At 36.0% G+C, this 246,286-nt stretch overlaps 2 protein-coding genes across 8 annotated transcripts; one reads left to right on the top strand and one right to left on the bottom strand.

Annotated features, from left to right (window-relative positions):
• Window positions 1-21,559: 21,559 nt before the first annotated feature.
• RALGAPA1 (Ral GTPase activating protein catalytic subunit alpha 1) lies at window positions 21,560-221,687 on the top strand. Of its 7 annotated transcripts, XM_069558709.1 has the most exons (42): window positions 21,560-22,159; window positions 57,755-57,865; window positions 58,412-58,461; window positions 61,306-61,363; window positions 64,981-65,024; window positions 69,380-69,557; window positions 71,710-71,825; window positions 76,408-76,546; window positions 77,573-77,781; window positions 79,586-79,825; window positions 90,115-90,312; window positions 92,641-92,778; window positions 96,665-96,813; window positions 100,275-100,404; window positions 102,056-102,293; window positions 103,475-103,636; window positions 109,703-109,843; window positions 117,133-118,668; window positions 120,395-120,519; window positions 121,437-121,653; window positions 122,927-123,103; window positions 124,829-124,981; window positions 127,754-127,947; window positions 128,185-128,283; window positions 129,008-129,163; window positions 132,079-132,207; window positions 133,555-133,680; window positions 136,935-136,993; window positions 137,744-137,852; window positions 139,088-139,198; window positions 145,428-145,496; window positions 149,153-149,287; window positions 149,677-149,860; window positions 156,018-156,882; window positions 158,767-158,838; window positions 170,800-170,923; window positions 176,426-176,581; window positions 192,469-192,627; window positions 193,935-194,062; window positions 211,533-211,657; window positions 212,260-212,290; window positions 220,344-221,687. In XM_069558709.1, the coding sequence occupies exons 1-41, from the start codon at window positions 22,054-22,056 to the stop codon at window positions 212,265-212,267; spliced, it is 7,623 nt and encodes a 2,540-aa protein (XP_069414810.1). In that variant the 5' UTR covers window positions 21,560-22,053; the 3' UTR covers window positions 212,268-212,290; window positions 220,344-221,687. The 7 variants fall into 7 exon arrangements, with proteins under 7 accessions (XP_069414810.1, XP_069414813.1, XP_069414808.1 ...); XM_069558712.1 differs by lacking the exon at window positions 212,260-212,290 and having other exon boundaries at window positions 117,133-117,300; XM_069558707.1 differs by lacking the exon at window positions 212,260-212,290.
• Window positions 221,688-222,671: 984 nt separating this feature from the next.
• Window positions 222,672-225,420, bottom strand: INSM2 (INSM transcriptional repressor 2). The gene has a single exon (XM_069558725.1). The coding sequence runs from the start codon at window positions 225,418-225,420 to the stop codon at window positions 223,762-223,764; it is 1,659 nt and encodes a 552-aa protein (XP_069414826.1). The 3' UTR covers window positions 222,672-223,761.
• Window positions 225,421-246,286: the final 20,866 nt, after the last annotated feature.

Here is a 246,286-nt window from a genome sequence, read left to right as displayed (position 1 = left end):
AAGGAAAACTCATTATATATCCTAATCATAACAACATACTAATTGACCACTTTTACTCTGTATCAGATACCCTAGTAAGTTCTTTACATTACTTACATTGAGTTGAATTCCCAATTTATTAGCCCTGAGTTAGGTGCTATTATACCCGTTTTACAGATAAGGAAACTACTTGCAGACAAACCTAAAAACTGTATTTTATCAATTATAAAAACAAGGCTTCTTCCTGAAGTGGCAATTTACTATTGAAAGAGATTTCATACATTATCGTGGGTTTTAAATTATTTCTTTCTCAAATACAAGGTCCAAAGACATTTGACAGAGAATGTAAGAGTATCCAAGCATACATGCATTAAAGTTAGATTTAGAATTCAATGACAGAAAACATCTCAAGGGCCATCCATCTCTTGGCTGAAATCCAAGTTAAGGGGCTTTTATTATCTAGTGTCAGCCTACTTGTCCTTTTCTTATTGTAGTCTCCAAAACTGGACTCATCAGTTGAGAAACAGACGAACTGTTGGCCATTTCAATGTTCTTTGTGTATCCTATTTCTCTGCAACCCTCTTGCACTCCTGTTTTTCAAAGCCACTTTCTTGACAACATTCATCACCAGCAACTCCTCCACCATTCAGTACATGCCCCTGTTCCTTCAGATTAGTGCTTGGCAACGTTGTACTTGTTTGTTGTGGGTTGTTTAGCAGATGCATCTTGCCTATTGGATTGTGAATTCCTTGAGAACAGGGATTGTCTTAGCCTGGGATGCAGTTTCAGAGGCAAGCATGTGAATACATCATGTGAGTGGTGTGGACTAAAGCTGGGTAGCTGCTTTTAGCTCCAGCCAGTTGTTGCTACATCTGAATTTGGGACTAGATGTCAGACCTTCTGATTTTCAAGAGAAACTGGAAATTTAGAACTTTACGTGAAATAACCAGATTTGTAAACATTATTTCAAGTGCCTTTTTTGCTGTTACTTTGGTTTGGTTTGGTTTATTAAACTCCAGACCAAACAAAAACAGCTGTGAGTAATATCTGTGGCTTCTGTTAATCTCTGTTATATCAGCAGCTAGCAGAGTATGTGCTAAATAGTAACACTAACTTGAATTTCTGGTCACTCTTCATGTTCCAAGCACAGTATGTGCTTTAAGGACATTAATTCATTTAATCATTATAACAACTCTATGAAGTAGATATAATTATGCCTTCCATTTTGTAGATGGAGAAACTGAAGCACAAAGCAGTTAGGATGCTTGGCCAAGGTCACACAGCTAATAAGTAGCAGATTTAAGATCTGAACTTCAGTAGTCTGACCTCAGAGCCTGCAGTCAACTGTCAGTACACAATGTCCCTCTAGCAGATGATTTCTGTGTTTCTGCTGTTTAGAGAAAAACAGAAGGAAATTGGAGAGGAGGCATGGATTCTAGCCCTGGTTCTGCTAGTAACCAGGCAAGACAATTTGGCAAATCATAGTGTCAGACTTTATTTTGGGGGGCTCCAAAATCACTGAAGATGGTGACTGCAGCCATGAAATTAAAAGACACTTACTCCTTGGAAGAAAAGTTATGACCAACCTAAATAGCATATTCAAAAGCAGAGACATTACTTTGCTGACTAAGGTCCAAGTTAAGGCTATGGTTTTTCCTGTGGTCATGTATGGATGTGAGAGTTGGACTGTGAAGAAGGCTGAGCGCCGAAGAATTGATGCTTTTGAACTGTGGTGTTGGAGAAGACTCTTGAGAGTCCCTTGGACTGCAGGGAGATCCAACCAATCCATTCTTAATGATGCTAAAGCTGAAACTCCAGTACTTTGGCCACGTCATGCAAAGAGTTGACTCATTGGAAAAGACTCTGATGCTGGGAGGGATTGGGGGCAGGAGGAGAAGGGGACGACAGAGGATGAGATGGCTGGATGGACTGACTCACTCGATGGACATGAGTCTGAGTGAACTCCGGGAGTTGGTGATGGACAGGGAGGCCTGGTGTGCTGCAATTCATGGGGTCGCAGAGTCGGACACGACTGAGTGACTGAACTGAACTGAACTTACACTCTCTGGTCAGTTGTAAAGTGAGAAGGTTGCATTATGTTATCTTTATGTTCTTGTCAAGCTCTAAAATTCCTGTCATTGATGTATTTATGTTTAAGGCAGACAAAATAATGGGAGATTAAGCAATTAGAGTTGCACGAAGATGTATTGCTTAAAAGGAGTTTCTTTCTCCTCTCCCCAAACAGATTTTAGAAAAGATACATAGGAAATGTAAGAGGAGCCATAAGAGGAAAAATGAATAAGGCTGGAAAAGAATATTGTCATTTTTAGATAATACAAATTAACGTTAAAAAAAAACATGAAAGCAGAATGAAGTTTTTTCAGTTGAGGCATTTTAAAAGGTAGGCATGATGCAATCATTAGATACATTTTAAGTCTCATTTTTCATTAATCCTTAATAAGCACTCATTTATTGAGAGCCTTCTAAAACACATGGTCAGTCATCAGCAAAATCTGCTATATTGTTACCCTCTTCTCTGGAAAGGTCCCTTAACTTTCCTGTTCTAATGGGAACATGGCGCTCCCCTAGGAGCCTTGTCATGGTGTAAGTATGCTTGGTGTCCTCGTTCCTTCTAGATGATCATTTCCACCTCCCTTCCCTAAAAGCCCCCAGCTTGTCATCAGGATATACTACACAGTCTCTTTACTCGTGGCTGTTCTGTACATACCTCCCAGGCTCACCCCTCCCCCCATCATTTTTTGGAGATTCTAGCTCTTGGCTCATTCTCTCCCATGGTATGCCCACCATAATCCGTAGTCATTTTAGTATTCAGTAAATAGGGAATACCACTCCATTTCCTACTGGGTTTGCTCTGGCTTGTGAAAGTTGCTCAGTCATATCTGACTCTTTGTGACTCCATGGACTATATAAGTCCGTGGAATTTTCTAGGCCAGAATACTGGAGTGGGTAGCCTTTCCCTATTCCAGGGGATCTTCCCAACCTAGGGATCAAACCCAGGTCTCCCACATTGCAGGCGAATTCTTTACCAGCTGAGCCACAAGGGAAGCCCACTTTGGCATAGAGTAGACATAAAATAATTCTGGCTTTTTCTTTCTAGTTTTTCTCCTATACTTTCTTTGGTATAACTTTTCAATCTGCCTTATTAAAATTTTATTATTGACATGATAATTTAAACATATAGAAAGGTAATTCAGAATATTATATATATAACAACAGAATACCCTCTAAGCTTTGTCAGATCTTATCATTTTATTGCATTTGTTCCACATCCCTCTTCATTCCCAATTTTCTCCTTCCCTCTCCAGAATAACCATTATTCTGACTTCAGTGTTTTGATTAACATGCATGTGTACATTTCATTTTTTCTATATTTAGAAATGATTCTGTGTACATTTCACTTTTTATATATTATAGAAATGATTATTTAACATGTTTTAAACAGTCATGTAGTAGTGTAGTGTTAGTCACTCAGTCATGTCTGATGTTTTGTGACCCCATGAACCATAACCTCCAGGCTCCTTGGTCCATGGAATTCTCCAGGCAAGAATATTGCAGTGGGTTGCCATTTCCTTCTCCAAGGGATATTCCCGACCCAGGGTTCAAACCTGGGTCTCCTGCATTGCTAGCAGATTCTTCATCATCTGAGGCACAGGGAAGACCTAAACAATCATATCATGCTACATGTGATACTACAACTTCCTTTATCCTCAACAATGTTTTTGAGACATATCTATTATGACACAGGTAGCTCTAGTCCAGGTAACTTTGATCTGCTCTAAGGTAGTCCCTTGAGTACACATATTCCATTGAATAAATATTAAGTTTCACTCACACACAAAAAATTTCACTCACTTACCTGTTAATGGACAGGTAGGTTGCTTTCAATTTTTTCACTACTAAAAATAGTTGCCTCTATGAATATCTTTGTATTTATCTTTTGGGGCCTATGTGTGAGGATTTCTCTAGGTCAGTAGTCTCCAAAGTACGGTGTGTGTATTCAGGGAGTATAGCCTAGGGGATAGGAAGAAAAGATGAAAACTTCTGTGTATAAAATTTTCAATTTCATTTTTATTTGGAATAAAGTAGATATAGGGAGGAAGCTATAAGCCCATTTTTTTTTAATCTAATGTATCCTCATTATGATTTCCCTGGTGGGTTAGGGGTGAAGAATCCACCTGCCCATGCAAGAGATGCAGGTTTGATCCCTGTGTCAGGAAGATCTGCTTAAGAAGGAAATGGCAACCTGCTCCAGTATTCTTGCCTGAAAAATTCCATGGACAGAGGAGCCTGATGGGCTAAAGTACACAGGGTCGCAGAGTCAGACGCGACTGAGCAGCACACACAAACTTGATTCCAAACACTACCACATGGTGGAGCTGAGACATTAACTGTACATCCACAAACCTTGTCACAACTGACGGACCCAGGCCAGATGCCAGTAAAAATCCCATGGACGGAGGAGCCTGGTAGGCTGCAGTCCGTGGGTCGCTGAGGGTCAGACACGACTGAGCGACTTTCCTTTCACTTTTCACTTTTATGCATTGGAGAAGGAAATGGCAACCCACTCCAGTGTTCTTGCCTGGAGAATCCCAGGGACGGAGGAGCCTGGTGGGCTGCTGTCTATGGGGTCGCACAGAGTCGGACACAACTGAAGCGACTTAGTAGTAGTAGTAGTAGTAGAAAAACAAAGGCAGGAGGCAGTAACTAATGGCTAATACTCAAATCAGGGTAAACATTTTAATCATTCAAACCAAATCTAGGTCTTCAGAGATCTACATTGACAACTAAATAAGACCAATTTATTATCAGTTATATGAGACTGTGATAAAGAACTCGCCTGCCAATGCAGGAGACACAAGAGATGCGGGTTCAATCCCTGGGTCAGGAAGATCCTGGAGGAGGGTATGGCAACCCATTCTAGTATTCTTACCTGGAGAATCCCACAGACAGAGGAGCTTGGCGAGCTACAGTGTATAGGGTTGCAAAGATCAGACACAAGTAAAGCGCATTAGCATGCACTATGATTTCAGTTGCTTAAGAAAGAAACTTTTTTTTAATGTTAAACATTTTATTGTTATAATAATACAGATGACAGTTTTTCATATCACTATTGCACTCATGCTAGGGATAACAATGCTTCCTCTACTAATAATGCTACTTGATCTTTCTAAGACATGTTATTTACTAAGCTTGGACTATCTGGGCATGCTTAATGAAATAAAAAATTATAAAACATTCCAAATTGTTCTTTTACGTGAGCAAAATACCTAATTTTATTCAATTTACACACAACTTTTCACTTAGAAAGAATGAAACTATTTCACTTCTGACATTTAACAATTATTAGTATAAGATGACTAACAATTATTTTTAATAAAAAGCCATTCCCTTCTCCAGGGGATCTTCCCAACCCAGGGACTGAGCCCAGGTCTCCAGCATTGCAGGCAGATTGTTTACCATCTGAGCCACCAGGGAAGTCCAAGAATCCCTTCTCCAGGGGATCTTCCCAACCCAGGAATCAAACCAGGGTCTCCTGCAATGCAGGCAGCTTCTCTACCAGTTGAGAAACCAGGGAAGCCTAATATAAAATTATTATAATTATTATTAATATAAGAATAGATTCTGGGAAAAAAAAGAATAGATTCTGTCATCAATATGATGGCCTTGGCATCTTACATATTATGTTTGCCCTTAAATCCTATTTACCAAGCCAAGATAATGAATATGCGTGCATGCTAAGTCGCTTCAGTTGTGTCCAACTCTTTGTGAACCAATGGTCTTATAGCCAGAGGACTCCTCTATCCATAGGATTCTCCAGGCAAGAATACAGGAGTTGCATGTAAGAATTAAAGATTTTAAAATTTAAAAAATAAAAAACTAAAATTAAAAAAAAAAATAAAGCAAAATGAAGAGAAAACAGCAAAAAAAAAAAAAAGAATACAGGAGTGGGTTGCCATGCCCTTCTCCTGGGAAGAATGAAACTATTTAAAGGTGCTTGAAATAGCCTGTTGACAGTACAGGGCCCATCCCTGTATTAACTATCTATTTGCAGAAATTAGTTCTTGGATTAGTTCAACTATAAACCTGATAATATTCTATTAGCATATTTATGTTATTATTATTCCACTATCTCATAGCTCACATTATGTTCTTCTCTGTTGTCAATAACTGATTTTTTTTAAGTAGAGATATTTTTCTTCTCTCTTTTAAGATTTTTCTCAATGACAAATATTTTACATACAGTTTTATTTTTAATCTGTATTTTTCCTCTTCAGATAATTTTTCTGTGTAGTTACAGTGGGAATCTTTTAGCCTCCTCAATATCTATCCCCTTTTTGAAGCAATAGCTCCTTGATTTTCCCTTTAATAACTCCCTCTGCTTCATTCTTCCCATGTGGTTCAAGTGGCCAATCAGAATATTATATTCTCTTGGTCCAGGGATGGACACGTGGACCTACCTAGGCCATGATGGACATTGACAGAATTTTTATTGGAGCTATTGAGAAGGAGTTTTTGTCTTTAGAAGTTAAAAGGTCCCTGAAGCCTATGAACTTAGTTTTGCTAGGGCCATTTCTCCTCTACATGCAACTTGGGGAAGCAGGGAGGCAGGCATGGGAAGCAACAGAAGAGCAGAGAGAAAAAGCAAAGATTCCTGATGACTTTAATTTAAGCACCTGGATCCACATGGGCTCAGTGTTAAGCCTTAGACTTTCAGTTACATGAACTAATGAGCTACTCTTCTTATTGAAGTGGTTTTTCTGCTTATTCTTCCGTTCAGCTGAAAGAGTTCTGAGTAACAGACAGCTAATAATTTTTTCTTTAAAATGTGTTATGAAAAGCAAGTAAAATATTTTAAAATCTCCTATCATATTTTCTTCTCTGTTCTTATCAAAAGTTCCCTCTCATTTTCACTTATATATTAGCTATTGATTGTGTATTGTGTGTCAGCTAGTGCAGTGGTTTCAGGAGATTCACTGATGAACAGAACAGACACAGCGTCTGCTTGCACAGAGCTCAGAGAAAAGTAAAGCGGTAAATATTAAACAGTTGACTGCAAATTAAGGGATGTTCTCTACTGGTGTTACAAGAGTATAACACAGAGACCTGTGTAAGTGGCCATCAGGTAAGACCTCTCTAAAGTAGTAATATTTCAGCTAATATCTGACAGTTTGGCATTAGGCCAGCTTGGATGAAAAGTAGGAATATCGTAAACGGAAAGAACAGGATATGTAAGGGTCCTGATGTAGAAAAGAGCTTTCTCACATTCATGTTTGAGGAATTAAGAGATCACTTTGGACAGTCAGTGTTTAAGGGTAAAAGGGACACAACGTAAGGTAAATTAGAGAAAGGCCACATCTCTCAGGGCCTGGTAGATTATTATAAGGATATTTGATTTTTTTCTAAATCCTAAATGCAGTGGGTTGCCATTAGGAAGTTTGTATGCAGGGATGCCGTTAGATTAGTGGTAAGATTATACTAACTTAAGATCAGATCTTTCTTTTAAAAAAAAAGATCACTTGTTGCTTAGTGGAAAATAAATTGAGTAATAAAGGAAGAAATCAATCAGATATTGAGGTAAGATAATGGTGACCTGGACAGGAGTAGAGGCTGTATGGCAAAAAGAAATGGATAAATTTGAGATAATGGGAGATAAAAATCAACAAAACTTACTAATGGATTAAATATGGGGCATGAGAGAAAGGATATACAATATAGTTTACTTATCTATCCTCTCTTTGAATTAATTTCCTGACGCTATTAAATAATGTTAGCAGCCTTTGCATCAACGCATCTCATTAAAAATATATTTCGCTTAAGAACTTCTATATTCATTGTAATACTATTTTCAGCACTTTCTGACCTTAACCAATCATAAAGTTTCTTCCAATGCTTCTTTTTTTTTTCCCTTCCAGTTTTACTGAGATATCTTTGTTCAGTTCAGTTCAGTTGCTCAGTCGTGTCCGACTTTTTGCAACCCCATGGACTGCAGCACACCAGGCTTCCTTGTCCATCACCAACTCCCAGAGCTTGCCCAAACTCATGTCCATTGAGTTAGTGATGCCATCCAACCATCTCATCCTCTGTTGTCTGCTTCTCCTCCTGCCTTCAATCTTTCCCAGCATCAGGGTCTTTTCCAAGGAGTCAGTTCTTCGCATCAGGTAGCTAAAGTATTGGAGTTTCAGCTTCAGCACCAGTCCGAATGAATATTCAGGACTGATTTCCTTTAGGATTGACTGGTTTGATCTCCTTGCAGTCCAAGGGATATCCTTGACAGCACTGCAAAAGTTTAAGGTATGCAACATAAAGATTTGATTTACATACATTAAGAAGTGATTATCACAAGTTTAGGGTAAACCCATCATCTCATATAGTTACAAAAATTAAAAAGATAGAGAAATTTCTTGTAACGAGAACTCAGGATTTACACTTATTAACTTTCAAACATAACATACATCAGTTAATTATATTTATCATGTTGTGTATTACATTCCTAATTCTACTCCTTCTTGACTTGTATGTAAATGCTACCTGTTTTCCCAAAAAATTAAATCAAGTCCAACAGAAAGAAATTACAAAATTTATTGACATTGGAAGTGAAGGTACAAAAGCAATGATAAGTAAAATGGTTGGCACGTTAGCATGAAGGCAGTGGTACCAAATGATACCAACATTCATTGTATTCTTCATCACCAATTCTACTTATGAATATCCTAAATGAATCAGGAGAGATTATTCTTTATGCAATCCCAAGAACTGAGTGGGCTTCCCTGGTGGCTCAGTAATATAGAATCCTCCTGTCAATGTAGGAGGCATGGGTCAAGATCTGAGTCAGGAAGATCTCCTGGAGAAGGAAGTGGCAACTCACTCCAGTATTCTTCCCTGGGAAATATGGACCCGGGAGCCTGGTGGGCTACAGTCCATAAGGATGCAAAAGAGTTGGACACAACTTAGCACCTAATCAACCAAAGCACTGAGTACATAATTTTTAATATTTTCTGTGGCAAATCCTACATACTAAAGTACAATGGTGGTCTTCAGGAAAAATATTTGCACAGTTGAGTTGTAAGCTAACCTAGCAACTTGATTCAAGGAATGAATTTTTATTTGAAAGAACTGACAAACTATAGTTTTTCAGGCTTGGATATTTGGCAAATATTTTCACAAAATATCAAATAAACAAAGTGAGCCTGTCACTTTTAGTAAAACAACTGACAATATTTGTTACTAAAGGTTAAATTCAAGCTTCCAAATGATAATTAGGAATTCAGAAAAATTTTATTCACCATGGTGAGCATGACAACTTTCTAATACTTAAAGGATTTTCTGATGTATTTGATTTTTTTTAATATTTATATTGTTTAATGAAATGTATTAACATTTGGAATATCTGTATATCTCAGTGAACAATTATTTTCCAAATGGCAAGTGTATAATGCTACAAAATTATGCATGAGCAAAAGTTCCATTTAAAGTGCAAGATTTTAATGTAAAGAATACAAAAAGTTTATTGATATGCTTTCATAATCCATGTTACAACTAATATTTAAGAAACTACCCCTCATTGAGTTTAGTTTTAGAGTGGCCACAATTATCTGAAAAAAATTATTAAAATATTCCCCCTTCCCAATTATATATTTATTCTCACAAAACATTTGTTGTCTTTTAAAAAAAGATATTTTATTTTTTCATAAATATGTCAGTTCAAAATTCATTTTTCAAAAAATTATGAATGTTATCTTGCAATGGCATATCATTGTTATTTTATGCATATTAAAATAGCTTAATGATTTCTCAGGTTTAATGATTTAAGAGACATTATTTTTGAACAATTTCAAATTTATACAAAAAATTGAATACAGGGAGAGTTCCCATTTGCCCTGCATCCAGTTTTCTTTTCTTACAAATGATTTGGTACATTTGTTACAATTAATGAATCAACAATGATACATCATTAACTAAACTACATAGTTTATCAGGTTTCCTTGGTTTTTACCTAATGTCCTTTTTGTATCCCCGAATCTTTTCAGAATTCCTTATTACCTTTAGTTTTCATTTCTCCTTGGGCTCCTCTTGACTATGATAGTTTCTGACTTTCCTTGGTTTTGACCTTAACAGTTTTGAGGAGCACTGTTCAACTGGGATTTGTCTAAAGTTTTTCTCATGATTAGACTGAAGTTATAGGTTTTAAATAGGAACCACAGAAGTGCCATTTTCATTATATTATACCAAGGGTACATACAGTCAATGTGATACCTCACTGCTTATTTTAACCTTGATCACCTGGCTGAGTCTGTGTCATTTCTCCACTATAAGGTTACTCCCTCCACCCCTTCTGTACTGTACTCTTTGGAAGAAACTCTGAATGTGCAGACCACACTTAAGAACTAGGGAGTTACTCTCCATCTCCTTGAGTATCTATATAAATTCTTTGAAAATCTTCTTGAATGGGAGATTTATCTCTTCTCCCCCATTTACCTTTTATTCAATTATTATTTATATCAATATGGACTCATAGATGTTTATATTTTGTGGTTATAATTTAAGATTACCTTATTTATTTTGTTGTTCACATTATCTTAACTTTTGCTATTGAGTGCTCTTTCAGTTGATATATTTCTGTCATTTTTGTGTGTGTCTGTGTGATGGATTTCCTTATTTCTGGCACTACAAAATGCTCCAGGCTCATCTTGTATATGAAACCTAGAATCAGCTTCAATCCTAGAACCAGACATTATTCCAAAGAGCTTTGTTGTGTTGTTTTTTAATTGTAAAATGGTATTAAAGCCAACTCTGGCTATAGGTGTGCTTGCTGCTACTAGGGTGTCATTGCTTCTAAGTCCTCTCAGCTGACAGAGCAAGGAAATACACATGTGTTTACTAATCCATCCACATATACCTATCTGTAAATATTTCTACATGTAACTGCCTGTATCTATATTAAGATAAATAAGTCCCTGGTGATCTCTTCAACTCAAATCCACTACCAAATGGATTATTCTACCCACCTCCCTGTGCTTATCTGAAAATCTCCCACTCCAACAGGAAGAAACTTGGGTCCTGCCATCTGCTATCTACTTATGTAGTTATTTAATTTCAGTATACAAGTATACCAGTATCAGAATTAAGCCATACCCTCATGGGAAAAAGACTTAATCAACTAGAGTACAGTGTTTACATACATTTTCTTTAGTCTTTAGTCTTACGGATTTCTTTCATTTTCAAATGAGTATGTTTTCCCTACCTTCTTCAGTGAAGCTGGCTCATACATGTAATAGTGATAAATTATTTTGTCACATTCTGTGTTCCAACTTGGGATCCTATAGTCTTCTAAATGATTTCTTTTAATTTGTATGTATTAAGGTTCATTAGATGGTCTATAAGTTTCTGTGAATATTGTTAAATGCATAGAGTCAAGTATCCACAATTAAAATGAATAATTTTACCCCCTAAAAAACTGCCTGTCCTTTACCTGTTCAATCCTCTCTCCCTCCTCTCCAAGCTCCTAACAACCATTAATTTTTACTGTTGCTATCATATTGTCTTTTCCAGAATGTTATATAATTAAAATCATAAAGTATGTGGCCTTTTCAGACTTATTTCTGTTACTTAGTAATACGCATTTAAGATTCACCCCTGTGTTTTCTTGGCTTGTTTTCTTTATCACTGATGAATAGTATCCCATTTTATGGATGTAACATAGTTTTTTATTCACTCACCTATCTTCCAAATTTTGGAGTTATGAATATTTGTGTGCAGATTTTGGTGAAGCCATACTTTCAAATCAGTCATATTTTCAATTTCAAATACCTTGGAGTGTAACTGCTGGATCATATTGTAAGAATATGCTTAACTTTGTAAGAAACCACCTTCCAAAGCAGGCTGTACCATTTTACAGTCCCACTGCAGATGGTGACTGCAGCCATGAAATTAAAAGACGCTTACTCCTTGGAAGAAAAGTTATGACCAACCTAGATAGCATATTCAAAAGCAGAGACATTACTTTGCTGACTAAGGTCCGTCTAGTCAAGGCTATGGTTTTTCCTGTGGTCATGTATGGATGTGAGAGTTGGACTGTGAAGAAGGCTGAGTGCCGAAGAATTGATGCTTTTGAACTGTGGTGTTGGAGAAGACTCTTGAGAGTCCCTTGGACTGCAAGGAGATTCAACCAGTCCATTCTGAAGGACATCAGCCCTGGGATTTCTTTGGAGGGAATGATGCTAAAGCTGAAACTCCAGTACTTTGGCCACCTCATGTGAAGAGTTGACTCCTTGGAAAAGACTTTGATGCTGGGAGGGGTTGGGGGCAGGAGGAGAAGGGGACGACAGAGGATGAGATGGCTGGATGGCATCACGGACTCGATGGACGTGAGTCTGAGTGAACTCTGGGAGTTGGTGATGGACAGGGAGGCCTGGCGTGCTGCGATTCATGGGGTCGCAGAGTCAGACACGACTGAGCAACTGAACTGAACTGAACTGAGCAGTGAATACTTTCCCACCAGCATTTAGTGCATCATTGTTTTGAATTTTAGTCATTCTAATATATGAGCGACTGAACTGAACTGAATATATGAGCAGTAGTATCTTACTGTAATGGTCAACAATATTGAGCATCTTTTCATTTGCTTATTTGCCATTTGTATATCTTCTTTGGCAAGGTGTCTATTCAGTCTTTTCACCATTTTTTTAAATTGGGTCACTTGTTTTCTTGAGAGTTCTTTTTATATTTTAAACAAGTCCTTTATCACATATGTATTTTGCAAAGATTTTCTGCCAGTTGCTGAGTAATCCTGTGATTCTTTTAACCATATCTTTCCTACAGCAGAAACTTGAATAAAATCTGACATCATTTTTTTTTTCTGTCATGGATTATGCTGTTGGTGCTATATCTAAAAACTCACTGCCAAATGAAAGCTCACCTAGGTGTTCTCCCATTTTCTTTTAGTAGTTTTATAGTTTTGTACATTACCTTCAGGAATGCTCCATTTTGAGTTAACTTTTGTGAAAATTGAAAGGTCTATATCTAGGCCTTTTTGCGTGTGTGCATGCGGATGTCACATGTTTCAGCACATTTATTGAAAAGACGATCTTTTCTCCATTGAATTGCCTTTGCTCCTTTGTCAAGTATCAGCTGACTATATTTGCGTGACTCTATTTCTGTTTGTGTCTACTCTTTCATCAATACCACACTTGTCTTAATTATTACAGTTAAGTGAGTTTTCAAATAAGGACGTAGCGACTTTGTTCGTCTTCAGTGTTGTTTGGCTGATTCTGGATCTTCTGCCTTTCCACATAAACTTTAGAATCAGTGTGTTGTTATCCACAAAATAGCTTCCTGAGGTTTTGATTGGTATCGTGTTCAGACAAAGTTGGGAAGAACTGACATCTTTAAAAAACTGAATGCTCCGTTCCACGAACATGAAATATTTCTCCAGTTATTTTTGGTTGCACTGGGTCTTCATTGCAGCACGGGGGCTTTTCTCTAGTTGCAGTGAGCGGTCACAACTCTTCATTATGGTGTTCAGGCTTCTCACTGTGGTGTGTGTGTGTGTGCTGTGTGCTAAGTCGCTTCAGTTGTGTCTGACTCTTTGCGATCCTTTGGACTGTACCCTACCAGGCTCCTCTGTCCGTGGGATTTTCCAGGCAAGAATACTGGGGTAGGTTGCCATGTCTCCTCCAAAGGATCTTCCCTGCCTAGGAACAAACCTACGTCTCCTGTGACTCCTGCATTGCAGGCAGATTCTTTACCCTAGAAGCACCAGGGAAGCTCGCTCATTGTGGTAGCTTCTCCTATTGCAGAGTCCAGGCTCTAGGGCATGTAGGCTACCATAGTTGTGGTTCTAGAGTTATAGCGGGCTTAGTAGTTGTGGCATATGGGCTTAGTTGCTCTGCAGCTTGTGGGACCTTTCTGAACCAGAGATCAAACCTGTGTCCCCTGCATTGGCAGGTGCATTCCTATCCACTGCACCACCAGGGAAGTCCATTTCTCCACTTATACACACATACACACGCATATGTGTATATATACATATACATATGTGTAAATACACATACATATATACACATATGTGTGTATACATATACATACACACACTATATATGTGTTTGTATATACATATACAAACACATATATAGGGCTTCCCTGGTGGCTCAGAGGTTAAAGCGTCTGCCTCCAATGCGGGAGACCCGGGTTCAATCCCTGGGTCGGGAAGATCCCCTGGAGAAGGAAATGGCAATCCACTCCAGTATTCTTGCCTGGTGAATCCCATGGACAGAGAAGCCTAGTAGGTTACAGTCCACGGGGTCGCAAAGAGTCGGACACGACTGAGCGACTTCACCTCACCTCACCTCAAACACATATATATACACACATATATACATATGTATATAATTTCTATATATATAATTTCTTTTATCTGAATTTTGTAGTTTCCTCAGCTTTAATTTTAATAATGTTATAGATTAGCAAAAGCTCTTTGTGTGTGTGTGTTAGTTGCTCAGTCATGTCTGACTCTTTATGACCCCATGGACCATAGCCCACCAGGCTACTCTGTCCATGGAATTCTCCAGGCAAGAATACTGGAGTGGGTTGCCATTCCCTTCTCCAGGGGATCGTCATGACCCAGGGATCGAATCCAGGCCTTCCACGTTGCAGGCAGATTCTTTACCACCTGAGCCACCTGAGAAGCCCTTTGGAGGCCCTCAATAATTTTGATCCTGAGACACAGAGCTTTGAAAACTATTAGTCTCCCTGCTGATTACTTCTTTGGTCTTAAATTTTCTGTTAACTTCAGTTCCTTGCCATTCATGTCTCATTAGGACTCAGCTGGTAAGCATTCTGTTCCTCCTTTTATTAATGCGACACAGTTGCAACCCTCTCATTCACAAGTAATGAAACTAAAAGAGACACCATGTCTAAAGTAACAGAAGAAAATGTACAGCTTTTATAATAAAATGCAATCAGCTAATAATGACTCACGTAATGATTTTCCTCCGAAGAGGATGGTAGGGAAAAGCCAAGAACAAATCAAAACAAAACAAAAATTTACATTAGAGAAACCTGCCAGTACTTCAGTCAGGTGATCTAGGTCCAACTTCAACAGTGGAGGTCAGGTTGATAGTATTTACCATTGATATGATGTGATGAAAATGGTTTACCTCTGTGATCTTCCTCCCTCAAACCCACAACTTTAGTCTAATCATGAGAGAACCAACTGACAAATTTCAGTAGGGGGGCACCCTTCAATAAATCTGACCAGTATGCCTCAAAACCCTTAACGTCATCAAAACCAAGGAAAATATGAGAGACTATCACAGCCAAGGGGCGCCTAAGGAGAAATAATAACTAAATGTAATAAGGTATCCTGGATAAGATCATAGAATGGAAAAAAGACATCAGATAAAAAATAAAACTGTGGAATGTCGTTAATAACGATAACATATCATTTTTCTTTTTTGGCTGCACTGGGTCTTCATTGCAGCCCAAGGGTTTAGTTGCCACCAGGCATGTGGAATCTTAGTTCCCTGATCAGAGATTGAACCATCCCCTGCACTAGAAAGTGCATTCTTAACCACTGGACCCCAGGGAAATCTCTTATTGGTTTAGTAATTGTAATAAATATACCATACTAGCAGTTGAGCACATGAGAAGTCTTTATACTATTGGCCCAATTTTCCTGTACATTTTAAAATTGTTTTAAAAAATGAGTCTGTTCAATAAAAAGATCACTGGTCGCCAGGGGTTAGAGGGAGGGATGAATAGAAGCACAAAGGATTTTTATGGCAGTGAAAATACTCCATTTGATATTATAATAGTAGAAAAATGTCATTATACATTTGTCCAAGTCCATAAAATGTGTATCACGAAAAGTGAACCCTAATGTAAGCTATGGTCTTTAGGTGACAAGGATATGTCAGTGTAGGCTCACTAGTTGTAACACGTGAACCATTTTCATGGGGGATATTGCTAAATGGGGGAGGCTGTGCACATGTGGGGGCAAGGAGCACTGTGAACCTAAAACTGATTTACAGAAATAAGGCCCATTAAAAACAGTTTTAAAAGGTCTCTTCAATTTGAATAAACCTGACTTTATAAAAATAGTAACGTAATGTTCACATGTGGGAGTTCAATGATGACATATTTTTCTTGGGATGCTCATGATTTTAAACTTAAGTTTCAAGTCTAGTTTTCACAAGCAGTATTATAAAGATAATTTTCTAGGTTTGTCTTTTCAAAATAAATGTGTCTCCAGTGGGGAGAGCCTTTAAAGAGAAAATCAGGCAGTGGACTGGGCATGCTCTCTAAATTACATTTGTGCCAGCTTGTTTTGCTACGGTGTTAAAGGTGTGTCCTTTTTCCTCAGGTGTGCCAGCCATATAATTATTATTGTTACATTTTTTGTTTTCTAAAATTATTTCATTCATTCATAAATCATTTACTGAGTGTCCTGCAAGAGAAAGGGAAGGGGACTGACACCCATTCTTCCATTCAACAGATATTTATTGAGAGCATTTTGTACCGGGCATTTTACAAGAAGATGGGATATAGGATATCGAGGGAGCAAAATTTTAAACAGTTATACAAGTTGCTCCACTAAAAGTCTATCAAGGAAAGGAAAGGGAAGTAACATTATATGTCAGCTATTATAGAAGTAACTTTCAATACCACTTCTTACCTAATTATCACAATTACTGATATGGTTTACGTATGAAGAAAATGAGGCTCAGAGAGATTAAACTATATGCCAGAGATCCCTGATAAAGTAAATCCTGAAAGGAAAGGTCCAGCTCAGATCTACCTAACTCTAAAGATTGTGACTGAAAACACTATTATTTCCTGAATTTCACAAATCACTGAGAGCACACCTTATCTTGACTTTCCTAATGAGAAGACTGATGCTGAGATGAACTAGAACCCAAATCCCTTGAATAATTCATATATCTTTCCACTGAATCATAATGTTTCCTCAAAACAAGCTTTGTAACTTTCATGATACAAGCTATGCATGTGGGAAATGAATAATTTTTGTAAACTTAAAAAAAAGGATATATTGTCATTGAAATAAACTACTATTAAGCAACACATGGGGTGGGTTTGTTTGTTTTTTTTTAACATGTTGAGGTGGGTCTTACAGCTCTCTTAGCTGAATTTAACAGAGAGATGTTATGGGGAGGGAGGTGGGAGGGGGGTTCATGTTTGGGAATGCATGTAAGAATTAAAGATTTTAAAATTATTAAAAAAAAAGTAACCAAAAAATAAAAAATAAAATATTTCATTGTATTTTAGACAGGGCTATTTATATGGGTCAAGAAAACTGTTTTGCAAACAAGCAGACTCTTATTTTATAGAAGAAATTTTCCAAGCACAATTTCAATTTATACCGTTCAGAATTTTACGGATTTTTTTCAGCTATTGCAGATTCTTTTGGTGACTCCATCAATGTAATAGGACATCCTGAATTTTTCTTTGCAGAGGAAAATGTTTTTCTTTGCATAGCCATGTTTATATGAGGTACAAATAGGGAAAGAGGATTTTAAAAACCACAATAATAGGAAAGGAAATCACAATTAATTTCACAGAAAGCACATAGCTCTGCTTAGAAGCCTTTCTGTTTGCAGCAAGACAAAAAAAAAACTGGGATATGATATAGCAAATAGAAAAAATATATATGAAACAAACACAGAAATAGTATGTGAAATATTCTTAGTAATACATTTGGGACAGAATGAATTGCCCAAAATGTAGCCTCCAAGTTTATCTTTCTGCTTGAGTCTCTGGGGACCACAACTTACGTTCATTTTCATGGATAAATCATGGAATCATTTAATAAAGACTACTTTTCTTTTCCCCTATTCCTTGCATCTTTATTCTTGTCTCAACCACGTACAACTTTCTCATCTTTTAAAGCTTTAATAGCTATTTAACCTTCATAGTTGAAATAGATCAACATAAAAGATGGAGGAAAAAATTCCACCTCAAACCCTAAGGAAAGCATAGAACACATTTCCCTGTGAATCGAAACCTGAAAAATAATAAAAGATTGACTTGTCTGCCCCTACTGAGCATTGTTTCTCCTTTCTTAGTCCTCTTTCCACCATCCTCAGCAGAAACTGCAACTATTATCTTTGCATAATAAGTAAGCATTTACTGAATGCCTAGTGTTTACTTATTCTTTCCATGAATATGTATTGGGTGCCTACCTCATGCCTGGTAGAGCTGAAGAGAGCAGAGAGAGAGACAGAGAAGACAGAGTAAAAGAGGGAGAGAAAGCAGCTCTTGGAGCCTGGAATTATGCAACATAGGGAAAATTTTAAAAACCTGCCCTAAAGACAGATTACAGCTTAATATAATGGAGATGAAGCATAGAAGACTACAACATAGAGTAAGGTGAGTGTCATGGTAAAGAAAAAGCTGCTGGAGGACTTCAGAGGAGGGTTGTAGTCTTGTTTTCAAACATTTTTTTTTCTTTTAAAATTTCTACTCCCTATTCAGCCTAGCAGAGTATCTTTAAAATGTCTAAGTCAGGAACTTTTCCTATCAAGTGATTGAAACCCAAGTGAAATTGGCTAAAGCGAAATAAGGACTTTGTTGACCTGGGAAATAGAAAAGACCATGGTACTTCAGGCAAGTTGGATCCAAATGCTCAAGCAATTCAAGACTTACTCTCTACTTAACTATCCCCTCTGTGCTCAAGAGTATTGGCCTTATCCTCAGCAGATTCTTTTCACCTATTGATTCCTAGCAGTTCCAGGCCTTCATCTTGGAAAAAAGAACTTCTCTTTTGCAGTAGTTGTAGGAGAGAGTTTTATTAGACTGAATTGGTCACGTGCCCATCCCTAACACTCTTTCTTTGCTGAGTGCTAGAATACCAAAGTTTAAACGGGGCAGTGTAGAAGCATATCAAATGAGACCAAGAGAGGGGGGGCTTTTCAGAGAAAAATCTGGGTATGATTACCAGACGGTAGGCAAGCCAGCATATATCCACCACAATCAATGTGGCTAATTACTTTTTTTTTTTAATTCCACTTCAAGTTTAGAAAGAGCAAGAGTCTAGGTCAGCTTTTCCTGCATCATCTTAACAAACTTAGAGATTGGTTATAATCACTATGAAGTGGGAGCAACGTATAAAATCTGGACATGTTATAGCCTTTCCTCAATACGGGTTTTATTCTTTGATCCAAAGTGCTGTGCATTTCCTAACTATAAAATATATCCTTAAGCAAATATGTATACCAAAAAAAGAAAAAGAAATGATGTCTTGAATTTATTAATGCCACATTTTTTCCTCATTAACACAGATATTCAAGTACTGACTGCAAGACCATTGGGCATCTCTTTTTAACTCTTAAAATTTACTTAAAAAGGAATGGATACTCAAATTTTACTAAGATGTGGGGACAGGGAGGAAACTACTGCCATTTCTAGCAAACATGGCTAGAAATGGTGAAGCCCTGAGCCTGAACAAAGGTGGTGATAATGGAGAGAAGAGGACTAAATCAAGAAATACTTAAGAAGTAGAATCATCAGGTGTTGGTAACTGACTGGATGACAGAGAAGAAGCCTTAAGATGAAAAACTGGATTGAAAATCTGAGCTAATAGTGGTAGTACCAGTGGAGATATTTAACGAAGGAGGAAGATCAGGTTTGGGAGTGGAGAGGACAAAGATGAAGTGTGTTGTTTTGTATATACTGAATCTGAGTAGCTTGTGGAAGCTCAGAAAAGACACTTGGGTTACTAATAGGGACACAGGTGTCCAAAATCACCAAATAAATGTTAGCCAGAATCATGGGGTTGGGTGACTCTTGTACTAGCAAAAGAAACCATTTTAATGTAAACATAATTTAAATATCAACAAATATTTGTTCTGTACCACAGGACATATCATAAATTTTTCAAAAAAGGCTTTATTTTCAAGGGGTTTCTATTCCTATACATACATCTTAATTTGTTTTGTGAGTTTAAAATTGGTACATTAGATTTTCTTAATTTTCTTTAAATAGACTTGTTTTTTAAGTTGTGAAAGCAATATATGACTTTTAGTTAAAAAAAAAAGCTAAGCAAAAACGTAAAGAAAATAATTAAATTCACCTGTGATTTTACTTTGCAGCTATAATCACAATTGTGGAGGTTTTTTGAATTTTTTTCTAACTACATTTTACATGCATAGTTTCTTTCATAGTTTTGATAATATTTTCAGCACTGTGTTGCTTTTTCGTTTAACAGTATCTTGAGTATTTTCTATGTCATTAAAAAGTCTTCATATTAATAATTTTCATGGTTCCGTGACATTCTACCTACTGGATGTTTTATCTCCTGATGGACATCAATCATTTCCAATCTTTCAGTGTTATAAATCATGCTTTAATATTTTTATATAAATATTTTCCCATTTCTGATAGTTTAGAATAGGGTCCTAAAAGTGAAACTAATGAATCAGTATATATAAACATTTTTAAATGTCTTACTTTTGTAGTCATTACTGCTTCTTTCTAGTAAGCAATAGGATTGTCTGCTGCTGCCCTCACCTGCTGTAAGATGACTAACTTAAAACAAACTCCTAAAAACATTTGACCGGTAAAATGTTACATTACTTAAAAATAAGCTATATTGACTGTAAGAAATCAGATGAGAGTATACTATAAGCATACACTTTCATGAAACTCTAGAAAATGCAAATTCCAGGTGACAGAAAGCAAATCAGTGTTTGCCCAAAGACCAGGCTGGGGGCAGTGGGAGGGGGGGATTAGAAAAGGGTAAGGGAACCATCTGGGGGCTGATGAGTATGTTCACTATTTTGACTGCTTAAGTTTTCATGGTCATGTGCAAATATCCAACTTACCAAATTGCACATTTTGAAAATGTGCAGTTTACTGTGTATCAAGTACACTCCAATAAAAGCTGTTTAAATTGTTGAAATGTTATTTTAATCTGAGTTTTAAAAATTACCCACGAGTTGTGAACATTTTTCACATGTTTTAGTTGAGTACACACTTCCGTAATACTTGTTTCATGTTTTCTACTAACTTTTCTACTTGTGCTTTAGCAATTTTCTCCTGGATTTGTGAACTCTTTACAGATGAAGAAAATTAACCTTTACAGCTCTCCAGATTTCTTTTCCCTGTAATTTTTCTTTCTACTACAACAAGCTTTTGGCAGAACTCATTTGTGTAAGACAATTTTAACCAAGAGGATGTACTATAATACCACAAATCTCAAAACTACAGTAAATTATTAACCATCAGTTTGCAATATAAACAAAAATTCTTTATACAGAATTCAAATTAAGGAAATGAAGGGGTGTTAAAAACAAAGCCTTCAGAAATGGCGTCTAAAATGCACTGCACATCTACTCTGATGTTCTGGAGCTATGTTCTTAAGTTACATAGTAAATAGAAGGGACAGGCGGAGGACCTTTAAAAACAGACTACTCTGGGAGCTTCCAAAGGCGCACACAAGATTTTCCTTTCCTGACTTTCCCAGGCTACTCTTCTGGCTACTTACACAGGAAACTAAAGGTAATGCCACGGGTGATCTCACGCTGGCGTGACGTCAAGACTTGACGTCAGAAGGCGGTTGCCACGGGGACCATTCGCCACCGACGGCAAAGTCGTGAAACCCCATCACCACACTCCGTCTCCTTGGCGGCTGCTAAAGAAGACTTAACCTTAAGGGGGCCTCAGGGAGAGAGGAGTGTTGCCGCTGCCGCCGACAGCCGCACCTCCGCGGCTACGGGTCCTGGGTGCCCGGCCCTGGCCTGTGGCGGCGAGCGGCGGCGGCGGCGGGCGACGCGCCTGGGTCTCCGTCCCTCCGTGCAGTACTGGAAGAGGGGAGCCGCCATATTGGAGCTAAAGGCGAAGGTGCCTTGCAGACGCCGCGCGAGTCGGGTGGAGGTGGCGGCCCTGGCCTTGGTCTGGGAGGAGTCGACTGCGCCGGGGCCCGCAAGGCTGGGGAGTGAATGAGCCGCTCGCACTAGTCTCCTCCCCGCCCACTCCCTCCACTTTCCGCCGCTTTGACCTGGCCGGGAGGGGGCCGGAGTCGGCCGTGGCGGCGGCAGGATGTTCTCCAAGAAGCCGCACGGGGACGTGAAGAAGTCTACCCAGAAGGTGCTGGACACCAAGAAGGACGCGCTGACCCGCCTCAAGCACCTGCGCATCGTCATTGGTGAGGGGCGAGGGGTGACGGCGTCTGGAGGCCTGGGTTGCTCGGCCTTCCCTCTCCTGGGAGCCCCTGGGGACTCTCCCTCCGGCCCTGGCGCGATGCGCTAGTGGAGGGCGAGGCATCGCCTCTACAGAGACGCGGGAGGGCGGATAATTTGGGGAAGGGAACACTTGGTAGTTGGCAAACGCTAATCACACAGAGGGTTACCTCGTTTTGAGTTAATAGCCCGAACTGATTTAAAAACACTTACTACTCAACAACTTAGAGTATTTTTAGACTTTCTGGAGACTTGTTGTTGCAGATAATGGTGTTTATAGGATATGTTTGTCAGATGACTACCGCCATCCCCACCCAAGTGAAAAGAAAAAAAAAGACAATATAAACCCTAATCTTTCAAGTTTCTTGGCTAAGGAGGGCAAGGAGGAAGCAGTTACACCTCTTTGGGAAGTGGGTGGTTCCCTAAAAGCTTGTGGGAAAGAGCCCCGCCCTTGTTAATGCACCTTGCTCATAATTACTATCATTTAGAGGGAGAGCTATGATTAATTGTAGAAAACAAGGTAGTTTATCGCTTCTTTTTCTTTTGGAGAATCATACAACATTCTATTTTTAAATAAAATTTTCTTACCGTCTGTTACCTTCTCTTTTGCGTCCAACCGAACTACTCTTGAATTGTGGATAAAGGGTTAAATGAGTTTAACCCACTCATTTTGGCCCACTTGGTAATTTCGTGGGCCAATGGGCTGTAACAATACTTATGGAACAACTGGTCCAGAACTTGAATCTTTTTATACGAAATTTGAGGTGAAAAGGAAAGTTTGCCTTTGTTGATACAGAGAGTAAATGGCAGAACTGAGTTTAGCACTCAGATGCCTGAATCCTAGTCCGAGGTTTATCATCTCAGGCTCTCTTCGTAAAGAATGTTCCTTTTGGAAAATGACGTTTATTCAGTGAATTAAGTCTCTCTTATTTGAGGTGCATGTTTCTCTACTATGTGGTGTACTCACACCAACAGGATACTACCAGTACTCAACCTTTGTATGACTCTTTACTGTGTACGGTTATTTCACGTAAGTGGTAACTGATCCACACAATAACTTTAGAGTTAGTAAAGTTATTCTCCATTTTTTACAACTAAGAGAGCTGAAGTTTGGAACTGTTACCTGGTCATCCAAGTACTAGGAGGCAGAGCCAGAACCCAGATTTCATGTCTCCAATTTGTTTTTAACTCTTTCTGCATATATGGCAGCAAATCTGTATCCCAAGTAAATTATATTTATTGTGTAATAGAAAGCGATTAAGTCCAGTTTAGCAATGTAAAGAGAGATTTTTTTCAAGAAAATACAAATTTTCTAGACACAGTTGACATTGTGATCTTTTTATTTTCATTTCACTTGAGAGTTAAGCCATTGAAAAAATTTGGTTAGGAGACTGTGACAGGGAAAGTTAATGTGTAGGAGATTTACCACAGATAATGGCAGTTTGAAATTGAGGACAGTGATATTTGATAACCTACTTAGGACAAAATGTAGGTTGGGTAATGGCAGAGCTCTAAAATTGAACTCCAATAGAGTATTGACATGTTCTAAATTAATTGCCACAGTTCGTTAGTTAAGGAATGGTTTGTTTATACTTCTTTGGCCTTAGAAGTTTTTTTTTTTCCACCCTGGAGACATGGTCTGAATGAAGAGGTCATAGGTATCAGGTATTTTGTAGGGCCTAGCTTTCTCAGTTTGAAAACAAAACAGTGTGTGTTTGTTTAAAAAAAAAAAAAAACTTTGCTTTTTAGTAATTTTATTTTTTTTTTAAAGGAGCATATACTATCTATAATCATTTAAAATATTCTTAAGAACTTTCAAATGGAGGACTCTGTTTTCAGACTCCCTGCCCTGTGAGTGAAGGAGGTCCATACAGAGAGATTACTGCACTCATTTTAGGACAGTAACTCTCAACAGGGACTGTTTTGCTCCCTTGAGGACAATGAGAATGTCTGGAGACCCTGTTGATTGTCACAACTATGGAGATGTGCTTCTGGCATCTAGTGGGCAGCAAGTCAGCTGAACATCTTGAAATGCTCAGGATAATCCCTCACAACAGTATTCCAGCTCCAAATGGGAATAGTGCTGAAAACCTTGTCAAATGTAGAACAAAAAACATGGACCTCTAAGTACTATACTTGGTTCTAACATTAGTTAATTGAATTAAATATTCTGTATTTCTGAGTGGTCACAGTGACTTTGAAATATAATTAGTGTAATTCCTAAGCAAATGAGTAGGGGAGAGTAGGACTGCAAAGACTGGAAGATGTCTTAGGGCTCTCCCAGATGGGAGAGCCACTTCAAATCCTTTTTGCAAGTTAACTACAGGTTTTTATTAATCCATAACCACTATAAGGAAACTAGTTTGCAGAAGAGGGTATTCCCAGTTACACAGGATTTTGATTTTTTTTGGTCCCATCTAAACTGTATTTTTAACCTTTAAATTAAACTGCCGTTCAAAGGGTATTTTTAGAATTCAGTGCTTACCAGTATACTGCTGCTGCTGCTGCTAAGTCGCTTCAGTTGTGTCTCACTCTGTGTGACCCCATAGACGGCAGCCCACCAGTCTCCCCCGTCCCTGGCATTCTCCAGGCAAGAACACTGGAGTGGGTTGCCATTTCCTTCTCCAATGCATGAAAGTGAAAAGTGAAAGTGAAGTCCTCAGTCGTGTCCGACTCCTAGCGACCCCATGAACTGCAGCCCACCAGGCTCCTCTGTCCATGGGATTTTCCAGGCAAGAGTACTAGAGTAGGGTGCCATTGCCTTCTCAGGCTTACCAGTATATGAGAACATAATTTAAGCATCTAATGTAAACCTTTGTCCTGGCATGTATTCCCGCTGAAGGACAATTCCAGCTGAATTTATAGAACTTGGAGGATTTAGATTTAAATCTACTGTGTTTATTGATAATGTTGTATATTTGATTTTTAGGAACTGGAAGTTAGAATTATTACAGACTAGAAATAAAACCTTGTCTAGTTGCTAAAGTTTCATTGCTCTGCCCTATCCCCTCCCTTTTTTTCCCCCCCAAGGAATGGCCTTATGATACTAAGCACAGAACTTAGCATTATGCTAGCCACTTGTTAGATACTTAGCATATAATGGATATTGACTAAATGTTAATTTTCTTGTATGGTATGGTAACAGTTCAGTCTTCTTGGCTTAAAGAAAGGTAAGTGCTCACCTAGCTAATCAATTTTGGCTCATTCTTTCTAGTAACTTTATTGAGGTGTGATTGATAAATGATATGTCACACAAATTTAAAGCATATAATTGAATACTTTTTAAAAAGTTGAAGTATGGCGATACACAATATTGTATAAGTTACAGGTGTACAATAGTGATTCACAGTTTTTAAAGGTTATATTCCATTTGTAGTGATAAAATTGGCCATATTCCCCATGCTATGCAATACGTCCTTTTAGCTTATTTTATGCACAGTAGTTTGTACCTCTCAATCTTCTACCCCTGTCTTGCCCCTCTCCCCTTCCCTCTGCCCACTGGTAGCTGCTACTTTGTTCTCTGTGAGTCTGCTGCTTTTTTTGTTACATTTGCTGGTCTGTTTTATTTTTTCGATTCCACATACAAGTGATGTCGCATAATATTTGTCCTTCTCTGACTTATTTCACTTAGTGTAATACCCTCCAAGTATGTCCCTGTTGCTTCAAATGGCAAAATTTCATTCTTTTTTATGGCTAAGTAGTATTCTGTTATATATACACCACATCTTCTTTATTCCTTCATCCATTGATGGACACTTAGATTGCTTCCATATCGTGGCAATTGTAAATAATGCTGCTGTGAACACTGGGCATAGTTGAATACTTCTTGACATACATACACTTTGTGAAGCCATCATGACATCATGATTAGGAATATAGTCAGATAATCAAGAAAACAAATGACATCTGTAATCTCCCAGAGTTTCCTTTTGCCACACACTCAGTTCTTTCTGACTCTTTGTGACCCCTTGGACCGTAGCCTGCCAGGCTTCTGTGTCCATGGGACTTCCCAGGCAAGAATACGGAGTGGGTTGCCATTTCCTACTCTAGGGGATCGTCCCAACCCAGGGATCAAATCCATGTCTCTGACGTGTCCTGCGTTGGCACTGTGCCACCTGGGAGACCCATGCATAACATATACATGGAATTAACAGTGCTTACTCTTTTGGATTGGTTTCTTTTACTCAGCACACTTTGAAATTCCTCTATATTTGTTGTGTGATGATGTGTCTATAATACATTGCTCTTACCGCTTTTATTATATGGATATGCTATCATTTGATTGTCCCGGTCACATGTTGATGAACATGTGGGTTTTCACTTTTCGACTATTACATGTAAAATTGCTGTGAGGTACACCTATTGTGTAGACATAATGCTTTCTTTTCTCTTGGAGTCAGTACTTAGGAATGGAATGGATGAATCCTGTGGCAGTTGTATTCTTTTTAAAAACAAATGTACTGCTTCTTGGTTTTTTTTTGTTTTGTTTTGTTTTAAACCAATTTACAGTCTCACAAGCAGTATATGAGAGTTATAGGTCCTGTAGAAATGCACCAACACCACCTGATATGGTATTTCTTTCCCTTGTCAGTTCAGTTCAGTCGCTCAGTTGTGTCCGACTCTTTGCGACCCCATGAACCGCAGCGTGCCAGGCCTCCCTGTCCATCACCAACTCCCTGAGTTTACCCAAACTCATTGTGTTGGTGATTCCATCCAACCATCTCATCCTCTGTCGTCCCCTTCTCCTCCTGCCCTCAATCTTTCCCAGCATCAGGGTCTTTTTCAAATGGGTCAACTCTTTGCATCAGGTGGCCAAAGTATTGGAGTTTTGGCTTCAACATCAGTCCTTCCAGTGAACACCCAGGACTGATCTCCTTTAGGATGGACTGGTTGGATCTCCTTGCAGTCCAAGGGACTCTCAAGAGTCTTCTCCAGCACCACAGTTCAAAAGCATCAATTCTTCAGCACTCAGCTTTCCAACTCTCACATCCATACATGACTATTGGAAAAACCATAGCCTTGACTAGACGGACCTTTGTTGGCAAAGTAATGTCTCTGCTTTTGAATATGCTGTCTAGGTTGGTCATAACTTCCTTCCAAAGAGTAAGCGTCTTTTAATTTCATGGCTGCAGTCACCATCTGCAGTGATTTTGGAGCCCCCCAAAATAAAGTCTGACACTGTTTCCACTGTTTTCCCATCTATTTCCCATGAAGTGATGGGACAGGATGCCATGATCTTAGTTTTCTGAATTGTTGAGCTTTAAGCCAACTTTTTCACTCTCCTCTTTCACTTTCATCAAGAGGCTTTTTAGTTCCTCTTCACTTTCTGCCATAAGGGTGGTGTCGTCTGCATATCTGAGGTTATTGATATTTCTCCCAGCAATCTTGATTCCAGCTTGTGCTTCCTCCAGCCCAGCGTTTCTCATGATGTACTCTACGTATAAGTTAAATAAGCAGGGTGACAGTATACAGCTTTGGCGTACTCCTTTTCCTATTTGGAACCAGACTGTTGTTCCATGTCCAGTTCTGACTGTTGCTTCCTGACTTGCATCCAGGTTTCTCAAGAGGCAGGTCAGGTGGTCTGGTATTACCATCTCTTTCAGAATTTTCCACAGTTTATTGTGAACCACACAGTCACAGGCTTTGTCAAGTTACTGTTTCCCTGATATCTGATAACACTGAACTTCTTTTCACGTGCTTATTTGCCATTGTATATGACTTCTTTGATGAAATCAAGTTCAAATATTTCACCTGTTTTTAAATTGAACTGTTTGCATTCTTACTCAGTTTTGAAGATTCTGAATATATTCTCTATGTGTGCTAAGTCACTTCAGTCACATCTGACTCTCTGCAATCCTATGGACTGTAGCCCGCCAGGCTCCTTTGTCCATGGGATTCTCCGGGCAAGAATACTGGAATGGGTTCCTGTGCCCTCCTCCAGGAGACCTTCCCCACTCAGGAGTTGAACCTGCGTTTTTTATGTTTCCTGAATTGGCAGGCGGGTTCTTTACCACCACTAACACCACCTAGGAAACCGTGTATTCTGTATATAAGTACTTTATCAAATACATGATTTGCAGAGTGTTTTTTTTAAATATTATCTTTTAATTCGCTTAACATTTTATTTGAAGGAATAGGAATTCTTAATTTTGATTAAGTTCATGTATCAACTTTTTCTTATATGGTTTGTATCTGAAACCTTTGCCTAAGTCCAAGATCATAAAAATTTTCTCCTATGCTTTCTTCTAGAGTTTTATCATTTTAGGATCTATGTCTGTGATCCATCTTGAGTTAGCTGTGAATATAGTTTGCGATATGGAAGGATTTTTTTTTTTTTTTGCATATGAATCTCCAATTGTTCTAGCACCATTTGTTGAAAAAGACTTTCCTTTCTCTGCTGAATTGCCTTTGTACTTTTTCCAAAATTCGGTTGTCTCTATATGTATAGAACTATTTTGGGACTGTTTTGTTCTGGTGATCTGTTTATCTGTGTTGCTGCCTATACCACAGTGCTTTTTATTGTTGTTGTTATTATAACTTGATAGTAAATCTTGAAATTAGATGGTTTTCTTCCTTTTCAAAGGTGTTTTTTGTATTTTTTTGCTCTGGGAGAAGGGAGCTATGCCTTGTCTTTTAATTTTCCATAAGATTAGCTTGTCAATTCCTAAAATAAATAATGAATAAATAAAAATTTTGCTGGGAATGAGATTGTGATGAATCTGTAGGTCAGTTTGGGAAAAATTGACAGTAATAATTTCTCTGACTCATGAAGAAGGTATGTTTCTTCATTTTATATAGACCTCCTTTAATATCCCTAGCAGTGTTTTGTATTTTTTAATCTACAGGTCTTAAATGCATCTTTTGTCAGTTATCCCTAAATATTTTGTACTTTTTATATCCTTGTAAATTGTATCTTCATGACTACTTCTGATTGTTAGTAAAATACCGTTGATGTTTATATATTGAGCTTATATGCTGAAACTGCTAAATTCACTTGTTCTGTTAGTATTTTATAGATTTCATTGAATCTTTTACATACATGAACTCATTAATAGAGTCTTTAAGTCTTCTTTTTATGCCTTTGTATCTTTTTCTTATTTTATTGCACTTGCTGGAATTTCTAGTACAGTGTAGAGTAGAAGTGGTGAGAGTGGATATCCTTGTCTTTTTATTGATCTGAAGGGTAAGGTGATCTGTTTTTAAACCAACCATATAATATCATGTTCATTGTAGGCTTTTGAATAAATGTTCTTTGTCATGTTGAGAAAGTCTTAATCTTTCAGTTTGCTGAGCGTTTTCATCAAGAATGGATACTAGATATGTCAAATGCTTTTTTCTGTTTCTGTTGAGGTTAACAGGTTTTTAAATTTTTTTTCATTTTGTTTTTTAAATACTTTGTTGTTGTTAACTTTTTTAAAAGTCTCTTGAATTTGTTACAGTATTGCTTCTGTTGTTTATGTTCTATTTTTTTTGGCCTTGAGGCATGTGGGGTCTTAACTCCTGGACTAGGGATTGAGCCCACACCCTCCGAACTGGGGGGCAAAGTCTTAAGTAACCCATGAACCACCAAGGAAGTCCCTCATTCTGTTAATATGATAAATTCCAGTATGGATTTTCAAATGTTGGGTCAACTCTGCAGTCCTCTGTAAGCCTAAGTTAATTGTGACATCTTGTCATTTTCATATAACGTTGGATTTTATATGCTAGAATGTTTGTAATTTTGTAGTTATGTTTATGGGGGATATTACTTTTCTTATGTTTTTGCTTTTTTTTTTTTAAACATAATGTTAGCCGTATAGTATTAATTGAGAAACATTCCTTTCTCTTTAGTTTTCTGAAAATTGTTCATAGAAAATTTGTATCTTTTTTTTTTTTCGTGAACATTTGGTAGACTTCACCAATGAAGCCCTCTAGATACACAGTTTTCTTGGAGGGAAGGTTTTTAACTACTTTAGTAGGTAGAGGGCTGTTTGGGTTATGTTTCTTCTTAAAACAAGTTTGTGTCTTTCAGTTAATTTTCTTATTTTATATTAAGTTGTCAGATTTATAGGTATAAAGTTGTTCATAATGCTTCCTATTGTTCTTTGATACCTATAGAATCTGTGATGTCATACCTCATTCCTAATATTGATAATTTATCTTTTTTTCCTAATCAGTCTGGCTGGATGCTTATCACTTTTACTGATCTTCTAAAAGAACCAGTTTGTTACTTCATTGATTTTTCTCTATTTAATAGATTTCTGCGTTGGTCTTTATTATTTCTTTTTCCTGCTTAGTTTTAATTTGCTCTTTTTTCTAGTTTCTTTAAGTGTAAACAGGTTATTAATCTGAGACCTTTTTTCTTTATAATGTATGCATATGTTGTTAGAAATTTTCTCTAAACAGTGTCCTACAAATTATGGGTACTTTATATTTTCATTTTCATCTAGGTCCAAAATGCATTCTGATTTCTCTTTTGGTTTCTTCTTTGATCTATGGGTTATTAACCTGTGTGTTCTTTAGCTTCAAATATTGACAGAGTATCCTGATACCTTTCTGTTATTGATTTCTGCTATAATTTCATTATTGTCAGAAACTATGTTTTGTGACTTGAATTCCTCAAAATTTATTGAAATTTGATAGCCCGGAATATGTTTTAACTTGATGAATGTTTCATATTTACTTGAAAACAGTATATATTCTCCTGTTGTTGGTTGAGTATTTGAAAAGTGTCAAGACAAGTTGTTTGATAGTATTGTTCAAGTCTCCTATATCCTGGCTGAATTTCTTTCTCCTTGTTTATGAATTATTGAACATGGGGATATGAAATTTCTGACTATAATTGGGGGTTTGTCTATTTCTTTTTGAGTTCTATCAGATTTTGCTTAATGTATTTTGAAGCTCTGTTACTAGGTTTCTAAACATTTGGGATTATTATCTCCTCTTTATAAACTGACTTCTTTTGCCTTATGAAATGATCTTTATCTGTGGTAATAACCTTTGCTCTGGAATCTACTTTAATAGTGATATAGACTTCTGCTTTCATTGACTAGCATTACTAGGATATATATTTTTCTGGTTTTAATCTATTTGTTTTGTTACATTTATATAAAGAAGATTTTTTTGGAGCCAGCGTATATGTTTGAATCTTAATTTTTAATATAATGTAATACTGGCCTTTTAGTTAAGATATTTGGAGAACTTTTTTCTTTTTTTCTTTGTCGCTGTGCTGTACCTTACATTCCCAGAACTTATTCATAACTAAAAATTTATACCTTCTCACCCTCTTCACCCATTTTCCCCTCATACTCACTGCCTCAACCAGCATTCTGATCTGCTTGTTTGAGTTTGGCTTCATAGATTTCACGTGTAGGTGAGATCACACAGTATTTGTTTCCCTGCCATTTCACTTAGCATAATGCCCTCAAAGTCTGCCTGTGCTGTAGCGAATGGCAGTGTTCGGTAGAATTCACCGTTGAAGACATCTGGTTCTGGATATTTCTTTGTTGGGATACTTTTGATTAGTGATTTAGTCTTCTTACTCTTAATTGTTCTGTTCAGATTCAGACCAATAACTTATCATTTAGAACTGGATGATGTACAGTTAAAGTCATTATTGATTTGAGTTTGGTTTAAATTTTGTGTCTGTTATCTTGCATTTTTCTATTTGGCTTTTCATGAAAAGTGAAAGTGAAGTCACTCGGTCGTGCCCGACACTTTGTGACCCCATGGACAGTAGCCTGCACCAAGCTCCTCTGTTCATGGGATTTTCTAGACAAAAGTACTGGAGTGGATTGCCGTTTTCTTCTCCAGGGAATCTTCCCAACCCAGGGATCGAACCCAGGTCTCCCACATTGTAGACAGACGCTTTACCGTCTGAGCCACCAGGAAGCCATTGCCCTTTTTTTGTATTAGTTGAATAAATGGATGGTTTTTTTACATTTTTCTTTTTTTGTCTTAATTAGCTGTAATCTTTTAATATTTTACTGGTTGATTTAAGATTTATAGTAAATATTTTCAACTTGCCAGAGGCTATTTACTATTTAAGTAATATACTGTACCACTTCTTGTATAAGAACTTAACTAGAGTTTACTTTCGTCTTCCCAGACTTTATACTTTTTTGATCATACATTTACTTACACATTTTGTCTAAACAAGCAGTTATCTTTTAAGGACTTCTAAATAATGAAGAAAAAGGTATATATTTACCCATGTAGTGCCATTTTCAGTGCTCTTCATTCCTTTGCAGAGATATTTCTATCCATCCAGCATCATTTTGTTCTTGTTGGATTTCCTTTAAGATTTCTTGCGTAATGATGCTCTGCTGGTGATGGATTATTTACTTTTTTAATGTCAAAATCGATATTTCGCTTTATTTGAAAGATGTTTTGCTGCAGTTATAATTCTAGATTGATGGCTTTTCTCCTTAGACCTTTAAATAAAGATTTTGCTCTACTGTCTTTTTGCTTGCATTGTTTCTGATAAGAAGTCTGCTTTCCCCTTATCTTACTCTGTATGTATCTTCTTTTTTCTCTTTTTTTCTGGCTACTTTTAACACATTATTGAGCATGGAATTTTTGCTGAAACTAACGCCTGTGGCGTTAATACCTCTCTGACCAGTGCTCAATAATGTGTTAAGATTTTCTCTTCATCACTTGTTTTGAACAATTTGATTATGATGTGCAGTGGTGTAGTTTTCTCAGTATTTCTTGCCATAGAATCATTGAGATGCTTAGATTTGTAGATTTAGCATTTTCATAAAGTTGGTAAACTTTTGGGCCATTTTTTCCCGGTTATTTCTTCCCTCACTTCTTTTATTTTTTTGTTTTACTTATTGGCATATTAAAAGGTATTAATATCAGGCTCATCTATTAGGAAGTATTATATTGAAAGATCTTATAGCGTTGGAAAAAGAACTGATATTCTTTCCATTTTTTTTTAGATTCTTTTTTCTGTGTTTTATCTTGGGTAGTTCCTATAGCTACTCTTCAAATTCACGAGTCTTTTCTTTTGCTATATTAGTCTGCCATCCCTCTGGTTTATTTTTCATCTCAGATATTGTAGTTTTTATCTAGTTCTTTGTGTATGTGTGTCTGTATGTACATATAAAATTATATCATCTGTATATTTTCTTAGCTTCTTGAACATATAAAATACAAGTAAAATACCCTCTGTAATATTTTCTGCTCATTCTAACATCTCTATCTATTCTGGGTCAGTTTCTGTCAGTTGGTTATTCTTCTCATCCTGGGTTGTTTTTCCTGCTTCTTTAAATGCTGAGTTATTTTTGGATGTCTCATTGTGAATTTTACCTTCTTAGCCTCAGGGTATTTTTATATTTCTGTAAATTCTTGAGCTTTTTACTGAGATGCTGCTAAATTACTTGAAAACAGTTTGATTATTTCAAGTCTTGCCTTTAGAGTTTGTTGAGTGGATCCATTTAAGGGTAATTATGTATTATGAGACAATACCTTCCTGAATATTCCATTCGGTACCCCACAGGTATGAAGGATTTTTTCATAGCCCAGCTCTTGGGAACAGGCACTGTTCCCCAGCTTATGTGAGCCTCTGGCACTGTTCTCTCATATTCCCTCACATAGTTCTTTTTCCTGTCTTGGCAAGTTTCCTTGCACATGTTTATGCTCAGACTGAAAGGAGACCTTCTCCAATCTCCTAGGGCCTTCCTAGGTATGGTTCTTTCATCTTTGGTACTTTGTCATGTGGACTCTGATTACCTTGGTTTCCTTGGACTGTCAGCTCATTTTCTCAACTCAGTTTCCACTGGCTCTCCTAGATTCCCTTTCCTCTCACCATGGCCTGTAAACTCTTGAGTCAGTAAACTGGAGCTGTCAAAGGTATACGTCATTTGTTTGCCATCTGTCAGGAATGACTTTCCCTATCTGATGTCCATACCTGCTTGAAACATACAAACCAAAGAACAGAAAAACCCCTGAAACATAAACAGTTTTCAAAGCATTGGACATCAGATGCCGATAGTAAGTTCTAAATGAATGAGACTGAAAATTGGATTCCTAGCCATGCAACTTGGCCCCTACTTTTTACCATTTTTATATTTAGAGAAGAAATTTATGATCAGTTGACTATTGATTATATCTGTGAAAAATATTTAATTGTTCACTAATCTGAATATATCAATGTTTTCAAAAAGAAAGTTGGATTAAAATATCTTAAATCAGGAAAATGAGAAACTAGTGTTCATTAGATATAAAAAATAATATATAAAGACAGAAACAAGTATTGCTTATGTTCATTAAGTAAATAACTTGAAAGTGGTATAGATTAACTTGGAACAGATATGCCTGGAAATCTGAAATGTATAGGAGTCACTGTGAACTGTAAACTGCCTATAAAAATAAACTAAGTTGATATTTGAATATGTTTTTAGGATTTGATATGCAAAGTTAGTAAGTAATCCTATATACATGTCATTAGACTTTTTATTATTCTTTAATTTGTATAAACTCTTTATATTCTTTAGTATGACTCTTGAAATGTTTTATCTTTGTGTATTTATGAAGAAGTGATATACTGAGCAGATTATTTACATAAACAATGTTACTGGTTAATTTGCTTAGTAAACCAAACTGTTGCATAATATACCAATTTTTTTTTTTTGTATTTTTGCATTAACACTTCTCTTATTAAGGATTTTATTCCATCCAAAGAATTTTGCATGGCTTATAGGACTGGATAAAATGTAGATTAGAACAATTAGTGATGAACAGCTGAATAGCCATTACTTAAAGGTAACACTGTAAGGTTCCAGAGATGAGCTGGTTATAACTATAAGGCATTGAACTTGATTCTTAGATTTCTTGGCAGCCAAAGTGAAAAGAGAAACATGTTGAGTTACAAGTTTACAGTGTCTTAGAAAAGAAAGCATACTTTTTTTTTTTAGTTAAAACTTTTTATTCTGAGTTCAATCACAATTTGTGTATATGTGTACATTCATATATTATCTAATGTCTCTTTTAGAAAGGTCATGTAGTAGAAATAGGTTTTGGAGAAAATAGAAAAATAGCCAATTAGTATGTTTGTTAGATCTATTCTAACAGACAAGATCAAATGTCTACAAATACATGTCTATAATTTTTTTTTCTATTCGTATAAGTGACAGCACCATCTTTCACTAAGATTGACAATGTGATAGAAAAAGAAAATTTTATCTTAGTCTCAGTTTCTTCTTCAACTTCTTGTTACCCTCTGGTATTCTACATTTCATTTATATTGAATGAGAAATCACTTTCTGTGATGCCTATGCTTTTGGTAATGGTATTTACTGTACCATAATCAATAGCCCATTTCTTTTAACCTTCTTACTAAGAAAGAATAAGAGGGAGGAAGGAAGGAGAAAGGAAGAAAGAAAGAAGCATCAGCACTAAAATAATAATCCCACCTATTGGATTTCAAAACTACAGTCTGGAGGGACAGTTACTATAGAAAGGAAGTAGACTTTGTATGAACTCTTAAGTTGGAAACCTAATATGGTTTGCATACGTGCTTTAATCCATTTTTAGGATATATCACTATTACTTACAAACCAGTTTTGAATCGGGTATGCTGTATATGAAAGTAGTACTCCGTGAATATGAGTGGTAATAAGACTTCTGGGCTGCTCACTGGTGCAGTGAAAAAGTAGACCAGACGCTATCAAGAAGGCACCTAAACAGTGTAAGATGGCAACTGTATTCAAAGAAAAGCAAGGGGTAAGAATTATGCTTACACCTGAAAGCCTCAAGCCTTAAAACCTCTTCCTTAAGAATAGCGGGAAACCTGTAGAGCTTTGCTGAAGCCTTCTCTGTCATCCGGTAGGTATAGGGACTTTTCCTATTTACTTCTAATAATTTCGTTATTTTACTACAATGTAATTACTAATTTGCATGCCTATATCTTACAACCTTCCTGAGAGTAGAAGTGTGTCTCTTAAGCTTTGTATCCCTAACCTCAGCATAGTGCCCAGCATGAATTAGGTGCTCAGTAAATATTACATAATTCATGAATGAATATATTAGGTACGAGGAGAGCAAAGCTGCTCTTCTTTGAACAACTTCCTTTCGATGAAGAATAGAAAAAACCATTAAAGTCAGTATCAAAAGAACCCCCCTTGGTTTATATCTTAATTACCTGTGCAAAAAATTGGCTCAAAATCTAAAATTTGTCCCGTGTGAAACAGAAAAATAAAAGCAAAAAAATAGGATGTTAAATGAAGAATGCTTATGGCATTATGGCAGAGGTTATCGTATAATCTTCACCATTATTGAAAGAGCTAATGACTCATATAACATCTGATTTTCAAAAAACTTATGAATCAGTGAGCACAACAACATGTCATGTTTGAAGTATATACCACCACCCCCCAACATACCTAACAGAATAAACTGACTTGAAGATAGACACGGAGGAGAGGATGAAACAGAATACTGAGTTTATGGCTCTTAATTTGTCACAGCAGCCACAATATACTGATATAAATCTTTTAGTGTTTTGTTGTTTTGCTTCTCCATATGAATTTGAAAATCAATTAAATTTTATAAATATTGTTGGGATTTTAAAAATTGGATGGCCTTGAGTCCATACATTTAATTTAAAGGAGATTGACATCTGTGGTATATCTGCAGTTGACCCTAAGACAGCATAGAGTTAAGGGCACCAACCCTCTGCACAATTGAAGATCAACATGTGGCTTATAGTTGGCCTTCCACATTCCTGGTTCTACGTCTGCAGATTCAACTATGGATTGTGTAGTGCTGTAGTATTTACTTTTGAAAAAAATTCATGTGTAAATGGACTTGCACTGTTCAAACCTGTCTTTTTCAAGGGTCAGCTATATTCTTCCTATCTCAAGAAGTCTCCATTTATCTAATTAGGCTTTGCTTAAAGTTCATAAAAGAAAATTTTATATTTTTCTCTGAGAAAGATTAGCACATCTTTTATGGTCAGGAATAGGTGTATTTAAAAAGAATGTTAAAAGAGATGGCTTCTCTTTGCTGCAGAAGGAACTCATGTGACCACTTCATTAAACGGTGGTTTAGATAAAGATTAGGAAGAAAGAATGTTCATTTGGATAAAAAGCATATATAGATCACTACTTTATATCTTTATGTTCTACATTACTTAGATTCTTCAGTATAAAAAGGAAGACAAATTAAATACATACATTTGCAATATTGAGAGAAGACAGCTCTTAAAACTTAAAGTTAGAAATTGCCACAGAAATGTTGGATAAATTTGCCTTTATAAAACACTTAAAATTTTTAATGGTAAAATCTGTCATTAACAGAATTAAAAGACAAACAGCCAAGAAACTTTTGCAACATGTTTAAAGGCATTAATTTGCTTAATTTATGAACTGTTAAAAATGTATGAAATTGGGAGAAAATTGTAAAGGGCATTGTCAAGACATAATGGAAGGAGATTTTCTCTTACATTGCTGGCCAAGTGTAAATTAGAGGGCTTCATTAAATGTGAGAATTTTAGATGTACACCTGTATATGCTTTGAAACCAATACTTCCGTTTCTTAGTATTTTTTCGCCTGAGGAGCTAAGTGGATGAGTGTGTCTAAACACTGCAGTGTTGTTTAGAATAATGAAAAAATTGAACTAAATATTATTTGGGGGTTGATTTTAGAATTTAGGTATGGTTCCTTTAGATGAACATTAGCATTCTCAGAAATTGTTAGCTTTCTAAAATTACTTAACAAATAGTTTGACCTTTGAACACAGTACATTTTAGATGTGGGTCTATCTCTTCTCTATCTTTTGGAAATTTTTCAAGAATGGAATTGTTTATAGGAGCATCTATCATGTATAGAAATAAGAGTTAATATTTTTGAACACTTACCTGTGACAGGTGCTGGACCAAACATTTCACGTGTGTTACCTGACTTAATTCCTTCAACAGACCAGTGTGGCAGATAGTAATTGATCTCCAAGGAAATTTGAGTATTAAATAACTAGTAACAGGTATATAGTGTGTACAGTCAGAATATCTGGGTTCTGATCTCAGCTATATTATTTGCTTAACAATTTATAGACGCTTTGGCTGTCTATAAAATTAACAATTTCAGGTATTATATGAAAATGCATTTGAAGCACAGAGTTTATGGAAAAATTTAAAACATTTGAATTTTAATTGGAACCTTAAAGGTGCTAAAGTTGAATCAGATATTAATGATCTAAAGTCAGCAGAACCTCTGAATATACTTGATGATGGTCTTGATTTTGTATTTTCAGTTTCTAACTTATTAAAAATGGGTAAATTAGGAACTTATTTAAAAATTATATTTTGGTAAAACAAAGAATTGAATAAATGAAAGGAAGTGAAATTCATTGTTCATGTTTTATTTTGAATAACACAAATCTTTGAGTTGCATCACTTAGCAACATTATTCTGTGCTTCACTACCCCAAATTGAAGTGCCATAGCTAGTAAAAGGTGTGTTTGTGTTACCAAAAATTTGTCAGTGTTTGAATTTTTTAAAATCAATAGCTTCAGAGTACCCAGTCATCTTTTCTTTTCCGTCAGTTGTCCTTAGGACTTTTTGAAGGCAAGTTGGTTGTTACCATAAGCTGCTGCTTATAATCATGCCATTTCTTGCAAACTGTCTTTAAGAAAAATAATTATTAATTTCTGCCTCCATTTCTTTCAAAATCTGAAAATAATAGTCCTGAGCAACCATTAAATAGCTGATATATAGTGCTTTGCTAGTTTCGGGGCAACTGCAAAAGAATAAGGGACTTGATGGTATAATAAGAGAATCATGTCAAATATGAAACATAAGTATAAAAGGCAAAAGGGTTATATATATTATATAATATTTATTTGGCTGCATTGGGTCTTATGTAGTTGCCTGACCAGGGATTGAACCTCGGCCCCCTGCATTGGGAGGATGGATTTTGTAGTCTCAGAGGGATCATATATAAACAAGATGCCTTGAAGAAAGCTTCATGAAGCTGGGTCATTTGAAGTGTACCTTGAAAGAGGATTGAAATTTTAGTAGATGTAAAAGAAGAGCACAGCTATAAATGCAGGAATGTTGAGGGCAGTGGTCTTTCAAGCTTTTAAAAAATAAGGATATCAGGCCTCACCCTAGAAATGAAAATTTAATGGCAAGGTTCCCGAATTCATTGCAGGAATAGATGGCTCATTTCAAGTACCAGTAATAAGGATACTCACCCTGTATACCAAAACCTCTGCATCATTCTTCCCAGTCAATACTACTGCTACTCAAAATGTAGCCTACAGACTGGGGCTAGTTTTTCAGCTATTTATTTACAAGTCTGTAACATGTTAAGTGCAGAAGTTGAGGTGTTGAGAAGCTCATCTCAGTGTGATAATGCTGTGACATCCAATTGTGTGATTGAGGACTTGCCTTGTTGAATATAGCGTATAGACCATTAAATAGAGTATAGGTGCTTTTCACTGTATTTTCTAGCAATTTATTGTAAAGCATTAGTCTGTTTTGAATTAGAATTTAAAAACAAACAAAATCCCCCCCAAACAAAAAGCAACTGTCCCTGTATATAATTTGAGAAGCATGGTCTACACAGTGTTTAAAATTAACTTTTCACATTCTGACTCATTCTGTTTTTATCCTGTTTTATTTTGTTATTGTTTTCACCCTCTGTTTTAAAGTATGCCTTCTTCTCCTAGTGTAATAGTATTTACTTTCCCTTCCTAGTACTTTAAAATATGTGTATGTTTAATTATTTTCAGTATTCAAAAGAAAGCCTTTGTTTTAGGGATATGAATTGAAGAAACTTTTCTATTTTGGAAGTGCAGAACTAGATCGAGAACAGGTTTCAAGATTGAGCGAAAATAGTTTTTCAGTCTGATTTTTTTAATATGTATTTATGTCTTTTGTGAATAGAGATGTAATGCTTCTCACTTTACGGTATATATGTGATTTTTATTTAATGTCTAATTTCTGTGGCAAAAACTTGCAGTACAGTGTTAAATAAAAGTGGTAAAAGCAGACATCCTTGTCTTATGTTTTTAGGGGTAAAACTTTAGGTCTTTTACCAGTCATTATGAAGTTAGATATGGGATTTTCATAGATACCCTTTATCAGATTGAGGATGTTACTTTTATTATATATAATTCAGTTTTTTTAATCTTTGCCTGTGTTGGGTCTTCGTTGTGGTGCAGGCTTTTCTCTCGTGGCAGTGAGCCCAGGGGCTCCTCGTCATTGCAGTGCATGAGCTGCTCGTTGCAGTGGCTTTTCACTGCCCAGCATGGACTGTAGGACTCGCAGGCTTTGGTAGTTGCCGTGTGTGGTCTCAGTCGTTGCGGTGCCCAGGCTCAATAATTGTGGCACACGGGCTCAGTTGCTCCATGGTGTGTGGGATCCAGACCAAGGATTGAACCCGTGTCACCTGCATCGGCAGGCAGATTATTTACCACTGAAACACCAGGGAAGCCCCGAGGATATATATATACTTTTTATTCCTAACTTTCTGGGTGTCTTTATCATTAAAGAATGTTGGCTATTGTTAAGTGCTTTTTCCATGTCTGTTGAGACTGTCATGTGGGTTTTGATCCTTTTACTAATATGGTATATTGCATTGATTGATTTTTGTTTGTTGAACTGACCTTGCATTCTGAGATAAATCCCACTAGGTCATGATTTGTAATTCTTTTTATATGTTATCTTATTCAGTTTTCTAGTAGTCTGTTGAGGATTTTTGTATCTTTATTCATAAGGATTATCAATCTGCAGGTTTTTTGTAATGTCTTTGATTTTGGAGTGAAGATAATACTGGCCTCATTGGTTTAGTTTGAAAGTGTTCTTTCTATTCTTAGAATTCACCTATGAAGCCATTTGGGCCTGGTCTTTTCTTTGAGGTCAGTTTTCTTTTTTATTAAGTCTGTCTTTTTATGGATCTGTTCAGATCTTCTGTTTCTTCTTGAGGCAGTTTTGGTAGTTTCTTTTATGTCTTTTTTTTGAATTTGTCCATTATATGTCAGTTCAGTCACCGAGTCGTGTCTGTCTCTGCAACCCCATGGACTGAAGCACACCAGGCTTCCCTGTCCATTGCCAACTCCTGGAGCTTGCTCAAACTCATGTCCATCGAGTCGGTGATGCCATCCAACTAGCTCATCTTCTGTCATCCCCTTCTCTGCCTGTCTTCAGTCTTTCCTAGCATCAGGGTCTTTTCCAATGAGTCAGTTCTTCACATCAGGTGGCCAAAGTATTGGAGTTTCAGCTTTAGCATCAGTCCTTCCAATGAGTATTCAGGACTGATTTCCTTTAGGTTGGTCTGGTTTGGATCTCCTTGCAGTCCAAAAGACTCTCAAGAGTCTTCTTCAACACCACAGTTCAAAAGCATCATTTCTTTAGCACTTAGCTTTCTTTACACGTAGATCACCTAATTTGCTAACATACAGTTGCTCCTCGTATTTCTTAATATGTTTTCTGTTACTTTAAGATTGGCAGTAATGTTTTTTTTTCCAGTCCAGATTGGTAATTTGAATCATATCTCTTTTTATCTTGGATAGCCTAGCCAAAGATTTGTCAATTTTGTTATCTTTTCAAAGAACTAATTTTGGTTCCTTGATTTCTTAGTATTGTTTTTCTTATCTCTGATTTACTTATCTCCATTCTAATATTTATTATTTCCTTTCTTCCCCATGCTTTTGCTCTTTGTTTTCTAGTTTTGTAGAATAGAACATTAGGTTATTGATGTTCAGATCTGTATTGAGGTGTTGATTAAAGCTCTGAATTTAACTCTACACATTGTTTTAGCTGGATGCCATGTGTTTGGTTTATTATTTTTTCACTTACAAGTCAAAGTCTTTTTTCCAGCAGATTCAATTTACTGTCTAGAATCTTCTCATTTCATCTTGATGGGTTCACTTGCTAACAACAAATTCAGTTTTGGTGTACTTGAGGATGCCTTAATTTTGCCTTAATTTTTGAAGGGCAGTTTTGCTGAATATAGAATTCTTGGTTGCCAGGTGTATTCTTTACGCTTTTCGATTGTGTCATCTCAGTGACTTCTGGCCTCCCTGTTTTCTGATGACAAATTATATTTTTCTTTTTGAGGCTTTCTTGTTAACTGATGTGTTTCTCTCTTTGTATTCTCAAGATTCTTTTTGTTGTTGACTTTTGACAGTTTTGTTATGAGGTGCTTTGATATGGGCTCTGAGTGGGTTGCTATTTCCTTCTCTAGGGGATCCTCCCAAGCCAGGGCTTGAGCCCACATCTCCTGCACTGGCAGGTGGATTCTTTACCACTGAGCTACCAGGGAAGCCCCGATGAGTTTCTTAAAAATATGGAGAAGTGTGTTTCATCAAATTTGGGAAGTTTTCAGCCATTATTTGTTGAAATTCTTGTGTTTCTTTTCTCTCCTTTCAATTCTCCTGCTAAATATGTATTACTGCATCTGATGGTGACCCAGAAATGTTTGAGGTTCTGTTCATTTTTATTCATTATTTTTAAGTTCTGTTTGTCAGACTGGATAATTTCAACTAACCTATCTTTTGAGTTTACTTGTTTGTATTTTATTTTATTGAAAACTTATATTTTTGGCTGTGCTGGTTCTTCATTGCTGCATGGGCTTTTCTCTAGTTGCAGCGAGTGGGAGCTACTCTAGTTGTGGTGCGTGGGCTTCGTGTTGTGGTGGCGTCTCTCATTGTGGAGCACAGACTCTGGGGTGCACAGGCTTCAGTAGTTGTGGGATGTGGGCTCTAGAGCACAGGCTCAATAGTTATGGGATGCAGGCTTAGTTGCTCAACAGCATGTGGGATCTTCCCAGATCAGGGATTGAACCCGAGTCATTGGCAGGCAGACTCTTTATCACTGAGCCCAGAGAAGCCCTGCTTATTTTTAATTTTGCCATTTCAAATGTGCTGTTAAGCTTTTAGTAAGCTTTTCATTTTGTTCATTGTATTTTTAAACTTTTTTTTAAACATAAAGAAGTGAAAGTTGCTCGGTCGTGTCTGACTTTTTGGGACCTCATGGACTGTAGCCTGCTAGGCTTCTCTGTCCGTGTAATTCTCCAGGCCAGAATACTGGAGTGGGTTGCTGTTCCCTTCTCCAAGGCATCTTCCCACCCCAGGGATCTAACCCAGGTCTCCTGCATTGCAGGCAGGTTCTTTACCGACTGAGTCATTAGGGAAGCCACCTTACTATTAACATTCTCTCACTTGGTGAGATACCATTCTCACACTTGCTTTTAGTTCTTTAGACATGGTTTTCTTTATCTTTTGGAACATATTTAAAACTTGTGCTAGTGTTTGATACTGTCACACTTGTCTGGTGTATCTAATGTTTGTGCTTTTTCAGGGACAGTTTCTATTGACTTCTCTTCTACATGGAGTGCACTTTCTTATATCTTTGTGTCCTGTAATTTTTGTTGATAAGTTAACATTTTAAATAGCACAGCAACCCTGGAAACCAGTTTCTCCCTCTCTCCCATGATTTGTTGTTTCTTCTGTTTGTTATTGTTGCTGTGTGATTCTTCAATGACTTTCCTGAACTACGTGCAGTCGGTTTTCTTCTATTTATGACCACTGGATTCTTCACTCATTCAGCCTAGTGGTCAGCTAATGATTGGATGGATACTTATTTACAAGCTTGGAGTCTGTAAGTCCACTAGTCTTCACCACCGGGCTCTGTGTATGTGTTTGGGACATACTATCAGTATTCAGGAAACAGTTTACAGTACTTTTTTAGCCTTCACATCCTTCTTGTGCAGTCTCCAGATCAGCCAGAGGTGAAAGTTTAAATATTTTTCCAGTCTTTCCTTAATACGCTTGTAGCTCATGCACGCGGTCATCTATACTCCCTTTAATGTGTTGGTGTTCTTTAAAGTTCCCTATGGATAACTCATCCCCTGGCTTTTCCTTTATTATTATTATTATTATTATTTGATTAGTTGTTTGCCTCATTAGTGATTGCTGCCTCAGGCAGCTGTGGTGTTAAAAAATAATTGCCAGTGATCGTTTTTCACAAATGACTCCAAGAGAAAAACTGTTACACTGGGTGAGTTCTAAATTAAGTTAAATAAAGACAAGCTTTGTGAGCTCAGTTTTCGAAGGAGCAGGTAGGTGAGGCAAAAAATGATGTTTCTCAGAGTAAAGCGTTGAAAGAACCCTGATTCTGTTCTGACTCTCCAGTGACTGATCGGCTGCTGCTTGTCACTGTGTTCGTGGGCTGTTGGTTTTAAGGCTGCCATGGAGATGAGGATGGAGGATGGGAACACGATAAGTTTAAAATGCCACAAAGCTTACTGTTTTTATTGAGATTCATCTGTTTTTCATGAATAAATGTCTTTGTTGCAAACCTTTGATTAATTTCTAGGTTTCCAAAAAAGTTAGGTTTTAGTGTTTACTTTTGCTTAATTGTTTTTAATGGAGATTTTCAGAGTTCTTTATTCAGCTAACTTGCTGATATTATCTTATAACCTGCTTTTTTTTAAGTTATAAGTACTTAGTGTTTCATAGTTTTATTAAAATATTCTATGAATATTTTTAGTGACTGCCTATTCACTTGCATGTATGTACCATGATTCATTTAGTGTCTTACTGTGTAGTGGATAGTGGACAAGATAGTAAAAGTTAGGGAAGAAAAATAGGACTTGTATATCATGTGAGGGAACCTGGGCATTATTCTGTTTACAGTGGGAAGCCCTGTAAGTATTTAAGTAGATGAGTGATACAGGTAGTTGGACTTAGGTTTGGGTAAATTATTCTGGTAGCAGTGTATGGAGGATGGATAAAAAGTGGGCTTAGAATATTGTGAGAATAGGTAAGGAGGCTACTAATAAAATTCAGACAAGAGATCATGAAGTATCAAATGACAGCAGGCATCGAGAGAAAGAAACGCATTGCAGAACTGTTTAGGGTGAAAAATGAGTGCTTCGTTGAGTGGTGGGGGTGGGGTGGGGTGGTGTGGAGTAAAGGGAGCTGAAGAGAGGGGGGTGAATCTGAATTGAATGTCAGGTTTAAGATTTAGATAATATTACCAATGTAGTCAGGGAATGTTAATAATAAAGAACTTGAAGAAGATGAGAGGAAAGATGGTGGATTCATATTGGGCCAAGTTGAGTTTGAAACACCTGTGGAAGATGTAAGTGGATAGGTAATGTAAGCCTGAATCTCAGAAAAGAGCATGAAATAAATAGTAGCTGTGGGTTGGTGGTGGTCGGTTGCTTCAGGCCATTCTGTGACCCAATGGCTGTAACCCACCAGACTCCTCTGTCAATGGGATTTTCCCAGCAAGAACACTGGAGTGGGTTGGCATGCCCTCCTCCAGGGGATCCTCCCAACCCAGGGATCGAACCCACATCTCCTGCATTGCAGGCTGATTTCTTTACCACCACCAAAGCCCAGGGATTGGGGAAGTATTTTTATATAGATAGAGTTCAAGTTGTATCAGATGGAGGAGGAGGACATGTTCCTGGAAGACACCACAATTTAAAGAGAGAGTATACGGAAAGAAAAGTTCATAGTGAACATGGAAAAAGACAGTTCATTGCTAACATTATCGTAATAGGTTTTCTGTATCCTCTTCCTTCAGCATTGACTTGTGTCAGCCCTAAACTTTAATGTCACAGCTGTTTATGTGTCTTGGGAGGTAGCATAGAATAAGGCATACTTTATTCTTAGTTCAGTTTGGTTCTGTTAATTGCTGTTTGATCTAGTGTCTTAGTCTCTTTGAAGCTTGGTTTTGAGTTTAACTTTTTAATAAAGTGAAGAGGTAAAATAAAATTGATAGGTCCCTATCTCCATGAGGATTAATGAAACTAAAGTATCTAGCTCAGTCTTTAGAGAATGGTGGGTGTCAGTAAATGATATTACCTTCTTTCTTCCCCGTCTTCATACTGTATGAGAATTCTTTTGCTCCTTTGCTGTGTTATGAGGAAAGCAGTTGGTACCAGTTTATACTAATGTTTGAATGGTACTTAATTCTTTACACTGTGTGTTAGAGTGGTTTGGTATCACAAATGAATTTAATTAGTTAAAATTTAGGTATTCTGATGAACTGAATAGGCTATAATCAGCCAGTGTCAGGAGATACTTTAAGGTAGTATGTATGCAACTGCACTAAATCCTCTGAATTCTTGGTAATTTGCAGTGCCTGCCTGTCCTAAACTTCAGAGTTCCCGTCTCATCCCTTGCTGGACTGTGTAGCTTTCAAATAATTCTTTAAAGATACTGTTCTTTCAGAATGAATTTAGTTAAAGTTGGCCACAAGTTTATGTTTTGGCTTACCACCTCAAGTGTGGCTAATGTGGTGGTGTTGATTGAGGGCTCAGAAGAGCTGGTTTGGAATTGTTTAATAGCTTTGTGTGGAGAATTTCAAAAATATATTTGTGGAGAATGAGTAAGATCATGTTTGTGTAACTGTAAAAGTGCTGTCTATGCAGATATAAACTATTAAGTAAGCATAAGTGATTACAACTTGTTTGCTTTTCCTTATCTTTATGTTGCCATACTTAGCTTGTATGTTTGATAAAACAGAATTGACTTGTTCTTATATAGGACACTGTATCTTTGTTTATTAGATTCTCTTTTTCACTGTATCTCCTCATTTCCTCTGTGCCTGTGTGGAATCATTGAAGGCAAGAGAAAAAATTTTATTTTACTTTATAGATTTTAATCTTAAAATTAAAGGGCTTATAAATATTTTCAGATCATCAGTTCAGTCACTCAGTTGTGTCCGACTCTTTGCAACCCCTTGGACTGCAGCACGCCAGGCTTCCCTGTCCATTACCAACTTCTGGAGCTTACTCAAACTCATGTCCATTGAGTCGGTGATGCCATCCAACCATCTCATCTTCTGTCATCCCCTTCTCCCACCTTCAGTCTTTCCTAACATCAGGGTCTTTTCCAGTTCTTCACATCAGATGGTCAAAGTATTGGAGTTTCAGCTTTAGCATCAGTCCTTCCAGTGAATATTCAGGACCAACTTCGTTTAGAATGGACTGGTTGGATCCCCTTGCAGTCCAAGGAATTCTGAAGAGTCTTCTCCAACACCACAGTACAAAAGCATCAATTCTTCGGCACTCAGCTTTCTTTATAGTCCCAACTCTCACATCCATACATGACTACTGGAAAAACCATAGCTTTGACTAGATGAACCTTTGTTGGCAAGTACATGTCTCTGCTTTTTAATATGTTTTCAGATCATGATCACATATTAATACTTCCTTCAGTGCTTTTTGTTCTTTCAGTTCTATACATTTTTATCTTCCTATCATATCAGGAGCTTTTCTGCAGTTATTTTGAAGCATCAGTATGGTAAACAGATGAGCTACATATCTTAAGCAATTTTGCTTGCTTTGAAATTCTAGCATGTTTTTAGTATGATTTGTATCTGCTTGCTTTTCATGGTAAAGGACTAACGAATAATAAGTATTTGAAAGATTAAAAAAACAAACATCTTAAGTATTTATACAGGAGATAGGTTCCTAGCTTTTGTTTTGATGAATTAAAACATTCAGGACAGTTATCAAGAGAGAGATTGACTTGCCTCCTTGCTACATTGTTAAATACAAGAGTGAGTTTGCCATTTTCATTTCTGTTAATATTAATTTATTATATAAAAATAAAAATAGGTTTTAGTAATTATTTTCTGAGTCTTTTTTTTTCTAGTTAAAATGATTTTCTAGTTAAAATGTTGGGACAGTAGACTATTTTTGAAAGCATTAAGAAAAAAGTCGTTTTTTTGGTTTTGTTTATATTGCTTTAAATTCCTTTGTAAATTTGTAAATTCCTGTGTTATGAGTGTTTTCCGAGTTTTGGGGTTTTTTTCTTAAGAATGCATTCATAGGGAGCTTCCAGGTGCCGGTAGTAAAGAATCTGCTTGCCAGTGCAAGAATGTATTCACATGTGCAAAAACTTCTGTGGACACAGAGGAGCATAGGTTTAAGTGTTGAGGAAATACTCTGTAGATCAATGCATTTCCTAGAGTGATTCCAGAAACTTTATTTTTGAAGTTCCATTTCACCCACTCTCACTTCAAAAAGCATACTGGAATGAAACTAATGAACATAGTGTTGAATATATATTAAATTAGATTTTTTAAAACCGCTTTATTGAGCTGTTTAAAATGTATGTTAGTTATAACAACATATAGTAAACTGCATATATTTTAAGTGTACACTTTATATTTCTTTTGAGCAGTGTAGATGAGTTTTGCTTTTTTATCCATCTGATAGTCTTTAACATTTTGAGAGTATCATTTTTATTTAATGTGATTATGTAGAGTCTGTCATCTACTCTTTATCTTCTACTTACCCCCTTTGATTATTGTTCCTCTTTTTCTGCCTTTGTTTGGATTAATCAAGTATTTTTGTGATTTTTGTTTTCTTTTTTTTGGCTTATTACCTGTATGTTTTTATTTTTGTAGTTGCTTTAATGTTTATAGTACTTGTTTAGTCACTAAGTCATGTCTGACTCTTACGACCCCATGGTCTGTAGCCCACCAGACTTATCAATCCATGGGATTTCTTAAGTAAGAATACTGGAGTGAGTTGCTATTTCCTTCTCCAGGGAATCTTCCCAACCCAGAGATGGAACCCGCATCTGCTGCATTGGCAGGTGACAGTTCTTTACCACTGAGCTACCTGGGGCAGCCCAGTGTTTATAGTACCTTTATATACACATCTCTTAACATTTCACCTTAGACATTGTAATTTTGGTTGATACCTAGAAGCTCGATTCGAAGAGTTCTTTTTATACAGCTTCCATCCTCAACTTTTTGGATATGTGGAATATAGTTATAATAACTGTCTTCATGTCCTTTTCTGCCTGCCGAACATCTGGGTTAAAATCTGGCTTAAATCTGATTTGATGATTATTTTCTTCATTATGATTTAGGTTTTCCTGCTTCTCTGCATGCCTGGTAGTCTTCAATTAAATACCAGACAAGATAAATTTATTTCGTCCTGGATAGTCGTATATCTATAAAATTCAGCTCTGTTCAGATGATCTTAAACAGTTTGACCTGTTTGCATCTTGCTTTTATGATATGTTAGGTGGCTCTGGAGTAGTGTTCATTCTAGGGCTAATTGCTGCATCAATTGTGAGTTTTCCTAGTCTGGCTTATGGGAATTAGGTACTCTCCAGAACTTTCCTCCTTTTATAAGGGGGCTTAACTGTAGTTATTAATTCTAAATTTTATTTAATTTTCGTCAGAGAGCACGTGTTAATCACTCAGTCGTGTCTGACTCTCTGCAACCCCCTGAACGGTACCCCACCAGGCCCCTCTGTCCATGGTATTCTCCAGGCAAGAAGACGAGTGGGTTGCCATTCCCTTCTCCAGGGCATCTTCCTGACCTAGGGATTGAATCCGGGTTTCCTACATTGCAGGCAGAATCTTTACCGCTGAGCCACCAGAAAAGCCCAGAGAGCATGGTATGTGCTGTTTTTCTTGGTTCTTTTTCTCCTTAGTTTGTGTCCTTACTAGTTCACTTTTACATGAAAAGATTTATACTGTATTGAATTCAGAGTTTTAAGGGTAAAGTGCTAATTGTGTTGTTCAAATCTTATGCATAGTGACTAGCCTTACCTTTGCTAAATGAGACAGATGTGTTAAAATCTACCATACTTTTAAAAAATTTATCTATTTTTAATCAAAGGATAATTGCTCTATAGTATTCTGTTGTTTTCTACCAAACATCAACATGAATCAGCCATTGGTATACATATGTCCTCTCCCTCCTGAACCTCCTTCTAAGTCCCACCCCTCTAGGTTGTTACAGAGTCCAGGTTTGAGTTCCCTGAGTCATTCAGCAAATTCCCACTGGCTCTCTGTTTTAGGTATGGTAATGTGTGTTACCATGTCACTTTCTCCTATACATCCCACCCTCTCCAAAATCTACCACACTTCAAGTGACTTTGCTTTTCCTTAAATAGCTGTTGGTTTTTGCTCTTTATATTTTATAACTCTTAATGCAGAATTGAAATTAAGACTTCCTGGTAAATAGAGCTTTTTGTCAAAATACATTCAGTTTAGTCGCTCAATCATGTCTGACTCTTTGCAACCCCATGGACTGCAGCACACGAGGCCTCCCTCTCCATCGCCAACTCCTGGAGTTTACTCAAACTCCTGTCCATTCAGTCAGTGATGCCATCCAACCATCTCATCCTCTGTCGTCCCCTTCTCCTCCTGCCTTCTACCTTTCCCAGTATCAGGGTCTTTTCAAATCACTCAGTTCTTTGCATCAGGTGGCCAAAGTATTGGAGTTTCAGCTTCAGCATCAGTCCTTCCAATGAATATTCAGGACTGACTTCCTTTAGGATGGTCTGGTTGGATCTCCTTGCTGTCCAAGGGACTCTCAAGAGTATTCTCCAACACCACAGTTCAAAAGCATCAATTCTTCAGCACTCAGCTTTCTTTATAGTCCAACTCTCACATGCATACATGACTACTGGAAAAATCATACCCTTGACTAGATGGACCTTTGTTGGTAAAGTAATGTCTCAGCTTTTTAATATGCTGTCTAGGTTGGTCATAACTTTCCTTCCAAGGAGTAAGCGTCTTTTAGTTTCATGTCTGCAGTCACCATCTGCAGTAATTTTGGAGCCCAGAGAATAGTCTGTCACTGTTTCTGGTGTTTCCTCATCTATTTGCTCTGAAGTGATGGGACCAGATGCTATGATCTTAGTTTTCTGAGTGTTGAATTTTAAGCCAGATTTTTCACTCTCCTCTTTTCACATTTATCAAGAGGCTTTTTGGTTCCTCTTCACATTCTGCCATAAGGTTGGTAGCATCTGCATATCTGAGGTTATTGATATTTCTCCCAGAAATCTTGATTCCAGCTTGTACTTCATCCAATCCAGCATTTCTCATGATGTACTCTGCATATAAGTTAAATCAGCAGGGGGACAATACACAGCCCTGATGTACTCCTTTCCCAATTTGGAACCAGTCTCTTGTCCCATGTCCAGTTCTAACTTGCTGATATTCTAACTGGTGATCTGATATTACTATCTCTTTATGAATTTTCCACAGTTTGTTGTCATCCGCACTGTCAAAGGCTTTGGCATAGTCAATAAAGCAGAAGTAGATGTTTTTCTGGAACTCTCTTGCTTTTTCCACGATCCAGTGGATGTTGGCAATTTGATCTCTGGTTCCTCTGCCTTTTCTAAAACCAGCTTGAACATCTGGAAGTTCACGGTTCACATATTGCTGAAGCCTGGCGTGGAGAATTTTGAGCATTACTTTACTGGCATGTGAGATGAGTGCAATTGTGCAGTAGTTTGAGCATTCTTTGGCATTGCCTTTCTTTGGGATTGGAATGAAAACTGACCTTTTCCAGTCCTATGGCCACTGCTGAGTTTTCCCAATTTGCTGGCATATTGAGTGCAGCACTTTCACAGCATCATCTTTCAGGATTTGAAACAGCTCAACTGGAATTCCATCACCTCCACTAGCTTTGTTCATAGTGATGTTTCTGAAGGCCCACTTGACTTCACATTCCAAAATGTCTGGCTCTAGGTGAGTGATCTCACCATCATGGTTATCTGGGTCATGAAGATCTTTTTTGTATAGTTTTTCTGTGTATTCTTGCTATCTCTTCTTAATATCTTCTGCTTCTGTTAGCTCCATACCATTTCTGTCCTTTACTGAGCCCATCTTTGCATGAAATGTTCCCTTGGTATCTCTAATTTTCTTGATGAGATCTCTAGTTTTTTCCATTCTGTTGTTTTCCTCTGTTTTTTTGCATTGATCATTGAGGAAGCCTTTCTTATCTCTCCTTGCTGTTCTTTGGAATTCTGCCTTCAAATGGGTATATCTTTCCTTTTCTCCTTTGCATTTAGCGTCTCTTTTCTCAGCTATTTGTAAGACCTCCTCAGACAACCATTTTGCCTTTTTGCATTTCTTTTTTTTGAGGATGGTCTTGATCAGTGCCTCCTGTATAAAGTCATGAACCTCTGTCCATAGTTCTTCAGGCACTCTGCTGCAGTCCATGGGGTGGCAAAGAGTTGGACATGACTGAGCAACTGAACTGACCCAGACTTAGGGTCTGTGTGCTCTATGGTAGGGTTAATGGTGAACTCCAAGAGCATTTACACTAAGGGAGCCCTTACTGGCCTGATCGTGCCAGTGCCTCTGTCCCCATGCCATCCCATGCCTCCACAGGCAGCCCTCCAACACTAGCAGGTAATTTTGGTTCAGTGTCCTGTGGAGTCACTGCTCCTTTCCCCTCGGTCTTGGTATGTGCAAAATTTTGTTTGTGCTCTCCAAGACTGAAGTCTCCCTCTTCCCCAGGCCCCTGAAAGTCCTGTAATCAAATCCCGCTGGCCCGCAAGGTCCGATTGCATGGGAATTCCCAGTCCCTTTATCAGATCCCCAGGCTGGGAAACCTGGGGTGAGGTCCAGAACCTTTGCAACAGTGGGAGAACTTCTTTGGTATTATTGTTCTCCAGTTTATGGGTCACCCACCCTGCGGTTATTGGATTTCATTTTATCGTGATTGTGCTGCTCTGCCATCTCACTACAGGTCTCTTTGTCTTTGGACGTGGAGTATCTTTTTTTTGGTGGGTTCTGGCGTCCTCCTTTCCGTGGTGGTTCAACAGCTAGTTGCAATTTTGGTGCTCTTGCAGGAGGAAATGAATACACATTCTCCTACTCTACCATCTTCTCTCATCATCTTTATATAATATTTCCATCTTGTTATTCTTCTGTGTTAGAACATTCTGAATAAGAGCACCAGGCTCTCTTCCAAGTATTTGTTTCTTTCTTTTGTCCTTTCTTTTCTTCCTCCATTTTCTCAGTTTCTTCTCACTTCTCCTATATCTGCCTCTTTTTAGAACTTGACAATGTATTATTTATAATTTTCCAGCCTGTTTGTGTAGTTTTACCCCCCTCCTCCGCTTTTCCTCCTACTTTTCTCTTCTGCTTTCCTCCTTATTTGTGCTTAATTCCATATTGTTTGTATCTTAATACTGTATTTTTGTGTTTCTTTCCTCTTACCTTTCTCCCTTCTCTTCATCCTTCCTTCCAGTCTCCTTCCCTCCATACTTTCCCTTCAACCCCTTCCTGCCTTTCACCATTCCACATTGTTAGCATCTTCCTCTCCCCTCTTAGCCCTTTTCCAACATCCCACTTCCTCCTTTCCTACTTCCTCTCTTTTCTTCATTTCCATTCCTTCTCCCCTCTCTTGTTTTGAGCTTGTATTTATTTTTATCCAGCATTTCTGTGTCTCTGCAATTGGTGAGGTTTTTGGTGTGTTATTCACCATATTGTTGCATCAGTCCTCTTTATTATTGGTTATTTTAAGGAAATAATTTGCATTGTTTGTTACTTTATTATTAGAAGCAGATTCCTTGTAGTACCCTTCGTAGTTTAGTGTATTATAATGCCATCATTTGAGAAAAAGTTCTAAATGGTAATTTTTTTTTTAAACAGGTGAGAAGGAAGAATGATATTGCAAAATTTGTTGAATTTTTGGTCTTCCAACTTGGGTTATGTGATAACTTTTATAATGGAGGTATTAGTACAGGTGCTTGAAATTTAAGCTCAGGAACACTGGCTTCTAAACTGTGTAATTTTTAATTATGTATGTTACAGAGCTTAAATGTCTTCAAAGTATGTAGTAGGAAATATGTTAACCTTATTCATAAAAAGATGTTAAAGAGACATCTGAAATTTTATTTGTGAAAACTCAGTGAGGTCTGAACTGTTTTGCCACTTGAAGTTAGTATTCCCGAAGGTCTTCAAAGCGTTCCTAAGCCTGAGTCAGTTTTTCACAGTCTCAGAAACTTCAATCTTAATTTGCAGTAGAACTGTTTCTTTGATTCCTTTAAGGAACCTCTAGTTCACAAACAAATCAAACAAAAATATTTCTAAAATTGGGGAAATTTTTGAATGTTTAAGCTTTTAAGTTCCAGCCATCAGTTTAGCACTATGTGGAGCACTCCCTCAGATTAAAATTTTGAAAAAAAATATCGAAGGTTTAAGAAGCTAAGGCATGCTTCCTGTCCCCCAAAGCATCCAGTATCTGTAAGAGAATAATATAATTGGCACTCCATCTTGGAGTGGTGGGTCTGCATCCTCAGATTCAACCTACCATGGATCCAAAATATTTAGGGAAAAAAAAAAATTCTAGAAAGTTCCAGAAATCAAAACTTGAATTCACTGCACCCAGTCAGCTATTTATATAGTATTTATATCGTGTTAGGTTTTATAAGTAATCTACAGATGACGTAAAGTGTGTGTGGGAGGATGTGCATAAGTTAATATGCAGATATTATGTCATTTTATGTAAGGGACTTACTTGAGTATGTTTGGATTTTGGCATCTGATGGGTTCCTGGAACCATCACCTGCTTATATAGAGGGACAGTTGTACCAGCTAATGTGACATAATTAGGAGCCATATTGACTGAAATTAATGGAGACATTCACAGAAAGAGAAAAAACAATACCCATAATGGGTTATGGTCATTTGAGGGGGAGGGGGGGAAAGGTATTGGGTAGAAGTTTTTTCCATAATCTTTCTTCCTGCTTTTCTTTTTATATTTTCCTTTCTCTTGTGTTATTATTTTAGAGAGTTGTTTTTAAATTAGTGAAGCCTTCTTTTATATTATTCTATCTACCTATCCTTTTATATCCACTTTGTGTGTTTCTTCTCCTATTTTCCCCTGACCATGTAAGTTTTGTGAATTGATGAGCAAAAGTATTTTATGAGTTTTTATTTGCTAACTAGATCATTATAAATAGATACAGATTTAAAAAACAAACTTCTTAATTTCGATCCAGTACTTTTTATTAGTAAGTATGTAATTTCCAGGCTTTGTTTAACCTAGTATATGGGAAGGAAATAGAGAGAGGCTGTCTTGGCTCCTAAATTATGTTGCAAAATCTTGAGCTGATTCACGGTTGCTTCTGTTATGTTTTGAATTTTTTTTGGTTTTTTTTTCTCATTTTCTTTTTTCCCTGGGGACATTAGTTTTGTTAGAAACATTAGTTTCAGGAAATTTAGTGATAATTATAGCAGTTTATTTCATTCTGATTTCATAGTTCTTTGTTATTTCAAACTACTCTATGGGGAAAGTAGAATACTTTTCCTGTTTATTTTAGTGTATGTGTTTTATTTTGGTATTCTTTAAAATGTTTAACTAGTATTCAGTGACTATTATTCTTATCTTTGTTCTTTTCTTATTTTTCGTATAAATGTGTTAACACTGGAGGCTGAATAACGTAGAGGTTAAGAGCATAAGCACGAAGCCCAGGCTGTGTGTTGCTGTGCTTAGTCACTCAGTCATGTCTCACTCTTTAAAACCCCATGGACTGTAGCCTGCCAGGCTCCTCTGCCCATGGGGATTCTCCAGGCAAGAATACTAGAGTGGGTTGCCATGCCCTCCTCCAGGGGATCTTCCCAAACCAGGGATCGAACCCAGGTTGCCCACATCACAGGTGAATTCTTTAGTCTGAGCCACTGGGGAAGCCCAGTCCAGGCTGTGTTGAGTTTAAATCCATGACCCTGTTTCTCACTAACTGAATTACTTAAACTCTGTGTGCCTGTTTCCTCATCTTTAGAGTCAGGATAATAATAGTACTTATTTCATAGTGCTGTTTTGAGGAATATAGGAATTAATTTCTATATAGAACTTAGAAGAATGTCTGGCATATGGGAAATATTGTTTATGGTAGCTGTTAACCACCCCCCCCCCGCCCCCCCCGCCCCCGGCCCAGTTCTCTGAAGAGTCACACAGATACTGATACAGGTAGGAACAGAACCTGGGTGTTCTTACTCCAGTCAAGATGAAGCAGTGCTCTTTTGCTTGTCCGTAGATTATGCAGTGTTTTCCAAGATATAAATTTCCGAGCTACAAAGTGAATACAATAAAATTAAAATAATTTGTTTATAATAAAACACATTTGCATGTTCAGCACTGTGCTTAGGTTTTATAAATGCTAAAGTAGACACACTTTCTGTCCTAAAGAAGCTATAGACTAGTCCTGGAAAAGAGATAAGAAAATACTTGAGACATAATTACTTTCATGAAAGAGAGTTGTACAGAACAGAAGGAAATAGAGAGGAGAGGGCATCCTTCCCTTCCTTTGGGAGGGTGAAGGAAAAGGGAAACGGTCTTGGAAAACTCCATAGATGAGCTAATCAATTCAGGAGTTATTATGAATATTCATAGGATAAGGTAATATACCACAGTGAGTTTAAAGTGCTATGTATATGTTGTTAATATTTAACTTTATACTGAAATCTTCTATTCAGCCTTTAAGCATTCCAAGAAATTAATTGATTCTTACCTTTAATTTGAGTTTACCAACAAGCAGTAGTTTATCCTATATATTTTTTTCCAGTTGCTTTTTTTCAAATTTGTTTATTATAGAAGAGACACATGCTTTTTGTAAATGAATTTGAGTAGTTGGAAGTATATAAAAGTTGTTAATTCCTCCCCCTTTCCCCAACTTTCTCATTCCCTCTGAAAACAAACAATAAAATGCAGGAGAGCCCGGTTTGAATCCTGGGTTGGAAATATCACCTGGAGAAGAGAGGCTACCCACTCCATTACTCATGGGCTTCTCTGGTGGCTCAGACTGTAAAGAATTCACTTGCAATGTGGGAGACCTGGGTTTGATCCCTCGGTTGGGAAGATCCCCTGGAGAAGGGCATGGCAACCCACTCCAGTATTCTTGCCTGGAGAATCCGCATGTACAGAGGAGCCTGGCAAGCTGCAGTCCATGAGGTTGCAAAGCATTGGACGAGGCAGAGTGACTAAGCACAGGCACCTATATACCTGTGTAGGTATCTTGCTTTAAATGATAAACGCCATTTCCTTAGTTTGTACTTAAGACATTTCATGACATATCAAGGCTACTTTTTCCATTTTCTTTTCATCAAAATGCTCAAAGCTAGCCAAAATGAATGAATTTTCTGCATTCTGTCTGTTTTCTTCACTTCATGTTTTTGTTAATGCCAAGAATGTCTTTCTTATTCAAAACCACCACATCATATCCAAATACCTTCCTGTCCGTAAAGATCTTTTCAGATAATACATTCTCTGTCAAAGCTTTTCTTTCCCCACCTTCACTCCTTCCTGTATTTTGAACGTAATTTTGTGTTAGTACCTAACACTTGCTGCTATGGATACAGTTAAATGTTTACTTTTCTGTGCTTTGGACTACACTGACAGTTCTTATAACAGTATTTTATGAGTTTTGTAATACTTAAATGCCTATTTGGAAAGCCTGCTGTTAGATATTTAAAATAAATGTATTTTAGTCATGTTTTATTACTCTTAGAAATACTGATTTTTAACTGTCTTGGGGAGAAGTTACAAAATGTGAGCTGTGAATTGAAAATAAAACTTGGTTTGGTTAATGATTTTGGATGAATCTTTCTGAGACATTGTTTTCTTCAAAGATTATGATAACCTGATTTGGCAAGTTTTAAAAATTAAAACTAAATAAAATCTTTAAAAACTAAAGTTGTGAGAATAAGGTATAAATAAATCTCTCAAATATTTTGATAGAAGTTTAAGAGCAGTTCTTTGACATTCTTGAAGGAAACTTGCCACAGTAAATACTTGCTGAATGTGATATAAATAGTAATCACTAAAAACTGTTTTCATTTATTTTTCAGAGAATGCAGAATCCATTGATCTTAAACAGTTTTTTGACCAACATTTTTCACATATATATTATGTGTTTTTTGAGAATTTTGTTACTATTGAAGCTAGTCTTAAACAGAAAGGTAAGATGTTAAAATCAATCCTGGCTTATGCTGATGTTTCAAATAATTGTCGTAAACGTTCACTTAAAACAGACTTTTGCACACTGGAATGTTAGTATCATTTCAGTTCTCCTCTCAGATGGCTTGCAGACACCCTGCTCACACTGTGGGTTAGTAGTGTTAATTATACCCTTATTATTTTGAGAAGGCTTAGAAGATTTGGCTTTTCCCTGGTCAGATTTGTTTTCTCACCTTTTCTCTGCCCTAGGGCCATGTGTCAGGTTTGAGCAGTCATTTTCATAATTTCATTTTTAAGAGCTCACTTAAGAGTTTGCCACAATATATTATTATTTGTTTTTTAGACATAAATATGTAGAACCTAAATGTAATTGTCTAAAGAGTAGAGATGCTATATTGTCTACACATTGAACAGAATACAGTTTAAATATTTTATTAAAGAATCACTGAGAAAAAACTATGCCTGAAATATTTTAAGCTTTTTAAGTGGTTGTTGACATTGAGGACAAAATGATAACGTTTAAATATTTTTCTGTAAAAATGTTTTAGGTCACAAGTCCCAAAGGGAGGAATTGGATGCTATACTTTTTATTTTTGAGGTATGTACCTACCCATGTTACTTTTTTCCCAAAATTAATTTTTGGAACATACAAAGGAAAATGTTGAATATTAACAAGCACTGTGAATCTGCCATGCTTTTTAAAAACTAAATTCTGTTGTTTAACCTAAAAAAATACCTGTCTTAATTATTTTCTGAGGTATATTTTAGGTACAGATAGAATTAATGGTTTTGTGCATTTGAAGCCACAATTGGTACAATATTTATGGTGTTTAAAAGCAATAAAAATTTTAATTTGTGGGATGTTTACACAAATGGAGAATTTTCTTTAAGAAATTCTAAAACATACTTACTTGAGAGGATAAATTCATGGAACTGTTATATACCTAAGGAGTTCATAGTTTGTGGTTTAACTACTTTTCATTGGAAACTTGTATAGAATAGTTTTAAGCATTTTATACATTGTTGTTCTACCACGTTACTTTTTATTGGGGTGGGACAAGTTTGTATTGCTAAAAAAGCAGAAGGAAATAACATATGATACTCTGTTAAAACTTCTGTTTTATTTTTGGCACAGTGATAAAAATGAGGGACACACATGCTTTTCAAATAACTCCTTGCTCTTCATTCTGGCTTTCAAATCAAATAGTGGTAGGAGTATTCCAATCTTTTTTGAGAATTTTAGCGATCAGGAAACAGCCAGGATTAATTAGACCTTGTGTTTTAAAAGGCATAAAGGATTTAGAAATCAGTTTCTAAAGACTGGACTGTTCTATTTACTGCTAAATGTTTTGTATATTGACTATTTTGGTATGGTTTAGAAGAATTCAAAGAACTTGATCTTTCTCAGTTGCTGAGTTAGTCACAGCTTAAAAAAGGAAAGTTTAAAAAAAAAAATTTTTTTTTAAGCATTCCAAAAGAAGTAACTGGTTTGGTACCTAGTTCTGCAGTTAATTTTCGTTTGTCATTAACCCTGAGGAATTTGCTCATATTTACCTCCCAAAGTGTTTGCATGAATTGTTTACAAGGGGAATATTAAAGCATGGAGATTTTGAGAATAAAAAAGTATGTGCAGAGAAAAGATAATAATTCCTGGAAAGTATTCCTTCAGACATTTGTGAAACTATATTTAGGAAATTGAGATCATTGACTAGTTAAACAGAAGCTCTTTCAGGGTATTCCTTAAAACATAATTTCAGGGTATTATTAAAACATAATCCTTATTTTTCTGTATGTAATCTATACTGGTCATTTGTTACTCTGAACTGAAATGTTTGTCTGTAATCCATCACTAAATTTCATTAGGAAAATAAGTGTTAAATATGGGGTTTTTATCTTTCAGAAAAAATACTTAACCTGTGTGCTGTTTTTGTACTTATGATGGTAACAATATCTGACTTCCACCTTTAGAGACTAATGATTTAAAAGATCAGGAAATTACCTAAATACACTGATTGCCTTTTTCTGGAATAAAGTTCATCATTGTGGAATGTCATTATGACATAGGATTGATATTCTGTTTTCTTCTGTGTAGCTAAGAGTGTACAAGATTTCTTTCATCTTTATATTACTGAATAAAAATGATAAAGTGTAATTTAATAGTGACAATGTAGAAGTACTTTAAGTAGTTCACAAAGTTGTCTTTTTAGTTTTCTATAATTTTATCTCTTTCCATACTGCAATAAATATAATTATACAGTTGCTGGCTCAGTATGGGAGAAAGGTAGGAGAGCAAGGCTGAAGAATTTTCTGTATCTTATGTGGGAATAACACCTGTCTGTGAAGAACTTTATAATTTCTTCATCATCCTCTTACATGAGAAGGACTAGAGACAATTATCAAAAGGAAGATAGAGAAGTGTAAAAACAGGCATACCATTCTTTGAACAGAATAGTATGAAAGCACTGATTCTGGAGATAGGAATCTGGAAGCTGGAATCTGTTTTTCCACTTTCTAACCTAAACACATTTCTTAACCTGTTATGGCAAATGAGATCTCTCCTTTTAGGATGGTTTTGAGGATTAATGAAATATCCTTTATATAAAGTGTCTGTTATTTGGCCCTTATGAACATTCAATTAATGATGACTCTAAATAGTAATAAAATAGAGCAGCAATAATAACAAATACCATTCAGCAAGCAGATGAGTACTGAGAACATAGTTCAGCAGCATAATAAGGCAGCTATTGAAGTAGAATAATTCATATAGGTACAATATGTAAAGGAAAATAAAGACAAAATTTTGAAGATGTTATATGTAAGAAATATTCCAAACTTGTAGAAGTATGTATGGGTTAGCTTAACCATAGGGCTCCTGAATTTAAATTTTTTTTTCTCATACCTATAACCATTATAATATATAAGTATCTTCAGGTTCATGTGATTAGTACAAATATTTGATAGGATTTTTGTGAAAGCAAAATATTTCCCCTCTTAGGTTTATCAAAATAGGAGAAAGAAAGAACTACTTGAAGAGAAAATATAACAGGTATTAGTATCTAAAAGAATTTAGAACAGATCAGTAGTTTCCACAGAAAGTCTAAGAATAGAAAACAAGCCTTAAAAAATATAGTATTTATTCACTAAAGAGAAATATAACTTTTACATCCTTGTAAAAGATAAATTTCATCCAGTTTCCTGTTCCAAGAGTTAGTATAGCTCGTTGTTTTCTGGAGTTTTCAGATACTGATCAGTATGCCAGTGCTGAAGTAGTGCCACTACCATCAGACTAGCTCAAAGATGATTTTGTGTTTGTAATACTGTCTTCTGCATAAGAAACTCTTAAAGGCTTTGTGTAAGTTCTTTAATTTTTCACATTGTTCAAGATGTGGACTTGTTACTTGCTTTTCATACTTTTCTTTGTTTTATTCGTATTGATTTTTAGAAAATTTTACAACTTCTTCCAGAAAGAATTCATCAGCGATGGCAGTTTCATAGTATTGGTAAGTAATATAAATACTACTACACATTTGAAATAAGTGATAATATTTGAACATATTCTGTAATGAGTTGGCTATTACTTGAAATGAGTTCATAGTTTGTACTTTAGTAAAAATAAAGAATACAGAATTAAACTTACTGGGAATATGAGATTAAAACATACATGAAGGGATATTAAGTTTCATAGTGGCATGTTAAATTTCTTGGATCCACCTGTTATTACTCTGAATATGTTAGCAATGATGATAAACTATAAAGCCTAAAAATAAAAGTAGACTCTACATCAAAGTAAATATTCTGTAATCAGAAATGGAAGGCAAATGCAAAGTGTCAAGTATAAGAGCCGTGGGTTCCAGGTTTGAAAGCAAGCAGTGTAGGTTGGCAGTTTGCTCCATTTAAAAAAATTAAAAAGGGGTGGGGGGGACCTGGGGTTTAGCTTACTGCTTAAAAAGCCAAAGTAGAACTTCCCAGATCAAGAAATGAAGCTGGAAAGGAAAAACATACAACCCTGCTGTATTGATTACTGTGAAAGACCAAATAGGCAGGAGGTCACAGGCTTCTCTTACAATGAGTTAAGCCAAGATGCTGGCTGGCTTGGAGTCTGGTTCTTTAATAATCATAGGATTGCCACAGGACTCTCTGACTCTCATTGTAAGCCTTTTTTCCCTCTTGGATGAAAAAGGAATCTGAAGGTAGGCAATTTCTGGCTTTGGTTCAGTGTCTCAGTTAGAACAAAGGTGATTGCTAGTGATTCTCATGACCTTTCTCTTGTGGTGAATACACAGATAGCCACCATATCTACATTGTTGAAGTAGAATGTTACAGGCCTCATATTCATTTGTAAAAATTGTATTTTCCTCTTAAAAAAGTCATAGGTTTATTTAGGCCCTACAATTCTTAATCAGTTGTAGCAAATAAAATCTCTAAGGCTTTGAAACTATAAGTCATCCCAGTTAGCAGTTCTGGAAGCAAAAGAAACTGCATATAGGATGGATATTGATGCGGGGGCTAAAAAAAGACAAAATTTTAAATAATAAAGCCTGTTGAGAATAACTTTTTTGATAAAGCTCAAGACTAAAAATGATGTGTCCTTAATATATAGAGAACTCTGGCAACTCAGTAAGACAGACAAGTTTTTTAAATATGCAAAATACTTGCATATATATCACCAAAGAAGACATATAAATTGCTAATAAGCATGATAAGGTGCTCAATAGAATAGTGAAATCCTATTTTTTATTTCATAATCATTAAAATATTGTTGGTTATCTGTGAAGAAACTTCTCTAGACATCTGAACTTGTAAAGTTTTTCTACTGAGGACTGTAGTTTTCAATCTGTAAAAGAGCTTTGGGCTATCTAGTTGTCATGTTTAGTAGTATTCCAATAAATGTCTAATTTTCCTTTGTCACTAAGAATCCTTAAAAAAAAGTAACTTGAACAACTTTACACTAACAGGTTAGGCAGTTTTTTCTTTAACATATTTATTTACTTGACTCTGCGAGTCTTTGTTGCAGCATGTGAGATCTAGTTCTCTGACCAGGGCTGGAACCACTGGATCACCAGGAAGACCCAAGGCAGTTTTAATAAAATCAACAAATTCATAGAAAGATACAAATTATTCAGACTGACTCAAAAAAGAATGTGCTCAGTCCCTCAGCTGTGTCCACCTCTTTGTGACCCCATGGACAGTAGCCTGCCAGGCTTCTCTGTCCATGGGGTTTTCCAGGCAGAAATAGTGGAAATAGCAGAAATAGCAAACCTTTCCTTCTCCAGTGGATCTTCCCAGCCTAGGGACTGAACCCGCATTTCCTACACTGGTGGCAGATTCTTTACCACTGAGCCACCTGGGAGCCCTCATTAAGATTACTCACTCTCAGTGCTGCTGCCAGAAAAGCTGTATTCCATTTTGCATCTCCTGTGTCTGCCATTGTTCCCTGTTGCAGATTACTTTAAAAACATCTGCTAATTGAGAAGGATTCATTTCAAATTTACTGTCTAATTTCTATAATTTTTTAATCTCTGGGGCACTTAAAGTAACAATTATAAATCTTCTCACAAAGGAAAGCTTAATTCCAAATATCTTTAAAAGATGTAATATCAATTGGTTACAAACTCTTTCAGAAAATGAACTCTTCCCAGTCTATGTACATGTCTGTTATTATCTTGATAATAAAGCCAGATTAAAGACCTCACAAAAGAACACAGTAGTGTTCAATATCCATCATAAACACAGAGGCAAAAATCTTTAATAATTTACTAACTAAATTTAGTAGTATGACAAAAAGACTGTATGTAAATGGTAACCAATTGGGATTTATCTCAGGGATGCAAGATTGGTTTAATATTTGAAAAGCATTTTGTGAAAAATTATTAATAGAATAAATGACAAAACCACCTGTAATGCTGACTGTGATGTTTATTTGACTGTAATGCCAGTAGAAGAAAAAGCATCCGACAGAATTTACTGCCCATGCATGATTAAAAACACTCATCAGATTTGATTAGTTTTCCACTTAACTTCTTTTTCTGTTCCAGGGTTCAATCGGTGATACTACAATGCATTTAGCATGTATAGATTTTTTTAGGAGAGCTGATTAAGACCTTTATATAGGCTTTATATAGAATTGTTTAAAGTAACTGAATTTGCTCAGACACGAGGAAGGGAATTGCAGATAAATGAACACAATTTGTTGAAATATTAAAGCTTATTTTAATACGATAAATAAAACTTAAGCAATAGAGTCACAGTCTTAATCATTTTATATATATATTTCATATAAAAATATGTAATCTTGGTGTTCCTAGAAAGAATAAAGATGCAAGATTAGAACAAATAGCTGAGAGGAAATTTTGTTACTGGTATAAATTTTAAACATAGAAACTATTTCTAAATATTTTATGGATTTATAAATAAGTAGTAATAAAATATTTTTGGAGATAATAACAAAATCTGGATAAGATTTCTTTTGGGAAGGGAAGGAGGAAAATAATACAGGATGAGTTCACAGGAGGCTTAAGTGATACATAAATAACATAAATAAATGAAATTTTGAAATTATAGGAAACATGAGACTGTTTAGATTTGTTCAAACTGAATGGTGGACTTCTGGTTGTTTGTGAATATTATTTCATTATTTTATTATAGGCTTGAAATATTGTATAATTACAAGAAAAATTATTTTGAATACTTCGAGTATTTTGAAAAGAAAAAGTAGTACAGGGGAAACGTTTGTTAAGAAATACTACAGTTTTAGGTGTTTATTTGATTAACTATATAATTTTCTACATTGGTTTTTATTTGTATTAGTGATGGTGAAAGTATTTATATTCTTCAGTTCAGTCAGTAAAATACATATTGTTGCCTTAAATGCAATTTTGGTTTTATTGTTTATTTTAATAGGATAAATCATATTTAATTCCAGTAAACCATGTGTTAAAATGGTGACTTTTTATATGCCCTCTTCCCAAGACTATGGCCAGAGGGATGTTAAGGTCACCAAGAACAATTTGGAGGTGACCAAGGACTTGTTTTTAAAGTGTTTTCAAGTCTTACTGATAACTCTTAACATTTAGAAATGAATAAGATATGAATGTTTAAAATCATGTTTTCTTTTCAGGATTGATTTTAAAGAAACTACTACACACAGGAAACTCCTTGAAGGTATAATGCAATTATATTTCTTTTTTATATTTAAAAATATTATTTGAATTAATTATTTTCAGCTGTGCTGGGTCTTTGTCGCTGCACGGGCTTTTCTCTAGTTGTGGCAAGCAAGGGCTGCTCTCCAGTTGTGTCCTGGCTTCTCATTGTGGTGGCTTTTCTTGTGGCTCCCAGGCTGTCGGGTACAGGCTCGGCAGTTGTGGCACACAGGCCTAGTTGCTCTGTGGCATGTGGGATCTTTCTGGACAGGAATTGAACCCAGGTATCCTGGATTGGCAGGTGGTTTCTTTACCACTGAGCCACCAGGAAAGCCCCATTATTGTGTTGTTTTTTTTTTAATTGAGTAAAGCATATAGTCAACTGCTCCACTTGCCTGCATCATTGTTTTCCTAAATAAATATGAATTATCTTCAGTTCCCTTGATTGAAGTGAAATCACTTAAAAAATAGCAGTATGGTCAGTATGCATGAGGTTGACCATGCTGTTGAAAACTTTTTGTAGTTTTACCACTGCATTTGACTCATTTGGCAGAAACACAGTCAGCTCTACATCCATATCATTTTATATATCGGACTTGAGCATATGCTGATTTTGGTATCCATGGTAGGGGAGGTCCTGGAAGCAGTACCTCATAGATACTGGGGAACAACTGTGCTTTTCCCTGTGGTCCCCAGAAGATACAAATTATTAAGCTATTCAATAAATAATTCTTCATTTTACCATAGCTATCGTGAGATGTAGAGGGGAAGTAGTACATCTGTTAAAAATGGTTTGTTTATTATTATTACTTTTTCCTTTTTATTATCCCATTGTGCTGTGGTTAGAAAAGCTTCTCAGTCCAAAAGCATCTTGCTGTAAGTTGGGTAAAAGTCTCATTGTAGGTACTTTTGGTGTCAACGCTTGGGTTTGTAGTACAACGGGATAAGCCTTCCTACAGCTTTGTCCTGTTTCTAACTGAACTGAGAGGGTGGCAACAGATGCCTAGCTTTGGCAGTGGCTGTTTACAAACCATCCATGTGTGCTAAGTTGCTTCAGTCTTGTCCAACTCTGTGCTACCCTGTGGACGGTAGCCTGCCAGGCTCCTCTGTCCAGGATTCTCCAGGCAAGAATACAAGAGTGGGTTGCCATACCTTTCTCAAGGGGATTTTTCCAACCCAGGGATTGAACCTTGATTCTGTTACATCTCCTGCATTGGCAGCTGGGTTCTTTACCACTAGCACCACCTGGGAAGCTCAGTTGTGTACAAAGCTGTGATAGAGGAATATCTGAAGCTATCAGTGAGGTTAGGTTAGTGAAGAACTTTGTGTTTTGCTTGGAGATATGGAGTTTGCTTTGTTTTCTCCTTTTGTCGTCCTGAAAGAGCATTCTTCAGTTTAAATATTTATTTTCTGTGTATTGGGCATTGTTCTAGTTGCTTAAAAATACAGTAATAGGCCAAGTTTGCCCTTTAGAAGTAAATAAAATGAGATAATTTCAGGCTGATAAGCCTTTAAAGGACAAGAGCAAAGAGTTAGCAGTGAATCCGGATCCCCATGACCATTCCCCTGTTTAGCAGTTAATAGTTATACCAAGGAGTGGTCATTGCCCTCTCCTTTCTTCTTGGATTAGAGTGGCAATGTTGGGAAGAATGGAAGTAAACAAGAAGGAAATGATTTTGATTTTTTATAAGTGAAAGTTATAGTGTAAAAATTACCTGATAGCTTTAAGTAGTTCAGTTCAGTCATTCAGTCATGTCCAACTCTTTGTGACCCCATAAATTGCAGCACACCAGGCCTCCTGTCCATCGCCAACTCCCAGAGTCTACCCAAACCCATGTCCATCAAGTCAGTGATGCCATCCAACCATCTTATCCTCTGTCGTCCCCTTCTCCTCCAGCCCTCAATCTTTGCCAGCATCAGGGTCTTTTCCAGTGAGTCAGCTCTTCACATCAGGTGGCCAAAGTATTGGAGTTTCAGCTTCAACGTCAGTCCTTCCAGTGAACACCCAGGACTGATCTCCTTCAGGATGGACTGGTTGGATCTCCTTGCAGTCCAAGGGACTCTCAAGAGTCTTCTCCAACACCACAGTTCAAAAGCAACAATTCTTCAGCATTCTTTGTAGTCCAACTCTCACATCCATACATGACCCCTGGAAAAACCATAGCCTTGACTAGATGGACCTTTGTTGGCAAAGTAATGTCTCTGCTTTTGAATATACTATCTAGGTTGGTCATAACTTTCCTTCCAAGGAGTAAGCGTCTTTTGATTTCATGGCTGCAGTCACCTTCTGCAGTGCTTTTGGAGCCCAGAAAAGTCAAGTCTGCCACTGTTTCCACTATTTCCCCATTTATTTCCCATGAAGTGATGGGATCGGATGCCATGATCTTCGTTTTCTGAATGTTGAGCTTGAAGCCAACTTTTTCACTCTCCTCTTTCACTTTCAAGAGGCTCTTTAGTTCTTCTTCATTTTCTGCTGTAAGGGTGGTGTCAATTGCATATCTGAGGTTATTGATATTTCTCCTGGAAATCTTGATTCCAGCTTGTGCTTCCTCCAGCCCAGCGTTTCTCATGATGTACTCTGCATATAAGTTAAATAAGCAGGATGACAATATACAGCCTTGACGTACTTCTTTTCCTATTTGGAACCAGTGTGTTGTTCCATGTCCAGTTCTAACTGTTGCTTTCTGACCTGCATATAGGTTTCTCAAGAGGCAGGTCAGGTGGTCTGGTATTCCCATCTCTTTCAGAATTCTCCACAGTTGATTGTGATCCACACAGTCAAAGGCTTTGGCATAGTAAATAAAGCAGAAAGAGATGTTTTTCTGGAACTCTGTTGCTTTTTCCATGATCCAGCGGATGTTGGCAATTTGATCTCTGGTTCCTCTGCCTTTTCTAAAACCATTTTGAACATCTGGAAGTTAACAGTTCACATATTGCTGAAGCCTGGGTTGGAGAATTTTAAGCATTACTTAACTAGCGTGTGAGGTGAGTGCAATTGTGCAGTAGTTTGAGCATTCTTTGGCATTACCTTTCTTTGGGATTGGATGAAAACTGACCTTTTCCAGTCCTATGGCCACTGCTGAGTTTTCCAAGTTTGCTGGCATCTTGAGAGCAGCACTCTCACAGCATCATCTTTCAGGATTTGAAATAGCTCAACTGGAATTCCGTCACCTCCACTAGCTTTGTTTGTCGTGATGCTTCCGAAGGCCCACTTAACTTCACATTCCAGGATGTCTGACTTTAGGTCAGTGATCACACCATTGTGATTATCTGGGTCATGAAGATCTTTTTTGTAAAGTTCTTCTGTGTATTCTTGCCACCTCTTCTTAATAGACTCTGCTTCTGTTAGGTCCATACCATTTCTGTCCTTTATCGAGCCCATCTTTGCATGAAATGTTCCCTTGGTATCTCTAATTTTCTTGAAGAGCTCTCTAGTCTTTCCCATTCTGTTGTTTTCCTTTATTTCTTTGCATTGATCGCTGTGGAAGGCTTTCTTCTCTCTCCTTGCTATTCTTTAGAACTCTGCATTCAAATGGGTATGCCTTTCCTTTTCTCCTTTACTTTTTACTCCCTTCTTTTCACAGCTATTTGTAAAGCCTCCTCAGACAGCCATTTTGCTTTTTTGTGTTTCTTTTTCTTGGGGATGGTCTTGTTTCCTGTCTCCTGTACAGTGTCACGCACCTCCATCCATAGTTCATCAGGCACTCTGTGTATCAGATCTAGTCCCTTAAATCTTAAATCTCTTAAAGCCCCGATCAGTAACGCTGAAGAAGGTGAAGTTGAACAGTTCTATGAAGACCTACAAGACCTTCTAGAACTAACACCCAAGAAAAATGTCCTTTTCATCATAGGGGACTGGAATGCAAAAGTAGGAGTAACTGGAGTAACAGGCAAATTTGGCCTTGGAATACAGAATGAAGCAGGGCAAAGGTAATAGAGTTCTGCCAAGAGAACACATTGGTTATAGCAAACACCCTCTTCCAACAACACAAGAGAAGACTCTACACATGGACATCACCAGATGGTCGACACTGAAATCAGATTGATTATATTCTTCGCAGCCAAAGATGGAGAAGCTCTATAACAGTCTGCAAAAACAAGACCAGGAGCTGACTGTGGCTCGGATCATGAACTCCTTAAGTAGTTAGAGACCAAGTTTATTTGTTCAGAATCCATAAATTTAGATTTATAAGTGCTAAGGGGGTCAGTAAATTGTCATGGCTATCATTCTGACTCCCTCTCCTGCCTGCCTTCCTTTTCTTCCTCTCCTTTGGAGAGTATCAGTCTATAACCATCTTCCAGAGAATTTGTGCATGGAAGGAAGAAAATATTTCCATTTTAAATAAAACTACTGTTTTTCATTTCATTTCATTTTAGATTAGGCGGGAAGGTGTTCGGCTTTTCTTATTATGGTTGCAAGCTCTTCAGAATAACTGTAGCAAAGAACAGCTTTGGATGTTTTCATGCTTAATCCCTGGATTTTCAGCACCACAGTCTGAATATGGACCTCGAACTTTAGATAACCTCATTAATCCTCCACTCAACCTACAAGAAAGTAAGATTCATCTTTTCCATCATTATTTTAAAAATTTTGTATAGTTTGTTAATATATATTTTTTAATGTCTGTACATTTTTAACTGGTTAATCCAAGGCCGTGTTTTTAAATGTGGGATTTATAAAAGAAAACTCAGAGAAAAAGGATTTGCGGTTGCGGGTCAGGGAGTAGGGGGTTTGAGCAGGGTAGGGGCAGGGGTTTGAGGGTGGGCAAAATTGGTGAAGGGGATCTAGAGTTACAAACTTCTAGTCAGAAAGTAAATAACATAAGTCATCAGGATGTAGTTGATGACAATTGTTGTGAATTTGAAAGTTGCTTAGAAGGTAAATATTAGAAGTTTTTAATCACAAGAAAAAAATTTTTTTTGTAATTTTGGTGACAGATAATAAATACTTATTGGCATGATTTTTTTATAGTGCATACAAATGTTGAATCATGTACACCTGAAACTAGTATAATGTTGTATGTCAGTTATACTTCAGTAGAAAAATGTTAATAAATAAAAATTTTAACATCCAGGTATAATGAGGCCAACAGATCAGGAGATGATTGCTGTTAAAAAATAGCTTGTTACTCATAGTTCCCAGGAGAAATGGTTGTGCCACACCAAGGAGGGTGATCACACAGGGAAACACCAGGGTCAGTCGGGGATGGGGCTTAAAGGGTAGGGGTGGATATCATGGGCAAGAGCTCAGTCAGAAATGTGTGAAGTAGGGTGAGCATGTCTAAGACTGGCTAGTTAGGATAATTTTATTAATAGCAGGCTCTGGGGCATAGAGGTTGTATCTGGTTATTTGGTACCTAGGCCTAGGGGTCATTAGGTTAGGAGATTAGTAGCCTTGAATGTATGGAGAAGGAAATGGCAGCCCACTCCAGTACTCTTGCCTGGAAAATCCCATGGATGGAGGAGCCTGGTAGGCTGCAGTCCATGGGGTCGCGAAGAAGAATCGGACAGGTTGGACAGGACTGAGCAACTTCACTTTCACTTTTCACTTTCACCCATTGGAGAAGGAAATGGCAACCCAGTTCAGTGTTCTTGCCTGGAGAATCCCAGGGACGGGGGAGCCTGGTGGGCTGCCGTCTATGGGGTCTCACAGAGTCGGACACGACTGAAGTGATTTAGCAACAGCAGCCCTGAGTGTAAGAGCCCAACAGAGGAAGTGTAGAGATATGGGCTCTGGATATTTAGTTTATATTTGAAAGACAAACTTTCAGGCCTGTAGTTTTCTCTCTAGGAATTAGCTAGCTGTGCAAGAGGCTTTCTCACTAGGGCCTGTAAGACCCCTGTTATTGTTTAATATAGGCCATTTTTACATTTAATTTTGAATTGTCATGTATCAGCTTGTTCCCTTAGGTAATTTTGATGTACACTGAAGTCCAAGTATGTTTTACTTTGTGCAAAGAGAACTGTTTAAAAAAAATCATCTTTGGGCTTAATTTCTTGCCTTCTGTTTACTTAGAAATAGGTTTGGGAACCTGCTTATGCTAAACCAGGTACTGATTGTGTTGCCTGGGAAATATTTAAGAGAATTTAGCTAGTTGTGGGTTGATTTTCTTGAATTGCTTTTGTTATAATCAATGTTTTTGAATATCTAAAAAGTTAAAAAATGTGCAAGTTTCTTCTTTTTTTACAAGTGGACTTTTATAAACAGGGAACTAAAATGCTAACTTCTCTTTCTTTCGGGAAGGGAAATATTAATAGTATTTCATCCTTTGAATAAAATGCTACCTTAAACAAGCATGGACATTACCTAGGGTAATCAGATTGTCCTTTAATTGATGAATATGCATAGTATTATATGTTTTTATAATATTTATGGAATTTTGTCATGTACACTCTTAATCTGAATTTGAAAATATCATGAGCAGTTCTTTTTCAGGCTGACGTTATTCACTCTTACTCCCTGAATATCTGTCCATCCCTGTATCACATTTCCTTGATCAGGGGTTCATGAAACAGTTGATTATTAAAGTTGATGGTTGTTGTGATGGGCTGTCAGTATGACCTTAGGTTTATTTCAAGTTTCAGTCGTTAGAATATTCTCAAGCTTTGCTTATTCTTTGCTTATCCGTTTTGTAGTTAAATTTTATTTGGGTCATATTATCATCTTCTTAAATTTGTGGTTATACCAAACTTTTGTCTTTGGATAGCTCAAGTCACTATAGAGGAAATCACTCCACTTGTCCCCCCACAATCAGGAGATAAAGGACAAGAAGATCTTACAAGCTATTTTCTTGAAGCACTTTTAAAATATATAGTAATTCAGGTATGTGTAATCTTCTTCTGTATCACCCTTCTTACTGTCCTGTGGGTAGTTCATTTTCAACTCCTTCCAGTTATGCTGTAATAGTACATACTTGCTTATTTTCCTAAAGGAGGAGTAACAGATTTTTACTTCTGAAAATATGTTAATATGCTCTTCCTGAAATAAAATCATTAGAGGGATTATGAACCTCTTAGAAAGGGAGCTAGAGAGAGAAATTTTTATAGTAGACTCTTTATGTCTATAGTGTCAGTGAAAACAAGACCTGGAGCTGACTGTGACTCAGATCATGAACTCCTTATTGCCAAATTCAGACTTGAATTGAAGAAAGTAGGGAAAACCACTAGACCATTCAGGAATGACCTGAATCTAATCCTTTACGACTATACAGTGGAAATGACAAATAGATTCAAGGGATTAGATCTGATAGAGTGCCCAAAGAACTATGAATAGAGGTTTGTGACATTGTACAGGAGGCAGGGATCAAGACCATCCCCAAGAAAAAGAAATGCAAAAAGGGAAAATAGTTGTCTGAGGAGACCTTACAAACAGCTATGAAAAGAAGAGAAATGAAGGCAAAGGAGAAAAGCAAGGATACACCCGTTTAAATGCAGGGTTCCAAAGAATAGCAAGGACAGATACAAAAGCCTTCTTTGGTGATCAATGCAAAGAAATGGAGGAAAGCAGTAGAATGGGAAAGACTAGAGATCTCTTCTAGAAAATTAGAGATACGAAGGGAACATTTCATGCAAAGATGGGCTCAATAAAAGACAGAAATGGTATGGACCTAACAGAAGCAGAAAATATTGAGGTAGCAAGAATACACAGAAGAACTGTACAAAAAAGATCTTTATAACCCAAATAATCACAATGGTAAGGTCACTCATCTAGAGCCAGACATCCTGGAACATGAAGTTAAGTGGGCCTTAGGAAGCATCACTATGAACAAAGCTAATGAGGTGATGGAATTCCAGTTGAGCTATTTCAAATCCTGAAAGATGATGCTCTAAAAGTGCTACACTCAATATGCCAGCAAATTTGGAAGACTTAGTAGTGGCCACAGGACTGGAATAGGTTGGTTTTCATTCCAGTCCCAAAGAAAGGCAATGCCAGAATGTTCAAACTACCACACAATTGCACTCACCTCACACACTAGCAAAGTAATGCTCAAAATCCTCCAAGCCAGGCTTCAACAATATGTGAGCTGTTAACTTCCAGATGTTCAAGCTGGATTTAGAAAAGGCAGAGGAACCAGAGATCAAATTGCCAACATCGGCTAGATCATTGAAAAAACAAGAGAGTTCCAGAAAAACATCTGTTTCTGCTTTATTGACTATGCCAAAGCCTTTGACTGTGTGGATCACAACAAACTGGAAAATTCAAAAGATGGGAATACCAGACCACCTCACCTGCCTCCTGACAAATCTGCATGCAGCTCAAGAAGCAACAGATAGAATTGGACATGGAACAACAGACTGTTTCCAAATCGGGAAAGGAATATATCAGGGCTGTGTATTGTCACCCTGCTCATTTAACTTATATGCAGAGTAAGTACATCATGCAAAATGCTGGGCTGGATGAAGCACAAGCTGGAATCAAGATTGCCGGGAGAAATATCCATAACCTCAGATATGCAGATGACCACCCTTATGGCAGAAAATGAAGAAGAACTAAAGAGCCTCTTCTTTTTTTTTTTAAATTTTTTAAAGAGCCTCTTGATGAAAGTGAAAGAGGAGAGTGAAAAAGCTGGCTTAAAACTCAGCATTCAGAAAACTAAGAGATCATGGCATCCAGTCCCATCAGTTCATGGCAAGTAAGTGGGGAAACAGTGAGAGACTATTTTTGGGGGCTCCGAAATCACTGCAGATGGTGACTGCAGCCATGAAATTAAAAGACACTCCTTGGAAGGAAAGTTATGACCAAACTAGACAGCTTATTAAAAAGCAGAGACGTTACTTTGTCAACAAAAGTCCGTCTAGTCAAAGCTATAGTTTTTCCAGTTGTCATGTATGGATGTGAGAGTTGCACTATAAAGAAAGCTGAGCACCAAGGAATTGATGCTTTTGAACTGTGGTGTTGGAGAAGTCATGAGAGTGCCTTGGACAGCAAGGAGATCCAGCCAGCACATCTGAAGGAAATCAGTCTTGAATGTTCATTGGAAGGACTGATGCTGAAGCTGAAACTCCAATAGTTTGGCCACCTGATGCAAAACACTGACTCATTTGAAAAGACCCTGATACTGGGAAAGATTGAAGGCAGGAGGAGAAGGGGACGACAGGATGAGATGGTTGGATGGCATCACCAACGCACTGGACATGAGTTTGAGTACCGGGAGTTGGTAATGGAGAGGGAGGCCTGGCATGCTGCAGTCCATGAGCTCGCAAAGAATCAGACATGACTGAGGGACTGAACTGAGCAGAATCTGAACTTTATGTGTATATACCTTATGTGAGCCAGTTGTGTTTACTTTCTAGTCTTTCGTTTATAGTTAGCAGCTGTGGCATTTTAAATGAAAGATGGTTTGATTTAGGGATCAATCTGACTAGAAGCAGCAATTGAGGAGGTGGAGTAAGGATGCCCTTAGAGGGTGGAGGGATGTTAGTTAACTTAAACCTACTTGTACTTTTAAAAATTTTAGGTACCTATATTATGTAAGTTAACCTGTTTGTCTTCATATATGAAATGTGCATATCCTGATTGATGAAAACACTTTTAGCATATACATATTTCTTTTAATTGTTTTGAACACAAAAATTCCCTGTGTCTTTCAAACAAACGTTATGAAGTTAATTTGCACCCTGAACGAGATGGCCAGGGTTTGAATCCTGACTCTGCATCTTACTGATAGTATGATTTTTGGTAAATTACTTAACCTCTATGTGCCTAGAGACAAAAAAATAATACATATCTCATTTTGGTGTTTGGGGCTTAAGTAATTAGTGTATAGTATTTAGAATAACCAACTATGATATATAGTTGTGTTTTGTAGTGAGTAGTTACCGTTACTGTATTACCAGTTTTTATTTTTAAAATGTCTTTTGTTTTTCATGTAAATTTTTAAAATTGTTTTACTGGTTTATTGAGATACATTTGACACACAGTAAACTGTAATGTTTGAAAAGTACATTTTGATGAATTTTATTACATGTAAACCCCCCTGAGACCATCACAACAATCAAGATAATGAATGTATCTATCACCCCTACAAATTCTCAGATGCCATAATAATCCTCCCTTCTGTACCTGCCTGCCACCCTTCGTCATCTTGTTCCCCAGGCTCCTGTCGATCTGATTTACTTTCACTGTAGTTTGCATCTTCTGTATTTTCATATAAGTAGGATCATATTTACCTCTTTTTTTCTTCTATTTTTGGTCTGGCCTTTTTTTTTTCCCAGCATAATTTAAAAATCTTTATTATTGTATGTATCTATAGTTTGGTTCTTTTTATTGCTGAGTAACTTTTCAGTGTATGGATATGCTGTGATTTGTTATCCAGTCATCTACGGATGGTACAGTGAATTGTTTCTAGTTTTGGGCTATTATAGATAAAACTACTATGATTATTGGTAAATAAGTCTTTGTGTGAATACAGACTTTCTTTTCCCTTGGGTAAATATCTAGTAGTGGAATAGCTAGATTGTATGGTAGGTATATTTTTTCCAAGTGGTTATACCTTTTTATATTCCACTAGCTATGTTTGTGACTATATAAGGTTGCTTCATATACTCACCATCAGTTGATATGGTCAGTCTGTAGTTCTGGTCATTCTAAAGTTAATGTACAGTAGTATCTCGCTGTGGTCCACTCAGGTCCACTTTATTATCCCCCTAGTTAGATATCTTCCTCAGCCTACTGGAGTTTTCACACCCTCTATTTCACAGCTCTGCTCCTTCTGGCTTACTCTGCTCTACACTTGATGGATCCTTTCCTCACCCCTGTAAGACTCTGAGTCCCCACTGAACTGCCTCTGTTACACTCCCTTCCTGGACGCCTCCTGTAGTCAGGCTCTGATTGCCTGCGCTTGACTGACGCTCTTTCATGCTTTCCACTCTACCCTCTCACATATGCCTGTTTTGTTTGACTTTTAGGCTGAATTATTCAGGAAGGGAGAAAGAGGAAAGAACACTATCATCTTTGTCAGTAGTAGAGCCGAGTTTTAAGTCAACTTTGACAGTTTTTCAGAGCACATTATAAGGTTTTTGAAAGATAACATATATCATTGACCTTTGAACAATATAGGTCCCCTTATATACACAGATATTTTTCAATAAATATGATCTACACTACTACACAAGCCACTGTTGCTTGAATCTATGAATTTGAAGGGCTGACTGCAACGTTACGAATGAATTTTTAAGTGCACAGAGGATCGGCACTTCAACCCCCAGGTTGTTCAGGGGTAAACTGTATATTGTATTTGCATGGCACAAGTTTTTCTATTTACATAAACATATGTACATACACAGATTTAGCTTTTTATCTTTGTAGTCTAGTTTATTGCTTAGGTAGCCTCTTATAAGCTTGTTTTTAACAACTAGTATTTTTTTTCCTCCTGGAATGATTCTAATTTTTTGTTTATTTTTAGGTAAAAAGTTTAGAGTGGAAGAACAAAGAAAACCAAGAAAAAGGATTTTCATTTCTGTTTTCACATTTTAAGAAATATTATTTGCCTTATATTTTCCCAAACATCTGTAAGGAGAATAGTTTATATCATCCTGTACTTGGTAAGTAATCTTTGTAATTTTCTAAAATATTATATGTAATAGTAAAACATTCATGAGTAGAAATTTAGCATTTATTACCTGCAGAAAACTTGTAACATTTAATTTGTATTGATTAATTGGAGATAGTGTACCATGATTCATATTGAATGTCATACTGAAGGTGCAATTTTATCAGTGGAGAATTTTCACTCCAAATGAAGAGATTTATCAAAAACTTATTTCTGGGTATCACCTCTTGGAGAAGTTAGCCTACCAGGAATATTTGTGATCACAAATTAAACTTAATTCTAATGTTTGGTATCATCTTTAAAGTATTTTGTAAAACTTTTTAAAGGTCCCTCAAAGGTTTGGTTTTGTATCTCTCTTTCAAATTCTGTATGAATAATTATATTATCATATATTTTGATCATATCTTGTTCCATTATTCAGTGTCCGTGCCAAAATGTTTTTCGGAACCTTGAAGCTATAGCCTCAAGGACAAAGCCTGGGTTAGAAGTAGACCACTGCCATGTATAGAAGCCATTGACAGCCTGTATGTGGAGATGTCTTTTTTGCCCAAAGATGTTTCTGTTCTAAGCTCTGCCAAGTTTAGACAGCTCACAAGCTTAGGCATAGTCATTAAGGCTGGTAGAAATGACTTAAGTTAGAGTAGCAGACCTTTACCATTGAAAATAATATTTGCTTTAAAAATAATTTTTCTATGACAATTCTCATACTTTGTATGATATCAAAATATGTGTCTCAGACCTAGTTAATTGAAGTGAGCTCTCATTAATTTTAAATGGCTCTGGAAGTTTCTTAATATTTTTAATGATTTTTTTAGTGATATTTTTGCACATTTCCATATATCAGCTGTATATGTGTCAGTCTTCTAGATTCCATGCTAATATCTAGCAAATTATTTTAAAAGGTATTAATTCTATTTCTTAAATCAGGATATTATCACGTTTTCTGAAATATTTAAAAACACAGATTTATCTAAGCATAATTCTTTTCTTATTTTGGTTTTTGTTTCATTCTGTGTAGATATCCCACAGATGAGACCAAAGCCGCATTATGTCATGATAAAGAAGGATGCTGAAACCAATGAGGCAATCTATTGTACAAAGGAGCCTTTCATTAAGGCTCGTGTTATTGTCATTCGTTGGCTGGTTTCATTCTGGCTGGAGCCAAAGCCGCATACAGGACCTCATATTCCTGGGATGGAAGGTGAAGTCTTGCCAAAAAATATTCAGGTAATACACACACAGAGCAAACTTGTTAAAGTTAAAAATGGGTTTAGAGATTTGTCCACTGATTTCAGTTCCTTAGATGTAGAACACATTTTAAACAAATAATAATGCTACATTCTTTTTATAAATGTGTTTTGTAAATCCAGATTTTAATAAGCATTATAGAAACAATAGTTTTCTTAATGAAAAATGCAGTTTGTAATGTTGTAAGGTATAGAAGATAATTTCAGTCATATACAAGTCTCAGCTTATTTCTTTATTTCATGTTAATTGTACAGTATTAAAAATATTCTAAATTGTACAAATAAAAATATTCTGAATTGTGCAAATTCTTGCAATTGGAAACAACTTGCAATTAAATGACCTTCATAGTTCTATTTATTTTTTATTTACTTTTTAAATATTTAGTTACTTATTTTCATTGCCTTAAGTCTTAGTTGTAGCACATGGGCTCAGTAGTTGCTCTGTAGCATATGGGATCTTAGTTACCCAACCAAGGATCAAACTCACATTCCCTGTGTTCGGAGACAGATTCTTAACCACTGAACCACCAGGGAAATCCCATTCATAGAGTACTGTTTTAAAGTCCTGTCGCCATGTCATGTCCTCTTTTTCAGGAACACTGACTCTAGAAATGTGGTGTAAAGTTACACAGCTATGCAGTGGAAGAACTAATATTTAAAATTCTGTATTTTTAATTAAACCATTACCCTCTTTTTTGCCCCTCCTCTCAGTGTGCATTTTTTTCCTGAAATTGTCTTTATTGCAGTGTTTTTATTTTTATTTTCCTTTTCTCATATTTCCTCATTTTAAAGATATTTAATATGTGTGTGCTTTTTTATACAACCTCTTTAAGTACTTTAAAAGTTAAGTGGGGGTATAAAGTATGTTCATTAACATTCGGAAAATTTTACTTATATTCCCTCTAGCCTTTTATTTGTCTATAGCAGATTATGTGATGTGTTTTCCCTGAAACATTGTTCTAGGTTCTCTACAAAGAGTTTTGAATGTAGACACTCTGAAGCTGAACTATTCTTTCTGATCCCAGAATTCAATAAACTAAAAATAAGATTTTTTTTTTTAGTTGGGAAGGCATATTTGAGATCATTTACATACTTAAAACCCTTTTATTTTATAGATGCTAGAACTGAGACCAAAAATTGAATAATGTACCAGAAGTATATTATCATGCAATTGTATAGTGCTACCTATCATACCATGGTAGTAATTTCTTTAATACTGCCTGAAGACTTTTGCTTTTTCCCTAAGTTCAGCCATCATCTTCAGTCATGGTGAAAATTGTTAAGGTTATTAGAATGTAGAGTTTTCTAATTTATATTTTATGTTAGTTTCATTTCTACTTTTTCTGTCATTTTTTCTCTGTTCCTTTGGTTTTTTAAAGAAGTTTTTGCTTGCATAATCTTTGTTTATGGTAAAATAGAGATGACTTCACACATTTAAGACAATAAATAGTCCAGTTTTAAGGTATTTGTTATTGAAGATCAAGCTGACTCCATTGGCATTATTCTTTTACCCAGTCTAATTCGTAACTTGTTTGTGCTACAAACACACTGAAAAACTTAATTGAGTAGATGTTTATTGTGTATCACTATGTCACTTAGATATTGAATTATTTCATTGCCATTTAATTATTTAGCATGTATTCTAAATGAAACTCTATTCCTAGATTTTAAACAATGCTATAAGTTACTTATGGAATGCTTTGAATTTTGTCAGTATTTGCTATTGGAAGACAAAATATTGAGTTAAAGGATCGTGACATTCTCCCACTTTGTTTTTCTTTTAGAGAGCAGCTGCTAGTTTGGTATCCAGAGAAGAAAACAAAAATGATAATGCTGATAAAACAGATAGAAGTACAGAACCTGAACAGTCTCATTCCAACACAAGCACTCTCACGGAGCGAGAACCTAGCTCTTCTAGTCTCTGTAGTATTGATGAAGAGCATCTCACAGACATTGAAATAGTTCGCCGAGTTTTTTCTTCTAAAAGAAGTAACGTAAACTTTGTCACAGAGATATTTCGTCAGGTAAAATATCTCTCAATATTTTTAATTTGTAATACAAACTTTTGCCTTTAATATTAAATATACTGACTTTTAGCTATTTAGAATTTATTTTTCATGAAAAAGTTTTTTAAAGTTCATATTTAGTTTTTAAAACTTACTATATCTAATCTTTGAATGTTTTCAGTTATTTTTTTAGTGTATGATAACTTTGGTTTAATAATTATCCCCCCAATATTTCTTCTGTTACCAGAATAATTTTCTTAGTGACTCACTTTATGGTTTGAAAGTTTTCTTCCTATAATTTGTTAATAAGTTATATTAAAAGTATTTATCTTTCACTCTAAAATTAATAAAAAATGATTTATGAATAGAGTGTCTTTATCCTCCGCACGGAGGCTCGGTTTTTGTCTTCTAAGGCATTCTGAAATTAAATTTGCCTAATGCATATATTGTTTGGGGAATAAAATAAAGAAGAGGGAAGGGAGAAGAATAAAACCTATTTCACATAAAGATAGTTAAAAATTCCTGAGTGCACATTTTCAGTTACATAGAAATTTTCAGTTACATGGAAATTTTATGGGAAAATAAACCTTTTGAAAACTAATCATTTGCTCTTAATAGCAAAGGTACTTAACTTTTACAGGTAAACATCATTGAGTTTTGTAGCTGAAGGGGATCATTCAAGTCTCACAGCAAGTAAGTGGTAGATCCTGGACTAAAATTCTGTTAGTACTCTTTATTCTATGCCACACTGTCTTCACATGCCAGGGAGCTCTCAGGCAAAACAGATTTTCATCTCCTACATGTTTGTTGATATGTGAAAGAAAGCATGAGGCAGCATTAGCTTTGTCAGTCTAAGGTAAACAAACAAGTTGTAACATTTTGTCCAGCTTTGGCAGTGAGTTGCCAGCTCTAAGGTTTGGGTTGACAGAATATGAGACAAGTGCGAAAGGAAAGATATTTGACAAGTATGAGTGGACTCTACTTTGCTTATGGGAAAATTTAAAGCTTATAGAACTATAAAGGTTTTCTAGTTCTTGAGTCAGTTTGAGTATGTTTGTTTTTGTAGGGACTTGTTCATTACATTTGTTTTTAAATGCATTCTCTTATAATCTTTTTAAATCTCTGGAGCATTTATATTCATGTTTTTCCTTGTCATTTCTGTTAGTATTTGTTCCCTGTTTGTTTTTTCTTGATGATTCTTACGAGATTTGTCAGTTTTATTAGTCTTTGCAAAGAGTGAACTTTTGGCCTTGTTGATCCTCTGTGTTTTATGTTCATTTTCTCATTTATTAATTTTGCTGCTTGTTATTTCTTTCTACTTTTCTTGATTTTATTTGATGGTTCTTTTCGTAGCTAATTAGGCTCAACATTTTTTTCATATAAGCATTTTTGAGACTGTTAATTTACCTCTGAATGCTGTTTTAGCTACAGTCTACATACTTTCTATGTGTATTATTCACTTCTAAATGTTTTCTAATTTTCATGTTAATACCTTCTTTGACCTGTGAGTTACTTAGGTGTCCATCTTCCAAACAAGATTTTTCTAGTTTTCTTTTTTCTTACAGATTTCTAATGTGATTCTTTTTGGCAGAGGATATAATTTGTGTAATTAGTATGTAGTCAATCCTCATAAATGTCCTGTATGTTCAAAGAGAATGTATTCTTTTCTATGAAGTTCATGATTTTTAAAGTTTATTAAATCAAACTTATTATTGTGTTGGTGAACTTTTCTGTATTCCTACCTAAAATATTTGGTCAGCTTGACCTCACAGTTATGGAGAAGTGTGTATTAAAATCTTTTGTTCTGATGGTGATTTGCTTATTTTTTCTTTGTAGTTCCATAAATTTTCCTTTGTATATTTTGAAGCTTTGTAATGAAGTACATACATATTTATAATTTTATATCTTCTTGGTGAGTTAAACTTTTTGTTTGTGGACCTCTTAATCTGTAGAAATTATCTGTAGTAAGAAAGAAAACTTAATTTGCTTAAAGTCTACCTATAGTAATCTGTCTACTTTTAGTACTTTAATACCACTTTTTATTATAATTATCCTCATGTATATATTTTTAATTCTTTAATTTTAAGTCCTCTTTATTATATTTTATATGTCTTTTGTAAATATGGTTGGATTTTAAAAAATCTTTGTCTTTTAACTGGAATATTTATTATAATTACTGATATGTTTGGATTTATTGATATGATCTTATTTTGTTGTTTTCATTTTTCTTATGTCTGTATTTTTTATATTCCTCTTATTTTTTGCTTTCTTTTTAATTGATGATTTTTCATTCTGTATCCTCCTTCCTATCACTTGGTTTGAAAGTTTTTTCTTTTCCTTTAGTGATAACTATCTAAATTTTAACATACATACTTCACTTTCCAAATATAAAATTATTGTTTTTTTACCCTCTTCCTAAATAATACAAGGTTAATAGAACCCTATTATTCTAATTTCTCCCCAAATAATATATTGTTATTAACAAATAATTCAGTTCTATTTTGCATGTTTATATATTTAACTCCAGTATCATTATTACCTGTGTATTCAGTTGATTTGCAGTTAGTTTTATTCATCACTCCTTTTGATTATTTCTTCCTTTTCAGATCTTTCATTTAGAATTACTTTCCTCTGCTTGAAATTCATCATTGAGAATTTACTTGCAGTTCAGTTCATTCGCTCAGTCATGTCCGACTCTTTGCAACCCCATGAATTGCAGCATGCCAGGCCTCCCTGTCTATCACCAGCTCCTGGAGTTTACCCAAACTCATGTCCATCGAGTCAGTGATGCCATCCAGCCATTTCATCCTGTCGTCCCCTTCTCCTCCTGCCCCCAATCCCCCCCAGCATCAGGGTCTTTTCCAATGAGTCAACTCTTCGGATGCAGTGGCCAAAGTATTGGAGTTTCAGCTTTAGCATCAGTCCTTCGAAAGAACACCCAGGACTGATCTCCTTCAGAATGGACTGGTTGGATCTCCTTGCAATCCAAGGGACTCTCAAGAGTCTTCTCCAACACCACAATTCAAAAGCATCGGCGCTCAGCTTTCTTCATAGTCCAACTGTCACATCCATACATGACCACAGGAAAAACCATAGCCTTGACTAGACGGACCTTTGTTGGCAAAGTAATATCTCTGCTTTTTAATATGCTATCTAGGTTGATCATAACTTTCCTTCCAAGGAGTAAACTTAGTGGATGTCAAACACTTACAAATTTTTGTTCTGAGAATGCCTTTTATTTTGCCCACATATTTTTTCCACTGCATATAAAATTCTAGATTGACAGTTATTTTCACCCAGTACATATCAGATACTTTCCCACTCTTCTGGTTTACCGTGTTACTGTTGACATGTCAATCAGTAGTTGAGCTCTTGATGTCTTATAGGTCAGTTGTTTTTCTCTGGCTTTTAATACCTTTTTAAAAAAAATTATTTGGCATTTTGTATTTACTGTGGCATATTTGGGACTTCCCTGATAGCTCAGTTGGTAAAGAATCACCTGCAATGTAGGAGACTCCAGTTCGATTCCTGAATCAGGAAGATCCACTGGAGAATGGATAGGCCACCCACTCCAGTATTCTTGGGCTTCCTATGTGGCTCAGTTGGTAAAGAATCCACCTGCAATGTGGGAGACCTGGGTTTGATCCCACGGATCAAAGAGAAGAGCCCCTGGAGAAGGGAAAGGCTATCCGCTCCAGTATTCTGGCCTGGAGAATTCCATGGACTGTATAGTACACGGGGTTGCAAAGTGTTGGACACCACTGAGTGACTTCCACTTTCACTTTTCACTGTTCAGGTCTAGATTTCCTTTTATTCTTCAGGGGATAGTTTGGGCATACTGTATTTATGGATTAGTATAATTGGACAGTTATGGAAAATTTCCAGCCATCATTCTCTCTTTAAATATTGCCTCTGTCCTTTTTTTTTTGCATTTCAAGATATGTGTTAAACCTTCCTGCTTTATACATCTACTAATCTCACATATATATTTTCAATCTCTTTGTCTCTCCTTGCTATATTCTGGATACTTTCTAATTACAGCTGTTTCTGGAAGTTGGCCAGTCTGTTTGGTCAATTTTAGGTCTCTAGTTCATACCTTACTTTTTATGTATTGATACAAAATTTTTTATTATATTTATATTTTATTTTCTATTGAGTGATCCTCCTGATATTCCTGAAGTCTTTATAGGTCTGAGTCTGCCATATTTTGTTTCTGAATGCTCCTCTTCATGGTGCTATATATTCTCTTGAAATATTTTGTGATCAGAATTTTGATTCTGAACTTTTGCTACTTATGACTGTTTCTTGATTTGGTTTGTTAAAGATTGATTGTTCCAGAGAGGAGATGCATTTACTTCATATAGAGGCAAGGAAACTCTTCCAATCTCACATTAAACTGAACTCCTGAAGTTTAAGCCAGCCAGATAATATGAACGTACAAGTGTAAACCTGTATTAAGGCTAGCTTTTGGTGACAGTGTCTCTGAGAAGATCTCTGTTATCTACTTTGCCTCTATGTATGGGCAGTTTTCCTTGCAGACTTTTAATGGGGTAGTTTTAAGTGATGGGACTGGATGCCGTCATCTTTATTTTTTGAATGTTGAGTTTTAAGTCAGCTTTTTCACTCTTCTCTTTCACCCTCATCAAGAGACTCTTATAGGTCCCCTTGACTTTCTACCATAAGGGTGGTGCCATCTGCATATATGAGGTTATTGATGTTTCTCCCAGCAATCTTGATTCCAGCTTATGCTTCATACAGCCGGGCATTTCACTGATGACATATATTCATTTGGAACTCCAATTTTGGAGGTTTCCTATCATTCTTTCTTCCTTGCCCCTATAGATCCATAAAATCCAGAGTAATTGGTTCCACTCAAAATGAAACCATTTCATTGCTACACCTAAAACCTCTCTTGAATTTGGACCTCATGTAAGTTTTTATTTTCAAATATTTCTCCCTACGTTTTGGCTCATCAGTGCATTTAAGAAGATACAAGTTTGTTTTTTTTTTTTAATGTATTAAATTTTTTTTTCAGTTATACGATTGGTTACCTAGTATCACACTCTTGGAAATAGAATTCCCCTTCTTGGGTTTTTAATAATATTATTTATATTTTAATTTCTAGAAGTTAATATTTGGTTGTTTTTAAATATCTGATTTTTTACAGTGATTTTTTTTTTACAGTGGCTTATTTGTTCATATTTTCACTTTCTTAATATTAAAATATATTGAAATATTCATATTCCTTATTCCAGTAATTCTAGTAACTTAAGTTTTTGCTGTTCTGGCCTTGTTTGTTTGTTTATTCACCCTCATTTGTTTGTTTGGATTTTTATGTTAAGAGCTTACATTTCTTTGGAATCTTATGAGAATTTCTTTGAAACCTGGGTTGAAGCATGTGTTCCTCCAGAAAAGATTTGCACTTGCTTCTCTCAGGTATTCAGGAGTCCTGTCAACCTTGGTTTACTTTACATTACAATTCTTTGCTGATGATACTTCTCACTTTGCAGCACTCAAAGTTAGGTGATAGCCAGCCTGCAAATATGAGTTTCCAGGGAAGACTGGTATTCCTTACTCAAAGTCAGCAGACAAGTTTCCTCACTGACTCTTCTCTGGAGTCAAGTTTTTTCTTCCTCTCCTAGCTCACCATTAGTTTGAGGATGTACCCTTGATTGGTTTCTCGTTTATATGGTCTCTCCGGTCCACACAGAGGGCATTAAAGCAAAGCTCTGAAGGCTGTCCAAGACAGCACCCACCTGTTGCATTGCATACTCACCCCTCTAGATCAATACTTTGATTTTGTTCTAGACTCAGAATATCCTTACAAGCTGAGCCATTCATTTAAAAGATATATTATACTTTTTATGCGACAACTTAGGTGTTCTGTGCAAGTGGATTCTAGGGTATCTTTCTTACAATACTGCTGGGAACTGAAGTTCCCTGAGATGTTTTTATTGTAACAGCTGATTTTTAAAAGTGGTTTTTAAGGTACAACTTAAATAGATTTTAGGGTGGTGACTCCAATGAATCATTAATGTTTTGAAAGGAATCAATTTCTAAGATTAGATTGTAGTAGAAAAGCTATTTTTACTTGGTTAATACTGATGATAAGTTTGCACAATGGAGAATCTGTGTAATAATTTCTTAATTTGAAGGCTCATATGTTTCATATTGTGGTATAGACAGAAATATTTCATTAATTATTAGGTATATGGGCATCTGATGATTTTGCCCTTAGCAATCCCAGCTAGAGCACAAGTCCCTCTGTAGGTAAGTTTAGTAGAAATGTCTTATCTTTTTGTCTCTCAAATAATTTCATCCTCATAGCCATTACACTTAACTGTTTCCCTGTCTTCAGCCTTCCTGTCTTTCCTTCTCACCTCCTCTTCTTGCCTGGCTACTCAGCCTTTAAAATCGTAGCTTAAATGTGAGTACACCAGAAAAGTCTTCCATGACTACCCTCACCCCTTCACCTGCCCACCCATGAAGCAGGTGTATGCACACGTGCACACACACATGTGCTCAGTAAGGACCTCTTTTTAATGACGTTTCTGAAAACTAGATTCTCCTTCATAGTATCTCTCCTGAGTAGTTTCAGAAATTTTTTAATGTTTGTTTAATTTTGATCTTTCTTATTACCCTCCATAAATACTTGTCTTACTCATTCATCATTGTAGCCATAGTGCCTAGCAGTGAATTAGGCACCAAATAAATTATGGTGAATTTGTTGAGTGAATTTTGGTGAATTGTCAAATTTGGTAAGTTAATCAAGAAACTCAGTAACTGTCAAGTGCTGGGCACTTTGTTAGTGCCAGCTGTGGGCTAACGTGTATTTCTGGAAGCCAAGTCTTGAGACAGTTTGTTACATAGATGATGATTTTTTTTAGGGCCAGTTTAATGATTGTGAGTTCTAGCTCAGTCTTTAAAAGAAAGGTACAGCTGTAAAGCATAAATGCCCACATTGTTTGAAATGATAAAATTATTCTCCATATCCCTTCAGTTCAGTATAGAATAGGCATAATAACACTCTAGACATCAACACTCTATTTTATAAATAAACCCATTCTTTGTGCTGTATGTTGTTAGTACTTGGAGGCTACAGTGAGGAGCCACAGGTACTTTGATGTGAGGTAAATAAAGCACATAAAGAGTTTAGCCTTTAAAAGCACCACAGATTTATTTATATGTAATTTATTTTTATTTTTATTTTTACTTTATTTTACTTTACAATACTGTATTGGTTTTGCCATACATTGACATGAATCCACCACGGGTGTACACGCGTTCCCAAACATGAACCCCCCTCCCACCTCCCTCCCCACAACATCCCTCTGGGTCATCCCCATGCACCAGCCCCAAGCATGCTATATCCTGCATCAGACATAGACTGGCGATTTGATTCTTACATGATAGTATAAAATATATAAATGGGTGGCAGTGGGTTGCAAAGTATAACCTGAGGCTCCTGAGAAATCCCCAGAACCTTTGAGGTTCATAAGGTCAAAACCTTTTTCACTCTTGCTCTCTCACAAATGTACAACGAAATTGTCCCCAGGATACCTGACATATGATATTGTATCAGATTTAATATGGAAGCAAGCAGATAAGAGAATCCAGCTGTCTTCTATTAAGCTAAACATTAAACAAAAAAGTTAATAATTCTCTTCTTTTAATTTGGAAAATGAATTATTCATGTTAACATACGTTAGATTAAGTATTCTGAGACAAAATGTGAACCTCTTTGTCTCTAAGGAGGTTTGTCTCTAACCTCTTTGGCTCTAAGGAGACAAAAAATTGCCAGGTCTGCTAAATGCTCACTGTATTTAATTAAATTTTAAAGAATGTGTTTGTCACAATCTGGGTTGGTTAATAATGGAAGCCCATTTAAAAACTAATCAGAGACTAACATGTTTTATTAGTGTTTTTTCACCAAAGAAGAGAGCCTTAGCTACCAGTAAATCAGATCCCATTGGTGAAGCCAGTTATTAGAAAACTATGTACCAGGTTGCCTTAAGCTGATACCATTAAATATTTTACTTATTTTTTATTTCTTCTTGTTTTGACTTTTTCTCCCTGTAGTTTTCTGGTTTTGATGTAGTTTTATGGTCATAGAATCATAAAAGTGGAGATGACCTTGTAGGTCTACCTGTAGAGAGAAAATTCGCTGAGTATTGATTCACATATTCTTGCCTATAATGACAGATTGCCTTATTATCAATTAATACTTGTATCTGATTGTGAGTGGTACTTTGTAGAAAGATTAAGGTGCCAATATATGGATTTGACTTCCCTGGTGGCTCAGATGGTACAGCGTCTGCCTACAGTGTGGGAGACCCGGGTTCAATCCCTGGGTCAGGAAGATCTCCTGGAGAAGGAAATGGCAATCCACTCCAGTGTGCTTACCTGGAAAACCCCATGGATGGAGGAGCCTGGTAGTCTACATATAGTCCATGGGGTTGCAGAGTTGGATACGACTGAGCAACTTCACTCACTCATATGGATTTGAACGTTCTGGTCTGAGACTGCTATTTTTCACTGTAAATGTATAAAATGACCCTCTAGTTTTTATGCATCAGATTTTTATCCATGACTAAGATCAGTCTTTCCTCAAGATCCTTTAGTGTGTAGGCAAAATCAGTATGGTGGCATGTAAGGACAAATGTGGTATATATTCACTCTTGTCTTTAATAGATACGTCCAGCCACTTGGAATATAGTGTGATAATTTGTGCAATAATGAAAATTGTAGCTCTGGGTCTAATATTTTTAAAATTAATAAGCTTTATTTTTATAGAGCAGTTTTAGGTTCAAGGGCTTCCTTGGTGGCTCAGATGGTAAAGAGTCTGCCTGCAATGCAGGAGACCCGGGCTTGATCCCTGGATCAGGAAGATCCCCTGGAGAAAGAAATGGCAACCCACTCCAGGATTTTTGTCTGGAAAATCCCATGGACCGAGGAGCCTGGTCAGCTGCAGTCCATGGGGTCACAAAGAGTCGGACACGACTGAGTGACTTCTCTCTTTAGGTTCAAAACAAAAATGAGCAGAAAATACAGAGACTTCTCATGCTGATTTTTAAGTAAATTTTTCAGTATTTGAGAATAGAACTTTTAGAGATTGAGCTTTTTTTTTTTCTTTTAATATTTTTAAGGAAATCTGAACTGTTGCTTCAGTTGGAAAATAGTCTTAGAGCAGGCAGTGATGATCAAAATTATGTCATTGACCATTAAACTGTCAGAACATGAGAATGAGAATTTGAGAATGGGTTTGTTAGGTGGAAGAAAGTAACAAGTAATGCAGTTTTCTAGGGAATCAATAATAGCAATAAATAAAAGGATTACCAAACAACATGAAATACCCTATTGATATTACACATGAACTTTTCATCATTATTTTATTGGCTAGTTTCAGTCAGATAAAGTAGTCTTTTGACCCCATGATTGTTGTTATATATTCATAGATAATTCTAGAGTAGAAAGTAGCAGGTTTTAGGTAAAGGTTTTGTGATTTTTACAGCTGAAATTCATAGATAATCATTATGAAACAAATACAAAAGAAAATCAAGTTGAATACCAATTTTATTTGTTAAAAAAATACAATGAAAATGTTAACACATAAGCACAAATATTATAAGGGAAGGACTTTGAGTAGTGAGACTGTTTTTCTTGCTTTATAAGTATGAATTGTTTAAAAGGGTTGTTTTTTTTTTTCTGTGATGATGTTTTTGTGTTAAGGAAAATGTTATTTTTAAACTTAAGATAACACTGAAAGGAAAGGATAACTGTAAAGTATTCCTTTAAACTTCCTAAATATTTTTGCCATATTGTTTAGCTTGTAAAATTTTAAGTGTGTAAAATGACAGAAGAAAACTCTTACCTTTTTAAACAATATGTTGTGAAAAGCTAAGTTGCCTTGTTACGTAGTGTTTTTATTGCTTTTTAGAGTCATTTTTTTAATTAAAATCTTTTTATCAAAATTTATTTTAATCTACAAAAATGTGATTTATTATGATGTTATATTTACATTAAACTTATAGGAGCACAGTTACAGGGAATATTTTCATTCTGTAATAGTACTATTGAAACAAATCTTTGCTCCTAGGGCTGGAAATCCATATCTATCTGCCAAAAGTATTTGTCTTAATGTACTTACAGATTATTTGGAAACAAAAGGTTTTTTCTGACAGTGAGTTGTTTGACTTTAGCTCTTTAAGAATCATTTATATCTCACATTTTATTAAGATAGAAATGTATATTTTAGTAGTTTGCAGTAAAGTAAAAGGTGTCATTATATTCTCTCTTTTTTTCACTAGGCATTTTTATTACCAATTTGCGAAGCAGCAGCTATGAGAAAAGTGGTAAAAGTATATCAAGAATGGATCCAGCAAGAGGAAAAACCTTTGTTCATGCAAGAGCCTGAAGAAATTGTGATCTCTTCTTCAGACCTTCCGTGCATTGACAATGTCACAGACCATGATATTTCAATGGAAGAAGGAGAAAAAAGAGAAGAGGTAAAATAAGACATGTATTTTAGTATAAGTGTAATAGATAAGATTTTCACAGAAGTGTGGTGATATGGGATAGATGGGAAGGTAAAGATACTTTTCAGTATACAGTTGATCCTTGAACAATGTGAGTTTAAACTGTGTGGGTCCATTTATATGAGGATCTATTTCAATAGTAAATATTACAGTACCACATAATCCATAGTTGGTTAAATCTGTCGATAATGGAGAAACTGTGGATATTGAGAGCCAACTGTAAGTTATATGCAGATGTTTGACTGCTTGAAGGGTTGGTGCCCTACACCCAATGTTGTTCAACGGTCAGTTATATTTCACAGTTTAGATAATATGTTATCTCAGTATTCTGTCCCAAAGCTCTTTGATGTCACAACTTTAAAAGAGCTTGTATTCTGATTCTTTTAGTCATTGTCTAGATCAAAATTGGATGGTATTACAAAAGGGATAATATTTTAAAGTGGGGTGGGAGTTCCCTGGTGGTCTAGTGGTTAGGATGTGGTGCTTTCACTGCTGGGGCCCAGATTCATCTTTGGTTGGGTAAGTAAGGTCCTGCAAGCTGCACATCCCAGTCAAAACAAAACTGTGAAACTAAATCAAAATGGATGCTGTAGTACATACACTGAAAATACTTTTATTTGGCTGTAGCTAAGAGTGATAAGAAATGTGAGATAGACAAGAACTAGACCCTGTTTAGTAACATGTATGCTGTCATGATGGACTTTGATTACATTCTGGACACTGGAAAGATTATGAATAGAAAATGGCATGGATAGTTACAAATCTCAGAAGGCTCATACCAGGCTTAGAATGGAAGATAGATTGGAGGCCAGTCTGGAGGCAAGGACACTAGCTAGGAAGTACCAGAAGGAGATAATAGGCACCTGATAGAGGACAGTGGCAGTTGCAATGGAAATATAAGGGAGAAGACAGATATATGAGCTCCTTTGATGGTGAAATCAAGTTTTGATGATTAATTATATATGAGGAATGAGAAGGTGTCCCAAGCTTTTTCTTTTTGCAACCAAGTTAGTTGCCGTTCACACATGAACAGGAGTGAAAATAAGTGCAAGTGTGGTGATTATGTCCAAGGAGGCTATATTCAGATTGGTAGAAATGAGGAAAGCATGCTTGTATAAATTTACTTTTTAGTGTCTTGAATTTGAGGTGCTTGTGGGTCATTCAGGAAGAACTGTTCAGAAGATACCTGATGGAGAAGTATGGAGCTTAAGAGAACAGTGTAGACTAGACCATGATATATTGTATTGGCTACTCAGACAAAGCTGAGTTCCAATTCTACTTCTGGTAATGAAATAATACTTTGATTAGACTAAATCTCCCATATCTTAAAATTGTAAGTTCTAGGCAGAATACTAAAAAAAAAAAATATGAAGATACTATTGAGTGACCAAAAGCAGAAAGAAATTAGAAACTTAAAAAAAAAAAAAGAGAGAGAACAACATTGAGTGAAATTTCTGTTTAACTGAGGGAACTCCTTAATCAGCAGGACTTTTGACAGCTAACACTCTGGCAGAAATATGCAGTATTAATGGTTTGAAGTGTCAGTATTCATCTATCTTTGGATAATAGGAATTTTATTTTTCTTAAGTAGGATAAATAGAAGCTATTTTATTTATGTCATTTGGATTCTGGCATTTCCTTTAGAAGAGGATTTATCTTTTACAAAGCTATAAATAATACGATCCCATTCTTTTTAAGATTTATTTATTTACTTATTTGGCTGCGTTGGGACTTTCTCTAGTGGCAAGTCAGGGCAGGGGCTGCTCTTTGTTGTGGTACGCAGGCTTCTCATTTCAGCAGCTTCTTGATGCAGAACACAGACTCTAGGCATACTGGCTCAGCAGTTATGGCTTGTGGGCTCAGAAATTGTGGTGCACAGGCTTAGTTGCTCTGCGTCATGTGGGATCATCCCAGACCAGGGATGGAACCTGTGTCCCCTGCACTGGCAGGTGGATTCTTAACCACTGTCCCACCAGGGAAGCCCAGTACAGTCCCATTTGGAGTGTGTAAGTGTAAGAGGGGAGGTTTATACATTAGATAGGTAGAAAAATGTCTCTATATCTGAAATAGTACAATTTCTGGCTCGTCCTGATGGTTGATTTTTTTTTTCTTATATTTTTGTCAATGAGAACTTTTTTTTACAGTGTACATATATGTTACTTTTGTAGTCAAATAGGATATCTTCTATTTTGAGATGTTTAACAGAGGGACCTACTACTTTCCAGTTTACTTCTTGAACTTACTGACTTGTCACAGCATTCTTAATTGATAAAGTATTAACTTGATATTTTGCTTCAGGAAAATGGGACCAATGTTGCTGATCATGTTCGAAATTCCACTTGGCCTAAAAATGGAACCTACCAAGATATTCTTCATAATGCTTCTGAAGAAGCCATAGAACAAAACATACGAGCTGGTACCCAGGCAGTTTTGCAGGTAGATCACTTTTTGTTTATTTTTATAAAAAAAAATCATTAACATTTCAAATACATATTTCAATATTTCAGTGTAATTTTTTAAATACAGTGAACTCACCACACACTGTTATCAATTAGTTATGCCGTATTAATGTTTTTTCCTTAACCTTCATATCATAATGTGTATTGATAAACATTGCATTTTTTTTCCATACAGTTTTAAAATTTATATAAATTGTGTCATAGTATACTGTCATCAGCAACTTTTTACATTATCCAGTATGTTTTTGAGATTTCTTGTTGATACATAGCCATAGTTAATCCATTTAAAACTACTTGGTGGTATTATAATTAGTTTATGATTATTTTGCACTTTTCTTAATCATTTTTCTATTGATGTTTTTTGTGTGTATGTGTTGATGGTTTTTTAAGTTGGTATTTTAAGGTGGTTTCCAGTTTCTCAGTATTCCAGATAATGCTGCATTGAACATTATTATACATGTATTTTTGGGTACGTGTTGGACAATTTCCCTAGAATACATAAGTAGAAGTGGAATTGGTGGGTTGGAGCATTTGTACGTTATCAGTTTTACTTAACTATTAATTGCCAAATTGTTCTTCAGCATGATTATATTTTACATTCCCTTAGTAGTGCGTATAAGTTCTTATTTCCTTGTCTCTTCCTCATAGCTTATATTGTCAGATTTTAATTTTTGCAGCTCCTGTGTATATGAAATGTTATTCTTTTTAGTTTGTGTTTCCCTGTTTTAATTTGCTTTTCTTTAATCACTACTGAAATAAAGTGTCTTTTCTTATGTATGGCCTATTAATATGTTCTTCCATATTCTTTTGGATTTTTTTTGTTACTGATTTTTAGTTCATTGTATTTATTCATTTTTTAATCTTACTGTTCTTGTCAAGGCCACATGTGACTTCTCCATTGTTAAATCACATGGAATTTTTCAGTCCTAATTTTACCAGATTTGTCAGCATTTTATAGAGTAGGTCATTCCTCTCTGTTAAAACCATTCTTCAGATGGCCTTCAGAATATCATACCCTCCTGTTTTTCTATTTCCTCTTAACTTGCTGGCTACTTCTTAGGTTTTTGGTTTCTTTTCTTTTTTTTCCTGATTTTTCAAAATATTTCTAAACTTTTATGTTGAAGTACCCAGGAACCAGTGCTTGGCTCTCTTTTCTATGTAAACTTACTGATATCTTATTGATCGTATCCATTCTTAGGGCTTTAAGTGTCATCTCTACACTGCAACTTATACTTTTTATTTCTAGTCTGAGACTTATTATCTGAACTCTTAAGAGTCCTGAACTCAAATATTCAAATGCCAAGTTAGCATCTTCACTTGACTATTTAATAGACATCTTAAATTTGACGTATCTAAAACTTGATTTATCTTGTTCAACAAACATGGTCTTCCTGCAGTTTTTCTCATTTCATTTGATGGCAGCTCTTGTTTTCCAGTTGCTCAGGCCATCTTATTTCCTGTGTTTCTTTTATATCTAATTTGACAACAAATCCTGTCAACTTTCAGAATGTATATAGAATCTGACTACTGTTCAGCACTCATATTACCTCTTTTGTTCAAGCCTCAATAATCTTCCATCTGGAATATTGCAGTAAATTTCTAATTACTATTCTTGCTTCTGGTCTTGCACCTGCCATCACCCTGGTATATTCTCAACCCAATAGCCAGAGGGATCCCATAAATCAGATCATGTCATTTTTCTGTTCCAAAGCCTCTGGTGACTTATTATCACTGAGTTCTTCCCAGTGATCTGTCAAGCCTTTTACATCATTGCTCCTCAAAGTATGTGGTCCACAGACTAGTCCCAGCCCACAGGTAGTTACAAAATTGAGAGTAAAAGTTTAGAAACTTAAGTCATTTAATATCCCTTCATTCTGATGAGAAGTTTGGGTTTGTACTTTGCATGTCTTTTTCTCATTTCCTTTATCCTATTCATTTTTTAAAATTGTATTTTACAATAGGATTGGTCTGCAAAAGACTAGGGGGGAAACCTGTACCTCACCACTGGCAGTATAAGAAACTGCTTTAGGTGCTCTGGCTGTTTCTCAACGTACCTCCCACTGCTTTTCCCCTTCCTCACTTCACTCTATACTTGGTATTCCTCGCTTATGCTAGGCCGGCTCTCACCTCAGGTCATTTAAACCTGCTTTTCTTCTTCTTAGGAATATTTTTCTTCCAGGTTGCTACATAGTTGATCTTTGTCTTTTCTAAGTCATCTTTATTTATATTCATTTTCTGCTCCCTGTCACTTCCTTTGCTTACTGGGTTCCACGGGACAATGAGATGATAGTGAGGAATCCTTGTCTTGTTCTTGACTTTTGGCACTACTTCCATATATCCAGGTTCAGGCAGAACTTTTCAAGTTCAATTGCTGTTAAAACATTTGCTGCAGTTCCTGATAAATAGTCTTTTTCAGATTAAGAAATTTTACCTTTTTTCTTAGTGTGCTAAATTGTAAAAAAATGAATAAGTGCTAAGTGCTTTTCTTTATGCAGTGTGATGATTCTACCTTTTCACATTTTAATCTGTTGATAGGGTACATTATATTATTAAACTTTGCTGATGTCAAGGCATTCTTAGATTTCTGAAGTAAATATTACTTGGTCATAAAGTATTATATTTTGCTTGAGTTGAATTGCTACTTTTTTGAAGATTCTCATCTGTATGTTCTGAAGTATCTCTTAATTTTCTTATATAGTCCTTTTCTATTTTTGATAACTGGTTTATAGTTTTATAAAAATAAATTTGGTAGTTTTTTTTTTTCTTTTTTGTTTCTGAAACACTTTATGTACAATAGGGATCATTTTCTGGGAAAATTGGATAAAACTCTGCCTGTAAGGCAGCATAGGCCTGGTGTTTAGTGATGGGATCAGGGATACCTTGATTAGCAGTTCACTGTCTTTGTATTGTACCTCTTTTCTACTTTTTCTTGAGTCAGTTTTGGCAGTTTATGTTTTATCTACAAAATATAATCCATTTTATTAAATTTTCAGTTTTACTGGCATAAAGTTATTCACTAAACCATCATTTTAAAATTCTCCACTGGGTATGTAGGTACATCCTTATTTTATTTCTAATGTTATTTGTGCCTCTTTTGCTTTTCTTAGTGTTGATAGACCTACAGAGTCAGCTCTTTTCACGATTTTAAAGTTAGCTTAAGTGTTCTTTGCTCATATGATTTTACAGCTATATTTTCAGAGTTCATCCAGGGAATTTAAATCAGAATTGTGGGTATGGAAGTTGCAAATGTCCTTGGTTCACAATAGAAGTAATGTTCTGTTCCTCCAAAGTGTTTTGAGAACCTTTGCACATACTTGTCACTAATATAACAACTTTGTCCTCTATAACAAAGTATAGTTAATGATATTATAATCAATTTAAGATACATATTGATAGATCCTGATTAGTAGTACTGTAATATGCAGTCTGTTATTAACAAAACAGATGCGCACACATAATCAATAAACATGAAAAAAGAAAATAGATGATTTTGAACACCTCATTCAGAAAGTTCACCTTGATTGAGGTATCTATCCTCTTTTATCCTAAACTGTTTTTATTTTTTTATTCTTTCCATTTTATGACAGTAATAAGGTTATTATGTTAAAGCCTCACTTTTAAAAATTGCTGTTTTTCACTTGGTTTATTTTCTTTCAGTGCCTGCTAGTAATTGTATATTTGTCTAGATAAACATAAAAATAGATTTAATGAACTTTAATTTCCCATATCAAGCTGGTGGTAGAAGCAGGATTAGAACTAACCTACAGTCTAATGCTTTTAAGTTTGTTGTAGATCACCTAACATCTTGAATTTTTTTCCCTATAAATTTTGTAACAAACAGCTTATGATTTCTTTTACCTTAGGTGTTTATTATAAATTCTTCAAACATATTTCTTCTTGAACCTGCAAATGAGATAAAAAGTCTTCTGGATGAGCACACAGATATGTGTAAACGAATTCTTAACATTTATCGGTTCATGGTTGTGCAAGTATCAATGGACAAAAAGACTTGGTAAAAAAATGCTTTTTTTTTTTTTAAGTGTATATGCACATAGTAAATTCTAGAGGAATAGTGTCTGAATAGGGCTGGTAACAATATTATACAGGCTTCCATTATTGAATGAATGAATAACTATAATATTTTAGGTAATAATCATGACGGCAACAATGTTCTCCTTCACTTTATCTCAAACATCTTTGATCAAACTTCATAAGATCCCTTTGCTTATCTTTCTAAAGTGGGCATTGATGGCCTTCCCCAGGAATGAATACTGGCATGCATGTATGAATAAATGAATTTATATATGTTTAAATGAATGATTAAATAAATGTTTGAATGTATGACTGCCTGATTCCTGAACCTGATATTCAAGGCCTTGTACAGTCAGGCTCCTGACTACTTTTCTAGCCCTATCTCAAGCCTTAATTCTGTCCTGCAGGATGTGATCCTACCTGCCAGCTTTATCAGATTGCTCTCTTAAGCAGTCTGAACTTTTCTTTAGAGAATCTAATTCCTGTCCTCTCTTCCTGTTGTTACCATAACTATCCTTAGATTCTACCTTCCTTTCCTCACATATTCTTCCTCTTTCAGTTCTCTTCCTTTCATTCTGTGTTTTTACCTCTGTCATTTTGTGGTTTTGCCGTCACTAAATCGTGTCTGACTCTTAGCAAACCCCTGGATTGCAGCAGGCTTCCCTGTCCTTCACCATCTCCTGGAGTTAGCTCAAATTATGTCTGTTCAGTTGGTGATGGACATTTATACAATTTAGACAATTTTGTCTTACATTTACTAAGACAATTTTGACAAGATCTACAACAGAGATAAGGATGAGATGGTTAAATAGTATCACCTGTGTTGTAGATCTTTTCAAAATTCTTAGTTCCTAAATTACTTTATACATATCTGTTTACCTCACTGAATTAAGATGCTCTACAAGGTATATACTAACTGTCTTGTTTTCATATTTCCTACATTTCTTAGCCTAGTATCATATATTATGGATACTCTATAAAAATTTAATTGAAATTAAAAAAGGACTTTTAGAGAGATGAGAAGAGCAGTTCTTCAATTTTTGTAAAGATACTTGTTCATTGTAAAATTAAAACAAAGAAAAGTTTTAGAAAGAAAATAAAAGTTTCCCAGCAGCTCATTCTCTATAGGTAATCATTGTTTGTCCTTTGGTGAATGTTTGGTTGACCAAACCACATAAAGTCACATAGTGTTATACCATATGTATGTACCAGACCTTAACTAACCACCTTTTGGTGGACATGTAGTTAACTTTTGTTGTTGGAGGAGAGAAGGACAGTAAACATCCTTATTATGTATATGATTTTCCTCTTTTGACTCATTCTTTAAAAGTAGGAGTACTTAGTAAAAGAATATGCCTAGTTTGTTTTGTTACATATAGGAAAAAAGTTTCATTAAAAAAAGCTTTTTATTATCCATATTGATATAGTTAGAAGTAATTACTGTTATTAGCTTATTTGGAGCACTTTTCTGTGTCACATCTTTTTAATCTTTTTACATCTAATTTTTTCTTAATCCTTGTAGCACTCCATAAGGTAGATAATTTTACATGGTGATTCTTAGGCACAAATAAATTAAGTAATTTATCATTGTTTACACACCTTTGTTTTGAACTGTGGTCCTTCTGACTTCAGAGCCCAAGTTATTGTCAGCCAATAACTTTTACTTTGAACCATTCTTTGTTAGTCCTTCCCCTTTTTTTCTTGTCATATGCTTTGAATCAATGGTCTTAAGCCAGGTTAAAGTGAGAGACTTCTGTGTGGAACACAATTTTAGAATTTTTGTAAGTTCCCTTGAAGTCATAGCATTGTGAAAGATTACTCACATATTTACATTGAATTTACAGGACTTTATAATTAAAATCATTATTGTATTATAAAGTGAAAAGTTAGATATATGAGTGAATTGGAGTTTGACCACAAATCAGAAAGTTTTACTTGGAAAATCCATTACTTATTGAATGTGTAGTTGACTTTAAATGGCTTTTTGTTTCATATAATGAAACTGGAAGCCTAAAGGTTACAAATACATTACCTCTGATTTTTACTTTATGAGCTGAATACATATATATTTGTTTAGTACATATATTTGTTTAGTTAATAAGTTCAGATACTGTTCATTGAGTATACTTTTATATTTAATTCTGCCCTCACTTCCCAGAAAACCATGATACCTACATCTGGGATCTCTTGCTGCCTCTGGCACATTTCTCACATGGTCTGTCCCACCTATTGATGTGCCTGGAATGGGCCTGGAGACAAGCCAAAGAAGAGGAAGCTGTGATAGAGACTTGGGCTATTAGTCTGTCTATATACCCGCCGAAATCCCCTTGTCAGACTTTTTTTTGGCATGTGGTTGAGTCAGTTTTTGAATTATCAGGTGCAAATAAGGTAGTTTTATGGTCTTAATATTAAACATTAAGGAAAGAGAGGCATAGTAAGGATTAGGTGACTTGCAGTACACATCGAGAATAAAGAGTTGAAAGATGACCAAACTAGAAAGGACAGAAAGAAGCAATGGAGTAATGATCCTTGCTTTCTCATCAGGCTCATTGTGATTTTTTTTTTTTAATTTTTACTTTATTTTACTTTACAATACTATATTGGTTTTGCCATACATTGACATGAATCTACCACGGGTGTACATGCGTTCCCAAACATGAACCCCCCTCCCACCTCCCTCCCCATAACATCTCTCTGGGTCATCACCGTGCACCAGCCCCAAACATGCTGTATCCTGCGTCAGATGTAGACTGGCGATTCGATTCTTACATGATAGTATACATGTTACAATGCCATTCTCCTAAATCATCCCACCCTCTCCCTCTCCCTCTGAGTCCAAAAGTCCATTATACACATCTGTGTCTTTTTCGCTGTCTTGCATACAGGGTTGTCATTGCCATCTTTCTAAATTCCATATATATGTGTTAGTATACTGCATTGGTGTTTTTCTTTCTGGCTTACTTCACTCTGTATAATCGGCTCTCATTGTGATCTTTTAAAGTATCATGCAGTTTTTGGAATTGAACCTGGTACAATTCAAGATACGTAGTTTCTCCATGTTGTAAAGATGAATGAGGTAGACAGGCATCAGGTAGAACTGTATTGTAAAGACAAATAAATGTTCTTCAGACAGCTCCGTAAGGTCACTGCTTGATTTGTGGGGCAAGGGGATGGGAGCATTCTCCATATTCTCACCCCTAATTCATCAGCTTTGTACAAATTTTTATTTGATGGAGAGGTATTATGACTGAAAAATGGCTGGTGTAGATTTGTAAAATGAAAATTTATATTTTAATATATAAAGAATTCTGAAATTTGAAAGATATTTGAATTATTGAAAGATAATACCATTTTTATAGCAAATATTAATTTCAAAGTTATTCATTAACCAAAAGCAAACATATGCAAGAAGGAAACATTAACTAATTTTTTTACTTTAAGGGAACAGATGCTGCTTGTGTTGCTCAGAGTCACGGAGTCTGTACTGAAGATGCCATCACAAGCTTTTCTACAGTTCCAGGGGAAAAAAAACATGACTTTGGCAGGTCGACTTGCAGGACCACTTTTCCAGGCAATAAAAATAAATAAATAGATAGATAAATAGGTGGATAGATACGTAGTTTTTCTTAAGATTCATTGAGCCCTGAACTTGTTTCCTGGGGAAAAAAGCTTTAAATCAGAAATCATATTAAAGGAGCTTTTGTAGAGCCAAATAAAGTTGTATATCTAGTAGTATGTTTGCCATACATACAAACTAACAGCCTAGCAGAATAGATGAAATACCAATCAGGCCTATGAAAAAAGTGTTAAACTGATGACATTTACTCTATCTCTTGTGGGGTACACTTTGCTATGATTGCAAAAAGCTGCCAGAAGGCTTTGTGGTAATGATTTAATTGTTTGCGTTATGAGTTGCCAAGTCTCTGGCATTGTTAGAAAAACAAAACTTCCTTTTAAGTTGTTCTGTAGTTTTAAAAAAAAGTAAATCAAGATTCTTTCCCACCACGGTATACTGTAAGACTTTATTCTCTTCACGTCTTCATTTGAAGTATTAGTAGTAGTTGATGATATAGGAATTATATGTTGTGTTTTCCAGCCCAAGGATAGAGTACTGACGTTACATGTGTAATAGATTATTTGGAGAATAGAAAGCAAAATAATGTTTTTTTAAAGACAAGACATTAAATATAAACACATGGATAAAATGGCTCCTAATGTCAAGGATAAAAACTATCTCAGATCTCATTCTTGGCCATTTAGTGTAGGTTTTCAGTTTAATATTTTTTTTCCCAGATGGTGCTAGTTTACCTAAAATTCTGTGCTGATAGTGAATAAGTCTTTCAAATCAGCTACATTTATTATTTAAATTCCTCTTGACTTCATTAGTCTTTTATTCCCCCCATCATTAGAACTAACCCAATGGTGAATGCTATTGGATGATACAATTTTAGCTTGCTATATGGAGTAATATTTTTGTTCTCTGAATGAAATGGAAAGCACTAGTTATTACTGTTTTATGTCATAAACTCTGCTTATTTTTATCTTTATGTTTAATGTTAAACTTATATAAAATTTGAGTTATGCTTTTAAAACACTTATTTTGTGACTATTTCTTAAGTAGGATTTTATCTTCAATAGAATTCTATTAAGTCTCAAGGGTATAGTCTGATCAGTAATTTCTGCCCTTTTATAAATACGTTTTTTATCCTGTGATTGAATTTGTACAGAACACCTTTAATTCCACTGGTGTCTTTAAAATCAAATTTAATTTTATCCTTCAAGTTTACATACAAATTTTTAGAAACATGTATCAATATGTTAAATACATCTCTAATAACTTTTCCTTTTAGAATATTCAAACTGTGTAGTTAGTGATTCCATTCTTTTTTTTGAGAATGTTAGTAGTTAGTTCAGTAACTACTGATTACTCAGTTATTTCAACCTGTAGTAATGTGGAGACTTACCTCTTTTTGAACAACATGTACTTAACATATTTCTTTTCAGTTTTGGAAACTTGTCCTAATGTTAGAATGTTGGAAATTGGCAGCTTTTTGAAATTTGGAGTAGATGCTAATGAGTGCATGTGTTACTTTTATAAGTATTATGTACCAAGAAAGGATATCATGGATATTATGTGATTTAAAGTTCTAGTTTGGGGATAATTTTTTAATAATTGATTTTGAACATATTTCATTATTATTTCTGATTATTTGTCTTTACAGACTCTTATAGTTGCCTGGATTAAAGCAAATCTAAATGTGTACATCTCTCGAGAACTTTGGGATGACTTACTCTCAGTATTGTCATCGTTGACCTATTGGGAAGAGTTAGCCACTGAATGGTCGCTGACTATGGAGACACTAACTAAAGTTTTAGCTAGAAATTTGTATAGTTTGGATCTCAGTGATTTACCATTGGATAAGCTGAGTGAACAGAAACAAAAAAAGCACAAAGGGAAAGGTAAGAGTTGTTCACAGAGATGCTTCATATAAATTTGTTTAAATAATTTGCTCTGGGAGTATCAAGCCAGGGAGAGGAGTAAAGGTGAAAGTCATAATTTCTCTTAATTATTCCCTCCTTAATTTACCCTAAAGTTTATAAATTTTCAACAGTGAAACATGTACTTACCTTATAACTGTTCTTGAAGAGCCTTAAATTCAGTGGTTCTGTGCATATCTAATAAAGTAGCTCAGAATCTTAAATATTTTATTTTTAACAATCAACCAAACTGAAAATTATAAAACACTCTTCCTTTTTATCATACACATATTTTTATTAAAACTTAGAAGGTGATTTCATGTTACTGTATTCAAAAAGAAGTACTTGAGAAATTCTTTTGAAAGCATTTCCTTAGTTTTAACTAAAAGCAAACATTCCCTGACTATGGATTATATATCTGTCTAATGTTAAAAAGCTGGAGAGGGACAGTAACATAGTGATTATATCAAAGAAACATGTCTTTATAATACTGGTAATAGTGCTTTATCACTAAAGTCATGTCTGACTCTTGTGACCCCATGAATGTAGTCTGCCAGGCTCCCCCTGTCCGTGGGATTTTTTAGGCAAGAATACTGGAGCAGGTTGCCATTTCCTTTTCCAGGGTATCTTCCTGACCCAGGGATTGAGCCTGGGTCTCCTGCATTGCAGGCAGATTCCCTACCTACTCAGCCACCAGGGAAGACTTGTATTATACTGAGTTTGCTAGGACTTTTTGTTATCAATAATTAGTTGCTATCTAGAGATTACACGAGTCACATTTCATACTTAACAGTCCAGAGTGGTAAGTATGTGACCAAACTACTTTTTCCTGGACTGTTTATTTCCCAAGTGGCTATTATTGGCAGGTAAAGATAAAGTAACTTCCTTCCTACAATGAATTTTGGTTAGTTCATTTTCTATCATTTTTTGCTTGTCCAAATGTTTCACTTCTATATGAAATAAGTGGGTGGCAGAGGATTTATTATCACTCAGTTTTGGAATGTGATTTTTACACAAATTTCAAAAAACCCTTTCAGTACACAAGCATGTTATCTAGTTACTTTATTAGTAAACCTAAGAATCTGAGGCAGAATGGCATACATAATTTGATGCAGTTATTGATGAGGTGACAGTGCACTGAGATTGAACATCTGCATTTCTAGGAGTGGGACATGAATTTCAGAAAGTTTCAGTTGACAAGTCATTTTCTAGAGGATGGAGTCGCGATCAGCCTGGCCAAGCCCCAATGAGGCAGAGAAGTGCAACAACCACTGGTTCCCCAGGCACAGAAAAGGCAAGGAGTATAGTACGGCAAAAAACTGTTGGTATGTACTTTTTAAAATCATGAGAATTGTATGCAGTGATATGTTTATAGTTCTTAGTAACAATATATGCAAACACAGTTTTCATATCAGTTGTTTTTCTGTTGTTAAATGAAAAACTTCTATAGCAAAACTTATTTCAGGAATAACTTGGAGTCTGATGACATACTGTGTTATTCCTTTATGCTAGGAAGATATATCTTACATTACTGTTTTTATGTAGTTTATTTTATCACTGATGTCAATAATTTTAAATTGTTATTTTACAGAATTGAGAAGTAGAACTCTTGACTCACTCTACAGAACTCATGCGTTAACTGATGTAGTTTCTAATAAACATGAAAAAATAGGGTAGCTTATTTTCAGTGCTACAATTATGTAATTATATTGGCTTCACAGACTTCCAATGAGGAATTTACGTTTTCTGTTTATAGACAGCTGAGGCCAAGGTAGAGTATATTCCTAGGTTCCTTGCTGCCTTTAACAGGTAGGGAAGACATTTCTAGTCTTGGAAATATCCGCAGAGGGCAATGATGGAAAGAATTTCTGGATGTGGGATCACTTGGCATACTGTGGACCTAGTTACCGTCTCACTCCTTTCCTCTCAGATTTAAAACCTGGTCTTCATCATAGTAGAAAAAGCGCTGCAATGAAAAGCAAGAGGACTTTGTCCTGATCTCTTTTCACTCTCATCACTAAATAGCTCAATAACCTTGAATAATTTACTGAACTTTCTAGACTTTATTTATTTCATCTGTGTAGTTGGAATGATAGTATCTCATATGCCTGAAACAAAAATTGCTTGAAGTTACTTTAGGCTTTGCAATCTGATTCTGTGAAAGTGGAATTTTCTGTGGGAATGTGTCTATATTTTATAGAGTCAATGAAAAACAGTTATTTTAAATAAATTTAAAATTCTTGTAGGATATGTCTTCTGTAAAATGAGGTGTTCTAAAGTGTTAAGAATTAGAGTTCTAAAGGAAGAAACAAGTAGCGAATAGGGAAATTAAGGGTTTTATAAGAATTTAAAGTGTTTAGTTTAAAATTGTTCAAAAGAATATTTTCCCTGTTGTCTCCTGCCTGTAAAATAACCATAGAATTATATTGATTGTATGTCAAGCAAGAAGAGTAAGAAATTATACAAGGAAAAAGGATATTGGATAAAAATTAATATAATACTTAGACATTTTGGTATAGAATTATATTTTGAAATTCTTAAGGAATATGTTGATTACATCTGAAATGCCTTTCTTTATTTTATGTTAAGGTCACATGTATAGGAAATATTTCTGTATTGGTGAAGAAGGAATTCTTCTGAGTTTAAAATTTTACTTTATTTTCTTTAAAAATAGAATATTTTTTAAAGGTTATATTTTTTCTGATTATAGAGGTAATTTATGCTTAATGTGAAAGATAAAAGTTTAAGGAAGCACAAAAACATCTTAGGTGTCTAATGAGAAGAAATCATAGCTAACATGATGGCATATTTCTAATCTTTATAAAAGCATATAATGATTAAAATATTCATCTTAAGTGCATGCCTGACTAATTACTTTTTGTACCTCTATCAGAATCTTTTCTGGCTTGTTCATTGGACTGACCAATCAGAAGTTTAATGCATAATAAATTTTGTTCAGAAAGGTGCCTGCATAAAGTTAGAAAATACTAAAAGGCGAACACATTTAATTAGGATATCCTTTAGACATATATTTTCTTAAGTTTTTAATTTTTTATGTTTTTAGGGAATGTACATAGTTAAAATTCAAACTGTGATAAAGCATATATGTATTCTAATAAGTCATTCCTGCATCACTGCTCCTCACCCACCCAGGTCACCCCACTAGAGATAACTGCTATTACTAGTTTTTGAGGATTTTTCTAAAACTGTGCATATACGATAATGTATGCATGGCCTTTAGTCATTCAAATGAAAAATACTTGTATTCACAGTGGAAGCTTTGTTGTAAGCATTGAGGATACATGTGAGAACAAACGTAATAAAGTCCATTGAAGCTGACAGTTCTTCTGTCGGGGAGACCCATAATAAGCAGGCAAACCAAACATCAGGCAGTATTACGTGCTATGGAGAAAAGTAAAATAGGGTAAGGGGCAAGAGTATAAGGATAGAGAAATGGGACTGTTAGATAGGGAGGTCAGTGAAGACCTGTCTAATCATATAAGAACAGAGACCTGAATAAACTGAGAGGAAGCATCTAGGGAAAAGTGTTCCAGGCAGAAGGAAAAGAATAAAAGCCCTAGTCTAAGAGTGTGCTTTGTTATTTAAGGAAGAGTAAAGAGGCCAGAGTGAGTGAAGTGTAGAGTAAGAAAGACAGGAGTGCAGGATATGGAGCAATAGTAATTCTCATTGGTTGTGAGACTGCAAGATGGTACTGCCACTTTGGAAGATGGTTTTGTAGTTTAGAAAAGTAAACATATTCTTACTGTAGAATCAAACTTTCCTTGGCATTTATCCAGGTAAGTTGGGAACATATGTCCACACAAACATTGGCATGCAAATATATGTAGCAGCTTTATTCATAAACTTGAAGTTTATGCCAAAACTCGGAATCAACCAAGATATTCATAAATAAGTGAATGATTTAACAAACTGTGGTACATCTATACAGTGGAATATTATTCTTTGAAAAGGTACAGTGAGCTATCAGGACATGGAAAAAAATAGGCAAGAGTTCCGAATGCTATTGCTAAATGAAAGAAACCAATCTGAAAATGTTATATACATGGTGATTACAACTATATGATATTCTGAAGAAGGAAAAACTGAAGAGACAATATGCTGATTGCCAAGGAATGGAAAGCAGGGCAATGAGGAGGGAGAAATAAGTGGAGCACAGAGGGTTTAAATAGAGCAGTGAAACTATTCTGTATGATACAATAATTGTATATACATGTTATACATTTGTTAGAAACCTGTAGAATGTATAACACTAAGAGTGATCCCTAATGTAAACTATAGACTTTTGTTAATAACACTATGCTTTGAAGCTTAGAAGCCAGGCAGTAACTTCTCTAGCTATGAAAGTCCTTGATGGCTTCTTCCGTAGAAGCTGTTGTGTCCACATTGAAAATCTGTTGTATAATGTAGCTGCCTTCATTAATGATCTTAGTTAGATCTTCTAGATAGCTCACTGCAACTTCTACTTCACCACTTGCTGCTTCCTGTGTACTTTTATGTTATGAAGGTGGCTTCTTCCCGTAAATCTCATGAACCAAGTAGCTTCAAACTTTCTGCAGCTTCTTCACCTCTCTCCGCCTTCTTAGAATTGAAGTGAGTTAGGGCCTTACTCTGGATTAGGATTTCGCTTAAAGGAATGTTGTGGCTGGTTTGATATTTCCAGATAACTTTCTCCTTCCCAGCAATTAGACTTTGTTGCTTTCTTATTTGTCTCTTCAGTCTTAATTTTCTTCAATAATTTTTCCTTCGCATTTACAATTTGACTGTTGGGAGCAAGCAGTCTAGCTCTTGGTCTATACTGACTGTTTACATGTCCTCCTCACTAAACTTAATCATTTCTATTTATAGCATTTGATTTACAGTGAGAGATGTGCGACACTTCCTTTCACTTGAACACTTAAGAGACCATTGTAGGGTAATTCACTGAAGTTGGGCCAGTTTCAGTGGCTTTACAGAGATTCTGTGATATAAGCTTTAAATGAGTAAATCCACCAAAATCTCTGTAGCTAATTCATTGTTACTTATTTTCTATAGTGTAGATTGCACAGTTGTGAGGCACTTAACAGATTTCCAGGTAAACATAAAGATAGTAGCAGATGGAGGCATGTCTTTTTGAAGAATTCATTCAGGATCATAGCACGCAAACTTATATCATAGTGATTATGGGGAAAGTTCCAAGAGAAATGCCCAAGCTCTTGCTTCAAGTTGGTGGTAGAAAAGAAAGAAGGAATTGTTATTTCCAAGAAATTACCTAACCCAAGGGAAAACATCAAGAAAGCTTATAATTCATCTGTGGAATTGAGAATTTGATTCAGTTTGGCTCTAAAAGAAATATCTCTTTTTAATCACATCTGATTATCACTGTAGATGGTATTTACCTTTTGTGTTGATAAGCAGCACTTTAGGTTTTACCTTTGTGTTTATGTCTTTGTTCTAACAAGTTCTAAGGAATGATTATCTTGAAGTCAACATAACTTTTATTTCAAATTGGATCATAAAATTGACCACTTTCACAAGAGGGAGAGGAAGCCAGCAGAAAAACATGAGTAGGTTCAGACTCTGACATTTTGTATATAGTTTCCATTTTAAAATACGCTTAACCTTTAATATAATACACGGGAAGTCATACACTGAAGGCACGTTGTTGCCTTTTCTTAATATATTCCAGCTTTCCACATTTTGCTACACATAAACTTATAAAAAAGCTACTCTTAAAGAATCTGTTATTTTGCCAGCATTAATAAATTTGGGGAATAGGGACTTAGATTATTCTTTTCCAGTGGTAAACTCTATGACATACAATCTAGTTTTCAGTTAGTAATTTTTTTTTTTGGTTTTCTCTTCTATATGTTCACAATGAAAACTTTAGTTTTTTTCAAATAATTTTGCTGTGCTATCCAAATATAGGTACTCAGTAAAGATTTGTTGAGCTCATATGTGCCAGGCACTGGAGATAAGAAGATACAGGTTTTGCCTTTTAAAAACTGGGAGGCATATAAAACATACAGTCCACTAAAAATAGATCGTAAGCTTTGTAAAAAAGAGGAATTCTTGTTTGTTTTGGTAACTGCTGTATTGCTAGTAAATTAACTATGTAGGAAAGTCTTAAAGCTTCACAGATGAGATGACATTTTATATATGAAGGAGTGTCAAGAAGAAAAGAAGACCAAATATATTATGAACTCATAAGGCCATGTTGTGAAAGAGCATGGAATTTTCAAGAAATGGTATAAAATTCTGTGTGGCAGTAGCATGGAATAACAGTAGGAGGAGATGAAGTTTCAGTGGATATTGCGGTTGGATTGCAAAGGCCCTGATACACTTAAGGGGTTTAGGCATTGGGGAACCAGGAAAACCTAAGATTTTTGAAATGATGGTAACATTCAAATATATATGTATATGTGTATTATGTCACCATTACACTGGATTTTATGCAATCTTGTTTCTTTTAAAATATTTATACCTTCATTTATTCAAGAATCTCTAAGTGTTAAAAAGTACTTGAGAGATAAACTTGACTATTTATTTCTGAGGGTGTCAAAATTTGTCTTTAATTTTGCAAACTGGTTACTTTTCTTTTAAGAAATTGCCAAATACAACTAAATAGAAATGAAGACAATTTTTAATCTTTTAAGTTTTTATGTAATATAGTTAAGATTTGAATAAACACAAACTTATTTTTCTCAATAACTTGATTCTTCATGCTGTTTCCAAATGCTATTTTCTATAAATATTTTTACTTAAAATTTTAAAATTTAGATACTGTTATCTTTAAATAAGAGATAATGATTTAATTAAGCATTCTTCTTCTGTCAAGAACAGATAGTAACCATGAGATTCAATCCTTTAGATTATGAATTACATACAATTCTCTAAAAAAGACCTGTGAGTAACTTTGAAACTTTATTAGGGAAAAGTATGAAAGTAGGAATTTGCTCTTGGAATTCAGCTTCATTAAGAGGAGTGGCTCAGAAAAATGCCCAAATATGGTACCCAAAATCTCTTGAAACTATTGATATGGGTTCTTTTCAGTGTTTCTGTTCAATGAACTTTTCAGTCTTTAGTTTTGAGAACATAGTGCCGATTAAAGTGTATGCTGTTTTTAATGCTGTACCATTGTAATTGCTAATAATGAAAAACAAATCATTTTCCTGCTTTACACCAAAAAATTTACATTTGAAATGTCATGTGTGTTCTCTGATTTCTTTTCTTACAGCTTGCCAGTATTTGCCGTGCTGAAATGTTTTAATTTAAGATTTCCTTCCTTTGTATCTTTTAGTTTTCTCTGTTGCTGCTTTTTCTATGACACAAGCCTTTCATTATAGTCACTCTTCTTTTTTCCTTCCCCACTTCTTTCTTTTCCTTTTTTAAAGCCATGAGAAGCCGATCCATTGGTGAATGTGCTCTGCCATCGGCCTATATACGCAGTGCTAAAAGTGCTCCTGTTCTGATCCATACTTCCAAACCCTTCTTGCCTGATATTGTTCTCACTCCCCTTTCTGATGAGCTTTCAGGTAGTGCCACCTCTGCTAATTTCTGCACCACCTTTTTCACTTTTTAATTCTTCTGCTTTCAAATTTTGCTTAATCAAATAAACTCTTCAAAGTTAATTTCTTTGGGGGAGGTGTGGGAAATTTGGAAAGTGGTTGAGAAATCAACATTTTGAGTTATTTGAACTCTAATGCTATCCTTGCAGTTCATTCTGGAAGTGCTAAGTTTAGTGCTGTGCCAATGACCAATATTTGGGGTTGTAAATGGCCGGGGTTTTTTTTCTGTTCATGTCTGATTTTTTTCCTTCTCAGGTGGTCAGGTGGAGTAGTAATGTGTATTTATAATTTCATCTATAATGTCATCATTTGACTGAATATATGGTAAATATTAAATAGTGCATTCTCCATCATCTATAGTAATGAAATTTAAGCTAGGGGAATCAAGTATGTAATCGAAAAGTTGCTTTGGAATAAATCTTTGTATTCGATTATAATAGTGTATAGAATTCTAATAACTAGTTTTTAAACCAAATAACAAAACCATTCTGTGAAGCCCCAATTTCTAAGGAGCCTCAGAACCTTTCCTCAGAAAGTGATCGACTTTCCACTTCTGCCTCAGGTCCTGTATCTACAGTACTGGGATGATCTCCTTTTTAATAAGGCATAATTAACATAATAAAATGCATAGTTCCTAGGTTCATTTCAATTAGATTTGAGAATTGTACATCCCTCATCATCTTTCACCCCAAACAAAAAATAGAATATTTCCATTACTGCCAAAATTCCCTAGTGACACTTTCAAGTCAGTCTCTCTCTCTCGCACGCGCACACATACACTGTCATTTCTACCACCTTAGCTTAGTTTTTTCTTAAAAAATTTTTTTTCTGTATGACTAGAATCATATAGTGCCTTGTCTTTTAGACAGAAGCAAGTTTGTTTTTAATAAACACTTGGTACTTGAACAATCCAAGGGTGAAGATTGCTGTCCTTCCACATTATCCAAAATCCATGTATATATAACTTTACAATGAGCCCTCCACTTCTGTTATTTCACATGGGCAGATTTGATCAACCACACATAGTGTAGTCCTGTAGTACAAATTTATTTGTAAAAACCCACAAATAAGTGGACCCACACAGCTTAAGGGCTTCCCTGGTGGCTTAGCGGTAAAGAATCCACCTGCCAATGCAGGAGAGGCAGGTTCAATCTCTGGGTTGGGAAGATCCCCTGGAGAAGGAAATGGCAACCCACTCCAGTAATCTTGCCTGGGAAATCCCATGGACAGAGGAGCCTGATGGACTATATTCCATGGGGTCGCAAAAGAGTCGGATACAGCTTAGCAACTGAACAGCAGCACAGTTCAGAGCCCTGTTCAAGAGTCAGCTGTACTTATTATGCAAAACGTGCTGGCTTAAAGAAAGTTATTTGTGCCTTCTTGGGTGCTTTCCTATTGTTTTCTTAGGAGTGTTCCCTTCATATTGTGACTTTTGGTGAGGTTACTGATTTTTATTTTTTAACAACCTGTCTTTGTACCCTTTTAGTTCCTAATGAACTGTAGGCTTATGCGAGAGAAGGTGCATTTTTATTAATAATGTTATTTCAGGTCCATGAAGGTCCCTTCCACCATCCCTAATCCTGGTAAGATTAGAGATTTTTCCCAAACCAAGAGGAGGTACATAAGTAAAAGCTGAAAAGGAAAGTGAAGTATGTTTTTCATAGTTTAATCTGTCCCACTGATATAAGTGGGCTTAGTTGAACTCATAATAAATATTTCCTGGGTGCATCATCTTAAGAACAAGAGTTGAAGTTTCTATAACTGCTTCACCAGTAAGACAGTGAAACTACCCATAGACAATCACTCTAGCTTTTGGTTAGAAGTATAATTTTCCAGAAAAATATTTACCTGATACTCTTGAATACTTACATGGCAAAAAGACAACTCCTTTTAGTTCTTTGATATTTGTTTAACATGCTATGATTTCTTTCTAAGAATGAACTGTCAGTTCTCAGTGTACCCTATTGTCATCTAGCCCTTTTTTCTCCTCCAGTATTCTGGGTTAGATGACTATTCAGTCTACATTGCTATAAATGTGATTCTATATGGTATAACTTTATATAGACAGACTAAACTAATTGAGTCGCTGAATATCCTTGGAGAGTTTTTCTTAAGCGCCAGGAACTATTTCAACAGCATTGACACAGTCAGTGACATGAGTTCTTAACATCGAACTCATCTGAGGTTGAACAAATGTTTCTTCCCAGACTTGTGTCTGTCTCTGGTTTTGATATAATATCCTGGGGGTTTCAGGAGATCTTACTTTATTTTTTTAAAGCTCTGCAGGTAGTGCTGGTGTCTGGGCAGGCACATTTTCCCTGTCGTGTCTCCTGTACCACCCGACTGTACTTTTACATATATGGTAGCCCAGTCTAGCAGTCTTTATTTTCCTAAAAAAAGAGAAATCAGAAATCTCAATAATTTTTCTTATGTAAATTAGCTTTCACTGCCAAAAATACTACTTTCATGATAGAAGGCACGTAAAAGAACAGCATGGTAGGCAATTGACTTTTGCAGCTGTTCTTGCTATTTTCTAGTCAAGTACTGTCTTGGTCTGAAATTGTTTACAGGCCCACTTTCTTCCCAGTTAGTTCTCAAAACTGCTAATTTGTTTGCCACATTTGATGCTGTTAAATTCTAGGCTAAGCCATGTTACATAGACTGCTAAGGTTATTAGCAGTACTTCATTATTGGAATTGAGGACTGCAGAGCAAAATGTTTTTGATCTTTCAACTTTTACTTTCTGAGTATCAGGAGAAAGAAGATGGTATGTCTGATGCCCCATCTTGTTCCTAAGATCTGCCTCATCAGGAGAAGAATTTCCTATCTAATCAAGTAGGCCCTTCTTTGCACAATCAAGGAATTTATTCCTTCTCACCAATATGTGATAGTAATTTTCTAACAATTTTTGTGCCTAGAACCAGCAGATTCTAATGTAATGCTAAGTGACACTAGAATTTTTTTCACTGAAATAATTTGTGTTAATTCTTTTAAAAATACATCTCAAGAAAAATTTGAAGCTAACTTAAACACAGTATTATTTAATATGTTTGCAAACAAATACTAAATCTGTATAATTTTCTTACAAAAATATATTGGTCATTTATCTATTTCCAGAATTTGAGTCAAGGAAATAATAAAAGGGTAAGAGTAGATGATAGTTCAGTATTTTAAATTTTAGTAGTCTCAAATTAATTATTTTGGCTTGGCTAGTTGCTTTTCAGTCTTTTCATACGATTTTAATGATGTGGATACTGCTTTGAATTACCTACAAAATGAACATCTACTCTTAAAAAGATGTTGAGTTTTTGCTAGCCTCTACTAATAATAAGGTACATTTTCACTATAGCCCAAATAGGGGAAAAAAATTTTTTTTTTAATTATATGAAGAACATTGTCTATTCCTTCAGTAATTCCAAAAAAGCCTTGAGCCTCTAAATAACATCAGTTTCTACGTATATTAATATAAATGATTTTATGAATTCAAGAGCTGTAAAAATATTGCCACTCATAGCTACTGTTTGTGATTAACTAGGAATAGAATTTAGCTTTGGTAAAAGGGATTTGGGTACTTTTTTCTGTACCTCATTTTAGAAATTATTAAAATTTTCCAGTAGTATCTTAGTATTATAAATTAAGTTTTTCCCCTTGAGAAACTACCTTGATATTTTACTAGTTAGCAGCTTCTAGTTTTTAATATAAAAGATGCTTCCCTTCTACCAGTATTTATTGAGCCCCTACTGTGTGACAAGAGCTATTTCAGACAGTGGGGATGTGGTCATGTTAATATAAAAAAAGAAAATCCTGAAAAATGGTACATTTCAGTGAAAAGTGGTTTTTTTTTTTTTTTTTTTTTTTACATGTTACAAGCTAATATTGCACTTTCATTTACAGCTTATCTTTTCAAAATATCAAAGAAAACTTTTTTTTGAAACACAACATTCAGAAAAAAACTATGATTTAATCCAGAGATGATCTCCAATGCTTTAATGGTAAAACATCATTAAGTAAATCCAGAGATGAAACTTGACATTTCAAATACTTTATAGGCTCTATAGGAAGCATTTTTTCAATGTTCACTTATTTTTTTAAGTTCATTAAAAAAATTTTTTCCTGTTTTGTTCAGTCATTGGTTAGTGATTCTTTACATTGAACTAATTTAATTAGACACTTGTTCAAGGTAAAATGTAAGCAGAGTAATTAAATAGTTTTAAAGGCCGTGTCTGTTTTAACCTGTTATTACCATTATTTTCAGCAGTCCAATACAAAGTTTATCCGTTGTGTTTTTCTATATAGTTTACTAATATTTGTAGTTGACCTAAGTTTTGATTCCTAAGATTCTTAGCTTTATAAACATAAATTACTATGCTGATTTATAATATTACTAGTAATTTTTAATTATTTCATGAATACATATTATTCAGGAGGTAAGAACCTGGACTAATTTTTGCCTTCCTTCAAATCCCAGCTCTCCACCTTCTAGCTGTGTATCCTTAGGCAAGTCTTAGAGTTTCTTCATGTGTAAAATGGGGATAATACACCTAATTCATGAGGCTTTTGTGAAGATTAAATGAGTTAATATACGTAAGATGCTTAGAACAGTGCATGTAGGAAGGACTATACAGTTGGTCCTTCATATCCAAGGTTGGTTGAATACAAGTAAACCTGTTGGTTTGGAGAGCCAGCTGTATTTATTGTACTTGGCCATTTTATATAAGAAACTTGAGTGTCTGTGGTTTTTAGTTTCCATGGGGGCTCCTGGACACCAGTCCCCAGTGAATACAGGACAGCTGTGTATGATTGAGCTGTCATTTAGACATTATCTTCAATAAGGTTCAGGTTTATTTCTTTAAACTTTAAGCCTTGTTAGAGTCAGTTTTGCCTAATTTCAAGTGCTGATTTTGATTTCCTTTCGGCAGTTACTTTCTTCTTTGATTTTATGCGATTAGTATTAGTGTTATATGCCTGGGTAAGAACTATTTTAAAACTTAAAACTTTCAGAAAGCTTTTTTGTTGAAACTTAGATTTACTAACAGTACATTATTGTTATAAAAATATTTTCATTTTCTTCAAAGCCCTTGCCCTCTTAGACATGAACATTTTTTATATATTAATATGTACTATCAAAAGTTTAGGGAAAAAACAAGCTGAAATAATGGCTAAATTTCCTAACATGCAACATGAAGACTGGATTTGGGAGGAAATGCCTAAAAACAGAACTTCACAATAATCTTTATTGGTTTCTTTAGAATGGAAAAAGTATGAGATTATCAATAAAGGAAACTAAACATTAACACTAATATTCAACTTTTTCCCTGAAGTTCATATATTTTCTAGTCTCATAGCATTAGATTTTAATAAGGTTTTAATATCTTGATGTTAAATTTGCAGCTAAAAAAATTCCAACTATAAAATTCTTAATAATTTTTATAGAAAAGTTATATAATCTATATTCTTTGCTGAGTCCTTTTAGAATATTTTGTGGAAAGAAACTGGAGTGCATGGTGAATATAATCTCTTGGCAGAGGTTCTTCTGACCTGTTATGGGAGACAAACCAAAACTACTTCACATTTGTCAAGATGCACAAATATGCATTACTGATCTGCTACAGTATTACAATATATGCATAAAGTTTCTGCAGAAATGCTTTGTTTTTCATTTAGAATTTGTAAGAAAAGTGAAGAAGAAAGCTAACATTTTTTTAAGTATTCTCAACGATAAAGAGTTGTTTCAACTTTAGGAGATAGTTTATATTTGACATGTATTGGGAGTCTCAGTGTATATCTTCAGGAATACAGTGCAATTTTAGTATATCACAAACTGCTCTTGATTTGAATTTAGTATAAGGTGGCTCCTTTTGGATCTCATACAAAGAAAGTGATATCAGTGAAATAGCAGAGGTACCAGCCTCTCTTCATCCCTCACATAGATCCTGAGAATATTTTGAATTACTGTCCCCATTTTATAAATGAGAAAACTTACTTCTCAGAGTGGAGTAAGAAAACCTAAGTTTTAGATCTTGCACCACCTCAATAAATATATCTCTGATCTTGGACAAGTAACTGTTTTCTCTGGATCTAAATCTTTTCGTTTTCATCAGTTATAGTTCTGTTACTTTTAATCTATGCATTACAAGCCTAATGAGTACCAATATCAGACTTTTTGACTCTTTGTCCCTTTTTCATGGTATTTTTCTTACTGTGTCTTAGTAAAATGCCAAGATGTTTTTGTAAACATGACGTTTTATCAGTAGTAAACGTTTTAATTTGTATATATCTCTGCAATTAAATAGTATTTCATATTGTGATTTTCAATTTTATACATATTTTTGAAAATTTATCACATAATTAGCACTTCAGGCACTAAAAACAATACAATGACATGGAACACTAAGCCTGCTTCTCAGACTTGAGAAGTGGTTTCCTCTCTTTAGGACTCTGTTCAGTCAAAATGTCCATTTTGACTCTCAAATCTGTAATTTTAAAAAGAAATATAAGAAGCTGTAGGTGCAGTTTTTAGGGTTCAGTGGTTACCTAATGGAGCGGGCCAGTGTTTGGCATTGCTTCCTAGTAGATTAATGCTGTTGTGTCAGAAATGAAAAAGTATAATTTTTTTAGCAGTGTATTGATTTTATTTGATAGGGTAAATAGATTTTAATAGTGTAATAAAGTAAAATACCTCAGTAGAACAGATAACTAGTTTCCTGACAAAGAGAACTTTAGGAAGAGGATGGAGATTTCCAAGTGTAATAAGTGGTCAGATAAACAGAATTTGAAGAAAAGGTGATGTTTCTTGCTTGGTAGGGAAGGAAACAGGAATTTATGAGACCCTGTGAGTTTCTGTAGTGGGATACTAAGATGAGCTTTTTTGTGTTAAGATCTACTTTTTTCTGCCTGAAACTTTATTAGGAAAAATTGAATAACAAGTTTGAATTGCTTAAATTATTGGCACAGCTCTATCTTTAACTGCACTTCCAAATGTTTCATCACCTCACTGTTTGTTCTATGCATGTTAACATTTTAAAATGTATTCTGGTAGTTTTCTAATTCATTTATACTACATGCTCTATTGGCTTGTGCCCATCATTATTTACAAACAAATGTGTAGATTTTCTTTCATTGAGCTTATAAAAAAACTCAAATTTTTTTATTTTTAAGCATATGCTTAGAAAATGGTTGAAATTAATACTTTTTTTGTATTTGTATAGTTTCTACTCTATAATTTTTCTTTCTTTCTTTCTCTTTTTTTGTAACAGATATTGATGATGCTCAAATACTTCCTCGTCCAACTAGAGTCAGACATTTTTCGCAAAGTGAAGACACTGGAAATGAAGTTTTTGGTGCTTTGAGTGAGGAGCAGCCATTGCCTCGAAGTAGCAGCACTTCTGACATCTTGGAACCATTCACTGTTGAACGAGCCAAAGGTGCAGTTCCTGTCATTGACAGTTCATCCCGTCATGCACCAAGCTTGCAGAGTTCCACAGAGGCTTCTTCAATAACTAGATCCACTGAGAGCCACATCACTGATACTCATAGTAGAGAGTCTTCTCTGGAAGTTGGTGATAGCATATATGACCATCTCTGTCACTTAATAGATCCAGTAGAACTTGCAGATTCAGCTTTTGAACAAATCCAGTACATTGACCTTGAAGGAGATGATGATCTTCTTTCCTCCCTGAAAGAATATTTTAAGGAAACCCAAGAAAGTCACAGTAAAAATGAGTTAGATAAAGATGCAGCTTCGCAGGAAGTGATCTCTGTTGCAGTAAATAAGGATGAAAGATCATCCTCAGATAAATTAGAGTACATAGACCAGGAAAATAAATCAGAAAATACCACCTCTTTTGTTGGAACTCCTGAAAACATACAATTTCAAAAAGAACCAAACTCTACTGTCTTCACAAATATTAGTGCACCCAACCAGTTAGACAGCTTTACGAAAACAAAAACTTCTGAAAAATGTAAACAACTAAACAATGATAAACAGTCATCGGAACCTAGTTCAGGTAGCCCTTGTGATAAAGAAAAGAGAAAACATCTGTATAGACAAACAGCCACAGAATTAGATGCCTGTATAGATACCACACTAGCTGAAAAGGTGAAGGGTGTGCAAATTAATGAAAAAATCACTGTCCCACATGTTTTGCATGCCAAGAAAACTACACTAAAAGCACCTGTTAACCGTAGAATGCCTCATGTTACAAGCACTAGCAAGCTTTCTCCAACTAAAAGGAGCTTGTCTGAAACAGTAACTCACAGAGCCAAAATCATGAAAATTGCTACTAAAAAGCGAAATAGTGTTCATGTTACTTTTAGACCTTCTACTGAGTCAGTTCAGTTTTATAATCCTCTGGAAAACAAAGAGGCTCCATGGAAGATGAGACTGCGGAAGCTCAGTGGCTTTAGTGGTAGTAATAGCAACATCAGCAACCCCCACACCAGCTCCAACAGTGCTGCAGAGCTAGTAAAACCTGGTGTGTACAGGCCTCTAGATACAATTAGTGCAGTATCAGCAAGCAGTGAAACAATTAAGGAAACGACAGAGATTCCCACCGCCATATTACAGAAAGAAGGAATTGCAACTAATCAGTTAGGTAGTCGTATTAAGTCATCAAGTCATGAGGCAGGACTACCGCAGGGCTCCCTGGGTGGCGTTTATAAAACTGTTGTCCATGCTCTTTCGAAGCCGAAGGCAAATGTTTCCCCACAGAGGCAGAACAGAATGCCACCAGAGGCTCCACTGAGGGATCTGTACAGTCATGTAATGGGCTATTTTGGAAGGAAAGCTGCAGGTGAGCACTAACTGTGCAGAGCGCAAAAGGAGAAGACAGCACCAGTTTGGCTTAATGCAACTGAAGCAAGCTATAAGCAATCAAAAAGCTTTGGGATGGTCACTGCTTTCTCTCTGTTTGGTTATGCATGCGCCTTTCCCCAGCTGTATTTTTCCCAGCATAAAATGTTTATTTAAATTACTAATTTCCCTTATAAAGCATTTAGTTAAACCTCTTTGCTGCTGAACAGATAGAGAAGAGGGGATACAGGAAAATTTAATGACCTTCCAAAGACTATCTAAATCAAATGTTTTTAGTGTTTACTACATGAACTTGAAATTAAGTTTGCTGAGGAGTTGGAATACTTTCTCCCTTGCTCCCCCAATAGTTTACATTTAAAAGGATCCCAGCTCTTAATAATTGGTTTCATTTATTTTTACTGCTGATTTATTTAGTTTTATTTTTTCTTGTAGAAAATTATTTTGACATTATTTAACATAATGGAAATCAGGGTCCTACAATGAACACCAACATTTTTAGTTAATTGTTATTGAAGAGGAAATTATGTCTTAAACCTCAAGGTGTGCTTAGTTACTTTCATGTACTCCATTTCCAAATAAGCTGTAGGCTTTTTAGTTTTGCATTCATTTGTATAGAATGCAAGTCATATCCTTAAAACACTTATCATTTTTTCTGAGATTTTAGATGTACATAAAGGTTTCATGATAGCCAATCATGATTTAGATATGGAACCTCTATGGACAGATTACAGAAAGCAAGATTATGTTAACTGTTTTCTCTTATCTTGATTCAAATTTAAAATAACTGTACAGTTATAGAAAATTAACTTTCAGCAGTAAGGTAGGTTTTGATTTCGTTTGTTTAACATGGTTTTGTTAGCATGATTAACAGAACGCTGCATCTTGCACTGAGCCATTAATGCCACTTGAGGGCAGTATTTGACAGCTTAGCAAAGCCTGGCCAAGTAGTATAAAGATAATGGTATTTCACAGTGAGTTCCTGACCAGTATATTTTCTTAACCTGAAATGCTTAGAAGTTCATTAGGAATATTAACAGTGTTGATTTCCTTTGGTTGTGGAGAAATCTCCTTTTCAATAGCATAATAGTGAAATAAGTAAATATCTTACTTTCTGTCAGTTTCCCAAGTTTTTAAACGTCTGTGTTAATGTAAATCATAGTATAGTCTTAAAAAATTCATAATAACTATTTTTTTTAAAAGAACCTTTGTGAAAATATTTTTTCTTCAAACAATAAAATTAGATTTTGTAGTGAACAGAAACAATATTATGTCAAGATCATAGAATTTTAACTTATTAATAACTTAAAATTCAGGGGATATATTCCTTGTAAATATTCTTTGGGGAAGATGGATTTCTAAATTATTAAAGCTCCAAGTAGAAGCGTAGAGACAGGAAGAAAGAAAAATATACCAGTTTCTTTATAGACAATATTAACCTAACTCCCAACTAGTGCTTATCTATAAGCTTTCTTGCTGTTTAAGGTTGTACTGAAGATTGACTAACATCTGCTTAGTTAAATAAAGTAAATATCAATTTACTAATTCTTAAAATTAAATCTAAAAGGAGAAAAATTACTCTTAGATGCATGTCTGGCAAATAATTGATATGGCATAGGTAATTTGTTGTGGCTGTTGTTGTTTGTTTTAAATTTAGGAAATGTAGTTAAGTCTTTACTCACTATATATAGTTGTTTATTTGCTTTTAGTCAATAAAGAGGACATGAGCACAAAACTGCCTCCTCTTAATAGTGATATTGGCAGCAGCAATGCTAATGTTCCTGATCTGATGGATGAGTTTATAGCAGAACGACTTCGAAGTGGTAATGCCTCAGTAAGTGTTATTTTATTTATTTGTTTCTAGAGAGGAGGGTAGAAATACTAAAAGATACGTACCTTTTACATATATACGTGTGCGATACATATGTGAATAATTTTATTCCAATCAGCCTTCACCCCAAATTTAGGCCTTTTTTTTAAATTAAGATTTTTAAATTATATTTTTATAATATTCTTTATCCAAAGACATAAAACAAGCAGGCTTTTAGTTTTGACCAGAGCGAAAGACTGGTGTACCTGTTTGCTAGCTCTTTGTTTTTCATCTTTGCTCTTAGGGTGCTCTATGCCTGCTGCCAGCCCTCAGTAGGAAAGGTAACAGTAGAGGTCTTCTGGCCCAATTCCCCCAATTTTAAATATAAATATATGTGAAATTATATAGATAAACATATGTGGAGTTGCTTTTTCACTTGGATTCCGCTGCCTTCAAAGTCTGCAGCTCCATTTCATTTTCCTTTCTTCTTAAATTTGTCCTTATTTTGGCTGCACTGCACAGTTTGCAGGATCTTAGTTCGTCAACCAGGGATGGAATCTGGGCCCCCTGGGGTGGAAACCTGAAGTCCTAACCACTGGACCACTAGGGAATTTCCTCTTCCATTGGCCTCTGTTTTTCCGTTCGAATTTCTTAACTTAATATTCACTCCATGGATCCTTTTAGGTCTTCAGAGTCTCAGGCCCAGCACTGTTTATGATATTTGACTCTTTGATTTAGGCAGACCAACAGTGCTTCAGGCTCTGGCTCCATACAGTTAACATAGACTCTTCAGTTAGTGTCCCCCTGCCCACCCCCACCCCCCGCCACTTCATGCCCTAAATTTCAGTATTTATTGTGATGATTATCTTGGAAATTAAAGATTTCAGATGCTTAGTGAGAATTAAAAACAATTTTTTTTAATGGTAAAATTTTTCTTTTAGACTATGACACGAAGAGGAAGTAGTCCAGGTAGCCTCGAAATTCCCAAAGACCTCCCTGATATTCTAAATAAGCAAAACCAAATGCGTCCTATTGATGACCCAGGTGTACCCTCAGAATGGACTTCTCCTGCCAGTGCAGGGAGCAGTGATCTTATCAGCTCAGATAGTCATTCGGATTCTTTCAGCGCTTTCCAGTATGATGGCCGAAAATTTGACAGCAAGTATCTTTTTACTGCTTGAGCAATATGGTTTTTTGTTAACTTGTTTTCTGTTCGAGACTGACTTAAGGATTATATAACCATCACCTTCCTCCCTAATGTTGCTTCCTATATATGTATTTTGATTTCATTTTCAGTGAAACTGTAAGGATTTTGGGGGGAGTCACTTCAAGTTGAGACTACTTTATTTTGCCAACTAAAGGCATTAAAAAAAAAACAACTTTTATTTCATAAAACAAATGGTATCTTAAGACCAGAAACATAGAAGAGGGAAAAATTAGGATGGAGTTGGTGTTAGAATAAGGGACAATCATGCTTAGGAGAGGGACTATTTCGTGCAGTCATTTTGGGGGAGCACTGTCTAGTCATGGGGGCTTCCCTGGTGTCTCAGACAGGACAAAAATCCTTCTGCAATGCAGGAGACCTGGGTTCGATCCCTGGGTCGAGAAGATCTGGAGAAAAGAATGGCCACCCACTCTAGTATTTTTGCCTGGAGAATCCCCTGGACAGAAGAGCCAGGTGGGCTCTAGTCCCTGGGGTCGCCAAAAGTCAGACACGACTGAGTGACTAACACTTAGCATCTAGTTACGGGCAAGGCTTCAGTATGTTCAGTACAGTCACATTCAATGTTACATTACCCACAACCTTACTTGAATAATCATTTCATGTTAAAGTGACATCAGTGATGTTACTTGGTGCTGTATTACTACCACATAGCTTTTCTGCTACAATCTGTATTATACTTGGTAGTCAGTGAAGGATACCAACATTTAAAAGGAGAGTCAAAATCTTGGGAACTGAGTTTATGAAGAGCTGGGAGATTCATTGGAGAATTATATTTCTTGCCCTCGTGGATTATATACTACTGTAATCTTGGACTGGAAGTGAGTTTTAAGAGAAAAATTACTTTTACCACATATGTGCCATTTTTATGATACATATCTCTGTTCTGGAGATTCTAAAACTTGAAAAGCAGTTAACCAAATTTCCATCTACCAGAAAACATGGATAAGAATAGTGATGATTGTGTTTCTGCCTTTTTATCATTATTTTTGTTAATAATCGGCTCTGAAGATCTTTAAAAATTTGTTTCTAATTATAAACTTCAAAGTGTTAATATTGTTTACACTTGCCTGAATGGTATGTAAATATGAAGTAGATTTAGGGGGGATGTTCATATTTAATTATTTTGATAAAGTAGCTCGTCTCTTTTGTAAATATTTTTGTTTTGTAATCAGAACATCTGTTCACTAGCATGTCTTCTTCCTGTAGATTTTGGTTTTGGAGCTGATACTGGGAATGCATCCTCTGCTGACATGGATTCAGGTTCTGGCCATTATCAGAGTGCTGAAGAGCAAGAGGTGGCTAGTCTAACCACACTACACATTGACTCAGAAACAAGCAGTCTTAATCAACAAGCTTTCTGTACTGAAGTTGCAACGGTTACTGGTAAAGTTACTCAAGGGAATGTATTCCTTAAATGCATTTTTTAAGCCACCAAAGAACTTTTGCAGGCTTTTATTTGATAGATTTTATTTATTACTTACTACTATTTAAGTGTTATTTTTTTTCCCCACTCATTTTTATGTAACAATGGAGAGAGAAGAAAAAACATTATTATAAGAGTCCCTTGACCTGGAGTCCACATGGATAAGCTTTGGGGAATTCTAGGAACTCCTAATATCATATGCAAAATTTTATAGATGTTTGCACCAGAGCATTTCCTGCAGCAATTTTGAAATAAATAACCGAAAAATGTTAAGGGGCACTGCACTTTATCTTTTTCATTGATTTTCAGAATTTGCCTAGATTTTTGTAGATTTCTTTGGTAAAATATTATTGAAAAGATAAACCACACTGCCAAAAAGAAACTGTTTGTATTAGTACTCTGTATTTATACAGTCAATTATGAATTTCAGCAACTTTTTATTTGTGGTTAAACCTGACAATCATATGACACATGGGGTCCAAGAAATTGAGTCATGAAAGGTGTCACTTTATTCCAAGAGCAGTACAGTGACCAGAGGAAGCCTGAGCAGTCTGTGACCCATATTCAGGAGTTCCACTGTCTTATCCAAATTCAGTCTGGTTCCCACTGTAGTTTGATGCCTTTTTGATGGATGATAGGTGAAATATTTGCCCATTGCAGAATGAGGGCTGAGTGGAAGACAGGAGCCAGTTAGGTTGGCTCCACAGTTTGATTGTTGGAGAATTTAAGTTACTACTGAAAGAGAAATACTAGAAAAAGTTCTTACTTTTCAATAATACCTTTTACTTTAGTTGCCCTGAAACATAAATTTAGATGAGAAGATACTCAACATTACTAGTAATCAGGGAATATAAATAAAATCCATGAGATACTGCTATACATATAATAAATCAGCTAAAGTTAAAAAAAAAAAAAAAAACCCAACAGTACCAGTGTTGAAAAGAGTGTGAGGCAACTGCAAATACATTACTAATTGCAGCACAAAGTGATATGGCCACTGCAAAAGCATTGTAGTATCTTTTAAAATTAAACAATACGTTTACTATATGACCATCCCTAGGTATTCATTTCAGTTGTTTATATGTGAACATTTATAACAGCATTATTCATAGTAGCTAAATTGAAAATAGTCCAGATATCCATTAACCAGTGAATAAATTATCAAATTGTAACGTATTCATTCATTCAGTATTCATTGAAATTGTACTCAGCAATTTAAAAAAAATTAAATGCTTATATTTGCAAAACCATAGCTGGCTCTCAAAAATATGTTTTTAAATGAAAAATGTTGAAGCTAGCAGTGGTAGTGGCATATAGCAATAAGGAAGTTTCTCTTCTCCTGAATCACGTCAAGCCTGAAGTAAATGAAGAAGTAGTGGTGGGTACCAGAGTTTCTGTAGCTGGACCAGGAATGGCAGTGGACATTCTTGCTTTCACTGACGGTCCCTGTTAACTGCTAAGTCCAGTTCTCATTCCACACTAGTCCCAAGGTAGACATGGAATGAGACTGCTAGATATGAATCTTGTACAGTATCATGATTTTATTGAATTCTTCACCCAGTTTATAATCTATTTTATCTTTTGATATTTTCAGTTTGTGTTTTATTGCGCTTTTAAGCATTACATCTTAGGTTGAGGGTATTAAATATACTCTTTATGGTAATTTTATGAAATTATATTTACAGGTTCAGAAAGTGCCTCTCCAGTCCATTCAGCTCTGGGATCCAGGTCACAGACACCTTCTCCTTCCACACTGAATATAGATCACATGGAACAGAAGGATCTACAGCTCGATGAGAAGCTCCACCACTCTGTTCTTCAGACACCAGATGACCTAGGCAATATTTAAAAATTAGATCTTTGCCATTTTTTCTTTTGGGAGCATTAGTGTCAGGAGATCTTGAATAATGCATCTTAAATTTGATTATGTATTTTATATATGTTACATAAGTAGTATTATAAGTCTTTTGAACTGTTCTGTCTTTGGGAAATTTATTGCTGTAACATTTTTTCCCTGCCCTTAAAGATATTTACATGCTAATTTTTGTTATTTGATATTTTATTATAAAGTACAGTCCAAATGAAGTATTTTTATGCTTAAGCAAATGTTTAAAAGTGACTGGGAAGCCTTAGAAACTGGAAGTTAATAAAAAGTTATTTTTGCTGTGCCCTACATGATGTAACAAGCATCAGGATAAAAAAATCATTTTGGAAATATGCTAAAAAAATTTTCCAAGGACACAGTTAATAAAATATTTATAATGAATAATATAAAATACTATATTATTAATTGGTGATGCAACAAATTTACTCTTTGGCCAAAGGAAGAAATTTAAAACCACATGACTTCCTCTCCCCAGTCCCCCGCTCCCTGCTTCCTCCTCTCCCCATCCTCACCTCCCTGCTTCCTCCTCTCCCCATCCCCTCCTCCCTGCTTCCTCCTCTCCCCATGCCCTCCTCCCTGCTTCCTCCTCTCCCCATCCCCACCTCCCTGCTTCCTCCTCTCCCCATCCCCTCCTCTCTGCTTCCTCCTCTCCCCAGCCCCTCCTCTCTGCTTCCTCCTCTCCCCATCCCCTCCTCCCTGCTTCCTCCTCTCCCCATCCCCTCCTCCCTGCTTCCTCCTCTCCCCATCTCCACCTCCCTGCTTCCTCCTCTCCCTACTCCCCCACCCCCCTGCCTTTTTTAAGGTACTCATACTCTTAATTCCCAATTACCTTGTAATTACATAGCCCTCATTTTCTGGTTTGTATCAACAGATTATTTCTGACCTTTTCTTTCCTCCTCTTGGCCTGCAGTTTTTTGGCTTTTTGGTTTTTATTTTCAATTTTTCCTACAAACTGACAGAAAAGTTGCAAGAGTAATAAAATGAATGCCCATAAATCTTTCAGATAAATTCACCAGTTGTTAATATTTTACCACTGTATCTTTTTCTGTACACACACATACACACACACACACTCCCCACCGTAACACACCCACCCACCCACCACCACCACCGTACCTGCCCTTCTTTTCTGAGCCATGTAAGAGCAAGTATTAGACTCTTTACATCTAAACACTTCAGCAACTATGTCCTAAGAATAAGTATACACACTTCCTGAAAAATCATAATATAAGGGCCACATTCAGAATATTTAACATTGATGTATTACTGCAATTTTAGTCTATAGTCAGTTATCCTCAGTTGTTCCAATTATATCCTTCATAGCTACAAATCTGTTGATTTACCACTGTATTATGAAGGTTCTGTAGAACAGAGAAGATGTTAACAGTGATGATTAACTCTAGTGTTTTTTAAAAATTTCATTTTAGTGAATTTACACTAGAAGCCTGTTTTTATTATTATGGAAGATTGTTTAGTAACTTTTTAATAATATATTCAGTTACTGCACACTACATGCAAAGAAGAAAAAGGTAAACATTAAGCATAAAGGATATATGTCTACTACATATGACTTTGTAAATTATCAGTACATTGAGATATTATCAAGCAGGAAAAACCTTCACCGACTTTCCAATGGTTTTACATTTTCCATTATATACGTTGCATAGGATAATGACTTTTTTTAAGCTGGAGGAGATCTATAATGATACCTACCTACACCATCTATTTTTATAGATGAGCTGTAGTCTTAGAGAGATTATTGAATAACTTATACAGTGTCACATAATTAGTGACAGAAATGAGACTAGGACCCTAGGTTACCTGTAGGTCTTATATATAATCATGCCAATATTAATAAACAAAAGAAATTTAATTATGGAAATTTTAGATTATGGTTTTTTTTTCATGCCATTGTGATAATCCCTTTTGATGCTAGACCTGACTTAATTGTGAAATACAGAAATATTATTATTCAAAAGTTTTAATTACAAAGAAACAAGCTTAAGGAAGACTTGTTTCCTACAGGATTTGCCTTCATCCTGAGATTTTGTGTTAAATTTGATGAGGTGACTTGAAATAGCTATTGGATGAAAGAGAGAGTACATACTTATAAATAAGATCCGTATTTCAAAACATAAATTTCTCCATCTTGTATCTGTGTCATTTTCTCCTTAGATAAATCTAGATAGAAGCACTATTGAAGAAGTAATTATTGTCATAATAAGTGAAAGTCACTCAGTCGTGTCCAGCTCTTTGCGATTCCATGGACTATACAGTCCATGGAGTTCTCCAGGCTAGAATACTGGAGTGGGTATCCTTTCCCTTCTCCAGGGGATCTTGCCAACCCAGGGATCAAACCCAGGTCTCCCACATTGCAGGGGGGACTCTTTACCAGCTGAGCCACAAGAGAAGCCCAAGAATACTGGTGTGGGTAGCCTATCCCTTCTCCAGGAAATCTTCCCAACCCAGGAATCGAACTGGGGTCTCCTGCATTGCAGCTGGATTCTTTACCAACTGAGCTATGAGGGAAGCCCATATTGTCATAATAAGGAATTACAAACTAGTGAGGTTTTGACCTTAGCAGGAAAAAATAACACTTAGACATATTGACATTTCTCCTACTCACTTTTGTAGATATTTAAGATTATTAATTTGACTCCTATGTATTTTTTTGATCAATTCTCTGGAAAAATTACTGATACTTGTGTATTATTTTTTTCTTTAGAAATCAGTGAATTTCCATCTGAATGCTGTAGTGTGATGGCAGGGGGCACTCTTACAGGATGGCATGCTGATGTTGCTACTGTAATGTGGCGAAGGATGCTGGGTATTTTGGGAGATGTCAACGCTATTATGGATCCTGAAATACATGCTCAAGTTTTTGATTACCTCTGTGAACTTTGGCAGAATCTAGCTAAGGTAAAAAATAAGCAAAAGCTAAAAAGGGAGAAGGAAAGAAATATAAGGTATTAAGAAGTATAGAAAAAGCCTAAAATAATATTCCCTCCCCAGTCCCCTACTACAGACTGATGCCTTAACCATGATTGAATATATAGTTGGTGGTAGGAACTAGATCTCAGGTTTAAGGTAAGGTAAACCAGAAAAGAGAACACTTTTCATATCATAGATTTGTTGCATTTTATTTGAAAATTACAGATTAGAGATAATCTTGGCATTTCAACTGATAACCTGACCTCCCCTTCTCCACCGGTTTTAATTCCTCCACTGAGAATTCTTACACCTTGGCTTTTTAAGGTAAGTTTAATATATAAAATATTAACTTAAAAATTGCATTTAGTAAATAAGTATGTAGTCTCAAACATTTGAGAAAGAAAAGACTGTGTGTGGTCTTCTAGAGCACTTAATTTTGTTTTGTGTTTTGCATTTTAATTTGTTCCATTGAAGTATAGTTGATTTACAATGTTGTGTTAATTTCTACTGTATAGGAAAGTGACTCAGTTATGTGTGTGACACATTCTTTTTCATGTAGTTTTCCATTACAGTTTATCATAGGATATTGAATATAGTTCCCTATAAAGCACTTAGTTTTTAACTAGCCATTAGGGGTTATATAGAGAGGAGTGGGCCTAGCAAAATTATTATTTAGGATGCATCAATTTTATTACTGAAATAAAAATGAATATAGAAAATTATGTTATTATATTTAAATGAAATGTAAACCTCAATTTTCTGTTACAGAGTGTACTGTGTACTTTTAAGGTACTGATCCTTTTAGGTATTATTTGATATGTTTGGTGCATTTCCCTAAGTGAAACAGTGTGTAGTTATTCACGCCTACATTGTATAATTTTAGTAATAAAGATAATTCTAGTAATTCTGATATTTGTTTCAATGAAGAAAATGGGCCAACATAGGAATAAATAAAAACGAATATATTGCTTGTTGTATTCAGTTGCTTCAGTTACTTAACAAATAGTATTTGGTTTTGAGTATTGAAAACAACATCTTTTAATTGTAGGCAACCATGTTAACTGATAAATATAAACAAGGTAAATTACATGCCTATAAACTTATTTGTAATACAATGAAAAGAAGACAAGATGTTTCTCCAAATAGAGATTTTCTAACACATTTCTACAACATAATGCATTGTGGATTGCTTCACATTGATCAGGTAAATATATGTACTTTCTAAGAAATTACTTTATGACTTTATCTTTGATTCTTGAATGTATTTACTCTTGACTTTCACGGTGTAGAATTAAAAAGCATTCCTTTATATGAGTAATTTATTTACAGATTTCTCCTATTTATAACATCATTTATCCTGAAAAATGGTTTCAAAACAAGCTATTGTAATTGAGAGATTAACTTGATTATTCAGTTCAGTCACTCAGTCGTGTCTGACTCTTTGAGACCCCATGAATTGCAGCATGCCAGGCCTCCCTGTTCATCACCATCTCCCGGAGTTCACTCAGACTCCCGTCCATCGAGTCCGTGATGCCATCCAGCCATCTCATCCTTAGTCGTCCCCTTCTCCTCCTGCCCACAATCTCTCCCAGCATCAGAGTCTTTTCCAATGAGTCAACTCTTCACATGAGGTGGCCAAAGTATCGGAGTTTCAGCTTTAGCATCAGTCCTTCCAAAGAAATCCCAGGGCTGATCTTCAGAATGGACTGGTTGGATCTCCTTGCAGTCCAAGGGACTCTCAAGAGTCTTCTCCAACACCACAGTTCAAAAGCATCAATTCTTCGGCGCTCAGCCTTCTTCACAGTCCAACTCTCACATCCATACATGACTACTGGAAAAACCATAGCCTTGACTAGCCAGACCTTAGTCGGCAAAGTAACGTCTCTGCTTTTGAATACTATCTAGGTTGGTCATAACTTTTCTTCCAAGGAGTAAGCGTCTTTTAATTTCATGGCTGCAATCACCATCTGCAGTGATTTTGGAGCCCAGAAAAATAAACTCTGACACTGTTTCCACTGTTTCCCCATCTATTTGCCATGAAGTGATGGGACCAGATGCCATGATCTTCATTTTCTGAATGTTGAGCTTTAAGCCAACTTTTTCGCTCTCCTCTTTCACTTTCATCCAGAGGCTTTTTAGCTCCTCTTCACTTTCTGCCATAAGGGTGGTGTCATCTGCATATCTGAGGTTATTGAGATTTCTCAATCTTGATTCCAGCTTGTGTTTCTTCCAGTCCAGCGTTTCTCATGATGTACTCTGCATATAAGTTAAATAGGCAGGGTGACAATATACAGCCTTGACGTACTCCTTTTCCTATTTGGAACCAGTCTGTTGTTCCATGTCCAGTTCTAACTGTTGCTTCCTGACCTGCATACAGATTTCTCAAGAGGTAGGTTAGGTGGTCTGGTATTCCCATCTCTTTCAGAATTTTCCACAGTTGATTGTGATCCACACAGTCAAAGGCTTTGGCATAGTCAATCAAGCAGAAATAGATGTTTTTCTGGAACTCTCTTGCTTTTTCCATGATCCAGCAGATGTTGGCAATTTGATCTCTGGTTCTTCTGCCTTTTCTAAAACCAGCTTGAACATCAGGGAGTTCATGGTTCACGTACTGCTGAAGCCTGGCTTAGAGAATTTTGAGCATTACTTTAGTAGCATGTGAGATGAGTGCACTTGTGCGGTAGTTTGAGCATTCTTTGGCATTGCCTTTCTTTGGGACTGGAATGAAAACTGACCTTTTCCAGTCCTGTGGCCACTGCTGAGTTTTCCCAATTTGCTGGCATATTGAATGCAGCACTTTCACAGCATCATCTTTCAGGATTTGAAACAGCTCCACTGGAATTCCATCACCTCCACTAGCTTTGTTCATAGTGATGCTTTCTAAGGCCCAGTTGACTTCACTTTCCAAGATGTCTGGCTCTAGATGAGTGATCACATCATCATGATTATCTGGGTCGTGAAGATCTTTTTTGATTATTAAGTGCATGTTTCTTCTAGTGTTACACCAACTAGTTCGTTTTTGAAGAACCATCCTTTGCTTACATTGAGAGCATTTTCCTTTAATGTCCTAATATACGACTAAGCGCACACACACGCATGCTTAGGGCTTCCCCGATAGCTCAACGGATAAGGAATCCACCTGCAATGCAGGAGACACAGGAGATGGCGAATTTGACCCCTGGGTCAGAAGATCCCCTAGAAAAGGAAGTGGCAACCCACTCCATCATTGTTGCCTGAGGAATGTCATGGACAGAGGAGCCTGGCGGGCTGCAGTCCATGGGATCACAAAGAGTCGGACGTGATTGAGTGATGAAGCAGGCCCATAGCTGGCACTTAAGACTTAGGATTTGCTCAGCTAGTGAAAACCATGCAGTGGTCAGAAGTTTTTTTTTCCTATTCTAAGACTCAGTACATCACTTGCAGTTCATTTAAGGAGCATTAAATTAATATGAAAGATGATATATCTTTCTGAAAAGTGAAAAAACTTCTTGTGTTACTTTGAAATAATTACGGTGTTTTATCTTGCACTCTTAATTGTGGATAAAGAGCTTCATTTAAGGTAAATTGGATTGAGTAATACAACCTGGTGCACTTCATGGTAAATTCCAAAGGCAAAATGAATGAATAACCAAGTTAAGAATATTCCCTTAAGAATGCCTAAGTCTAGATTTTTGAGGCTAGATGTCTATCATCAAAGGGCTTCAGTTTTTCTAAAAAAGAATTTTCCAAGTTGCCACATAGCAAGCCATGCAGCTTCAGACATCAAAGTGATCTCATGGGAGCAGGTAGGAGGCAGGAGGAACTACTCTGCAGTTAAGTTTTACAACACATGGGCCTTAGATTTTTAACCCTGTGAAGTGAAGAGCCTTCTGACTGACTCTCCAGGGTTGATGTCAGTTAAAAAAAAAAAGTGTTTTAAGTTTACTTTCCTTTAACAAAATATAGTACTAAGCATGGATTATTTGGAAAAATTAAAATTATTCTTTCCTATTATGCAAGCACTTACAGTTATTACTTGTTTTATTATTTCATATCTAATCTATATTTAAGGATATTGATTAGCTGATACCCAGAATTACATTTGTGGGGTTTTTTTCTCCTCCTTTCTTTATTCCTAAGGATATTGTCAATACAATCATCAAGCACTGCTCACCTCAATTTTTCTCACTTGGTTTGCCTGGTGCAACAATGCTTATTATGGATTTTATTGTAGCAGCTGGTAGAGTGGCTTCTTCAGCTTTTCTCAATGTAAGTTTTTATTTCCTATCCTTCATAATATAACAAACAGCAGTTAACCAAAATGCAGCTAACAAAGCAACAAAGGAAGAGTCATTGTTGATAAAATAGGACAAGTTAATGTTCAGGAAAATATATAATTTAATTAGAATTGAGCCTCATTTTAGATCCCATACATATCATCTTCCTTTTGTTAATTCCCCCATCCCTAGATAGATTACGGAGTAATTTGATTAGGTGTTGCCTTTCTTAATTACAGTTGCATTCTAGTTATGCCTTCCCTTATGCCCCACATACCTGAACAAGTATTCCCAATTTCATTGTCCAGCTATAAAGAAAACCCGTAACTAATCTAGTTTTTTTTTTTTTCACTTTTGTAGTATAATTGATTTTTAATTGAGATACTGGTTGTGAGCCTACCATGTTCCATTATGTCTCTGGCCTTGTATCTGTAAATCTAGATTATGTTTTAAATAAGAAATGAGTTATTTTGTTGAAAATTAGAATACTCCATCATTTCTGTTACAGCGCTTATTAACATAAGGAAACCCTTTTGGGGATAGATTCTTGTTTTGTGTATATAGAAGATGTTTTATATTTCTAATTGATTTGTTTTAGCATTTTTGTTAGGTGTGCTTAAACATACATCAATGTGTAGGTATTTTAGTAAGTTAAGTAATGTATTGTATCAGTAGGTGGATGTTGATGGTTCGTGGGCATGCAAGAAGGCAGAAGAAGAAAAATAAACATTCAGTGCTGATACTTAAGAAATGGCTTAATATAGCTAAAGAGAAAGGATGAAAAGTTACCTTCATCTTCAGTCCAAGCATAATTTTTAATTTTGTTTTTATTAAGTAGTATAGGTAGTGTTTTTATCATGTACATAATACCATAAAACTCATCTAGACTAGTGCCTGTTTCTTGAAGATACAGTGAACATTTTCATTCCTAGTTACTTTATTCATCCTTAGGTTATTACAGATGTAATATAGAGACATTGAGTCTTCTCATTAGAACAATCTATTACAATGCGTAAGTTGCCTTTAAAATGAAAGGATATTTTTCCTCGAAATTAGGATCATTTTATGCCGTTAACTAAAACTGTATTCCTGTCTACATACACATTAGCTGCAGCCACATTTCTGCTTTTTAGCTGCTCTTAAGGAAAGCTCTGTTTGTTCATTGAGTTTATTGAGAACAACAGTAGTTTATGTGGAAAGTACAAGTGAAAACCTACTCTTTTTGTGTTCCCCTTTCCTTTTTGAATTTTGTCTTGTACTCTGACTTCGCTGTATAATCTGATTAGGTAATAAAGTAATTTTTCTGATAAGTTAAAGATTTTTAAAATGTGATACATAGGCACCAAGAGTGGAAGCACAAGTTCTTCTGGGATCTTTGGTTTGCTTTCCCAACTTGTATTGTGAACTGCCTGCTCTCCATCCCAACATCCCTGATATTGCTGTGTCTCAATTTACAGATGTTAAGGTAAGAAGTCAGAGACTAATTTATAATCATAGCAGTATATTTGGGAAAATTTGTATTCTTTATTTTCCTCTAGAAAGCCACACAGTTGTTAAAGAACATTAGCCAGCTGTACCCCTCAGACACAAAAGCTGGAATGTTCATTAGGAGCATAGCCTTTTTTATTTGTAACTACTCTGGAAACATTTTCTCACTATTGAACCCACTTATATGCCATTATCTTAGGATTCATTCACTCACTCACTGAACATTTATTGAAATCCTGAGTCAGATTTGATGCTGCTAATATAAGGCTTCTAAGATAGATAGTACTCGGCCTGCACATTTGACTCCTTCTAGTTTGCCAAGGTGATGAATCAAACAATGTAAAGGAACATTCTTTCCTGTTCTAGGAAAGTGTGGAATTGGGGTGGGGATCCCATGTACCTGAAGTATTAACAGGCTTAAACAAGAGATGGTACAAAATTGAAGTGACCATGCAATTGCTTACCCAGATAATAAACCTCTCTTACCTACTATAAATTCCTGTGGGTTTAAGAGTCCTAAGAAGTTGCGCTTGTTATAGTAATTGCCGAATGGTCTCTGTGAGCTGAGTTGGCCCTAGAATTAAAAGGAAAAAGAGAATAAAGAAGGGACAAGACAGTCGCATTCTGTCTCCTTGAGAGTCATGCTGATGACTTTTTTAAAACACATGTGCTTTCTCTGAAAAAATTTTTAAAGACAGATTTTTGTCTGAAGTATTGCATATACTTTCTGTACCACCTTTATTTTTCTTCATCACACTTGTTATTTTTCAGTGTCTGATTTATACTTTAGACAAATAAACACCAAGGTCTTAATTACTGCTACATCCTTAGGCTTACCATGATGCTTGGCATGGAGAATATACTCTGACATTTTTTAGACAAGTGAACTTCACTGAAACATAAAATCATAGGGGCTGATGTGAATTTGCAATGATACTTGATTGAAATTATACAAATTGACCTTTACTCTTTAGGGATGTAATGGCTTTGGTTTCTTCTACTTTCAGAGGATTCTGAAAATCAAAAATAAGTTAAGAGCTTCAGTGTTCTTAGGCAGTTTTGAGTTTGTTTGAGCTTAGCTTAGCCTACTATATGTGATTTGCATGAACTGAGTGGCCGCCTACTTTGTTGGCCATTGTATAGGAAGTAATGGCTGAAGTGATTTTAAAAATAATAATAATAACACTATTGCATAGAGGGGCTTCCATGGTGGCTCAGATGGTAAAGAATCCACCTGCAATGCAGGTTTGATTCCTGGGTCAGGAAGATCCCCTGGAGAAGGGAATGGCTATTCACTCCAGTATTCTTGCCTGGAAAATTCCATGGACAGAGAGGAAAGAGCTTACATAGAAAGCTCTAGGGTTTAAACAAATAGGTAGGTAACTTCCACCTACCTATTAATTCCTAGCCATTGGGCTAGATGCTAAATTCACAAAGGTAAGTAGAAGTTCACTCCTCTTAAGGACCTTACAATCTGTATATCCGATAAATCTTTAGTGAATGAAATACAAATTCTATTCCAGTTTCTATAGACTACAAGCCAGGAGACACTGGCACATAACCAGGGACATAAAACAATATAAAAAAATTTCATGGCCTAATGGTATTGAAATCATATAGAATCTGTCCTCTTATCACTGTAGAATTATGTTAGAAATCAATATCAAAAGATAATTGAAAATACTTTGAAGTGCAGTGTGACATTTACCAAGAAAGATATTTGACTTAGCCATTGAAAACCTCTAATTGAATGATATTTAAAAAACACATTAACTGGCCCTTCTCCCCAAATTCACACATTGTCATGGTTTATAATTTTTAAAGAAGCTTACTTTTAAATGATAATTCTCAGAGTTTTGAAAAGTTTAAAAAGATGTTCATACCTTTTAGCTATTAAATCTGCTTGAACTATCTTTATAGTGAACATATTATTGCTTTCCTAATCAGGAAAAAAAGCTGGCTTAAAACACAACATTCAAAAAACCAAGGTCATGTCATCCGGTCCCATCACTTTATAGCGAATAGAAGGGGAAAAGTGGAAGCAGTAACAGATTTTATTTTCCTAGGCTCCAGAATCACTTTGGATGGTGATGGCAGCCATAAAATTAAAAAACGCTCCTTGGAAGGAAAGCTGTGACAAACCTAGACAGTGTATTAAAAAGCAAAGACATCACTTTGCCAACAAAGGCCATATAGTCAGAGTTATGGTTTTTCCAGTAGTTGTGTACAGTTGTGAGAGTTGAACCATAAAGAAAGCTGAGCGCTGAAGCATTGATGCTTTGGAGTTGTGGTGCTATTAAGACTCTTGAGAGTCCTTTGGACTGCAAAGAAATTAAACTAGTCAATCCTAAAGGAAATCAACCCTGAATATTCATTGGAAGGACTAATGCTGAAGTTGAAGCTCTAGTACTTGTCCCTGTGATGCAAAGAAGTTGACTCTTTGGAAAAGACCCTGAGGCTGGGAAAGATTGAAGGCAAAAGGAGATGATGAGATGATTGAGGGTGAGATGATTAGATAGCATCACTTAATGGACATGAATTTGAGCAAACTCTGGCAGATAGTGAAGGACAGGGAAGCCTGGCGTGCTGCAGCTTATAAAAGGGGTCACAAAAAGTTGGACACGACTTAGTGACTGAACAACAACAAAATCAGGAAAAAGTTTTTGAACATACACATTTGGTGATAAATTTCCAAAAATATTTGTCTGCTATAACAAAATACTACAGAATGGGTAGCTTATAAGTGACCGAAATTTATCTCTCACAGTTCTGAAGGCTGAGCCCCAAATCAAGGCTCTAGCATAGTCACATTGTGGTGAAGGCCCTCTTCCTGGTTCTTAGCTTGTACCTTCTTGCTATTTCCTCACAGAGTAAGAAGTATTCAGGGAACTCTGTGGGAGTCTCTCTTAGAAGAGTATTAATCCCATCTATAAAGGTTCCACCCTGGTGGTCTAAGTGCCTCCTAATACCATCATCTTCAGGGGTTGGGATTTCAATGTATGAATTCACAAGGAGAGCACAAACATTCAGACCGTACTGTTGTTTTATTTATGTAGCTAATTTTATGAATAACATTGGAATATATTAAAATTATGTACATGAGAACAAAAATGTCTCTTTTATTTCTCTGTTGTATCCCTAGTGCCTAGGCCCATAGTGGCTGTTTAATAAATATTTGCTGAATAAATGAATGAAATCTTAGTTATTGCTACTGTTTCTCCTTCATTTTAGGAACTTATAATCAAAACTGTGTTAAGCTCTGCAAGAGATGAGCCCTCTGGTCCTGCACGGTAAGTCAGACTTTCTTAAGACTTGACATAACTCTTCACATTAGAAAACAAAAGGAAAATTCTCCAAGTTCTGTTTCTGTTGGAATTCCTTTATAAAGTGTATAAGTTTTGTGTTCTCAGTTTGTTTTAAAGAGAATTCATAGCTAGTTATGTTAAATTTAAAAGATATGAAAGAAAAAATATCTTATTACTGCTACCAGTCAATAAAATTACAGTTTCCTTTTTGAAAGCAGGTTCCATATTTGTTTGGGAAATTGATGATATCAGTTTGTCAGTATGGTTTTGACAGAAAGATCCTGTGTCTTTATCCCCACCTATGATCTTGGTAGTAAATTGTAGTTGAAAATAAGGCTTAGAACAGGAAACTCTACTCAGTAGTCTGTAATAGTCTGTAATAATCTATATGGGAAAAGAGCCTGAAAAAGGATGGAAATATGTATATCTGAATCACTTGGCTGTACACCTGAAGCTAACACAGCATGTAAATCAACTATCCAATATAAAATAAACTTAAAAAATAAGGCTTAGAGTTTGGGGAATATGCTTTTCTCCCACTTTATTTTCCTAGGTAACAAATTGATTAATGAACAGTAATGAATTGATTAACATAACATATTGATTAATTCACCTAAATTGTGCATTTTCACTCTAGGTTGGTTGGTTGGGAATATTTTGGTTGTGGTTGTGGTTTCATTTCATTTACAGGCACATCCGCTTTTATTTGTGTCATTACTGGTTGCCTTTTTGCAGATGTGTAGCACTTTGCAGTTTAGGTATTTGGATTTGTGAAGAACTAGTCCATGAGTCTCATCATCCTCAAATTAAGGAAGCTCTGAATGTAATTTGTGTTTCCTTAAAGGTAAGTAAGTAAATATTTAGAATATTAAGATAGTATAGAATGCATTATTATTTTTCCCCAAATGTTAATTTTATCTTGTGCATTACATTATTTCCTTGATTCTGATGTTTTCCTTAGTAGTTCTACTCTTGAATTTAGGGTATCTTAGTGATGGCCTATGTTATCTCAGCTTTTTATATATTTGGCTTTGTCCCTAAGATACATATGGATGACTGCTATAAAGGAAACCAGTCATTTAACAATATATGTAGGGCTGTTTACCGTTTCATAATCAATATTTTTGTAACCTACTCTTTGATCTTTATTACCTCCTGAATTCTTAAGCTGTTCCACTTTTTGGCTTTATCATTCAAGTTAAATGCCCTGTTTATGACCAGAATCAGATTTGTTCAGAATTAATAACCTGATTATTTGGAGTCTGAATGAACAATGTATATTTTTATTAGTAAAGAGATTAGTGATTTTTTTTTGTTGTGTGATTTGTAATACGATATCTATATAGAACTCTAAACACACAAAATACGAAAATACTTGACAGGTATTTCTGAGTATATACTATGTTTGAGGTGCTTTGCTAGGCAGAGGAGAAATACAGAATAAAAAAGAAATGTAAATACTAGATTGAAGAGATTAATAATATGATGGCTGAAAAATATCAAAATAAGAGTAATAAAACCTGAAAAGCTGAGAGAACCAAATGAATGGTGTGTGTAAGCTGCTGATTCAATTCAGAGAAAGCAGAGGTTACTTTGATGTAGGTATCAGAGAAGACTTTAGAAAGAGGACACATCTAGTCACGGCTTAAAGAGCGGGTGAGATTTGGTCATAGAGAGATAAGCATAGAAGTTTGGCTTTATACCAGTGGGGAGTAATCTAAGATTGTTAAGCACAGTTCAGAAGACAATTTGCAAGTATCTTATACAGTAGATTGAAGTGGGGAAAAATGGGATAACAAGATGAGCAGTTTAGAGGCCATTCTAGAAATGAAATAAACACTTTAATGAGGATAAACATTACAAAGAAAAAATAAAGTTAATTATATATTTGGAATGTGTTATGATTTTTTTAATTTTGCAGGTTTTATTTATCTTTCTAATATTAATATAAATATAGAATGACAAAAATAAACATGTATATACAATTAAAATTTTTTCAACAACTAGTGCATAGATAAATAATACCAGGAAGAAATTTTTTTCATATTTCTTTTTTGTTTTTTTTTCTTATTACTACAGTTTACTAATAAAACAGTAGCCCATGTAGCTTGTAACATGCTTCACATGCTGGTTCATTATGTACCTAGACTTCAGATTTACCAGCCTGATTCTCCCTTGAAAATTATTCAAGTAAGTAATTTCTCATTTGTTTATTATGACTTGTTAAGTATTCTTACATTTGGATACCTTGAAATATAAAATTATTTAATAGTTTTCTTTAAATTTTACATAGCTAAATAGTGGCCACTCAGGGTACATATTTGAAATACCATGATTCATGGTAGTCCTTTTCTATATAATGTTATCTTAATATATTAAGAGATTATGTAGTTGGTTTAAAATGCTATGTGCAAATTTATTATTGCTGTTGTCTTTATAATGTATATTCAGTATCATTCCCTGTTTTAGGTTAGAAAACATACCATCCCTTCAGTTACCAAAATCAGAACATTATTTTGGTTCATTCCTTCCCTTTCCTCTTCTGCCAGTCATTTATAAAGTCTTTTATTTCTTTCTTTTTTTTTAATTCTGTGTGTTCTGTGCTTTCTGTAACACAAGATACTATAATAGCCTTTTAAACTGGTCTCCTGGCTTCTGAGGTCATCCCTCCAAGTCGTCATTCATATTGACATGACTTATGTCACTATCCTGAAGGAGAAAAAAAAACAATGAAACTAAAGTCTCCAAGTGACTTTCTTTTACCTGTAAGACCCAAACTCTATTTGTGATTTACTTGGAAGCCTCCAGATGAGAACCCATACCATCTTTTCAGAATCATGTACAGATTCCTTTGATGAAATACCTTGTAGTCTAGGCACCTGAGTCAGCTGTTATCCCCTAAACATACCCTTTACTCATCTTCTTACCTAAAATGCTCTTCTTTCTCTGCCCACCTCATCTTTCAGTGATTGGTTTAAACACCATCTCCTCAAAAAACAAGAATCCTTACTTATTCTTTCCAACCAGAATTTATCTTTCTTATCTTCATGTTCTTATAACATTTTTAGGAAAGACAGTATTATTTATTAAGCACTTACTATGTATCAGTCATTATGCTAGTCACCTTTTCATATGTTAACCTCATTTAATTCATAAAAGGTCATTTGAAGCAGACTGTTATCTCTTCCTCCTCTTCTCCCTTTATATAAGATGAGAGAACTGAGGATATAGTAACTATATAAAGTCATAAGCTAAACCAGGGTAGAAACAGAGTTCAAACCCAAGTCTGTTAAATTTCAAGTCCAAGCTTTCGCCAGTCAACCATGTCACCAAGGCCCTATTGTAGCACTAAATATATTTGTGTAAAAACATCTAAGCTTCTTTAAGACAGCGACAGTTTTTCTTTATTATTTTTATGCAGAGGATGACTTCCATATAAAATCTCTTAAATAAATATCTGTTGAGTTTAATACAGTATTATGGTTCAGAGATTGGGTTTGAAGGTTAGACCTGGATTAATTAACCCACAACTCTGCCATTTACTATGTTTGTAACTATGAACTCAGTCTTCTAAACTCTGACTTTCTTTATGTTTGCATTTGGGATAAAAATAACTACCTCACAGAGTTGCTCTGAAAACTAAATGAGAAAATATATATAAAACACTGATACATTTTGCCATAAAAGTGATTGGACATAAATTTTAAAAAGTGTGTTGGCTGCAGCTACTGTCGTAATCATGTATGACTTGATAACGGGGTGTAAATGTGAATGTTCATATATATATATATATATATGTATTAAAGCATTTGAAATTTTAAAACTTGAAAATTTTACTCTTTAAGATTGGTTATTCTGTTGAAAGTTAAGGTATTCTTTAAGCAGATAATTTTTTCTCATTTGAAAGCCTCCAAATGCTTTCTTATATTTTCTTTCTCAGTTTATTTATTTTAATACTTATCTAATTCTTAGCTGTGTAGAGTTTTTGCAGATTGCCTCACTATAAATTATGGTGGCCAATGGCTACAGAAAAATAGTTATACTTCATCTCTAATTGAATGAAGAAATGAAATACTGAAATGGTAGAGGAGTTCCCTAATGGCTACCTACTTGCATGGTTAGGAATAGAATCCCAGTTCTGTTACCAGTATTAAGTATTAATCTGATATACTAGATTCATTCTATTAGTGAGTAAAACCTTTTACAGTGTAAATTACCTTTAGAGGAATTTTTTTACTTGAAGTACTCATTTATAAAAATAGCATGCAATAAAAATACAATAAGTTCACCTCAATACATTTTTAACATACACATTAAAAAATTGAATAAGATCAAGAAATTTTCAGGGTAAATGATAAAACTATATTAATATTTTGCTTTAATAAGGTCTTCTATTTCATACTTCATCAATTTTGTTCATACTATGTTCAGTGTACAATATATGTTAATTTTAAAAGCCACATTATAAAATTTCTTTTAAAAGTCATATATTTGCGAGTATATATACCACAATATCCAGGAAGACAAGTAAATTATTTTTCCTTCACTTCATTGGGGAATAATTAATAAATATATTTTAAATGTAGAAAGCAGTGATATTGTAGAAGGGTTACCAAGATCAAGGTAATTAACATATTGATTATTACACATTGTTAATTTTATGGTGAGAATGCTTCAGGTCTACTCTTAGCAACTTTAAGATAGTATTCTATGATTAACTGTATTTATTGTACTATATGATAAATCCTTAGAATTTATTATTCTTTTAACTGGAAATTTGTACCCTTTGACCTCCATCTCCCCAGTTCACTAGACCTCAGCCCCTGGCAACCACTATACTATTCTGTTTCTACAAAATTAGCTTTTTTTAGATTCCACATGTAAGTGATACCATACAATATTATCTTTCTCTGACTTATTTCATTTAGCATAATACCCTCCAAGTTTTTTCATGTTCTCACAAATGGCAGGATTTTCTTTCCTATGATTTAATAATATTCAATAGTGTATGTATGTACACCACAATTTCTATATCCATTTTTCTGTCAAAAGACATGTGGGCTGTTCCATATCTTGGCTATTTTGAATAATACTGCAGTGAACATGAGTGTGCATATATTCCTTTGAGTTACTGATTTTATTTCCTTCATATGTATACCCAGAAGTAGTATATATGGTAGTTACATTTGTAATTTTATGAGGAACCTCCATACTATTTTTCATAATGACTGTACCAGTTTCCATTCCCACTAAGAGTGCATAAGGGTTCCCTTTTCTCCACATTCTCACCAACATTATCTCTTGTCTTTTTAAAAATAGCCATCCTAACAAATATGAGGTGATACTTCATTGTGATTTCGATTTGCATTTTCCTGATGATTACTGATGTTGAGTACTTTACCATGTTCTTGTTGGCCAATTGTGTGTCATTGGCAGAACGTCTACTCAGAATCTTTGCCCTTTTATAGATTCAGATAATTTGTTTGGCTGTTGGGTGTAGAAATTCCTTGTATATTTTAGGTATTAACCCCTTACAGATAAATGGTTTGCAAATATTTTTTTCCATTCTGTAAGTTGTCTTTTCACTTTATTGATGGTTTCTTTCTCTGTGCAGAAGCTTTTAGTTTATATAGTCCCACTTGTCTTTTTTTGTTGTTGTTGCTTGTACTTTAGGTATGATTTCCAAAAAATTATTACCAAGACCCATGTCATGGAGCGTTTTTCCTATGTTTTCTTCTAGGAGTTTTAAGGTTTCAAGCCTTTGTATTGAGACTTTGATCCATTTCAAGTTAATTTTTGTGAGTGGTATAAAGTAGGGGTCCAGTTTCATGCTTTTGCACACGGATACCCAGTTTTTTTCAACACTACATGTGTGTGTGTTCTCGGCACCCTTGTCTAAAATAGACTGTATGTGTGGGTTTATGTCTAGACTTCATTCTAATGCACTGGTCTGGGTGCCTGTTTTTATGTCAGTCCCTTACTGTCAGCGCCATATTTTGATCGTTGTTGTTAAGTCATGTCTGACTCTTTGCGATCCCATGGACTGCAGCATGCCAGGCTTCCCTGTCCTTCACTATCTCCCAGAGTTTACTCAGACTCATGTCCTTTGAATCAGGTGATACCATCCAACCATCTCATCTTTTGTTGCCCCTTTTCCTCCTGCCTCCAGTCTTCCCCAGCATCAGGGTCTTTTCCAGTGAGTCGGCTCTTCCCATCAGGTGGCCAAAGTATTGGAGCTTCAGCTTCAGCATCAGTCCTTCCAATGAGTTTTCAGAGTTGATTTCCTTTGGGATTGACTGGTTTTATCTCCTTGCAGTCCAAGGGACTCAAGAATCTTTGCCAGCACCACAATTCAAAAGCATCAGTTCTTCGGGGCTCAGTCTTCTTCATGGTCCAACTCTTCCATCCGTACAGGACTACTGGGAAAACCATAACTTTGATTGTATGGACTTTTGTCAACAAAGTGATGTCTGTGCTTTATAATATGCTGCCTGGGTTTGTCATAACTTTCCTTCCAAGGAACAAGCATCTTTTAATTCCATGGCTGCGGTCACTGTCCACAGTGATTTTGGAGCCCAAGAAAATAAAGTCTTTCACTGATTCTACTTTTTTCCCCTTCTGTTTGCTATGAAGTGATGGGACCAGATGCCATGATCTTAGGTTTTGGAATGTTGAGCTTCAAGCAAGCTTTTTCACTCTCCTCTTTCACCTTCATCAAGACACTCGTTAGTTCCTCTTCACTTCTGGCCATTATAGTATCATATGCATATCTGAGGTTGTTGATATTTCTCCTGTCAATCTTGATTCCAGCTTGTGACTCATCAGCCCAAAATCTCACATGATGTACTCTGCATATAATTTAAATAAGCAGGATGACAGTATACAGCCTTGCTGTACTCCTTTCCCAATTTTGAACCCGTCAGTTGTTCCATGCCCGTGTTCCATATTTTGATTGCTCTGCTGCTGCTGCTGCTAAGTCGCTTCAGTCGTGTCCGACTCTGTGCGACCCCATAGACAGCAGCCCACTAGGCTCCTCTGTCCCTGGGATTCTCCAGGCAAGAATACTGGAGTGGGTTGCCATTTCCTTCTCCAATGCATGAAAGTAAAAAGTGAAAGTGAAGTCCTCAGTCGTGCCCGACTCTTAGCGACCCCATGGACTGCAGCCTACCAGGCTCCTCCATCCATGGGATTTTCCAGGCAAGAGTACTGGAGTGGAGTGCCATTGCTCCTTCTCTGTTGATTGCTCTAGCTTTATAATAAAACTTGAAATCAGGAAGTGTGAAGCTTTGATCTTTTTTCTCAGGATTGCTTTGGCTCTTTGGTTTTATGTGTGGTGGTAGGGTGGGGGGGAGGAAGTCTATTCAAATTTTATGATATTTTAGGATAGTTCTCTCTAATTCTGAGAAAAATGCCACTGGAATTTTGATAGGTATTACACTGAATCTGTAGATCACTATGGGTAGTGTGAGCAATTAAACTGTTAATTCTTCCAGTCTATAGCATGGAATATCTTTCCATTTATTTGTCTTCTTCAGTTTCATTCACTAGTGTTTTCTAATTTTCAGTATATAGGTCTTTCACCTCCTTGGTTAAATTTATTCCTAAGCATTTTATTGACTTTGATGCTATTATAAATTAAGTTCTCTTTGTGATAGTTTATTGTTGGTGTATAGAAATGCAACTGGATTTTATGTGTTGAATTTTGCATCCTGCAACTTTACCGAATTCACTTGTGAGTTCTAATCTAATAGGTTGTTTCTGTGAAATGTTTAGGATTTCCTGGGTATAGGATCATGTCATCTACAAATAGAAATAATTTTATTTCTTCCTTTCAGATTCGGATGCTTTTTATTTCTTTCTCTTGCCTAATTGGTGTGGTAGGATTTCCCGTACTGTGTGGAATAGAAATGACAGTTAAGAGCATCCTTGTCTTATTCCCAACTTTAGAGAAAAGGACATTGACTTTCTACCTTCAAATATGTTGCTAGCTTTGGGCTTGTCCTATATGGAGTTTATTATGTTAAGATACATTCCTCCTTAACTTGTTGATTAAAGCAGATGTCTTCAGTAGTAAATTACCAATGGTTTTTATATGTCATTTTGTTTATCTGTATCTTCTGATTTTTCTGTCAGAACATATATTACTTGTATATTTATACATATTGATTCAAGAATTGAATCTATAAGAAAACCATTTATAGTTAAGAGAGTGTATATAACTTTGGTTCTGTACATTAAGATTGTAAATGTTTGATAGTATACTTGAAAAACTGACCTATTAAAAATTACTTTGAAATAACAGTATATTTTGGCTTAAACTTTCAACAGTATATTTTCTATCACTTTATTAGCATTAGTGTTTGTTTTAAGATATAGCATTAGTTTGACATATTTTGAGCTTTTTTTAAATTTCTTACAGATTCTAATAGCCACTATTACCCATCTTTTGCCAAGTACGGAAGCGTCATCTTATGAAATGGACAAGAGGGTAATTTAAATTTGTTTTTATATTTAACAATATGATTATCTAGTAAAATATTTTTATTTTTAAACCGTGAAAGTATATATATTTATATGGGACACAATTAATCTTACATTAATTATGAGATACAGCTTTCCATTATTTAAGTATAACTAAATTATATTTTTAGTTCATATTTCAAATTAATCATGGTCATTGGATAAAGTCTTTTTGTAAGGAACTTAGGAGGGTTCTGTCCATTTTATTTTTTTTTTAGTTGTTATGATCTTATTTATGCTTGAAAGTTATTAATTGTGAGGAATTCATTCTTAAGGAAGCCATGCATTTTAATATAACTGTTACTGATAGGAAGTAAAGAAATTTCCAATAAGGAGAGTTCATATAATGTATAAAGGTATGACACTTTGGAGAAGACATACCCTTTGGCCATCAAAATGTTCTACAAGATTGTATTTACCTCAGTAAATTTATTATGAGATTCCTTTAATTATTTCAGATATTGTACTTATCAGTCTAAAGTTTCTATTTGATATCTCTTTATAGTTTTCATGTCTTTCCTGAAATTCTGCATTATTTCATCAGTTATCTCTGTTTCTTTCATAGATTTTTAACATATGTATGTAATTAAAGTTCTAGCTGTTAAATTCAATATCTGGATTATTGATGAGTCACTTTCCATTGAACTTTTTTCCTAAAGGCTATAGGTTCCACTTTGCTGTTGGTTCATATGTCTGTTAATTTTTTGCACATAGCTTGTTATAGGGACTCTAGATATGGGCTGCCCAAATGGTAGCTGCTTACCATGTGTGACTTTAAATAAAATTAAATTGAACATTTACATGAAAATTTTAATTCCTTGTTTGTACCAGCCACATTTCAAGTGCTCAGTAGACACATGGGCAAATATATACTATTTCCATCACTGCACAAAGTTCTATCAGACAGTGTTGCTCTAGATCCTGTTGATTTTCTCTGAAAATTATTCCTTCTCATTTTTGCATCCCAATCTTGAATTCTCTTCTCCAAATCTCAGTGTTAGGATTTCTTAATCATATTGTATTGAAATCTCATGTATTCTGCCCATTGTTTACAGAACTCTGCAGTTATAATTATGTTTCTGGACCTCTTCTCAGTTATTTTCTTGTGTGGGCTTGTTGTTTAGTTGCTAAATCATGTCAGATTCTTTTCGACCACATACTCAGCATGCCAGGCTACTCTGTCTTTCACTATCTCCCAGAGTTTGCTCAAATTCATGTCCATTTGAGCAAAGTGATTGAGTCAGTGATGCTTTTTAACATTTTTTGGTCTTTCCTGTTGTCTTCCATATCACTAACTTCATGAGTTTACCTAAGAATTTTTTATTCTTTCTCTTTGTACTTAGTTTAAAACTTATTTGATTGTATTATCTAATGATTGATAAATACATTCTCCCTCATCTTTAAAAGACCCTGTTACTCCATTTTTAGACAGGAGTCCTTCATTTTAGTGTCTTAACCTATGGTCAAGAATTCCAGATCGAATTTGTGAACTATATCTGGGTCACTAGTTAGCCACCTCCTTCTTTATCATTTTGTCTTCCAAAGGCCTAGCTATTCATAAAAAAAAAGCTCCACTATCAGGTTTTTGTTCCCCGCCTACTTTATTCACTAAACATTTATTAATCACAAAATATGTCTGTGGTATTCTGCTTGGAGCTAGTTAAACAGACATAAATAAGATGGTCCCTGCTCTCCTGGATTTTGAAGATTAGAGAGACAAGTGAAGCAATCCAGTATAGTAAGTGCTTACTGTAAAAAGTACAAAAATGTGTATGATACAAGGTAGAGGAGGGAGTAATTAACTATCAAGGCAGGAGGACTTGTTTTAAGGGAATAGTTGCTTAAAGATGAATGGGGTCTTCTACATAAATGGAAACAAGTAGAGTCAGAGAGTTATTCCAAGTGGAGGGAATAACATGAGTAAAATCATGTGTACAGTGTCATGGTGTGTTATGGGAAGACAGTTGTTGTTAGTCAGTTATGTCCAACTCTTTGTGACCCCATGGACTGCAGCACGCCAGGCTTCCCTGTCCTTTACTATCTCCCAGAGTTCACTCAACCCATGTTCATTGATTCGGTGATGCCATCCAACCATCTCATCCTCTGTTATCCCCTTCTCCTCCTGCCTTCAGTCTTCCCCAGCATCAGGCTCTTTTCTAATGAGTCAGCTCTTTGCATCAGGTGGCCAAGGTATTGGAGCTTCAACTTCCGCATCAGTCCTTCCAATGAATATTCAGGGTCAGTTTCCTTTAGGATTGACTGATTTGATCTCCTTGCAGTCCAAGGGACTCTCAGAAGTCTTCTCCAACACCATAGTTCAAAAGCATCAATTCTTCGATGTTCAGCCTTCTTCATGATCCAACTCTCACATCCATATGTGACTACTGGAAAAACCATAGCTTTAACTGTATGGACCTTTGTTGGCAAAGTAATGTCTCTGCTTTTTAATACACTGTCTAGGTTTGTGATAACTTTTCTTCCAAGGAACAAGCATCTTTTAATGTTATGGGAAGACATAATGTTATGGGAAGGCAGTAGGCAATTATTTCCATATTATAGGACATGAAATGCATGATTCAAGGTTGGGGAATTAGGCATTAGACATAGAAAGGGGTCAGAATTCTACATTAAGAAACTTGGGCTTTTGAGAAAATTGTTTTTTTGAAAGTGACTTTTTGGAAAGGTTTTAATATGCAACAAAATGCCAGATTTGTGAGAGATCACTTAAGAATGTGCAAAAGGAATAATATAGTAATTGTTAATTATAGTAATCTCTATGAGAATTTATAATGTTCTGAAATAAAGCTAAAGGAATAAAGGTAAATATTGACAAAGTGGCATCCATCACTAGCATCAGGAATAAAGAAAAAGGCAGGATATTTGAAGAAAGATGAATTTCAGTTTTTAGTGTGTTGCACGTAAGCAGTGATGCCCAGGTAGAGACCACCATCTATATAACTAAAGTAGTAAATTTGAGGCTGGAAACAAAATTATTGGCATTGTCAATACATGAGTTGTATTAAACTGGGAATATATGTGATCACTTAAGGAGAAGCTCAAGAGTAAGATAGGTTAGCAAAGTATAACACCTTGAAGAGTGACGGGTAAAGAATAGGCAGAGAGGGAGTCCCAAGATAGTGACCTAGAGCTCCTGAGTTTTTCTCCTCTCTTGGACCTGTGGAAAATATAGCTACACGTGGAACAGTTCTCTCTGAGAGAAATCCAGAAACTAATCAAGTGACCTCTATACATCAAGTGACTGAGAAAATATCTACATCAAAAATAGGTAGGAAAGGCTGTAGCACTTGTCATAAACCCCACTCCTAGCGTAACTCCATACAATCAGGAGGAAATGCCCAACTCACACCCTGTCAGAGGAGAGAAGGGTTTAGACCTTACGTCGAGCACTCCGCTATTTAAGCCTGCCACCCAAGGGACAGGTGCCAAATCACCTGGCTTGTACCTAGTTCCTCATTCTCATTTACGCTTGCGCTTCACAAAAGCTTACAGTGGGAGAATGGGTGAAAGCTCATTTGCTGTGTATCTTTTATACTTACAGATAGTTTGAAGTTTGAATGTTCTGTTTTCTGGTTATACTGAGGATGTGGGGTTTTGTTGTTTCAGTTGGTGGTATCCTTACTTCTGTGTCTTCTGGACTGGATCATGGCCTTACCTCTTAAGACACTGCTCCAACCAGTCCATGCTACAGGAGCAGAAAATGATAAAATAGAAAAATCTGTTCTTAACTGCATTTATAAGGTAAACTTTGCTTTATCATTTATTTGGTAACCAAGGATTTTTGAAACCTAAAGAATTAACATTTCTTAGTATTGCATTTTCATTGTTTTAGAGCTAGCAATTTTCTAAGAACATAGATTTATCTTACAGTACCTGTGGATAATTTAAAAGTACTTCTTACAAGACTTTGTTTCATTGCAAAATGTTGAAAAGTGAAATCTTTGTTGAATGTGAGAATCATTAGTTAAATATTGCTCATTCTTTTTAAGAAAAATTTTACCTTGATTGAAGAGGTGTGTTTAAATATTTAAAAATTTTGTCAAGTTCTTGTATTAGCAGTTGTTTTCTCCTTTTACCTTTATTTTCACTGAAAAGGAAAATGTGGTATGTTTTTTCCCCTGTATTTGCAGGTATTACATGGGTGTGTTTATGGAGCTCAGTGTTTTAGCAATCCGAGGTATTTTCCAATAAGCCTTTCTGATTTGGCATCTGTAGATTATGATCCTTTTATGCATTTGGAAAGCCTAAAAGAGCCTGAACCTTTGCACTCTCCTGATTCGGAACGATCTTCTAAACTCCAGCCAGTAACAGAAGGTAAAATGAATTCTCTTCAGGACAGTACTGTTGCTTGGGTTCTGCCAGAGTATGCTTTGAGGCCTACGTAGAAATACTGGAAGGAAGTATGCCTTACTTTATAATTGTTTACCTTGCCATGTATATTATAACTAAAGTTCATTTTTAGTTTAAGAAATAACTTCAGATACACAAGTACTAAGATCATACGTGATGACATTCCTTTTATACTTATAGGTATTCTGATACTGATTAAGTTCTTTAACCATATTGTGATTAAGTTCTGATTAAGTTCTTTATTCTGATTAAGTTCTTTAACCATATAGTTTTTATTTCTGATTAAGTTCTTTAACCATACAGTTTTTATATTCAGTGAGTTTACTATCTGAGATAAGGAAATATGTAGGCAAGTAACCTTATGATATGACTACATATAAAAATAAAAGTACATCCAAGATGCAGGGGTATAGTATGATGCAGGGGACTCAAACCCAGTGTTCTTCGACAACCTAGAGGGGTGGGAGGTGGGAGGGACGTTCATCAGGGAGGGGACATATGTATACCTATGCTGATTCATGTCGATGTATGGCAGAAACCAACACGATATTGTAAAGCAATTATCCTTCAATTAAAAATTAAAAAAAGATGCAGGGGTAGCCCAGAGGAATCCCGCAATTATTGAAGGGTTTTAAGGAGGTGATATACATGGTAAAACTATTATTAAGAGCTCTTTGAGAGTAGTATTTTAGGAATCAGCAGACTGTGGCCCACACCTGCCACCTAAATACAGTTTTATTGAGACACATCCATGCTGTTCATTTAAATATCATAATGGCTGCTTTTGTGTAGTAATAGCAGTGTTGAGTAGTTTGGACAGAGAGAGCATGGCCCATAAAACCAAAGATAATTTACTGTCCTTTGCAGAGAAAGGGATTTGCTTGATCTCTAATATGTTAGATTGATTTTTAGGGAGCTTGCAGTAGGAGAGACAAGAGTTGCTAAAGGGTTAAATTGGTTATATCTTCCCCAAACTAGACCAAGAATATGAGAAAGTTTAAAGAATTAGGGAGGGAAATGAGAGCAGTATTAGAAATGGTTTAACTAGGAGCGCCTATTGGATATTCATGTGACTTAGTGGGACAGTTCATTGTACATGCAGATCTCCACCTTAGCTGAGAGGTCTTTGTTAGGAATATGTATTTACACAGATGTGTGTGTTCTGAGAAGAAAAGGTTAGACAGGAAGGAAAACCAGGAAAGAGTAGTTTCTCAGAAACAGAAGAAAAAGATTTTTGAAAGACTGGCCAAAGGTATTAAATGATAGAGATATTAAGTACAAAAAGACTGACAAATACATCTACTTTGGTTTCAGCAGAGTAGAAGACAGACGTGGATGGCTGTGGGTTAAAGAGCAAGCAGGACTTAAGGAAGTAGAGCCATTTGTCAAAAGTGCTCTTTAAAAAAGTCAAGAAAAATGATAAAACAGATAAGATTATTCAGCATTAAAGGAGTTTTAAAAAGAGCTAAACTCAATTATAAGCTGAGAAAGAAAGTTGTAACGGGTTCATTAACAGTGAAGTTCCTGAGAGCTAGAAAGTTTAGGTATTAATATTAGCTCTTCTTCTGAAATCAGAAAGATGAAGAAAATTGAAATAAGTTAAGAGGACTGACAGAAGTATTGAGGACCCAATAGAAAGGTGAAACCACAATGTTTTGTTTACATCTCTCAACATTCCGTAAATTGGATCTGGCAGATAGACAAGGGAACGATGGCTCTCAGAATATTGGTATGTGGTTTAATTATAGAGTCTAGGGTTGGTGAGGATTGAACTGATGTTAGGAAATAGCTAATAAGCTGGAAGAAAGTAGAAGTGATCCTATGAATCAGAAAGTAGATGTGGTTGGTGATAAGAAGTTTGAGCAATGATCCTCAGCCTTGGCTGCATATTACAATACTGATATTCTGGTCCCATCCATAGAGGTTTTGATATATTGATCTGGGATTCCTCAGGCTTTTAAAACGTTGCAGGTGATTAATATCCAGCCAAGGTTGAGAACTGCTGAGCTTATCAGTATGTTAGGACAGTGGTTTATTAAATGAGTTTTTAAGCAGCAGACACTCTTCAGATAAATTTCACAAGGAAGTCTACTTTGTAAAACTTCTTAAAGTAGAGCTACAATGAAGATTCAGCAGACTTCTTTCCCATTCATGTCTAAGAGCCCTCTCCAAGGGCTCTACAGAACAGAAATGGAAAGTCAATAGATTAGGAGGTTTTGGTTAGAGTATAAACTATTAAGGGAAAGTTTGATTTTTAAAGGTAGAATAGTTATAAATAATTAAAACATTCAGAATGTGGCCATGGTAATGGATTGATGACATAAAATGCAAGTGAAGGTATAAAGTTATGTATCAAGGAAATACAGGGCTTGGGTTTTGAGTCAACCACAAATACCTAATAGTTTGTCTAGAACACATATGTACAAGTGAACTAGGAATGTAATAAAAATAATTCAGACAATAATTGATATACATGACTTATTTCTAGATTTGGCATAATGTAATACAGTGTTTATTTTACTTAAAAACAAAGTTAAATGAAAATATTCTTTCCTTTTTGCATTTTTAAAGGTGTGAAACAATAAAACTTGGTTCAGGGCAATATAGTATATTTCTTAAACAGTGAAATAAATAGTTTACTTAATATTTACTTACTAAAAGGGAAGTTTTAATGTATTTCATGTAAAATTTACTGTGCCGTTAACAGTCACTGTAAAAGAAAGGTGTAAAGATTTTAAACAGATGAGCTTTATATTGATACCAAATACTCCATGGGGTACTATTCTCTAAATGTATTAAAGTTGTTCCCTTTGGACTTTCTTAAAGATATTAAGGACCAGATAAATGCAGAACCTTTTAGGAACAGCTGTGAGCTAACAGCAGGTGATTCTGTGGTCTGTAGTGACTACATGCTGAGGGTTTTTTGTTTTTTTTTAATGTGGCAAAAATGGCTAATTGTTGATGCATGCCTTGTCTAAGGCATGCATCATCATCTTCAAGTACTTTTTTGGCCAAAGGTTTCTAAACACATAGTGTCCCTAATAAGCTCAGTATTGGACTGAACAAATCTGATTTGAAAACTATTGGCAGGAGTAGCTGTAATTATTAAATTTACTAAAGAAGCAAGATAGTGAAGTTGGCTTTTTGTCAAACGGCAGTAGTCTTGTTAGCAGAAAGTCATCATTTGCAGGGTCAGAGTGAAAGAAGGCTCCAAAGGATTCATTCTGTCTTAATTATAGTTTCACCTGTACATATTATGCAAAGCTAATATTTAAAGCATTTGCCAAAATTAACTTCCTCTGCATGTTCTGTTATAGTGCAGTGAATTGCAGCAGCTTTTTATGTCTTGCTGCTTTTGTGTGCCATAATAATCTGTAATTATGGGTTTGCTGCAAATGCTTGTAGGGTTTGTTTAATCTGACGATCTGAAAAGACAACCTTGAATAGACTTACTTAAATGAATGTTAGTTACCCAAAGCATTAGAAGCACTGATATCTTCATTTTGCATTTTCTCACAAGGCTAGTTATTTTAGAATTTCATTTTTAATTTCTAAATTAGAGAATTTCATGTTTTTTATATCTAGGTAGATATGTAGAAGATATGTATGTTCAATAGCTAATGATTCAAAATAAATCTAAGTAATCCTAACTGCCAAATTAATAAGTTGAGAGGTTTTTTTTGTTTTAATCCTCGTATATTTTTAAATATCCTAGAATTAGAGAAGCAGTTTAGGAAAGAAAATGCTTTTACCAACTTGTGAAATCTAAGTTCATTTGTCAAATGTTCTCAGTGTTAGTAATTATGACATGTGTGAAGAAGCTCACTAAACTGCATTCTCACTGTCTCTTTCCTTGAGGGGAGCATGTATAGAATGGACAGGACCTAGACTTAGGTTATTTCAGTTTTAGGGAAGGAACTGGCTCATTCTTACAGTTTAGTTATAGGCAAGTTTGCAAAAGGAATTCATAAAACCTTTGTGACTTACAGTGCTCTCAAAATTGATTTGTATTGTTTCAGTTATATCAGGCTTTGTATATGAGTTTTCAGTTCATCTTTACCAAAAACTCCATGGTATCCTTAGAGAAAAATGGAGTTTAAGAAGGTTTATGTGACTTGTCCATGATCACAGAAGAAGCCAAAGTCAGAAATTCTTCTCTTTTCTGTAGTCCATTTTTATTAAATTACACTCTTTTGCTTCTTTAGAAATGTCTGCAAAGATTCACTGCCTAAATGAGTCACCTGTTTGTCACTCAAAAGGAAGAAAGGGGAAAAAAATTTTCTTGCATAAACTTAATTTAATCATAATTATCTGTTCAAATAAACTAAGCCATGTTTTAAATAGTAATAGATAATTATGATTAAATTAAGTTTATGCAAGAAAATTTTTTTCCCCTTTCTTCCTTTTGAGTGACAAACAGGTGACTCATTTAGGCAGTGAATCTTTGAAGTTTTTCCAGTTGATCTTGGCCATTTATTAATTTATGTTAAGTACCCTTTTTTGACTCTGTACGCAGAAAAAACTTATTTGAATGCGTTGTTTACGTATGTCAAAGTAATTTGCCAGAAGAAAAGGACAGTTTAACAAAAGAGAAAAATACGGAGATTGAGTTGTGATAAAGATGAAAATAATACTGCCCCAATGTGATACCTTCTGTGGCAAATCCCTGAACTTGTGAACCCATTTGTCTTCTTATTCAAAATGAGAAGTATTGGCTAGTTTATCTGCGAGGCCCCTTACAGTGTGAACACTCGTTATATTCTGAGTTATAATTAGAGAAGCAAAAGCAGGCACTAGATTCAGATTACCCGTTCCTCATCATTTCGTGGCCTATCTTTTTGCTTTACCATAGTAAGTCTTGAAAATGTAGGACTGAATTAAGATCAGTCATTTAGTTTCTTACGTAGTGTTAAAATAGCTCATTTTCAGAGCTAGCCGTAACTATAATCAAAGAACAGCTTGATGAAATTGGAACTTTTTAAGTAAATTGAAGAATGTTTATATATTCATATATGTAATAAAACTTGATTGATTATGGAAGAAGATTAAAATTTTGACAGTAACATTTCCAAATCAACAAAGTCCAAAGAAAATTGTTCTTTTTTATATTTGGAATAATGAAGAAGATGTTATTGGTATTAATAGCATAGCTGCTGACTTGTTACTTATGCTTTGCCTGTACCGAGGGGTGTCAGTTCTGAATCTTCCAGGCTGTTGCCTGGACTATATGACACTATTTGTCTCTCTTGCCTCTTTTTAAGTAATCATGCCAACAGTGTACAACTTAGTTCCCTTGTGAACTTTTAAAAGTTGAGTTTCCTCTCTTTCTTTCTGCCTTTACTCTCTTTCTGTGTTCTTTGTCTTCCTTCCACCCTCCCCTCCTTTTTCCTCTTCCTTCAGGTCCTGACATTAGGCACCTTGCCTCTTCAGGCCTCTTATTGCTATATTCTTTGAGTTTTCTGTTTTTACCATTTCCTATGTTTTTGTTTTTGTTTTAAAGTTACTCATATAGATGTACTTCTTACCAGTTTACTGCCTTAGAAAAATAGGCAAGCCATAAATATTTTTCCTTTAAAGTTTCCTTGGCATGTACAGGCTACACTGACTCACTGTTTAAATTGACCCTGACTCCTGAAGTTTAGTTGAAAGATCACTTTTCTGTGACACTTTTACATCATCCATCTAAGCCATAGTTAAATGCTATTCAAGGCATGTTACAAACTATGTCTCTGTATCTCCTGATAAGATAAACTTATCAGTTGGATTTTGTTGACTTTTTAATCTGGGAGCAAAGCTATTTCACATGATTTAAAACAATTTTGAACCTTCTTTGAAGGTATGATGTACATTTAAGGGCCTCAATTTAAATTATTAATAAGAATCCATAAGCAAAAATTTCAAAAAGGGCTTTCTTATAAAAATTAACAAAACTTTATCTGAGTAGTTTTCTTCTTTGCTATCATTCTTGTAGTTCATATGTTATATTGAAAATATTTGCTCTAATATTTGAATGTGATTTTGATAATGTGATGGAATCCCTATTTGCTGTCTGTTTCACTGTTACATGACTCTCTAGGAAGCAGCAGTATTCTCACTCACTTATATTTTTCTTTATTCCTAGTGAAAACTCAGATGCAGCAAGGATTAATCTCCATAGCTGCCCGCACTGTTATTACACATCTGGTGAATCACTTGGGCCATTATCCAATGAGCGGTGGTCCTGCTATGTTAACAAGTCAGGTGTGTGAGAATCACGACAATCATTACAGTGAAAGCACTGAACTTTCCCCTGAACTCTTCGAGAGTCCAAATATTCAGTTTTTTGTGTTAAACAATACAACCTTAGTGTCCTGTATCCAGATCAGAGCTGAAGAGAGTATACCTGGAGGAGGTTTATCTGCTGGTCTTGCATCAGCCAATTCAAATGTCAGAATTATAGTACGTGATCTTTCTGGAAAATATTCATGGGATTCTGCCATCCTGTATGGACCACCTCTTGTAAGTGGTCTGTCAGAACCTACATCTCTCGTGCTTTCATTGTCTCACCAAGAGAAGCCAGAAGAACCTTCTGCATCTAATGAATGCTTAGAAGATATAACAGTTAAAGATGGGATTTCCCTCCAGTTTAAAAGAAGTTTTAGAGAAACTGTACCAACTTGGGACACAATCAGAGATGAAGAAGATGTTCTTGATGAGCTTTTGCAGTATTTAGGTGTAACCAGTCCTGAATGCTTACAGAGAACTGGAGTCTCACTTAATATTCCTGCTCCACAGCCTGTGTGCATTTCTGAAAAACAGGAGAATGATGTTATTAATGCTATCCTTAAGCAGCATACAGAGGAAAAAGAATTTGTTGAGAAACACTTTAATGACTTAAACATGAAAGCTGCAGAACAAGATGAACCAACACCTCAGAAACCTCAGTCAGCATTTTATTATTGCAGATTGCTTCTTAGTATATTGGGAATGAATTCCTGGGACAAAAGGTAAGGATAAAGGACAGGTTTTTCCTTTTTTAAAAGAAATATTAGTCTTAATCATTTTATGATCAGCATTTTAGTCTCCATTCTTTCCCTCACTAAATTTTACCTACCAGTTAGTTCTTTGACCAGTAGGCAGATTTTCTTTCTTTTTTTAGTCCACAGAGCCATAATCAGGTTTCTGAGGAATAAGAAGATAATTGAATCTAATGAATTAACTCTAACATTTTCATAATGACTAGTATAACTATCTGACTTAGAACACATAGCTCAAATAATTGAGAAAAATCTTTTTTCCAACCTTCATGTAAGCTAATAGGAAAAACTGTTTTTTCTTACAACACTTCTGACACCAAATGTGTGAGTTTCTCACACCAGGCAGTTTCAACAATACCTGGAGTTACCACAGACAAGAGCTTAGACTGATGAGATTGCCCTCTACTTCAGATACCAATTGCAACTCTGGGTAAATCAGGGGTTCCCACAACCCCCTTCTTGGATTTGATAATTAATTATAATGACTCTTAAAACATTTACTTAGGTTTATCAGTTTGTTATAAGGGACAATTAAAGGATATAGATGAGCAGCCAGATGAAGAGGTATGTGGAGTAAAGTCTGGAAGGATTCCAAGTGTCGAAATTCTGTCCCTGTGGAGTTGGAGTGTGCCTCCCTCCCAGCACATTGAATGTGTTCAACCAGGAAGCTCCCTGAATCCCGTTGTTTTATTTTTATGGAGGTCTTACTGTGTAGGCATGATTGATTATTAACTCAATTCTCTAGTTCTTCTCTCTCCCCAGAGGCAGGGCTGAAAGTTTCAAGCTTGCTCTTTCTGGTGGCTTACTGTTTCTGGTGATGAGGCACCATCCTGAGGTTAACGAGAACACCACAAAAAGTTACCTTATTAGAACAAAATTAAAAGGAAACTCCAGAGGTTTTAGGAAGTCTGTGTACGACTCTACTGTCTCCTGCTGCTGCTGCTAAGTCGCTTCAGTTGTGTCCGACTGTGCGACCCCAGAGACGGAAGCCCATCAGGCTCCCCCTGATGGGGGAAGAAATTGGGGAGATATGTATCATATGACACAAAAATATACACTGGGGCTGTGTCCCCAATTTCTCAAACAGAGCTCCTAAAACTCTTGTAATTTCCTGAGTATAGGAGGTGACAGTTGGAGAAGGAAATGGCAACCCGCTCCAGTGTTCTTGCCTGAAGAATGCCAGGAACAGGGGAGCCTGGTGGGCTGCCGTCTCTGGGGTCGCACAGAGTCGGACACAACTGAAGCGACTTAGCAGCGGCAGCAGCAGCAGCTACTCTCTTTTGCTGTGCAATGGCCCGTATATTGTTTCTTGAGAAAAAGAAAGGAAGCTCTATTTTACTTTCATGAATGTAACTTATACATATTCAGCACCTGTATAATGTATTTGGTAAAATTTGCACATTGCTTTGTAGTGCAAAAAACACATATAATGTAAAACAAGAAAGAAACTCTATCTGGATTACGCATCACTATCTGATAAAGAGTTAGATTTTGTGAAATATTTCTCATGAAGGATAACTTTCTCACACATTTTTATGAAACTCTTGAGAAGGAACCTACAAAGTGCTTTTATCCATTTTTCTGAATATGAATTTGGGAAACTCATAGCATCTGCAAGGAGACATTTACATGGTCAAGAGATAATGATCCACAAGCAGAAATATATGAGGGACTCAGTAGAAATAATGACATATATTCTTTGCATTTTTTTAGGGTCTATTTCTCCTTTGTGTTAGAAGTATGAAAAGGCAAGAAAAGTGTAAGAATTGCATGAGTAGAGTGGAAAGTATTTCCAGGACTGTCATGTCATTCACTGCAAAGATGATGAAAATGTTTATAAATCTCTCTGTTTAGGAGGAGCTTTCATCTCCTGAAGAAAAATGAAAAACTACTTAGAGAACTTAGGAACTTGGACTCAAGACAGTGGTAAGTCGTTGAGAAATTTTCAAGTCTATATCTTGCACCTCAGCTGTTTCTATTCATAATGTGAATAATAATGTATTGTTGAATTACGAATTTCTGAACACAAACTTTTTTCATTTATACATATCTTAGAAATAATAAGCATTTAAAAAAATGTACAGCTACATTTAAATGTTTGATATCTTTGGATTATTTATATCTTTTTATATACTTCAGAATCATCTTTTGAGTTGAATAAATCTGATTGAACCTATAAAATGTCCTTTAGTTTCCCCATACTTAGATATTCCCTTTTGATTAGTGTAAGAGGCCAAAGTGAAATGACTGGTGTATGTATATAAGCTAGTAGCTACAAAAATATTAATGAAATGAAGAAGATGGAGATAGTTTGTTATATTACTATAAACCTGATTTCTAGATTCCTGGTGTATCTGGATGTGATTTCCTCGGAAACTCGTACTAGAAACTACAAAATATTACTTAACTGAAATTCCCATATGGTCAACTTACATATGCACTACTTTCCTTTTTAGGTTCATAAAAATAAAATTTATGAATAGGTGCTTTTTGGCAGTATAACTAGAAACACATTAGTAAAGCAGCACTTTGGATGGTACCATTATTCAGTTCAGTTCAGTCACTCAGTTGTGACCAACTCTTTGCGACCCCATGAATCACAGCACGCCAGGCCTCCCTGTCCATCACCATCTCCTGGAGTTCACTCAGACTCACGTCCATCGAGTCAATGATGCCATCCAGCCATCTCATCCTCTGTCGTCCCCTTCTCCTCCTGTCCCCAATCCCTCCCAGCATCAGAGTCTTTTCCAATGAGTCACCTCTTCGCATGAGGTGGCCAAAGTACTGGAGTTTCAGCTTTAGCATCATTCCTTCCAAAGAAATCCCAGGGCTTATCTCCTTCAGAATGCTTATATTTCTGAAATTTGAAATCCACAACATCCTTAACATTCACATTTCTTAACTGTCTCAACATCTTGCTTGAGTGATGTTTTATACTTTCGTGTCTACAGTTTTTGCTTTTCGTGTTCTCCCAGTCAGTTTGCCCACCCACCACCGATTCCACTTGCCTGCCTGTCAAGCAGATTCACATATTGTTAACCATTTTTAAAACACCTTCTCTTACAATGTCAAAACTGTTAAGTTTATAGATATAGATATATATTTCTATAACCAGTTCTTTAATCAGAATCATTCTTAACATCTGCTTCCTCTACTCCTAGGCAGCAGTACATTACTAGAGAAAATTATCAGACCAGTATGATACAGGAAGTTACTGTAGATTCATGCATCTTTACTTCAACAATGCTGCCTCTGTTGTTTGGCAAATTTTTTATCCCTTGTTCACTTTTATAATACTTTACTTCTTAAAGTAATTATTATAAACCACTTCTTTGTTCCTCAAGTTGTCAGTGTAATCAAAAGTCATCTCTATATTCTGACCATTGAGAAACTAGCTTGTAACAAGCCATTCACCCTACCATCAGTATTCTGTAGGAGTGCAAAGTGAAGAAGACGATTCAGACCATTTCCACATCAAACACACATACCTTACATCTTTTTTTTAATTTCTCTGTATTGAGCCATCTTCTCTTGCTCGTTTTCTTTGTCAGAAAAGCATTTTTTTTCTTTCTATGCTTCTGCTTCCTATCTTCTTAGTCTCCTCTAGGATCTTCAGAAAGTTATTCCTTCTTTATCTTGTATTTCTACTTCTCTTGCCCTAAGTTTGTTTATGTGTTTAAAACAAAACTTTCCTCAGTTTTTATCCTTTCAAGCTATAATACATCCCTTCCATGTTTTTACTACCAAATTTATAAAAAAATGTACTTTTTGTTCATTTCCAGTCATTCTTGTTTTTCCTTGTTTTCAGCATTCCTCAGAATAATTTTTTAGAATAATGTATGATTTCTTTGGCTGTTACAGAAAATAGAAAAACTATTGTTATTCATAAGACTATTGTTAACATTTCTTTATGTATTTTAGTCTTTTTGATAGACATATATATCATTTTTGTTTTACAAAATTGGAATCATAGTAATATGTAGTAAGTTATGTCTTTTAAAAAAAACTCGATATTGTAAGCATTTTCTTCAACTGTTTTGATATTCTTCAAAAAAAAATATTTTTATGGCACCAAGTTCTGTGAATTTTTGACATGAGTTTTTATTTCTTCCCCTATAGTAGATTCCTAGAAATAGAATTCTTAGGTCAAGCATAAGAACTTATTTCAGGCCATATATATTATAAAATTGCTTTCCAGTAAGTACTGATTTCTAATCCCACCAACATTGTGTAACTGCAGCCTGTTCAGCACAAGATATTAATCACATTTTCTTAATTTTTATAATTCGAGGGGCAGATCATGGTATCTTATTAACCTATAGTTTTTAAATACTAGTGAAGTTAATATTTTTCATATACTTGTAAAAAAATTTTAATCTGTTTCCAAATTCTCTCTTGCTGTCCTTTTCCTCTTTAGGAATTTTTATTAATTATAAGAGCTCTCTTACATGTGTATGTCTTAAGGATTAATTTTGATAATTTGTGTTTATTGTGGGAGTTCTAGTTCAGTTTTCAACATCTTTAGGTGGCTTAACATACAGGTTTTTCATTTTATGTATTATTATCTCTCAATCTTTTTAATTTCTGTAATTGTGCTTAGAGAGTTCTGTCTTAAAATCAATTAAATAGTTAAATTTCCTTCTAGGTTTCTAAGTATTTATATTAATTTTTTAATCCCATCTGGAATGTATTGTGATTTATGGAATGAGAAATGGAACCACATTGAATGTTGGAAAATAGTCTATTTTTATAATTTGTCATAGAATTTGTTAAAGACCATATGTTTCCCATTGACTTGATATCATCTTTATCAGATATTAAGCTGTTTCAAAGCCATCTGTTTATTGCTATTAATTTGTCAATTTTCTGGAGATGTTACTGTTTATTACAGCTTTATAATTTAGTATCTGATAGGATCAGTCTTCTTCCTCATTTCATCCAAACACATTCTTCTTTTTGTAGATGTTCTTACCTGTTTTTTCTACCAGAGTTTTGTTAGAATTATGATATTGTTTTCCAGGGGGAAAAAATCCCATTGATATTTTGATTGGATTTGCAGTAAAACTTTCCTGTGGAAAGAGTAAACACCCTTATTATCATCATTTTTCCCATTCTGGCTCAGAGGGTAAAGCGTCTGACTACAATGCGGGAGACCTGGGTTCGATCCCAGGGTTGGGAAGATCCCCTGGAGAAGGAAATGACAACCCACTCCATTACTCTTGCATGGAAAATCCCATGGACTGAGAAGCCTGGTAGGCTACAGTCCATAGGGTCACAAAGAGTCGGACATGACTGAGAGACTTCACTTTCACTTTTTCACTTTCCCATTCATAATCATAGAGTGCTTTTTATTTGTTCTGAGACCCGGACATTACTTTTAGGGGTATATTTTACTTTTGTATTAGTATTCTGAGTAGAATCTTTCCCCTCACTGTATTTTGTATCTAAATACCTTAATGAAAATAAATAAATAAATAAATAAATAAATACCTTAATAAATTCTCTTACTGATTTTATTTTATTTTTTGCCATTACCAAATCAGGAATTTATTTATTTTAATATAAAGTTATTTATTTTAATTGGAGGCTAATTACTTAACAATATTGTGTGGTTTTGCCATACATTGACATGAATCAATGGGTGTACAATCCATGGGTGTACATGTGTTCCCCATCCTGAACCCCCCTCCCACTGCCCTTCCCATTCCATCCCTCTTGGTCATCCCAGTGTACCCTGGGATGACTCTTACTGATTTTAAACATTTTATAGTTGTCTCACTCTTAGGATTTGTTTAGGTGTACAATCATTTTCTGCAAATATCTCCTTTCAAAAAGTAATGACAAAAAAAAGGTTATGCTTTCTTTTGCTTATATCATCATGTCTTATTGCACTGAATAAAACTTAACTACAGTTTTAAATAGCTATAGGAAGACCGGTCATCCTCGTCTTGTCTACTTTTAATAGAAATGACTCTTCTATTTAATCCTTAAGTAAGATATTGGTTATTAGTTTGAAATAGATTATTTGTATCATCCTGGAAAAGTAGCTTATTTCCTATGAAATTTCATAATGAACAGGTGTTAAATGTTGTCAGAATCCTTTTCAGCGTCAACTCAAGTTTTCATATATTTTTATTTATTTTGCATTCAGCCTTTGCTTTCTTACCAAGTTGATACATATTAATTAGATTGTTTATATTAAGTAATTCTTGCATTTTTGGGATAAACCTTCCTAGGTCCTATGACTTCTTGCTGGGTTAAATTTACTAGAATTTCATATTTAATTAGGGCATGGTTCATCTATTAGAATATTTTACTTAAATTTTTGTCTGTTGTCATGTTTTTAAAATTAATGTTAGAGCCAGATGCATAAAATGAATATTCAGTTCAGTTCAGTTGCTCAGTCATGTCTGACTCTTTGCGACCCCATGAACTGCAGCACGTCAGACCTCCCTTTGCATCACCAACTCCCAGAGTTCATGCAAACTCATGTCCATTGAGTCAGTGAATCTATCCAACCATCACAGCCTCTGTCGTCCCCTTCTCCTCCCACCTTCAATCTTTCCCAGCATCAAAGTCTTTTCAAATGAGTCAGTTCTTTGCATCAGGTGACCAAAGCAATCGAGTTTCAGCTTCAATATCAGTCCTTCCAAGAACACTCAGGACTGATCTCCTTTAGGATGGACTGGTTGGATCTCCATGCAGTCCAAGGGACTCTCAAGAGTCTTTTCCAACACCGCAGGTCAAAATCATCAACTCTTCAGCACTCAGCTTTCTTTATAGTCCAACTCTCACATCCATACATGACTACTGGAAAAACCATAGCCTTGACTAGATGGACCTTTGTTGGCAAAGTAATGTCTCTGCTTTTTAATATGTTATCTAGGTTGGTCATAACTTTCCTTCCAAGGAGTAAGCGTCTTTTAATTTCATGGCTGCAATCACCATCTGCAGTGATTTTTGAGCCCCAAAAAATAAACTCTGACACTGTTTCCACTGTTTCCCCATCTATTTCCCGTGAAGTGATGGGACCAGATGCCATGATCTTCGTTTACTGACTGTTGAGCTTTAAGCCAACTTTTGTACTCTCCTCTTTCACTTTCATCAAGGGGCTCTTTAGTTCTTCACTTTCTGCCATATGGGTGGTATCATCTGCATATCTGAGGTTATTGATGTTTCTCCTGGCAATCTTGATTCCAGCTTGTGTTTCTTCCATCCCAGCGTTTCTCGTGATTACTCTGCATATAAGTTAAATAAGCAGGGTGACAATATACAGCCTTTTCCTATTTGGAACCAGTGTGTTGTTCCATGTCCAGTTCTAACTGTTGCTTCCCCACCATATAGGTTTCTCAAGAGGCAGGTCAGGTGGTCTGGTATCCCCATCTCTCTCAGAATTTTCCACATTTGATTGTGATCCACGCAGTCAAAGGCTTTGGCATAGTCAATAAAGCAGAAATAGATGTTTTTCTGGAACTCTCTTCTTTTTTGATGATCCAGCAGGTGTTGGCAATTTGATCTCTGGTTCCTCTGCCTTTTCGAAAACCAGCTTGAACATCTGGAAGTTCACAGTTCATGTATTGCTGAAGCCTGTCTTGGAGAATTTTGAGCATTACTTTATTAGCATGTAAGATGAGTGCAATTGTGCGATAGTCTGAGCATTCATTGGCATTGCCTTTCTTTGCGATTGGAATGAAAACTGACCTTTTCCTGTCCTGTGGCTACTGCTGAGCTTTCCAAATTTGCTGACATACTGAGTGCAGCACTTTCACAGTATCATCTTTCAGGATTTGAAATATGAAATAGCTCAACTGAAATTCCATCACCTCCACTAGCTTTGTTCGTAGTGATGCTTTCTCAGGCCCACTTGACTTCCCATTCCAGGATGTCTGGGTTGTGAAGATCTTTTTTGTGCAGTTCTGTGTACTCTTGCTACCTCTTCTGAATATCTTCTGCTTCTCTGGTCCGTACCATTCCTGTCCTTTACTGAGCCCATCTTTGCATGAAATGTTCCCTTGGTATCTCTAATTTTCCTAAAGAGATCTCTAGTCTTTCCATTCTGTTGTTTTCCTCTATTTCTTTGCACTGATCACTGAGGAAGGCTTTATCTCTCCTAGCTATTCTTTGTGCATTCAAATAGGTAGATCTTTCCTTTTCTCCTTTGCTTTTCACTTCTCTTCTTTTCACAGCTATTTGTAAGACCTTCTCAACCAGCCATTTTGCTTTTTTGCATTTCTTTTCCATGGGGATGGTCTTGATCCCTGTCTCCTGTACCGTGTCACAAACCTCTGTCTATAGTTCATCAGGCACTCTGTCTATCAGATCTAGTCCCTTAAATCTGTTTCTCACTTCCACAGTATAAATCGTAAGGGATTTAATTTAGATCGTACATGAATGGTCTAGTGGGTTTTCCCTCCTTTCTTCAGTTTAAGTCTGAATTTGGCAATAAGGAGTTCATGATCTGAGACACAGTCAGTTCCTGGTCTTGTTTTTGCAGACTGTATAGAGCTTCTCCATCTTTGGCTGCAAAGAATATAATCAGTCTGATTTCAGTGTTGGCCATCTGGTGATATCCATGTGTAGAGTCTTCTCTTGTGTTGTTGGAAGAGGGTGTTTGCTATGACCAGTGTGTTCTCTTTGCAAAACTCTATTAACTTTGCCCTGCTTCATTCCATACTTGAAGGCCAAACTGGCCTGTTACTCCAGGTGTTTCTTGACTTCCTACTTTTGCAGTCCAGTCCCCTATAATGAAAAGAACATCATCTTTGGGTGTTAGTTCTAAAAGGTCTTGTAGGTCTTCATAGACCCATTCAATCAGCTTCTTCAGCATTACTGGTTGGGGCATAGGCTTGGATTACCGTGATTTTGAATAGTTTGCCTTGGAAACGAACAGAGATCATTCTGTTGCTTTTGAGATTGCATCCAAGTACTGCATTTCGGACTCTTCTGTTGACCATGATGGCTGCTCCATTTCTTCTAAGGGTTTCTTGCCCACAGTAGTAGATATTATGGTCATGTGAGTTAAATTCACCCATTCCAGTCCATTTTCGTTCACTGATTCCTAAAATGTCGATGTTGACTCTAGCCATCTCCTGTTTGACCACTTCCAATTTGCCTTGATTCATGGACCTAACATTCCAGGTTCTTATGCAGTAGCTCTTTATAACATTGGACCTTGCTTCTGTCACCAGTCACATCCACAATGGGGTGTTGTTTTTGCTTTGGCTCCATCCCTTCATTCTTTCTGGAGATATTTCTCCACTGATCTCCAGTCGCATATTGGGCACCTGCTGACTTGGGGAGTTCATCTTTCAGTGTCCTATCTTTTTGCCTTTTCATACTGTTCGTGGGGTTTCTCAAGGCAAGAATACTGAAGTGGTATGCTGTTCCCTTCTCCACATTTTGTCAGAACTCTCCATCATGACCCATGGGTGGCCCTACATGGCATGGCTTAGTTTCATTGAGTTAGACAAGGCTGTGGTCCATGTGATTAGATTGGTTAGTTTTCTGTGATTGTGGGTAACATGTAGTTATTTTTACATTATATCATTGTGGTACATTTGTTAAAATGATGACCCAATGTTGATATATTAACTGAATTTTATGTTGGAGTTCACCCTTGGCATCGTATATTGTATGAGATAATGAGATTTAATAAAGGTATGGTGACACACGCATACCGTGCAGGCTTCCCCCATGGCTCAGCAGTGGAGAATCCACCTGTAGTGCAGGGGACACAAGAGACATGGGTCGGGATGATCCCCTGGAGGAGGGCGTGTCAGCCCACTCCAGTATTCTTGCCTGGAGAATCCCACAGATTATAGCCTGGTGGGCTGTAGCCCATGTGGTCGCAAAAGAGTCAGACACAAATGAAGCGACTGAGTGCACATACCCCGTTACAATATAATACAGAATAGTTTCTGCCCTAAAAACCTCGTGAGTATTATATCTCCTAAAAATTCAATACTGTCGTCTGTTCTCTCTTTTCTTTTTATTTAGTTTTTATCATGTGTCTGTTCTCTCTTTAAACGTTCTTTTCCCCTGACTTCAAAAGTCATGTTAAAATTACCTTGTTCTAATGTAAAATTTTTATTTTATTCCTTAATGACTTCCCAGTGCCTGATCAGATTCTTTAGAACTCAGGCCATACCAGCCAATCTTGGCTATTCTTGGCTGTTCGTGGTTGTTTTACATTACCTTATGCTTTTCTAGTTTTTGGCTCCTGCTAAACCACTTCCATTCTCATATATAGCTGGAGTATATGGAGGACATCTTCACTGAGACAGCATAGATTCTTTTTGATATTATATGCCAAATGAACACATGACATTTATTTTGCTTTTTTATAAGAATTAAATAATGAAACCACTTCCCTTTCTTCTTCTGACATAATAGGTTCAAGTAAAAATTCATTCTAATTATGTGATAAATAGTACAGCAACTTTGAGCTTCTTCTTAAGCCAAGAATCTGGAAACAAACCTGATTATTTGTCTGCAGGATTAGGAAGAAGGAAAATGAAAAGATTCTTTCTTTATAGTCTTATCTCTTCAACCATTTATATATACTCTGTTTTCTTTGACTAAATTAACTCATTCCTATTCTGCATGGTTGAACTACCATATTTTTAAATTTCAAATCTCAATTATTTTTATTCTTTCTATTGCAATGTATATATAGGGAATCAGAGTGCTTGTAACTTGGCATATTTCATTTTTAATTTTCCAATAGTAAGCTCATAATATTTTGCCAGTACTGGACTTATTATAGAATATTTGTGCCTATAAGTTCACTAAACTCATTTTTTTCTGATCTTTTTTACTTCATTCACTGTTGTGGCACATAATAATTTAATGGCAATCCGATATATACCAAGTATTTTAGTAGAAGTAGTAAGTAGAAAAATAAGAAGGAATGGTGAAAAATTAACATCTGATGTTAAAGGGCAGGTAAGGTCTTCTTCACAACAGAGGCCTGCAGTCCATGGAGTCGCAAAGAGTCAGACACGACTGGGCAACCAAACAACAACAAGCTCTACTTTTACAAATTTTTAAAAGGGCATAGATAATATAAAGTGATTCCTCTTTTACTTTTGCATTTTAAAGATTTATTTTCTAAATTTTCCTATTTGGCACATGTATTTCTCTTTTTGACTTAGTAATAGGTGAACATTTCTATATAACTCTGCTCAACTTTATTAATTGTGATTTATGAGTTCTAGCTGATAGCCCTTTACCTGGAATATTGAGAACACTGACAGGTCCCCTTTATGCCAGGATCAGAATTTACACATACTTCCAACTTAAATTTACTTCATACTTCCAACTTAAATTCTGACATCTTTCTTGAGATGTAATTCATATACCATAAGGTTCACTCAAAGTGTACATGTTTTTAGTATATTCATAGACAGCTATCACAGCAATTTTAGAGTATTTCCTTCAAAAAGAAGCATTGTTCCCATTACTGGTCATTCTCCATTACCCCTGAACACTACCCGCTACTCACCAGCTGTAGACAACATTTATCTACTTTCTTTCTCTATAGATTTGCCTATTCTGGATATTTAATATAATAGGAATCAAACATATGTGGTCTTTTGTGAGGGCTTCTTAGCACTGTGTTTTCAGAATTCATCTATGTTGCAGCGTGTGTCAGCACTTCATTTCTTCTTATCCCTGAATAATACTCATTTGTGAATATACTGCATTTTGTTTATTCATTCATAAATTGATGGACATTTGCGTTAGTTTCACTTCTTGGCTGTTATGAATAATCCTGCTGTAAACATTCGTGTCATTTTTTACATGGACATTTTATAGTTCTGTGAACTTTTTAATAAGATTTTTATAATTTTAGACATTATATTCAGAGTCTGTGATGCTTTTTAATTTTTGTATATGGTGTCAGGTAAGATTCCAACTTTATTGTTTTGCATTACAGATATCCAGTTCCCTCAGGACCATTTGTTGAAAATACTTTTTTCTCCTATTGAGTTGGCTTGGTACTGTTGCAAAAAGCCTTTTTTGTCCATTAAAAAATGACACAAATGTTTACAGCAGCATTATTCATAACAGCCGAGAAGTGAAACTAATGCAAATATCCAACAACTTAAGAATGAATAAACAAAATGTAGTACATTCACAAATTTAGTATTATTCAGGGATAAGAAGAAATGAAGTGCTGACACATGCTGCAACATAGATGAATTTTGCAAACACTGTGCTAAAAATCCTGTCACAAAAGACCACATATAGATGTCTCTGCTGTGGTAATACCACAGGCTTCCCTGGTGGCTCAGGTGGTAAAGAGTCTGCCTGCAATGCAGGAGACCCAGGCTCGATCCTTGGGTTGGGAAGATCCCCTGGAGAAGGGAATGGCTGCCTACCCCAGTATTCTTGCCTGGAGAATTCCAGGGCAGAGGCACCTAGCAGGCTACAGTCCAGGGGGTCACAGAGAGTCAGCCAGGAATGAACTTCTTTTACTTCCATGATTGTACCATGGTCCATTGATTGCTACAGTTTTGTAGCAGGCTTTAAGACTGGGAATTATGAGTCCTCTGATTTCATTCTTCCTTTTCAAGATTATTTTGACTCTGGAATTTTTTGCATTTTCTTGTGAATTTTAGAATTGGCTTATCAACTTCTCCAAAAAAAGGGAAGCTAGGATTTTGGTAAAAGTTGTATTAAATTTATAATCAATTTGGTAAATTTCATAATAAGTTTTTTAAGTCCATGAATATGGGATTTTTTTTAAGATATTTACTTTTCTTCAAAAACATTTTGTGGCTTTCAGAGTATTTAAGTTTTGTACTTTTGTTAGTACAAAATATTTTTGTTAAGCATTTTTATTATTGTATGTTTTTGATGCTATTATAAAAGAAATAGCTTTCTTTGTTTTTGGATTGTTCATTGTTTATAAAAGTACAGTTGGGTTTTTGTATGTTGATACTATATCCTAAATCCTTCCTGAAGTCATTTACTAGCTCTGATAGCTTTTTAGTCTTTATTGCTTGTACCATACAAATATGGGAATGGGGACAGACATATGTGGAGGAGGGAGACTTGTCAGATTAATGACATAAATACACAGAATGGAAAAAAGAATCCCTTGTACCCAAACCAACCCCCACCTCACCCTAAGATGTCTCTCTGAACTACCTGTAACATTTTTATTTAAAAGTCTAATATAGCAACATCAGCTCTTTTGATTACTGTCTGCATAGCATCTTTTTCCATTTCCTTTACTTTCTACTTTGTGTCTTTGAATCAGAAGTACAGTGATAGTTGTTTGCTTGAGTCATTTATTGTTATCTTGGAAAGCCAAATTTCATACAAGAAGTTTGCTTTTAGGAGCATTTTTAATTTTAGGGAGAACTAAAACTAAAATGTCTCAGAATTTGTCAGTTATTTCATAAAGTTTTATAGTATTTATGTATGAATTTCTTATAAGTAATTTGGAGAAATGGATCATTTCTTATTCATCTCTGTACTCCTGCTTAGTTTTAGTTCTAAAACACAGTCCCTCTAACTCTGGGATTCAGCCACATTGTACAACAGGCAGCTCTTCGGATGCTTTGTGCACTCACACCTATGTGTCTTTCTGGATGCCGTCTCTTCTTCATCTGTCAAATCTTGGTTGCCTTTACCGAACTTAATATTACCTTCTCTTTTAAATTTCTGTCTAATTTCTCAGTCAGAAGTAATCATGCTTTTCTTCTGTCCAAATCACAATTTTGTAACTTTCAGAATTTTTTACTTATAGTTACTTAGATCTCTCTCTGTAAATTATAAGGTTTAATTCATTGTCATCTTTTTTATTGCCCCATATTTAGAAGTTTATTATTGGATAAATTAATGATTGAATGAATGGTGAAATCTTTTGTTTTATAGCCGAGAGACACACAAGATTGCAGTATTTTATGTTGCTGAAGGACAAGAAGACAAACATTCCATTCTCACCAATACAGGAGGAAGTCAAGCATATGAAGATTTTGTAGCTGGTCTTGGTTGGGAGGTATTGTTTCTAAATTATATAAATATCATTTTATTTTCATTTGGAAACAGCAGTTTTCTTTTTCCTTTTAGTTTACTTTAGAAGCATTATTTTAGGAGACTCAGCAACTTAACAATGGATTTGTTATTGTTTCTGCCTTATATCTCATCTACAAAGACAGCAGCGATTGGGATTTAGGAAATCTTTTGACTGTTTTATCATATAATATATTCTCAGAGTGTACTAAATTCATAGACTTAAAAGATCCAGATTTTCCTCACAATTATGACCATTAGACTAGTGATCTTAAAATGAAGATATAAATATTCTAGGACTGTCCCAAGGGTTCTGACTGACCATGTTGGTATGGTTAGTTATGAGGAGATAAGTTTCTAGATCCTCAACTTTACTAAAATTAATGTGTGAGAACCCTTCTACCAGTCTCTCGCCTCTCCTTTTCTGTTCTTCATCTTTGTTAAAGTATACCTCTCACTCACCTGAGGTCTACATTGCCCTCTAAGGTTTGGTACCCAAAAAAGAGACAGTTTATTCAAGAGGGCATGTTCCCGAGAGAGAGTATCTCCAGTTGCAAAGCAGGAAATATTGGAAGGTGCTACAGTTTATGTCATGCTAGCAACCAGCTCATGTCAAGGTTCCTGAACCAATTTGTCTGTGTTAATAATTATAGCTGGGAAGTGAGGTGTTTGTAATAGATTTGAATTAGTATGTTTATTTAAATTGTAAAATGGTGAGGCAGACATGTGCTAACAGAAAATGGAGAATATATATAAATGTATAAATATATATGTAAATATGTATAATAAATATATATATATAAATATGTATAAATGGAGGAACCCACTTTTTTAATTTTTATTTTTAATTTATTCATTGTTGGCTGTGCTGTCTTCATTACTATATGTGGGCTTTCTCTAGTTGTGTCTAACAGGGACTACTCTACATTGCGTCGCATGGGTTTCTCATTGTAGTAGCTTTTCTTGTTGCAGAACTTGGGCTCTAGGCACGTGGGCTGCAGTAATTGTGGTGTGAGGGGAAAATATATGTAAAGAACACATATATAACTATAGTGTACTGGAAATTGGGCTTCCCATGTGGCTCAGTGTTAAAGAATCTGCCTGTAAATCAGAAGACGTGGGTTCAATCTCTGGGTTGGAAATATCCCCTGGAGAAGGAAATGGCAACCCACTCCAGTATTCTTGCTTGGGAAATCCTATGGAAGAGGAGCTTTGCAGGCTACAGTCCATGTTGGTCGCAAAAGAGTCAGACACAGCTTAGCAACTAAACAACACTACCACCAAGCAAATATTCATGGCAGTTATATTACAAACCAGGGGAGGGTTAAAGGACATAAAGTGACAGGTTTCTGTGTTTCACTCAAACTGGTAAAATGACAACGTCGGTAGACTGTAATAAGGTATGTTTAATAAATACCAAGATAAACCAGTAAGAAACATATAACAGAAGATACGCTCAAAATGATAACTAAAATCAGAGTTCTAAAATATGTTTCAAATAACCCGTAGGAAATAGAAAAAATAAAAGGGCAAATGTGCAGAGAACAAAAAAATAAAATGGTGAGCTTATGCTCTAATGTATCTGTCATTACAGGAAATATTAATGATCTAAATATAACAATTGAAATTGGCAGTCAGGACTTCCCTGGTGCTCCAATGGTTAAGAATCCACCTTCCAGTGCAGGAGAAGCAGGTTTGATCCCTGGTCAGGGAGAAGGAAATGGCAACCCACTCCAGTACTCTTGCCTGGAAAATCCCGTGGATGGAGGAGCCTTGTAGGCTGAAGTCCACGGGGTTGCTAAGAGTTGGATACGACTGAGCGACTTCCCTTTCACTTTTCACTTTCATGCATTGGAGAAGGAAATGGCAACCCACTCCAGTGTTCTTGCCTGGAGAATCCCAGGGATGGAGTAGCCTGGTGGGCTGCCGTCTATGGGGTCGCACAGAGTCGGACATGACTGAAGCGACTTAGCAGCAGCAGCAGCAGGAAACCAAGATCCCATATATTGCAGGGCAACTAAGCCCATGCATGTGCTGCAGCTGCTGAGCCCACATGTTCTAAAGCCTGTACACTACAACTTGAGAGAGAAACCTGCTGCTGCTGCTACTGCTGCTAAGTCACTTCAGTCGTGTCCGACTCTGTGTGACCCCATAGACGGCAGCCCACCAGGCTCCCCCGTCCCTGGAATTCTCCAGGCAAGAACACTGGAGTGGGTTGCCATTTCCCTCTCCAATGCATGAAAGTGAAAAGTGAAAGTGAAGTCACTCAGTCGTGTCCGACTCTTAGCGACCCCATGGACTGCAGCCTACCAGGCTCCTCCGCCCACGGGATTTTTCAGGCAAGAGTACTGGAGTGGGGTGCCATTGCCTTCTCCAAGAGACACCTGCAAACCACAGCAAAGAGCTAGCATGCTGAAAGATCCCATGTGCTTCAGCTGAGACCCAAGGCAGCCAAATAAATAGATAAATTTTTTTCCCAAAAAAATTGGCTGAGTGGATTAAAGAACATGACTCACTTATATGCATTGTAAAAGAAACTCACTTCGAGTATAATATTACAGGCTGGTAGAAAATAAATGGACAGAAAAAATTATATTATGCAAATCTTAAAGCCAGAGTGACTGAATTTATATTAAATAAGGTAGGCTTCAGAGCAGAGAAAATTATCAGAGATAAGGCACATTCTATAACAATGATAAAAGGGTCAGTCCACTAAGAAGACTTAAAAATCCTAAACATGTGTGCAGCAAACAACAGAACTGCAAAATATGTGAAGCAGAGCTTATAGAACCAAAAGAAGAAATAGGCAGATTCACCAAAAAATGGAGACTTTACCCCTCTCTCAACAACTGAGAGAAGTAGAGAGAAAATCAGCAAGTGTATAGAGGGTCTCAACACCACCAGCAACCAATAGGACCTAATGAACATTTATATAAAACACTCCACCAGCAATATCATAACATTTTCATTGTCTGAGGAACATATGCCAAGATAGACAATGTATGAACCATTAAAAGAAACTTCACATTTTAAGGTGTCGAAATCATATAAGGTGTGTTCCAACTACAATAGGATCAAACTTGAAATCATTAACAGAGAAATAATGGGAAAACCTCCAAACACTTGGAAAAGTTACATGCCATGTAATCCACTTACATAACATTCTTGAAATGACAGTTTTAGTAGTAAAGAACAAGTTAGTGATTGCCAGGCATTAAGAAGGAGGTGGGGTAGGGGGGAAGTGGGTGTGGGTCATGTAACAGGGCAACACGGGGAATCCTTGTGGTGATGAAAATGTTGTCTCAATCATATCAATATCAGAATCCTGGTTATAATATGGTTCTGCATTGGGGGAATCTGAGCAAAGGGTACATAAGATCTCTTTCTGTTATTTCTTAGAACTTTGTAGAATCTATAATTAATCTCCAGATAAAACATTTAATTAAAAAATAGAGATCTGCACGTCACAAAACTTTTATAGCAAGGAGCGCTAAACTTATACTTTCTCCTTATGTACTTAGAAAATTGACTTGAAACTAACTTTCTCACTAAAAGAAAACAACAAAAATGTACACTTAAAATATCATTTTTGTAACCTATCAGCAGAGGTCATACATTTTGATAATATATTTGAGAGCATATGAGGGAAACACTCATGCAACTGTTGGTACAATCTACAGGGAGCAATTTGGTAGTGGGTTTCAAAATCAGAAATGCACATGTCCTTTGACTTACATTTCCACTTTTGACTGTCCTACAGATCTACTTTCACAAACGCAGCATGATATGTGTTCAGTGTTATCCAGTGCAGCATTGACTGTAATAGCAAAAGACTGGGAAAGTCTAAATATCCTTCAAGTAGGGCACTAAATTATTGTACATCAAGAAAAGGGACTTCTGTGAAGTCATAAAAACAAAAAGATGACTAGGCTGTTACTAATAAGGAGTATTTTTCAAGAAGTTTTAAGTGCGCTAAGGCAAGTTGCAGAACATTGTATATCTATGTTGTATGTGTGTGCACGCACACATACATACCTTTAAAATTTAATTGTATATAGAGAACATTTTTGGAAGCATACTTAAGAGATTGCTTTGTTAGAGTGAAACTGAGTAGCCTGAGATGAGAAATATGGAAGAAAAAATACTAACGTAGCTTTTGAACTTTTAATTGTGTGAATGTATTACTGAGTTAAAAATAAATTTAAAACATTATAAATGAGGAAATCTTATGGTAATGGAATGACAGCTAACTTGTTATTTATACATTCAGCCATTAGTAAAATATACTGCTAGTAGAGATATGTTTAGTTCAAATATGCAGAAATTTGCTTTTGAAAGTCTCTCAGTTCAGTTCAGTCACTCAGTCATGTCCGACTCTTTGCGACCCCGTGAATTGCAGCACCCCAGGCCTCCCTGTCCATCACCAACTCCCAGAGTTCACTGAAACTCACATCCATCGAGTCGATGATGCCATCCAGCCGTCTCATCCTCTGTCTACTTTGCGCTTATTTATATTTTGTTTTTTACAAGCATATATATAGCTGTTTTCTCTGAATGGAGAGATACAAGCCATGTTTAAGTTTTGGTTTTTTCTTTACAGTATTTTCTTTGGTTTTCTTCAATGAGCAAGTTACTGGTATGTGCATCGAATAAGTCCAGTGAAATGACCCTGATAGTAAATATATCATAATTGGGAAAAAGAGATTTAAAAGTCTTTGCACAGATTAATTTGAAGATTTTTTAATGCATTTGAAGTGTACATTTTTGTATTTTTGTTCTGGGCTATGATAGGTACTAATAATTAGGCAGCCAGTTTTGATGAATAAATATGTCACACCAAAGTAATTATTTAATCAAACTGAAATTACTGTTGTTGTTGTTGTTGTTGTTGTTTTAAACTTTTCCCCAGATCATTTCCAGTCTTGATTTTTGCCACTTGGTTTTTACTCTTTGCCCTTGATGTCTCCCCTACAGCCTTTACAATTTAACACCTAATAGCCTAACAACATCCCATGGATGGAGGAGCCTGGTGGGCTGTAGGCCACGGGGTCACTACTAGTCGGACACAACTGAGCAACTTCACTTTCAGGCATTGGAGAAAGGAAATGGCAACCCACTCCAGTGTTCTTGCCTGGAGAATCCCAGGGACGGGGGAGCCTGGTGGGCTTCCATCTGTGGGGTCGCACAGAGTCGGACACAACTGAAGCGACTTAGCAGCAACAGCAGCCTAACAACCTGGTGGGCTGCGCTCAGCAGTTGATTCTTTTGCTAATTAGTTCCTACTAATTAGAGATCTTCAGATACTTAAGAAGATCTACCAGGGTATAGAATAGTTCTAACTAATAATTCTGGGACAAGCCATGGTTGGTAGTAGGCAAAAGACTTCATTCCCCATATTTTTTGCAAAGTGAGAGACTTGAGCCTTTCTCCATAGTGAGTTTAGTTTGGTTTTGTTAATAAACATTATGTGTCTTTTCATTGCTTCTAGGTAAATCTTACAAACCATTGTGGTTTCATGGGAGGACTACAAAAAAATAAAAGCACTGGATTGACCACACCATATTTTGCTACCTCTACAGTTGAAGTAATATTTCATGTGTCAACAAGAATGCCTTCAGATTCTGATGACTCTTTGACCAAAAAAGTAAGTGCTAAGGAAAAAAGTGCTCAGAGTTAGAATCTTAGTAAAATATGTGAGCAAGTAAATCTAATTGATTAAGAGCTATTTCTGAGTACTTTGTTCTTCACCTAGTACTGTTTTAAAAAACAGTAAAAAACTGTTGCACAGTAAACTGTTTTCCTTAATGATATGATTGACGGTTATAGTCTTAAAAAAGCATTTGCCTTCAAGAAAATGGGCATTTGAAAAACTACTATATATGTTCAGATTGGTGAAATTATAATTCACGTCCCCACACAGAGATGGATGTAACATTTATATTGATTGAGGGAAAGGGAAAAAATGAAAATGTAAATTATTATAAAGCATTTAAAATGTGCTTTATAATAAACTTTAACTAAAATTAATATAGCAGATAAAATAAGTCTTAATTCATTAAAATAGATTTTACTGCCTTAGGATTTATGAGAGGTACAGTGAAATGGTTTTAGTGGCCCATGTCTTTTAAAACCTACACCACCATTTTGCTGTAGCTGACGCCAGCATTCAAACATCATTCTAGTGACCACAGACATACCCTGGAATAAAATTGTGTGTGCTCAATCCATGTTTGGTGTTTTTAGGGAGAAACACATTTTTCAAGTGAAACCTTGTCCACCATTTCTTTCATCTTCTTTTTTTCCTATCCCTCAGTTTATTCAAAACCACTGCTGAATGTAACCTGCTTAATACGGTAGACCATTTTACTCAATACTCTTATGTTAGTTAATATCAGAGCTCATCACAGTTCATTAATAACCTATGAAAACAGTTTCACACTTATACTCTTTTGAAAAGGAACTTCCGAATTCCTCTCAAATACTTTATAAGATTGAATTAATACCGTTGATGTTTTTTGTTTACATTTTAGAATACTGTTGGAAATTGCCTACTAAATGAGTAATGGTTAGAATAACTAATATATGGGTGCTAATTAGATTGGAATGAATAGTAAAGGTATAGGTAATTGATGCTTAGGAAGATAAGTATATTTAGTCACAGATTTTCTATAGAATATCTTAGCATATAGCTTCTAGTAATACAGAATGAGACATAAATACTGACAAGAAAATGGTAGAGTTGGGTTGGTGTAAAACTTCAATTAAGCACTTTCTTCCATCTTCTCATTTTAAATCTGTATAAAAATAAGCCATACCCAAATTAGAGACAATTATGGGTATAATGCAAAAAGATAAATTATTGTAATCATTAAGAACTTGTCAGTGATCCTCGTTTTCACAGAACCGTGGATACAACTTTTAAACCCCAGAGCAGAGTCTAAAATTAGTAGTATCTTCAATTGCAAACATAAGAGCAGAACAAAGTATATCATTTTTTGTTGAAAAATTTTTAAAGAAACTTATGTAGGATATTTTTACTTCAATATATTAAACCTGATGGTTATAAGGTACTTGAAGTTGTATTTTTGCAACCTTTATAGCAATGTCTTAAATTAAGATTTCTTATTTTCTTCACAGCAGTCACAAAGGTCTTCCTTAATTATTTAAGAAGAATCTGAAATGGATGTTTAACAATCCATTATCATAGCAAAATTAATTTTGGAAATGTGTTAACACCATTTAAGAATAGTTAAATGGTTGAGTTCTAATTAAAATTATACTCTAAATGGTGAAATTTTTAAATATTAGATATATTAGAGTATATTGAGGGATTAAACCTTAAATACTAATAGTTTCATTTATAAGCACAGAAATTTTTATTGTGGTAAAATATGTATATAAAACAAAATTTATCATTTTAATCATTTTAATATGTACAGTTCTTTGTCATAAAGTACATTTACAGTGTGGTACAGCCATCACAAACATTGATTTTCAGAACTTCTCCATTTATTTCAAAATATTTTTTGACCTATGTGTTGCTTAGAACTGTGCTGTTTAATTTCCAAGCATTTGGGGCTTTACCAGCTATCTTTTTGTTATTGATTTCTAGTTTAATTCCATTGTGGTCTAAGAGCAGACATCATATGATTTCTATTTTTTTAATTTGTTAAGGTGTGTTTTATGGCCCAAGTATAGTCTATCTGGTGAATGTTGTGTGCGAGTCTGGGAAGAATGTGTAATCTGCTATTGTTGAATGAAATAGTCTATAAATGTCAATTATACTCACTTGATTGATGAAGCTGTTAAGTTCAACTATATCCTTACCAATTTTCTGCCTGCTAGATCTCTCCTTTCCTGAGAGGGGTATTAAAGTCTCCAACTATAATAGTGGATTCTTCTGTTTTCCTTGCAGTGCTGTCAGTTTTTGCCTCACATATTTTGACACCCTGTTGTTAGGTACATACACCTTAGGATTGGTTATGTTTTCTTGAAATATTGACCTCTTTATCATTAGGTTATGCCCCCCTTTATCATGGGTTATCTTCCTTGCTCTGAAGTGTGCTGTCTCTGAAATTAGTATAGCTACTCCTGCTTTCTTATTGGTGGTATCATGGTATATCTTTCTACATCTGTTTACTTTGAATCTGTATGTGTCTCTATATTTAAAGTTGATTTCTTGTAGACAACGTATAGTTAGGGCTTTTTTTTTAAATCCACTCTGACAGTCTCTATGTATTTGAATCATTGACATTTAAAGTGATTATTAATATAATTGGACTAATATTTACCATGTTTGTTATTATTTTCTATTTGTTACTCTTGTTCTTTGATCTTGTACTTTACATTTTTTTCCTGCCATTTGTGGTTATAACAGCATTTTAATGATTCCATTTCTCTCTTCTCTTGGCATATCATTTGTGCTTTTTTTAAAAACTGTTTTCCAGTTCTTGCCCTAGAGTTTGTACTATTCATTTATAACTAAATCCTCTTTCAAATAACACATGATGCTTCACTAAAAGTACCTATATGCCCAATTTTTCCCTCCTATCCCTGTGTCATTGCAGTATCATTCATTTCACTTTTACTTAACCGTGTATATAGATGAGTGTGTTAGGCACTCAGTAGCATCCTACTCTTCGCAACCCCATGGACTGTAGCCCACTGCTCCTCTGTCCATGCAATTCTCCAGGCAAGAATACTGAAGTGGGTTGCCATTCCCTTTGCCAGGGGATCTTCCTGACCCAGAGATCGAACCCAGGTCCCCTGCATTGCAGGCAGATCCTTTACTGTCTGAGCCACCAGGGAAGCTCTTATATATATAAGCATACATTATCAAATACATTGTTGCCATTTATTACCTTAAACTATTATGTGTTAGATCAATTAAGAATAAGAAAAATAAGTTTTTATTTTGCCTTCGGTTATTCTTTTTTTTTCTCTTACGATTTTTTTTTTTTTGGTTTTGCCTTACATCAACATGAATCCGCCACAGGTTATTGATTCTTTGATGCTTTTCCTTTCTGTATGCAAATCCAAATTTCTATCGTGTATCATTTCCCTTCTCTCTGAAAAGGTATTTCTTATAAGGCAGGTGTGCTGGCAACAAATTCCCTCAGTTTCTGTTGTCTGAAAATGTCTTTATTCTCCTTTACTAGTGAAGGATAATTTCACAGGGTATAGAATTCTAGATTAGTAGTTTTGTCTCAGCCCTTTAAATATTTTATTCTATTCTGTTCCTCCTTTCATTTCTTAAGAGAAGTCAGATGTAATTTTTAATCTTTGCTTCTCCATAGGTAAAATGTTTTTCCTCCTTCTGGCTTCTCCCAAGGCTTTTTCATCTGTTATTTTCTGAGGTTTGAATGTGATATGCTTAGATGTAGTTTGGGGGCCTTTTATCCTGCTAGTGTTCTCTGAGCTTCCTGGATCTGTTATTTGGTGTCTAACATTAATTTGGGGCAATTCTCCATCCTGTTGCTTCTATTTCTTTCTTTCCTCTTACACATAAATTTTACACTTTTTGTAGTTGTCTCACAGTTCTTGGATATTGGGAGGTTTTTTTCAGGGTTTTTTTTCTCTTTGCTTTTTAGTTTCAGAAATTTCTGTTGTTATATCCTCACGCTCAGAGATTCTTTCTTCAGCCTTGTCCAGTTTACAAATGAGCCCATCAGAGGCTTTCCTCATTTTACTTACATTGTTCTTTTTTATCTCTAGCATCATTTTTTTCTTTCTGAGAATGTCCATCTCTATCCTTATATTATCCATCTGTTCTTGCATGTTATTTTTTCCATTAGTGCCCTTTGCATATTAATCATAGTTGTAATTCCCATATCCCTGCCATATCTTACTCTGGTTTTGATCTTCATTCTGTCACTCTTATTTACACTGAGTCTCCAGCAGTTCTTCAACAACAACTCAGGTTTTCCTGCTCTGGCACTGGTTCCTGCAGAGGTTTCTGCTCTGTTAAATTGTTATTCATCATATTTGCCTATCCAATTTGGGGGTTTTTTTTTTGCATATTTTCCCTATGACCTCACTTCTCTGATCTAAGAAGAGTACTATAGTTGAATTTTCAGTTGTTCAGCTTTTTACTTGTTGGTAGGACAGTGTGTTAACTTCTGTTCTTACTTGCCAGGCTGGAAACTGGAAATCTCAGAACTTTATCCTCCCAAACAGAACTCTGTATCCATTAACAGTAACTCTTCATTACCACCTACACCCAGCCCTTAGTAACTTCTAATTTGCTTTCTTTCTCTTTTAATTTTCCAATTCTAGATATCTTATATAATAAGTTGGAATAATATAGTATTTATCCTTTTGTGTCTGATTTCATTTAGCATAATAGTTTCAAGCTTCATTGATGTTGAAGCATGTCAGAATTTCATCCTTTCTATGACTGAATAGTATCCCACGATATGTATGTGCATTTTGTTTGTCCATATATCTATTGATAGATACTGGGTTGTTTCCACTTTTTAGCTATTGTGAATAATGCTGCAGTGAACATTGTCATGCAGGTTTTGTTTGAATTCCTATTTTCTGTTCTTTTAGGTGTATAGACTAATAAGTGGAATTGCTGGGTAACATGGAAATTATATGTTTGGCTTTCTGAGGAACTGTCCAGCTGTTTTCCAAACTGACTGTGCCATTTAACGTTTCCACTAGCCAGTGCACAAAAGTTCCAGTTTTTCTGCATCCTTGCCATTACTTGTTATCAGCTAATCCTAATAGGTGCAGAGTGTTATACTGTCTGTGGTTTTGACTTTCATTTCCCTTTTGAATAATGATGTGCATCTTTTCATGTGCTTATTGGCCATATGTATATCTTCTTTGGAGAAATGTCCATTCAGCTCTTCCACCCTTTTTTTTTTTCCTTCCACCCATTTTTTAAATTAGGTTGCTTGTAATTTTCTGGTTATGTTATTGGAGTTCTTTATATATTTTAGGTGTTACTGTCTTATCACATATATAACTAGCAAATACTTTCTCCCATTTTGTGGGTTGTCTTTTCACTCTCTTGATAGTGTCCTTTGATGCACAGAAGTTTTATTTTGATGGAGTTGTTTATCTATGTTCTCTTTTGTTGCTTCTGAATCCAAGAATTCATTGCTAAAGCTGATGTCGTGAATATTTTCCTATGTGTTTTCTTCTAAGAGTATTTTAATTTTTGCTTTTATGTTTATGTTTTGGATCCATTTTTAGTTATTTTTTTGTGTAGAGTATGAGGTACAAGTCTGGTTCATTCCTTTACATGTGGCTATTCATTTGTTGCACTAATGTTTGTTTAAAAGACTACGCATTCCTTTAGTGAGTGGTCTTGGCACCCTTGTCAAAAATCAGTTGGTCATCTATGTAAAACTTTCTGAACTCCCTATTCTATTCCATTGGTCTGAATGTCCTTTTGCTTTAATTAATGCTTTAATTACTATAGCTTTGGAGTAAGTTTTGAAATCAAGTAATAAGAATTCTACAACTTCATTCCTCTTTTTCAAGATTGTTTTTATTATTCATAGTCACCTGAGATTCTGTATGAATTTTAAGATTGGTTTTTCTATTTCTGTGAAAAACCTTGTTGGGATTTCAGTAGGATTGCACTGACTCTTTAGATCACTTTAGTAGTCATTTTAATAATATTCAATCCATGAATATGGGAAATGTTTCCATTTTTTTATGTAGTCTTTCATATTTTTTCAGCAATATTTTGTAGTTTTCAACATCTTTCTCCTCCTCAAATTTATGCTAATATTTTATTCTTTTAATGTGTTAAAAATTGAATTGTTTTTACAATTTCCTCTTCTGTTAAAAATGCAGCTTTTTGTGTGTTAATTTTGTATTTGTTGAATTCATATATTAGTTCTAACAGATTTTATTGTAGAATCAGGGTTTTCTGTATATAAGATTGTGTTTTTTCAGCATCTCTAAAGAAACAATTCCTTGGTCCATGATTTTGCTGACACAACACCTTAGACAGAAATTTTAGTTTTTCTCTCCTTTTAAGTTAATTAATTAGACATGTAAAATTGTATATTTTAACAATTTACCAAGTGGAATAGGACAGGTATTTTTTTCTAATTATTTAGTGGGTTTTTTCTCCCAAATTATTAAAAAAAAAAAAATGCAGGCAGATACATGGCATAATTTCCCAGTTGTTTAGTACTGAAATGTAAGAAGTATTATAACTTTTAAAAATACAGGGGACTTCCATAGTGGTCCAGTGGTTAAGATTCTGCACTTCCAAAGCAGGAGCACCGGTTCAATTCCTGGTCAGGGAACTAAGATCTCACATGTTGTGTGGTGCAGCCAGGATAAATATATAAATAGGTAGGTAGATAGGTAGAAAAAAATAAAAATGTAAGCATATGTTTATCATTTTAAAATTTATAATGTAAGCATGCTGTTATGTTAGTTGCTAAAGTAACTATACCTGTTTTATTGAAGAAAATTATCCTGGCTAGATAGGCTTTTTTAACCTAAAGCATTTTAGGAGTTTGTTTGTTTGTTGTAGTGAAAAATCTTCAAAATATCACTTCTTTCACATATAAAAACAAAATACCATATAAAAACAAAACCTGTCAAAATTATAAACAATATGTAATAAAGTGATATCATTTTGGAAGGTATAGTTCTCTTCCAGTAGTAATTTAAGTAATCTTAAACAAAATCTACTCTATCAAGGTGGAACTAAATTGATGCAATATTTCACTTAATTCAGTAGAGAGGAAAAATTTACCCCGTTATATAATTCAGTATAAATTATTCTAAATGTTCTTTTCATAGATATCAAAAAAGCTTTATATTTATTGCTCTCTATATGAGATTTCCTTTTACCTATTTTCTCTGCTCAGTGCTCTTCAGAGTCCTAGTATGTAAGATTTTTCTAAGTAACAAGCTTATATTTTAGCTCTATTATAGTATCAATTTCTTTTTAATAAAAGGTTAAATGCTTAAACTTCATCATAGAAACTAGTTGTCTTATACCAGTTCTCCTTAATAAAAAAATCACTTTCTGTATTGGTATTTTTTCTCCTGAATTTAATAAATTCCACATTAGTGGTAATAAGTTGAGGCCTAGAACATGTGTCCTATTACAAATGAACAATTGGATATCATTAGGTTGTCCCCCTTTCCTTTGTACATATATCTTTAGGTGTGTTAATCCATTCAGTAGACACATTAATGAGCACTGGTTGAAGTGTAATATTGAAGGAATTAAGGCTTGTTGACCTCAGCATGGAGTTTAATACCTCTAATTAAATTAGATACTCGACAGTCAGTATAAAGAAATAGCTGTGCCTCTGGCAAGGTAGAATTATTTATGACTCTGGTTCTTTGTTTTAAACTTGATAGGAGAAAATCATTTATATCTATTTTATAGAAACTAATTTTAGTTTTTACTTTTTATTTAAACTATCATATGGTAGTTCTATAGATTATTTTTAAGCATTTTATGTTCTTAGAATTAGAGGTAAATATCTTTGGTAAATAAAGGTAAATAAGTGTAGCTGTTTATTTCTTGTCAAGAAAGGCTTTTTCAAGGATCAAAATGAGAGCAACAGAATTTTTACAACATGGACTAGCTATTCTTTTTTTTTTTTTTTTTTTTTAACAAATTAACCAAGCATTCAGTCTACAAAGTAGTCTGTCTTAGAAATATTACACCACCATATTAAGAATCTTGATGTAACTCCAGTCCAACCTTCTGTTCTGTAAATTATCTCTACCTGAGGAAGATTGACAGAAAATGGTTAAAAATAATTTCCACTTAACTGAGTTTATTCACCCCTAAAAATCAAAAGTGCTGCAAGCATTGGTATAAAGTGTTCACAGGAGCTTGTCTCATTTCCTCTGTCTCCTTGTTCTAGCCACTTGCTGATACTCTGCTTCATAGGTAGCTGAATCACCCTTTTAGGAATTTGATGAAGATCAAGTTGAGATAATTGTAACCTACTTAGTTGGACTCTCTAGCCTATCTTTCATTTCCTGGACCCCCCAAAAGAGGGGAAAGAAGCACTTTATTTAAGTCAGTTCCCTCTGAAACACTGTTAGTGTCTTGGACAGCAGTTCTTTTCTGTTTTGAAATTTGGTCACAATAGTTTCGCAAATAAATGAGCTTTATAAAACTGCTTGGTCTGATTTTAACTTTAAATCTATTTTTCTGGATTTTATCTAGAAATAGAATTAAAATACTTCATTTTCCAAAGAACTCTATTCTAGTATAGTCTGGAAAATGGAAAACAAATTGAAGGAATAATAAAAATTATTTCATTGTGTTAGTAAAAGTGTAATTAATGTAATAGTTAATAATTCTGTGGAATTATATACATCATTTTAGTCCCAAATTTAGCCACATTATATAAAATAATTTTAATATAAAAAACTCTACCTTTAACCCCAGTGGTAAAGAATCTGCCTGCAGTACAGGAGATGGAGGTTCCATCCCTGGGTCAGGAAGATTCCCCCTGAAGAAGGAAATGCAACTCACTCCAGTATTCAGTATTCTTGTCTGGAAAATTCCATGGACAGAGGAGCCTGGCAGGCTACAGTCCACAGGGTCACAAAGAGTTGGATACAATTGAATGACAAACACCTTTAACCCAGTTTCTATAAATATACTCCTGATGATAAGAATCGAAGATAGAGAAACCAGGAAATATAAATGGTTCAGAGTAAATTTATCCTATCACTGTGGCTGGTTTAATTTGGATGGTATAGCAGTGGCTTCTCATTGCACATAGATTAAACTAATTCCTTACCATGGCCTTCCATGCCCTACAAGATGTGGCTATTTGCCTGCCTACTTCTTCAATCTCATCTCTTGTCACTTTCCTTTTCATTTACCAGAACCTGGCCTCACTAGCTATCATTCTAACCTGCCATCACATCGAGCTCATTCCCAGCTCGGGCTTTTCACTTACTGTTTCTTTCCATTGAAATGCTCTTTTGCCACCTCATCAGGCTTTCTCCTCGGAGGAGGGAATGGCAGCCCACTCCAGTATACATGCCTGGAGAATTCCATGGACAAAGGAGCCTGGTGACCTACACTCCATAGAGTGGAAAAGAGTTGGGCACGACTGAGCAACTTACACAAACACACACAGCAACTTACATACACAGTCACAGTCACACACACACACACGCTTTCTCATCTGCATTATTCTGTTCTCAGACTCACATGACAGTTCCTCAGAGAGACCTCTCCAGACCATCTGAGCTAAGGAAGCCCTCTCTACCTAGTAACACTACCACATTACCCTATTTTATATTGTTAAGCACTTATCACCATCTAAATGGTATATTTAAGTAAAGCCATGAAGTGAAGTCACTCAGTCGTGTCCAACTCTTTCTGACCCCATGGACAGTAGCCAACCAGGCTCCTCCGTCCATGGGATTTTCCAGGCAAGAATACTGGAGTGGGTTGCCATTTCCTTCCCCAGGGGATCTTCCCAACCCAGGGATCGAACCAGGGGCTCCCACATTGTAGGCAGACCCTTTACCGTCTGAGCCACCAGGGAAGTCGTAAAGCCATAAGTGCAGGTAATTTTATTTTTATGCTGTACACTATGCAATTGTAGAAAAAAAATTGCTAAGTACTGTGGTATTATCTTTTTAATAGCATATTTATCAAGTGTCCACTCTGCTAAAGTATTATAATACTAGATGCTGTTCCTATTGCTTCAAGAAGCTTTTCCTAATTACGAGGAATGAATGATCCAGACAGCAAGTGAGTTGTGAAAATGTATGAGATTATATTTTTTCACATGGTTGAAGAGTATATGTTAGTTTATGTTTTGCTACATATGAAGATGAGGGGCAAAGAATGAAGGGCTTGGGACAGTGAGTACTAACTCAGTTTCAATTTCTACACATATACCACTAATCCCATGAAGTAACTGCCTTAACTTAATTATCTTCTATGCATTCTTCCAATGCCATTATAGTTGAGTTGTCTTTGTTATTTGCATTCAGAGAAGTATATTTATATCATTGTCTATACTGCTGATTATTCATTAATTGAATAGTTTTTTACTTTCACTCCACTGAACTTAAAGCTTTGTGAGAAAAGAAAACATGTCTGTTTTTCCTCACCACTGTATCTCCAGTAGCTGGTACAGTGCTTCCCTGGTGGCTCAGACAGTGAAGAATCTGTCTGCCGATGTAGGAGACGCAAGTTCGGTCCCTGGAGAAGGGAATGGCTTCCCACTCCAGAATTCCATGGACAGGAGGATCTGGTAGGCTACAGTCCATGGGGCTACAAAGAGTGGGACACTACTGAGCGACTTAACATTTTCACAGTGCATTTGGCTCTTAGTATTTGCCAGTGTTTGAAAGAAGGTAGAGAGGAAAGAGGGGGGAGGCCTTTTAGGAACTCAAGAACTAGTCCAGCTATTAGGATGACTACATCTTATGTAGAGCAACAGTAGAGGCATTAGGAAGGAAAGTACAAAAATGGAATATAATACATTTTAAATTTTTTATGAGCTTTTTAGAGATGCTATAAGTGTAGTTGCTCAGTTGTATCAGACCCTTTGCAACCCCATGGACTGTAGCCCGCCAACCTCCTCTGTTCATGGGATTCTCCAGGTGAGAATACTGGAGTTGGTTACCATTTCCTTCTCCAAGAGATCTTCCCAATAGAGATCTTCCCAACCTGCTTTTAATAGAAATAGGGACATCAGGGGATAAGCTGATTTTGTAAAAGAGATGATACAGTTACATTACCTGAATTTTAGTCTCCAGCATCAAATGAATGATTTTCAACCGAGGAAATCTAGAATTAACTCTGGAATCTCTCCTGATAATCATGGAAAATGAGAAACACTGTTGTTGATAGGCAAACATCTGATTTTCATAAAGGACATGGAACAGGCCACCAAGTACAAAAATTACTAACATTCATGAGCTCCATGTCAGTGCCCGGCAAAATAGGATTATTAAACAGATGGTTTGTGAGCACTTAGGTAATGAAGTAGTGATCACTAGGAGCTAGCATGAGTTCACCATAACAAATCACATCAAAGTAACTTAATTTGTTTTAATAGGATTACTACATCAGGGAAGGCCATACACAGTATAAAGCATTTAACTAAGTCGTTTGTTGTGGACAGGTTGAAGAAATGTGGTCTTAATAATAGTTCAATAAGTATATTATTGACTGATTGTGTAATTATATCTAGAGACATAAATTAATTATTTAATGAGAGGCAATGTATAGAGGTGGTTAAAATGTGGTTTCTGAAACTAACCTGCTTGGGTTTCAATCCTGGCTCTGCCACACTAGTTATATAACTTTGTCTTTTTAAGCTTCAATTCCTCATCTATAAAAATAAGGTTAATAATAGTTATACTTACCTTATAGCATTGTTGTGAACATTAAATAAATTATCACAGAGTACTTAGAATAGAAAACACTTAGTAACTGTTGGATATTCATTTAACTAAGAAGGACATCTGTAATGACTTGCTATAAGCCTCCTACCCAGATCTGTCCCTTTTGACATTTTTATCCAAAATCTAAATAAAGACACAAAATTTTGATTTTAAAGATAATCCAAATCTAGAAAAGTCAGAGCCAGCGTGTTAAATAGAAGAATCATGCTAACAAAAGACCCTGATACGCTTAAAGATAATCAGAACCTGGTAAGATAAAATTTATTAAGAGCTGTAGTTCTAGTAGTCAGTTGTACCTACTTAAAAGAAAGTTTCTAAGAAAAAGGCTTAAGGGTTTGAATTGACTACAGCTTCCACTTAAGTCAGTGTTGTAAAAATGCAGAGAATAATTGAGTGTACAGAACAAAGGAAGTAGCCTTGGTTGTATTAGAGCATATGTAGATATTATATTCTCTTTCACAGGTGGCACTAGTGGTAAAGAATCTGCCTGCCAGTACAGCAAATATAAGAAACTCAGGTTTGATCCCTCAGTCTGGAAGATCCCCTGGAGCAGGAAATGGCAACCCACTTCAGTATCCTTGCCTGGAAAATTCCATGGATAGGAGGAGTCCATGGGGTCGCAAAGAGTCGGACACAACTGAGTGACTGAGCACATTCCACATTTGATATTGTTCTGTTCCACACACCAAAATTTAGTAGAATTATCAGTAAACTGAGATAATCAGGAAAATGAATGTTGGTAAACTTAACCATTTTGTCTTCATAAATTGATGATGATAATCTGCAGCTTATGTTACATACCTTGAATTCCAAAATGACTTCAATAGCAGTCAAAGTGAATTTGGAAGAGTATTTTGCTTGTCAATCATTTTAACAGACCTATCCCATATATAGAATTCTTATACTCTATTTCAGAAGTGATTGGCATCTGGGTACAAAAATACGCAGGTAGGAATTCCTTTGTGAGTTTTCAGTATATAGAAAAACTTTCTCAGTATACATAATTACATGCATGTTCAGTCATGTCTGATTCTTTGTGACCCCACGGACAAGCTCCTCTGTCCATGGGCATTTCCTGGCAAGAATACTGAAATGGGTTGCAATTTCCTCCTCCAGGGATCGAACCCAAGTCTCCTGTGTCTCCTGCATTGGTGGGCAGATTCTTTACCATTATGCCACCTGGGAAGCCCAGAGAGAAACCAGTATATAATACACAATCCTTTAAATCCTTATAAGATAAGGTATAGATAAAATAATTTAAAATATAAAATGCTATATAAAATATTTATGTCAAATGTCAAACACACTTCGGAAATTTCCATTAACTGTTAACCACTCAAAATTCTTATTTTCAGCAGTCTTTAAAAACCTCCAAGATACATGGTAGTGATTAGCAATTTCTCCATTTGTTTGTTATATAATGATAATTAGTAATTTAGTTAATTTTATATAACAGGTTTTTAAAGCCAAAGATATAAAAACATGCCTCACCATAACAGCATAAAATACTTACTTTTTTAGCATTTGGATATAATGATAAGGGATGTACTTGAAGCTTTTTCGTTAAAATGACTCAACATGTTCTGAATGACTTTGTTATATGCCTGGTTCTATGCCACAAATATCTGCATTACAGTATTTTTGTAAAAAATTATTCTTTTCTGTTAAACTTCCATAACAGACTTCTAATACTCTGTGGTAGATATTTGAAGACAAACTTTCATTATAAAATAAAACTACAGTTGCCCTTTTCTCTCATTTCTTTAGATAAGTGGGCACTAGAAATTATAGATAGCTTTGGCAAGAGTTCAAGGGTTAATGTAGCAGATAAATAAAAGGAATTTTCTGTAAATTGAGACCTGCATTATTTCAGTTGTCTTGTCTTTCCTAACCTAACTCATTTAATTTTAAAAAGTAAATACTTAAATTCTTCCTGACAGTGTGCTCAGCTTTTACTATCGTTTATTACTTCAATTATACTTGATATCACTTAGAACAATCTGCCATTTGGAAATCTCAGTATAGCCTGGAGCTTAGTATTAGATCTGGCTGCTATTGTAACATGTACAGCATATGACATTAATGTATCAAAATTAGATTGGATCATCCCTCCTGGTTAAATTTATTTCACATTTCTTTTGTATTCAGTTAACATAAACCTATTAGGGAAGCTGACACATGGGGATGGCTGTATAGGAAGGATATTTTTAAAGTATTTTGATTAAAAAATGAAATTATAGAGCCATAGCTTTTCTGAGTTGTGTAATCTTTTTTGTTTTTTAAAAATGTCACAAAACCCAAGCTGTGCATGTATATCATTCAAGGTGTGTGTATGTGTTTGTTGTAAATAATGATAATTAAAACTTGAAATGAACATTGTTTTGATGTTTGAGGTCTATCATCATGTATTTAGGGCAATAAGCACATTTATGTTTTCCAAAAAGAAACTTTAATCCACTTAAACCTAAAGAAAAAAAGTCTTCTCTAAACGAAAATAAAAATCTCTATATTTTGAAAATAATAGATCCTGCTCTATAGATTTAACTAGGCACTGTCTTTAGAGTAATAGCTGGCACTATCTTATAATAGAAGAGAGGACGTTTCTTACTTAGGAATATAAATTTTAAAGTTCAGGGATTTACCTTGTGTTTTCACATACTTAATTTTATTCATAGCGATTAGGATTTTCTAGATAGATTGGTGTTTGGGACTTTTAAGAACCGCTAGAACATTGGTTCTTGGCTTTTTTGTGTGTTACCTAGTCCTGTATGACGGAGAAGGCAATGGCACCCCACTCCAGTACTCTTGCCTGGAAAATCCCATGAATGGAAGAGCCTGGTAGGCTGCAGTCCATGGGGTCGCGAAGAGTCAGACACGACTGAGTGACTTCACTTTTACTTTTCACTTTCATGCATTGGAGAAAGGAAATGGCAACCCACTCCGGTGTTCTTACCTGGAGAATCCCAGGGACGGGGGAGCCTGGTGGGCTGCCATCTATGGGGTCGCACAAAGTCGGACACGACTGAAGCGACTTAGCAGCAGCAGCAGTCCTATATGATAGACTCTTCTCAGAAAAATACATAGAATTTGCAAAATACATAGATTCCTTTGAACCCAGATTAAGAACTCCAAGGTTAAAGGATGACAGAAGAGAACCTTTTATTAACTGAACTTAATTCCTTTGTTTGTTTGAATCACACGTTTGTAATCCTGCCGTGTAGTAAGTAAGCCAAAATAAATCACTATTTCAAAAACAGAAATTGCCTGTATTTTAGTTCATACTAAGAATATTGACAACACTTACCCTAATTTTCTCTTGCACACATTTCTGTCTACAGTATCTCAAGTTATCTGAAGGTAATTGAAAAACCCGTGAGTTAGGCACCAATAATGGACTCAAATGTTTGCAGTGGCAGAATCAATAAATGTACCAAGATAACCAAACTGTATATTAAAATACATGTTTAAACATATTTCCCTGAAGAAAATTCAGTACTGATGGATATTAAGTTAATTTTTCTAATAAGTTAGTAGAACTCTAACTTTTAGATACTTTTTATAATTTTAACGAACATAATGTTAACTCTGATTGCCAAGAACACCTTCATAGGCAAAGAAAACCTGGAAATAAATTTGTTAAGCTGAGTATAATCAACTTTCTCTTACTCCAAAGGTAATTTATGAATTATTTACTTCTTTTACTTCTCTTCCTGTTGCCTCCTTTAGTCCCTTTCACTTTCAGTCATAAGCACTTCCAGAGAGTGGTCAGAAAAAAAGAACAGTCTTAAATCAGTCACTTTTTAAAACACTCTTTTAAACAATTTTTGGAAAGGTTTGGTAGTGGAAAATTGGTGCAATTGCTGGTTAAGAAGAGTGGACTGTATGTGAATCTTTTTTAATCTAATTTCTCTGTTTCCCATTGACTGTAGACAGTTGAAAATTATCTGGTCTTCTGCAGCATCTCCTAACATCTTTTTGAGTGTTTGTGTTTTGCATGTTGTGAGAAATGGTCAAGTGAAGTTTTAAAAATATTTTTAAAATTTCTTTGCCTTTTAATCTTTTTCTAGTATGTTGTTAGTAGCTGTATGACAATATTCACAGGGCTTTTCTCAAGCACTATGAACTGTTTTCTTGGTTTTCCAGTTGAGACATTTAGGAAATGATGAAGTGCACATTGTTTGGTCAGAGCATACTAGAGACTACAGGAGAGGAATTATTCCTACAGAATTTGGTGATGTCCTTATTGTTATATACCCGATGAAAAACCACATGTTCAGTATCCAGATAATGAAAAAACCAGAGGTAAGAATTCTTTATCTTACATTTTAATAAAATATTTTGAGTTCTGTGTGGATTTGTGAGTTTCTGTCAGATGAATTAGGCTATGTAAAAATGGAGAGGGAGATGAGACACAGACTCGAATAGCTATGTGAATTGTCCAAGTCTAGTTCAGAAGGAGCTAAAACAGGAAAAACAGATAGAAACTGTACTTGAATGGGACAAAGCTAGGTAGTGCCAGAGTGGAAGTTCCTTTACACTAAGCTCACAAAAAGACTTACCTTTATTAACAGGATGATTTAGAGTTTCCTAAAACACAGGTAATCATTCCCTTTTAGAATAGTATGATTCCTATATTTTTAGTTGATACATCTTGTTAAGATTGCGTGATTATTTAGTTATGTCACTTAATAAATGAGAATTCTACAAAGTTTAAAAAAAGCAAGTAGTTCTAGTTGAATGTCTCATAGGGCTGAAACACCTGCAGAAATATTTTCTTTCAGAATAAAAGTTTGGCAGTATTTTGGTGTTTTTATTATTTATTTTTTTGAGGACATTTTGTTTATGGAAAAACTAGTTTTTGACTGTTGATCATGAATCTTTTTGAAATGGATTGTTTCCCATGTATGAAACAATGCTTATGGCTTATAGCCAGATTTCTTTTAGGATTCATCTAATCAGAGGTCAGCAAATGATGGCCCGTTTCCTATTGTTTTCGTATAACCCACAAGCTAAGAATGTTACATTTTTAATGGGTTTTTCTCATTTGAAAAATTGAAGAATATACAGCAGAGACAATATGTGGCCACAAAACATACAATATTTATTGTATTATCCATAGCTCATGTCTTTGCCTTTAGCTGCCATTTGTACTAGCCATATTCAAATGGAATACTTTTGAAAACATCAGTCATATGATAATAGTGACAGATCTTTTTCTAATAAACCATATAATAAAAAATAGTGTTTTAGGTTCATTGGTAAAGCTGGCCTTGCATGAAAATGATAAAGTAACTTGAAGTGTTGGATTTTTGTATACAGTTGAGGCTCCAAAAATTGGAAAATTGGCAGGTAGTATAAGTTGTTTAATCAGTTACATGAAGCACATAATTCTTTTGAATGGAACCCCTGTAGACCTTTGGCGTTTTTTGTTTTGTTTGTTGTCCTAGTATGAATGACCCATCTTGGCAGAAAATTTGAATAGCATTTCTGCTAAAGGAAGAACTAAAGAGGAAGCAGAAAGATTGTTTTATATGCAAACGGTTTTGATTGTCTTTATTTACAGCCTTTTTCCAGTTTGAATTGTTAAATTATTCTAATTTCTCAATCAGGTTCCCTTCTTTGGTCCACTCTTTGATGGTGCTATTGTGAATGGAAAGGTCCTACCTATTATGGTTCGAGCAACAGCTATAAATGCAAGCCGAGCTCTGAAATCCCTGATTCCATTGTATCAAAACTTGTATCCTTTTCAACAGTTGGTTTAACAGTTGTTTTCTACTTTCTAAGGTAACTTCTTCTAATGTGCTAAGACCTACGGAGTTCTTGTTTATTGACATATAGATGATGGAGTGTTCCTCCCCAGTGTTTAAACAGTTATGGTATTTTCTTTTATACAGTTGTAGTCAGTACTTGTCTTTTGGTTAATTAATTAGAGCACTATTATATACTAGGTGGTCTGCTAATCTGGATGTGCAGAGATAACCAAAGCAGTCATTGCAGAGTACTCAGTCTAGTTGAGGAAATATATTGTTTTCAGTATCTATACTGTAATAAGAGTTATGCACGGAATGTTCTGCAAGTTATTATAACAAGGGGCCTCTCAGCTGGAAGGGATGGTGGTATCAGCAAACACTTCTGAGAATATAAGGATTGACCCAATCTTGAACAATGAATGAGTTCATCAGGTAGATGAGATTAAGAAGAGTATTCCAGGCAGAGGGAACAGCATAACAGAAACATGGAAGTATGAGAGGACGTGGAGTGTTTTAGGACATGACTTCTGGAGCCAGATTGCCTGGACTCAAATACTGGTCACCTCTTCCTGGTTCTGCAGTTCTGGGCAAAACTTCTCAGCCTCATTTCCTTATCCAGAAAATGAAGAATGATAATAATATCTAGCCTATAGTGTTAATGAGAACTGAATGAGTCAATATGTGTAAAACTCTTCGAGCGCTGCCTGGGACGAAATATGCACACAGTTTTAAAATTTAAATTTGTTTTCATTACTCCTTCATAAAGTGGATTTGTATCTTCATATACTTTTTCTATATGATTAAAAACGTTTCAATTATTTATCTTCTACATAATAAACTGTAGATGTTAAGCTTTACAAGAAAGGCTTTTTAAAATATCCTATTGCACATGAAATAGATTTATCATAAGTCTACAGCATATGTTTTCTTCTTTTAAGAAACACTGACTTAACCTGATTTCTGTGTAATTTCTCAGGTATTCTGATGGTGTGGAATAGAATTATAGGTTACTGACATGTTACATTGATTAAGCTTAGTGACATTTATATAGCATTTCTTTTTTTTAAATAAATTTATTTATTTTAATTGGAGGTTAATTACTTTACAATATTGTTCTTATTTGTAGTGGTTACATCTTCATTTACTTCTAGTTGAAAACTCAGATTTGAAGTGGTCATTGTTATGAAATGTAAAGATTCAGTTTATTATTTCCTATCTCTAGAAAGCTTATTATGCATAAACTGATTTTGTCCACATTGTCAGCTCTACTGCAGTTGATGTCTTTGTGACCTTTGCCTCTTGATAGTTCCCCTGATCCTGATGTTCATCCTGAGGTTAGTGTTTTCCATCATTTCATTTAAGATACAGTAGAAAGAATGCCTTAAATCTTTTTTTTTAATTGGAGGATAATTATTTTACAGTATTGGATGGTTTTTGCCATACATTAACATGAATCAGCCACAGGTATACATGTGACCCCCATCTTGAACCCCCTCCCCCTTTTCTCCCCTCCCTATCCCTCTGGGTTGTCTCAGAGCACCAGCTTTGGGTACCCTTCTTCATGCTTCGAACTTGTACTGGTCGTCTGTTTTACATATGGTAATATACATGTTTCATCCCACCCTCACCTTCTCCCACTGAGTCCCAAAGTCTGCGTCTCCTTTGCTGTGCTACATGTAGGGTCATTGGTGCCATCTTTCTAAATTCCATATATACGCATTAATATACAGTATTTGCCTTTCTCTTTCTGACTTACTTCACTCTGTATAATAGACTCCAGGTTTGTCCACTTCATTAGATGTGTTCCTTTTTATAGCCTAGTAATATTCCATTGTGTATATGTACCACAACTTCGTTATCCATTCATCTCCTGATGGACATCTAGGTTGCTTCCATGTCCTGGCTATTGTAAATAGTGCTGCAGTGAACACTGGGGCACACGTGTCTCTTTCAGTTCTGGTTTCCTCAGGGTATATGCCCAGCAGTGGGATTGCTGGATCGTATGGCAGTTCCGTTCCATTTTTAAGGAATCTCCACACTCTTCTCCATAGTGGCTGTACCAGTTTGCATTCCCACCAAGAGTGTAAGAGGGTTCCCTTTTCTCCAAACCCTCTCTAGCATTTATTGTTTGTAGACTTTTTTGATGATGGCCCTTCTGACTGGTGTGAGGTGATACCTCAGTGTGGTTTTGATTTGCATTTCTCTAATAATGAGCGGTGTTGAGCATCTTTTCGTGTGTTTATTGGCCATCCATATGTCTTCTTTGGAGAAATGTGTGTTGTATTTTGGAGATTAATTCTTTGTCAGTTGTTTCACTTGCTATTATTTTCTCCTATTCTGAGGGCTGGCTTTTCACCTTGCTTATAGTTTCCTTTGTTGTGCAAAAGCTTTTAAGAATGCCTTAAATCTTTTGGGAAAGTGATGAGAGTGCAATTAGAGTGTAATACAAACCTCTACTTGCCTCTTGTGTCAGTAGAAACTCAATTTATTGAGCTAACACAAACTGTTTCTGGCCTGAGAGACAAACAGCATGTAAGATGCACATCACCAAGTAGTTCAAGTACACCAATGAAAAGTGAGGATATGGCTTAATTTCCTTTACCTGCACCTCTTGAAGACTATTTCCCATTTGCATGTTACACTAGAGGTATAATAGCTGGATTTGCAGTTATAAACATTGATTTTAACCTGAGGTCTGCCGTGTGATCATAGTCAAGTCCCAGAATGTCTAACCCTAACTTTCTTCATCTTTAATAAAAAACTTGCTAATACCCATCTCAGAATTGTGGCAAAGAATAAATGAGAAAATGAATTTTAGATGCGCCTAGTAAATGAAATAAGATACATTATTTTGTGCCGTGATTAATTCTGTTATGTGTAAAGATTACAGTCAATATAAAACAACTCTACCCAACACCAAGGAATTGCCTAATTGGGTTTTTATATTTGGTTGGTTCGTTGGTTAATTGATTGAATTGGATTTTCAGGCTTGTTTCATGAAGTTCTTATAGTTAATCTTGCTGAGACATTAATAGATACCACACTGGAGAAAATTCTAAGATGAAGAGAGAGAATTTAAGATGAAAACAGTAAACATGAACACTTTACCCAGCAGATATGAGGAACTTCTATCAGGAAAACCACTTCAGCAACAATCAGTAAAAATATTAAATCAGATCAAACAAGTTTTTCTTGACTTGGAAGCTTGAATTTAAAAGCTGAATAGAAGTTGTTTCCCCATACTATTTAAGTATATAGTAGAGATACTCCTAGCCTTTGCTAATCTGAAGAACTATTCTCTTTTGACAAAGGTTCACAAAGGTGTATATTAATTTTAAATACTGAGGGAATTGACAATATACAGAGATTACTTTGATTTTTAAGTTTATATAATAAATTACAACTAGATGATTTCATTTTAAGATACTAAATATAGATGTCATTTCATTTTAAATAGCAAATATTTCAGAAATAATAAAATTTTAAATATGTAGTTTTGACAAATTCAGATAAGCTCACATTAAGGAAAAAATCATGTATTCTAAAACAGATCAATAAAGCTTATGAGAAATTACAATAAAAATTGAGATAGCAATAGTTTTTGAAAACCATCAGGTTCTATTTTAATCCTCATAAGAGAAATGGAGTAAAAGAATATGTAATAAACTCAATTATATTTAGATAATTGAACTGCTGTGTCAGTTATTTTATGCCCAATAAAAGTACCCACTAAGATTCCACAGCATAAATTGTGCTATTTATGATCATTAAATACAGCTTAAATTTTATCCTAGGAACATCTTCTGTATCTATGAATCTAATGCTGTTCACTAAATGAGGACAATATTGATTGTCATATGCTGCCCAAATCGATCATGCTGGCAGCCAGAATTACAGTAATCTGTCAGTATTGATGACTGTCTTTCAAGCTTTGAAACCTCTCCTTCACTTCACTTGTCATTTCTTGCATTACTTGTACTTGAAAAGCATTTCCTTACAACTTCTGACTTTGTCAGCTAGGTTTTTTTGGGTTTTTTTTTGGTTTTTTTTGTCTCGAGCTCAATTTGTTGGTTTGATCATGCAGTTAGAATTGAAATGCATCACTGGGGAGGAAGAGTAGGCACATTCTGGATAACCATTAGACCTAAGGACTATGTCAGGTTGATGTTTAGCCATCATTTAGTAGTTACCTGTTGAAAGAGAGTGTGTATGTGTTTTGGTGTGGGGTTTGGGGTTTTTTTTTAGTTGTTTTTGACTTTTTTGTAAGAATATAATTCTAAAACATCAATTTCATGATCAAAAGTCATATCATGGCTTTTTCTTAAATAAAAATTTTAAATTATTTGTTTTGATCCCAGAGACATTATGACTGTGTATAAATGTTAAATATGTTGATATTACATACATCCTGTTTTTCTTTAATGTGAGATTTATTATACATACAAAATTTTCAGAAGTTACAGTATATAATCATATTGTATTTGGGTTCTCAGAGAAACAATCAGTAGGATGCATGTTCTTAAGTGTATATATAGAGAGAGGGGTTGATTTTAAGGAATTGACTCACATGATTGTGGGTACTGGCAAGTCTGAAATCTGTGGGAGTTAGGGTAGAGATGGTAATCACACCTAAAAATTACCTTCTGAGCAACATCTAAGCTGCTATTTAACCAAACACTGGGTACTGTGGCCGAGCCAGGTTGACATAAAATTAACCATCTCCCATGTCTTAGTTTTCTTAAGTTTTCTTCTTAACCTTTCTTACTCCAGGATATAATTTGAAAAAAGTTTTATCAGTCTTAAATATGATGAATAATTAGTTTAACCACCACCAGGTAAGAAGATAGAACTATACTGTTTTTCTTCTATCAAAAATATTTATTGATCACTTACATAGTAATGGTAAATATTTTGAGAGAAATGCAAAGACAAATCAGATGCTAATCTCTTCTATAAGTTTATAATTTAATAGGAGAGATAATATATATTTACACTAAAAATTACACAAGGTAAAATGTGTCACGGTCAGGTTGTAGATAATAATGTTATGGGAGTCCTGAAGAAAAAATCATTACTTTGGAGTCAGAAAACTAGGGGAAGAATGTGTGGAAAATCTGGGCCTCAAAGGTGAGATCTGAGTAGGTGGAATGGAGCATGTCTGTTATAATCCTTGCCATTTATATTTTGAGATTTTTATGTATAGAAAGTGAAAGTGAAGTTGCTCAGTCGTGTCCAACTCTTTGCCACCCCATGGACTGTAGCCTACCAGGCTCCTCTGTCCATGGGATTCTCCAGGCAGTAGTCCTGGAGTGGATTGCCATTTCCTTCTCCAGGGGATCTTCCCAATCCAGGGCTCGAACCCAGGTCTCCCGCATTGTAGACAGACGCTTTACCGTCTGAGCCACCAGGGGAGCCAGTTTTTTATGCATATGTAATACATATGTAATATTCTGAAATATACATTATAAGGGATATTATGAAACTAAATGGTTATCTTTAAAAAAACACTTTCCTCCTAGATTTAATATTCTTTCCTACCAAACCAATATCATTTGATTTCTTCTAATCTGTTTAGATTTGACTTTTTTCGTAAATGCCAGAATTGGGTTTCTGTTTAACTTTATCAGACAAATTACCAGAAGTCAATGATCATTCTTCAATTAGTCACAGTTTGTTATCCCTGCAGTTCTGCTACTCAAATGTATAGAACCTGTTGCAAAAGTATAAGAGCCAAAACAAAATGTAATTGATTGGCTCTGCTAATGCAGTTTGCCATTCATTACGATAGAACATTATAAAACCTCTTAGGAAGGCCCATCAATATTGCTGCCATTTCATGTTAGAAGAAAGTGAGTTTATTGAGAAATTACATAAATTTATATATCTACTGTCTTTTGTAGATCATTTCCTCTGAAGATAATATTGATAAATACAGACTATCCTAAGTCCTTAATTATAAATTAATTATTTTTTAAAGTGTGGCAGCTGACTCTTGGGAAATCAGCATGGGCTTCAGAGTCCAGAACCGTTTATTAAGTGTGTCACTGTCTTTGTGTCTGATTTTTATTTAATCTGTAAAAAGAGTACCAAACTCAGGAATGTTGTAAGGATTAAATGAGATTATCCATATGAAGCACTAAGCAGCCTGTCTGCCATGTAGCAAGAGCTCAGAAAATGTGCTTTTATATATTATTATACTTTAACATGTTGTTGACAGATGAAGTATTTTTATCCTGTTCTGATAGGAAAAGAAAGCACTACCAGCATCTTAACTGTTTTGCCACATCCAGCATGACAGTATGGTCCACATATGGTCCAGTCTAGATAGTTGGGTTATATCATAGTATACCAGAAAGAAAATAGAAAACTATCAGGTGATCGTCCCACTTTTCCATAAGAACAACAAAACTTGAAGTTTCTCTACTTCTGTATCTTTACTAACTTCTGACCTATGCTAGAAAGGAACTTTTTCTCCATTAAACCTTTATGTTGATATTTGTGACCTAGATGCACTAGTGTGCCTATGTTATTATTGAGTATACCTACTACATAATGTGTAAGTTTTATTCTAGTCTTTTTTTTAATATAAAAAACAGTAGTAGATTCAGATGCTATTTGGGGATTTCAGAGAGCAAAGAATGAAGGATGTAAAGCTGAAATTACTCTAACCTTGTGTAATGAAGGAATTGCAGTGCTTTTAATCCATTAATTTCCTTTTTTACTAAATATAAGAGATTTTGCTATTGTGTTTTTAATAACTCAATAATGGAATTAAAATTAAACTATGGATCACAGATCTCCTCATTTTCTTCTAACTGCTTTTCCTCTCAAACACTAGAATACAGCCTATTTAAATCTTAACTTTTGCTTGCCAAACCACTGTTACCGTCCATCTGTTCATGCCAATTGTAAAGAAGGTTCGGTTTTTAGTGAAGCTTTGCATTTCACATAAGGTATGTGAAGTGAAATTTCACAAGGGACATGATGGATCCTGATTCTTAGTGATAAACCTTTGGGGCCATCAGGGTTGGCATATGGTCCAGTATGATATGAAGGCTTGGGTTCCCTGGCTTCACTTCTTTGGCGTGAAGCTGATAAAACCTGGCTCTTGAGTATTATTTCACTGGACACCAATCATGGGCAGCAGGAACTGCCCATTTAACTCTCTGTGGGAAGGAAGCCCAGAGAGCATTCACAATGGTACCATTGTCGAGTTGCAAACTGCTCTGAACAGCTTGACGGCACTAGGGAGGAGGGGAAGGGGTTGCTTTACTAATTGCTGTTGAGAAAAAGAGAAGCAGCAAAAATAGCTGTTGTAGAACTGATGTTTCTACATTTACTTATTCTCTCTTGATAAAGGTGTTGATTTTTATTTAGCACATACCTGCTATCAAAAAGAAAGCAAATAAATATATTTAAGCAACCACCTGTAGTAATTCCCTGTTAACGGCCCACAAGATTATAGCAGAGCAAAAAGTCAGTTTTCCTTCATGGTATTTTTATGTTTAAATGAACTGAAAATAATGTTTTGTAATCTTGATAGAAATTTAAAATAAGGGGAAGTGGGTTAAAACCACCAAAGTTTATGCATCACATAAGGTTAGAGACAAATTTGACTTAATTTCCTTTACTGTGTGCTTTTAACAATTCCCGAATATCATCTGAATATATAGAAGCTATACTGATACAGAAATATAAATCAATTTTATGTGTAACAGTCGCAAATGCTAAAATAATCCGCTAAGCAAATCTCAAGGTTAAATACTAGATTTATCATTTAAATGAGGTGATGCCTGTTTCAGTCACTCATGATTATCTTTCCTTGAATTCTATTTTGGATATCTTTTTTAAAAGTGAGTCAGTGTATGCTGTAATATTTATATAAACACCACTCCAGGTCTTTACATTTTCTTCTGGTCAGTCTAATCAAGCAGTTGGAGGTTCTCATGCAAAAAAACAATGATGTACAACTTAAAAGCTTATTTCAGCCCCCAAGATCCTGACCCAACAATGTATTTCCATAGATGATTCTTTTTTTTCAGCAGAAATTAAGTTGACTAAATTATACTGCAGTATTGTAATTTATGCAACATGTCCTTTCAAAGGATCACAGAGTTATTTTAAGAAAAGTTTTTCAATCTATAGATTTTTAGAATTTTGATGTTCTTGCTAAACTCAAGGAAAATCAAATGCATGTTTTATAAAATTAGTAACATTCTGTAAAATTTAACTACTATTCCATCTCTGATATGCACTTAAACTGTTTTAGTAAATGAGCAGCCAGTGCAGTATTTCAAAAACAGTAATTCATTGAATACCCATTCTTCCTTTTACTACAGAATAGATTATAGTTAAGTCAAGATTAATGGGTAGATTTTAATGTTAAAGTCCTGTCTCTGAGCCTATTATTCCCTGGGGGCATATAGTGCATTAGTTTAAGCCAATATATTGTTTATCATAGATTCTATGACACTGTCTTAAATGATGGTTTGCTGCACCCTGTAACTATTTACCATGATAATAAATCACTTTGTGTACTCCCAATAATTATAGCATTTAAACAGAATCTTAATTAAGTTAGTGCACATTTAGGTAGAGATAACACTTAAGTAATTGTACACTGTAAAATTTCACTTAGTTATTTTTTTCCTTTTTGCAGTCTTCTGACATAACCCAAGTTTAGTATTTGTTCCAAACACATTGATTTCCTTAACTTAATGTATTGAAATTTTTGTTCCTAAAAGGAAAAACACAAGTGATTGTTTCTGATTTTCCCTCAACATTTAAACTTAGTTTAAATTTTAAACAATTAAAACTCTTACTCTAATACTTGGTAGTTCTGAAGCAGTTCTCTGTTGACTGTGGAAGTCTCATTACTTAAAGATAATATTTCCAAGCAGATCTTACTGAGAATGAGAGTACAAAATTTTAATTTCATTAAATTTGAAATCCAAGTAACTTAGTTTTTCATTTAGATGATTTGGTTTATACAACTTTCATGAAAGTGAAACATATACATATTTGATAATGTTAGTGCTTTTTAGAAGCTGCCAGTGATTATTGGATTATTAAATCAGGAAGGATTTTCAGAACCTTTAGGTAGGTTTAAATTTTTAATCCTATTTATTTAAGGTTAATCTTTTTAAGTGCGTTTACATAAATTTTGTTATATAGAATTGGGTTTATCAACTTTTTACTTAATGTTTTCATTTAATAATTGACTGATTTATGAGCAATTATATATGGTCCAAATTTTATACAACTCCAGCTTTCAATAATAGGACTATCCTCACAGTGCCTTAGCACCTGTTATGGATTTTGAGTCATCTGGCAGCCCATGGGACTTAGATAAAGAAGTACCAGGTGTCCTGCCTGTCTCCTAATTGAGACGCAGTGAAAACAATATAGACTTGGCAGTATGGTTAAAAGGATGGATTAAAGCCCAGCTTTGTCTCCTCTGACAAATCACAGCTTTTCCTTCATGGTGTAGATAGTATCAACTACTAAAGAATTTCATTAATATTAGACATCATAAAAATCATACACAATTATTTGTCATAACCTGTTGTGGATTTTCAGAATTCCTGCTAAACAATTCTAAGATTCATGCTGTTTATGTAGGAGAATTTTATTTTTACTGCATATGAACTAGACTCCATGTTTCTTAAAGAAATTAGTTGCTGTAGGAAAGAAATGGAGTGTTAATATACTAGATCTTTATAAAGTAAGCAGTGTAGCTTACTTTTATCTTATAAAGGAGCAGTGCCTTTTAGTCTGTGGGATACTTTATTGCCCTGTATATTTCAGAAAAGTATCCCACTTTACTCCTGATAATAATAGTCATGAGATCCTTGAGTTGTACTTACAAAATGTATCTACCTATATATTATATCTCAATAAAATTCTAATTGTCCATTATGTTTTCAAGATCCTATAATGATACTGCTTCAAAATGTTTGAAAATATTTCATGGTCTTTTAGAACTGAAAAGCCAAATGTGGTTTATTTTCTCATTTTTTAGGTCATGTTATAGATTTTTACTATACTACATATAAGATTCAACTATATAAACAAACATTTTTTGAAAATTGCCAATCTTAGAAGTTAAGCTAATAGTCATTGTGTTGGCCATCCCTGAGCTGACTAAAATTAGCCTTTTATACTTTTTTTTTCCATCTAAATTCGTATCATTGAGATTGTCTGTAGAAAGAGCACTGGACTCTTAAATAACCAAGGTTCTAGTCCCAACTCTACCAGTCAGCAGCTTTGTTTTTCTAAGCAAATCTTTATATTCTCCTTCAAGGCAAAGCTTATTGTTGAAAAGCATTTTGCTGAGTTTCCTGAAATGTTGGTAGATCTTTGTTGTATCCTTCCTCAAGTTCTGACTTGTCCTAAAATATTCTCTATAAATTATGCCTTGGGATCAGTCCTCTCAAGATTGCCTTTTTAAAACCTTAAATATTTAAATTCCCAAGTATTTTTTTCAAGGATATTTTTACCACTCAGTGTACAGAGCAGTTTTGGATATCTGCCTAAAATGATTTTGAAAATACCTTTCATTTTATTTTATCTATGGAGATATTCCCAGTTGTCTTTCCTTTTCTCCTTTCACTGCAGATGGCCACTTGGATGATAAGAAGTAGAACTGATGAAAAATGTTTAATTTCTTAAAAAAAAAAAATTATCCCAACCAATGGGACAAAATGTGCATTTCAGTGCTAAATTGTAATGAGTTGTGATTACGTTGAACATTATAGCATTTCTTCCATGGGCAATTATTTTATGTTAATATCAGCTTTCTTTTAATGTTACACCTTACATAGGTATACACAGTGTTTTACTCACTTCTTTCAAAAAAGGTCAGCTAGATTAAAGATAGGGGTAGAACCAAACTCTTCCTCATAAGATTCAAACACTGTCTCTAAATTCAATCCTAGGTAGGTCCCAACTATATTTGCCCCCGAGGGGGTTTGTCTCTGGAGAGCCTAATTGGGATTAGAGGAAGCAGGCTCTCTGCATAAGTGAAGTCGCTCAGTTGTGTCCTGCTCTTCGCGACCCCATGGACTATAGCCTACCAGGCTCCTCCATCCATGGGATTTTCCAGGCAGAAATACTGGAGTGGGTTGCCATTTCCTTCTCCAGGGGATCTTCCCAACCCAGGGATTGAACCCGGATCTCCTGCATTGTAGGCAGACACTTTACCATCTGAGCCACCAGGGAAGTCAGCCGGCTCCTAATCAATTATCAAACCAACTTGATTCATTCCTTCTATAGTTTATAAACAGTCAAGGAGTACTACTGGGTCTTGTGCTAGGTGCTGGAGATACTAAGATAAAACGGCATGGCCTCCATCCTCAGACATTAGTCTCCCACTAGTTTATTAGAAGAGCAAGGCATGAGGAAAGAGGCACACTTGGTGCTTAACAGCTGGCTCTGGAGAGCAGGAAGAGGCCTCGATTTGTGGCATTTATTGAGTTCCATGATGTGAAAACTCCCACCAGAGTCAGTACCAAGCTACCAACCATCTTGCAAACTTTGTAAATAAGGTAGGTAGTATTCACAAAAAAAATTTAAGTCACTGTGCAAAACTCTTTTTCTTCCTGCAATGACCATTCTTGGAATTTTCTATAGAGAGAAGGCAGACGAAATTCCTAACTGGTAAAACAGCAAAGAAACCACATTCATATGAGTGTGGGCAAGTGCTTACTGCATTAGGAATTTCAGAATGGGCCTTGAATCCCTGAGGCTATGCTGTCAAGCACAGATATAGATACTTCATACTTTGCCTTTACTGAAAAAGGAGACAGTAGGGTTTCTCTTTGTTTTGGAAAGAAAACATTAAACTTGAATTTAAGAGGCAATTTGTTAGGCAATGATAGGCCTTTGATGTCTGCTTATCATTTTCGTAACCTTTTTATGAAAAATTATACTTTATATTTGTTCTTACGTACTACATGTGTACACACATATATACATATATAAACACATACACACACAAATTTCAATTTCTTTGAAACTAGTCACGAATTACATTGGACGTATAAAACCCCTGATTACACTGTATTATTAAGAAAATTATTGTGGAGAATGAAAGGTTGTTCCTTCTTTAAAACCAAATCTACCTTTAAAAAAAATTACCTTTTCTCTATTTTTCCTATACATTAGTAAAGTTGAAATAAGTGGCACTAATTAACTGTTTACCATACCATCTTTTCTTCATATTCTTTTTTCTCATGAGAAATCAATTTTCTCAGAATAACTCAGAAGTTCCTCTTGTACGTACCATAGACAAGTTTTATCAAAGCATTCTTGCAAATGAATGCATGTATATATTTCTTAAACTGGTACTGAAAAGTGTCCACATGGAGACAACACTTGCTATTTATTAGGTTGGTACTAACATAATTGCGGTTTCTCACTGAATTTTAAATCATTATAACTAGGCTCAAACGGATCTTTATTAGTCAAAAACCATTACAATCAACACATTTTTTTAGTAACGAGAAATAAGTTGGTTTATTCCTATAGCATAAAAATCTGTTGTTTTGGGATTCGATGAACTCTTGGAAAGAATTTTCTGCATTCTGCTGGTTGTGGAAGCATTTTCCCTGCAAGAAATTGTAGAGATTCTTGAAGAAGTGGTCGTTGGTGAGAGATCAGGTGAATATGGCAGATGAGGCAAAACTTAGTAGCCCGATTCAGTCAACTTTTGAAGCGTCGGTTGTGTAATATGCGCTTGGGCATTGTCATGGAGAATTGGGCCCTTTCTGTTGACCAGCGCTGGCTGCAGTTGTTGCAGTTTTTAGTGCATCTCATCAATTTGCTGAGCATACTTCTCAGTTACAATGGCTGCACTGAGATTCAGAAAGCTGTAGTGAATCAGATGGGCAGCAGACCACCAAACAGTGACATGACTTTTTTTGGGTGCAAGTTTAGCTTTGGGAAGTGTTTTGGAGCTGTTTCTTGGTCTCACCACACTAAGTTGGGCATTGCCAGTTGTTGTATAAAATCCACTTTTTGTTGCCTGTCACAGTCTGATCAAGAAATGCTTCATTGTTGTTGCATAGAATAAGGGAAGACAGCACTTCAAAACAATGTTTTTATTTCTGGTCAACTTGTGAGGCACCCACTTACCGAACTTTTTCATCTTTCCAATTTGTTTCAAATGCTGAAAGACCATAAAATGGTTGATGTTGAGTTCTTCCCCAACTTCCCATGTAGTTGTAATAGGACCAGCTTCGATGGTCTCTCTCAAATGGTGGTTGTCAACTTCAGATGGCCAGCCACTACACTCCTCATCTTCAAGCCTCGCGTCTCCTTTGCAAAACTTCTTGAACCACCAATGCACTGTACATTCGTTAGCAGTTCCTGGGTCAAATGAGTTGTTGATGATGTGAGCTGTCTCTGCTGCTTTACGACTGATTTTGAACTCAAGAAAATTACTCGAAATTGCTTATCTAACATTATTTCCATAGTCTAAAATAAATATAAGCAGCAAGTAATAAGTCTTTAGCAAAAAAAGGCAAGAGTTGCAAATTAAAATGATGTATACCATAACCACATTAATTTAGCATGTGTTCCAGTATCAATTGGCAAATTTCAACAATGCAAAAACAGCAGTTACTTTTGCACCAACCTGATACAAGGAGGTTGAGTCAGAGGTCAAAATAACTGTTTTTAACATTCACATTAAAATGTGGCACAGAGAATTCAAGCATCTCTTTCCAGGAGTGGGCTGAAATTGAACCCTAGTTTCATGACAGCTGATCTTGATCCAGTGACACAGGGCCATTATTTATTATTTCACATGTAAGTTTAAAATCGAAGTAATTACTTAAAATGAATACTGATGTTAACATTGCATTAATGAAGTACAGATTGGGTTTAAACTATTTATACTATAAAAAATATTTAGTTGCTTTTTCTTATTTTTAGAATGGGTAATACTCCTTCCCCCCATTTCTGCTTTTGCAGAAAGTAGAAGGAAAGGAGGATTAGTGGATAATTATATTGCTGTGATTGCAGCACCTGTGTGTGATTTCTTTTGATTGGCTAGTTCTGTATTAAAGATTCCTACCAGCCAAAAGTCTCCTTCATCAAATGGGGTTTTACTAGCTAGTTTTGGCTTGGGTTGTTTTAGATTTGCAACAAAAACTGTCTTAATTCAACTTAGACTTGTACTTTAAGTTTTACTCTGAATTTTTTAAGTATGCCGTCACCTTTTTAGCATCTCACCCATTTCATTTGTAATTTCAATGCCAATGGCAACATACAATTGCAGTAGGAATATAGCTTGAATTGTTATTATCCATCAGGTTTGTGTAGGCCACTCAATTTGTAGGTACTAATAACTCTTCCCTAGAGAGCTGCCTTTTAAGGAATAAGTGGGTAACCTATTTTAAGGACATATAGGAATTAACTGTTTTGGATTATGGTTACCATTCCAGATGCTAACATCACTGTTTGGAACTTTATAATCATCTTAGTCACAAAAGGCTCCTTGTTTGTGGACTCAGGATTATGGTTTAAGTACTTCGAGTTCAGTATATCACCTTAATATATGTTTTCCAAAGTAAAAGGAGAAAAGATGTAAGTACGTAGATTGGGTTGCTTTGATATTATTGTTTGTGCTTTATTTGACTGCAGCAAACTTAGAAAACTAGGAAGAATTTAGCTTTTAGAATGTGGTTTACTGTACTCTACTGTTACTAAGCTAACTATTTTCTGAAAATAATCCCCCAAAAGGAAACTGCAGACATCACTGTTACAGTTTTTCATTTAAATTCAACCATCAGTGATTGTTTTCCTTTACTCTGCCACCTACACTTGGACTTTAAAAATTGTTTAGTAAGCATTATTACCTCTAATGATTTTTTTGCAATTTTATTAAATATATCGTGGCTTTTCTACAAAATGAATATATTATGTCTAGATAATTTTAATTTGTACAGTTTTATATATTGAAGTTTCTTCAGAGTTTTCTGAATCACCTTTTATATAGTGAAATAGAATTACACCCCAAAATGTATCTTCTCTAGATAGTCATTTCTTGTTCTAATAAATTTTACTACTTTGGAAGTATTCTCCTTGCTTTACAAATACTAAATTTGCTTTCTCTCTGCCTAATTTTTGTGTAAACTCTAAATATAATAAGATAAAGTAAAATATTTCATTTATAGGCCCTCTGAAAGTAGAGCATTTTAAAAGCAGGTAGGTGTCTCCACCCTACTTTTCATGAAGCATTTTACCCATTCAAGCAGACTTTTAAAAACAGCTTGTTTTGATAGCAGACTGTTCTCCTGTGGGCCTTCAGCCTTTGCTTCCTGGCAGCACCTTTGGTGCGAAAAGAGAGTGATCAATTGGGAGACTATCAGTGCCAGCATGCATAGAGTGATAAGTTAACACACCACTGGGAATTTCTAGGGCCCACCAAGATACTTCACTTCTAATGTGCTAACAAGCTCATTTTTCTACCTCTTGCCTCTTCAGTTATTTTTTTTCTCAGAAGAGCTTAGAAGTTGAGTGCATCAGGCATAATGAAAAGCTCTGTAGGAGGGAGAAGCAATAACCCCATTTTTCCCTTTTCAGCCAAATAGAAAATTAGTTTCTGGTAATACACAAAGGCCAGTATTTTTTGTACAAGGGGCACTGCTGTGAATCAAAGGACTCTATTAACTGCAGAAAATTCGGCAGCTGTGAATCTCCCCCAATGAAAAAAGTACTTTCCAACAAGTTGTGAGATATGTGGTATTATTTAGATTGAACCATCAGTTTCATCCCCTTTCATTTATAACCATATACTCTCTTTTAAAAAGTGTGCTATATTACTTTTCTGGGTTAACACTCAAAAATGTCTGCATGATCCTTCTATAAAATCCTTACTGCTGATCATTTTAATATAGCATCTTTTCCTGTTGCTCCCCATTGCAGGAGTGAAATTATTTTGAAGTTCAGCCCCAGAAGTAAAAATGATGGATTACAGGGAATTGGAATTAAGATTATTTGAATATTTGATACATAATATGTAGTATAAGAGATTACTCAAATCATTTAGATGGCAAAAGACATCACAGTCTTAAGTGCACAATGAATATAGACTTAACTTTGTTTCTCTCAATAATGCCTTGTAAATGTAACTGGCTATGGGATCTCCCACTGAATTAACATTTTAAATTATCTTCCTCTCAAAATTTTTTCTTGGTCTTGGTTATAGACCTGGTCTACAGTTTAAAGAAGTGAAGAACAACAATTGAATTGCAATTTTAAAAAGAGAGAATAATGAGTTTTGAGGGTAAAATACTAAAATGGGTCTTAGGGAAAATTCAGTGAATAGAGAAGAAGCAATAGGCAAATTTTTATTATCCTTCATACTTATTTATATGTTTCATGTAAAGCCTATCAACACAGCACACTGAGTACAGCAGGAAAACTTTCAAAAGTTGTAGAAGAAAGGTTAACTGATTTCTCAGTTCAGGAACTATACGACATGAAGTCAGCATGTGAGTTTTTCCTGATAATTGTATGTTGCTGCCTGCTGCTCTACATTTTGACAGCCATTTCCATAGTTGCTTTCGTGAACAACAGAAATATTCTCTCTCTTTCTCGCCCTCTCTGTGCTAACAGCACAATCAGGCCTGCTGAAACAGGAAGCCTGGAGTGGGTTGTTCAAAAGCAACAACACTTCAAGGTACTGGTTGCTTGTCAATAATATCAGAGAAGAAAATGTGGTGAAAGGGAAGTACAGTATTTTTCTGTCAGTGTCAGTGCCCTGTAGATGCTTTTGTTAGACAGTATTTAGGAGTCCTGTGGACTCTTTGCAAATATTCCTGCCTGTTTCAGTGTTATAATTGACTAGGTATTTTTTTCTGACATACAGATTCAACTGTGTATTTATCTTAACTGCATGGAGTTATTCAAGGATTACAGCAAGAGTAGTCTTCCATTCAAAATGAGAACAATTGTTGGGAAAATGCAGGGATTTAAAAAAGAAGATATGCAGGAATTTTTCACAATAAATCATTGCAAATGAAAAATAGAATTTCAGACATAGTATTTTAAGCAGCATTATAATATTTATCATGTGGCTTTTCAGAGTACATCTGCAGATCGAAGCTCATTAACCAGATAAGATGAGCCTAGGCTGCCCTGGTAGCAGTTGAATCCTCTTCCAAGTAAACTGTTAACCTTTCTTTCTTCCAACAGTTTACTGTTAGTTATATTCTAATAAATGTATCTCTGTTAAGCTACCAGGTATAATGGTGTCCGGAAGAGTAAACTTATGTTAATAGCTATATTTTTTTACTCTTTACAAAGTCACACTCTTAGTGATATGTAAGAATAGTTGGCGAATATATTTATTAAGAAGTAATGGCTTAGCAGTGATAGGCCTTTTTGAGCAGATCTGTTCTTTTCCATTGTAAGCTGCATTTAAGTTCAACCTTAACTGAAGGAAATCAGCTATGAGGAGAGAGCACGATATCTGCAAACGATTGTCCAGCACCATTTAGAGCCAACAACATTTGAAGATTTTGCAGCACAGGTTTTTTCTCCAGCTCCCTACCATCATTTACCATCTGATGCCGGTAAGGTTAAAAGCAAGTATTAGTTACTGGTCATTATTCGAACTTGAAATGCAATACCCTTTTGTTCTGAGAAAAAAACAAAACTCTTAATGAAAAACTTACTCGAGTACAATTCCAGTCATTGAAGTATAGATATTTTTCATCATTATTTTCATATTTGGCCTATAAATTTGATTTATACTTTCTTTTACCTAAATACAGTTCTTTTAAACGTCAACAGTCTTCATTAAAAACACATACACTACATTTTATCTTAGCTAAAGGGCAGTAACAGTTACGTTTCACAGAATCATTGCTGAAGTATCTGCAAAAGAAACACAGTTGAGCAGGCACTCTCAAATTTGGAGGATCAAATTTTATGGCCAAGAAGATTGCCTTATCATTTCTGATTTTACAAATAAAGTTAAAATAACTGGTCTAGATTTAGAAGTACTTAACAGTAAATTATTTGTAATATTTCAAGATTATAAGAGGGTACTGCATTTTTACAATTAACTAATTTTGAAGAAATCAGTAAGAAAATAAATGACTCATGGCCTTCCTATTCTGTAATACTTTGCACTCCTTATGATTGTTTCATTTATTTTATTTTCCCTCTTTAGATCATTAAATATCAGTTCTGTTTATCTGAAGGTAAGACAAAGTGTCACACAAAACACCCTTTGTTCTTCCCCCATTTCCTTTTTAAAAAAATTAGCAAGCACTAAGCTTGTAACTCAGTTAATAAGCAAACTTAACACTGCCCTGGTTCATACTAAACATTTCAGAAATTGTCACTAAATTTCTTCCAGAATTATACTTACTAACCTAGGTCTGCATGAAACACTAACATTGGTTCTGGGATAAAAATAACTAATAATAGAACCCTTGGTTGAAGTTAGTTACACCTTGTTGTATTGACCTTTTTGTTTCTCAGCATGAAAAAGTAGTCCTACTGAACTGAAATGGTGTGTCTGTATTTTGTAATGTGTTGCATTGTTACTGGATATCCTTACTCATCAAATAGTTATTGTTGTGTGCCTTACACTGTCCTAGGCACCTGAAATACAAAGACTCTTTTAATGATGTTCAAGGGAAGCAGGGAAAAAGAATACAGTATACTTGAAATTCATTATAATAAGCCTTCAAATTCTCTTTATAGTATGTAAGTTTTCTTTGTATTAAATAAGTTTAACAGGCACAGTACTCCTTTTCTGGCTTAATTGGTTTGAAAAAAATAACTAATTCTCAATTGAGGTTTAGTCTGTGAAATTAGTTTCCATTCCTATCACCCATTTAATTGGCCATTATAAAAATAATTTTACAAAGAAACTTGGAGCCCTTTCAGTTAATAATATAAAATACCTAACAGAGAAAATTATATTAGACTGGGTTCAGTCTTTAGAAAGATTAAAAAGTCTCAATGTTTGCTTCAGTGGATTGACACTATCTGAAATTACTCGGCTTGGCGTTAAGAAAGATGGTAAAAGAAAGATGCTAAAAATAAATTAATGAACAACCACTAAAAAATAGTTAAAGAGAATATCTAATAAAATATCAGACTACATTACTGAAATAGACATGAACACCTTTGTTTATCATATAGTTGAACCATAAGTTTCACAAGTGAAAATACTGATTAGACCATGTTCAGACTAACTTCTCCCCTCAAATGTATACAGGCTGTTAGTTTTTATGTTGTAGTTGTTTACTAGCTGGAGTCCTTCATATTCCTGTTCTTAATGTTTTTCTTATATTTTATGTATTATCCTACACATTTGACCAGATACATAATATGGGAAGTAAGTAGTAGTCTCACTTTCTGAGACATTAGGTAAAGGATGATACAGCAGCCAAGTCAAGGCTCTTTGGTTAATTTGGGAGTGGGGGTGGGGGGGTTGTGCCTGGTCTTAGTCACAGCTTGCAGGATCTAGTTCCCCAACTAGGGATCGAATGAAACCTGGCCCCCACATTAGAAGAAGCCCAGAGGTCCTAGCCACTGGACCACCAGCAAAGTCCCTGGTTACTTTTTTTTTAATTGTCTTTGCTTTTAGGAACCATTAGAAACATGACCTTGAATTTTTTTAAAAGGTCTTTTTACCTGTAAATAACTTTTCCAGTATTACTGAATACATTTTTATGCTTTTTTATAGACTTGAATAGTTATGAAAGATAAAATTTTTATCAGTTTTAAGGTGTTTTTTTTTCTTTAATGTGGACCATTTTTAAAGTCTTTACTGAATTTGTTATAATATTATTTCTGTTTTGTGTTAGGTGTTTTGAGCACAAGGCATGTGGGGTTTTAGCTCCCTGACCAGGGATGCAACCGACACCCCTACACTGGAAAGTGAAGTCTTCGCCCCTAGACCCCCAGAGAGACCCCAAAGTGGTTTTCAATTCAACACAATAATATAAAAAAGGAAACATTTCCCCATTTACAGTAGCAAAACATAATGACATCTGCAGAAAGATTGTTTTCCCCAATCAGCTCAAATTTTGATTTTCCTGTCGCAAACTAACTCATACATGCGGAACTCCCTTTAAAGTTATAAGTTAAAGTGTAGAGAGAAGACATAAAATAGGCCACATAATAGCCATATGGACCTGACTTACTGTTTGCAAAAATTGCATACTAGTGTGAAGATTTTTAGGTTCATTATTACTTTTTAATATAATGAAAAAATTGATTCGCCACACTGAGGAAATGGCATTCAGAACTGCAGTTGAGAATCAATTTAGATAGCCTATGCATACCACATCTATATAAACTAATACTAATCAATACTAATACAGTAAATTGAAATTATGTTTTAAAGGAATATCAATATGATAATCATATAAAGAATATAATCTGTTCTTCTAACCAAACCAATAGAATTATAATAATATAATTCTATTCAGTAGAATAGTGGAAAAATACTACTTTAAGTTTATTTAACTTGGCTCAAGCTTATTTAATACCTACTTCCTGTATAACAGTAATTTATTAGTTGTGATGACATTGAAATCCAAGGAGGATTTTTCTAGGTAATTTTTAGTATTTAAATAGACATGAAAAACATTTTTGGTGTATCATAGTTGATCCATAAATTTCATAACTGTATTTTCTCAAAATGCACTCTGTCTGTAGCAGTAGACTGATACTTAAGGGAAATTATTTTTATCCCTAAGGTCATTGAGGGAGATATCGTGATGTCACACGTTGTTGATCTTCCATAACCACATTAAAACATTATTAGATTTTTCATGTCCTTTATTTAAAAAAAAAATTACAGGAAAAAAATCCCTTTATCTTTGTCAGGCATGTGTGTGGAAAATATCAAAAGTTTTACAGTGACCTTCTTTTTTAATGTCTTAATATTCATGAACACCTCTCCTCTGACTCTAAACTTTGAAATTACTCCTCTTCCTGGTCAGATTATATTGGCAGTTCAAAATCCTGATATTTTCCCCTAATGTCATATTATCTCCTCAAAGTGAGTCTTGTCTTTTCTCCCCCACCCCAAGTCTTTTCCAGTGTTAATGTTTTTTTACTATCATCAGCCATAAGTATTTTTGAATATATTCTGTTATAATCTAGAATTACCTCTAATACTCTATTATTTTAGCTGAGCTAGTATTAGATACCTCCCTTTGGGTTTGTTTCTCTACAAATTGTTAGAAATTTTAGTATTTTAAATAGTAAAGGGTTGATTAGTATCTGACTCCCTCTGAATATGCACATATATACATACATATATACATATACGCACACACATATACATGTACAGTTGACCCTTGAACAACATGGGTTTGAACTGCACAGGTCCACTACACATGCATTTTTTTTTTCAGTAGCAAATATTACAGTACTGCACAATACTAGATTGGTTGAATCTGTGAATGCAGAACCACAGATAGAGAGGAACAAGAACTACCTACCTGTAGGGAGAACTGCATATATAGAGGGCTGACTATAAGTTACAGGCACATTACATAGAGAGTTGGCACCCCTAATCCCCACATTCAAGGGTCAACCATATATACACATAATATATACACAACCATATATGCAGATAAATATATGTATATCTACATATGCATACCACTTTGTATAATTACCTTTAGAAAACATAGGTTCCTAAGTAAATATTCTAAAAATTAGTAATATGATTCAAATAATCCAAATAGTGATTATGAAGACCTAGAGTAGAATCTAATCTTTCATTCCAACCTCAGTTTTGCTATTAATTCATAAAATCTATATTGCCACATATAGATGAGACAGTATGACAATTGTCAGGCCCATCTCTTTGAATCTTTCAGTGGAATGAATCATCAAAATTCAGCCATTAAAGTTTTCTCCTTTTCCCAGGCTTTGAAATGACCTAGAAGAAAAGATTTTAGCTTTTCAGAAGATAGTTATTTTATATATATCCTAAATATTATTTGTGAGTGCCAATAGAAAATCAACTGCCTTTGACATATAAGCTATGTTTGTTTACTATGTTTTTAAAAACAAATTCCTAATGATATTTATCAGTAGGTTAGCCTGAAATTAAAAGCAGCCAAGTATATTCTCTTTTCAGTATTTTGAACTTAGAAATTTGACTTGTATGTTGACCAAGAAGCACATAATATTAATCTTAAATAAAGTCCATTAACCTTTAATAACAATAATTATTAGGTTCAGTTTTCACACAGACCAGTCATTTAGATATAAAATTTGTGTGATGAAAATAACAATAATTGAACAATCACTGTGCATCCTCTCATTGAATCTTCTATAAGATGAAAACCAAAAAAGTTTACCCAGTCACCTGCTAAAGTCAGAGTCTGACTTCAGAGTGCATGATCTTAACTAATATAATTATTTAGTCTAAATATTTTCAGTCCCTTCTTGATATTGAGGGAGGAGAGAAATTGCCCAGTAACCCGTCATGTTTGCAAATTAGTTTGTTAAAAAGTTTTATTTTGAAGGCTCTACTTTTCCATCCATTGAAAAATCTTCATTATTTTTTATATAGTTTTAAGGTTGCCATGGGAGAACTATGGGCTTTGGAAGTCAGACTGATCTGTATTTAAATCCTAGTTCTCCTGTTTATTATCTCCATGAACTCAAATGAATCCATTTATCCTAAACCCAGTTTTCCCATTTGTAAGGAGATAAAATATGACAAGTTTGAACTGATATGTTCTCAGTCTCCAATAATGGTAGTTTTTGAGTATCTTAATAAGAAACCTCATGTTTGCCTGTATTTCTGTGTTATTTTATTTTAAATTATGTGTTAACTTTATGACATTCAGTGGTGCGTCCACACTAATCTTAACCACATATCTACTCCTTTACCGATATTAAAGCAGTAAGATTATTTGGGTGATCTGTTCTTTAACAAAGGTTATATTTTGTAGGAATATTAACATAAAAGTGGATAGATTCTCTATTTTCCCCCAAACTAAACGGTTATGTTCTCCACATTTTACCAATTAACATTTTGTTATTGGTCATTTTCTTCAAAAACTATTTTTAGTTTCTATCCCATCTTTTCTAATCTTCATCTGTTTTGATTTAAAGTCTGTTAATTTTTGCTCTTATCATAGTTTTATTGTATACACTTATTATATACCTGCTATATGTCAGGGTCTTTGCATTTGTAGGCGTTCATTCCCACAACTTTGGAATACAGCTAGTATTGTCTCCATTTTACAAATAAGAAAACTATCTCAGGTTAGTTTGCCCAGTATCCAGCAAACTAAACTTGTCATTTAACTTAGGTCTGTCTAACCCATGCCCGTGCTGTTTCTAACATGACACTACCTCTTACTTCATTATTATTTGGAATTGTTTTCAAAGTCACAATATTTTTAAAGGTATCATTTAGTACCTCCAGTAACTTCAGCAGTTTTAAATGGGTGATACCTGTCAGCAAGTAGTATAATTAAAGCCACAACAAATAACGATCCATTAAGTGCCCTTTTATAATCTTTATAGATCCCCAGAGTCATATTCATGTTGCTTGTAATAAAGTTCATTGTAATCAGTGTACAAAATACAAATCAATATATTGTACCATCAAGATATAGACACCATTCTCTGTGAGTACTGTAAAAACATTAGTAATAGATACATTTTGTAAAACATAGGAGCATATACTTTTTAAACTTGATACTAGAGAATATTTTATTGATAGAAATAAATCAATATTCTTTATGACTCAAGTGACATAAGTCAATACTTATGTGAAATGCAGTGCAAGTATCACATTATTCTTTAAATCTAAAATTGAGATCTGTCCACCATCGATCACTTATGGAATTTGGGTATGCTGAGTATCCATCACAAACATCATTTGCTAAAACGTGAGGAGGTCCTAATAGCTGTATACCACACACATACTAAAAAGTCTGATTTGACTCAGTTGGCTGAAAGGGGTTTCACCTTGAAGGCAGTAAGGGGGACGTAGAGGAATTGCTGTTTTTGAAGAAAAATATTCTTTGAATTTGGCATACTCTTAAGTAGCATTCCTTTCTGTGATGATGGAAATGTTCTGTGTCTGCACTGTCCATTACGGTTGCCACTAACCACTTGTGACTGCTAAACAGTTTAAAAGTGGCTAGCTAGTGCATCAAGGAGCCAAATTTAAATTTTTCATTTAATTAACTGTAATGTGGCTGTGGCTACCATGTTGGGCAGTATAGCCCGAGAGAATTTATGATTGAGTGATTAGGATAACCTGCCACCAGTACAATGAACACTTTAAAAGGTAGATGTTTATAGAATTTCTCATAGACCTTTTTTTTTCTTTTCTTTTTTCCTATTTGAACTTGTTTTGTTAGTGGGTAAGTATAACATTTGAATGTACAAGCATTTGTCCATTGTGAAACTTCATCACCCTAACACATTGCATGCCCAATTGTATTTCATAATAAAAACCTGATTACTGTCTTCTCTGCTCCTCTGTTAACACCTGTAAAATTCTGCACTATGTCGCTCATATCTGTTATCTGTCTTCTCTTTTGTTTTCTCACTTCTGCTCGCTACTCCATTTCTTCATTCACAACAAAGAAAGAAATGCAGTGATAGTTCTCTTCCTCCCAAAACCTCCACTAGAAAACATTGGCCATCTCAAGGTAAACAGACATGGGAAGGCCTCTCATGACTGGCCGGAAATAAGTATGCATTACCCGAAAAGCATGAGCTACTGCTCTTCACCTTCCTTCTGCCATCCATCTGCAGTGCTCCCCTAAAAAGGGCCGTGGATTCATATTCTTTAAGATTTCCAGTATGGGTCCAGTATGAACCAGTTCAGATCTTTGGGAAGACTAAAGGCGAACAGAAGTACGTGTCGTTCTTGTATTTTGAAGGTCAACCTCATTTCAGTTAGAAAAGAAAGAATGTTGGAGAAGTTACTTTGAAAAAGAGGGAAATTTACCTGAATTAGGATTAGTGATAAAATATTTTTTCCTTGACAATATATGCTTGTTCTTGAGTATACTATTTGACCTTGAAAACATTTTGAAGTGTTCTATAGAGATACATTCTTAATTTCCTAAGACATCTCAGTAGGATCTGTACCCTTTATTGAATGGTTTTGTTTCTTTATAAATATTCATACCTTCAACTTAGGCACAAGTGTTTCATTATATGGAAGCAGTAGTATAAGTATTCCCAAGCTCAGAGTGTCAGTGAGGAGTTCCAGTGGCTAACAGATGTGCCAAAAGTTTCCTACAGAGTAAGGAGCTGTGTCCATTGAAGCCTGCAGCCTGTGTCATGCACCTTTGTTTGTGACACACATAAAGATAATTTTTATGTACATAAAACAAAGGAAACCTGGATTAAAGTGCCTCAAAATATACAGAATGTTAAAAATTTTGTTATTTGCGGGTTTTTTCAGGGGTTTTTAGTTTTAACAAAATATTTGAGTGCCTATAGTGTGCAAAGTGTGTAAATTAGAGAATCATAATTCATAGACATAACATACAAAAGTGAAGAACTACTTTGTACATGATACGAAGAATTTTCCAATTCGAACTCATTTTTTTGCTGCTTTCAAATATTTAAATCTACTGACTCTACTGGTAACTAGAGAAGTTTAAGAAAATGAGCATTACTTATCTCTTCTAAATTGAGACACTTTGAGAGAGCAGTTTTTTCTTTTTGAACTGACTTTCAGATGAGAGATCTTGTCTTCACCCTCCTCTCCCCCCAGAATTTATCCTGTTCCTTCTTAAAAACATATTTAAATTTAACTTCCTAGCATGTTTAATGGTCTCATACTACTAAGTCCCTTTTGGGAACGCTTGGTGCTGTTTTATTTTCCAGTTTGAGCAGTGAAGGCCCTTTTGTTGATTATATTCTGTACCCAAGAGATAGCAATTGGTCCTTCTCACCTGCTTCTTAAGCCCTCATGTGCATGCTGATGGTGCTTTGGATCCTTGTCCTTTCTGTCCTAAAGATCTTGCTTCCCATTGCTTCTTCTGGGGAGCTCTCTGGTTGATTCTGGTTCTGGAAATAATGATTGGTGCTTTCTGGCTACTATGATGACATGAGCCCCCAGATCACTGGGTTTTAAATAAAATACTAGTAGACTTTTGTAACAAGCAAATTTGGGGCTTGCTCTTTCCTCTCAAAAGACCTCACTAAGGTCTTTGGATCTGTAGCAGAGAAGTTACTCTTATAGGAGGAGAGCCAGAGGATTTGCACTAATGCGCTTGCTGTTTCCCACAGGCTCCTACCCAGAGATCCTATCCAGTGAAACTCCCACAGCGGCGCAGGTAGACGGGGCCGACCTGGCCTCTCCAATGTCTCCTCGAACGAGCAAAAGCCGCATGTCCATGAAGCTGCGTCGCTCCTCTGGCTCCGCCAATAAGTCCTAAGGAGACAGCAGCCTGGCAGTGGTCACCAGTAGCCACCTTAGCATGAACATGGCGTTAACCCTTCCAGGCTTTGTGTTTGCCATAATATGCATGTTCCTTCCTGAACATTTGTTTTAGAAAACACTGGATTTAAATAATTTGTAACTTAGTATTTTAGATTTGGGTTGTTTATTCGGTTGGTTTTTTCCCCCACACTCCACGCTGCCATATGGGGGGTAAGGGGTGAAGCTTTATTCTATACCCTTTACCTTCCCTCACTAATTATGTCCAAGTAGTTTTACTTTGAATTTCATAATTAAATTTGAGCCAAAATATAATTGGACAGATAAGCCTCATGATTTTATCGTGCCCCATTACAACTTTATGGCTCAGTAAATATATAATTTTTTAATAAATGTACATCTTTAAACATTTGTAACGTTGTGGCAAAAGTTACAGATCTGTTAATACACTTGATGTGTATGGATTATTTATGTTATCGAAATAAACGACTTAAAATAAATGGTCTTTTAGCTTCTCAAGTTCCAGCTGAAATAAGTTTAGCATTACCTTTTTCTTCCCAAAGCAGTGTCTCATTTCTCGGCTGTGTAGCAGGTGATGCCATGACATATCTAAAACCAGAAAAATCACTGTGCTGGACTCTGATTCATGTTTAGCTTCCAAATATTTTTCTAATGTTTTGCTTTTTAAATGGTATCACTGTTAAATGCCACTTCTGTTTTGAGATTATGGCCCCTTATTATTGGCTGCTGGACCCTGGTATATCTATGTTCTTTCTTAAGTACCGAAAAGGGAAGAATGAGGTGGGGTGGGTAGGAAAAAAAGAAAACTTTTCTAAGTGTGTGGCTTAAATTATGTGTATTATTTTAAAAGAAAAGGGAACATGACCCAGGAGTCTAAATTAATCTAATATTGTTAATACTGAACATGCAGGTGCAGGTTGGTATACATTCCACCCTCCACAAATATTTTCCTACAGTAGATAAGCTGCTCACATTTTGCTCACGTTTTTTTTTTTTGAACGAGCATCTCCTAAGGAAATGTAGCATGACATTGGTACTAACTGCATGTGTAAATACATCATATCGGCAAACTATAAAATATAAATTATGTATCATCATTCATGTAGTATCTACAAATTTGTAACAGTGGAAAAAAGATGGTATTTAATAATACAATAAAAATATTCTTATCATTTTGTGTTCATGAGTGGTCTTTTATATTTTTTCAGACTTAATAAGCAGGGCCATAAAGCATGAAAAACTAACTTAACTAGGCTTAACTAATCATGAAAAACGAATTTTAACTCTCTTCTTTGGATACACCCCATTTCTCAGAGATCCTACCACAGTTACTAAAAATAGATTTTTCACTTTTCATAGCATCTCACCAGAAACTTCCTCCAGTGCACTTGGTTAAAGCATCTATTTATCTCACTTTCATGCTTCTTTGATTACTTAAATTTTACTTTTTTTGGTAATATATATTCAGGAACAAAACTTTTTACAGTTTGTAAAGGAAGCTTTCAGAGTTCCTGTGCACTTAAAATTTTGGATTTCCTTATAGATAAAAACAAATTCCTAAGAAACTATGTAGAAAATAAACTAAAATTCCCAGTAAAGCTTATATAAAGGATAAATATGGATAGAGAGAGCTCTGAGAACAAGATTAAACAATACAGTTTCCCACAACCAAAATGAAGAACTGCAAAAAAGATAAAATACCTACTTACAAATTTCTGTAGTGCTTTTCCTTTTTAAAAAAAATGAACAAGTTAATGGTTTGATAATATGTAACAAATTGGAGTGAAAATACTAACTTAAAAATACTGAAGTTAATTAGCACAGTTAACATTTTACTCATCTTCAAATAATTCACTAGTTTTGAAAAAAAATATGTAAAATATTTTCTGTTGACATTTTTGGGTGGTAAAGTATCTTTAATATTTGAAGAATAGTACATATCCCTTGCTTTTTGGAGTTCAGTCTATGCAGCCATACTTCCAAGGAAAATCTCCCATTTATGCACCATTATAATCATTTACAAAATATAATTTCTTTTGTCTGTATTCCAACTAAATGGATCACCAAGATTACTGGCTTTGGGGAGATGAGAAGTGTGGCATTTAGAAACAGGCTGTGTTCAATGGGATTCTTTAGACAAACAGAACGCAACAAAGCACCAGCTATGTACATTTATTTGGTGGTAAGCATCTTACAGATAGGGGCTACCTGTCCAGCAGTACTCAGCCAGTGTTCCAAACTCTGGCTATTAGGGCATAGGTACAGAATACATGCTAAATATGGTTTACAAAAAGAAATTCAAAACCAGGTTGCTGCTGAAATAATGAATTACCATTCATTTTCATAGTGGGTTATAAGTATTAACATCTTTCTTAAGCTGAACATAGTGTCATATATAATACACATTATAAGATTTACAACAGAAACATTAAAACAAGTTGGATGAAACCCTACTAAAACTGAAACTTTAGGAAATGAGTTCTGTATTTCCCAAAAGCTTATATTAAAGGTTTAAAGTATCTTCCTGAATACTGCACACAAAAGGGCTAGAGGTGAGAATCTGGGAGGGCTCTCAACTCCTTTCAGTAAGAGGCGTTATTCCCCACCTCCAGACACCAGCCTCAGAGTGTACTAAGCATTGAGAAAAGGAAAGTTTACAAGGAGATCTCCACATCACCCAAAAGTGCGCAAACATCTTACATTTCCTTTCTTACAAGACACTGGTCTTGTATTTCCCACCCACCCAATGTAAGTTTGGCACCAATCACATAACTGTTAATTCACAGAATATACAGTGCAAGACGTCTGACCCCATTGAGACAGAAACTACAGAGGCGCTTGCGATGGCTAGAGGGAAAAAAAAAAAAAGGACCTCCACTTTTGGTAGCTAGAATCCTTTGTAGAGACATGCACGCACTCACTGCGACTTTCCATAGGAATTACAAGTCATATAGGATTCGTTGGGGTCTCCAGAGTTTGGTGGGGGCGGGGGGAATCCTATCTTGTGAGGAAGATTTAAAGCTGACACATCTTGACCAGGAACGCTTATACCATATACATACCTGCTCTAGAGAGAGATTTTCTATTTCTCTGTCCGCTCCTCAGGCGGAACATTGACACTATTGAGAGTTTCAGGTGAGAAAATAAGGAAAGAGGGTAAACTCGCAAGTTGAAGAAAACCCCACAGAAATCCCCAGGGTCGTTTCCTCCACAGCCCACCTTACAATCTTCCTCGTCTCTCAGCCCTCAGCAGCCTGGCCGCAGCGGCATCTGCAGCAGCAGTACCTGCCGACTTTCTGAGGGGTGGCACTTATTGATGTGCCGGGTCAGCCCCGGGGAGCTAAAAAAAGTGGACGGGCAGTGCTTGCACGAGAAAATCTGCTGAGCATCCCCGTCGGATGCCCCGCCTGGATTCGGTGCATCGGGAGGCGCCCCGGCCAGAGCGGGCAGGAGCAGCTCGTCGCGGACCGCATGCCACAGCCGGTGTTTGTCCCTGATGTCTGCCGACGGGAAGTGCGCCCCGCACAGCGGGCAGGCGAAGGCCAGGGAGCTGCCGCGTTCCGAGCCAAAGCAGGGGCCGAGCGCGCGGGCCGAGCCAGCCTCATGAGTGCCCAGGTGCTTGCGCAGATAGGCTTGGCGACGGAACTTTTTGTGGCAATATGGGCACACGAAGATCTCGGGTCCCCCGACACCACTGGCACTGCCGGGCTCAGGCACCCGGCGCCCCAACACCCCCGCCGTATAAGGGAGCTGAGGAAGTGGAGGCTCGGGGTGGGACAGCACCTGGAGGCCGGGCTGTGGGGCGCTGTCCTGGTGCTGCTCCGTCCCGGAGCTGTCCCTGGCCCGTGGGTGCTGATCCGCAGTTCGCTCCGCACGGCTGTTCTCTTTTCCCTCGGCCAGGAAAGATGCAACAGTCCCGGAATCCGGGGAGGACGACGATGGAGGCAGCTTCCCGTCGGCCGAGGAGATCGTGGCTGCATTGGCCGCTGCGGGACGCGGTTTGTGCCAGCGGCGATGGGAGGCGAGGTTCGCAGGGCAGCTGAAGACCTTGTCGCACTCGGGGCAGCGGTACTCGACGCGTACGATGCGGGAGCAGCGGTGCTGAGCCAGTGCGAAGGGGTCTGCGTACTGCTCCTTGCACAGCTGGCAGATGAACTCCCCCAGCGGCGTGCGGCTGCCCCCGGGGCCCCGGGACGGCGCCCCGGGCTCCTCCTCCTTGATCTTCAGGCCCAGAACAGGGGACGTGGTGACTTCATCGGCGAAGCTCAACTTCCTCATGGCCTTTGGTTTCTTGACTCCCGCGGCTGCGGGCCCAGACGAGCAGCCCGAAGGAGCCTTGGCGCGGCGCTCGCCGCCGGTGGCCCGCTTCAGGCCGTGCAAGGTGGCGGAGAGGGGTGCGGGGTCCGGATGTAGCGCGGGCTCTGGGAACGGTGCCCGGAGCGGCAGCAGGAACTGCTCCCCCGAGGTCGGTGCAGCTGCTGGTGCCACCGAGCAGGAGAAAGAGGCCACAGCAGCAGCGCCCCCGGGGAAGGACTCAGCAGAGACGGGTGAGCTGAGGCAGCGCTCCAGGAACGCCCTGCGCAGTTCCACGCCTGCCGGCTTCGTGGGACTGGGGCTGGGCCCCGGACCCTCCCTACCATCCGCCCTCCACTCCGCGCCTTCCCTCCCGCCCGCCGCTGGGCTCACCCTAGCCGCCCGACAGGACGACCCTGACAGTTCACGGGCCGCCTCCTCCTCCGGAGTTGGGTGTGCCTCCCGGTCCACACCGGGCTGAGGGGCACTGGAAGCCTCGGGGAAGGGTGGCGTCCCCGGAGGTTCCAGAAGGGGGAAGACCCGCTCAGCTAGGCGCACTCGGTAAGAGCCGCCCGTCCGTTTAGTTCTCTTTACCAGGAAGCCCCTAGGCATGGTGGAGTCGGAGCGCTCAGGGGCAAAAGAGTGACAGGGGCGCCGCGGGGTCTGCGAGAGGGCGAGCACCGCAGCCGCCCGAGCTTCGCCGAGGCCGTCATGCGTCCGCCGCCTTTATAGCTGAGACGAGGGCCGAGGGGCCGCAAGGTCGCCTTCGGGCTGGACCAGCCAATCAGGAGTGGGAACGGGCGCGGGGGCGGGGCGTTCACGGGACCCGGCTCGCGCGGGTCCACTAGGCGGGAGGCGGCGCGGCCCGGCTTAGCTGCGCCTCCTCCCTGCCGCCCACCCGGCGAAGACGCGAGAAGGTAAGGTGCTGAGTATGAGGAAGCTCGGCGCTCCCTGCGTCAGTGGCCTCCAGGGGCCGTCTAGGGTGCCGGGCGGAGAGGCCACCTCACAGCGCCCTCCTTGCGGGCGGGACCCCGCTGGCCCCGCGTGTGGGAGGCTGATGGAAAAGCACCGCCCCCCCCCCCCCCCCCCCGCCTCCCCGGCCACTTTGCGAGAGCACAGCTGAGAGGAAGGGCGCCGGGCCGCAGGTGCTGGGGAGGCGACGAGTTGGTTGTCAGCCGGCGAACGGGTTAACGTCCTCTGCTGGTATCGAGCTGATGAGAAGCTGCGACAGAGCGGCAGGGCGGCTGACTCCACCGCCGTGTGCCTACACTTGACGGTGGGAGCACGTCTGCCATCCAGTATCGATCGAGCCTGCGCACGTCTGTGATACTATGAGAATTCATCTGGGAAGAAGGGCTCTCAGTGCGGGAGAGCGTGCGTGCTGGCAAGCCTCTGGAGCTCAGGACGCCAGCAGGTTTCTGGGCCCCTGTCCTCCGGGCTTATGAATGCCTCCTCCCCATGGGCATAGGAGCGGGGAGGGGAAACAGGATCTAATTTTCGACTGTCCTCAGATAAAGTGCCCTCTCTGTTCGCACCTTCCACTTGTACTACCCAGAGACATGACGGTGCCTAACTGAACTGTTTAGCATGGAGTAGATTGAGTGAGAAATACTGGTGGAATCAGGATTTCCTCTGCTCCCCTTGTGTAAGAAATACTTTGCCAAAAATGTGCTATGGACCTTTAAAAACTCAATACATTTTCATCCAGCACTGTTTTCAGCACTAGAGGAGATCTGAAAGTTTGTGATACTAGTTGATCTATGAAAAATAATTAGAATATATATGGCAGATGCATAGTAAAGTGCCCCAAATCCATGGTATAGACAAGTACAATCTGAGAATAGGAAGGGAAAAGAACTGTGTGTTCAAGCCTCCTAAGTAAAATTGGAGAAACAGACTGAGCCGATATGTTTTCAGAGTAGACTATGGCATAACAGATCCAGTCATCAGTAACACATATTGTCTTCCTTCTAATGCATGAAGCATTTTAACACAGAGAGCATTATTTGAGGGAAGATTTGGAAGTAATTATATATTTGTTAATCAGTGGCTATATTTTGTGCATTCTACTTAAGTAATCTCTAATCTTTCCACAAACACAAAACAGAAGTAGATATTATTCTCCTTTTATGATGAGGGGACTGAGCCGCAAGAGAAGTTGTATCACTGGCTGAAGTCACCCAGAGCCCGGAATCAAAAACCAAGTTCTCACTAATTCCAAAGCTCAGACTTTCCACTAGACCAGTGTCTTCAAACTATTTTTTTTCTGATCACATCCCACATTTAGAAATATTTTACAGAACACACAGGTAACTGAAACAAAAGTTTTACAAAATAACATTTACCCTTAACTAGGTACAAGCAGTTTTGTATTTTCTATTCACTTCTATTTTATTTTTTTAAATGCTAGTCATAGCAAACGAATTTATTTGATAACTCACTAATGGATTACATCCCACAGTTTGAAAAACACCATCATTATGATGTCTCCCATTAAAAAGCATGAAACCATACAAAATTGAATAAAATAAATAAACTTCCATACTTTATGATCAAAATTAATATCTGGAATCACTACTTAAAATATTTGAGTCCTTTAGTTGTATAGGTAAGCTTTGTTTTTTGAATTGATTGTTTCTGACATGCCACTTTATGGATGATTTCTAACTCAACTTCTCAGTTGTTCTCCTCTTATTTCTAATGACCCAGATACTGTCTGGTTTGGAAAATCTAATATAAGAATTTTAATACTTTGAGATGGCCCCTTTTTGGGGGGGTGGCTTTTCCTTGGGTGCATAGTACTGTGTCAGAATTGCTGTCAACCATATGACCCAGCACTTGTGCTTCCAGGTATTTACACAGAAGAATTGAAAACAGAGACTGAATCACACGCTGGCAAACTGATGTCCATCAAAATGTAGCGTTATCCACAATAGCCCAAAAGTGAAAACAACCCAGTGTCCACCAACAAACACACAAACAAAATGTAGTATATACAACTGACGGGTAGTATTCAGCCATAAAAAGAACTGAAGTTCTGACACATACTACAACATGGGGACTCTCAAAAACATTATACTAAGTGAAATAAGCCAAAGAGAAAAAGACAAATATTCCAAGATTTCACTTACATGAAATGTCTATAATGCTTATTGAAAAGACTGCTTATCCATATTTTACTTAAATGAAATATCTAGGCAAATTCATAGAAATAGAAAGATTATTACTGGTTGTCAGGGCTGCAGGAATGGGAACTTATCGCTTAAGAGGCTTATATAATTTCCTTCTGGAGAGATGGAAAAAGTTTTATTAATAGTGGTGAGAGATGGACAACGCTGTGAATGCAATTAATACCTAAACTGCACATGTTTAAATTTAAACAATTTAAAATTCTTTAAATGGACACTTTTGTTATATATATTTTACCACAATAAAAATTTTCACACACACACCAAAAGAGTGGAAGGCAAAACCATGGCATATCAGCCTGTGGAAAGAATGTAAAGGACTAGGTCATGTAATTTGGACTTAATTACACAGGACAGGCAGAGAGAGTCACTTAAAGTTTTACCGTGAGGGAGTAACATTTGCTTTTGAAACTGCATGAGGGATAATATCTTTGCCTGAAATTTCTGCCAGAGAGAGAAAAGGAAACACAGATAAAGCAGTCTCCTCTCCTCAGTCTTTCACCTTTCTGAAAATATGGATCTACTTTCTAGGAAAAAAAAAATTATGGAAACTTGAAAAGTCAGAAGGGCAGTTATAAGGTGAGAATACTTCATGAAGTGATTGGCATAGAGTTGATATTCAATAAATATTTTTTGAATGAATGTTGCTGATTGTTAAATGGCTAGTGAGTGTGTCTATCCATCTATCCAAGCATCCTTCCAGCCCTCCTGGCTTCCAGACATCCTGTCTTCTTCCATCTGTACAACTATTCAATCAGATCAAGTAACTGCTCTGTAATCTTTCTGTGATGGTTCACAAACATGGTGTTCAAGGATTATCTTTATTTTCAGATAAACATATTCATGGAGAAGAGGGCCTGGCCTGTACTATTTCTGTTCCTGACCACCATTTTACAGAAATCTACCCTGAAATTTCTGGTTGACCCAATGGACATTAGCATCACCTGGGTTACCAAAGGGTTTGCTCCTGACCCATCCTTCTACCAGCTCTGCTTCATTGCTTCCCAGGGAAGAGCTGACTGCCTGCCTGGGAGCTGCTCTGCTCTTGCTGCAATCACCCCTCCTCTGGGGGAAACAGCCACCTCCTTCTCTACTCTTCCCCTCCCCAGAATGCCTCTTCTGTTATTTCCTTTCCTCATCACCCCATTCTCTCAATATCCAGTGAACATCAGACCTCCATTAAAAGGAGAGTTTCCCTGCACAAGTGCATCTGCTATTCTCCCCACTCCTTAACACTTGTATTGGCTACCCCATAGGCTTAGGCTAATACTCATCTAGTATTGAATTAGCCCTATGTTACCACTGTGAAACAGAACAACTAATGATTAGCATGTAACAATTCTCAGGTGGCTCAGTGGTAAAGAATCCACCTGCCAATGCAGGAAACGCAAGAGACACAGATTCAGTCCCTGGGTCAGGAAGATCTCCTGGAGAAGGAAATGGCAACCCACACAAGTATTCTTGCCTGGAAGATTCTGTGAACAGAGGAGTCTGGTGGGCTACAGTCCATGAGGTTGCAAAGAGTCAGGCAAGACTGAGCACACACACACAGACACATAAAAAACACAGTCATTTCTCTTCTGTGTGTTCAAAATAAAAAAGCATTATTATTTTTAAAAAGAGGAAAAATTGCTACCAAATATTTTCTACAGATCCAAGTTCTAATAGGCCTCCCTCACTTCCCCTCAGGTGTAACTTGATACCAACCTTTCTGGAAATCAGTATAGCAGTGAATGTCAGAAGCTTTAAAACAAACAGGTATGTCCTTTAATTTACCAACTCCTCCTTTAGTAAATCATCCAAAAGAAGGGAAAAGATACATGCACAAGCCATTTTTCACTGTGTTTTTGTGATTGTATATAATCAGAAACTACCTGAAACCACCTTGAATTTGTGGTGCAGCTCTACTAAAGATGATTATGCCGTAAGAAGGCAATGACACTGGAGCGTCCCGGGTGGCTCAGTGGTAAAGAATCTCCCTGCCAGAGCAGGAGACACGGGTTCAATCCCTGGTCCGGGAAGATCCCACATGCCACGGAGCGACTGAGCCCATGTGCCAGAACTACTGAGCCCGTGCTCTACAACAAGAGAAGCCACTGCAAAGAGAAGCCCACTCACCACAACCAGAGGAAAGCCTGTGCAGCAAGGAAGACCCAGCACAGCCAAAAATAAATGAATAAAAATTTTTTTAAATGCAATGACACTAGCAAATGTGTATGTCTTAATGTTAAGCAAAACAGCAGGCTGCAAAGCTACATGTACAATAAAAAGCTCAATTATGAAAGTACAAAATGAATAAAAGACTAGAAAGAAATATGCCAGAAATTTGTTGGACTTGCTTCTAATTAGTAGAGATTTATTTTATTATTTTTAAAAATTCTGTTAAAAATGTTTTTGCAATAAGCATATAGCACTCTGATAATGAGGGGAAAAATTAATGTCTTAAATCCTTTCTAGTATTAGACGTGGTACCCCTCCTCCAGGACACTGTTGCAGAAATGACAGTGGGACATCAAATGAGAATTGCACAGTTAAGTAACATTCTCCAGAACCCAGGGCCCAGAAAAGAGATGAAAAGCCTCTATCATGCCATGGCCTTCCAGTTGAAGAACACTTTGGGGGAGAGATTAGGGGTTAAATAAAAGGTAGAAAGGGGGCTCTAGGGGGGAGAAAAATAATTTAGATGGATACTCTCCACTTAGCTGTAAATCCAGATAATCCTTCAATATATGAACACTTCTTTTTCCATTTTCCCACTTAGAAATTATGATAAATAGGGTAGCCCTTAGCAAGATTGTGAAATCTTTGCTTTCTTTATCTATAATACATCCTTTCTCTTGATAATCACACATTTTTTTTTTTTTTTACTACTCAAGACCTTTTGAATACACAATAGGACCTTCATCTGCTCTGGTATAGTTTGATTAAAAGTCATACACACTGAATTCTCTCTCAAGCTATCTGCATTTTAATTTTCCTATTTCTAATTATGGAACGAATTACTTTGACTTAAATTCAGGAATTTTGTGATAATAGCAATGGGAAAAATTTTCTGTACAGAGACTTCTTGCCCTGAAATCATAGTGTGTACAAGACAAGCTCAGATAACTGACCTACTTTCTAGTCACTTGAATATCAGATGATTACTCAGAAGGAACTTTATCTCTTCTATTTCTCTGCTGCCTCACCTCAACACAGACATGCCCCTATACAAGGTAAACACCAGTGGCATCTACTATGGGCCTTTTCTCCCGCAAGAACTTGTAAGTCAAATGGCCTCTCATTCATCTAAGGCAAAGCACTGGATTTGTTTTCCTAAACCTAATCCTCACTTTGGTAAATGGCACCTCTATTCAATTAGCCGCCTAAACCAAATTTCAAAAACTTGTGACTGAAGCCAAACACTCCATATTCAATCTGTGAGCAGTTCTTGTCAGCTCAAGCATTTCCTGAGTCTGAAGACTTCTCAGATTTCCCTTCCACTGTACTCTCCTTCAGTCTCTCTGTGTTCACCCCTGCCCCTCAATAATGCATTTCTCACTGGGCAGCAAGATGGATCCCATTAGAACATAACTCTGACCACTTCACTCTTTTGCTCAAAATCTTGAAATGACTCCCTGCCATATTTGGAATAAAATCCAAAACTCTGACTGGTCCCTGTGATTCTTAAACCAAAACTTCCACCATGCTCTTCCTCATTTTGTTCCATACGTATTGATCTCCTTATTTTCCCAAGACATGACAAGTACATTCCACCTCAAGGCCATTCATCCCACCAGAACATTCTTTCTACAGATATGCTCACAACTTCTTCTTTCACTTCACTGGGGTCTTTACTCAAAGAATTCCACCTCAGAAAAACCTTCCCTGACCACCTGACCTGAAATGGCAGCCCCATACCCACTAGTACCCTTCATCATTTGCTATCCCTGTACCACTCACCTTGCTTTCTCTTGACAGAACTTACCACAATCTGTCACCACATTATATATGTATTTGTTTATTTGTTAATTGTCTGTTGTCCCCCCAAAGCTATTTTTTGTTTTCTTCACAGCTGTATATCCAGTATCTAGAACAATGTCTGGCACAGTTGTAAATGAATTGATGACTAAAATAGTGAGCCACTGGATTTTAAAAAAGCATCTCTGTGCCAAGTGGGATATATAGAACGGATAAACAAGGTCCTACTGTCTAGCACAGGCAACTATATTCAGTATCCTGAGACAAACCATAATGGAAAAGAATATGAAAAAGGAGACATATATATTGTATATATATAATATATATGGGGGCTGTGGGTGTATGTGTGTATAACTGAGTCATTTTGCTATACCAGCAGTAATTAACACAACATTTTAATTTAACTATTGCCGGGAGAAATATCAATAACCTCAGATATGCAGATGACACCACCCTTATGGCAGAAAGTGAAGAGGAACTAAAAAGCCTCTTGATGAAAGTGAAAGAGGAGAGTGAAAAAGTTGGCTTAAAGCTCAACATTCAGAAAACGAAGATCGTGGCATCTGGTATCATCACTTCATGGCAAATAGATGGGGAAACAGTGGAAACAGTGTCAGACTTTATATTTTTGGGCTCCAAAATCACTGCAGATGGTGATTGCAGCCATGAAATTAAAAGATGCTTACTCCTTGGAAGGAAAGTTATGACCAAACTAGAAAGCATATTCAAAAGCAAAGACATTACTTTGCCAATAAACGCCCATCCAGTCAAGGCTATGGTTTTTCCAGTGGTCATGTATGGTTGTGAGAGTTGGACTGTGAAGAAGGCTGAGCGCCAAAGAATTGATGCTTTTGAACTGTGGTGTTGGAGAAGACTCTTGAGAGTCCCTTGGACTGCAAGGAGATCCAGACAGTCCATTCTGAAGGAGATCAGCCCTGGGATTTCTTTGGAAGGAATGATGCTAAAGCTGAAACTCCAGTACTTTGGCCACCTCATGCGAAGAGTTGACTCATTGGAAAAGACTCTGATGCTGGGAGGGATTGGGGGCAGGAGGAGAAGGGGACGACCGAGGATGAGATGGCTGGATGGCATCACAGACTCAATGGATGTGAGTTTGAGTGAACTCCGGGAGTTGGTGATGGACAGGGAGGCCTGGCATGCTGCGATTCATGGGGTCGCAGAGTCGGACACGACTGAGCAACTGAACTGAACTGATACTTCAATAAAAAATAAATTTTTAAAAAGTGAAAAATGCACAGAGTAAAAGAAAGTATTACATCATAAATGTGACAAAAGATTTTTATCCTAAATTTATAAGGACCTTCTACAAATTCAATAACAATGAAAGACAATCAAGTAGAAAAGAAACAAGAAGAGGTACTACACAGAAGACTGTATCCAAATAAATGAAAATGCGCTCAACCTCATTCATCATCAGGAAAATATAATATTAAGTCCACAGTGAAATGCTCTGACACCACCACCAAAATGACTAAAATTTAAATCTGTTAATATCACAGTGTTGGCATGCATATGGAGCAACTGGAACTCTAATACACTGCTAATGGATGCTAACTCAGTACAACTCCTTTTAAAAAGTTTGGCTCTGTTCACAAAATATAATAAACGTACTCTCTGACTCAGGAAATAAAAGCATCTCTTTTTTATTACTGCAAACTATAAATCTAGAGCCCACCTTGAGCACAGAAGGGGGAGACAAAGTCATAAAGAGTCCCAGATTCTAGACACTTGGGAATCTTGGTACAGAGAAAAATGAGAGGAATAGAAAGGTCTTCCTTGACTAGAACAAATAATTTCAAGATTTGTATGGAAATACAAAAAACCTCGAATAGCCAAAGCAATTTTGAGAAAGAAGAATGGAACTGGAGGAATCAACTTGCCTGACTTCAGGCTCTACTACAAAGCCACAGTCATCAAGACAGTATGGTACTGGCACAAAGACAGACATATAGATCAATGGAACAAAATAGAAAGCCCAGAGATAAATCCACACACATATGGACACCTTATCTTTGACAAAGGAGGCAAGAATATACAATGGAGTAAAGACAATCTCTTTAACAAGTGGTGCTGGGAAAACTGGTCAACCACTTGTAAAAGAATGAAACTAGATCACTTTCTAACACCGCACACAAAAATAAACTCAAAATGGATTAAAGATCTAAATGTAAGACCAGAAACTATAAAACTCCTAGAGGAGAACATAGGCAAAACACTCTCCGACATAAATCACAGCAGGATCCTCTATGATCCACCTCCCAGAATTCTGGAAATAAAAGCAAAAATAAACAAATGGGATCTAATTAAAATTAAAAGCTTCTGCACAACAAAGGAAAATATAAGCAAGGTGAAAAGACAGCCTTCTGAATGGGAGAAAATAATAGCAAATGAAGCAACTGACAAACAACTGATCTCAAAAATATACAAGCAACTTCTGCAGCTCAATTCCAGAAAAATAAATGACCCAATCAAAAAATGGGCCAAAGAACTAAATAGACATTTCTCCAAAGAAGACATATGGATGGCTAACAAACACATGAAAAGATGCTCAACATCACTCATTATTAGAGAAATGCAAATCAAAACCACAATGAGGTACCACTTCACACCAGTCAGAATGGCTGCGATCCAAAAATCTGCAAGCAATAAATGCTGGAGAGGGTGTGGAGAAAAGGGAACCCTCCTACACTGTTGGTGGGAATGCAAACTAGTACAGCCACTATGGAGAACAGTGTGGAGAGTCCTTAAAAAATTGCAAATAGAACTACCTTATGACCCAGCAATCCCGCTGCTGGGCATACACACCGAGGAAACCAGAATTGAAAGAGACACATGTACCCCAATGTTCATCGCAGCACTGTTTATAATAGCCAGGACATGGAAACAACCTAGATGTCCATCAGCAGATGAATGGATAAGAGAGCTGTGGTACATATACACAATGGAGTATTACTCAGCCGTAAAAAAGAATTCATTTGAATCAGTTCTGATGAGATGGATGAAACTGGAGCTGATTATACAGAGTGAAGTAAGCCAGAAAGAAAAACACCAATACAGTATACTAACACATATATATGGAATTTAGGAAGATGGCAATGACGACCCTGTATGCAAGACAGGGAAAGAGACACAGATGTGTATAACGGACTTTTGGACTCAGAGGGAGAGGGAGAGGGTGGGATGATTTGGGAGAATGACATTCTAACATGTATACTATCATGTAAGAATTGAATCGCCAGTCTGTCTGACGCAGGATGCAGCATGCTTGGGGCTGGTGCATGGGGATGACCCAGAGAGATGTTATGGGGAGGTTGGTGGGTGGGGGGTTCATGTTTGGGAACGCATGTAAGAATTAAAGATATTAAAATTTAAAAAATAAAAAACTAAAAAAAAAAAAAAAAGGTCTTCCTTGAATTTTTATATCCTTGAAAGATCTTTTCTCCCCACGTCAGTCACTTGACCCATGGCTTGGATCACTCCCACTCCCTTCCTCTGAAGTCCTTTCCTCCAGGGAAAATAAACACCAGCTTCTAAGCCAGAGTTTTTGCCTCAAGCTCTTCAGTAGCCAGAAACCAGGAGAATGAGAGCAGAAAGAAGCTTGCCGGCTATTTAGATGGAAAGACAAGACTTGCCAGATAAGATTGCCTGTGTGGAAAACAAGGAATTTCAGGCATAAGGCATGGAGGTTATTGACAAGTTTAATCCAGATTAAACTACACTATTCTGTCTCTCAGGAGCTTTATGGAGAGACAGATAGTGTAGCCGTCAGGGGCACAGGCTATAAAGTGAGATGGTCTTGAGTTCAGTTCCAGCTCCACAACTAGCTGTTTCATCTCAAGCACCTTACTGAGCATTTTTGCAGCTTCAGTTTCCTCATCACAAAATAGAAATAGTAACAATTATCTCAAAGAACACTTTTAGCATTAAATATTTTAATGTATTTTAAAGGCTTAACACAATGGATGGCACACAGTGAGCCCTAAATGAATGGAAGGTACTATCATTATTATTACTGAGGTAAAGGAAAATTATTGACACTAATGGCAACTATAAATTCTACAGAAATAGCAAACTTATTTATGTGACTGGCTGATATTTTATACCCAACTATGATGCCAGATAGCACTGATGGGGCATAGCTTTTGGTGTGCTCAAAATTAATTTTGTTTTACTGAAATAAGATTCACAAAACATACCAAGAGAGAAGACAGTGTAGTTGACTGGATTAAGCCCATGATTTGGAGTCAGGCCTGAGTTTGAATTCTTAGTCGGCCATTTACCTGCTTTATGACTGGGACAGGTTCTTTAAACTCTCTGGCCCCAGATTGCTGTCACGTGGGCACTACAGCACTGTGATCTCTACATGTGGGCAAGAAGTCTGATGTCCTTTGTGGTGAGGAGATGCTGCCAAGCAGAGGAGCTGAGGCTGGAAAGATAAGTCAGGGCTGGATTGAAGAGAACATTGTATCCCACACTAAACTGAGCGTTGGTATTATTCAGAGAAAGCCACTGATTTTTCTTATAAAGCACTGAAAATTGACAGAGAAATGGATAAGAAAGATGTGATACATATATACAATGCAATGTTACTCAGACATAAAAAAGAAGGAAATAATGTCATTTGCACTATCATAGATGGGCCTAGAGATTGCCATACCAAGTGAAGTAAGTCAGACAGAGGAAGACAAATATAATATATGCTTATATGTGGAATCTAAAAAAAAAATTATATAGATGAATTTATATACAAAACAGAAGTAGACCCACAGAAAATAAACTTATGGTTACCAAAGGGGAAAGGGGAGGGGAGGAATAAATTAGGAAGTTAGGATTAACATATACACACTACTGTATATAAAATAGATAACCAACAAGAAGCTAGAGCACTGGGAACTATACTTAATATTTTGTAACAACCTATAAGGGAAAAGAATCTGGAAAAAATTATATATATATATATATATATATATATATATATATATGTGTGTGTGTGTGTGTGTGTGTGTGTGTGTGTGTTAAAAAAATCACTTTGCTGTACACCAGAAACCAATACAACATTGTAAGTCAACTATATTTAAATGAAATAAATTGTTAAAATTAAAAATAACAATTTTAAAAGTAGTTGACAGAAGATGATATGGCCTTAAATATTCAAATATTGAATGGATTCAAATGATTGATTGCTGAACTGTATTAGTATAGTATCTCTATAAGTGCTTTCTCCCCATGTTAAGCAGTGAAATAGATAGTTGACAGCTTCTTAAAAACTGGGAAGTAGAGAGAAAACTTGACTTTCACTTGGCCGTGAAAGACTGCCTGTTAAAACTGAGATTCACTTCAGAAACTGTAAGCAATTGGAAAAGAGGGAGCTTGAACTAGAAAAAAATGCCTTTCAATGGCATCAGATGCCACAATGGGAAGCATTTTAATTTGTTGTGCAGGAAACACGACAGCTCTTTACTCTCAGCCATTCTCGTGTTTCCAGTCACCAGGCCCAGCTCTGTCTTCTAAGATACTTCTCTCATCAAATTCTTTTAGCTACTTCTTCAGCTCAGTATATAACCCTCCTACCAATAAACACTAAAACCTTTGTGAAGGCTGCAGAGACTTCATCTTCCTAATTTTAAAGAGATCCTTCTATATGAAAACCTACTGCCTTACTTCCAGATTCAAAAAGATATTTTATGGAGTTGGTTTATTGCTCATAAAACAAGTAGATTTCAATTCTAACATTGTCATTTAATGAAGAGGTGATCTTGGAAATTTTACTTCATCTCTCTGAGTCTCAACAATCTCTAAATTAGATATCAGTTCAGTTCAGTGGCTCAGTCGTGTCCGACTCTTTGCGACCCCATGAATCGCAGCATGCCAGGCCTCCCTGTCCATCACCATCTCCTGGAGTTCACTCAGACTCATGTCCATCGAGTCCGTGATGCCATCCAGCCATCTCATCCTCGGTCGTCCCCTTCTCCTCCTGCCCCCAATCCCTCCCAGCATCAGAGTCTTTTCCAATGAGTCAACTCTTCACATGAGGTGGCCAAAGTACTGGAGTTTCAGCTTCAGCATCATTCCCTCCAAAGAAATCCCAGGGCTGATCTCCTTCAGAAATTAGATATAACAATACCTATATCATCTAATGAGAACTAAATTGAATGTGATGAACTAATATTCTCAACAGCACTGGCTCTTACTTGTGCTCACTATTGATTTTTTTTTCTCTATCACTATTTATATACTTGGTGTTGCTTGTAAACTCATAAGTGTAGAGACTATCTAACCAGTTTAGGATTACACAGAATAACATGTGTGTGTGTGTCTCAGTAAACATTCTGAAATAATAATGATGGTTGTCTACATGGCTGGGGAAAAAAAGCCTTCTCAGGTTTTATCTATAATTTAAATAAATCCCATTCATATGCTTGAAAAGAATGTGCATATATTTTGCAGCTGTATATACCAAGTACAAAAGAGTCAGACACAATCTGGCAACTAAACAACAGACTAAGGATTATATATGTATATGCCTCCTTCCACATATATATGGAAAGTGTTAGCTGCTCATCATGTCCAACTCTTTGCAACCCCAGGAACTGTAGCCCGCCAGGCTCCTCCGTCATTGTAATTCTCCAAATACTAAAGTGGGTAGCCATTCCCTTCTCCAGGGGATCTTCCTGACCCAGGGATCGAACCCAGGTCTCCTGCATTGCAGGTAGATTCTTTTGCCGTTTGAACCAAGGTAAATTATGATATTTCTCTTTGCAGTCTCTCATTTATACTCCATACAGTTTGACATTTTGTCATAGGTGCATATACATTAAAACATTATCTGTTCAGATAACCAAATGTCTCAGAAGTATACAGTATCTCTCTTTATCTGTAGTGATGCTTTCTGAGCTAAAGTCTGTTTTGTCTGATGTTTTCTTCTAGACACATCAACTATTATTTGATGGGCATTTACAACGTATGTATTTGACTTCAACCTTTTTTATCATTATATTTTAAGGGTGTCTCCACTTAACAGTAGCTGGATTTTTTAACCAGTCAGATAATATTTAACTTTTAATTGGAGCATTTAGTCCTTTTCAGTTCAGTTCAGTTGCTCAGTCGTGTCTGACTCTTTGCCACCCCATGAATCGCAGCACGCCAGGCCTCCCTGTCCATCACTAACTTCCGGAGTTCACTCAAACTCATATTCATCGAGTCAGTGATGCCATCCAGCCATCTCATCCTCGGTCGTCCCCTTCTCCTCCTGCCCTCAATCTCTCCCAGCATCAGAGTCTTTTCCAATGAATCAACTCTTCGCATGAGGTGGCCGAAGTATCGGAGTTTCAGCTTTAGCATCAGTCCTTCCAATGAACACCCAGGACTGATCTCCTTTAGAATGGACTGGTTGGATCTCCTTGCAGTCCAAGGGACTCTCAAGAGTCTTCTCCAACACCACAGTTCAAAAGCATCAATTCTTCGGCGCTCAGCTTTCTTCACAGTCGAGCTCTCACATCCATACATGACCACAGGAAAAACCATAGGCTTGACTAGATGGACCTTTGTTGGCAAAGTAACGTCTCTGCTTTTGAATATGCTTTAGTCCTTTTACATTAGTGTAATTGCTACTATACTGGAAATGAAGTCTACCATCTTCAAAAGTGTTTTTCATTTGTATGATCTGTAACAGTTTCTTTCTTTTACATTTTATATTGATTTCTGATTTTTATGTATCAAATTCCCCCTCTCTACTAATTTAAAATTATACTCTTTGCTTATATCTTTTTATTAATTCTTAAATTACATCACAAATTTTTAATTTATCAAAGGTTATTTTTAAAATATTAAGAAAGTTAGAAAACTTTAATGCATTTACTCTTTCTGACATATGTTATTATGGTTTTGTATTTTTAAAAATCTACAAGACATTGTTATTATTGTTTTTCACAGATAATATTCCTTAGATCTACCTACAAGTTTTACACTGTCTTGACTCTCAATTCTTTCTTGTATCTCAGACTTCCAGGGTGGGATCATTTTCCTCCTGCCTAAAGAACATGCTTTAAACTTTCCTTCACTATACACTTGCTAGGAGCCAAATATCTTAGCTCCAGTGTGTCTTTATCCACCTACAGAATTGTAAGAGAACTATTTTCTTTTGGCACATTGAAAATAACATTTCACTGTCTTCGGTTTCCTGTTTTTCATTTGTGAAAAGTCAGCTATCAGTATATTCTTGCTCTTTTGAAAGTAATGTATCTGTTTCTCTGGCTATTTTAAATATTTATTCTTTGTCTTTGGTTTTCAGACATTTTATTTCAATGGGCTTAGATATGGTTTTCTTTTCATTAATCATGCTTTCATAAGACTTCTTAAAATCAGTGACATGAAGTCTTTTGTCAGCTTAGAAATTCCTCAGCAATTAACTCTTCAAAGAATTGTTTTATCTCATTCTCTTTCTTCTAGAAATGTGGCTGAACCCATGTTAGACATTCTCACTAGATCTTCTGTTTCTTTTAACCCCTCTTCTTTTCCCCTCTGCAGGCTGCATTCTGGATCATTTCCCTTGATATATCTTCAGATTCATTAAGTCTAAAAGGCGTGTCTAACCTACACTTAAATACTTATTGGACTTAAAATTTTTATTTATAAGTTTCAGTTCAGTTCAGTCGCTCAGTCGTGTTCGACTCTTTGCGACCCCATGAATCGCAGCACACCAGGCCTCCCTGTCCATCACTAACTTCCGGAGTTCACTCAAACTCATATTCATCGAGTCAGTGATGCCATCCAGCCATCTCATCCTCGGTCGTCCCCTTCTCCTCCTGCCCTCAATCCCTCCCAGCATCAGAGTCTTTTCCAATGAATCAACTCTTCGCATGAGGTGGCCGAAGTATCGGAGTTTCAGCTTTAGCATCAGTCCTTCCAATGAACACACAGGACTGATCTCCTTTAGAATGGACTGGTTGGATCTCCTTGCAGTCCAAGGGACTCTCAAGAGTCTTCTCCAACACCACAGTTCAAAAGCATCAATTCTTCGGCGCTCAGCCTTCTTCACAGTCCAACTCTCACATCCATACATGACCACAGGAAAAACCATAGCCTTGACTAGCCAGACCTTAGCTGGCAAAGTAATGTCACTGCTTTCAAATATACTGTCTAGGTTGGTCATAACTTTTTTTCCAAGGAGTAAGCGTCTTAATTTCATGGCTGCAATCACCATCTGCAGTGATTTTGGAGCCCAAAAAAATAAAGTCTGATACTGTTTCTACTGTTTCCCCATCTATTTCCCATGAAGTGATGGGACTGGATGCCATGATCTTCATTTTCTGAATGTTGAGCTTTAAGCCAACTTTTTTGCTCTCCTCTTTCACTTTCATCAAGAGGCTTTTTAGTTCCTCTTCACTTTCTGCCATAAGGGTGGTGTCATCTGCATATCTGAGGTTATTGATATTTCTCCCAGCAATCTTGATTCCAGCTTGTGTTTCTTCCAGTCCAACGTTTCTCATGATGTACTCTGCATTAGAAGTTAAATAAGCTGGGTCACAATATACAGCCTTGACGTACTCCTTTTCCTATTTGGAACCAGTCTGTTGTTCCATGTCCAGTTCTAACTGTTGCTTCCTGACCTGCATACAGATTTCTCAAGAGGCAGGTTAGGTGGTCTGGTATTCCCATCTCTTTCAGAATTTTCCACAGTTGATTGTGATCCACACAGTCAAAGGCTTTGGCATAGTCAATAAAGCAGAAAGAGATGTTTTTCTGGAACTCTCTTGCTTTTTCCATGATCCAGCGGATGTTGGCAATTTGATCTCTGGTTCCTCTGCCTTTTCTAAAACCAGCTTGAACATCTGGGAGTTCACAGCTCACGTATTGCTGAAGCCTGGCTTGGAGAATTTTGAGCATTACTTTACTAGCATGTGAGATGAGTGAAATTGTGCGGTAGTTTGAACATTCTTTGGCATTGCCTTTCTTTGGAATTGGAATGAAAACTGACCTTTTCCAGTCCTGTGGCCACTGCTGAGTTTTCCAAATTTGCTGGCATATTGAGTGCAGCACTTTCACAGCATCATCTTTCAGGATTTGAAACAGCTCCACTGGAATTCCATCACCTCCACTAGCTTTGTTCATAGTGATGCTTTCTAAGGCCCAGTTGACTTCACATTCCAAGATGCCTGGCTCTAGATTAGTGATCACATCATCATGATTATCTGGGTCGTGAAGATCTTTTTTGTACAGTTCTTCTGTGTATTCTTGCGACCTCTTCTTAATATCCTCGGCTTCTGTTAGGTCCATACCATTTCTGTCCTTTATTGAGCCCATCTTTGCATGAAATGTTCCCTTGGTATCTCTAATTTTCTTGAAGAGATCTCTAGTCTTTCCCATTCTGTTGTTTTCCTCTATTCCTTTGCACTGATCACTTAAGAAGGCTTTCTTATCTCTTCTTGCTATTCTCTGGAACTCTGCATTCAGATGCTTATATCTTTCCTTTTCTCCTTTGCTTTTCGCCTCTCTTCTTTTCACAGCTATTTGTAAGGCCTCCCCAGACAGCCATTTTGCTTTTTTGCATTTCTTTTCCACGGGGATGGTCTTGATCCCTGTCTCCTGTACAGTGTCACGAACCTCATTCCATAGTTCATCAGGCACTCTATCTATCAGATCTAGGCCCTTAAATCTATTTCTCACTTCCACTGTATAATCATAAGGGATTTGATTTAGGTCATACCTGAATGGTCTAGTGGTTTTCCCTACTTTTATAAGTTTACTAATAAAAAAATATTTTTATTTATAAAATATACCTATATATTTTTGTTTAAAATAAAATCACAGTATTTAAACTCACAGTAAAATTGTACTTGGTGCTTTTTTCAAATTCAGATTTGCTGTTTACTTACTTCCCTGGTGGCTCAGACGGTAAAGCGTCTGTCTACAATGTGGGAGACCTGGGTTCAAGCCCTTGGTTGGGAAGAGCCCCTGGAGAAGGAAATGGCAATCCACTCCAGTACTATTGCCTAGAAAATCCCATGGACAGAGGAGCCTGGTAGGTTATAGTCTATTGGGTCATAAAGAGTCGGACATGACTGAGCGACTTCGCTTTCACTTTCACTTTCTATAGTTTCCTCTTCTCTGTAGAAAGCATCAAGCTGGTATTTTACATCTTTATTTTTTTTCTTTTACGTTTTTAAACATCACTGTCGTAATTGTGCTGTAGTCCATGCCTCATAATTCTAGTAATTAAAGTCTTCATGGGTCTGTTTTTGTTGATTGCTGTCTCTGATGATTCTTGTTCATTTAATCTGGCTTCCTCGTGCACCTGATTATCATTGAGAAGATAACACATTCTCATATTCTGCCAGATACAAGGATGTGCTGAACATTGTATTTGACAAATTATTTATAGAAATTATTTAGGCCTATGATAAAAGTATCTTCCTCAAGAGCAGACCTGTATTTCCTTCTGCCAAGCATCTGGAGACACTGCCAAACAACAGTTATTTTAACCCAGGTTCAAGGCTTTGAGATTCATTGACCCAGGCAATTTGCATACAAGCAGTAAATACTCAAGGGCTTTGGAATCTCAGTATCCTGTGGAAAAGGGTCTTCCATTAGACCTCCTGTCGTGTGCAGGTCCTGGAGTTCGCTTTTTGTCTCCTTTGCACTTGCAAGTCTATCCAGACAAATACTGTTGATGTTTTAGTCACTCAGTGTATCTCTTGCAAGGCCATGGACCGTAGCCTGTCAGGCTCCTCTGTCCATGGGACTTCCTGGGCAAGAATTCTGGAGTGGGTTGCCATTTCCTTCTCCTGGGGATCTTCCTGACCCAGGGACCGAACTCACATCTTTTGCTTAGTAGGTGGATTCTTTACCACTGAGCCCAGACAAATACTCTGATTTTCGCCAGTCAGCCAATTCCCTCAGGGCAGAACGTATTTGGATTCCCATTTCTCCTTCACCTTTAGTCTGGTAATTCCAAACTACCTTTTCATATCCTTTATCTTGAAGAATAAATTTTAAATCTGGATCTTTTAGTTGTTTTTACTGGGAGGATTCATCTAGTTTACCAGAACCATTCAATAGACTCACATTTTAAACTTTTTTGGTGACTATTAAGAAAATGTCCTTCAGAAAGGTTGTGCCTGTTTAGGCTTCTATCAGTAGGCTTAGAAATGCCTCTTTTTTACCTTTTTTCCCTTAACTATATATTTTGCCACTTATGAGAAAAAACATTTCCAAGTTGAATAAGGGAAAAGTCCTACGTTTACTAAGTATCTGTACTTATTTAATTACCAATGAAATTGAATGTTTGTGGTCCGTTTATTTAAATTGTATTTTACTTTTTATAATTTAACCTATTCAAAAATTTCTGTTTTTTATTTTTCTTAGGTCCTTTGGCTACTATAAAGCTGCTACCCACCAGCAAAACTACATCAGTTGTTAAAATATTAAACAACTTCCATACCAATCAGCAAATAGCCATCACCTTCCAAATGGCCTTATCTTGGCTCACGCAGACATTTCAGCCTCTTCCAAACACCATTTGCTTGCTCATTTTCCAACCGTTAAAGAGTTAATGTCCAACATACCAACAGGCCTTTAGAGTCTTCCCCTTGCTCAGAGCCCTGGCCATTGTCAGTTCTGACTGGTTAGTAGCTATTATGTAGATATTGTTAAACCTTTTAATGTAACATATGTGCATATATATTGAAAGTATTTTTTTAATGTGACTGACAAGGGCTTAATTTCTAAAACATACCAAATAGCTCACATAACTCAGAAACAACAATGAAAAATATCCAATTGAAAAATGGGCAGATCTAACCAGACGTTTCTCCAAAGAAGATGTAATGCATGGCCAACAAGCACATGAAAAGATGCTCAGCATTACTAATTTTTAGAGAAATGCAAATCAAAACTACAATGAGTGCCGCCTCACATTGGTCAGAATGGTCATCGTTAAAAAGTCAACAAATAACAACTGTTGGAGAGGGTACAGTGGAAGGGATCCTTCCTACACTGTTTGTGGGAACATAAGTTGGTGCAGCCACTATGGAAAACAGTATGGAGGTTTCTCAAAACACTAAAAAGAGTTGCCGTATGATCCAGCAATCCTACTCTTGGGCTTATATCTTGACAAAACTATAATTCAAAAAGAAACATGCACACCTATGTTAATAGTGTGACTGTCACATTAGCCAAGACATGGAAACAACCTACATATCCATTGACAGATGAATATATAGAGAAGATGTGGGGCATATATACAATGGACTACTACTCGTTAAAAAAAAGAATGAAATGATGCCATCTGCAGCAACATGGGTGGACTCAGAGATTATCATACTAAGTGAAGTCAGAAAGAGAAAGACAAATCCCATATGATAACACTTATGTGTGGAATCCAAAATATGACACAGATGAACTTATCTGTGAAACAGACTCACATAGAGAACAGATCTGTGGTTGCCAACAGTGGGTGGAAGTGATGGAGTGGAAGCCTGGGATTAGTAAATGCAAATTTATATATATATAGTGGATAAACGAGGCCCTTTTTTATAGCACTGGGAAATCTATTCAATATTCTGTGATAAACCATAATGGAAAAAATATGAAAAACATATATATATATATATATATACACACACACACACGTATATATATGTAACTGAGTCACTTTGTTATATAGCAGAAATAAACACAACACTGCAAGTTAATTATACTTGAATAAAATATATTTTTTAAAATGTAAAAGGAAAAAGTCCATTTCACAACAAGACTTTAAAAACATATCATATGCTGTATTCCTTTTTCCTTCTATTTTTATTCACAATTAGTTTCAGTTTCTCTGAAAATTATTACCATTACAGCAGCTATTTGTTCTTTTTCTTGCACTTTGCTTTATTCACAAAACAATTTGTTTTGGAAATCATTCCACATTATGACTCATCAGTTCAGTTCAGTCGCTCAGTCGTGTCCGACTCTTTGCGACCCCATGAATTGCAGCACTCCAGGCCTCCCTGTCCATCACCAACTCCTGGAGTTTACTCAGACTCACGTCCATCGAGTCAGTGATGCCATCCAGCCATCTCATCCCTCTGTTGTCCCCTTCTCCTCCTGCCACCAATCCCTCCCAGCATCAGAGTCTTTTCCAATGAGTCAACTCTTCGCATGAGGTGGACAAAGTACTGGAGTTTCAGCTTTAGCATCATTCCTTCCAAAGAACACCCAGGACTGATCTCCTTTAGAATGGATAGATCCACCTATTTAGTTTGTTTTGTTTTATTTAATTGAAGTATAATTGATTTACAATGTTGCATTAGTTTCAGGTGTAC

This window comes from Ovis canadensis, chromosome 18 (assembly GCF_042477335.2).
Source record: "Ovis canadensis isolate MfBH-ARS-UI-01 breed Bighorn chromosome 18, ARS-UI_OviCan_v2, whole genome shotgun sequence".
NCBI classification, from domain to species: Eukaryota; Metazoa; Chordata; class Mammalia; order Artiodactyla; family Bovidae; genus Ovis; species Ovis canadensis.
The sequence above is the reverse complement of the archived record's forward strand: the minus strand, read 5'-3'. Positions and strand labels throughout refer to the sequence as shown.

Coding starts and splice junctions, on each gene's coding strand:
- RALGAPA1 (XM_069558707.1), top strand. CDS start 22,054: ATGTTCTCCAAGAAGCCGCACGGGGACGTGAAGAAGTCTACCCAGAAG. Junction 127,948..128,184: donor TTTGGCAGAATCTAGCTAAG/GTAAAAAATAAG, acceptor TGAAAATTACAG/ATTAGAGATAATCTTGGCAT. Junction 129,164..132,078: donor GATTGCTTCACATTGATCAG/GTAAATATATGT, acceptor TTTATTCCTAAG/GATATTGTCAATACAATCAT.
- INSM2 (XM_069558725.1), bottom strand. CDS start 225,420: ATGCCTAGGGGCTTCCTGGTAAAGAGAACTAAACGGACGGGCGGCTCT.